Source organism: Sitophilus oryzae, unplaced genomic scaffold (genome assembly GCF_002938485.1).
Source record: "Sitophilus oryzae breed Bouriz unplaced genomic scaffold, Soryzae_2.0 scaffold_1508_pilon_pilon, whole genome shotgun sequence".
Taxonomy (NCBI): Eukaryota; Metazoa; Arthropoda; class Insecta; order Coleoptera; family Curculionidae; genus Sitophilus; species Sitophilus oryzae.
Window position 1 is genome coordinate 685,783 of NW_022146179.1, and position 288,358 is coordinate 974,140.

At 32.9% G+C, this 288,358-nt stretch overlaps 18 protein-coding genes and 5 long non-coding RNA genes across 35 annotated transcripts in view; 15 read left to right on the forward strand and 8 right to left on the reverse strand.

Annotated features, from left to right (window-relative positions):
* The window catches only part of LOC115878334, a 2,056-nt gene extending 1,036 nt beyond the window's left edge, over positions 1–1,020 (reverse strand). Inside the window, exons 1-4 of one of the 2 annotated variants that reach the window (XR_004049495.1) lie at positions 721–1,013; positions 556–652; positions 168–224; positions 8–76 (exon numbers count right to left, since the gene is read on the reverse strand). Coding sequence is in view for 1 of the 2 variants with exons in the window: in XM_030894805.1 (XP_030750665.1) it covers positions 8–76; positions 168–224; positions 556–619 (190 nt within the window). In the remaining variant the exon portion in view is untranslated. Of the gene's footprint in view, positions 1–7; positions 77–167; positions 225–555; positions 653–720 lie in introns of both variants that reach the window. The other variant, XM_030894805.1, reaches the window with a different exon arrangement.
* A 2,563-nt stretch (positions 1,021–3,583) lies between these two features.
* LOC115878342 lies at positions 3,584–4,401 on the forward strand. The gene is made up of 3 exons (XR_004049503.1): positions 3,584–3,609; positions 3,695–3,827; positions 4,353–4,401. It is a non-coding gene; the product is annotated as an uncharacterized LOC115878342 (long non-coding RNA).
* Positions 4,402–11,347: 6,946 nt separating this feature from the next.
* LOC115878331 (DNA-directed RNA polymerases I, II, and III subunit RPABC1) lies at positions 11,348–17,106 on the forward strand. The gene is made up of 6 exons (XM_030894802.1): positions 11,348–11,550; positions 11,621–11,709; positions 11,768–11,942; positions 12,000–12,163; positions 12,223–12,304; positions 16,981–17,106. Exons 1-6 carry the CDS (start codon positions 11,494–11,496, stop codon positions 17,044–17,046), a joined length of 633 nt encoding a protein of 210 aa, XP_030750662.1. The 5' UTR covers positions 11,348–11,493; the 3' UTR covers positions 17,047–17,106.
* Positions 17,107–17,933: 827 nt separating this feature from the next.
* Positions 17,934–98,127, forward strand: LOC115878344 (zinc finger SWIM domain-containing protein 4-like). 3 transcript variants are annotated; one of them, XM_030894810.1, is made up of 10 exons: positions 17,934–18,302; positions 62,277–62,388; positions 71,025–71,152; positions 88,460–88,596; positions 91,785–92,506; positions 92,845–92,984; positions 93,047–93,412; positions 93,659–94,644; positions 94,705–95,367; positions 97,640–98,127. In XM_030894810.1, the coding sequence occupies exons 1-10, from the start codon at positions 17,948–17,950 to the stop codon at positions 97,694–97,696; spliced, it is 3,666 nt and encodes a 1,221-aa protein (XP_030750670.1). In that variant the 5' UTR covers positions 17,934–17,947; the 3' UTR covers positions 97,697–98,127. The 3 variants fall into 3 exon arrangements, with proteins under 3 accessions (XP_030750670.1, XP_030750668.1, XP_030750667.1); XM_030894808.1 differs by lacking the exon at positions 97,640–98,127 and adding an exon at positions 96,544–96,913; XM_030894807.1 differs by lacking the exons at positions 88,460–88,596; positions 91,785–92,506; positions 92,845–92,984; ... (2 more) ...; positions 94,705–95,367; positions 97,640–98,127 and adding exons at positions 80,206–80,900; positions 80,958–81,169; positions 81,225–82,220; positions 82,982–83,687; positions 85,381–85,953.
* A 4,088-nt stretch (positions 98,128–102,215) lies between these two features.
* LOC115878347 (L-threonine ammonia-lyase) lies at positions 102,216–111,303 on the forward strand. 2 transcript variants are annotated; one of them, XM_030894813.1, is made up of 8 exons: positions 102,216–102,430; positions 106,428–106,536; positions 106,591–106,713; positions 109,273–109,343; positions 109,397–109,847; positions 110,441–110,733; positions 110,791–111,016; positions 111,066–111,303. In XM_030894813.1, the coding sequence occupies exons 2-8, from the start codon at positions 106,510–106,512 to the stop codon at positions 111,210–111,212; spliced, it is 1,338 nt and encodes a 445-aa protein (XP_030750673.1). In that variant the 5' UTR covers positions 102,216–102,430; positions 106,428–106,509; the 3' UTR covers positions 111,213–111,303. The 2 variants fall into 2 exon arrangements, with proteins under 2 accessions (XP_030750673.1, XP_030750672.1); XM_030894812.1 differs by lacking the exon at positions 106,428–106,536 and having other exon boundaries at positions 102,235–102,430.
* LOC115878351 (probable pterin-4-alpha-carbinolamine dehydratase) lies at positions 111,214–112,507 on the reverse strand. Of its 2 annotated transcripts, none has more exons than XM_030894818.1 (2): positions 111,860–112,507; positions 111,214–111,607 (listed from the first exon to the last, which is right to left on the reverse strand). In XM_030894818.1, exons 1-2 carry the CDS (start codon positions 112,022–112,024, stop codon positions 111,308–111,310), a joined length of 465 nt encoding a protein of 154 aa, XP_030750678.1. In that variant the 5' UTR covers positions 112,025–112,507; the 3' UTR covers positions 111,214–111,307. The 2 variants fall into 2 exon arrangements, with proteins under 2 accessions (XP_030750678.1, XP_030750679.1); XM_030894819.1 differs by lacking the exon at positions 111,860–112,507 and adding an exon at positions 111,659–111,826 and having other exon boundaries at positions 111,219–111,607.
* Positions 112,508–112,781: 274 nt separating this feature from the next.
* Positions 112,782–113,641, forward strand: LOC115878350 (coiled-coil domain-containing protein 86). The gene is made up of 2 exons (XM_030894817.1): positions 112,782–113,106; positions 113,169–113,641. Exons 1-2 carry the CDS (start codon positions 112,976–112,978, stop codon positions 113,539–113,541), a joined length of 504 nt encoding a protein of 167 aa, XP_030750677.1. The 5' UTR covers positions 112,782–112,975; the 3' UTR covers positions 113,542–113,641.
* On the reverse strand, positions 113,561–116,212 carry LOC115878346 (probable methylcrotonoyl-CoA carboxylase beta chain, mitochondrial). The gene is made up of 8 exons (XM_030894811.1): positions 115,815–116,212; positions 115,510–115,760; positions 115,218–115,458; positions 115,015–115,152; positions 114,717–114,961; positions 114,144–114,484; positions 113,881–114,088; positions 113,561–113,776 (listed from the first exon to the last, which is right to left on the reverse strand). The coding sequence occupies exons 1-8, from the start codon at positions 115,926–115,928 to the stop codon at positions 113,659–113,661; spliced, it is 1,656 nt and encodes a 551-aa protein (XP_030750671.1). The 5' UTR covers positions 115,929–116,212; the 3' UTR covers positions 113,561–113,658.
* A 3,371-nt stretch (positions 116,213–119,583) lies between these two features.
* LOC115878354 (V-type proton ATPase subunit G-like) lies at positions 119,584–123,640 on the forward strand. Its single transcript, XM_030894824.1, has 3 exons — positions 119,584–119,763; positions 120,710–120,909; positions 123,414–123,640. Exons 1-3 carry the CDS (start codon positions 119,679–119,681, stop codon positions 123,501–123,503), a joined length of 375 nt encoding a protein of 124 aa, XP_030750684.1. The 5' UTR covers positions 119,584–119,678; the 3' UTR covers positions 123,504–123,640.
* Positions 123,641–123,699: 59 nt separating this feature from the next.
* LOC115878352 (DNA-directed RNA polymerases I, II, and III subunit RPABC3) lies at positions 123,700–199,497 on the reverse strand. 4 transcript variants are annotated; one of them, XM_030894821.1, is made up of 5 exons: positions 199,461–199,497; positions 196,114–196,210; positions 167,343–167,426; positions 130,663–130,846; positions 123,700–123,937 (listed from the first exon to the last, which is right to left on the reverse strand). In XM_030894821.1, exons 2-5 carry the CDS (start codon positions 196,184–196,186, stop codon positions 123,820–123,822), a joined length of 459 nt encoding a protein of 152 aa, XP_030750681.1. In that variant the 5' UTR covers positions 196,187–196,210; positions 199,461–199,497; the 3' UTR covers positions 123,700–123,819. The 4 variants fall into 4 exon arrangements, with proteins under 4 accessions (XP_030750681.1, XP_030750682.1, XP_030750680.1 ...); XM_030894822.1 differs by lacking the exon at positions 199,461–199,497 and adding an exon at positions 196,350–196,369; XM_030894820.1 differs by lacking the exon at positions 199,461–199,497 and having other exon boundaries at positions 196,114–196,272.
* Positions 146,040–146,391, forward strand: LOC115878355. The gene is made up of 3 exons (XR_004049505.1): positions 146,040–146,058; positions 146,116–146,279; positions 146,343–146,391. It is a non-coding gene; the product is annotated as an uncharacterized LOC115878355 (long non-coding RNA).
* LOC115878356 lies at positions 161,400–162,811 on the forward strand. Its single transcript, XR_004049506.1, has 3 exons — positions 161,400–161,923; positions 162,082–162,405; positions 162,463–162,811. It is a non-coding gene; the product is annotated as an uncharacterized LOC115878356 (long non-coding RNA).
* On the forward strand, positions 196,401–198,641 carry LOC115878349. The gene is made up of 2 exons (XM_030894816.1): positions 196,401–197,081; positions 198,078–198,641. The coding sequence occupies exons 1-2, from the start codon at positions 196,704–196,706 to the stop codon at positions 198,612–198,614; spliced, it is 915 nt and encodes a 304-aa protein (XP_030750676.1). The 5' UTR covers positions 196,401–196,703; the 3' UTR covers positions 198,615–198,641.
* Positions 197,075–199,430, reverse strand: LOC115878348 (putative nuclease HARBI1). Its single transcript, XM_030894815.1, has 3 exons — positions 198,825–199,430; positions 198,650–198,765; positions 197,075–198,003 (listed from the first exon to the last, which is right to left on the reverse strand). The coding sequence occupies exons 1-3, from the start codon at positions 199,153–199,155 to the stop codon at positions 197,194–197,196; spliced, it is 1,257 nt and encodes a 418-aa protein (XP_030750675.1). The 5' UTR covers positions 199,156–199,430; the 3' UTR covers positions 197,075–197,193.
* A 1,327-nt stretch (positions 199,498–200,824) lies between the features above and the next one.
* On the forward strand, positions 200,825–214,372 carry LOC115878357 (protein UBASH3A homolog). 3 transcript variants are annotated; one of them, XM_030894826.1, is made up of 12 exons: positions 200,825–200,937; positions 201,001–201,109; positions 201,184–201,620; positions 201,707–201,802; positions 201,963–202,141; positions 206,625–206,779; positions 206,930–207,039; positions 207,839–208,005; positions 208,409–208,568; positions 208,618–208,789; positions 212,321–212,538; positions 213,831–214,372. In XM_030894826.1, exons 1-12 carry the CDS (start codon positions 200,880–200,882, stop codon positions 214,082–214,084), a joined length of 2,115 nt encoding a protein of 704 aa, XP_030750686.1. In that variant the 5' UTR covers positions 200,825–200,879; the 3' UTR covers positions 214,085–214,372. The 3 variants fall into 3 exon arrangements, with proteins under 3 accessions (XP_030750686.1, XP_030750688.1, XP_030750687.1); XM_030894827.1 differs by having other exon boundaries at positions 200,835–200,941; XM_030894828.1 differs by lacking the exon at positions 201,707–201,802.
* LOC115878359 lies at positions 202,170–212,242 on the reverse strand. Its single transcript, XR_004049507.1, has 3 exons — positions 211,655–212,242; positions 210,003–210,198; positions 202,170–203,717 (listed from the first exon to the last, which is right to left on the reverse strand). It is a non-coding gene; the product is annotated as an uncharacterized LOC115878359 (long non-coding RNA).
* LOC115878358 (electron transfer flavoprotein subunit beta) lies at positions 214,367–216,017 on the reverse strand. Its single transcript, XM_030894829.1, has 6 exons — positions 215,581–216,017; positions 215,318–215,487; positions 215,114–215,261; positions 214,968–215,048; positions 214,768–214,908; positions 214,367–214,711 (listed from the first exon to the last, which is right to left on the reverse strand). The coding sequence occupies exons 1-6, from the start codon at positions 215,629–215,631 to the stop codon at positions 214,541–214,543; spliced, it is 762 nt and encodes a 253-aa protein (XP_030750689.1). The 5' UTR covers positions 215,632–216,017; the 3' UTR covers positions 214,367–214,540.
* Positions 216,018–233,844: 17,827 nt separating this feature from the next.
* Positions 233,845–235,164, forward strand: LOC115878361 (AN1-type zinc finger protein 1-like). Its single transcript, XM_030894831.1, has 3 exons — positions 233,845–234,469; positions 234,520–234,661; positions 234,716–235,164. Exons 1-3 carry the CDS (start codon positions 234,231–234,233, stop codon positions 235,127–235,129), a joined length of 795 nt encoding a protein of 264 aa, XP_030750691.1. The 5' UTR covers positions 233,845–234,230; the 3' UTR covers positions 235,130–235,164.
* A 32-nt stretch (positions 235,165–235,196) lies between these two features.
* On the forward strand, positions 235,197–236,617 carry LOC115878360. The gene is made up of 6 exons (XM_030894830.1): positions 235,197–235,429; positions 235,511–235,690; positions 235,743–235,856; positions 235,909–236,088; positions 236,147–236,268; positions 236,323–236,617. The coding sequence occupies exons 1-6, from the start codon at positions 235,286–235,288 to the stop codon at positions 236,564–236,566; spliced, it is 984 nt and encodes a 327-aa protein (XP_030750690.1). The 5' UTR covers positions 235,197–235,285; the 3' UTR covers positions 236,567–236,617.
* Positions 236,618–239,006: 2,389 nt separating this feature from the next.
* Positions 239,007–239,985, forward strand: LOC115878362. 2 transcript variants are annotated; one of them, XR_004049508.1, is made up of 3 exons: positions 239,007–239,125; positions 239,194–239,539; positions 239,600–239,985. XR_004049508.1 is itself a non-coding variant. In XM_030894832.1 (2 exons), the coding sequence occupies exons 1-2, from the start codon at positions 239,288–239,290 to the stop codon at positions 239,849–239,851; spliced, it is 504 nt and encodes a 167-aa protein (XP_030750692.1). In that variant the 5' UTR covers positions 239,017–239,287; the 3' UTR covers positions 239,852–239,985. The 2 variants fall into 2 exon arrangements, 1 of the variants encoding a protein (XP_030750692.1); XM_030894832.1 differs by having other exon boundaries at positions 239,017–239,539.
* Positions 239,986–240,224: 239 nt separating this feature from the next.
* LOC115878365 (testis-expressed protein 9) lies at positions 240,225–250,384 on the forward strand. 2 transcript variants are annotated; one of them, XM_030894837.1, is made up of 6 exons: positions 240,225–240,444; positions 240,499–240,756; positions 242,504–242,617; positions 249,726–249,920; positions 250,098–250,232; positions 250,283–250,384. In XM_030894837.1, exons 1-6 carry the CDS (start codon positions 240,343–240,345, stop codon positions 250,364–250,366), a joined length of 888 nt encoding a protein of 295 aa, XP_030750697.1. In that variant the 5' UTR covers positions 240,225–240,342; the 3' UTR covers positions 250,367–250,384. The 2 variants fall into 2 exon arrangements, with proteins under 2 accessions (XP_030750697.1, XP_030750698.1); XM_030894838.1 differs by having other exon boundaries at positions 250,289–250,384.
* A 52-nt stretch (positions 250,385–250,436) lies between these two features.
* Positions 250,437–288,358, reverse strand: part of LOC115878363 (piwi-like protein Siwi) — a 69,011-nt gene continuing 31,089 nt past the window's right edge. Inside the window, exons 5-15 of the mRNA XM_030894834.1 lie at positions 284,597–284,842; positions 284,269–284,525; positions 275,269–275,455; positions 274,978–275,211; positions 274,579–274,893; positions 274,290–274,514; positions 274,130–274,229; positions 273,874–274,067; positions 273,563–273,812; positions 250,979–251,200; positions 250,437–250,894 (exon numbers count right to left, since the gene is read on the reverse strand). Coding sequence (XP_030750694.1) covers positions 250,852–250,894; positions 250,979–251,200; positions 273,563–273,812; positions 273,874–274,067; positions 274,130–274,229; positions 274,290–274,514; positions 274,579–274,893; positions 274,978–275,211; positions 275,269–275,455; positions 284,269–284,525; positions 284,597–284,842 — 2,273 coding nt within the window. The 3' untranslated portion in view covers positions 250,437–250,851. The remainder of the gene's footprint in view (positions 250,895–250,978; positions 251,201–273,562; positions 273,813–273,873; positions 274,068–274,129; positions 274,230–274,289; positions 274,515–274,578; positions 274,894–274,977; positions 275,212–275,268; positions 275,456–284,268; positions 284,526–284,596; positions 284,843–288,358) is intronic.
* On the forward strand, positions 266,096–267,170 carry LOC115878366. The gene is made up of 4 exons (XR_004049509.1): positions 266,096–266,481; positions 266,554–266,636; positions 266,830–266,952; positions 267,023–267,170. It is a non-coding gene; the product is annotated as an uncharacterized LOC115878366 (long non-coding RNA).

Genomic DNA, 288,358 nt, shown 5'->3' on the forward strand with positions numbered 1-288,358 from the left:
TGCTCACCTTCAGATGTAACTGCCTTGGATGTTGATGGAATAGCGATTACATCTGGTGAAGTAGATTCCGAAACAGCTGAAAACATAAAAAAATATTTATTGAAAACTGGAATTCTATACCCTATTGCATTGTGTTTAAAAGGTTAAAAAAATAGTATTTTACTCACCTTCAGATGTAACAGGAACAGCAGGAATAGTAGCTTCAACTTCCATCATGGAATTGTCTACAAAAATATATTTATTTAATTTTTTTGAGCATAACACAAACACAATTTTAAGAGGCAAAATTGAAAGCTAAATGTTATTGTCAAAAGTTTTTGTTTTTCAGTAATATAGTATTTGTCCATAGGTATTTGTCATAAAAACATTGAAAATATTACACAGAACCACCACAAACAGACTGAAACTGGATTTTCTAAGTGCCTATCTATAAACAATTTTTGTTTATTTAAATGTTCGTTTGTGCAAGTGTATAAATCGATTGTGCAGATAAACAAGCAACTGATGATTTGAAAAAAATAACAAGTAAAGGAATAACAATGCTTATGAACCCACCTGACATCAATAAAGTTGGAACAGCAAATTTCTTTAGACGGCTTTGACAAATTTCCGCAAACATGGTAGGTTGAAAGTGTTTTCCACAAACTCTATACTAAAACCAAAAACAGTTAACCTAATTGAACCTTGACCTAAAACCTTTGACATTTGAAAGTTACATACATAGGTTACATCAAATACGTTTTAATTAAAATGTATTTGGGTTACATAAACTACACCCCCATACTACACCCCACACTACACCAAGACTACACCCTCTCCATAAACTACATTAACTACATGTAATGTAGTTTATGTAGTTTTTAAAAATAACATGTAGTTCTCCGAACCCTGATGCCGCCACATGAATTTTTAACAGATTTTTAAGAAACAACCCTGGTTTTAGTTTTTGTTGTTTTATTGGTTACTATAGACAAATGATATATACTTGTATTCATTTAAAACTTCCCAATATGGCGGACTTCAGTATGGGAGGCTTAAAAAACGAAAATCTCTAGACTGGAATCGACTGTAGTTGAAATCGTTCAAATTGATAATCTGTGGTAAATCCAATTGAACTCTGACACTTAGCTGACATTGACGTTAACGGTTCCTTTTTCTAAATATTTTCATTATTTTTTGAGTTTTTATTCACAAATTCTACTGGATTTTGTTCTTTTATTTAACCTGCAGCCTGATCTTTTATTTAGCCTGCAGACCATCACCGATCAAGAACTGATGAATAGGCTGGAAAAAATTCAAAATGTGTAAAACGCTTCTTAAAAACGTATTAGAAAACATTGACTCGTCCACAAATTCGTGAAAATAAATTAGTCCAGATGTTTGTAAAAAGGTCTCTAATTATTTTGAGAAGTTTCCTCGTATCAGTAATTTTCAGGTTTGTAATATGTATATGATAATAAATAGATTAAAACTTATATTTCAGGAAACAGCGCGGGCATTACAGATTGTTGTAAATCAATTTTAAAATATAAAGAAGGTTTAAAAGTTGAGTTAGTAGAGAAGACCTAAATAAGGTAATGTTGGTAATGGGACCAAGGATCAAATAACACTTGAAATATATAATATGTACAATAATTGTAAATAGTTTTTTTGAATCTGTTTGATATCTATTGCATTGTTTTTATATTTCTTGAAATATATATTTTTTTCCTTTACAGGATACACAAAGAATAATAAAAAATACAGTTACTCACTAAAAGCACTTAAGGTTTGTAATAGATGTAGTTAGAATATCAAACACCAAACCAAACCAAAAATTATGTTTTATTTTACTGGTATTCCTCGCATTTGAAAGGAAAATCATTTCATAAATAAGCAGAAGGACATTGTATATTACACTCTATATTAATAATTCTTTTTTATCTTATACTTGTTAGTTGACACATTCCTTACTAGGTATAAAATTTAGTATTGATTCCAAACCTATAGTTGTGGTTGTGACATATTCTGATGTGTCTGGCAATTTAAAATAAGTTAATATTTAAACAAACATTTCTGGCTTTCTTGACAGGAGTGTGAACACAAATTTAATAAAGGTATAATGTGGATAATGTTCTGATTATTACAGTTTGCATGGATGTTTTTGTATGTTGTTATTTTTAATAAAGTATATTTAATGAGTTTTTGAGTATTTCTTTTTCCCTCAGAGGATTGTGTGTTCTAATCTTTATATATAAATTTTCATAAATTATATCTACAAAATTTATTACCTTATAACTTTTTGCTAAAGACTTTGTAGTTGATACAGTTTAACAGTATATAAAAGAAATATTCAAATAAGATGTTTGAAAATATATAGCTGTTTTTGCACACATCAATTCAATTGTCATTAACTGTACTGAAATAAAAACAAATTAAGAGAAATGAGATGATCTATAAACTATAACATGAAACGCATCATCCTATTTCCAAGTCTTCTATTAATTTCACTTATTAAACAACTATAATTATTCAATAATCTTGATAATTCTAGGAACTCTCAGATATCGTCAAAACACGAAAACAAAAATTCACTTCCTATAGTTCTTACGTTCCTTTAACTGAAATAAAAGAAACAGGGGAGTTAATATTCTCACTGAGAAAGTTTATAAAATACCTTTAAGTAAAATCTTTTCGGATCTGCGGAAAAATACCTTTATTCTTATTAAATAATTTCAATAATCTATGTTTTTATTTATGACAACAACCTAATAACCTAACTTTAACGTCAACTTGACAATCCTGAAAAATGTTATTGTTAACCAAAGACTAAATCAATTTCTAAATTCGCTAACGCCAACTTATTTTTCATTAAAAAAAAATTACCAATTTTCGTAACTAGGTCGGCCATATTGAGGAACTTTTAAAAGAATTGTACTTATAAGTAGGTACAAGGATATATAGAATAAGGATATTCGACTGGCCCAAAAAAAACGTGCCGTATTTTGTCGAGGAAGACGATTTCGTCACGACCAATGGGCGTCGAGTATTTGAAATTGAAAACATATAAATTGACGGTAACCTATGTTTTTTGACTCATTTCACTGACAAATGTGATGAGATTGTTATTGTAATTTATAGATCCAAAATCCAAACGTTTTTTGAATAAATAATTTATTTTAAAGTTATTTCCTAGAGGTTTGGTTTGGCCTTCTATATTCTGGTATTTGTCTACTAATAAATAATATCTTATTTTGTATTTCGATGTATGGAAATTCGCAAGTTTTGTATCTGAAGCCGCAAAGAAATTTCGCTCTGTAGTGAGAAAAATGTTATTATATCTTTTTAGACGTGTAGAATTACAAAATTTCTTATTTCAGATGTTCTAAATGTGAGTGCTTAATGTCAAAAATTAAAATATATACTTGAAATATTATTTCAAGTTACATGCTTTGACATTGTTTGGAAGTAAACAAATATTGAAGAAAGTGTTGTGCCTTCACAGAATTTAAATTGGCATTAGGAATAGATTTCCTTGATTTAGTAATGATATTGCTCATAGAAATTGATGATATACTATTTTATATTCACTCGTTCAAGTGCTGATCTATTTTTAAATTGAATATTTATGTAAATATTATGTACAACACGATATAAATAATTTAAGGACATAAGAAATTAAAATTTCAAGTGTCAATATTGATTATTTTTCCAGTTTTATTCAAATATATTGAAATTAATATGGAAACAAAAGTTCATAAATATTATTCTTAATAACAAGAATTGAGATTTGGGGATAAGTTGGAAAAGCCATGTCAGAAGAGTAGGATTAAAGACAAAGTATTAAGGTAACATAATATATTTGCATAAAGTTTTAATAACACTGACAATTTTATTTGTTATTTGTTTATGTATTAATTAAAATTTAGTTGCAATTTATTTCATATTCTAATATTTTTGAGAAAATTTTACTTAGATACATACCTGAATATTATGCTGCTTTTTTATTTTAAAGTGTGCCGACTGTGCTGTTATTTTTATACTAGTAATATTGTATACTGTAGGTATCAGATTCATATATATATATATATATATATATATATATATATATATATATATATATATATATATATATATATATATATCAGTAGTATAGATACTTACTTTCTTTCTATGCGTACTTATATCCTTTATAGTCTTTCTAAGTGCATATAATACTACTTTTTTAAGAGAAGGCAGTTTTTAATAATCTATTGTTAATTCCCCTAATTCTGTGTCCCCTGGTTCTGCTATACAACAATTATATATTTTTTTATCATTACTGATTTTAAAAGTTTCTTTTCAAAGAATTTGACCATATATTTTTTTTTCAGAGTAATTGGGCTGTTCCTGAACAATATTGAATATAAATATTCAAAAATATGATAACTGCATATCCTACTAAGTAGATCAATACCAAAATCCCATTAGAGAAATAAGTTAAAATTATGTTTTACTTGTATAATTTTCTTGCTATTTGTCCACCATTATTTGTGACTTAGAAATTAAATAGTCAAAAAGAATTTAGTACCAGTTTTTATTTCCCAAAAAAATTGTTAAATAATTACATATTGCTTAAGATACAGTATATTATATTGTGTTTATAGTTGATAATTCTAGTTCTTAGTTGTTTATAGTTGATAATTAACAATATTTCTGATGTTAGATATTATATTAGATAAAAAATTTAATTACCAACAGCTACCTACCTATGTAGCTGCAGATTATTATATTGTGTAGTAGGTACTGTATAATTCTTTAGTTCAAGAAACAAATATCAGTACAAGTATATAACCAAAAAAATGTTGATGCAAATTCTTTGTATAACATACGTACCCCTATGGTATTCAACTTTTCATTGTTCTTTTAATTAGATACACAATAAGCACATTAATTCGTTTATTATATATTTATTACCAAACCAAAACTCTAACTACTTAAATTCACAATATAAATATCACAATAAATGTATAAGCTTTGATCAATTCCTATTATTAATACCTGACGACTTCATACTTTATAACTAACACACTAGCCAACTAATAATAAATCTGTTCTAAAAAAATACAACATAAAGACATCGTTATTGCAATAATATAGAAATATATTCCATGTATCATTAACTACCTAGGTATAAATACAATACCCACATCTTCTTTTAAGCGAATAGTGCATTAGGAGGCAGAAATATTGCCTGCATTGTACATCGTACAAATTGGCTAGAATTTATTAATATCCATTGCAAACATTTCTCTTTCAAAGGGTCTAAATGTTTTGTCTTTTTACTGTATCCCTGTAATATGATATCAATTAACAACAGTTATCAAATATAACCTGGACAATAATAATTGTTTTAACTTTTTTTCAAACTAAACTCTTTAAACAAACTATACAGGGTGTCCCAGAAATGAGTGCAGATATTTTAACTGGTAGTATAGTTCAACCCCAGAAACACGCCTATGAGGTTTTTTTTGCGAAAAAAAAATGTTGAAAATTTTATATTTTTCTTGACATTTTCCGGAAAATGTTGAAAAACTTTTGAGTGCCACTGTTCACTCCCCGGGAAATTCGTTTACCGGGCATAGAGAGTGTCGGAGAGAATGCAACGTTGCCATCTCCTACCATACCCACATTCTGCATGTTTATCTATAAATTCAATTATTTTAAGTTGCTACAGAAAAAAATACGAAAATTAATTTTATTCATATTAGTGTAGATTGCTCTACTAATTCTAGTGAAACGCGCAATATTTTAAATACTTTTTACAGTGGAGTAAACTGAAAAAAATAAATCTTAACAATTATAGCTTCTTTTTTCGCCATATTAGAAAATATTTTCAATCGTTTCAATAAACAAGTATAACCTTTAATGTTTAGTTAGAGCTTACCCTTTTAATGAAAGTGTTTTTATCCAGCACACATATACGCAAACACATACACACCAAATATCTATTAAACTGAAAATCACAAACCTATCACATGCTTATCACTTTTAAAATATTATTTAAATTTTTTCACATGATAATAATCAAACACTAAACTCATAAATACAATAAAAAATGTTAAAAAAAACTTGCTTTAATAACTACTTATATCCGGCTGCTGATGGTAGACAGTCCGGGGTTTTCTTCGACATTTCTTCAAAACCGACGCAACCCCGATTTCGAAAACACTGAAGGAATTACAAATTACAATTTTTTATTTGGGAATTTTTTGACTTAGCGTCCTCTACTGGACTGATGTATTACTATTATGGGTCAACGTTTTGGTGGTTGTATAAAGATAGATAAATCAATTTTCTAAATTTTAATGTATGGAGTAGGGATATCCCAAAAATAAAATAAAAGTACAAGAAAGGGTATACCCAAGAAAGAATTAAGGTAAAATCAAAGAGTATTCTACGTTATCTAAAATATAAAAATATGGGAAGCCCCGACAAAAATCTGACACCTGATATCAAAGTGATAAACAAACATCGGCGCATGCGGCAGCGAGCACTTACACTTAATTTTTCAGTTCATTGCTAGATGGCCTTTTACTAGGGATGCACTGCAAACAAATATTCCAGCAAAACTAAAGTGTTTTTTCTTATTCTAAATTCTAACAAATAAATAAACCTGTAAAACTGTATAAATAAAATCGGTCTTCGATTTAAAAAAAAAGATCGATTATACCAAAAAATCGTTTGATAAAAATCACGTCGATTTGATAATAATCGATTCGAATCGTACATCCCTAGTATGGTGTGTAGTTTAAGGTTATGTTTAAGGTTAATCGTGGGTTATTAAACTCGCACAAAAACAAAACAGAAAACAACAAAAAACAATGCAAACAATGCCAAATAAACCTGTAAAAAAGTACTTTTATTATTCAAAATGAAATATCATATAATTCAGTTGGTATACGAATATTTTTTGATTTATTTATAATGTTTGGTGTCAAAAATATGTGAGAAATGAGGTAAACAGTTTAAATGTCTTAATAAATTCGTTTTTAATTTATTAACCTTTCAGGTATCTACCTAATGGTAGGAAGAAATTAATTATGTAATGGTAGGAAAAATAATTTCACTTTAATTATGTATTAGAAAATCAGTAATCTTAAATTAGGATGCATCAATGGAGAAGAAGGCAATTGTAATCACAATACAATAATAGATCTACAAATACCAAGCAATACATTAAATCAAAAATCTCAGTAACACTGTTATTATGTACTCCCTGTGGTCTTATTAGTATAAAGTTTTTGTTTTACATGAAAATAATTATCCCATTTAATTATGCATTAAATTTTAGTGTCAGCTTATTGATAGCTCGATTACCAGTCAAATAGTTTCTGATGTTTTCTATACTATGAAGAAAATTTGATCTGATTAGATTAATCTCAGATGTAAATTTATGTTATACGGTAAAAATATTTTTAAACAAACCAAGAAAGTTCTCTTCAGACATGTTTTCTATACTATGAAGAAAAATTTGATCTGATTAGATTAATTCAGATGTAAATTTATGTTATACGGTAAAAATATTTTTAAACAAACCAAGAAAGTTCTCTTCCAGACAAGTTCTGGTCTGAAATTGCAAATATTAACGAAAAAGTTATACATGTAGTTTTCTATTCATAAATGATATTATTGATTTTATTCTAGGTGAATGTATCGAGTCATATATTATGCAGGATATATTGAGAAAAATGGTAAACTAACTAAAAGTGCTAACAAAATTTCTTAGGAAGTTATCGATATACCTAATTATTAGAAGCTGTAACAAATGTTCAAAGAGTCAGAGTATACTTTATTAGAAGTGTGTTAGATAGAATTATACACTTTAAAGAAAATATCTTTTATTATTGCAGGTAATGCATATTGTGTAATGCATATAATATGTGAAATCTATTATTACATACAAAGATTGAAAATTATTTAAACAGCTACCTGTATGTTGTCTCACAATCTCATTTAGTGAATGGGTTATTAAAAATTGAACATATTTACACACAGAATATTGTGGATATGGATATCTGGAAAGCATGTTATAACCATTTTTATTTTTAGGATTTATGAAATGATTACATAAATATACTAACAACAAATTGCAATGCATCTGTATATTAGAGACAAAGATGAAAGAGAGTAACAAGAATATATGTATTCAAAAGAAAAATATCAAGACCATTTGTAGTAATTAAAATTAAAGAATAAAATACATAAAATGTACCATATGATCGAAAAAAAAACGGCGTCCAGTTGGCTGGGAAATGACGATCAATGACATTTCCTATATAAATTTACATATAAAATGACAGCGACCTTCATTTCATAGCCATCGTTGACGCCGTTTTTTCTCGATCATACGGTAGTTTATGTGTGAACAAATTCTCATTTCATATAAAAATTGGAGCTCTATCTAGAGTATATTTGAATATAAATGTTTTTATGTATTGGAAGGGGGACTGTAGTTTTCAAATATAATAAAGAAAATAGACTAAAAAAACATGTGTGTAAGTTCTTTTTTAAACTATTCTGTAGTTACGTAAATGTGTTTCAAATAGGTTGCTTTTCACAATAAAGTCAATACACAGTAATTATGCTTTACTTTTTCAAAACACACTCTTGTTTTTTATTATCAGAGAGTTATTAATATTAGAAAATTTAGTTACATGAATATAATAGGAGCAAATATTATGTTTCAAGTTTCAAGTAATTAGAATATGATATGAGTCATAATAGCTTAAATATGATTGCTCATAAAATACCTAGTATATACACATTTAGATATATCTCTTTAAATATAAATTAGTATTGCCACCATGCGATTAATGGGAAATACAATATGGTCGTGAAAAAAAAAACGGCGTCAGCGATGGCTATGAAATAAAGATCGCTGTCAATCTATGTGTAAAATTTTATGGAGAATTTCACCGACCGTTATTTTCAAGCCATTCTGGACGCCGTTTTTTCCGACCATACGGTATTTCTAGGTATGGAATTATGTCTCTAATATGTAGTTAGGTAATTTTTTCCATTTGCCTATTGTTAATTATAACGTCGTCAAACTATAAAATTTGCTATATTTTTTAGTTAATTTTTTTTAGTAATATCAAAACATGTTTTGAATAGTTTAATTAGTAATAAAGCTACTAACATATTCAGTTATTCTTTTTTCTATAAAGCTTTTTTGATAAAAAAATGAGTATACCTGCTAAGACGTTAAATTGCCTGAGAAATTACGATCGATGCCATTTACCATCCACTTTTACACAATAAAATGCCATCGATCGTAATTTCAAAAGCAGAAAACTTGCCGCCGTTTTTTCCAATGAAATGGGCGGTGGGGAGAAAATTACAGATTCCTGTATTATATTAACGACTAACGACATTATTAATCGCATGTACACAAAGCATGTACACTATTAGAAATCGATCTAATTTCTAATATTATCGAGCTTTTAAAATTCGAGAAAGTGATCGGAGATTGTGTTTAAAGTGTTGTGAAATGTTCGTTAGTGCATATTTTTGTGTCGGTAATCGGTATCGGTATAGGCAAATCACGATGGAGTATAGAAATCCGGAGAAGGTGGATATGCTAAGAGCATAGGTACTTTCTGGCAGGGGAAAGCGCTGTAGAAGCTCGGAGACTTTATTCCGAAGAGTATCCGAATAGATAAATCCCTAATGCTCGAACCTTTGTAAGTATGGTTCAGCATTTGAGGGATTCGGGAAAAGCAACGAAGAATTGCTGCAAAACGTTAAAAATTCCATGCTCAGAAGAAGGAGAGCATGTATTGGAAATGGAGGTCGTCATTTTGAACAATTATTATAATAGCATGCAGTCAAGAAGCGAAGGGTATACCGGGTGGTGCATCATCGTTGGAAATATAGGATATCCCATGCAAATTTTGAACTGTCGAGATATTGGATCCCCTTGTGCAAATTTGTAATGTATCTTTAAAAACCATTTACGATTTAGCTCTAAAATTAATAGGGGAGCCAATATTTCCACAGTTGAAAATTTGCATAGTGTTGTTAAGAATTGTAGTGAAGTGATGTTATTAAGTGTAGTGTTATGTGCAGTTTTAAGAGTGGTAAAATGGAAAAAAAGAAAGCTCTGCAGTTGTATCTCTCTGCTATAGGGATATCTTTTTTTATTGTTTGGTAAGTTTTTTTTCTTTTAGTTTATTTTGTGTAATGTGGAAAGTAGGGCTACTGGCGATCACCCACTTAAAAAAAGTAACGCACCTCTGCAGAACCTCTTGGATGGTGTGGGATTTTGCAAGTACTTTTTAAGTCTTTCTAGTCGATGTGGCAACAGCGGGCGGCGAACAAGCCGAGATCCGCGAGATCTCTCCCCCGCGCCGGGGGATCCGCGAGATTCCCCGGCGGCTCTCAAAATGTCGCAATTTTTTTTTTAAACTTTCAAAGTTAAATAACTCGGTTATTTTCAATCTATTTTAAAAATGGTAAAGAGAAAATATGTTTCTTTTGGCCAGATCTACCACCCCTTAAAATATCTGCACTCATTTCTGGGACACCCTGTATAAATAAAATTTATCTCATAACCTAACTTGCTGCTAGAATTTCTTTCTTGTTATTCTATGTTCCTGTATTGTTATTCTTCACATTATCAATTTCTATGAGCAATATCATTACTAAATCAAGGAAATCTATTCCTAATGCCAATTTAAATTCTGTGAAGGCACAACACTTTCTTCAATATTTGTTTACTTCCAAAAAATGTCAAAGCATATAACTTGAAATAATATATCAAGTATATATTTAAATTTTTGACATGCACTCACATTTAGAACATCTGAAATAAGAAATTTTGTAATTCTACACGTCTAAAAAGATATAATAACATTTTTCTCACTATAGAGCGAAATTTCTTTGCGGCTTCAGATACAAAACTTGCGGATTTTCATACATCGAAATACAAAATAAGATATTATTTATTAGTAGACAAATACCAGAATATAGAAGGCCAAACCAAACCTCTAGGATATAACTTTAAAATAAATTATTTATTCAAAAAACGTTTGGATCTATAAATTACAATAATAATCTCATCACATCTGTCAGTGAAATGAGTCAAAAAACATAGGTTACCGTCAATTTATACGTTTTCAATTTCAAATACTCGACGCTCATTGGTCGTGACGTAATCGTCTTCCTCGACAAAATACGGCATATTTTCCTACATAGCCCGCTATAGGGAGTTGAATATCCTTCTTCTATATATCCTTGGGTAGGTAAAAAGCCACTTCCATATCTCTGGTAAAAAGTAAAGAGTTAAGTTAATTATTCTATGGTAAAAAGGTTACAAATTTTACAGGTTAGAAAACTGAACTCGAAGGAAGATCATTCTTCAGCTGTGTTCTTCAGAGATACAAAACTTATAAACCATTTTGCGTAAGTACAGTTGGTGCATTTATTTTCAGTAATTTTAGCCTTTTTTTCAATAATTAACAATACTTAAATATGGATGACGAAGCTGAAACTTACAAACTCTGGCGAATTCGAAAAACTGTAATGCAGGTAATTTATATATAGATATTTGTACACGAAGTTTAGATAAAATGTGTGAAATATTGTGTTCCATCTTTAGTTATGCCACGATAGAGGCTATCTAGTAACTCAAGATGAATTAGATCAAACACTGGAACAGTTCAAGGAACATTTTGGAGATAAACCCAGGTACAGCATTGTAGTTTATTTAATATCTATTGTGTGGTTATAAGGTTTAATTTTTTAGTGAAAAAAGGCCTTCTAGAAGTGATTTAATTGTATTAGTAGCCCATAATGATGATCCCACAGATCAGATGTTTGTTTTTTTCCCTGACGAACCTAAAATCGGTATTAAGACTATAAAAACTTATTGTCAAAGAATGCAGGATGAAAACATACATCGAGCAATAATAGTAGTTCAGGTAAAACTTAATCTGTTTATTTATAAATGGCAAATTACAGATGAAAGATTAATTTAGGCTGGTATGACACCTTCAGCTAAGCAGTCCTTAGTTGACATGGCACCCAAATATATCTTGGAACAGTTTTTAGAATCGGAATTGTTAATTAATATTACTGAGCATGAATTGGTTCCAGAGCATGTTGTGATGAACATGGAAGAAAAACAAGAACTTTTGGCAAGGTAAGTAAGTTTTTTTGAAAGTTCTTTTTAATCTTATACTGCTTATTCTTTTATTATAGATACAAACTAAAAGAGAATATGCTTATGAGAATTCAAGCTGGTGATCCTGTTGCTAGATATTTTGGATTGAAAAGAGGACAGGTAAGATGGTAAGATAGATTATGGTCATATTCATTGTCTAATCAAAATAGGGACAAGAAATTTAAATGGGATAAAAATACCACCGATCATGACTAAGGAAAATCAATAATAGTTGGTGTGCATGTCATCAAAATATTTGACCACAAAACATCCCCGTTTAGAACTTCGTCTGTCATGTTAAGAAATGAAAGTAAATAATAAAGCGCCTCTCGTGTTTGTTCGCACACTAAAAATTTCAATTAATGCCTGTATATATTTTTAATAATTTTTTAAATTTACATTTTTTTAATCGTAAAGTAATATATTACATTTAAATGGAATACATTCCATAACAATTATGTCAATTATAAGATTACAAGCTTGTTTTCTAACATTTTTTAAATAAAATGAATTATAATTTCAATATACGTATATATTTGTCGTAGGTATGAAAAAAGTGAAATATAAAATGTACAATCGCTTACTTACATTGCAATAATAACAAAATTTTCGCAGTTTTTACACCATTTGATGACCGGTGGCGCCTCTAGTGTTTGTTCGGGCGGTTGGTCTTTTACTCCCACTTATGGCCATTAAAGAAAAAGTTCTAAAGGGGGATGTTTTGTGTATTTGACTACTGCATATCGCAATGTTGTCACAGCTACTTTGTTACTTTTGACAAGTCTCAAAGACAATTAGTAGCTTTGTCACGTTTTTTTTCACTTGGTACATATACAAATATTTTTTTATATTTGCATTATATCTATTTTGTCTATGATTATTACACAAACAAATTCTAAGTAAATCAAGTTTAGAGCATTAAGGTGTGTTCAGAATAGGAGCGACGAGCGTAGCGTCGCGATAGCGATGCGACGAGCGACTCGTCGACGGTTAAATAGTCTAGTGTTATCAAATCCAAGCAGTCAGAGTGAGAGCGACCAGCGCGGCGACGCGTTGCGATGCGTTGCGTTGCGTTGCGATGGCTTACAGCGACAGCGACGAAAACAAATTGAATTGATTTTTTCGCGTCGTACCAGCGACCAGACGACGTTAAAATGAGTTCCACTGAGGAGGACGTTGCCCAAATATTGATTTCAGAAATTCAGTGAAGACCCCCGTTATGGAACACAAAGCTCAATTTATAGTATAAATGATGGAATTCGCCAAACAAATGTCTTTCTCTATTTATGGGGTGAATTCCGACTTTTCTGTTTAATCGGCCAAAATAACATGGCGTGTCCAGTAACAAAACCAAAGAACTGCCCGAACTGCTCTTGTTGGAGCCATTTTATGAACTGAAAATAAGCGTGTTGTTTGATATTCGACGCGGCTGCAACGCCCCCACTCTTAAACACCATCGCGTCACTCCTACTCTGAACAGGCTTTTAGTCTTTTTGTGAGATTCTACTCATAGTCCCTAAACTAATAATGAGCGCAGTTGATACATGCTGAAAGACAATACAACCTCTCTCGACACTTTTGTCGCTGTTTAATGGCTAAAGGGGCTTGTCATGATCTCTTTCCTGTTCAAAATAATTGAGAAGAGATGAGATGAGTTACTGATTCTAACTATTTAGTGGTTCTGCTATTTTATTACAATGAAAATTGCAGTTATAACTAAACAAAAGTACGAATTTCAAATTTGTCAAAGAAGACTCGGAACAAAATCACAAAACATCCTCCTTGAGAAACTCCGTCTGTTAATAGATGAAAGGTGTCATGTTAATAGATGAAAGGTAAAATATATATATATATATATATATATATATATATATATATATATATATATATATATATATATATATATATATATATATATATATATATATATATATTATATATATTTGACGTCTTTGATGACGTCACACGCTACAAGTTTTATTGATTTCTCTTATATCATTATATAAAAACATGTTTCTGCAACAAATCTATTTTTCTTGTCCCAAATGACCACAATGAGTAATTTGAAATACTCTGCGAAACTACATTTACCAAGTTAACTTACATTTTTTACCAAGATAAGCTATTATTTATTTTTAAGAAATAATACTTGGGGAATAGTACCATATGATCGAAAAAAACGGCGTCAGAAATAGCTGGGAAATGAAGATCGTTATCATTATACACGGTGGTCCGAACTGTATTCCGGAAACTTCGGCAGCATATTCTGCAGATAAAAATAAGTAAAAAAATTCGTATAAATGTATGTCCAAAAATACTTAGTTTCAGAGATACAGGGTGTAAAAGTTTCATTTTTATTTCGATTTTTTCTAAATAATTTCTAAAGTAATGTCATTATCTGGTTCAAAATTGGTGTCTAGGATTTTTTTCCCATGAGAAGTTTGATTTTGATATCAATATACTACTATTTGTAGGGGGCTCCACCTACATGTGTTTTAACAACTGTTTTGAAGAGTAACTTTTCGTCCGTACCTGTATGAAACTACTGAGAAAAAATATACATTTCCGTGATTTTTTATATAAAAAATGTCTTTTGGTAAAAATCGCTACGAGCAACCGTTCTCAAGATATTTAGAATGGAAATAGTCGATACATCACATTATTGACAATAAATAAACATGCTGAGTAGATAGTTATTTGACTGAAATGATAAATTGGGAACTTTTTATTTTTTTTTAAATTAATCATAATTTTTTCTTCGTAAAAATGAAGATAAAACACTTTCTGTTGAAATTTTGGCACAAAATCATTTCAAATGTATGATTTCAGTCTAATAACTATTTAGTCGATATGTTTAATTGATGTCAATGATGACAGGTACCTATTGATAATTTCGATTCGATGTGAAAAAACTCCCAGACACCAATTTTCATCCAAATAGTGACCTTACTTCAGATATTATTTGAAAAAAATCAAAATAAAAATTGAACTTCTCACACCCTGTATCTCCGAAACAAAGCATTTTGGGACTTTGGGACATACATTTATACGACCTTCTCTACGTATTTTTATTTGCAGAATATGCTGCCAAAGTTTCCGGACCACCCTGTGTATCGGTTGCGTCTCAAAAGTGGCTCACCCCTATAACTTTTTTATTTTTTTCAGATAAAAAACTTGGGTTGATTGACGAATTCAATTGTTTTCGGCCACTTCCTGTTTCACCGGAAATGACTACAATTTTTGATTTTTAAATGGTACCCTCGGTATTTTTTACTTTATTCGATAGAAAATGACATTCTGAACAGAATGACATGTCATATGTCAATTCTTGACATTCTAGCATATGGTTTATTTGAAATTGGGCGCATTCAGTAAACACACCGGTTACTCCACCGGTGCAGAAAATTAAAGTGAATGCCAATGGTAACTCACCGGTTGTTGTCACCGATCACTTGAGAGCCTACCGTATTTTGTTTCCGGTTTATTTACTTACCGGTAACTTAATCGTTCAATGAAAAGTTATCGGTAGGTCTTTACCGGTTAATACCGGTGTGTTTACTGAATGCGCCCATTGTAACATCCGGTTCTTAGCGACAATTTGACTCGAAATACCAAGTGTGTGGTACCACATTATTCGTAAAAAATGCTTTTTCCAATTATGCTAATGAGCCACCCTCGTTCCATTTGAAAATATTGAGATATGATTAAAAATACGACTTGGGCATCTTTTAACTAACTTTTAATACGTCTGGTCAGGACAAGACACGCATTAGATGATCAAATCTATTTTTCCAAGGCTCCTTGATTAAAAATTAGTGTTTTTAACACAGCCATGGCACTCTAGATTGAAATTAAAAATATGATTTTTTAGCGAGAATGTCAAAAGTTGACATATTATCATTTTCTATCGAATAAAGTACAAAAATACCGAGGGTGCCATTTGAAAATCAAAAGTTTTAGTCATTGCCGGTGAAATAGGAGAAGTGACTGAAAACAATAATTGAATATGCCAAACAATCCTAATTGATGTCATATACTAAACTAACATACCAAATTTCGTTTTTTTTATCTAAAAAAATAAAATAGTTATAAAATTGTATTATGGGGAATGTCATCGAGCGACATTTTGAAATCAAATGGACGCTGTTTTATTTTTCCATCATACGGTAGTTTTATATATAACTGATTTAAGTATATTATTGAAACTAAAAAATTATAAAGTTTCCCATAGCTGTAACTGTTGGGTGTACAGTACGTCTGCTGGATCTGTGTCTATGAAAGGAATGCGGACAAAAAACATTTAAATAAACAACAATATATTTTATACGTCGACTTGACGAGTACGTCACCGCAAATCACTCCGCCCACTCATTTTATTGGCTACTTGCAAATTTGTCGAATTTTTATTGATGGGACGCGTCGTCTAATTTTTTACGAAAAACATGGAGAGAATATCGTTTCCCCTATCACGGATACCCCGTAGCTACAGAACGGACAGACGTACTGTATTTGTTTAAGTGCCGTATAATCGAAAAAAAAAAGTCCAGTTGGCTGCGAAATGACGATCGATGCCATTTCCCATATAAATTTACATATAAAATGACAGCGATCTTCATTTCATAGTCATCGCTGACACTGTTTATTTTCGATCATACGGTAGTTTTTCTTTCATTCCGTATGTCAAAAGGACTATTAATGTATTTTCTTAAAATATACAAGGAAATTTCAACTTAAAAAGCGGAAATGTTATGTGGGTAATAACACGTAATAATGACTTTCAACGTTTTTTTTTGCAGGTGGTCAAGATCATTAGGCCTTCCGAAACAGCTGGACGGTACATTTCTTATCGTTTGGTGTGTTAGATTAATAAGAACTTTTGTATTATATAAATTATTAAATAAAAATATATGTATTTTTTGCTACCTTTTCAAGATAATTTTAAGATCGGGCAACATTGCCTACGTATCTTCCTCTTCCTGTGGTGGTTGGGCTGGCTGTGACACATGGCCGACATAAACAAATGACATAAAAGAGGGGGTTACCAGCAGGAGAGAATAAATATTAAATTGTTTCATTAAAATGCTGTTTCATTAATATACTTACAAGCAAATAATGTATTTTTTAAAGAAAAAATGAAGACAAGGGCCAATATCTTTAACAATCTAGCCTCCAACGGTAACTGACTAGGGTATCCGACACGAAGTTTCACGAATAATTTTTGATTGCTTTGGTTTTTGGTTTTCTCCCTTTTTTGCGATTCTTTTTTTTTTAAATTTAATACAAATTTGGGTATTGATTGCTTTAAATGCCTAGATTTTAAAACTGATTTTTTTTGTCAAACTTTCACTGTGCTTTCAGTCTGGTGTAAATCTACTCTGATCGTAATTTTTGGCTTGTAATAAATAATTGTCAGTATCGTGGTTAGAACAAATACATTTAAAGACTTTGGGCTAGAAACTACCGTATGACGTATGATCGAATAAAAACGGCGTCAGCGATGGCTATGAAATGACGATCGATGACATTTCCCATATAATGACAGCGATCTTCATTTCATAGCCATCGCTGACGCCGTTTTTATTCGATCATACGGTAGAAGAGCCCCTTGTTCTGTTTTTTAGCCAAAGCTTATCTTGGCTTAGTCCACAAGCCCACATACATCTGGCAACATTGTGCGTCCTGATCCCCCCCTGCACTTTTCCCGACAGTCATTCCTTCGCTGTCATTTTTCGTCAGTCTGTGTCTGACCGCTAGTGGCGTCGTATGGCGCACGACGCGCTGCCGCCCCGGCGCCCCCCGGTGGGCGCTCTGCCCTCCTGTTGTGCCCCCTTGCGTTTACGGGCCCCCGCTCCTCGAAATCCTGATTCTTTGCTAGACATTACGGCGAAAAAAGTGGCCGAAACCGTTCCTTTTGCACGGATCGAAGAACGATACAATCGAATTCCCGAACCGGTTCAAAGAAGAATAGTTTTTTGGAGCTTCCCGAGGAACGAACGCGATATTTGCATGTATTCCAGCCTGAGCAGGGTACAGAGCAACCAAGAACCGGGTAGTTTGGCCTTCTGCAAGGGCATGAAACTGCTGGAGACGGGATGCGTAGACAATGTCCTTCAAGTCGGTGAGTAGATGCATTGTTTATTTACGTTTGGCACATACACACGGAGAGAGTTTTCGGTGGGCGGAGTGCTATAAATATCTCGTAATCAAGTGGGCTTGGGAATTGAACTCGATGGAACGTCTGTATGATGTGTAAGTACTTAACTGTCGGAACTCCGAGAAAAATGAAGGTGCTTCATAAAACCACAAAATGACTTAAAAAAAAGTAGACCACTGTGAGAAGTTCTAGCAGGCTTTTTAATTTGATGAACCGTCCTTGATGCGTATCTGTCGAAATTCAGTGAAATCATAAAAATAGGTTCATTAAACCCTTGATTTTTGAATTCCAGTGCGTTTATTTTATGTTTTCTTTTTCATTTTTTGGCTGTAAGTCTCTTGTTCGTTTATTCACCTCCTAAATGACTTTGAATTTGATAAATGTCTTTGATTGCATTTGTTAAAATTCCCAGAAAACTGAATACCTGCATACGGTTCATTAAACCACAGTATGAATTTATCCAGTGTCACATTTCTGTACTGATGATATTACACATATAATGAACAATAATATTTTCATTGGGGCTTTAAGTAATTTTTAATTAGATGAAATCGTCCTTGATACATGTGCAACTGTCAAAATTCATAGGAAACTTAAAAGTGTTTAATAAACTCTATTTTTATCAGTCGCTATGTTGAAAACTCATTCCAAAAAAAGCAATAAAAGCCAAAATATGTTTGAGGGTTAATTTTGTAATAAACCTACATGTGGTATAGAAGGTCTAGATCCCCCACAGGGCTAAGCATCCCTGATAGTACGTAAATCTCGCTTTTAAACATGTTTTATAAGCATAATATAGAGGCGTTTTAACATATAAATAATATTAGTGATGTGTATAGTTATTACAACAAGACCTTAACTTGAATTCTTAAGGATAAATTAAACAACACTTACTTACCGATGTTATATTGGATTTTCCATTAAATTACCATTATAGAACATTTTTAAATTTATCCATTGTTAATAATATTAATTACAATGTAATAAATGAAGAACATTACTAAAAGTTATTATTAATATATAAATCAAAAAGAAATACAATTAATAAATACTGCTTGCTTTTCAAACAATCGAAAATTTAATTTGACAAACTCTCATACGAACTTTGAATGATGCTGATATTTTGATGAGATAGATAGGCATCATACATGGCATCATATACGTATGGGCATACTATACCTACAATTGAGATAATATAATATTTAAAATATTATACCAAACAACGTAAACAAAACGCGTTTCTATGGTAATATAATTTCGATTTCATTCCTTGATAGATGGTTGTCATGATACAAAATAAGAAAAAAAAATATGAAAGATGGTTATTGCAAGGTTATTGTTATTATTAATTTGAAGTAAAGTCTTATATTTTGCTATTTTAAAATGTAAGCACAAAATATATTATATGTATTAACCTTTTCCGTAGTATTGAATTAAATAAATGTTGTGCTTCTTTATCATATTATATAAAATTAATAATATCTCCGAGAATAACTCTTAGATCTTATAAAAGTTTACAAGATCTAAGTAATAACAAGAGGGATGTGTGGTAACAACTATCCATCAAAGAATGAAAACATAAAGACGGTATCACCATAGAAACGCGTTTGGAAATGGAAAAATATTTTCATCTTTTTTTATTTTTCTCTCGATTTTTCTCTAATAAGGATGAAAATTTTGTTTTAAAGAATTTGAAGGTATTTGAAGTATAAACGGAATTATCATTTTAGAAAAATCAAAAACTTTTATGTAGAATACATTATTCTCAAAAAGTTAATAATAAAAAAGTTTTTCCTCTTGAAAGACAATCCGGGGATTATACTGATTATATTTTATAATACACTGAAATTTTCTTGCCCATTAGACAGATCGAAAGTTTTTGCCTTGGTTTTTGCATTAGGTTTCTGGATTTTCGTTAAATTTCTGTAAATCATAAATTTCTACTCAGCTGTGGTAATCCTGTGAAATATGGTATGTCTATCTTTAGAAACTTATTTTTCTGGTGGCTCTTAAATTGTTACAGCCCTGTTTTTTTTTGTTTTATTTAATGACCTGATGTACCATAATTGATCATGCCAGACAGGTACCTGAACCATCACACAAAGCCACCTTTTATTTTGAACCCAGTCTTTAATTATATTGAGCCGCCATACATCGGAACAACAACAGAAACTATTATAATAAGTAAAGTAAGTAAGTAGTAATAATATAACTATTAGGTTCGTTCTATGCAAACTTATTAGTTTTATAGAGAGTTGTCACTATATTTCTATATATAGTATAAGTACCATTACATTTCTAGGTAATAATTACAGGATCTTTGTTCTGGTATTTGAGGGTCTGGGACACGGGAGCTCACAGATATATTGAGATTCAGGTATGTTCTAGAAACAGTGCAACGCTGTCAGAAACCTCATCATTTCTCTATAGAGACGTCGAAAAATATCGATAGTTATAAATATAGCTATATAAGGATCTCGAGAAGGATATATTCCGAGTATTTCTTGCAAAATTAATTCCAAATGGAAGTGTTCTAAAATGCCTGTTGATATAATCGTTACTCCTAAGTTAATACCTACTTACTTTTCTAAGTTTGAAACCATATACCTATTGCTATCGATATTATTCCGAAAAACGCCCCATCTCTATTGTGATCCGCTGGGAAACGTCAGAAACGGACGTGCCTCCGTTACGTCAGCGGGGCAACAGCTGACAACTTTGGTCGCGCAACGTTGCCGGGTCTTACCCAATAGCGTTGCCAATCGGAAAAGAAAAGAATGTTACAATCGATATAAGTGAGAACGTTGGAACTGCTTGATTTTTTCTATTAAGAAATTTGAATTAGTATTATTTAAACCAATAGTTCTTAGATCTATACCTTGAACTATACTGGTAACATTATTGAATTCAATAGTACATACCTATAAATACACTATTATTACGTTTTTTTATCTCATTAATAATTTACAACGTAATTTAATTTTTATATATCTGTTATTTACGTATTATAACGGTACTATCTAGAAATTCGTTGTGTTTATTTTATAGCCAAGCGTTTCAATGAAGTTCGATAGTTTTGTTTACTTGATTTATACTATTTAAAAATAATACTGACACACTATTATTCCGAATTTCATTATCATTTTAAAAATTTGTTTGAAATGAGAATGACATTTGGAATAATGGCATATTGAAAACTACGTTTCAGTAGATATGAGCATCATCATCAGATGATGAAACTTGTTTTGTGTTTCGATTAGTATGTAATTTTTAGCTATATCTAATAGTTACTAATGTTTCAAACTATAGTGTAGAGTCAAAAAAAGATTAAGTCACCACTGCACTGTATTAAACCATACCTAATAATAATAATGTCGAAAACCACGAATTTCATAAGTTTCTTTCTACATAACCACTGACGAATATCCTACTCGAAAATTACCCAAACTAAAAGTGTCAGAGGAATAAGAATTATTAGTAATACATCTTTAGAATTAATGTGATTTAGGAATGGTATAATACCGGGTGTGTCTCAAAAGTGCCTCACCCCTATAACTTTTTTATTTTTTTCAAAAAAAAATACGAGATTTGGTATGTTAGTATATGACCATAGGTATATGACATAAATTAGGATTGATTGACATGTTGTTTTTGGTCACTTCATATTTGACCGGAAATTACTACAACTTTTGATTTTTAAATGGCACCATCGGTATTTTTTTTACTTTATTCGATAAGATATGAAATTCTGAATTGAATGACATATCATATGTCAATTTTTGACATTCTCGCTTAATAAAAAATCGTGTTTTAAATTTCAATCTAGAGTGCCATGGCTATGTTAAAAACTCTAATTCTTAATGAAGGAGCCTTTTGGAAAAATAGATTTTATCGTCTAATGTTTTTAGTGCCTTGCACTGGCTGGTTAAAACATGAGCAAATTATATTTTTAATAATATCTCATTTTTTTTCAAATGGAACAAGGGTAGCTCATTAGCATCTTTGACAAAAGCATTTTTTAATATATTAAATAAAATATAATTTGATACCACACACTTAGTATTTCGAGTCAAATTTTCGTTATGAACTGCATGTTATAATTTCAAATTGCGAAAAAGTCAAAAGTTGACATATGATATGTCATTCTATTCAGTGTGTTATTTTCTATCGAAAATAGTAAAAAAATGCCGAGGGTGTCATTTAAAAATCAAAAGTTGTAGTCATTTTCGGTCAAACGGGAACTGACCAAAAACAATTGAATGTATCAATCAATCCTAATTTATGTCATATACCGACATACCAAATCTCGTTTTTTTATCTGAAAAAAAAGGTATAGGGGTGAGCTACTTTTGAGACGCACCTGGTATATCAAAATATGAACAATATTTAGCGAGCTAATATCATGTTTTTTTTTAATTTTAGTAATATTTAGTAGTAAGTATATTTGGTAGTAAGTGAAATTTTTGAAATTTTAGTAATAACCTCTAAGAATGTACGTGTATCTGTGAATTCTATACCCAGTGGTATATGACAAAAACATGATTTTGGTTATATTCTAGGAACTCTATTAATCTATTTGTTATAACTAACTGCCAAGGATTTTTAGAAGTTTTAATTTTATCCATCATCTTGAGATAAAATGTTATAAGTTTAATAGTTAATTCCTTAATTATACTGGATTTTTCTTGATAGATCTATGAGACAATTTGATTTTTTTAAGAATTTGAGATATACTTGAGTCATATTGATTTCCTAATAATACTTATATCGAGACTTATACACAGTAAATTTAGAAATGATACATACACCTGTTATCTGTATACGAGTAAATTTCTAGATATATTAAAGGGAAACAAAATGTATTCTTATACGTTTCTTAAATTTTAATAAAGGTACATTTTTTTCTTAAAATCCGCCTTTTTAAGCGGTTAAAATACAGTTGCTGTACTGTTAATGTTCATAAGCTTATTGCTTCCGCCATTTGCTAGCAAACTAGTTCATTTTCTTTAGTTATTTCCGCATATTTTTTGACTTTTTGCTTTGTATTACGAATAAACACATATATGTGTTACGGTTAACACATAATGATAATTAATATGTGTAGCAAATAACAACAAATTCATAGACATCTTACATTGAAGTATACAGATAGGTTGTAGCGACTTCATACACGGGAGAAACTGAAGTAGAAAATTTGATAAGAATTTTCTTAAATTAAATTTACTTCACATTCCGTGTAACAACTGTAAACGCTTTTACTACTACAGGATGTTTCAAAAAACATGTGCCATCTCTCGTGGGGAGATTCCTCACATAAAAGTAAGATTTATTTTTCATATCAACATAGGTCCGATTCTGCGTTGTTTCGTAGCTACAGGGTGTTAAAGTCGTCATATTCTTTCGATTTGTTATAATTTTCTTCCAAGTACTTTTAGCAATTCGAATCAAATTTTGAGGGTAAAAGTTACTAAAAGTGCTACATATTTTAATGCTAAAAAGTGGATATAAATTCATCAGGGACGTGCATATGGGTTATGTTATCACTGGAATATTTTTCAAAAAAAAAACTTGTGTGCCACTGACTTATTTTATTTTGATATCAAAATTGTGTAGGCCGTTTAATGCCGATTAAAAGTTGTCTCTTGATATTTTGTCGAATTCGGCCTTCTTGATGAGATAAATACAATTATTTTATTAACCACAATAATAATTAATAAAATTAAAATATAAATAATTTATATATTTTACCTAATTTATTATTAAATATTATTACTATTAGTCCAACCTACAACAATTTCAAATAGAAAAGTAATGGTATTTAACATAATTACAAAAAACCTAATTTTAAAAAAAGTTTTAACATCCTGTAACTCTAAAACTATGCATTTCCATACCCATATTTATAGGAACTTTCATATTTTTTGATGAGGAATCAATGAGTACTTATTTAAAACTTTTGCAAGTTGATGATATTAAAATTTTTTAAAAGTTGCTATTATACGTGGATTAAGACAAATTAATAAAATAGCGTTTATTTCACCAAGGAGGCCGAAATCAACAAAATATCAAGAGACAACTTTTAATGAGTTAAACTGCTTACACTATTTCGCTAACTAGAAAAAAAGGCAGTGGCGTACATTTCTTTTAAAAAAATATTCCAGTGATAACCCATAATATGTACGTCCCTGGTGAATATGTCGACACTTTTTTAGCATTAAAATATGTCGCATTTATAGTAACTTTTACCCTAAAAATTTAATTCCAAACGTTAAAAGCACTTGGAAGATAATTATAATAAATCGAAAAAATATTAAGACCCTGTAGCTACGAAACAAAGCAGAATCGAACCTATGTTGATATGCAAAATAAATCTTATTTTTACGTGAGGAATCTCCCCACGAGAGATGGCACATGTTTTTTGAAACACTGTATATGTATATGACTAAAGCAAATAGTTGAAAACGTTAATTATGTACTTCAAACAGTAGAAATAGATTTTGCTATTGTCCTAAATATTATAACAATTTTTTTCAGTGTATGCTGCTTTATTTTACGAATTCTTTTTAACTGATTATTTTGAGACGAACGCCTCTGGTTGCATTTGCCGTTCGCCACTGGTCCCGAAGATATAAACAAGTGCGCCGGGACGATCAATATGGCGGCTGAGGATCAAAGGGTCGCGGCTGGGGGCGATTTGCATGCCCCCACCCTTTCTAGGGCTGCTGCGGGCTGTCTGCCCCTCGTGCCCCATAAATCGGTGGACCGAGCTCTGACTCACTCTTTGGGATTAGAGTCGTTTTACATTTTTTTTTTCAGTATACATATAGCAACAGAGTAGAATGTTGTAGATTGTTTAGAAGGAGGGTTAATCACCGCGACCTTACAGATCTATTGTGTATTCCTTTTTCTTGAGTTATAACGAGTCTCAGAGGGCTTTGACAAAAACCAGTATCTGAGACGGCTCCACAGAGGCCAGCTCTCCATCTCCGACATCAACCGGACCAAAGTTTATGGCACGAATGGTCGTTGTCTCGGCGCACTCAGTGATAAGGTGTTCTGGTGTTTCCCCATTTTCCCCACAGAATCTGCATTCGCCGTTGTTTCTCGTCTTCAGCCTACTGAGGTGTTCGTTGAGGAGTATCCTGTTAGAAACCCCGTGACAATCTGAAAATTGTTTTTACTTAAATCAAGGAAAACCTTTGATTCACGGTCGTAAGTTCTGAGGAACTTTTTCGAGTGTCTTAGACCGTTGGAGGATACCCATTCCAAGTTACGGATGGAATCTTCCAGATTCTTCAGTTCCGCTTTCAGTTGGTTCCCGTTTGGGAAACAGAACGGTTCTGATTAGAGGTGGGTTGTGAAATCGCAGTCCGCTACTTTGTCACAGCTCCACCAACGTCGCAGTATGTGACTGCTCCAGTTCCAAGAAAATCGCAGTGACATTTCGGAGCAGTTTACAAGTTTAGGACATCTGCGCTCGTGAGTAGCAATAGGAGCAATAGCAGGCAATAGTGTAAATTCTGAAAATGCTCCTAGCCCCGTCGCCCGGTCAGACTGTTCCAGTCACAGTCGTCGCAGGTCGCAGTCGACTGGAGCATAGTATATTGAGTATATTCTGTGTACTGGAGCTGTTGGGAGTTTGGGAACGGGAAACGTAGCAGCGTTCGCTTTTTCTTTCATGAATCTAAATAAGATATTTATGTATTATATATTAATCACAAACAGATGTTTTTGACAAAGGTAATTTTTAACTTGTTAGTATGTTTATTTGTTAGTTAATTTTGTATCTGTGTTTTGTTGTATATCCTAAATCTTTTATTTGATCTTATACATTCATATAAGTTTTATTATTTATATCTATTTTTAAGGTCTGATGATGGCTAAATAGCCGAAACCGGTCACTAATAAAGATTTTTTTGACAGTTTCGACTTTGAATTGAATATAACATTAAGTTTTTACCATGGGCCACCACTCTGTGAAAATGAACAGACTCTTTAAGATATTTATAGCAAAGTGCTTGGTACTTAGAAACACTCAAATTCTTCTGAATAGACTAAAAAAATATAGCAACATCTATCAAACTAAGACATCAGTATAGTACCGTACAGCCGCGATTTTAAGAGCTCTAGGGGCCCGTAGTTCGGAAAAGTTCGAATCTTGTTCGCAAGGGCCCGGGAGGCTTGGGGCCCGTCGGTGACTTACCCCGATTGCACAGACGTTAAAATCGCCACTACTGATCGAAATAAAAAACGGCGTCCAGTTGGCTTGGAAATGACAATCGATAACATTCCCCATAAATTTTACATATAAAATGCCAGCAATCTTCATTTCATAGCTATCGCTGACGCGTTTTTTCGATCATACGATATAAATAAATAAAAACTAGACGATGATGTTGCCTATCATAATCACACCTATAGTCCTGTACTTTTTAGTAATGCAACGAACGGTGCCGAACACCGAGTGCGATTTTTCGGAGCAATTAACCTATAAAACTACATTTTTAATTTATAGGTTAATTGCTCCGAAAAATCGCTGCTACTTGTCACAGTGCTTTTATTGGAGCAGTCGCAGAGCGTAGCAGCTCCACAAAAATCGCAGACTGGCCCACCTCTAGTTCTGATCCAGTTAGTGAAGTGTTCGCCCCTTTCCTAGCTAGATCATTTGCTTTTTCATTGCTTTCTATCCCTTGGTGAGCAGGCACCCAGAGTCAGGGCCGGCGGAAGAAAAATATTGAGACCGGGCGAGTACCACATCTGGCCCCCCCCTTATAGTTATTATAACTCTCTCTTTCCTTCAATACTATACTTAAACTACAACTAAGCATATTTATGCTACTTTAACAATACATTTTTACTTAAAGATATTTCAAAATTCTTCTCTTCGTTCAATCTTAGTCTACGGTTGTTGTTTTTTCTACACCGGGTGCGTCTCAAAAATGACTCACCCCTATAACTTTTTTATTTTTTTTTAGATAAAAAATCGAGATTTGGTATGTTAGTATATGACATAAATTAGGCTCGATTGACGTATTTTCGCTTAAAAAATGTTTTTTAAATTTCAATCTAGAGTGCCATGATTATGTTAAAAACACTGATTTATTAATTGACAAGGAGCATTGGAAAAATAGATTTGATCGTCTAATGTTTTTCGTGTCTTGTCCAGGCCGGTTAAAAGATGGCCAAATCGTATTTTTAATCATATCTTAATTTTTCAAATGGAACAAGAGTGGCTCATTTGTAAATTTGGAAAAAGCATTTTTTACGAATAATTTGAAACCACACACTTGGTATTTCGAGTCAAATTGTTATGAATTGTTCGCCGTTATGTACCGGATGTTATAATTTCAAATAAATCATATGCGAAAATGTCAAAAGTTGTCATTTTCTATCGCATAAAGTAGAAATATACCCAGGGTGCTATTTAAAAATACAAAGTTGTAGTCAATTGAATACGTCAATTGACTACTACTGACTACTGACTAATTGAAGTATTCAAAAACAATTGAATACGTCAATTATTAATCCTAATTTATGTTGTATACTAACCTACCAAATCTCGTTTTTTCATCTGAAAAAATAAACAAGTTATAGGGATGAGCCACTTTTGAGACGCACTCGATATATAGAGATAGAATTCCAACTTCGGCAGTCTCGTTCTGGTATAAGTGATCTCTGAAAACATTAATATTTAGTTGCAAGCAGTTGCATTATTTTTCTATAAGAATTTAAGAAAAATTTCCTTTCTTTTTCATAATCAATTATTTCGTGCAGAATCAGTATATGATCAGACCATAGACTTAAAATAAAATATAGACTACACTATTTACATCTCAACGCGGACAAACAACCTTTTTTGTACACATGTTTACTTCTGGGTACAGTCGACCGAGCCTTCCTCATCCAGCCTATGTTGTCACGTCTTTAATATTATCAATATTTTTTTTCTTGTTATACACATATATTGAGATATTAATACTACAGTTTAATAAAGTAGGTTTTAATATTCCAGAGATGTATTAAATAGTCCTTATACTACTAAATTATAAGTCGGATACTGTTTAAAAAGGATAAGTTCTTTACAATATGACAACACCGATTAGAGGCGAGGGAGCTTATTCATTCATTTATTACCTTGTAGTACGTGTTGCACGTGTGCGGTAAAGCTTTGTTGCCGCTATCTCCCCGGCTGTATTAACGCATTTTCTTAGCTTGTAGTCCTTAAGTGTTTATTTTATCGACTTTTTCTGTTCAAGAACTATAAAATATGGTTCGCCAGTGCCTAATTTGCAAGAAATTTGACTTAAATAATCCAATTAAGTCTTGAAACGACTTTCGGCCGGTAGGCAACTCTCAATTTACCCATTAGGAGTCAGTGGCGTTGTTGTAGAAAGGCGCTTATTTAGATAATATTTTAGTAAAATGTAAAATCTGAATTTTTTCTCTTACATTACAATATTGACTTACTTACATTGTAACAAAATCATAATTATAACCCTGTTAATAATTAATAATGTTTTTATTAAAAATATATTTCGGTTTATTCTAAAATTATCTTCAGAATCTAAAATAACATACAAGAATTTTAAAATGATATTACATTATGAAACAATATTTTTAAGATACCGGGTCGTCTCAAAAGTGGCTCACCCCCTATAACTTTTTTATTTTTTCAGATACAAAAAAAATTGTATGTTAGTAGGTATATGACATAAATTAGGATTTATTGACGTATTCAATTGTTTTTGGTCTCTTCCTGTTTCACCGAAATGATTACATCTTTTGATTTTTAAAGGCGCCCTCGGTATATTGCTACTTTATTCGATAAAAAATGACACTCTGAATAGAATGACTATCATATGTCAACTTTTGACATTGTCGCTTAAAAACAAATCGTATTTTAAATTTCAATCTAGGGTGCCATGGTGTTGTTAAAAAACACTAAGTTTTAATCAAGGAGCCTTGGAAAAATAGTTTTGATCGTCTAATGGGTTTCGTGTCTTGTTTAGGCCGGTTAAAAGATGTACAAATCGTAGTTTTAATCATACATATGTCAATTTTTTTCAAATGGAACAAGGGAGACTCATTAGCATATTTGGAAAAATCATTTTTTATGAATATATTGATACCACACACTTGGTATTTCGAGTCAAATTGTCGTTATGAACCGCGTGTTACAATTACAATTAAACCATATGCGAAAATGTCAAAAGTTGACATATTATGCTATGTCATTCTATTCAGAAATCAATATTATTATTAAAAATTAAATTGTTATCATTTTCTATCGAATAAAGTAGAAATATACCGAGGGTGCCATTTAAAAATTAAAAGTTATATTCATTTCCGGTGAAACAGGAAGTGACCAAAAACAATTGAATGCGCCAATCAATCCTAATTTATGTAATTTTTTATTTGAAAATATAAAAAAAAATTATATTTTTTTCTAAACGAGACGTTTTTTTCTAAACTTTTATTTAAAAAACCTGTCCTAAATCTTAATAAAATATTTAAATACGATATATTTTTAATTTAATTATAGCTTCATTAAAATAAAAAAGTTACCCGGCTATGATACGGAGAGTTCAGGTGTACTTGAGAAACGAAAGACAGTGTTGTGTTTCTCGGCAGAGTCGTCAGGGAACGACCGTTATGACAGAGACAACCTATCTATCGCTCGTGTCGCACTCGTTATAACCTAAAACAATAATACAACAATAACAAGACGTTGTCTGACCGCATGTTCCAGCTATTTATGAATGAGATGCTCAGTCTATATTTTATTTTAAGTCTATGGATCAGACAGTTTTGTCGGCTTCTAAATGAGGATCAGCCAGTATTGAGATGCATTCCTTTGTGAGAAATTTTTCTTTGTGTCATTTCTCTAATGAGAAAATTCTACGATTCTGCCACGATTTTCCGTATATTACTGCATATTCAATCTGGAACAATCAAAACCACCAAAAGATTGATATCTTTTCCCACTACTGTTAATAAATTAATTTAATTAATGAGGCAAATTTATAAGCTTTTTTTGATATTAAGGATATCGGGATCCTCTTCAGCTTCTTGCGAATGAATATTTACCTCATATAATGTTAGGGCATCACTGGCATCAACCATTAATAACAAATAAAGGTTGTGGGTAGTAGAAAAAGTGCGATTTTGACCGGTCTTTGCGGGCCCTTGACTCAAAACAGTTTGTTTAAAAATTTATAAAAACGAGAATTATAGAAAGAAGGGTTATTTACAAAAAGTTGTTAGTGAGTTTTAAGTAAAATACCACGAACAAATCAAATTTATATTTTTTATTTTATTTTGTTTAAAATTCTTCCCCGAAAATGAATTCCCAAATCCCAGTTTCGAATAGAGCACCCAAAATACATATAGAAAAGCTTAACAGAAAAGGAGAAATCAAAACTATCGAAGAAATCAAACTTTCGTGCTCGTTTTTGAGCATAATTTCAGTAAACTATAATAGGATAGACGCATCCTATTATAGGATAGACGCATTCCTTATTATTATAGAAGTGTTTATAATGTTTAGTCGGATATTTCTTCCCTATGTGGTATGGTAATTGCTAATATTTTAATGTGGAAATGTGGTTGGAATAGTACCGAGTAATTATTGATCTGGTTTTTTATTACTATATTTGTTTAAATTAGTGTTTTTAAATATTTTAGTTGCCGTCGTGGCGCCCCTCGCATGCGGCGCCGGCCGGTTCGCCCGGCCCTTCCGCCGGCCCTGCCCAGAGTAGGAGGACTTTATTTTCTTTGCCAAATTTGTTGAGCTTCTCTAGGCATTCTTTGACCAACTTCGAGTTGATGGTTACTGAGCTGATCGCGTTTGGTGCTGCTTGACTATCGGATAGGATGGAAATAACATTTTTTCGATAGTTTCCATCTAAGATAAATTGTACGCATCTTTCGATAGCGTAAATTTCTGCCTGAAGGATACTGGGGTAGGTGCCCATTGGTTCGGAGTATTTAGTTTTCGGCCCAAATACTCCTATCCCTGTCCCTGCTTTGGTTTTGGAAGTATCAGTATACCACGTTATGGTATGGTCTTTTATATGCTGACTAAGCGTTTCTTTCTTCCAATTCCTTTTTATTACTCAATACTACAGTGAGGTGTTTCTCAAACTTGTAAATTCTTGGTATGTCATCCACTGGGAATTGAAGAAGTGGAATTTTCTTTTTGAGGGTGTTCCAAGGCCCTGACCTGAAAATTCTTCCAGTACTGTTTCCGTCAATTACCATTCTAATCATTGTCGCACTGGCATAACTACCGACGACAATGTGCAGTGGTGTTAGGTCTAGAATGATCTCCATTGCTGCTGTTGGACATGTTCTCATGGCACCTGTGATGCAGATACATGCCAGTCTCTGTACTTTGCATAGGTTTTGCCTTGCTGTACGTTTCTCTAGTTTTATCTACCAAGCAATTGCTCCATTGTAGGGACCCCGTGACAAGGTTCAGGTTCTTGAATTCCACTTTAAGTTGGTTCCCGTTTGGAAAACAGGACGGTTCTGGTCCAATTAGTGGAGTGTTCGCTCCTTTTCTAGCTAGATCTTTTGCTTTTTCATTGCCCTCTATCCCTTGGTGAGCGGGCACCCAGAGTAGGAGGACTTTATTTTCTTTGTCAAATTTGTTCACCTTCTCTAGGCATTCTTTGGCCAATTCCGGATTGATAGTTACTGATTTGATCGCTTTTAGTGCTGCTTGACTATCGGATAAGATGTCTATTTCCTGTTTTCCATAGTTTCTAAGATAAGTTGTACGCATCTTTCGATAGCGTAGATTTCTGCCTGAAGGATGCTGACGTAGATGCCCATATTGGTTCGGAGTATTTAGTTTTCTGCCCAAATACGCCTATCTCTGTCTCTGCTTTGTTTTTAGTAACAGGGTAACCCCACTAGTCCTGAAAATTTAGGATTACTCATGAAACAAGTTTTTTTATCTTTCTAAAATTTTAGGATCAATTGAAACGATAGATGAGATAGATGTCCATTTTACCATTGTCGCTTTTTACCCTTTACATCATGGCAAGGTTAATTTTCCAATCCGACGTTTCGGATTCGATACATCATCAACTTTTCTGATGATCCGTATTTAAATTTAAATACGGACTCGTTTTTTTTTTGTTATACTATTCAGTGCCGTTCATTCTCTAGGAGGGTGCTAGGGGGAATCCCATCTACCACTTATTTGGCTGTGTCTAAGTGCATTTCACTGTCTTGTCCCTGGCTGTAGTGTCATGGCCAGGGAATTGCACCAAACCAAACTATCCTGTCCGTCATACCAGGCACCCTCTACTGTCTGTGGTCATGTATCACAGCTGTTTTACCTTATTTATGAAAATAAGTATACAGTACCTATAGAAAGCTAAGACAAATAACATAAATTTGAGTCATATTTCGAGTCCAATGACAGTTCCAAGCGAAAAACTGGATTCTACATAAAAAAACTCTACGGAACTCAGTTTTCACCTTTTCGATAAGTTATAGGATAACCGATATACGGGGGGAGTCGAAAAATGCAAAATTTTCAAATTCGCCATACGTATTGGGCTAGGACAAATCTGTGTGTGGCATCTTTAGTTTCATAAAAAAAGTAGTACAGTGATGTGAAAACCGTATGTTTGTATCTCTACTCATAAACGAGAAACCCCATAAAACACACGAAAATGGGACACCCTGTATATAAACAGTAACTTGTAAATCTCATTTGTCTCTAAATTTCTCATCCAGATGAGGGTAGGCCTAGGCTCTATTGTGTGAGAGAAGTGGGTTTCTGTAGAACAGGGCGTTGACCTTACCCACCCGTCATTATCCTCCCCAGGATATTTTATGATGGATTAGTGTAAAGTCAATCAGTTTAAAAGAAAATAAGAAATCGTAGATATACGTTAGGATGCACTAAAAAAAATAATATATTTTTTTCTTTTTAGTTACCTTGAAAATATCGTTCAAGGTGATCCATCTTGATATTATATTTCCCGTTTAAATAACAGGGGAAAACAATTTTTTTTGGAATTTTATTGCCTTCTAACAAATCAGCGTTTTGTAAAAATCAATAGATATTCTTGTAGGAAATTGAACGGTCTTCAAAAAAGGTCTGATATGAATTTTCATTTAATCGACTCGTTTAAAAGTTATTGAAGGTTAAAGTTAACTGCAAATCATATAATATAGGATTTAGACAAAATCGAGGACAAAGGTTATCATATTATACGATTTGAAATTGAACTTTAACCTTCAATAATTTTCAAACGAGGTGAAATAAAAATTAATATCAGACCTTTTTTGAAGACCGTTCAATTTCCTACAAGAATATACAGGGTGAGTCTTCAATAAGTGCAAATATTTTCAGGGCTGGTAGATCTCGATAAAAGAAACATATTTTCTCTTTACCGTTTTTCAAATAAGTTCAAAATAACCGAGTTATTTTACATTGGAAATTTCTAAAAAAATGATTTTTTGCTTAAACTTTGAAGACCACCGGATTTTTTTCTGGGTTTTCTTTCTTGTATATTTGATCTACTACCTATGTTGCCATATTACTAAGAAATTATGGCTTTTAGCTAAAAACTAAAGATCTCTATTTTTTTCAAAAAATACCAAATTTTCACAAGGAAATTTTCACGAAAAAAAAACTCATAATCGTGTTTCTGGGATCGAAATATACTACCCTTAAAAATATTTGCAGTTATTTAAGACTCACCCTGTATATTGACTTTTACAAAATGCTGCAAAATAGACAATCGCGATAATAAACCTCTTAATATTAATATTAAGAGCTGAAACTTTACCAGAATTTTTTTTCATCATCCTGAATGATATCTTCACGGTAACTAAAAAGAAAAAAAAAATGGTGCACCCTAATGTACATAGTGTTCGTGATTTCTTTGATTATAACATTATTATGGTTGATATTGCTGATGATTTCTATTCATTGACAGTTTTGTGTTATTTAAAACTAGGGCTGTAACGAGCCCTGTTTTTTAACTTGACCGAGTACCGAGTACTCGGCTAAATGTAATGGCTGAGTACCTAGTACTCGGCTGCCGAGTAGTGGAATTGTCGAGTTTTTAATAGTCATAACAGGGGGGTTATGCGACCTTTATCAATATATACTAATTATACTATACACCATAACATAATAATATTATATTTTATACATAATATAAATATAAATATATAATTTAACATTAAAGAAAGCTAGTTAAAATTCCCGGAATTCCCCGGCCTTAAACCAATGATCTTGTTTGATTTGCCTATGATTGGCGAGCGGCTGGGATTCCCCGACTACAAACCAATGACCTGGTTTGTTTTACTTATGGAGATATTGTTTTATTTTGTGGTTCCCCATGCAAACTGATATTTCTAATGTGCTGGATTCTGAATTGATTCTTTTAATGTGCGGTGGCGACGTTGATTTTGTTTTAAGCAAAACTTATGTGTGTAACTAATTTAAAAGTGAAAAATAATTCAAACAATTAATAATACCCTTTAAAGATATATTAAAATGAATGACAGTGCTGACCTCTTTTAGATCATAAGTATTAAATTATTATTTCACTGTGTTTGTGTCATTATTTATACTTATTATTATTACTTTGCTAAAATACATTAATCAAAGTTGTGAATGAATAACTTTTTGTTTATTTTATTATTTGGCACTGTGAGTCTCATTTCTATCTGTTTTGGATATGCATAAATGGATTGTTTCTATTACTATACTTTACTCGGCCTACTCGGCGGAGTAAGGCCGAGCACCGAGTACATACTACTCGGTTAAAATTCTGGCCGAGCACCGAACTACTCGGTACTCGGTGCAGCCCTATTTAAAACTGAAAACTCAAATAATCAGGTTATGTTTCGTTTTCCCACCCAGCTCTCGACCTCAATACGCTCCACTTGTTTTTGGACCGTTTCGACACATGCAGGGGGTGCATATTTTTTGTCCGCTTGGCTTTGGAATAGTGCACATGTCGTTTCAGGCTTTTAATAGAGCCGTTCGTCGACCCTTCTTGTGTTTCAACGTTTGTGGGGCTCTGAAAGCTGAGGCAGAGCTGCCTGTGAATAAGGTGGCGTCTACATAGAAATAACTTCAGTATACTGCTACTACGGACAATCTGTGTTATTTTTCTATAATATCACAGAGAACATACCGATTTGGTCATCGAAACTGTGCGGTCTGGATTTTAACGTGTAAGACAGTAATGTAGACAGCTTAATGGAAAATCAAATGTATTAAAAAGAGATAAAAATTGGGTCGGCACATTTCTTCTATACAAAATTGTGCAAAAATTTCAAACCGCACAAGTAGGCGTTTGTGAAAAATGTTGTATCTAGGCTGGAACTTTATTTTTCACTATAAATTACTCATTTTACTACAGCTGTAATAGATTATGTTTTTAGTTTAGATATATTATCATCATTTCAGTAGTACACATGAAAGTTTTTAAAATAACTTATATTTTTCTACACACATTTTCCTACAAACGTAAAAAACCGGCAACGCTGTTTGCCACTTTTGATTTTGTCTCTCTGTCTGTCAACCGGTCAATTATATTATTCTACCTTTTCTGGATGTTCTTGTCAGTAGAAGCGATGGATCCATTAGCACTGCTGTATACAGGGTGTTCCTTAATGACATGCTAATATTTAAGGGCGTGATTCTTGGACCTATTCTAAGAGAAAAACTTCATATAAATGTATGTCCTAAACATCTTAATTTCTGAGACACAGGGTGGTAAAATTTTTCTAAAAAAAATATTTTAACCAGTGCCGTCCATACGGGTTTTATGTTGAATATTTTTGAAGAAACAAGTGGTACACCACTAATTTCTCTTAAAATAAAAATTATTTTCAAAATCTCCATTCATTTCTAAACATTTTTTATTTCTCGATTTTTTTCGTCCGGCGCATAGTTTTTCTTAAAAAAATGAAAACCAGTTTATTTCAGGGTCAAATCGCTGAAAATATGACGTGACTGTTGTTTGGAAATCATTTCTGCATCGGCTGGAAGGAAATTAAGAAATACAGCAATTTTTTTATATAAAAATAAGCATTTTGATGCATGGAAGACGTGTATCAAATATACCATTAGAGATATTTTGAAAAAAATACAGAAAATTTTACCATCCTGTATCTGAAAAGTTAAGATGTTTAGGACATGAAGTTTTTTTTCTTAGAATAGGTCCAAGAATCACCTCCTTAAATGTTAGTATGTCATTAAGGACAAGGAACATTAAGGAATATCCTGTACCTATAGAAAACCCACACATACGGGACAATATTAAAACTCTCAGTTGAACCATTCTGAAGCAACCAAAAGAGGTATAGTTAAAACATTATATCATAGAGCAATAACTATATGCAGTGCTCAAGAATCTCTGAATTCTAAGTAGTATTAAGACCGATTTGCTTCAGAATGGTTACTCTCATCCACGAATGGTACATTCATCCACGTATCGATACGCTCAAAAATATTAAAAAACAAGCTAATTTGACAATCGTGAGCAGTATCAGCCTTCGTCGTTAATCTCGGCCTTTTTTATGCCGAGAACGAGACCGAGATCTCGGCCTGATTTTTAGCCGAGAATAAAGGATCCTTCACGCTATACCGTAATGGGTCCGAGCCGTGCGTCGGTGAAGACACGGCCAAACATTGTCAAGTATTCTTTACACATATACATTCATGCCAGGCCGAGCACGATCCGAGCTTCGCCGGAACTCGTCCGTGCCCCGTCCCAGAAATGTCGGCGTACATTTTTTTCTCAGATCCGCTCCGTTCCCGCCACGTTGCGGAAAGCATGAATGTACTTTTCCTGGTGCCCCGACTGCAATCTGTAGTTATGATATAAACAAAGTACACTTTTTATCATGTCTGTAGTAGTTATTAGTGAATCTTACAGCAGTATTTGACGACAGGGTATGCGTAAAACTGGACAATGAAAGGATGTAATGAACAAGATAGATCCTTCATCTTTTCCTTTGAGCAGGTGTTTCCACTGCAGGTGTTATTCTGTATTCATCAACTGCAATTGGTACCAATTGCGAGAACTTTGGCATTGTTCGTATTAAATCTTCGTGTGTCTATGGGGCTGTGTTTTCTAATATACTCGGAACTAATACGAACCCCGTTATCAACTCGGTGTTGCATATACAGAAGGATCGGACGTGGCTCGGTGTCTACTTCACGGAACGTGCCCGGCTCGGGCACGGTCCGGTGTACTGTGAATCGTCCTTAACTGTAACCGAGACCGAGATCTCGGTCGGACCATACTAAGTAGTTTTGACAAGTTTTCTGTGTTTGCTTAATAGCTCGGTCGTAAATTTTGGTGAGTGTTCCACTATGAATCGCTCGCGATTGGGGCTTGCAATTATTCCCCATAGAGGTGGAATTCCCAGTGAGATCTTTGGATCCATACATACCGCCGGAGGATTTTAGTGCAACAAATGGCATTGATAAGCCTTATTTAACCATTTCAATTGCCAGTTTCTACTACTAAAACATTGTTTGTTATATTATACATTATACATTTTCTTAATAGATATCGATCTATTTTTATACGTCCCTTACAAAAATCGATTTTTTACGTATCGATACCTTTCGAACAGCTCCAATTAAGAGAGTTTACGTTTATTCCTTTCGACTTTTCTTTCTCCATGTATAATTTACGCATTAACGGACCTACGCTTTGCATACAGAGTAATTTTTTATGCGAGATCGCTTACTAATTAATATATATCGGAGAATATTATCATTTTAACTGTTAACTCGCTCGAAATACTAGTTTTCAGCTTCTCGAAATGAGAACGCCATCGAAAAAAGCCTGAAAACTCAATAAAATAGCTGATGGTAATCGAAAAACCGTTTTAAATATGGTTAAAAAATGTAAGTAGATGTCGGTGAAGGTATCCGAAGTCGATATTTTACACATCCTAAAAAAACATCCACGGAGGCTATAGCAGTGGCGTGCACATAACTTTGGCAAAAATGCCTAAAGCCTACATAAAAAAAATAAAAAGCCAGACAAAATCATAAAATCTTTTTTTTTTCACACAATTAAATTATAGCTCATTATTAATCGAACAAATATCAGCAATAAGCATTCTTTATCTTATTTTTCTAAAAAATTACCTAACATGTAGCGATTGCCATACATTACTCATTAAAGTAGATGGAAGTAAATTATATATATTATTTCGCTTCTTTGATTTTAAAGAACATAACACGTAAAAATTAAAAAAAAAATAAAAAATAATCATACAGAAAGTTTGAAGCTTTTTGGTTTTACCCTTTGAATAAAAATATTGAGGAAGAGGCATATTAAAAATCTTAGATCCCTAGATCAGATATACATATAATACTTACGTGGATAAATCAACGCAATAAGTTTAGCATTAAAAAATATGTCCCAACATCACGACATGCCATTTTCAAACCTTCTTTATTGCACTTATGAAACGTTCAATAGGTTTGTCTATCTCGAGGTCCTTACTTGGCGCATGCGCATTAAAAGTTGCACGTATTTCCAAAATAATCACAATTTTATACGGTCTATGAAGGAAGGAGCATATCAAAAATCTTAGGTCCACCGCGATGGGACTCAAATATGGTCGACTTAAATTCCGGTTTATCAGTGCCGTTCTAATTTTATTTAAAAAATGTAAAACTATGATGTAGGGTAGACGTGGGGTAGACTCAATATTTTTTATTTTTTTTATTTTACGTTGTGAATAAATGTTGGTAGTTATTAAAATTGTTATAAAAACATATTATTATAATAAAAATAGATAAGTTTTAATAATTATTTATTAACACAAACATCCGATACGCTACTGAAGCAGGTAAGTCAAATTGACGTATCTAAATTCTTTGACATCTAATCTTTGACAAGTAGTAAATAAAAGCAAAAATGCAAGAAAAAATATATAATTAGTTAATTTAAGTGAATTTCATAAATGATCGGTTTACTACACGTATGTATATTTTATAGTCACTTACTAGCGAAAAGTTGTTCCATTATTTCACTCGATTTTTGCCGAGATCTACCGCACGCTACACAACCAACTATTTTAGAGTCTTTTTCGATAAATCGCGATAGTGTCACTGTTAATTTAAGTTCTGCCACAATTTCCATCTAGATTTACTACCTTTATACAACTATCAGTAGTAGAATAAATAATAAATAACATAAAATAAGCTCCGTAAAGACTGACAAATCCACAAAATTTCAAATCAAATTCAAATGTGTTAAATGAATCGTCAAACAGAACTGTCAAGGATCCCCACCCTAGAGTCCTTTTTCCGCCCACCATGCATGAATACATGGATAGCATTATGCTCCTTCCTTAGTCTTCTTATTCAAAGGTTTATTAAGTACAAATTATACATTGTTATGGAAACCAACTTTTCAGTGTCATTATATTGTCATAATCTTGTCATAATCATATGTCATATTCTTATTTCCATTGTGTAACGTTGCTTGTTTGTTGCGTTTTTTATTTTAAAAATTGTATTTTAACTCTTTTATCGACCGCTTTTATATAGCCAAGGATGCAAGTGTCTTCACTAGTCTTCAGAGTGAGAAGTTAATTTTAAATTTGTGCAGTTATATTTCTATTTTTTCCCGTTGGGCTTTCTAAATACTCGTAAAAATGACTAGAAAGTGTTTGGTTGTGAAGTTCTAATATAAAGGTCCCCGAATTATCTTTTCATAGGCAAGTAAAGTATTCAGTTGTTCTTTTATTTATATTAAACCACATGCATACTTTCTGGTTAGATTTCCTAAGAATATTGATATTCGTACGGAGTGGCTAAATGTATTTTTTATATAATTTATTTTTTGTGACAGTAAACATGCGATTTATTGTTCAAATATATGCATTTTCCAAATTAAATTTTTAAAATTAATGTTCAAATTTGGCGCGTGGACGCTAAGTCCTCAACAAAGATAGACAGAATAGAAGCACCGCGTGTGCAACAAAAAAAGAAGATAAATGGAAGTCGTTGATATGTTTGCGACAGTTTCCATAGTGATTTACTTATCCACGTAAGTATTAAATGCCGTAATGGCGTCACCAATCTCTTTCATCTGGTTGGCGAGTGATTGAGAGAGTTCGACCAATATATGACGTGAACGATGGCTGAACATTCTATACTTTTAAATGTATTTGGTTAAATACCTTTTAAATGTATTTGCAGTATTCCCACGAACCTACGATGACGTAGGCGACGGTCCCGCTTCACGCAGCCGAGATAAACAAAAGCAGCCTTGGGGATGAGTGTGGACCGCGATGTGAAGGGGGGAAACGTTGACCTAGAACGACGCGGTTGCCAAGAGTTTAAGCCACACCTGCGTCAACTGCAGGCGGGCATAAAGGAAATAGTGTCTCTGTGAATAATAATAAATTATTATAATTTAATAAATATTATTAATAAACGAATTAGATATTTTAAAAATTGATTTTTAAATACCCCTCTGTTTATAGGTATTACGTGGTATAACCACATCATTAAATATAGTTCATATCAAATATTTATTTATTTAGCGTATGGCGTACATGGATTTAATTACAACATCAAATGTATATATTCAAACACAATATAACATGTAAACAGATTGTCACAAATTGTAAAAATAAAAGTAGATATTTAAAAAGTTATACACAAAACATATTACAAAAAGTACACTTAAATTTTAAAATCCAGGCTATTGATCCAGTTCAACACGGTGTCTGTGGCTTCAAAGAAATCACTCGCTTCTTCTCCATATGCAGTAAGGGGGCATTCAGTTACAATGTGATGAACAGTTTGACGTGGTTCTCCGCAGTCATAAGTCGGTGATCCGGTCAGTCCCCATTTATAAAAAGAATCACGACATATGCCATGAGACGTTCTTACCCTGTTGAGTACCTTCCACTCGTAGCGGGGCAGCTCCATCCCTGGTAGAGCTGCTGTAGGGTCGATGACATAAGCTGCTTGATCTGGTTTCAAAGAGTCCCAGTACTCCCTCCATTTATCATTTATACTGAAGTTTTCTCCCAAAAGTTGTTCTGCTAATAGTAGTGGGGGGATCTACACTTCAGTCTTCGCAGACGGGCATCTGGCAAGTCGTTGTGGACTGGAAGGTGGGGATTTGATAATATTTTCTGATATTCCTTAACGAGTCTTTCCTGTCTTCGAATACTGGGAGGTGCAATATGACTCAGAGTGGGCAGCCAAGGTAGAGGTGTGCTTGTTAAACAGCCGCTGACTATTCTCATAGTCTCATTAAGTTTGGTGTCAATTATCTTTACGTGGCAGCTGTTTAGCCAAACTGGAGCGCAATATTCAGCAACTGAGTAAACTAGGCTGAGAGCTGATGTTTTAAGAGTGGATGCGTTTGCGCCCCAAGTAGTACCCAAAGTTTGTGTATTATATTATTTCTAGTAGTTATTTTAGCTGCGGTATTCTCTAGATGCCTTTTATACGAGAGTGTTCGGTCCATTGTTACTCCTAGATATTTTGGATAAGGGTTATAACGTAGCAAGTTGTTATTGAAGTATACTTGGGGCTCCAGGCGTGCTTGTTTATTATTGAGATGAAAGCACGACACTTCAGTTTTATTCATATTTGGGATTAGTCTCCAGTTTGCGAAATATTTTCCCAGTACAGACAGGTCTTCTGATAGTAGGCCATTATCTTCCTCTATAGTTTTACTGCGGATGGCAAGAGCTAAATCGTCGGCATACCCAAATTTTGTTGACGTTGTATGTGGAATGTCGGAGATATATAGATTAAACAGTACCGGTGCGAGTACCGAGCCTTGAGGGAGCCCATTATTAAGGTGTCTTATTTTACTCCTGCTTTTTCCTGTTATTATTTGGAAGGGCCTGTCGCACAGCATGTTGTTTAATAGAGACTCTTCTACTGCATGGTACTACGTTGAGGAATTTGTATAGAAGACCTTCTCTCCTGTTAGTAGGATATCGGAATAGAATTTACTCAGCCACATTCTTGTATGTTTCCCGCAGTTTTTGAGGAATTCGGGGTGAATTCCATCGAATCCAGGAGCTTTACCAGATTTGGTGTCTTCCAGTGCTTTATCCACTTCTTCCACAGAGAATGGCTTGGCGTATTCAGAGTGGGCACTTGCTTTTTGGCGGCAGATTGTCAGTTGTTTTTTAATATTTGCGTTTTGTTGTTTGCTGCTAGGGGCCTTAGAGAGTGTTATCACTCTTGCAGCGATTTGGTCTGCTGATACTTCCGGTGGTTCACGAGTGGGTGGGTTAGAGCTGCCCAGTTTTCTCAGAAGGCTCCTATATCAAGACGATTAAGGAGCTCGTCTGCTAGCTCAGAGTCTCCGTTGCTCTGAAATTCCTGATAGAGCTGTTCCATGTCGTCGCTCCATCCTGGGACATATTCCTTTCGAAATCCACGTGGTATACACTTTTTTGCTGTTGTTATAACGGCTTTGCCAAATCTACCATAATTGTGGCTTTTAGGAGGGATTCATCTGACGACTTTGTCCAACTCCACAGCGAATTTGTCCCATTGGGCCTTTCCAAAATTCCACCTAGGCCTGGGTGTAGAATGGATTATCGGAATTTTAATTCCAGTTTCGAGAACTATGGGGCGATGTTGAGTGTGCGGGAAGGCATCCAGAACTTTCTTCGACATTGATATAGGACGTTTTTTGGCATTCTCTGAGACAAAACAGAGGTCTGGGTTTGTTTCAGTGTTCCACGCAGCTGATCTGAAAGAGTTTCGTTCTTTGGCATCAAAAATCAGGTGAAGATCATGTGAATCAGCCCAGCTCGCAAGGCGATCGCCATTTTCATCAGTGGTTCGATATTTCCAAGCAGTGTGATGGCTATTGAAGTCGCCTGCATATATTGCAGGGTGTGGATAGACATTTAAGACATTATCAGGCCAGGATGTTTGAGGTGGCTTATAGGCATTAACGACAGTAATGTCAGCTATTTTCGTTACTACTTGGTGGATGTTTGAGGTTACTGTAGAATTTAATAATATAGCGTTTTCAATGTCATTCCGAACGTAGGTTGCGACTCCATATGAGCGGTGGTAGGTAGCTCCAAGTAGGTCAAAACCATGAATTTTGCCTGTGCGACGTTGCTGGTCTTCACTCTCTATATGGGTTTCCTGGATAACAGCCATGTCAATCTTTTGGTCTAGCAAGAGTTTCGAAATGTACTCGCTTTTAGCTCTGCTAAGACCTTCGGCGTTTAATTGGCAAATTCGAATTGTTTTCCGAGATTTTTTGTCAATTGGTCCTGAGAAGGGCCGTGTTTGGAAGATTTTCGAATATATGAATCCATGTATAGTAGCCAGGAGATCCGGAGATATTGTCTGGCTGCCGAGGGTCGCACTAGCTCATTTAGCGTTACCCGGGGTGCACGTGTAGCATTCTGCTACGGCTTACACCGCTTTATATCAAATAAACTTTTGGACACGTGGTTAAGCTTGACCGGTACAGTGTTGCCCTCCTTTACATATTTTCTTTTAATCAAAATATTTTAGGGAACGAAATAAAATTAATTATAAATATATAAACAGTTATTATTTACATCAACAAAACTCACCTTCTTAGCAGCACTTAAGGGATATAAAGGGCCATTACTACCGCTTTCACGTTAAAAGTATTGTAATAAAGTTGCGATGAGTTTTTTACGGCTATTAAGCTATCTTGTACACTTTGCTCTAAAAGAGGTTCTAAAAAGAACAATGTTCGGCTGCAAGGTCTGCTATATTTATTTAAACCAAAAACTCGTAATACAAAACTAAAGTGTCAAAACGAATAACAATGTCAAGGAAATAGATAAATAAATGTGGCAACTTCACATTTTTTACAGGAGAGCTACCACCTGAAACCCCAGCGGGAAATTTAAATCCGACCATACCAACAGGTATGGTAGGCTATTAAAATCGGCAAAAAAAGTTTTTTTTATTTCACTCAAAATGAGTTATTTGGGTCATAAATGACCTAAATACAAAATATTTTCATGGTGTCTGTCTGTCTGTCTGTCTGTAACACGATAACTCAAAAACCGCTAAATCGATTTTAACCAAATTTGGCACAAAAATACTCTGGCACCCGAGAATCTGGCCATTAGTTTTTGGTGGGGGTACCCTATATATACCATACCCCCTGGGGGACCTAGGGGGTATGGGAGTTAAAAAATTTAAAAAATCGTAACTCCAAAATTACAGTAGCTAGCGAAACGCGGTTTTCAATTCAAGATTAGGAATAATATTTGCAACAAAATTTGTAATAACATCAAAATCAGTCAAAGTCGCAGTTTTGAGATATTCCGTGTTTCCGTAGTCCGTTTCTGAGAAAATCCGTGTGGAGAACTCCAAACTCCCATCGGACGCGACCTCAGGTGGCGGATAAGGGAATTAGCCGCGGACTAAAATTATTGGAAAAATTTCTTTCCTTTGAAACTAAAAGAACTGCCTACCAACTTTTTATTAACATATTTTAGTATGAGCTGCTATACGTGCCTCCCGGCGCCAATTTTTTTTATGTCAACATCTTGGCGAAGATCCGTTAAGCTATTTTAGTATTTTTTGAATGCAAATTTAATGGCAATCCACTGAGTTAAAATTTATAGTACCTATTTCATTTAAAAATATACAACTTTGGTTGGAAAATTTGTTTAAATCACCCCATATATATTATGTTGACAAAAATATTTTCAAAATATGCTTTACCACTGCCCCCATATTATGTAAAAAATTGAAGTGAAAATCACAAACCAAAAATAATATACCTACTTAGAGCATTTTCGGAAGCCTGGTTTACCCTTGATATATAGTTATATAGCCCAATCACTAGATTTTTTTAACAAAAGAATTAGAGAGTCGAACTTTTGACGCAGTTAGTTTCTATACAAGTAGATGACAAATCGACAGCAGAGTTGACACCTCTTGTCCATATACTTCATATGGAAAGTGTACGCCATCTTGGATTTTATAATAATTTGCGATTTGTCCACTTCTCTCTGCATTTTTAGTCCGAATATAATTTTCCCCCGAATTAAAGTCTCTAGGTACCTACAACTTTTGTCAGCCAAGGAAAGTGTATGATTTCATAGAAAGAATATCGGTAGATATAAATGACTGTTTCAAGGTTTCCCAACCTTAAATGCTTAACATCGACAGTTGCAAACTTCCTCCTAAAGTAATTTATTATTATTATTAATTCAAGCACGGGTGTATATTGTATATTCGATAGGTACTGAGATCTGATATAACTCGAAGTTTTCGTTATAGACAAGATATTAAAAAATATACAGTATGTCCCCGGATTGCCTCTACAAGAGGAAAAGCTTTTTTATTATTGACATTTTGAGAAAAGTGCATTCTTCATGAAAATTTTTGCTTGTTCTAAAATGGTTAATACCGTTTATACTTTTCCAAATTTCTATAATTGGTAATATATCTGGTAATAGTATTTCGATTTCCTTTTGATAGATAGTTATTATTAATTTTTATTAACGTCAAATTTTTTGCTGTTATTAAAGGCTCACATTTTCCGATAACTATTATCACCCTTTCCGTAGAATTGAACTAAATGAATTTTGTGCTTCTTTAACATTTTAAAACAGCGAAAGATTCAGTTTATAATCATCTGCTGATGATGCTAACATGGTTAGCGAAACGCGCGTCCAGTGTAAAAGTAAAAGTGTTTTGGTGTATTGTGGTGATTTAGTGTTTTTATTTTGCTGTGTAACACCAAAGGTTCCAACCCTCAACTGTAATAAGCGAAAGATATGACGTTAATTAAAATTCTATCAATAACATAGACAAATGAAACAAGTTTAGATTGGAAAGTGCCCATAATAACAATGTAAACACTATTTGGCGCTATTCTTGCAACGGTCGCGACCCAAAACTTTTGAAAATTTCGGAGCGGTTCGGCTTTTTCCGGAATTATATCGCCAAATATTGTTTATTCAAATTTATTATTATTTTTGTTTAATTTTATAAATAAAATACAGTGTGTTGCATGCAAGAAACTTTATTTTATATAAGGACGCATATATGAAATACCTATGAAACATTGGAAACCGACGTTATGCCACGATCCACAATGGTTTTTGCAGTTCCCAGTTCACAGCACAGCTTTTTAAGTTTTTAATGCCACTTTTTCACAATTATTACCGGTTGGAGTAAATAAAACTTGAATTAAACGCACAGATAGCAATAATTACTTTGAAAATGGACGCTATAAACGCTTTTCGGAATCTCTTTAATGAAAGCGGTTTAGATTTTGAAAGATTATTATGATTTTTGAAGATTCTGACTTTGACAAGAGAAAATTATTTCTGTTTTGTTTGCCATTGTTCTTAGCGACCGCTATAGCAGCGCCAGATCGCGTATAACGGTCGCGACCCAAAATAATTTCGCGACCTAAAATTTTTATGGGCTTTCCAATCTAAACTTGTTGCATTTATCTATGATCAATAACAATCTATCAAAAAATGAAAACGGCATTATACTACCATAGAAACGGGTTTTGATTTTTAGGACTTTAGGAAAAAATCAACTAAATTTTCATATTTTTTAATTTTCTCTAAAACGGTATGGAAACTTGGAAAAGTATAAACGGGATGAACCATTTTAGACGAAGCAAACATTTTTATGAAGAATGCATTTTTCTCAAAATGTCAATAATAAAAAAGATTTTCCTCTTGTAAAGATAATCCGGGGACATATACTGTATGTATAGACACTTATTTGTTTTTATCTAAAGTACAAGCAAAATGCAAAGAAACTATTTATTTACAGACTGATTTGACCACGTAGTTTCAGGATTCATAAAAACAGAAAGAGAGTGTTCAATAAATATTTCTATTATACAATAAATATATATTATATAACCAAAAGGGATTACATAACTAGAGATTAAATGACATGATACTACCGGTTCTCCTATTACCATCGCCGGAAAGTCAGTTACCGGTAGCGGGTAGACAGCTAACTTTTAATCCATAAGGATATTTCGAGATTTTTCATTTTTTCCTTTGGTTATAAGCTTAAAGCTACCTAAAATTAAAAGTTTGAAGTTCGTAACACTTCTAGAAGTACCTTAAAATTTTGATGACGGTGAGTGAGTCACTATCAAAGTCAAAGAAGTTTCAGTAGCAGTAATTCATAATCCTTGAATTCTTGTTACATTCATATACAAATAAAATCAAAGGAAACCGCTTCGATTAATTCTAATTTTCTACCTTTTTCTCTACTGGAATGTCAATTACCGGTAGCGGCTAGACAGCTAACTTTTAATCCATAAGAATATTTTGAGATTTTTTCCTTTGATTATAAGCTAATAATTAAAGCTACCTAAAATTCAAAATTTGAGGTTTGTGACACGTCTAGAAGTCTTAATAGGTTATTTTCTTTTATCTATGTCTAGAAGTACCTTAGAATCATACTTAGAATTTTGATAATGTGTCAGTGAGTCAATGTCAAAATTAAAGAAATTTGACAAGCGATAATTCATAAACTATGAGATAATTACTAGAATTTCTCTAATCTAGCCAGCTATAGTATGTCCTCTTGTTTAGTTAAAATTAATATTCTTGCTTTATCCACAACGAAGTTACAGGGTGGCCAAAACTGCCGCTAATACCGCTAATGTATATATTCTTTAAATTGTGCTAATACCTTCGAGAAAAGGAAGGTACGGCTGTGCTCGACTTGGCCAAACCAAATCAAATCTTTCCTTTACTCCTCCTTTACTCCCTAAAAATCGTTTTACATTGTTTATTCCTTTTATGGCTTCATTGAAAATTAGAGATATTTCCTTCGGGCGGTTTTACTTTAGGTATCTTCTTTATCGACATCACTTTCTAGCTGTATCTACAATTTGACCGATCTCTGACCAATTTCCTTTTCTCTAGGTATATTTGTTGTCGCAAGATTATTATCCACATCAACGATATAATTGGGGAGGGTCATCTGTATTGAGGGGGTCACCAGTTTTCAAAACTAATAATATTTATGCGTCCACTATGAGTGAAATGTGAAATATGAAACTAGTTTCTCTATTATAGGCAGTTTTTGAATACCTAATATAGCCTTAATAGATAAATCGTAGTTATACACTCTGTCTCGTTTTTTTCTTACAAATTGATCTTGAAGTTTTCATCAAGGTTTTAGCTATTTAATTTGAAAGGAAATGGTGACGCTGAGGTAAACCTCAGTTTTCCCTCCCCCTGCTTTCTCTAACCCCTTCAGTCCTGTCTTTCCCCGGAATAAGCCAGCACCTAGCGTTTGACCCGGAATCGGTCTATAATTAGCCACAGTTTAAAGAGGATAGAGTGGAAGGAACTTCGCCCTTTTCAGCACTGCTTTCTCCATGTTCTATCCCCTCCTACTTCCATACCCCATAGCCTCTTTTTCCCGTTCACTTTTCACATCGTGTATTACTGTGTGTTCACTTAACATCGTGATGTTATTGTTGTTCTCACCAACATTATTTTTGAACATGCAAGACTTGTCATAAACACTGTCACATAAATAAGTTCAAATCTTTTAAGGGGCGGTAGATTAGGAGAAAAGAGAACATTATCTATTTAGTAGATACTAAAAAAACAGCGCTTTCAGATGGAGCGGACTGTCCGCGCGGACCGCGCGGACAAGTACCATGAGTTTATATGAACAATTTCACATGGGTCACGTATGCTCTGTCCGGATGTTGTTCATATAAACTCATGGTACTTGTTCGAAGTCGCGGACGGTCCGCTCCATCTGAAAGGGCTGTTAGGGTGTTGTTTTAAAAAATAATACTTACATTTTGAGAACCACCAGCGTCAACCGGTAATGTACCGGCTCTCAGATTATTGGAAGAATTATAGGTATAGACTTTGCCTTTATGTTCCCACATGGACAAACCTTTAATTTGATTGAAAATCGGATGTAATAAACCGAGTGTTTCTCAAAAGTGGCTCACTCCTATAACTTCTTTATTTTTTAAAATGAAATAACGAGATTTGGTATGATTGTATATCATAATTTAATTAACATAAATTAGGATTAATTAACGTATTCAATTGTGTCCGGTCACTACCTGTTTCACCGGAATTGACTATGATTTTTGAATTTTAAATGGCACCCTCGGTGTTTTATTACTTTATTCTATAGAAAATGACACTCCAAATAGAATGACATATCATAATATGTCAATTTTTGACATTTTCGCATAAAAAAATCTTATTTTAAATTTCAATCGAGAGTGCCATGACTGTGTTAAAAACACTAATTTTTAATGAAGGAGCCTTGCACGGAAAAATAGATTTGATTGTCTAATTTTCATGTCTTGTCCTGGACAGTTAAAAGATGCCCAAATCGTGTTTTTAATCATATCTATTTTTTTTCAAATGGGACAAGGATGTCTTATTAGCATATTAAAAAAAGCACTTTTTACGAATAATTTGGTACCACACACTTTAATTCGAGTCAAATTTTCTTTATGAATAGCATGTTACAATTTCAAATAAACCATATGTGAAAATGTCAAAAGTTGACATATGATATGTCATTCTCTTCAGAGTGTCATTTTCTATCGAATAAAGTAAAAAAAAATACCGAAGGTGTTATTTAAAAATCAAAAGTTGTAGTCGCTTCCGTTGCAACAGGAAGTGACCTATAGAACAATTGAATCCTGAATTATGTCATATACTAACGTATATTTATATAGTATATATTTTCTTTTACATAAAAAAATAAAAAAAATATAGGGGTGAGCCACGTTTAAGAAATACCCGGGATAGCTATAAAAGAATATGCAATATGTAATTGTTAAGATTTTTTATTGATTGAGTTTAGTAAGGCAGTTCAGGCTTGTAATAGGGCAGCGAACAAAACATCTTTATTTTTAAATTTGTCCCTGTTTTTAAGCGTAACATCGACTTCTAGTTAATCCCATAGGTTCTCTATAGGGTTCAGGTCAGGGCTTTGAGCTGGCCATTTGATCACTTCAATTTGTTCCTCGGTTAAAAATTCCTTAATAAGTTTGGCAGTGTGTTTCGGATCATTATCGTGCATAAATTTCCAGGTTAAAGGGAGAGAGGATTCAGCATAAGGTACCATTGTTTCTTGCAAAATATTTTAATACATATAACGATCCATAATTCCATCTATTTGAACAAGAGGTCCGACCCCATGCCCAGAAAAACAACCCCAAACTAGAACGTTTCCACCTCCGTGTTTTATGGTGGGTATGGTGTACTTGGGATTGAACCTCTCATTGGCAGGGCGTCTCACCCACCTAATACCATCCGAACCAAATATATTGTACTTGCTTTCGTCCGACCAGAGTACATTTTTCCACTACTTGTAGGTCCAATTTGCATGTTCCAATGCAAATTGTAGTGGGGCCTACCTATTTTTCTTAGAAATAAACGGCTTTCGGGCAGGTCTTCTGGCATTTAGTTGTGCCTGTTTCAGACGCCGCGGCCGTCTAATGGACCTAATAGATATTGAAATAAAGGGATATTCGTTCCTTATATCCTCCGCAGTGCAAAATGGATTTCTAAGTGAATATCTTATTATTTTATCTGTCGCCAAAGTTGTTTTTTTTTCGGTCTTCCGGGCTTGGGTATACTGGCAGTTGTCCCACGACTTCTATACAAATTAATCTGTTTGCACACAACACTTTTATGTAAATTTAAGTGTCTAGCAATATCAATTTGTTTAATATTCCCGAATGATACTTCTCAATTATGATTTTATTTATTTGATCTCGCTCTGTATCAATACCACGATCTAGACGCTTTAACAAGATGTTCAGAAGAATGTTAAGAAGAAGATAAGGTTTCTCTACCTATGTCTACCAAAGCAGATTAAATGCGAAATATTTTCTTGATGTCATATTCTGCAGAGAGTAAACTGTATTTTGACATAGTAAAAATATTAAAAGTTTCTCCACTTTTGGCCGGTACTGTAGATATAGACATTTTTATCAAACAGGATCTCTAACAGTACGTTTTACATTCTTTGAACTGTGGTTTTACTAGAATTATTTGTAACAATACCGACACCGGAGAGAGGTCCGTGGATACGTACCCATCTCGGAATGGTCCGTGGATCTACACATCTCGAAAGAAAAAAGGAAAGGCTAAATTTTTTCACCAACTGGTTAAATTAAGAAGTTAAAACTAACGATAAAATGACAGAGGAAAGTAAACAAAAAATGTACAAAATAATAATTTCACATAACCGTTTCACTGAAAACAATATTATAGGCATGATAGGGATGAAATGGCGATTGAAGCGTGAGCATTTGGGCGGGTCTCTTCCCGACGCCCTTTAAAGGAGACGCTGCCGGAATGGAAGCTCCCCTTGAGGCGCCGGGACGCGGCCTGCCGTCGTCTGTTCCCCTCCTCGCTCCCTCTTTCAGCTCGCTAGAACCACGAAAACAATTTAAGAAGACCTGCCTCATAAACGGCCCATTTAAACCTTTCTTTTTTCGTGTAGGTAATTTCCGCAATTGGATTTGATTTGATTATACATTAATACCTATTGCATTTTAAAATACGAGTACATATAGAGGGTCCAGTATTAGTGCGTCGGGTATCTGTAGCTCCTAGAATAAAAAAAACTTGAGAATATTCTGAGTGCAAACCTAAAGTATGTACTAGAATGTATTTCAGGAAAATATTCTTCTATAAAGTGAATTAAAAAGTGTGAATGGATCGGGATGATTTTTTTAAAATGGAACACCCTGTATATGATTGCATTTTTGGCTTCCTTTCAGATCACTTTACATAATCCTAAGATATGAGTAAATACCAGGTGCGTCTCGAAAGTAATTTTAAAAAAGATTTGGTATGTTAGTATATGACATAAATTGGGATTGATTGACGTATTCAATTGTTTTTGGTCACTTCCTGTGTTACCGGAAATGACTACAACTTTTGATTTTTAAATGGTACCTTCGGTATATTTCTCCCTTATTCGATAGGAAATGATACTCTGAATAGAATGACATATCAAATGTCAACTTTTGACATTTTTGCTTAAAACAAAATTATATTTTAAATTTTAATCTAGAGTGCCACGGCTGTGTTAAAACACTAAATTTTGTAGAAGGAGCCTTGGAAAAATAGATTTGATCATCTAATGTTTTTCGTGTCTTGTCCTGGCCGGTTGAAAAATGCCCAAATCGTATTTTTAATCATATCTCAATTTTTTCAAATGGAACAAGGGTGTCTCGTTAGCACATTTGTAAAAAAAAATTACGAATAATTTGGTACCACACACTTGTTATTTCGAGTCAAATTGTCGTTATGAACCGCAAGTTACACTTTTAAATAAACCATATGGCGTAAAGTTTGGCGTAGAATTTTGAACATCTTGTATGATTTACGTATGATTACCATAGTTATAACAAAGTAAGTACAGACCATCTAAAATTTACTTTAGATGGTCAGAACTTACTTTGCTATAATTATGGTAATCCTTAGTTAGGTATTTACCTAATATTAGTTTTGATTTTAGGACAGTTCTTGTATTTGTAAAAAAATTTTAAGGAACTTTGAAAAATATATATTTTTTATTTATTAATTAATATCTCCGAAACTATTGAAATATATTTACTCATATCTTAGGATTATGTAAAGTGATCTGAAAGGAAGCCAAAAATGCAATAATATACATGGTGTTCCATTTAAAAAAATTATCCTGATCCGCTCACGCTTTTTTGAACCACCCTATAGCAGTTAAAATATTTTCCTGGAATACATCCTCGACATCCTCGTACATACTTTAACCACTCTACAACTATGTATAGAAACTTTTGGCTCGTAAAGTGTCAAACCAGGGTTAGCAGAAATTACACAATTGTGTACTTTGCTACACATTTACTTCAATGATTGCACAGCTACCTAGACCACAATCGCCTGAGCTACACATTCTGGGAGCGTCAAAGTCGATGCCTCGGAAAACGGTTTTATGGACAAATTCGTGCGATTACACAGTCCTGAATAGTTTACCGTTTTTGAACCGGATTAACGGGTGGAATTTCTCCAAAAAATCCTCTATGGGTATTTCGCCACTGCAAGAAAATCTACAAAATAAAATAGTTATTTTTTGTAAACACTTCTGCGTTAATCCCAAACGAAAACTACTTGTCAGAAGTTAGGTTTACAGTTATACAAATTTGCCTAATCGATTTGCCATTTTCGAATTTGTCAGTAAAATTTGGTAAAACCGTTTAGTAAAAAGCTGTACAATTTCGCGGTCTCAATTTTGAAGTCACTGCAATCCTTGCGTATACAAACGAGTGGAAGTGAGACTCAGGACTGCAATAATGTACCTAATCGTGGTTTAAAATTTGGCGAACGTATGTCTTAATGGATAGTTTCCAGTTCTTGGTAATGGATGGGTGCACAATGCTACACATTTTTATGGTCTTGTGCTGCGCAATCAAAAATTACCTTGTGTCAACACTGCGGCAAGCTATAGCCACAATAGCAAACCACGCACCAATCCTCTAGTTCGACAAACCTCGCGCTTGAATTCTAATCCAACACCTGCAATCATTTGACAAATTACTAGAATAAATAATGAAACTAGCAAATGTCTTCTTTTTTTTAAATTATTCCTTCAACTCACTAGTCTCTTATTCCTTCCATACCAACAACGTAGCGCTGTGGTAGCGAGTTCTCTCCGCCGGTCCCACGTGATAATAAAATTTAAATTACCCGCGCTTGCGCATCCGGTTGTCGGCTCGCGATCGATCGGTCGTTGACGTCATACCAATTGTGAATGGTCCCCATCGGCGCGCCGCGTTGTCGGCTTTACCCGTTAATCAGGCGCCTTCCGGAAATTAACAATTACGTATTTCTGGTTTTCGTTTGGATTGACTCATCGGTCTTAAAACTAACTGTACAAAGTGGTTTATGGAGGTGACGTGATGAGGTAAATAATGTTTTAAGTACTGTACGTATTTATTTTTTTCATTGCCGTAGATGATTTGAAAAGTTATTATTGGCATTTTTGACCAAGAAATCGGATAAATACTTTTGAAATAGCATTTAATATTAACGAAATTTTAAGTAACTTCAATATGAGAATGGTCGCAACTAAAGAAAAACCAGGAGCGTCATCAATGACGTGACTGCATACGATTGCAGGTTTCGTTGATCCATGAACGTGAACTTAGATATTTTTATTCTAAAGCTATAAAATAATAATTCGAATTGTTTCGTGCGGCATTGTCTAATGCCGATGAGGCGTTCACCACTACTGACGCAAAATTCAACGCAACAGCTTTTTGTAGCAATAAAATTATAAGTTGTGTATTTTTGAAATAAAATGTAATTATAAAGCTTTTTGTTTTTTTTTATATAATTTGTTGGAATTGGCATTGCCAAAAGTGTTCTGCTTGCCACTCATAAAATAAGATAGGCTCTGTTATTTTTAAATTTTCCATTTATAGGTTGATTTAGCTAAATGGATAGGATTGTATTACGTACTAGGCCATCAATTTCTAAAAATATAGGACTAGAATTGCAAAGGATTCGTTCTGCAAACTGAATCGACACCTTGGCAACACCGCAGCCGGAAAAATATTGCTAGTAATTTGTGTAAACAGAGAAGTGTGTCTACATGCATTATGTAGGCCGGCGGCGACGAGCGATTCTGGTCTCTATGTCGTCGGAGCATGAGAGCGTCCTGCGGGCCTTCCTTCTCCTTAATTTGTTTAATGTCGGCTCTGGCGGGACGGGAGGATGATAGCAGGGTAGGGGACGATATGGTGGGTGGCAAATGCTGCTTCGGGTGGCATTAAACTTGCAAAAGGGGGATTCGGGAATAGATAAGCCGGATTTTTGGCACGGAGTCTCGCAGTTGTAGCAGTAGCAAAGCTGGATGAAAATCATATTGAGCTAGAAGAATATATGTTTTAAAAATGGTTGGTGTTGTGGTGCTTGTTGGGAGGACTAATTTTGAGAATGACCATCAGAATGTCAAAAGTCATAAGAGATACGAATGATACGATAGATTTTAGAGATACGTCAGTGGTCAAATTAGGCCAAGTTTCGCAATTTTATGACCAATAAAATGCTGTTTTGGAAATAAGAAATATCCGAATACTTCTGTAGATATTCGGAACAAAATGCATTATTGTAAAATCGTTTTAATCTTTTTTGGGTTTATTTGAAGAGACATTTTAAAATAAATGTGTCACTATGTTGTCACTTATTTTTTCTTTATAAGATGGTGCAATTAGATTTAAAATTTTGCGTTTCGTTTCTGAGTTACCATTTACCGTCATCATTTTTTTTTATAACGGACCTGGAATTTTTTTCTTCTTTTAATTCCTCCCAAATACAATGATGTTTTTTACAGACACATAAGTAATCAAAGCGGTCTGTAATCCGTATACACATATATCTCCAACACATGGATTCTCTTTAGGGGGAGATTCTCTGAGGAATTTTCTTTACTATGCATTTTTGGTGTATGATACTTTTAATTGTATTAGGGAGGTCATAATAAAAATCGACCTTAAATCCAAGGAGGGAATAGAGAATGAGGGATATATCCTCTATTATAGATTCGGGACAACACCGGTATCAGGTCCAAGGGGAGACCAAGTTAAAGAGGTGAAGAAAATGGAGACATCCTCCAGCTTCCATCTCACGTGTACCTTAACCGGAGACAAGTTCCTCGACGGTGAAGGGCACGAATCCCCAACCGTGGGAGGGTGTATACGTGTATACCCTTGGTGGAAAAACATCTGTTGTCAGAGGAGGATTGGAAATCCTCCCTCCCACTCATTCTACATTCTAGGGAGGTCATAAACTTTAAAAAATGAAATAGTTCCAGGTTCGTACTTAAAAGAATAAAGTTTATTTATTTAGCGTATGGTATATTAAGACAGAAAGTACGTATATGACAAAAAGGACATGTGGACTATTGAGCCATACCGGAGCACAGTATTCGGCAGCTGAGTAGACGAGACCCACAGCTGACGAGCGTAGAGTAGATGCTGAAGCGCCCCAAGATGTTCCGCACAATGTTTGTATTATGCTGTTTCTTGTTTTCAGTTTATCTGCTGTTTTTGATAAGTGCTCTTTAAACGAAAGTGTTCTATCGAGTGTAACACCTAGGTATTTGGGGTTTTTATTATGTTTGAGAGTAGTGTTTTCAAACTGGACAATGAGTTCCCTATTTGCAAGTTTGTTATTCAGGTGAAAGCACGATACTATTGTTTTGCTAGCGTTTGGTTGGAGTCTCCATTTCCGGAAATATTTCCCTAACTTTTTGAGATCAGCCGTCAAAATTTCCTCTGCTTCTTCGAATGAGCCGCATCTTATAGTAAGTCATATCTGAGATGTATAAGCTGAACAAAAGCGGTGCGAGCACCGCTCCTTGAGCTAGACCGTTCTTTGGAGATTAGAAGTTTCTTTGGAGAGCTTGTGTCAGATCCCATTACGACATGGAATATTCTGTCGTTCGGCATGTTGTCAAGCAGTCGTGCTGTTACTTTGCACGGAATAATTCGCAGAAACTTATACAGTGTGTTTCAAAACAAATGCGAAAAACTTCAGGGGGTGATTCCTTGTTCAAAATAAAGGGTAGTTTGCTTCATAAACGTTGGGTCAAAAGTCAACCATTAGGAAGATATCGCGGTACAAAGATGGCGGGAAAATAATGTTTTTATTTTTTATCTTGAAAACGAAAAGAGATAGACTAATGAAATTTTATGGAAGCATGACTGTTATGAAAACACACTTTCTGGTAATTTTTTCACTTTTTTAAAATGAGTGGAAGGGGTTGAAATAAACTACCCCTATCATTCTTGTTAACGAAATTTAAAGAAAAATCTTATCAAACACATGCAGAAAAATTAATTTGGATAGCTCAGTTTGTTTAGAAAATTTTTTATCTCTTGTGTTTTTTTGATAAAACTCACCGATTTGAAATTAAAAAATAAAATGTAAAGCATTACATGTCAGGACAAAAAACATTTTTAGATTAAGAATCTAGTGATAATAACGATAATAATAATCATCTACAATAGATAATAACGTATTGCAGTAGAGTAAGGTCAAATAAAATAATATTAGGAACATCCTAAAAAGTAACAGCGGCCGACTAGATTTTTTCCTAAAAAAATTACAGCAGCCCACTAGATTCTAGATTGATCGCAAATTTTCCGCAGTGTATTAGAAATTCAGGACTGATGTTATCAAATCCGGGAGCCTTTCCGGGCTTAAGATCTTGAATTGCTGTGGATATTATTTCATCTGCCGTAAAATGTCGAGAGTATTCCGTTTTTTTCACTGAGGTTTTTAGGTCTAAGTTCTCGTTTAACTTTTATTGTGTGATCTTTGTCCTTTGGTGCTCTGGACGTTGCTACTATATGAGATCTACTGCGTTTGGCGAGATAGTTGCTCTGAATCTTTGTATACGGGATCCACTCCCTAGTTTTCTAAGAAGTGACCATGCGATTCTGCTTGAGGTCTGGAAATTCAAGCTTTCTACGGTTTCTGTCCACTTTTGTTGTCTTGCTGCATCAAGGCTGTGCAGAAGTTCATTTGCTATTTCTTCATCACCGGTTTCGAGGAAGTTTTGATAAAGCTCGTCGCTATTTTGTGATGTATTCCTTACGAAAGCCTCTTGGGATACACTTTTTATCGGTGCCTATGATTGCTCCCCCGAATCTGGTGCAGTTTTTACTCTGTGATGGGATCCAGCCTAGACATTTATCTAGATCTTTAGAAAACCTGTCCCAGTTAGCTTTTCCAAACTTCCACCTTGGTCGAGGTGTGGACGTGATTATTGGGATTTGGGTGCCCGTTTCTATTATGACTGGGCGATGCTGGCTGTGTGGGAAGTCACAGAGAACATGTCGATGGACCGGCAGGGGTGCATTGTTATTGCTACTGGTTGATGCTAAGCACAGGTCAGGATTGTATTCCCGTCTCCACGCTGCAGACTTGAATGTGAAGCGATCTTTTGCATCAAAGACGAGATTAAGGTTTTCATCTTCAGCCCATTTTACTAACGCTTCTCCATTAGCGTCACAGTTTCTGTATCTCCATTGTTCGTGGTGGCTGTTGAAATCACCCACGTGTACTGCTGGGTGGGGTTGAGTTTGGATAACTGCATCTGGCCAAGCTGTAGCAAGTTGTTTATAGATATTGGATACTGTGATGTCTCCGATTTTCGTCACGACAATATTATTTCCATTTTCAGTAGAGGTGTTTATTACAGAAGCGTTTTCGATGTCATGTCTGACGTAGGTTGCTACGCCGTAGCAAAGAATATCTTAATACCCGCCGTAGGTTGCTCCGAGTAGGTCGTCCGGGTATTTTCCCCCTTTTTTGCAGTTGTTCTTCTGATTGGCAATGTGTTTCCTGAATGGCAACTAGATCAATATTGTCATTCTTTAAGAGTTTAGATAAATATTGGCTTTTTGAGTAACTTATACTCTCTATGTTTGAGTTCTCTATGACAAATTCGGACACAAGGTCCAAGGTTTCTGGTCAACAAGTTCTTAGAAGAGCTGTTTTTTAATTTTGGTAGCATTATAGATTTGACTAACTTGACTTTAATTTTGATGGTTGTTTAGGTGTCTTAGGAGGCGAACTAGCTTTGCACCCCAAGAATAAAGTTCTTAATAGTATCTCCAAAGCAAATCGATATTTAGCATTTAATAGCCCCATCTTATTAAGAGAAACAGTGATAATGATGAAATGACATTTATTTTAAAATATCTCTTAAAATAAAGACAGAAACGTTTTTACAGCATTTTATTTTTTCGAATTTCTTCGGTAGTGTTCGGAAATTTAATGTTACAACCGTCATTTTATTAGACATAATATATTGCGAAGCTTTGCAATAATTATTTGACTCTTTAATAGGTGTTCTAGATCTCAATGGTCAGCTTTGAATTTGGGACACCCCATACAAAGATATTTCAGTTATCTCAGAATTTACGACCGAGAAAAATCAAAGACTGATTTAAGTACGAACAATCTTCGGATTGTCACGGGATTTCTAACAGGGCATTATCTCCTCAACAAACACCTCGGTAGATTGAAGCTGAGAAACTACGGCGAATGCAGATTCTGTTGGGAAACACCAGAACACCTCATCACTGAGTGCGCCGAGACGACAACCGTTCGTGCCATAAACTTTGGTACGGCTGATGTCGAGGATGTAGAGCTGGCCTCTGTGGAGCCGTCTCAGATACTGGCTTTTGGCAAGACTTGACCTGAAACTGTATGATGAGTTATAACTCGATCTAACTCAAGAAAGGGGAACACACAATACACAATAGATCTCTAAGGTCGCGGTGATTAATCCCCATCCTAAACATTCTACATTCTACACAGATATTTTTATTATATGTAGTAGGAATATTATGACAATTACAGGTGCATATACTAGAGGGGTAATGGGGATAATTACCCCTCTCAGGATCACAGGAAGTAATTTATCAATACTATCAAACGTGGCATAAAATAAATTTGTCAAAAAATAAATTAACAATACCAATCAAAATAGAAAAGCCAAGCCAAGTTTATTTTCTTTCAGAATCACAATACCTTTCAGCGTAAATTTAATTTAAATCTATTACTTTATGTTAAATATTGACACTACCCCTCCCAGACTCAATCTCTAGATGTGCCAGTGATCAATTATCTGGCAAAAATATACAAATATAAATGTAAAAGTTGCTAAATAATCTAAAAACCGTGGCGGTATTGGCTCAATTTTCACACTTTTTAGAAACGCGGAATTCAAAAATAAGAGCAGATATTTGTTATAATCAGCAACCAAAACACACTTCCGATAGTGCTTGATATATTAAATTTTGTATTGCTAATTTGGGAGTATATGATGTACTTAGCCATAATAAATAAATATTATCTAGTAATCAGCGAATACTGCCAGATGTCATATATGGCAAGAGGGCAGGTGATACCCTATTAGCCTCAACCAAGACGGCAGGTGTGACATTTCAGGCGCTTCCAACCAACCAGCTAGTAGCCTTGGTTTCTACTACAAAAATATCTATCAACATTTTTAAATCAGTATCGATATTTTTTTTTAAATCTATATTTTTGATATAGCCCTATACTTATATAAGCGATACCAATTAAACTTTTTGTTACGTAATCGAGGGCGCAATTTTTGAATTCATTGTTGCCAACCATTGACATATGCGGCGCCAGGCTGACTAACTGGAATTTAAATTTGCCTCTGGGGATTCAGGTGATAGCTCTGCTGTTAAAAATGTCAAGTGGCCACATTTGTTTATTTATTTCTTGACATTGTCATTCGTTTTGACACTTTAGTTTTGTATTACGAATTTCTGTTTTAAATGAATTGTGTTGTGATACTTTAAGCTTAAATTTTTTTACTAGCAAACCTTGCAGTCGAACATTGTCCTTTTTAGAACCACTTTTAATGCGAAGTGTACAAGATAGCTTAATAGCCGTTGCAAGAAACTCATCGCAACCTTATTAGAATATGTTGAACAGGAAAGCGGTAGTAATGAACCTTTATGTCCCTTAAGTGCTGTTAAGGAGACGAGTTTTGTTGATGTTTTTTGTTTCCTAAAATATTTTGATTAAAAGAAAATATATAAGTGGACATCGCTGTGCCGGTCAAGCATAATCACGTGACTAAAAGTGTATTTGGTATGAACTATAGCAGGGGCGGATACAGGAATTTATTTTAGGGGGGGGCCAAAATAAAAAGTAATGTAGAATATGCTCTTTAGGGTGCCATTTTTAACCGAAAAGCTTAATATTTAACACAATTTCCAGACTTTAGGGGGGGCCCGGGCCCCATGGCCCCCCCTCTGTATCCGCCACTGAACTATAGGTAGGTACAGTGCGTCTATCCGTTCTGTAGCTACGTGGCATCCGTAAGGGGGAAACGGGGGAAACAAAATTCTCTTAAATTATTCATGGGCGTGCTATAAATATTTTAAATAATATTACCCTTAATTATTAATATATAAACAAGGATATTACTTATGCAAAAAAATCAAAAATACCAAATCAGTTTTTTTTTCAACGCTTTTCCACGTAAATGAGATATAATCTTTATAAAAGTTAAAAAATTAAGAAAAAAATAATGAAAAATTAATAAAATCACACAACTATTTTGTCGATAACGACTGCACTCTTGTCAAGCTGTCTACTACCGTAAAAAATCTTCCTCGTAAAAAAATAGTCAATGCGTCTTGTCAATAAAAATTCGACAAATTTGCAAGTAACCAATGTAACCACTCTCTCGCGTGTATACCGGGTGCGTCTCAAAAGTGGCTCATCCCTATAACTCTTTTATTTTTTCAGTTAAAAAAACTAGATTTGGTAGGTTAGTATATGACATAAATTAGGGTTGATTGACCTATTCAATTGTTTTCGTTCACTTCCTGTTTCACCGGAAATGACTACAACTTTTGATTTTTAAATGGCACCATCGGTATTTTTTTACTTTATTCAATAGAAAATGACATTCTGAATGGAATGACATATCATATGTCAACTTTTGACATTTCGCATATGGTTGATTTGGAATTATAACTTGAGGTTCGTAACGAAAATTTGATTCGAAATACCAAATGTGTGGTATCAAATCATTTCCGGTGAAACAAGAAGTGTCCAAAAACAATTGAATACGTCAATCAATCCTAATTTATGTCATATAGGTATGTACTAACATACCAAATCTCGTTTTTGTCTCTGAAAAAATAAAAAAGTTATAGGGGTGAGCCACTTTTGAGACGCACCCGGTTAGATGTTTATAAATGTGGTTTATAGGAAATTGATCACACTCCGGTATTGTGTCTGCATTTCAGCATTCTTGAAATTCCTTTTATAGACACAGATCCAGTAGACGTACTTTAGATTCACTCCTAATTATCCTTCTTTTTGTTCCAGGGTTCCACCTGAGCGGCGTGGTGACGGCGCACAGGAATTCACCCCCCGCCTCCCTGCCTTGCGGGGCTCCTGAGCCGCCCCACAAATTCAAGGTGTCCGTCAGTTTTGACAGGTAAGTAAACACACAACGAACAGCTGCATTTTAATGCCAATGGTTGTTCGCTGACAAATATACATTATCATAAGGGTGAAGATGTGAGAGGACTAAGTAAACCTAGTTACACAGAGTCTTTCCCGATTTATACGCTTTGCATAAAACGTTTTTGCGCGCGCTGGGAGTAAAAATTCAAGGCCGTGACACACGAGCTAGTGGTAACGAAAACAGTAAAGACATACATACGTATAGTGACGCGACGTGTATTTGTGTTTATCAATGCCCATACACGTCTTTATCAAAAATTTTGATATACGGGTGGCGCACCACCTCATTCGCCTCGGTTAATTATACGAAAACGGAAAGATGTAGAAACAACATTTTTTATGGGTATATGTAGAGAGGCCATGTGCATAATTTAAAATTATTTTCAAATGTACAGGGTGTGTCAGAACTAAGATCCATACGAAAGTTATATTTTTTCTTATGGAACATCCGGTATTTTATTTCATTTTTGGATTCTTTGGTATAAAATAAGGCATTTAATATTAGGGTTTAATATGTTTAAATACTTTGGTTTTTGAGATATTTAAAGATATTTAAATATGCATGCTATAAAAAAAAATGGTTTGTCAACGCCTTGTACATTACTTTTCAGAGTTAATTCTTGTGCTGACTTTGAAGCCAGAGAAATAAACTTTACTAAAAAAATTATTGCTTCTTTAAATATATACAAGGGTATCAAAAATTGCCGGTCTCTTTTAAATATCTATTTTACATAAAAACTTCGTTATTTCAAATACAACACTATGTATTTTTTAAAATAAGTCGAAGCAGATTTAAATGCTCTTTCAAACTATATTAGGGTTTCCTATACCTATCTCGCTCAGATTTTGAATAAAAAGCGATTTTTCAATAAAATGGCAATCAAGATGGCTGGTGTCGCTATCTCGCCATGGCAATTTGCTAGTGGCCGTTAGTACCTATTTTCAAAATCGACATTAGTTTATTGACTTTATTTAAATTTATAACAGTTTACTTTTATTTCATTTGCCTACAATAGTTTAATAAGTAAGTATTTATTATTTTATCAGGAAAAATAAAGAAGTAGTTCCTTGAATTATATTACGATGACTTATAGATATACCTATCGGATTTTCTATAAAAGAGCCAATTAAGGCAAGTTCATTTTCTTCACTTCCAACTTCCAACGACAGGTTTCTGCCTAATAGGTTTTTCATATACGTACCACTCTATCAGCTCTGCGAAATAGGAAAAGTGGTTTTTCACGCTTGTCAAGAAAATTCCTATTTGGATATCTTTGAGCATAAACCCTTAAGTCCAACAAGCAATAAAATTGTCCTCACAAAATAAGTTTTTTAAAACTACTTTCTCCAGCAGATACTGCTTCATTTTTCTGGATAAAATAATAAATACTTAGTTATTAACCTTATTTTAGGTAAATTAAATAAAAATAACCTGTTATAAATTTAAATAAAGTCCATAAGCTAAAGTCGAGTTTGAAAATTGAAAAAAAAAGTTACTAAGTGTCACTAGAAAATTGCCATGGCGACCCCAGCCATCTTGATTACAATTTTATTGAAAAATCGTTTTTTATTCAAAATCTGAGCCAGATTGGTATAGGAAACCCTAATATAGTTTGAAAGAGCATTTAAATCTGCTTCGACTTATTTAAAAAAATACATAGTGTTACATTTGAAAGAACGAAGTTTTACAACCTAACCTAAAGTAAATATTTAAAGTAGACCAGCAATTTTTGATGCCCCTGTATACATTTAAGGAAGCAATCGAATTTTTTAGTAAAGTTTATTTCTCTGGCTTGAAAGTCAGCACAAGAATTAATTCTGAAAAGTAGTGTACAAGGTGCTGACAAACTTTTTTATTATAGCATGCATATTTAAATATCTCAAAAACCAAAGCTTTTAGACATATTAAACCCTTATAATAAATGCCTTATTTTATGCCCAAGAATCCAAAAATGAAATAAAATACCGGGTGTTCCATAGGAAAAAATATAACTTTGGTATGGATCTTAATTCTGATACACCCTGTACATTTCAAAATAATTTTTAATTATGTATTGTGTATGTATACATACGAATTTTGTGAAAGTGAATCAGATTATAACGTGTACCTACTTACTTTTTCTGTGTCCGGATTATATTAGTTTATTAACCCAGTAATGGGCTACGTCCAATGCTTCCCGTTTAGCTAGCCATAGGTTATCGATGGTACATCTGTGGGGGCACACAGGACATTGAAGAAGATGTTCCATGTCCTGAAAGGCACCGCAGTCGCATTTCGTCGGTGAAATGTGATAAACTGCTAACTCCATTATTCCTAATTTTACAGGATAGCAAAAAAACGGTACAAAAAAATATGTAGACATGTAGGAAGTATTTTCATGCGTTAATATGATAAAGAGATAAGAATTTTATTTGCTGGGAAAAAATATAACTCAATATTTCGCGTTACATCATTTTTCTCAGACACAATAGGGAGATAGCAGATATTCGTCTTGCAGAAATAAGAAATAAAAATATACTTCTGGAGATAGCAACCTTTATTGTTTGAAATTTTAAAAATGGAATTGAATTTTACCCAAACAGATTTAGAAATAATCAATTAAATTTAAAAAATATATGATATTCATAACCATATATTTATAATATCGTCGGTCTAGAAGCAAAACATACAAGTCCAAAAACGAATAAATTTTTAATGCATTTTTAAAGATCTGAAGTAGCAGCATTTTGGACTTCATGAATATGAAAATAATTTAAAAATTAAACTTATAATTCTTAGAAGATATGGTAGAATCCTTCCATGCTTATCCTAATTTTTACACAACGGTAGTAGATCGAACTTGGAAAACCAGTGCGTGATTTTATTAAATTTTTATTACTTTTCTCCTTATTTTTTTAATTTTTATAAAAATTATGTATCATTTACGTGGAAAAACGTGGAAAAAAATAAAACTGATTAGGTATTATCTTAACTATTAGGGGGACCCCAGCCTTCGCGGGCCCCCTTTATAGTTCATTATTTATTCTTAACAATATTTGCTTTTGCATTGCATTATGGCATTTGCATTGCATTGGTTTACCTTGCATTAGGGTAGTTAACTGATTTCTATACAGGGTGAGTCTTAAATAAGTGCAAATATTTTCAGGGCTGGTAATTCTCGATAAAAGAAACATAATATTTTCTCTTTACCGTTTTTTTCAAATAAATCCAAAACAACCGAGTTATTTCAATTTTAAAATTTCCAATTTTTTGCTATAATTTTGAGTATCATTGGATTTTCTTTCTTGTAAATTTAATCTACTACCTCTGTTGCCATATTACAAACAAAGTATGTTTTTAAACTAAAAATTAAAAAAAATTCCAATTTTTTTTTTAAAAAATTCCAAATTTTCCAAAAAAAAATATCGCCCAAAAAACCTCATAATCGTGTTTCTTGGGTCGAAATATACTACCCCTAAAAACATTTACATTTATTTAAGATTCACCCTGTATATAATAGGGAAAAATTGACCAAAACGTAAGGCAAAAAATACGCAAAAAAAATCCACACGGGCCCCCTCTTACATTGCCATCCGGGCCCCTTTGGCCTAGTGCGACCCTGGATCGAAGTACTGTCCTAAAGAAACATACGAGTAAGAATCCGTGTGTTTGCTTTAGCGTGATCGTAACGGAAATTATGGACTTAGCAGCATTTCGGTTGCTATTTCAGATCACTGGGAGTTAGCAGATATTATTGAATTAAAATTGCAAATTTTCTTTAATGGGAAAAATGTATTTACTGTCCCTACTTATAGAGTATTTTTTTCTCTTTCTAATGGTATAACAAAACTTATTAACGTAAAAAATGGAGTTAGCAGGTTATCACGTTTCACTGACGATTTGTCGTCATTTCTGTCCAGCAAACCCCATTTGATCAAATTGGATTTTACTGGGGCCACCCCAGTTCTGATTCGGTAGAGCATTCTCTAGGTTTTCCAGTCGCTAGAAACCAATAGAAACACTATTTGGTGGGTCCTCTCTAAGTGGGTAGTGGGAGGGAGGTTCAGGGGATGGCTTAGGAAATGGCGTCTGGATTTAAGTCTACCTGTGCCGCACTCTTGGCCAAAAATTGAGTGACGAGTATCAAAAGTTTGTTTTAGTTCTCAGTATGTTCATGAGCTTTTCTACGTAAATCGGGGCTTGTAAAACCTGCGGCCTTGTAAAGGTTTTCTAAGGGAGTGGGTTTCATACAACCTGTCACTATTCTGCATGTTTCATTCAGGCTGATGTTCACCTTTTTTACATGCCGATTTTACAGACGCCGACGCCAAGATAGGTAGGCTAATCTGTGTGTTCTAGTGGTGTCCCGTCCCATGTACCATTAAATCTGTGGGTCGCCTGTCTCGAATTCAGGTGGAATGCACTCACTTTAGTTTTGGTGGGGTTGGGTTTTAAAGAATTCCTTTTGTAATAAGCTGACATTGTTTTTAGGGCGGTTTCTAGTTTCTCCTTGATATCTTCGAACCCTTTGCCTTTAACTGTTATTGCTAGGTCATCTGCATATGTAAAGGTTCTAGTGTTATCTGGAATAGGTTGGTCATTTGTGTATATGTTGAAAAGAATTGGTGCCACGTGTAACGTGTAAAAAACTATTTCCCACACCTAAAAAACTATTTTAGTAATTTTTTATTTGACGCGTATAAAACTAGTTTACACGTTAGAACTATTTTTTACGCGTATAAAACTATTTGCTGCACGTAAAAACTATTTGTTACAAGCAAAAAAAAACTACTTTTTACATGTAAAAACTATTTTTTAAGCGTAAAAAAATATTTTATTAATTTAGTACTTTTTCAACATTTCAAACTACACTTTTTCAAACATGTTCTTCAATTTAATAGCTGTTAGTAAGAAGTTTCACTTTAAATACGCGCACATAGTGCTCGCACATTTTTTTATATTTTAAATCGTCGTTTCTATGGTTTACTTACTTCTCTGAGTCTAAAACTTAACTGGTTTATAGTTTACAAATGCATAATATACCGTAAACAAGCTCCAAATAGTTATAGGTATCATATCTCGTAATTCTGTAAACTTTGGTAATATTTCTAATCGTAAGAGCGTAACGTCATCGGTCACTGGACAAACAATAGATATATGTAATAATGACAAAAGTCCTGCTGTAATCTGTGGACCGTTGACGTCACGATGATTGCGGTATTTATTCCACGGAGAGGCTAAAAATGAAAGAAAAAAGCCTACTGGCCAAGACCAGTTTTGGTTATGGGGATTGTTAAAAACTGGTCAGGTAGCGGTCAGGGTACCTTACGCTACCTGGTTCTTAGTGCAGATGGCACGAGAGCAAGAGCATATATCAGAATATCGGGCTCTTGCATAATCAGGGTTCGGAGGATATGTATCATGTGATATAGATAGATAAATAGATAGATAATTCTTTATTAGTTCCTATAAAATATTACAAAATACAAAAATACCATGCCACAATTATACCAATGGGTATGGAGGAACAATGTTAAAATAGTAACAAAAATATAATATACAGGGTGGCGTGGCGCACCCCATTCACCTCGGTTGATTATACGAAAACGGAAAGATGTAGAAACAAAATATTATATGGGTGTATGTTGGAAGGCAATATGCATAATATTTAAAATTATTTTAAAATGTACAGGGTATGTCAGAACTAAGATCCACACCAAAGTTATATTTTTTCTTATGGAACACCCGGTATTTTACTTCATATTTGGACCCGTGGACATAAAATAAGGCATTTATTACAAGGATTAAATATGTATACAAGCTTTGGTTTTTGAGATATTTAAAGATATTTTTTAAATATGCATGCTATAATAAAAAAGATTGTCAATACCCTGTACATTGCTTTTCAGAATTAATTCTTGTGTTGACTTTTAAGCCAAAGAAATAAACTTTGCTGAAAAATTTCGGGAAAAAGTATACAGGGGTATCAAAAATTGCTGGTCTAGGTATTTTAAATATTTATTTTAGATAAAAACTTTTCGTTATTTCAAATACATTGCATTTTTTTAAATAAATAACAATAGATTCAAATGCTCTTTCAAACTATATTAGGGTTTCCTATACCTATCTAGCTCAGATTTTGAATAAAGAGCAATTTTTCAATAAAATGGCAACCAAGAGGGCTAGTGTCGTCATGGCAAGTTTCTAGTGTAGTTACTAACAGTTAGTATCTATATTCTCTCTCTCAAAAATTGAAATTAATTTATAGACTTTATTTAAATTTATACCAGTTTATTTTTATTTAATTTACCTATAATAGTTTAAGAAGTAATATTTATTAAATATGTTATTTATTATTGTATCAAGAAAAACGAAGAAGTAGTTCTGTGATTTATTTTACGAGAACTTGTAGTTATATGGATTTTCTATTAAAAAGTCAATTACGGCAAATTCATTGTCTTCACTTCCAACGACAGGTTTCTGCCTAATAGTTTTTTTATAAACCACACTTATACCAGGTCTGCGAAATAGGACAAGAAGATATTCAAAGGAACGCTTATCAGGAATATTCCTATTTGGATATCTTTAAACATAAGCCCTTAAGGCGAAGAAGCAATTTTCCTCACAAAATAAAATCACTAGTAACATATCCATTCCCTCCGCTAGCAGATACTGCTTTATTTTTCTTGATAAAATAATGAATACTTACTTATTAAACTATTGTAAACAAATTTAAATAAACTGTTATAAATCTAAATGATAATGTCCATAAACTAATATCGATTTTGAAAATAGTTACTAAATACTAAATGTCACTGGAAAATTGCCATGGCGACACCATCAGCCTTCTTGATTGCGTTTTTATTGAAAAATTACTTTTTATTCAAAATCTAAGCTATAGATTATACTTATCTAGTGAACCCTAAAAAAATATTAAAATAATAAATACCTAGGAAACCCTAATATAGTTTGAAAGAGCATTTGAATCTCCTTCGATTTATTTTAAAAAATACAGGGTGTTGCATTTGAAATAACAAACTTTTTATATAAAATAAATCCTTAAAATAGATCAGCAATTTTTGGTACCCCTACCCCTGTATAAATTTAAGGAAGCGGTAACATTTTTCAGTAAAGTTTATTTCCTCACCTTTAAATTCAGCACAAGAATTAATTCTAAAAAGTAATACACAAGGTGTTAATAATCTGTTCTATTGTAGTGTGCATATTTAAATATCTGTAAATATCTCAAAAACCAAAGATTTTAAACATATTTAACCCTTATAATATATGTCTTTTTTGGGACCAAGGACCCAAAAATTAAATAAAATACCGGGTGTGTTCCATAAGAAAAAATACAACTTTGGTATGGATCTTAGTTCTGAAACACCCTGTATATTTCAAAATAATTTTAAATTGTGCACATTGCATCCTCACATATATACCCATAAAATATCTTGTTTCTACATCTTTCCGTTTTCGTATAATCAACCGAGGCGAATGAGGTGTGCCACCCTGTATATGTATATCAAAATATATGTCACAATATTTATAGATTGATATATTATGTAATTATATGCCATATATTCGATAATTTTTATTTATTACATTAATTTTTTTTTACCATATCTTAAGGTTCTGAAGTTAGCGTCACTGATAGTAATAACAATAACATTATTTATATTAATAATATCATCATATGACAATAGCAGTGTTAATAAATTAATTTAATAATCTGCGTATTTTTTCTGTTTGTTTTGTTTTGTTTATGTTTTTTTTTCTTTTTAATTAGAGGTAAAATAAAAGACGTTAGAATATAAGTTTCTGATAATGTGTTTGTGTTAAAATATAATTTATACGTAAAACAATGTTCTGTTTACCAAATAATAAAATTTTGAAAATAATATACAGGGTGGTCTGAATTGTATTCCGGAAACTTCAACAGCATATTCATCAGATAAAAATATAATAAGTAAAACGTTTGTATAAATTAAACTTATGTATAAAATGCATCGTTTCAGAGATACAGGGTGTACAAGTTTCATTTTTATTTCTGTTGTTTCCAAGTAATATCTGAACTAACGTCGACATTTTATGAAAAAATGGCATCTGTGTGTTTTTGACATGAAAAGTTTGATTTTGATGTCAATATGACTCCTACTTGTAGAGGGGCGCCATGCGCCATCGCCACCTACATGTTTCTTAACTGATTTAAAGAGTAATAACTTTTCGTCCGTACCTGTATAAAACTACTACATTAAGATTTTTATCCCCATTAGTTTGACAACACTGAAAAACACATCTAGGCATTCTTAAGGGACTAATATATGGGAGGGGTAATAGGGGTTAGGTTGTGAGGGTGGTAGAACATAACATTGTCACAGAAGAAATTAATAATAAGTAGCAATAAAAATAAAAAATCCAGACCAATCCTAGTTTGTTTTTTTCCAGCCACAATAACTTTCAGCGGAAGTTTAATCTAAAACTAGCACTTTACCTAAATATTCCCACTACCCCTCCCAAACTCAATCTCTAGATGCGCCACTGGCATACTAACAATTTGAAAAACAAATCAAATATCTTTAGACTGTTGTTTTAAAACTAAGTAACTTGATTTTTTTCTTATCAAGGTGCAAGATCACGTCAGTAACATGCACTTGCGACACTCGAGACATCTTCTGGTGTCAACATGTGGTAGCCCTGTCCCTTTACAGGATCCGCAATGCGGAAAGTGTCCGTTTGAGAGTTCCTATATCCGGTAAGTACACCGTTTCATAGCCTAAACTCCCAGTGGCGGATACAGAGGGGGGCCCATAACCCCCCTAAAATCTATAAATTGGGTTAAATATTAGGCTTTTGGGTTAAAAATGGCGCCCTAAAAATCATATTCTACATTACTTTTTTCGGGCCCCCCTAAAATAGATTCCTGTATCCGCCCCTGTAAACTGTTATTTTACATGTAAATGATACATTTTTTAAAATATTACAATACCTCATACTTTGGACTACCATCTTATATATCACATATATCTAGAATGAGGAAAAATGCATCAAGACAAAGACTCGTTCGTTCAAATTCTATGGTTCCGTGCTGGCTACGATTCAATTGAGTGAACCGTATTGTAAGCAATGAAGCAATTTTCACGACTCTTTGAACGAACGAGCCGTAAAAACGAACAAATCGCTTTGAGGTTCGATTCAATTCTTACGAGTCTTTTTTACGACTCGTTCGTTCAAATTCTATGGATCCGTGCTGACCACGATCCACGATTCAATTGAACGAACCGTATTGTAAGCAGTGAAGCAATTCTCGCTAATCTTCGAACAAACGAGCCGTAAAAACGAACGAGTCGCTTGTAATTCGATTCAATTCTTACGACTCGTTCGTTCAAATTCTATGGATCCGTGCTGGCCACGATTCAATTGAGCGAACCGTATTGTAATCAATGAATCAATTCTCACTACTCGAACGAACCGTATATAGAAACGAACGAACGTTGCATTGTTGTCCAATTCGATTCTTCCATACGTTCGTTCAAATTTTGTGGATCCAGGTGTAACAGAGACAATCTATAGCTGTAGTATAGTGTGTCTGCCGTTTAAAAGTTCACTAATATTTGGGTTTACTCCTGGTTTATTCTCAAACCGTGTCTCTGTGTTCTGAACAATAAAACAACGTGCTGACCACGATTCAATTGAACGAATCGTATTCGAAGTGGTGAATCGAATTTCACGATTAATTTTTTAATGCTCGTTCAAGTGAACGACTCGTTCAATCATTGCCCACCTCTATTGCACAGTTCAACACGTTGTAGACAAAACGTTGCGTGTGGATTAAAAAATCCGCGCGTTTTTGGGAAAGGCGGTACAGTGACAGCGATATAGATACCCGTAAATTGCACCAAGTCGTTAGGTGTATGACGATAGCTCGACCGTTTTCCGGTTTATTTTGCTCACTTTCAGTAGACACACAAGACAAACCTTAGGCAATGTTCCTGTGAGTTTATTACTAGATTTATCGCTTTGTGTGAAAGTTTCCACAAGAATAAACACCTTGGAGATGTGGGTATATCGACGGCTGCTGTGAATACCATGGACGGCTCATCGAACAAACATATCCATTATCGAAGAACTAAAAATTGAGACACGTCTGGTGACCAAATTAAATCAGTCAATCCTCCGATATTTTGGTCATGTTGCCAGTAGTGTTGCACAAGACAAGAATTCTTGTCTTGAAAATCAATTTCTTGTCTTGTCTTGAAATTCAAGACAAGAAATTTTCAGTCTTGTCTTGCAGATTTCTTGAATGACAAAGTCTTGTCTTGTCTTGCAAGACTCTTGAAATTTCTTGTCTTGAAAAATTTTACATTCCAAAAAAAAGGGGATAATATTTCTATATTTTATTTCATAGAAAGCGTCGTATACAAAATGTAATACGGAAAAATAAACAACAACGATGCTAATTTTAACAATAAAACACAGTAACCGGCTAAATTCATAATTCATTTACATAGGTTCATTTTTTCTAAGTTCACGAAAAGTTTGGACACAGGGTGTACGGAAAGGTCATGCTAGAGTGTACTATTTGTGCTATTTGATACTACTTTTTGTTCGCGGAGCAATTTCGTGCATGAAAAGTAGTACCAAATAGCGTGCTCCACGAACCCACCATTAGTTTCAACTACCGTTAGTTTTTTTTATAATACCATTATACCAATACAATTTTGTGTAGTGTATAATACCAATTACCAATATACGGTTTGTTGCCTCGACTTTATTTTATTTCATTCTCAACTCTAAAACACTGGCTGGAAAAAAATGAACACTGGTTAATATTAATGCCGGGTTTATACAACATTTGCATAAGTCGTCACAGTCTTATCATAATCACAGTCTTAATCGTCGTCATAATGACAACGCAATTTTAATGTGCCGTTTATAGAACATTTTCATAATCATAATTTTTATATCAGTGAAGTTGGTAAGTTGGGTAACATAATATTAAAGGCTACGGTATCATGGTAGATGTCAACAGGTTTATGAGAAGTGGATCTTTTAACTTTTATGATTATGACTATGATTGTGATTACGACTATGTAAATGTTGTATAAACCCGGCATAACTTGCGCAAAGACCTAATTATCACTTAAAAAAATGTATCATTTCTAACTTTCAAGAAATCTTGAATTCAAGAAATCTTGCAAGACTCTTGAAATTTCTTGCATATTAAAGTCTTGTCTTGTCTTGAAATTCAAGACAAGAAATTTTAAAAGTCTTGTTTTGAATTTCTTGCAAGAGTCTTGGTCTTGCAAGACTTTTTCAAGACTCTTGTGCAACACTAGTTGCCAGGAGTGGCACCTCAATAGAGAGACTGATGGTGGAGGGGAAACAACATGGCGCAGTGTCGAACAACTTGGTCTGGGGAAGTGAGGGGTATCAACATATGATATCACTATACTCTTACGTACGGTAAAGGACTGAAGAGAGAGAGAGAGAGAAAGTTTCCAATGCATTCAGCAAATTTAAGGAGTATAGTGGTGACAGAGACAAAAAGAAGCAAGCATAATATGATATTTTAGTAGAAAATTCAAAGATCCCAATGTAATTTAAAATTAGTTTCCAATTTGGAATTATAATTATTATAAATATAGAAAATATATAAACTCTCTAAACGCTTTTACAGCCACCACAGACACTCGGTTTTAATACAGGCGGACTGTTCATGCCAGTTTGCGCAGTTTAACTTGTATGTATGTATGTACTTCTACAGCCTGTCGCGCATAGTACAGTTTTATCTACAATGAATTGATTCTAAATAAGTGAAATAGGCCTACCGAGATACAGTCGTTCTGTCCTGCATTTTTCTCGCTAGTGCAATAAAGAACAAGCAGAAAAACAACGGCGTAGAAGCAAATGGATCAAAGATTGGCTACTTAAACGAAATAATTATTCCCATGTCAATTTTCTTGCTGGTTTAAAAATTGAAAAACAGGATTGGTTTAACTACCTAAAAATGGACGAAGAAACTTACTTAGAGCCATTGAAATTGATTTATTCAAAAAACTATGCATGCACCAAAGAACTTCCTACAGTTTTTGAGAGACGTCTTGCTTGCGGTAGATTTTCCTCTGAAGCCGGGCACTTCTGAGACAATCCAATATTTTCTTTTTTACAAGACACCATGCAAAAATTAACCAGAGGATGGCGTCATTATAACTGCACGCTGCACGAAAATATATAATAATTTATACAGACATCTGTACTATACGGATGCTGTTTTATTGATATAACAAGACAAAACGTCATAGAAAACCTATCGTCTGGACCGGTCTTTACGTTAAAGACTTGTTTAGCGCCTCTGGCGACTGTTCGCACACTTTAGCTTTTATTTCCAGTTATTTCCATTAGAAACATTTTCTAATGAGAGATGTTTTGTGTTGGAAACTTACCAAATTTTTGGTAAGCCTGATAAGCAGACAGGAGAACTGTCAAAACTGTAGTGGGTGTACTAAGAGGGCATTGCAAGTTCATAATAATAGACATTTAAAGCTGATTGGATTAGCAAACGAAGCCATGTACAGATATGTGAACGCCTTCATTCTACGTCAGTGAGCCTCTGGTAAATGTAGATACGATACTAGACGATATAAGCGATAATAGTTAAGCCACCAAAAAAAGTTACAGTTCTGTTCCGAATTTCTTCGAAAGTCTAATGATTTTTTTAAATTTGAAGAACAACGGTATTCTATTGAACTTAACCATCATTTCACCTCCTTTGTATTTCTTTTAGATTCCGAGCTCCCAATGGTCACCCCCAAATTTGGAACACTCTGTATCATTCAGGTTCTCCTAGAACCTATTGGCGAGCCTGTACCCCCTTTAATCGGTGCTATTAAAGCCGACAACGGACAATTTAACGTCTGCGGCCGCAGGTAGCCCGCTTATCGATCGGCTCGGTCGAGAGATATCGCCCGCGTTGCGATCTATCGCCTTTAAAAGTGGCGAGCGCCAGTCCCGGAACGCCCGTTCCCCTTTAAATGTCGCTCACTTTTGCTTTTGTGGGCCTTTGCAGACGCCGATTGTTTATTTTTTTGTTTTGTTTCTTCCGGACGTCCACCACCAATTGTCTTTTCTCTAGTTCGTTTTGACAGGACGTCTTTTCTGAAAGTAATGCGGATTCTTTTTTTTTTTATTAAAAACTCGTTGCGTGAAAAAAATCCACGCAAAACGGATTTAAATAGTAACAACCTACGATTTTCAATGTAGGGTTCGAAAGAATACATGAATTTAAAATGTGAATTTGTGAATGAATAATTGGTTTTCTTTTTCGGCGCATGATCAAATTTCTGAGATGTTGCCAAACGTCTGAATATATAGCAGATGAAAAGAGTTTAAATCAGGAATTTAATTCCTGTGGTAATTCTATATTAGAAATTAGGAATCTAATTACGTTTCAAGAAAACAGGAGAGTCTTTTTAAAAAATAAAGTTTTAATTTTATTTGATAAAGTACAAGATGTTTACTGTAAGAGCAAAGACAATGGAATGATTTTTAACAATGAGAAAAGAGTCTCCTCGGCTTGGTGAAGGCTTCGTGGAAACTGCAAGGACCGCATCTTCTGGGCCGTACTGTATTCCGGAAACTTCGGCAGCATACTCTGCAGGTAAAAATAAGTAAAAAAGTCCGTATAAATGTATGTCTTAAAATGTTTAGTTTCGGAGATACAGGGTGTAGAAGTTTCATTTTTATTTCGATTTTTTCCAAATAATTTCAGTAAGTAACGTCAATATTTGGATGTAAAATGGTGTCTGGGAGATTTTCTTGTAGAAGGCGCCACTTATGTATTTTTTAACTGGTTTAAAGAGTAATCACTTTTCCGTACCTGTATAAAACTACTGAGTAAAAATATACATTTACGACGTTTGTTACGTAAAAAAGGTCTCTTGGTAAATAGTAAATGTACGTGTATGAACCATTACTACGAGTAATGGTTCTCGAGATATTTGGAATCGAAATTATCAATACCTGTCATCATTGACATGAATTAAATATGTTGACTAAGTAGTTATTAGACTGAAATCATAAATGTGAAATGTTTTTGTGGCAAAAGTTTAACAGAAACAGATAATTTTTTTGAAGAAAAATTAATGATTAATTTAAAAAATAAAAAGTTGCCAAATTTATCATTTCAGTCAAATAACTATGCATGAACATGTTCATTTTTTGTTAATAATGCGAAGTATTGACTATTTCTATTTTAAATATCTTGAGGTCGGTTGCTCGTAGCATTTTTTACCAAGAGGCATTTTTACGTAAAAATCCTTAAAAATCACGGAAAGGTATATTTTTTACTCAGTAGTTTTTTTTATAAAGGTACGGACGAAAAGTTATTACTCTTCAAAATAGTTAAACCACACCACATATATAGGTGGCCCCCCTACAAATAGTAGTCATATTGACATCAAATTTCTCCTGTCAAAAAACTACACCATTTATTGGTGTAGTTTTTTGACACCAAAATTCATCCAAATATTGACGTTACTTCAGAAATTATTTGGAAAAAATCGAAATAAAAATATACCCCCTGTATCTCCGACACTAAGCATTTTAGGAAATACATTTATACGAATTTTTTTACTTAATTTTATCAGCAGAATATGCTGCCGAAGTTTCCGGAATACAGTTCGGAAACGACCCTGTATACAATACGATGGAAAAAAAATTGCGTCGGCGATGGCTATGAAATGAAAATCGCCACAATTTTATATACCGTATGATCGAAAAAAAAACGGTATCAGCGATGGCTATGAAATGAAGGTCGCTGTCATTTTATATGTACATTTATATGGGAAACATCATCGATCGTCATTTCCCAGCCACCTGGACGCCATTTTTTTTTTCGATGATACGGTATAAAATTATATGGGGAATGTCATAGATGTTCATTTCCAAACCAACCGAAAGCCGTTTTTTTTTTCATCATACGGTATTACATCTCTTACAACTTACGTTTTTACGCTCAAAATGTTAAGCTTCATCTACATGTAAAAAGTTCGGTTTTACACATCAAAAACAATTTAACAAGCCGCAACATTTTTACAAGCATATCTCTGATTTTTTAAAACTGTTCATGTAAATTATTTCTGTTTCAATGTGCAAAATATGAACCGACAATTCCCATTCGTTTTAACCTCAGACCTCAGCTAACTAACGTTTTGATCTCAGACGTCAGTTAATTTGGACGTTACTTACTACCACTACCAACGTCCGCCAACGCCCTTTGATGTGTTTTGAAAAACCGATAACAACACATGGGAATACCTACTTTTTGACCACTCGCATCTCCCAGAAAGCCATATATTGTTATAAATAACAATACATGTAATGCGTATAATGCTTTGGTGTTACAATAACAAAATAAAATATTAATTCCACACAATACACAAGAACACTTTATTTTTGCACTGGACGCGCATTTCGTTAACCATGTTAGCATCAGCAGAGGATTAAAACTGCGGAGTTTAGCTTTAGTTTTTTTTTTTAAAAATGTGGAGTTTTGAATGCATTTTTTTTATGTTTTCTTTGTATCATGATAGAATACTATCAAGGTGTATGTGGCGCCATCTGTCGGAGGGAGAAGCGAGTAACTTACACGTGTATTGCTGGTTGCCTACATTCATCAGAAAGTAAAATATATTTTTAGACGCCATCTCTAAATCAAGTCGACAAGTAAGCGAATTAGAAATAGAATTTACTGGTAGATGGCAGAAAAGTATCGAAAATATCAGAAGGTTCGAGAAACAATCAGTAGGGCCCGCGCTTGGCGGTTGGACAGTTTGAAGTTTGAATATACCGCGTTTGGAAATTGTGAATCGGACAATTTGGTGAAGAAATTTTATAAATAGTTAGTTGTGTGTTTAATTAGTATAAATTGTGTGTACAAATTAAGAGAAAAATAAATTCGTTAAGTATTTTATCGTGAGTTTAAATTAGTGGTTACCTTTAATAAGGACCACGCTGATGAAGTGCTTGCGTCTTCTTCTATACGATCTCTTTTCTAGAGTAGTATGCTATGATTCCAATATTTGGATGCGGCGGGAGAAATATCCTGCAAGAATTTATTAATTAATTTCCAGATCATATCAAAAATCAGTAGTCTACACAAAAAGTGAATATAATATAAGCTAAGTCTGTGTCTAAGGTGGCTATCAAAGGTGTCTATATACTACATATTTTGAATTTTTTAAACAATTTACTTCATAATCGTTATCTATTTAAAATAGAAAATGGTTTAGTTTTTCTGTTTAAAATACAACATAGAAAATATTTTTTCAAAAGTATTTAAAATAGAAAATGGCATGTTATATTTTGTATATATGTATATAGCTATTTTAAATAAATTAATTTGAAATAATTACCCACCACTGCATAATAGATGTATAAATTTTAAGTTATGGTTTTTTTCTCTTTTTTCTCCCTTTTTGCTGCCAGTGCTAATCTGGACGGCGCCTACTTCGTTTACGCGGAATCCGAACCGCGGTCCTCGTCTAAATCGACCCTTACTGGAAGGCTAAAAGGGTACGAAGCAAGTACGAAGACTAAGAGTAGAGGTGGGCCAGTCTGCGATTTTTGTGGAGCTGCTACGCTCTGCGACTGCTCCAATAAAAGCACTGTGACAAGTAGCAGCGATTTTTCGGAGCAATTAACCTATAAATTAAAAATGTAGTTTTATAGGTTAATTGCTCCGAAAAATCGCACTCGGTGTTCGGCACCGTTCGTTGCCACCCACTAGTACCGTCTTCCGTCGCTTAACTTCGGTGATCTAACGGGAACCGATGTTTCGACCAAGTCTATGTGCGCGTTCTGGGAATACATCGGCTGACCGACCGCTGAGACTTTTGCTAAGCGACTGACTGTTTTTGTGTGTAAAAAGCCAATAAAAAGCTAAGGTAAAAAAAGAACATTTAGGGAAGTCGCTTACTCAGTCGGCCACTCAGCCGCTGACCGTCCCTGAACGCACCCTATATCTCTGGTTTCGACGTAGCTAGGCCGTTAATGGCCACTTACCTTTCGGCATTCAGCTTATTAATTATTATGAGCCAGTTATGAGCCTTTCAATTATTATTTGTGAGCGTTTCTATTTTATTAAATCTAAACCTAAATTCAATTAGACAAACACAAAGACAACACACTAAACACCCATGCCTGGAGCTGGACTCGAACCAGCAATCTTGTGCTTCTAGGTAGGGGGCAACCGCGCCATCGTGTCGGCCACAAGGCCAGCCAAGTCGAGTTGTATATAGTTCGCATAGCGCGCCTTATTACGAAAAGAAGAATATGACGTTTGTATTAGAATGTAACCTGTGAATGTAACCTTTTTTAGCTGTCGAGGTTTGAAGTTTATTTTTTCTCAGAGTTGTTTTAAATGTAAACCTCTGATGTAAACGTTTGTTAATTTTATTTGGTGTAAGTTAAATGTAAAATAGTTAGTATTCTTATAAATAAATTAGTAAAAAGAGTGTGAATGATAGCAAGATGAAATAAAATGATTCGAGCATCATCAAGAACTAGACGCCCTACTTATATGATTTTAGAGCAAATTTAAGAACTATCTCTTGTGTAAACCAGGTGTAAACATGGAGCAAGATGATTTTTTAAAAGAATTTCAAAGTAAACCAATGTCAAATATGAAAAAGTTTGTTTTTAAAAACGCAAATGTTACTAGTTCTAAAACTTGCAGCAAAGTAGACAGTGAAAGTAACAAAAAACTATTAAATAATACTAGTGCTATAAATAAATTGGACATTACAGCAGGTAAATTGGCAGTGAATTCGAAAATCCTAGGTTCAAAGAAACTAGCTAAAACAGTTACAAGAAATAACAGCATTAGTAAGTACTTTAATAAAGAAACTACAACTGCGAGTGTTAAGACCAGCAAACAAGACTTTTTCAAAGATAAAATATCTAAAAGTATTTCTTTAAATAAGAGTGAATCATATTCTAAACAAAATCAAAGTTCACCTAGTCTAAAATCTTTAGCTACAGGAATAAAAACACCAAATAAGTCTATGATCTCAAATGAAGTGCCTACAAAGGAAGGACCAAAAAAGTTTACCTTTAAAAAGAGATCTGAAGCAGAAAGATGTGTTTTATTTGATAATCTTGTTAATAATTCAACATTGAAAACTGATTTTTTTATACCTAAATTTGAGAGTAAACAAAAAGTATTGCCAAAGGAAACAAAAGTTATTGCTACAGATTTAAATCAAGATAATAAATTTGAATCAAAAACAGAAACAACTTCTATAATAGAAGAAAAACATGAGAAGTGTGTAGAAAAAGGTGAATCTCAGATTACAGAGATTATTTCTATTAGCCAGTCATTGGAAATAACTGAGGCTGATTATATGAATGATGCAGAATTTGAAAAGAAGTTTGGAAATATAGCAGATCAGATGTACAATGCCAGTTCAAGTATTATACAAGAACCATCACTGCTTAAGAAGGTATTTAATTTATATTTATTATTATAGAAATACAATAATGATATAAAATTAATTTAGACAACAAAGTCATCAATTCCTGATCACGACACTGAGCAGTTGCTCAATGAAATGTCAACAATTAACTGGGAAGATGAAGAATTTAATAATGAGGTTAAGACAACAGGTTTCAAAGATAGAACTGATGATTCTGCTGAATTCAGAACGCATTATGAACATTCAGATGTTATGCTTGAGGTGCTTCATCAAAAGTTTGGACTTCGGTCATTCAGGTAACTATATACTATATATTTTTGATTTTATTGTTTTTATTTGCATATATTACAGACCTCAGCAAAAAGAAGTTATTAATGCCAGTGTTACACAACATGACTGTTTTGTCTTAATGCCTACAGGCGGTGGAAAAAGTCTATGTTATCAACTACCAGCTGTTTTAGTTCCTGGTGTAACAGTTGTTATATCCCCACTTAGGGCTTTGATCAGTGATCAAGTTGACAAACTTAATGCTTTGGATATACCTGCTGCTCATCTTTGTTCAGATCTTTCGCGAAACCAGGTTGATCAAATTCGATTGCAGCTTAGTTTAAAAGAACCTCCAATAAAACTTTTGTATTTAACACCAGAAAAAATCAAAGCTTCCCATATTATTTCTGATCTCTTGAGCTCACTTCACAAGAGAGGAAAATTGGCAAGATTTGTTATTGATGAGGCACACTGTCTTTCACAATGGGGCCACGATTTTAGGCCTGACTACAAGGAGTTGGGCTCTCTTAGGATGACTTATAGAGATGTGCCTATTATCTGTTTGACAGCTACAGCAACTAAGCAAGTGGAGAATGATGTTATCAATATTCTACGTTTATGCAACGTTAAGAAGTTTATAATGAGTTTTAATAGACCTAATATTAAATATCAAGTGATTCATAAGAAAGCCAAGGCCAATAAGGAAATAGCTGAATTGATAAAAACAAAATTTTCGAAACAATCGGGAATTGTCTACTGTTTAGCTAGAAAACACTGCGACCAATTGGCGGAAGAATTTAACAAATTGGGAATCAAATCCAAACCTTATCATGCTGGCATGGGTGATGCTGTCAGAGAGGCTATTCAAAGAGAATGGATGCAAGACAGATTCTATGTTATAGTAGCTACAATAGCTTTTGGGATGGGTATAGATAAACCTGATGTTCGTTTTGTTATACACAACTCCATTCCTAAGTCTGTGGAGGCATTTTATCAAGAATCTGGAAGAGCAGGACGTGATGGAGAAGTGTCATATTCCTATTTGTTCTATAATTACAGCGATGTTGTTCAGTTACAGAAGTAAGTTTTTTGTTTAAATTAAACCAATTTATGGTGACACTATATATCGGCAAGCGACAGTCTTGGGTCAGTATTTACGTGTCTACTAGTAAAACTCTATCTTGAAAGTTGGAGAGAGACAAATGCAAACCGTTTAATCCAACACTATATATTAATAATATAATAATATTCATTCGCTTGGAAAAATAGTTGCTCTTTCTTTGTTCAGTACATCTTATTGTATTGAGCATATTGACCATAGAATAAGTAAGTATTGATTGTAATCTCTGTGCACACGAAAATCGACACCCAAAGCTAGACCTTGCCGACCTTGTATGCAACTAGTTTTATACGCATTGCAATGTTATTATAGTTGTGTATTTTGATTACCACAGGGGAAACGTGTTTAGGCATCTGATGTTTTTTCTGTTTTATGGAAAAATATACTTAAAAATAAGAAAAAAACATAATACATATTATTATCTAAGAAAACGACAAAGAGTGACATTTCTCTAAGTATTTTCTCAAGTTTCTGTCTAATTCCATTTCTATAAAAAAAAATATATTATCAATAAAATGACCAAACAGTGAAACGAATTAAATAATTTGCAATGATCATAATCAGTGACCTGCGTTTTTCAAGCTCTACTGATCTGGGGAGGTAGTTTTTTTTTTATAAAACGATAAAAACTACCTTGTAAAAAGTATTTTTAAGCTTAAAACTTATGGTTTCATTGGCAAGATTCATATAATTATTAATTAAATTAATTTAACTTACTTAGGTTATTCGCTCTAGAGAAGAAATCTAGATCCAACATAGATGCCCACAACGAAAATTTAAGACAAATGGTGAGCTTTGCTGAAAACGCAGTGGACTGTCGAAGACATCTCTTACTCATTCACCTTGGTGAACACTTTGATCGAAGAATATGCCGCTCTAACAAGGCAACAACTTGCGACAATTGCGAAAACGAAGGCAGCAGCACAACAATGGAAGTAAGCAAAGAAGCGAGGGAACTCTGCACCATAATAAAAGACTTAGCGTCTAAAGAAAATGTCACTATGTGTCAAGCTGTCGCAGTTTACAGAGGAAGCAGATTGAAGAAACTCTTGGAAAGAGGTCACGACAGACATCCGTTGTACGGCGCAGGAGCGAGGATTTTAATTAACGACGCTAATCGTATTTTAAAACATCTCATCTTAAAGCAAGTCTTAGCAGACTTTTGTGTCTTCACCGGCGAGTTTCCACTAGTTTACATCAAACCAGGACAGGCGTTTTATCGGTTCCTAAATTCCGAGCAGAAACTAACAATTTCCGTCAGTGAAGAAAGAAAATCGAAACCTACACCAGAACCAGTGGTAGAATCACGTCCAAGAAGTACGGAACCAGTTAGTCGACCACAAACTCCGGCTAGTACTTCCAAAGCCAAAAAGAAGCCTGTAGCTAAGCTACAGGCAGCCAGGAAGCTAGAATTGGCTCAGCTTAAGGTTCGTTTGTTAGCAACTCATTTTTTGTAGATTTCCCATCTGACATGAAATTTTGACACGTCGTTTTGACACAAGTGTCATTGTCGCATGACATATGTCATATAATCACTGACATGGCGGCAAATATACACTCAGATTCAAAAAAACGCAAGGGAGAAGTTTATGTTTTTGTTATTTTTAGTTCTATTATCATGAATTTTTTAGCAACCTGTAAGTAATTATATCAACTTTAATTTGTAAACTCAATTTTTTTATATGTTAATCGAGGGGATGTTTTTTTACCTTAACTTTAAAACTCCCTGTGCAATAATTTCATATGTAAATTTTCCTAAAATATAATTTTACGGTCAGAACCATGACTCCTGAGCATTTTGTTTTTGGATTCATGTCAATACATCCTTTGGTTAATTTTTAAGAACGAAATGAACTAATCACGATCAATTTGCAATTTTTTTTAATTATCATTACTTTTTGATGTAATTTTTTAATATGTCGAGATGGTTTTGGTTACTATTGTCGTAATATCATATTACACTGCATTGGATACTTTATACTAAATAAAAATAAAACGTTTCAGGCTAACGATACACTGCTGGTTTTAATAAACATTAATAACGATAACAGAACTAATTATATTAAAGAAAGCATATGTAATACTTAAGTCTACAAACAGAAAAAAAATCTTAAAAAATATCCTAATACTTTGGATTGCTTCTCTTGGGTGCTATAACCATGCTATAACTGCCTGTATACGTCCGTTCATATTGTCATTGAGGCTGCATATATCATTGCGTTATGCTTTCCCATTCTTCTTTAAGGACCAACCGAAGTTCATTTAATGAAGCTGGTACTGCTTCGCGACCTCTAACCCTGCTAAGCATGTCCCAAACGTCGAACATGATGGGTAGTTCATAGTAGTATATAGTTTACAATAATCACCAAAGTCGGTTTCTCATATTGAAAAATAACTTCAAAAAGAAATGATAATTGAAAAAATTGCAAATTGTTGATGTCAAGTTCATTTCGCTCTTAAAAATTAACCAAGGCATTTATTGACATGATCCAAAAAACAAAATGCTCAGGAGACATGGTTCTGACCGTAAAATTATATTTTAAGAAAATTTACACACGAAATTATTGTGCAGGGTGTTTTAAAGTTAAGGTAAAAAAACAACTCGATTAACCCTGTATAATATGCCAAATACTAAAATTTATAAAAAACTGAGTTTACAAATTAAAGTTGATATAATTACTTACAAGTTGCTAAAAAAATCATGATAATAGAACTAAAAATAACAAAAATATTACACTTTAAATTTGACCAAAAATTTCTGTTTTTTTTGCATCTGAGTGAATAAATATTTTCGCCAAAAATTAAATACAAAAAAAACCGTTTGGGACTTTTAAAATAAAAAAAAAATAAAAAAATATAATAAAAATACCAAAATATACAACCCAATATAAATTTTGATTTTTTTTTTCGCGAAAAAAACTCATAGTCGTGTTTCTGAGGTCGAAAAATACTATACCTAAAAATATTTGCACTTATTTAAGACTCACCCTGTATAATCTTCAACAACAAAATCTAATTTTGATAATTTTTTAGATCCCGTCAACTAACCTTAATTTTTTTTTTGTTGTAATAAGTCGATAATGAAAAATGTGTAAAAAACAATGTATGTTTTTTTAATAGGTACGATGCCATGAAGACCTCTTGGAAGAATGTCGTCGTTTAGCCATGGAAAGAAACCTTACTCTGTCATCCATAATGAATCTTTCCGCTATAAAAAGCATGAGCGACGTCCTTCCCCAAACTCGCGACGAAATGCTGAAAATCCAGCACGTCACGACGGCAAATTTTGACAAGTACGGTCAGTACTTCCTGAAAATCACCGCAGATTATCGAAAAAAGTACGATGACATGTTACCCTTGACTCAGGTGGCCGAAGAACAACCGATGAAATGCAGACCCGATGAAGACGATCTTTTTGAATCTTTCGCAGACTTATCTTCGTCGTCTTCAAGTAAACCACGTAGAGGAGGGTACAAAAGGAAGGGTACATGGAAGGGTAATAAAGGCGGGTTCAAAAGACGAAAGAGAAATGCTGGGAAGTCTCCGAGAAAATCAGGCGCGAAGAGTTCGTGGAAGGGCAAAAAAAGTAGTAGTTCTGGACTAGGTTTAATGCCATTGCACATTAAATAATTCTAAGATTCTTAATTTAATATTTATATAATGTACAGTCGTAATTATAATATTAATTATCCTATTTAATGAAATATTTTTTAAAAACTATAAATTGTTTTATTTTTTTCCCTAGATATAATATACAGGGTGGTTCGAACTGTATTCCTGAAACTTCGGGAGCATATCCTGCAGATAAAAATAAGTAAAAAAGTTTGTATAAATGTATACCCTAAAATGCTTAGTTTCGGAGATACAGGGTGTAGAAGTTTCATTTTTATTTCAATTTTTTCCAACTAATTTCTGAAGTAACGTCAACATTGGGATGAAAATTGGTGTCTGGGAGTTTTTTGACATGAGAAATTTGATTTTGATGTCAATACGACTCCTATTTGTACAGGGCGCCATCTACATGTATTTTAACTGTTTTGGAGAGTAATAACTTTTCGTCCGTACCTGTATAAAACTACTGAGTGAAAAAATATACATTTCTGTGATTTTTTACGTAAAAAATGTCTCTTGGTAAAAGTCGCTACGATCAACCGTTCTCAAGATATTTAGAATGGAAATAGTCAATACATGTCATTATTGACAAAAAATAGGCATGTTGAGTAGACAGATATTTGACTGAAATGGTAAATTTGGGAACTTTTTATTTTTTTTAATTAATCTTAAATTTTTCTGAGAAAAAATGATGACAAAGAACTTTTAGCACAAAAACATTTCAAATTTATGATTTCAGCCTAATAACTATTTAGTCAACATGCTTAATTTATGACAAAAATGACAGGTTTTGATAATTTCGATTCCAATTATCTCGAGAATCATTACTCGTAGCGATTTTTACTAAGAGACATTTATTACGTAAAAAACGTTGTAAATGCATATTTTTTTACTCAGTTGTTTTATACAGGTACGGACGAAAAGTTATTACTCTTCAAAACAGTTAAAAATATGTAGGTGGCGCCCTCTACAAGTAGGAGTCATATTGACATGAAAATCAGATTTGTCGTGTCAAAAAACTCCCAGACACCAATTTTCATCCCAATGTTGACGTTACTTCAGAAATTATTTGGAAAAAATCGAAATAAAATTGTAACTTCTACACCCTGTATCTCCAAAACTAAGCATTTTAGGACATACATTTATACGAACTTTTTTACTTATTTTTATCTGCAAAATATACTGCCGAAGTTTCCGGAATACAGTTTGGACCACCCTGTATATGTTATGGTTAAGGTCCGATATTCGGTTAATATCGGCATTACCCAGTTAATCTCGAGAATAACACACAACAAAACAACCAAAAAACAAAACCAAACCCATACATTAACCTGTTAATGTCGACTTTAACCGCAACATATACATGGTATCCAAATATTCCGTGGACATAACTACTACCAACTTACTACCACCTACTGCGTGTTTTTGGAATCAAAATAACTTCATTGGACACAAATTACCTCTATACAAAAGTGCTTCGTTTGTCCGTTAGAGGGCATCAAACTAAAAAAATAAACACATGTTTAAAGATATTTTAAAAACCGTTATTTCCATTTGAATTTTGGCTGCCTATGTTTTGCTAAGTGCTTTAAGATTTGACTTTCATAAAAATCATAAAAAAGTACGGGAAGGGTGAAAACTATCTCACCCCTACATAAATTCTAGTAGAAATAATTTCCAACTCCACCGACGACTGCTTTTTTTTTCGTAAAATAGTCCCCCTAGTGTTTACTACATTTTTGTCTCTTCTAGAAAACGCCATATTGCATAAATATCGAAAAAAATTGAGAATTTTTTGCAAAAGCAGACCTACTAAATATATAGAGAGTTCCAATATTCTTTGGACATAGAGCAGCACGTATTTGTTGAATCAAAATAAGTTAATTGCATACAATTTACCTCTATACAAAAGTGCTTTATTTGTCTGATGGCAACGATCAAAAATAATTTTTAAATTTTCTGAAGCATATTTTCGCCAACTAGATTATTAGCGCATACTAGATTTTATGCGCCTATACCATAACTTGATGTGAGAAGAAACGTTTTTTGTAAGACAGCTTAAAAAAACGTGTCTTTCTCAAAAACGCGCTATTTCGCATGCGCGGTGGCGTTTTTTTTACAAGAGACACGAAATGTAGTAAATACTAAAAGGACCATTTTACCAAAAAAAAAATCTTTCGCCATTGTAGTTGTAAAATATTTCTACTAAAATTTATGTAGGGATAGGGGGTAGTTTTCACCCTTCCCGTACTTTTGATTGATTTTTGTGAAAGTCAAATGTTAAACCACTTAGCAAAACACAGGCACCCCAAATTTAATTCAATTCGGAATAACGGATCTTAAAAAATGTGTTATTTTTTAAACTTTGATATAGAGGTAAATTGCGTCAAATGAACTTATTTTGATTCCAAAACGTAGGTAGTTCTATGGCCACGGAATATTGAGACCCTGTATATCTCTAATTCGTATCACGTCAACTTATCCCATCTCAAAAGCCAAAACGAGAAAAAATTAAGTGAGAACAAGTACCTATAATTTAAATAAACTTGTTAAGGATCGGTGGTAAATATATTTGTTTCTTTCTTAGAGACCCTTTTGCAAATGGATCGGCAACAGCTGCAAAAGTTTGTGCAATACCTCATAGCCGAGCATCACACAGAAGTATTACCTACAGCGCAGAAATTAGCTGACGAGATACTTCAACAACGTAGTGAAATCAATCAGGTAGGATGTTTGAGTAGTTAATATTTTTCCATCTTCTAAACCGATTGAATAGCATTCAAATTTAGCTTTAAGCATGAATATTAATACGAAGTAAGCTGTATATACAGAACTATAAGCGCCAGATAAATAGAATAAGATCTAGACAATAAAAATTATACCGATCTGATCATGGAAACTGCGTGGTGTAGATTTTAACGTGTAAAGGTACATTCAGGCTGACAGCGTCGAGCGTCGCGTCGCGTCCGCGTAGCGTCGAGCGTCGCGTCGCGTCCGCGTAGCGTCGAAAATTAGACCGTTCAGGCAGAAAACGTCGCGTCTGACGTTGCGCTAGCGTCGGGCGTCAAGTTCAATCTGAATTGTTTCTCGGCGAGATTTGTAGCGTTCGGTGGCTCGAAATCATCGAAGTCCAGGCAAAAATACACTTGGGGACGCAAAATTGTTACAATGTAGAAATATAAAGGTGCGTAATCCGCACTCTATTCTAAATTTTTAAATGTAATTTTTTTATTTAAATGTCTCTGTTTTTTTAGGTAGGTTCTCTTACTTTTTTGTATATTATTTAAATGCAGAATATGACATTTCTAATAGTAAAATTAAATAAACTGCTCTCTTTAAAGCCATTTTACAAACTAGAAATGTAAAAAACAGTCTTACAAGACGCTGAACTGGCGCTTCCAGGCTGAACGGCTCGACGCGACGCGACGCTCGACGCTCTCAGGGTGCATCCACACTATCCTAAAAACGGCGTATCGGCGTAACGACCTTGAATCGATTTCCAGTAATTCTATTGGCTGAAATTTTTGACAGATGAATTTTTCAGCCAATAGAATTACTGGAAATCGTTTCAAGGTCGTTACGCCGATACGCCGATCCGCTTTTTCTAGGGTAATTTGGATGCACCCTCAGCCTGAATGTACCTTAAGCCTTAAGACAGTGATGTAGACTGTAGACAGCTTAAATGAAAAATCAAATATATTAAAAAAAGATGAAAGTTAGGTTAATACATTTCTTCTATGCGGTATTTCCGGATTTTGCATCAAAATTTCAAACCGCACAATATAAGTAGGTATTTACGAAAAATTTTGCATCTAGGGTTGGAACTTTATTTTTCACAATTAGTTACTCATTTTACTTCAGCTGTAATAGGTTCTTAAACAAATGTCTAACATAAATGAGAATTATTAATTAACTATATATTATCTTCGTTTGTTATTTTATTTCTCATACGAACCGATAACACGTATGCCGCTTTTTATCTTGTCTCTCTGTGTGTCAACTGGTCGTATATATTTATCTCTATTAATACATTAATACATATTTATCTCAATTTGTACATTAAAGTACAGACCACGGAAATAAAGTGACCAGGGCTATTACATCAAAATGGGCAATCAAAAACTGATCGTTGGAGAGGTTGAGAAACACGAAGAAACTCTTTAAATATAAAATTCTTGATTGGTATTGATAATAATCAATGATGTCTTCATCATTTGATTCTGAATAGTCGGAATTTTGACGTTGTGAAGATTATTAAATAGAAATGCTATACCAACTGACTGAAACTGATTCAGAATGAGTTGCATCCATGTGCGTGCAACTTTTGTCTCAAAATAGTCACACCGTGGGCGGTCGGCCTTAATGTTCTAAAATTGCGCTAGCAACCATTTTGTAACTTCTGGCGTATATTTAATTGAAATGCATAAACAGTAATTTGTGTTTCTATTTCGTTCAGAGAGATCAGTGTACTCTAGCAACTAGTCTGATCCAACCACAAAACATCCCCCTTTAGAACTTCGTCTGTCATGTTAAGAAATAATAAAGCGCCTCTCGTGTTTGTTCGCACTCAAAAAATTTCAATTAATGCCTGTATATATTTTTAATATATTTTTTAAATTTACATTTTTTTAATTGTAAAGTAATATATTACATTTAAATGGAATATATTACATAACAATTATGTCAATTATAGGATTACAAGCTTGTTTTCTAACATTTTTTAAATAAAACGAATTATAAAATTTCAATATATGTATATTTGTCGTAGGTATGAAAAAAGTAAAATATAAAATGGACAAACGCTTACTTACATTACAATAAAACTTCCACTTTTATTTTTGCAATCCAAACGCAATATTTCTATTTCACAAATAAAAATCGCCGACAACACTAAAATCACTGAAACTTCCGCAGCTGACAACGAAAACTGAAAAATATAACGTCGCTTTTTGTTTTGAACCTGCATATCAACATTACGGTGTACTGTTGTGTTTGTTTTTGAAATAATATAAAATATCTAATTATAAATTGTAAATTTTAATATTTTACATGATTTTAACTACTTTTGACAATAACTAACTTTTTGTTATCAAGATCAAAGAATCAAGATGACATTTTAGACGGCAACTGACATACAGTGTGACCCACTCAAGACCGGGCACCCTCCATAAAATCTGTGTTTATAGTCCGATTTTGATGATTTTTTTTTCAAATATAAAGTTTCAAAAAATGTACTTTAGGGCTCAATGTCATGTTATTTCACAAAAAACAAGGCCTACTTAATAAAGTTTTTGTGGTGAAAAATTTGGTCTAATAATATAGTTTGAAAACAATGAATATTGAATTTAAATTGAAAAAGTTATGCGCGACTCCTTGTGTGTTTGTTCGGTGTTTTTTTTTAATACAAGTACACGACTTTTCTAGTGTTTGTTCGGGCGGTTGGGCTTTTACTCCAGCTTATGGCCATTAAAGAAAAAGTTCTAAAGGGGGATGTTTTGTGGATCCAACGGGAGGATACATGACAGTGACAGCTGTGCCTGTCCTTTTAATTCACAGCTAAATTATATTTTCTGTAATTTTTCGGATTTCGTCCGTCGAAATCTTCCTTCACTTGTTGGATAATATAGCATCATCTTGAGTCTTGAATACACATTATATCATATTTTTTACCTACTAATTCTGGTTTTTGGAAATTACTTTTTGTATGAGTTTAATATACTTCTGTTCTTGTTATATGAGTTTAATATCTTCTGTTCGATGCGCAAAATCTAGTGGACAGGCCATAAATATCAAAAGCAGTCAAATTTCCAATCTGTTATGTGCCATTTTAACGATATTTAACTTTCTTACCCACTTGTGATGTCATATCGTCAGATATCATGAATTTAAAATATAACCCTTTTTAATTTTAGATTGCAGGTGCTCCTGATCCTACAGCAGGCGCCGCAGCCGATGATGCCCATTCCTGGCATCTCGACGAGACTCAAGTCTGCGAACAGGTACGCTCATACCTCGCCCAAGGAGCCTACTACAATGCCAACAAACAACTAAACTCCCTTTTTTCAAAAGTTCGCGAAATGCTACGAGCGCAGGACTCCAACGGAGCACGTATGCTCACGCTTATCACCGAACAATTTTTAGGGGACCCCAGACTAGTTCTATGGAAGAGTCAAGGAACAGCAATGACCGATAAGTGTCGACAGTTATGGGACCAATTGGGTTCTTTATGGGTTTGTATAGCTTTAAGTCCCGGATGTACACAACAAGATAAGAATCAGTGGAAAGCGTTGCTTGAAAAGTGGGTTCGTATCGACGTATGCCCTCCGGAAGACCCGGATTTTCGCGTACAACAAGTGGGAGGACATAGAGACTCTTATTCAAACAGAGATAGAGATAGGGATAGGTACTGGCATGAGAGAGACAGGTATTCTGAACGAAGAGATAGGAGAGAACGTGACAGAGAGAGAGATAGAGACAGAAATAGGAGCTACTCTTCTTCGGATACCTCCAGCGATTCGGATGAAGACGAGCAACAACAGCAACCCAGCTATACTCAGAGAGGCAACAAAAGACTGCGGTTCTCCAACGGAAAGAACCAAAGCAAACCATCATTACCCAGAACGATATTTCATAGGTTAGTATCACGATTGGATGACATATACAGTACGTTTGTCCGTTCTGTAGCTACGAGGTATCCGTGAGAGGGGAAACGATATTCTCTCGATGTTTTTCGTAAAAAATAAGACGATGCGTCCCATCAATAAAAATTCGACAAATTTGCAAGTAGCCAATAAAATGAGTGGGCGGAGCGATTTCCGGTGACGTACTCGTCAAGTCGACGTATAAAATATATTGCTGTTTATTTAAATGTTTTTTGTCCGCATTCCTTTCATAGACACAGATCCAGCAGACGTACTGTACATCCTTTACGTAGTCATTTTTTTTTGGAATAATAAAGTATTATTTTATTAGAGCTTTAGATGCAGTGAACATGTCCTGGGATAATATGCATTTGAAAAACATACTATCTAGCGACACCTACTGTTCCCATGTTCCTGACAATTCCAGTTTGAATGGTAGCTTTAATTCCCAAGGCCAACCGCTATGGCATGGTATGACCTCATAAAAAATAATTAAAATATTTTTAGTATTTATAACTTTTTATTGTGAACAGAATCCATTCCTTGGTGTGCAGCAAGAGTTGACTCGTTGCGTTCCCATGGCCACGCAGAGGCAGCTCTAAGATTAGCTGTCTCCGTGGTTCGTACCATGAAACAGCAACAGCTTCAAGCCCAGCGTCAGTGGCACGAAAGTCAGCAACAACAGCCCAGCACTTCGGGGTCGCAGTCCAAACCTTGCGTTTCACGATGTCAGGGATCCTGCGGAAGTAATTCCTGCTCTACAACTAGCACCAAGGCACCCGCAAATCCTGATGGTTGGGTGGGACACCCATTAGACCCAATAGGGTGTCTATTTGATACTTTAGCTGATGCTTCCACAGTTCCAGATGATCAAAGACCTCGGACACCTAGTTATCTCGGTAAATACGCTGTTATTACGTCATGGATTAATCTGTATATTACAATGTTTTCGGAGATATTTTAGAAACTTTGTAGTGCTGCGTTTTTTTGGTTTTGAAAGTTAAATAAATCAGCTATTTTTAATTTATTTTAAAAATGACAAAGAAAAAATTTAAAATACAAGTACTTATTTAAGAGGTTCTTTGTATATTATAAAATATTAAAATTATAATTATTATATTAATTCTATACATTAACTGTTCTAGATTTTGTGAGTATGGATGAGCAACTGAATAACCTTAGACCCAGATACCACCACGTTCCAGTAGTGGGTTCCAGGGACCGTTCAGAAACTTACCTCACCCTAGCCTTCGAAATAGCCCTCATCGGCCTGGGCCAGCAGAGAGTCATGCCTGTGGGACTCTATGCCCAAGAAAAAGCCTGTAAACAAGAAGACCGTTTAATAGCCAAACTCCAAGAAATTGAATTAGACAATAGCCTGGTAGCAGTCCTACGAAGACAAGCGATCATTTTACTGGAAGGCGGGCCAACTAGCGGTCTGGGTATCGGAATTCATCCAGAATCCATCCCCATGCATACATTCGCCAGGTTTTTGTTCCTCTCTTTGCTCAATTTCTACCCAGACTTGGCCTATGAAGTGGGACTAAGAGCTATGAGATTACCGTTACTTGAAGAGGCTGATGAAAGTCAGGGGGGCTCTAGTGGGGCCGCAGCTGGCCGGCCCCCACGTTGGTTCACCCTGGGACACATAGAGAGTCAGCAGTGCGCCCTGAGCAGCACCATGTTGAGCGCGGCCAAAGGAGAGGTTATGAGACTTCGCACGGTTTTAGAGTCATCTCAGCGCCACATTCACAGCTCTTCACACCTCTTCAAGCTCGCCCAAGACGCATTTCGCTTTGCAACACCTGAGAGTGGACCAAGGCATCCAACACTTCTCAGTGTAGCTTTCGAGCTGGGTCTTCAGGTGATGCGCATGACGCTGTCTTCGCTCAATTGGCGTCGAAGGGAGATGGTACGCTGGCTAGTGACCTGCGCAGTAGAACTGGGATTAGATGCGCTGGTGTCTCTCATGCAGAATTGGTTCCAGTTTTTCACGGCTACAGAGGCTGCCGGTCCTGTTGCTACAACCATCATGTCAAGAGGCACTATGGTTCGTTTGCAGCTGAGTTTCCCGCAGCAAGAAGAACTGAGCGGGTGTGCTAGGACACTTGCGTTACAATGTGCCACCAAGGTAACATGCTGTAATTGTGCTTAATTGAATCAAACTGATCTTATGTCAATTTTGTTTTAGGATCCTCCTAACTGTGCCTTAAACGCGCTGACTCTATGCGAAAACGAGGCTTTAGCTTTTGAAACAGCCTACCAAATAGTAGTCGACGCCGCCTCACACATCATGACTTCTTCACAATTATTTACCATCGCTCGCTACATGGAACACCGAGGCTACCCTACGAGGGCCTACAAACTTGCCATGCTCGCCATGAAAAACGTTCATCTAGCCTACAACCAAGACACCCATCCGGCTATTAACGATATTCATTGGGCAATGGCTTTAGCTCATTCTTTAGGCAAGACAGAGCTGGGCCATATGGTTCCGCTCCTGGTTAAAAACGTACAATGTGCCACTGTACTGAGCGATGTCTTACGACGATGCGGCGCTTCCGCTCCTGGAGGCCCACCATTGGCTGGACCTCACCCTGATGTCAAACACGGGCCCCATAGGCGGGGCTGTTCGGCGCCGGGACCTAAGCCTCTCTCCTTTGATCGTCCACCATTACGACCTCTTTTAGAGGCTGCTGTAGCAGCTTATATCAACACCACCCATTCGAGGCTAACGCATATATCGCCACGTCACTATGCTGATTTTATTGACTTTTTGGGCCGGGCAAGAGACACCTTTGCGTTAGCCCATGATGGACACTCGCAGTTTGCGCAGCTTATAGAGAATATGAAGGTAAGTTAGTGGAATGTTTGTAAACAGATTAATACTATCGATATTTCAAATAAATCGATTCCGATTTTTTAAATGTCGATATTATTGCAAAGGGTGCGAACTGAAAATGGACGCCGGATGTATCTCAGAATTTATTTATTGTATAACTTTAGGAAAAAATATTCTAATAATAAAAAGAAAGAAAAATATATATTTTTTTTGGAATAATATATTCTGTTGTATCTCATAATAAAGTTGTTGGGGAACGTTAAATTTGCTTTCTTTAAAATAACAATAACTGTGTTTGGATTAGATGAATTAAAGAAAATAACAGTCAATTTAAAATATCATATCTTCTTTAATACTCCGCTATATAAACATTGACTGAATAGATTTTGCTGTGATATCTAGAGGGTGTTGTTTGACATGACAACAGTTATTGCGAGTTTACATAAAATGTTTAAATGCCTGGTTATGTCTCTTTTTGTATGACTTTCTAAAGTGAGGTAAGAGAACAAATAAAGCTGGCGCGTATGCCTACGAAAGTCTTATTTTAAATTATACTAGTAAACAAAAAAAAGGTAAATAGTTTATGTTAAAATATTAAAACGTTTTATTTTATGTTCAATATCATTTAGGTACGATTTATCAGAGTTCACGAATTTTGTAATTTATAAACCACGCAAAAAGCGATATAGCCTGTTATTTAAAATTCATATACAAACGCGCAATAGCGGATATGATGTAAAACAACTCCCTCTAGGTACCATGGCAAAAACTATTGAAAAGAAGTTTATATTGCGTGTTATCGATAAGTAAGAAAGAAATGCTCATTTAAAGGACCCCGGTTTGTTTAATTTTAATTCTGTTACAACCCAAACCAGTCCTTATTTTAAGAATAAAGAGAGAGAACAAACACGCTATAACAAAAAAAAATGAGTGTTTACACAGAAATATTTAAAATCGTTCACGTGCATTCAAAAACCTGTTCATGCGCATATGAGAAAAAGATGCACCTCTTAGCAAACATTTTTGGAATTTGAAAATAATTTCCAGCGAAGTAGTTTTTGAGAAACAGCCTGCATCCATTCTTAGATTAGAAAAAAAATCCTATTAAAGATTGCCCCAGGAGGTGATATGTGACAGTAACAGTTTATTTTAATTCATAGATATATTTTATTTCCTTTCATTTTTTAGATCGTTTTTGTTCAAATCAAAATGCAAAAAATGGCTTTCAATTTTCAATATACAAACTAATTTTCTACATCTGGACATGTACAAAACGTAGACATTTCGTTGGTGTAGAAAATATGGCAGAGTATGTAAAATTTTCCACCTACCCAACGCCGGTTGTATGTAGCGTTCAAGTTCAAAGGCAGGAAAATTGATATCAATATGTTGTATCAAGATCTAACGTTGTACCCCAGCATTAAATCCCGGAATCTCGAAAAAAAATAAAACTCAATCTAAAATGATTAGAATTTATACGCCTTTAGTCTTTGTAAGATCATATATTATTTATAGTAAGTAGAGCTTCAATATATATTTCCGGTTTATATTTCCGTGTTATATTTTGTTTTTTCTTACAAGAATTATATTATTTTTACTTACTAAATATGAATGTTACTTTTTTTGTTTATTTCAATAAAACTATTTTCTCATTATCTTTTGATATATATGTAGCTGTAATTTTATTAAGTATTTCTTTAAATTATATTTCTCATTCTAAGAGTCAATTCCGGGATCCCGGAATTATAGTTTTTATCCCGGAATTTCAAAACGGGATCCCGATGCCGAAAATTGGAAACTTTAGTTAGAAATTCTCGTTTTGAGAAAAAATAAATGTTTTAGTAATTTTCTTTTGTATTGTTCGGAACGCAAAGGTAAAATATCGTTATTTATTCCGTCACGAAAATTCTAATTAATTATTAAAAAGAAGTAGGAAAAAGACTCAAAGTCTCGGTCTCAAGGTTTATATTAAGCTAAACAGTGACACGTGTTTCGCTCATACGAGAATACGAGCATCATCAGACAAATACAGTTAAAGTCAATCCACATACACGTTCACATTTTACATATTAAAACAACACTCAATTAATATTAATAATTCAATTTTATTTGTCTGATGATGCTCGTATGAGCGAAACACGTGTCACTGTTTAACTTAATATTAACGTTGAGACCGAGCCTTTTTCCTACTTCTTTTTAATTTAGTTAAAGTGTCTTTGAGAAGAATGGACGCCTTCTTTAAATTTAATTAATCATTGTTTTATTATTATTTTTAATGTTTTAGGTGGCATACAAAGGTAAGAAGAAGCTCATGTTCCTGGTGAAGGAGAGGTTCGGCTGATGATGGCTGAAGAGACGTTGCGTAGTAGCGCCGCCGACTGACCGTTTGCGATCTCATAATCTGCCCTATAGGCCCGGGGCCCCATTTGAACCAAAGATTGGAGCGCTAAGCCGAATGCTTCCTTGAATATCTCCAAGTACAAATCGTTAATATTATCGTATGTTAAGGACTCAACTCTGTACGTTTAGCGCTTATCATTTTGATTTCTACCTACCTCCGTCGATTCATTTAGGACTAAAATGATGACTGTGTTGACGTGCAACCACTTCTCAACTGTGTATTAAGTCTACCGAGAATATTTCTACGTTTGTTTTGTAATAGTTAAAGGGATCACACATGGCGTTCTTTTTTGACAGTTTTACCATAGTATAAGGAAACTAGTAGTTTTACTCCTTGTCAAATCCTTTGTTCTTTTTCTGTGATGTGACCACTGACGTAGCTGTATAGTCGTGGTCTATTAACTAGGCAAAGTATAGTCGTGGCACTCGCCATAGTTTCACAGATATGTATTTAGGAAAATATGAGTTCACAATAAAATAAAATAAAAAAATTGATCATCGAGTAAAAACTTCCTTGAAAACAGAATATTTTCACATTTCGCGTAGATAAAAATTCTTCTGTATCTGAAAACCTTCTGATTGGAAGAAATGCGGAAAAAATATATAATGACATATTTTTATATCATTATCTATTTGAGAGATTTTCTACAACTTTTTTTTATTTAAAACAAGTTTAATTTTCTGTAGATAACTGGATAAGTGGTAAAAAACTAGAGTGAATATAACTTTATTAATACTTAGCTATGTTTTCTTAAACATGAAGGATACCCGAATAAATTCCTGTAGGAAGTGTCTAAATCAACTCTTACTCACAAGATATCCGATCTCATCCGGCCTCGAACCTGCGTGAATGAGCAGTGTGTATCAATAGATTTTACACTTTTCCCTGGAACAACAGCACGATACAGAGTTTCGAACCGGTCACTCGTCCATCCAGCAGTATCGCCTTACGTCGCTTAACTTCGGTGTTCTAATGGAGACCGGTATTTCAACGTAGCTAGACCGTTGCATTTTTTTTTTAAAGATTCGGAATTTTTCGGAATAAAGATTTAAATCATAAGTCATTTTGAAAAAGACTTAAATTTTAAGTCTTAAGTCGGCTTTCGAAATATGACTTAAAATCAAATGACTTAAGTTTGCAGCTCTGCAACTACTGATGAAAAAAAAATGTCCATAATAACTTAATATTTATGACATATTTTTTTTGAATATAACTAATATTTTACAACTAACTAAACGTAAATACCGTCTGGCCACAATCAGGGGCGGATCCAGGATTCTGGAAAGGAGTGGGCTTGACTCAAAACTTTACTCAAAGTACATACTCTAGAGTCGTTTGTGACAAAAAAAAATAATAATATATAATACATAGTATATAATATTATATAAAATTATTATGATAATTAATAATATAGTATACAATTAGTATATATAACAGTGGCCTTTCGAACTACAATCTATGATTTGGTTGAGCCAATCTCTATCTGCAATTTTTTGAAAATTAACAAGAACTAGATGACAAAACAGTCTATACCCTAAATCTGTCAAAAAATAACGTCTATGTGTCCTGAAGACATCAAAATGACACTCAATACCTTATTATTACTTTTTAAATCAGGGTTGGCATGATATATATCAGTGATATATATCGGATATATATATATATATATATATATATCATGATATTTATACCTTGATATATATCCACATGCATCCACACCTAGAAACGGCGTAATGGCGTAACGACCTTGAATATATTTCTAGTAATTCTATTGGCTAAAAATAAAATTTCTGAAAGATGAATTTTTCAGCCAATAGAATTGCTGGAAATCGTTTCAAGGTCGTTACGCCGTTTCTAAGATAGTGTGGATGCACCCTGACTCTGACGATGATTTACCATTACCATTAATAAAATTAATAAATCAAATATAAATTTGTTTGTTGTTAGTTTTAGAATACCTGTTTATTTTTTTGAATTTCCGTTTATTTTTTAGAATTTCCGTTTATTTCTTAGAAATCCTGATTATTTTTTAGAAGTTCTGTTTATTTTTTTAGAATTTCTGTATATTTTTTATATATTTTTGTTTTAATGTTGTTCCTATTATGTGCAAAGCAACAATAATTAAGTTGAAATAAAAATATTTGCTTGAGCTCTTGATTTTGCTTGATACTAAACGAAGTTTTACGTAAAAAATAAAAACAAAAATAAATATCAAAACTTGATATATATCGGATATATATATCAGATATATATCCGATATATATCCGATATTTGATATTTATATAAATATCATGATATTTGCCAACCCTGTTTTAAATTTCAAATCTTTAACGGTACAACAAAAAATCTATTTAAGTTAGATTGGTTCTGCAATAAAAACCTTGATAAACCAACTTGAATACTCCAAATCATTATTTTAAACTACAAAGACACATGTCACTGTTGTCACCAAAGTATTGAGTGTTATTTTTGACAGTTCGGTGTTATTTTAAGAAAGTTTAGTTACGTATTGCTGTCTTTTTGTACCGTAAAGAAGTTATCTGTGATTTTATTAATATTGCTTTGCCATAGACATCCCTGCCCTGGAAAATATTTTTGTCTGCATTAACATTACGTTTTGCAGTGCATTTTTGTTTTTATGTTTTCAGAGATATAAGTAAACGTAGAGGCGTTTTACGGGAATATCTGACTCCGTCGTAAGTAGATAAAAATAAAACTCTAAAATCTGATAAAATTTAGTTCAAAACATAGTTAAAAACTTCTCTAGGGTTACTTATTTGTCTAAGTCAGTTCCAGGACGAAAGTATATGGATATTTTTAAATGAAATTATTTTTCCGGCATTCCTAAACCTTTTGCCGACAAACCCAGTATTAATTAGCTTTACCATAAGGCATATTTATTTTTTTAACTATTTAATTTTATATGTCTCTGTGCCACTGATTGTTTCTAGCTTGTAAGGAATAATGTAAATAAGTACAACGTGGATATTTTTAAAAAAATTATCCTGTTCATTCCATTTTCGATATAAATAGGTCTTTTTTGCCTTTTGAAAAAATGATTGTATTCAGTTGTACTCATATTATCCAGTGATCTTGATTAAATGTTTTTTTTGTTCTCATTCGATTGTAAAATATTAGTAATCAGGTATAAGTGTATATATTGCCAAGAGTTGTAAATGTAAAATGTGTAGTTTTAACTTCTTTTACTTTGAAAATCGAACGGATAATATGTGCATCAATAATTTATCAACTATTTTTATGATGAATAAAAGTTATTTGTAAATGATACAAGTGTTTACATTTCGGCTCACCCTGTATAACTAAATAATCTAGTAGGTAAACGACAATGCAAAAAAAAACTTTTTTTTTGCCAAACTTTTCGTAAACACTGTATAATACAGGGTGATTCACGGCCATGACACTTTAGAGGTTTTTGGAGAACCGGTGGAAATTTTTTTGAAAATTTGAATTTTTGCATAAATCTGTCTAAATTATTTTCAGCATTACAGTGTTGCCGCTTCGTACTAAAAGTGGTAGCATCTTTGTTATTTTAAATGGAACACTCGGTATATTATTACATTTTTGAAAACTACTTTGATATCTCATAATTTTTGTATTATATTATATATATTATAGATAGTTTTCGAGATAAAAAATATAACGTGTAGAATTGACAAAAACATGATCTTAAATAAGCATTGGTTAAATCATTAATTCGGCATATTGAAAGCTGAAATTTGGTTTATAGGTTAAGGAAAGTCGGTATATCCAATCTATCTAAATCAACTGATTGGATATCAAACAGGGAGGTCAGAAAAAATAATTATTTTACCTAAAGATTATATATTAAACGTATTATTTACTTAAAATCAAAAATGGAGTTAGCAAGTTATCACGTTTCACTGACGATATATCGACTTTCGTTAACTTATAATCAAAATTTAAAAATGTCTAATTTATGATTTTACCAATGCTTATTCACGACCATATTTTTGTCAATTTTACACGTTTTATTTTTTATCTGAAAAACTATTAAAGACAGGTATAGGTTAGTATGATAGAAAAATTGGATATAAGAAAGTAGTTTCCAAAAATGTAATAATATACTGAGTGTTCCATTTAAAATAAGATGCTACCACTTTTCAAATGATGCGGCAACACTGTAATGCTGAAAATATTTTAGAAAGATGTAGCAGGTGCCTTTATGTAAAAATCCAAATTTTCAAAAAAATTCGGTTCTCCATAATCACCGGTTCTCCATAAACATCTAACGTACCATCGATCGCCGTGAATCACCCTATATAATTTCTATTTACAGTAAATAAAAGCTAGGATTCAAACCATAAAATATTATCTTTTAAAGCATTATTTTGTTTACAAATTCTACAATCCTGATAAATACTTTTATGTAAATACCCAAAATCATTAAAATCCGATTATCGTCATTCGAAAATAAATTAAACAGGCACGTTTTGTATTTTTATTTCCGTTGAGCAACAATAAGGATAAGATAACAGTGCCTGCCTCTTGGCTTTGCTCTTGGTCCACTTTATCATTAAACATTACTATAAATTCAGTAGTATTTACATCATCTTGGTCAACAAAATCTGGTTGAAAAAAATGGACTATAGGTATCCTTCAAGTATTGAAGGTGACGATGATGTCAACTTAAATGTAAGTACATAGCATATATTTTACTCATATTAATTATTTTCTTTTTGCAAGTTAAATCAGGAATGTGAATAGCAAAACTGAATTTATCACATTATTATACAGGGTGGTCCGAACTGTATTCCGGAAACTTCGGCAGCGTATTCTGCCACATAAAAATAAGTAAAAAAGTTCGTATAAACTTAAAGGTTGATTCTCACTATAGGCTTGGTACATTTCAGTTGATTTCAACAAATTCCGACCGCAGCGCACTCTACGGCCGAGATCAGAAATTATCAATATATAGTTCACGCCTCCGTCATGTCGATCGCATTAAAATATTGAAATCGGGGTTTTGTCATAATATTTAAGTATTTTAGTTTTTTGCTAGTGCAGTTATTGAGACTATAAAAAACTCCGGCACGAGGTTTGTGTGATGTAAGGCTGTTTCGGGTAGAAAAAAATAAATGAAAAAGAATTCGAACTAGGCGTCTTGTTGTGTTGTGACAATTTCAAATGTTAATAAAATTGCCCAAAAAAATGTTAACGCGTAAAGGAGAGCGTAATTAGGGCGTTGTTGGATGCAATAACATTCAATAACTCAACTTTCCCGGATATTCAACTCTCCCAAACAATATTTTATAGCTTCAAAATTTCTTACACCGATTTGATCCATAGCAAAAATGGATTCAAGCGGTTCGACGGAACAAGTAAACAAAGTGCTCGTTACAAGATGAAAACATTAAATAGACATATACTATGAGAGGATGAAATATAATTTGCAATATTAATGGTATACTTTTTAGTGATTAAATGTTTTATGAGCATCTTCTACAATTATTTATTATTATGTACCTTTTCGTTATAGCCGAAATAGCTCCAATTATGCCTCATTAGCAAAACCGGTAATAAAACTATGCTCGCTACCGTAGTTGAACTCATCTAATTTTTTTTTAATTTGATTGGAATAATAAAAATGCAAGTTAGACCTTCTGAAAATATCAAAATATTTACCTTTTTATTTTTTTGTTTAGAATTTCCACAACTTATACTTTCTAACACTTTTTGAATAATTATATACCAATTTTTTCGTTTACTCGCCGTTTAAACCCGTGTATTTGTAATATTTGTATGTATTCCTTATTTACGATATTCTCCTGCGGTGGCAGCACCGGCGGAGAATGCACCAAGCCTATACCTTCCATATCAGCTCCCTTCCGTTTACGTAAAATATTATATCATGTAAATGAATAGGACACTGCACACTATCCGTTCCGTTTCCCTTCTGTTCCATATCCTTTCCTTCCATACATTTTTTGGCGGTTGGACTGAAGCGTATCGGAAATAGCGTTGTTAACATTTTATTTTTTCACCTCTTAATTAAATCTATTAACCTTATCAAAAGATACAATTTTTCAAAAGATACAATTTCAAACTTTCGTAATGATTAAATTGTACAATAAAAAGTGTAGAACTGATACTGATACAGAATGGAAGCTTACGTATAGCGTCAATACAATAAAAATACGGCACGGATAAGGAATGGAAACGGAAGGTTTAGTAAGAATCAACCTTATGTCCTAAAATGCTTTGTTTCGGAGATACAGGATGTAGAAATTTCAGTTTTATTTCCATTTTTTCCTAATAATTTCTGAACTATATTCGGTATTTGGATGAACATTAGCATCCGAGCGTTTTTTAACATGAGAAATTTGATTTCAATGTCAATATGTAACTCTTACTTGTAGGAGGCGCCGCCTACATTTTTTAACTGCTTTGAAGAGTAATAACTTTTCTTTCGTCCCTGTATTACATTAATGAATAAAAAAATATATATATTTGTGCCTTTTTCTCCGTAAAAAATGTCTCTTGGTAAAATTGGCAACTCTAAAATCTCTTGGCAACCGTTCTCGAGATATTTGGATTCTTATTAATCTATACATGTTATCAATGACAAAAATTAAAGATTTTCATTAGAAAGATATTTGACTGAACTAATAATTTTCGAGACATTTTAGTATCATAGATTGAAGCCGTTTTAAAACCTAACTGTAAGTTTTCTAGAAGTTTCGCGATTTTAAATCATTAATTAAATTAAAAACAAAAGGTATGCAAGGCAAGGCCCACTCTAAAAAATGTCTATACCTATGTGGCGGATTCATCTCTCCAAAAAATCCTATATGAGTATTTCGCCACTGCAAGAAAATTTGTCAGAACTGAGGTTTACAGATATACAAATTTGCCTAACGAACAAAAAAAGGCCCACTCTAGTTAATATTAAATTTATTTAAGTACAGATATAGTTTTTCTCGTCATTTTAACGTAAAAGGTATCTTGGGAAAAATTACTACAAATAACGATTATAGAGATCTTTGTATTTGAAATAATCAATGCATGTTAATTTTCCAAATGGCAATTTTTTTTTGGAAATTTATGATATGGTTTCGGTAGAACCATTAGCATCAACTCGTTTTAACCGATATAGATTTTTTAAAAATTACGAAATTACGAGAAAATTGACAGTTGTGTTTTAAAACAGCTTCTGTTGAACCTTTGGTATCAAAATGTTACAAAAATTATTTATTTACTCAAATATCTATCTAGTGAACATGTTTAATTTTTGTCATTGATGGCATGTATTGGTTATTAAAGGTACGCGCACATTGACCAGAGCCGCACGAATCGCACTTTTTTTTCTTGTCGCGCACAGTGAGCCCTACCGAACGCGCCGCATTATTCGCTATTTTGTTTCTTTTTGCCCCTACTACACCCGTATTTGCCAATCGAATTTTTTATCAGTCGCTTCCGGGGTCTTCTCTGCGGTGATAAGCGTGTTTTTTAATATTTCTCGACAAGAAATAATTTTGAGCTCCTTGCTAATAGAAGAAGAAGAAATCACGAGAAAGAATCGAAAGTTATAGGTTCACAATATTGGCAAAAATCCACATTATTTTCATATTTAATTGAGGATGAACTAAAAATTTTTCAATATTTCAATATGAGCTGTTATCGTATAACGATATAGCACTAAATATGCTCCTCCCTAGTTATAATTCAAATTTGGCGCCTTGCATTGACGGGAAAAGCGGAAAGGAAGTAGTAGGAAGGAGGAGCCTAACGACTCGCTTCGAAGACGACGACGCGCCAAGAGTTTCGAGGCCGGTCGAGGTTGAAAAAATGTGCGAAATAAATAGTTTTTATTGAAACTGTTGTGTCTCTCAATAAATCAAAAACCACGAAAAGCATTTTCGTATACAGAGCCATGAAAATTTTTCGAATTTTCTTAGCATATTGAATTTCTAATCTCCTCTTCAATCAGTAGTGTATACAGGGACGGACGAAAAGTTATTATTCTTCAAAACCGTAAAAAACATGTACGTGGCGCCCCATACAAATAGGACTCATATTAACATCGAAATGAAATTTCTCATTTACAAATCCCCAGATACCAATTTTCATCCAAATATCGACATTAGTTCAAAAATTATTTCGAAAAAATCGAAATAAAAATGAAACTTCTACACCCTGTATCGAAGGAAGCATTTTAGGGCCGAAACGAAACATTTTAGAGCATAAGTTTATACGAACTTTTTTACTTATTTTTATGTGCAAAATATGCTGCCGAAGTTTCCTGAATACAATTCGGACCACCCTGTATACCGTATGATCGAAAAATAACGACGTCCAGTTGGCTAGGAAATGGACATCTCAATGACATTCCCCATATAATTTTACATATAAAATGACAGCGATCTTCATATCATAGCCATCGCTGACGTTTTTATTCGATCATAGGGTATTTAATGTTAATAATATAAATATTTCTAATAATACCGTATAATAAGGCATTAGAAATAAAAACGAATAATTGATGAACAATAAGACCATACCAACATCTAAAATAACAAACAAGATAACCTTTGAATTCCTCTTATCTTAGGCCTGTAATAATGAAAAAATGTTATTTGTCTTATATGTATATTATTCCATTATTGTTGTGAAAATACTTTAATTATTTTAGTATCAAGACCCCATGTAAGGCTCCATATTATGTCGCTTACAGTGCAAAAATATATTTGAATCGGCCAATAAAAAAAGTTATTATGGCATTTTTTAATAATTCTCTGAATGTAAGTAATCTATATAAAACCTTATATAAAATGTTGTTACTCTGTAATATTTAGGACACTGAAGAAATGGTAGACGATCCCTTGTGCAACCCTGATAAGCCTGTAAAAGTATCTTTTGAAGAAATAACATCTGCGGCCTATAAAATTAGAATGGGAATAAAAAATACACCATGCGAGGTAAGTACAAATACCGATCGAAAAAAAAACGGCGTCAGCGATGGCTATGAAATGAAGATCACTGTCATTTTATATGTAAATTTATATGGAAAATGTCATCGATTGTCATTTCCCAGCCAACTGGACGCCGTTTTTTTCGATCATACGGTACTATCACAGCATCAACTCGGTTATCCGTCATATTTGACAATTAAAGTAATAAATGCGTAATAAATGGCTAAAAAATGAGTTTCCTGACCGAGTTCTGAAAAATTTAATGCGGAAAAGTTGCTTTATCATTTTTCATAAACATAGCAATTTTCAGCTATCTAAATGAAAACATTTCGTAATTTTTAACCACTAGCAGCTGATGTCGCAATGGAGACAAACATAACTGATAGGAGTCCGTTTGTCAGTGAAATATTTATCTAGTACTCATTCATATATCGAAAAAAACGGCGTCTAATTGGCTGGAATATGACGATCGATGACATTTCCCATATAAATTTACATATAAAATGACAGCGATCTTCATTTTATAGCCACCGCTAACGCAGTTTCTTTTCAATCATACGGCATTTAGATTAATATTTTGAATAAATTAAAACCGTATAATCGAAAAAAAAACGGCGTCAGCGATGGCTATGAAATGAAGATCGCTGTCATTTTATATGTAAAATTATATGGGGAATGTCATTGATCGTCATTTCCAAGCCAACTGGACGCCGTTTTTTTCGATCACGCGATAGCTTTTTATGAAGTTTAATTCTGTTAGTAAAAACATTTGCTTTACAGACATTAGCTTGCGTGATGCAAATTATCTTCCATATATAAAGGTGAAATGATTCCTATACCTTTTTTCTCTCTGATTACTCAACTTAAGTTTAGATTTTCTTTAAAAATCAGGCCATGTCTAGTAGTAAGTTAGTTAAACAATTTTTTTTCCAGAGACTAAACAGGTACGGGCAATAAACTTAAACAAAACAATTCTAATACTCTAATTGTACCCTCTATGTACCCACACTGTATGAAAAATATATGTTGATACAATACTTTGTTTTTTTTTTTATCTAGATGGCTAAAAATTAGTATACTTTTGTCAAATTAAAAAAAAAGTAAGTATATTGCTTTATTAGGAGTAATAATGACACTTTCTATGTCGAGGCTGTACGTTTAACATACGTATACCCGAGGCACAAAAAGTCATTTTTACTCAGAATAGAACATTTTCAAACGCCACAAGTCAATTTCTCAAAATGTAAATACTGATTCTTTAAATTTTCCATTAAAGTTAAATAACTCTGTTATTTTTAATTTATTTTAAAACAGAGAGTGTTTCTTTTAACCACCCTTTTTTTTTAAATAATTAAGACGATTACTTACAGTACATCTGCTGGATCTGTGTCTATGAAAGGAATGCGGACAAAAACATTTAAATAAACAGAAATATATTTTATACGTCGATTTGACGAGTGCGTCACCGCAAATCGCTCCGCCCACTCATTTTATTGGCTACTTGCAAATTTGTTGAATTTTTATTGATGGGACGCGTCGTCTATTTTTTTAGGAGAAACATCGAAGGAGAATATTACAATATACATTTACAAGAGAAATACATTTAGGAGAATATCGTTTCCCCTCTTACGGATACCCCGTAGCTACAGAATGGACAGACGTACTGTACATTTTGTCGTGATCCTGGATTGGACCACCGTCGTCACCAATCTTGTAGTCGCTGCCACCAAATGTTGTAGTTCTCTATTTGACTCGTATCACCACTTGTTGGGAATGTTATTCTTTATTTTTTTATAATTAAATTCTTACTAAGTTGTTATTACTTTTTATTTTTAAACTTTTAATACAAAATATAAATTTAGCAGTATTACGTCTATGAAAAATTTTTATGAATGTTCCCGGTCCCTTCTGTGACCGTGCTTTTTATGAGAATGCCTCTCCGAAAATCCACGGGCGTACCTACTATTTCTTAATAATATTTTCAGGTAGGTTTGCAAAGGGACAAACATGACCATTTCTTAAGTAAATAGAAACCAGACATCGCGTCTGAAAGTAAACGAATTACAAAGGAAAACTAAAAATGATGCAACTATTTATGACTATTTCTTCCAAATTTCATCTTAAGGTAATGGTTCTGTTTATTTGCATCACCCATCTTTCTGAGAAGAATAATAATGTTGATGGTATTTTTCGTACCTTAAATTCTTTAGGCATAGCCGTAGAATAAGGGTAAAAATAATATTTTATACAATTTGTCGAATATACATATACATATAACCATATTAAATGTATGTTCACAACAATTTAACACTCTTAACAGACATCCTGTATTTTTTTGCAACAAACTCCAAAAACATCATTGCATGGTTGTTATGTTGTTAATCTTCTTAATTTTTACACCCTGTTATCTTTGATAATACCGTATGATCGAAAAAAAAACGGCGTCAGCGATGACTATGAAATAAACATCGCTGTCATTTTATATGGGAAATCTCATCGATAGTCATTTCCCAGCCAACTGGACGCCGTTTTTTTCGATCATACGGTATAATATAGTGTTTTTAGAAATCCCATTTATCAGACCTCACGAATATGAGTATTTTTTTGAAAAAGGACTTTCTACAGCATACTGGCAGGTAAAAAAACATAATTAGGGAAAAATAAAACATAATAAAAGAGCGTTTTTTAGTTTTAAAGAGAGGGGCGCCAGGTATGCTATGGTGATGCTCAACGAAGACGAGCGCAAAAGGGGCGTCATAGCAGCTTCTCTGGGCAATCACGCCCAAGCAGTGTGCTACCACGGATATCAACTCGGTATCCCAGTTACAGTGGTTATGCCTTTGATCGCTCCCATAATGAAAATTCAAAAATGCCGAGAATATCACGCAAACGTTGTAATCGAAGGAAATGATATGGCCGAAGCTAAAAAAATTGCTTATAAAATGTCAAGAGAGAAGAGTTTGACTTATATAAATGGGTATGACCATCCCCATATAATCGCAGGTCAGGGAACTATAGCTTTGGAAATTATGGAACAAGTTCAGAACATAGACGCCATTGTTGTACCTACAGGAGGTGGAGGCTTACTAGCAGGAGTTTCTGTAGCTGTAAAAATGTTAAACCCTAACATAAAAATAATTGTAAGTATAACGTTTTCCTATAAGATCTTGGTACAGAACTTAAGAGTCCATTTCACTAGTCCGAAAAAGTAGCAAAATAAGCATTCGGCATTTAACGTTTTATTTAAAACTGGCTAGGTATTTTTACACAAATGAAGAAGAAAATTATAGATAAAGGATTATACTATATCCGTATTGTAGCACATTTTTAGACAACTTCTTTATTTTTAAGATTTTGATGGTCAAACGCCAACAAAATATTCCTTATGTTTGAACTAAATTTTCTCGAAAATAAAGACATAATTTAAAATTCCGTTACAATACGGAAATAGATTGAAGTTTTGTGATTAAAGTGATATATAATTTATACGGTTTTGTAACAAATTCCTTGCTATTTTATGGCAAATGCTGAAGCTCTGCAAACCTTAATCAAGCGTTAATCAAAGCACGTGTTTGGAATTTTGGCTGTGGCTTAACACACAGGATCGTGCTAAGCCTTAGGCAGATTTCTGAAATATAATATATATTTCGTTCGGCCACACACCCGCTTTATCCAGCCCCTGAGAGCGACCCGAACAGTACAGCTTAATAGACTCTTAATACAATTTTTTTAGGGAGTTGAATCTGAAAGATGTGCAAGTTATTCTAAAGCCATGGAAAACAACGGTCCAGTATTCACACCCATAGAAGGTACCTTGGCAGATGGCCTGGCGGTTCCTGAGGTAGGTTTCAACGCTTGGGAGACTTCCAGAAATCATATTGATAAAATGATCGTGGTTAAAGAAGAATGGATAGCTCTGGCGATTTTAAGGTTCATAGAAAACGAAAAATGCGTTGTTGAAGGAGCTGGCGCTTGTGGATTGGCTGCCATTTTAGCTGGTCAAATGGAAGAATTCAAAGGAAAGAGGTAACATTTTGTTTTAAACCTACCAGAGAAAGAAGTAAATATGGAATATTTTTTCAGAGTTGTTCTTATTCTAAGTGGTGGTAATATTGACACAACAATCCTAGGAAGATGTCTAGAAAGAGGGTTAGCTGCCGATGGTCGTCTGATAAAATGTAGAGTAACTGTCAGTGATAGACCAGGTGGAATTTTAGAACTCTGTAAACTTTTTGGATCAATTGGAGTCTCAATAAAAGATGTGATTCATGAAAGGGCATGGGTGGCATCAGATGTATTTAGCGTTGAGGTAAAATAACATAAATTAAATAGACATATTTCTTTAAAAGACATTTTAGGTAAAAGTTGTGTGTGAAACCAGAGACTATGCCCACAGTGTACAACTGAGAGATCTGCTAAATTCTAAATATAAGATTGTTTCTTTTGAAAATTTTCCGGATAAAGATGAATTTAAATATAATTGCGGTTCTCTACTATATTCTTAGATTTACTTGATAAATGTCATATTTTATTTTATAAGCATATACCTATAATAAAAATTTATATTTGGATTGATATAGAATAACAATATAAACATATTTTATTTAGTTCCTGCAGCTTCTTCAATGAAGTTTCCCAATTTTACATCTCTTTTACTTAGTCCATTCACATCATGCGAACTGAGAGTAATATTCACCTTATTGTACACATTGAACCATTCAGGGTGGTGATCCATTTTGTCAGCTTTAAGGGCAATTCTTGTCATGAACCCAAACGCCTGGTTGAAGTCCTTAAAGGTGAATTCTTTGTAAATGGCATCTCTGTCAGATTGTACGACCCATCCTTTGCTTAAGAGGGTTGCTAAGCTAGTACTTCTATCTTCTTGTGTTAGTTTATCAGACTAAAAATATAGTAAATTAATGTTATTATTAATATTCAGATAGTTTATTACCATTTTTAGAGAAAAATAAGTTTATTTTCAAACAAAAACTGCTCTATAAAAAGTTATAACAAATACATGTAGCAGATCATTAAAAAAATATGTGTAGAATACAATAACAGGCAATAACTAAGACACTTGTTGAGTGAAAAATCAATTAAGGTGGTCCCACCTACTTTTTATCATGAATAAAAACCGCAAAGAGTATCTTACCATTTTATTCATGCCTTTCCCAACAGACCACTGCAAAGGAGTCAATGACAAACAGCGAATGCTAGGAAAAAAATTGTGAAAGTTAAAATTCTTGTTTGCAACAGATTTGCGAAATGCGTGCTTAGTAGCAGTAGTCACTATTATATTAATACGGTTTATTAACATTCTTAAAGAACTCTAATTTATAATAAATAATCGTTTAAATAATTTAATGATAATTAGCTACATAATTTATCCACGTTTATCATTTCATGGCTTGTTTATAATCATAGATGTAAACATTATTCATACATTATTGATAATTATAATTATTATTTTTAATACTAGATGACATTCTGACATTGAATTGACATACTGGATGAAAAATAAATGTCACAGTGGTGCCAGATTCGAGAGAAATGCGTGAGATTGGCCCTGGATTGGCTGCACGGAGTGGACGTCAAAAATCGGGAGCATAGAATAACTAATCGGGAGTATCGGGAGTAATCGACAAGCGTCTAGTGATGGTAAATGTACGCTGATGTACGCGTTCAGGGAACACAGCGGCTGACTGACCGCTGAGACTTTTGCTCGGCGGCTGACTCACAAAACACAAATACGCTGACTGTTTTTGTATGTAAAAAGAGACCGTTTAAGGAACCGGAATGTTGCTGTTTGTTGTCCCAAAAAATAGTAAAAATGGGCGCGTTCATGGACGGTCAGCAGCTGAGTAAGCGGTTTCCCTAAACGGTCTCTTTTTACATGCAAAAACAGTCAGCCGCTGAGCAAAATACTCGGCGGTTGGTTAGCCGCTGTATTCCCTGAACGCCGCACAATATTTCTAGATGATTTGACTTAACGTTCACTTTGAATATTGTGAAAATTAAGACCTAGTACTTGGCAACATGGTTAGGTGCCTGAGTAGACTAGTGGGACTTAGACGCTAATGACTAGTGAGTTGGCATGTTGGCAATCCTGAATTTGAGGTTATGTGTTATGTTATTAACACGCACTATTATTTTCAAACATTTTAAATTTCAAACCTGTGTTTCAAACATGTTTCAAACTACTTAAAAAGAAATTGTAGCTACGCACATGTTTCATTGATTTCTTAAAACAATTGTAGTTTTTGTAAAAATGGTAAATGAGAATGAAAGCAACAATTTAATTTTTTGTATGGAAGATATCTTGAAGCACTCAAATAATGACGCAGACAATATGAAAGAAACACAAGTAAAAGAAAATACACAAACAAGAGCTGGGAATAAGTATGTTTTTATACAATATATTGTAATTTTGATTTATGTGGAATATTTGTATTTAATTATAGAAAATCTAAAAAAGAGACTGTTATAAAGGGAAAACCAAAGTCTGGAAGATTCTGGAAATCGGAGAGAAAGAAATTTTCCACATCAATTAAAACAAAAGGTCTGAAAAATTCTTTTGAGAAAAAGGAAGCATTAAGAGAGAAGCTCAAACAAATAAAACAGGTGACGAAAGAACTCATAGCTAAAAAACAAGAAGAGAAAGAACTTAAAAAGGAGAGGAGAAGAGAAAATTTAAAGAGGCAGGAGGAAAATCGCAGAAAATCGGAAGTGGTACAAGTGATAACAAATACAACAAAACTGAAGAGAATGAAGAAAAAACAGCTTAGATTTATTGAAAAAAGGGACACTACGGTATATGGAACTGTGGGTAGGTAAACCATAATTATATTGAAAATATGGCATATTGCTAGATATATTGGTATACCGATATATTTAATAATAATATGTAAAAAGAATATAAACAAGTTATGAAATTTATGTTTGTTTAAATATCTACATTCGGAAAATACCAAATTCAGTTTTGTTAATCTTATTGTTTAAAGCTGCAGCCAAACTAAGTCCTAGGATTTTTCTGCTGTCTTTTGGGTCAATTACACCATCATCCCATATTCTGAAACAGTTAAAAACTGTAATACTATAATACTTGATACATATAATAATATGTATAAACTGAAATAAACTCATAGGTATATTTGAAATAAAATTGCTATTTACCTGGCTGTACTAAAATAAGGAGATCCTTCTTGATCAAACTGCTCAATAATTGGTGTTTCAAATTGTTCTTTTTCTTCTGTGGTCCAATTTTTGTTATTACTTGCTACTTGAGACAAAACTCCAGCTGCTTGAGGACCACCCATGACTGAGATTTTAGCATTTGGCCACATATACAAAAATCTTGGGGAATAGGCCCTGCCACACATACCTACATAAATAATTTTTAGATAAGATTGAAGAAATTTAGTATAATTCTCTTTAACCATAATTTCCTGCGCCATATGAACCTCCAATAATAAGAGTAATTTTAGGAACTACAGCACAAGCAACAGCAGTGACCAGCTTTGCTCCATTTTTTGCTATACCACCAGTTTCTGCTTGTTTTCCTACCATGAAACCAGTGATGTTTTGAAGAAATATTATAGGAACACGTCTCTGACAACACAACTGTATAAAATGAGCCCCTTTCAAGGCACTTTCTGAGAACAGGACTCCATTATTACCAATAATTCCCACTGTTTTACCATAAAGTTTAGAAAAACCACATACAAGAGTTTCACCATATTTTTTTTTAAACTCATCAAATTCAGAACCATCAAATATTCTAAAAAAATAATTTCAATAAATATGATATTGTGTAGAGAAATACGAAACCATCAAGGAGTAAACCGCTGGCATATTTTGGTGTACAAGATGTTGGCATAATTTGGTATTAGTGGTATTAGTTGGCATTTTTGGCATTATTCGTGGTATTAGTGTACAGAAATTTGTCAGCCGTTTACCCCTAGGAAACCATAGAGGAATTCTGACATAAATAAGCAAAATAAGTATATTACCTGGCTATAACTTCTCTAATATCAAAAAGTTTCGTAATATCCAGATCTATAATTCCGTACAACTCTTCAGCACTATACAAAGGCGAGTTAAAATTACTTGAAAATGAATTGATAGGCTTCTTGTTTAAATTTTTAATTATGGATCTGGCTATTTCTATTGCATGATTATCATTCACTGCATAGTGATCGGTTACACCAGATACAGAACAGTGCAAAGCAGCACCTCCTAATTCTTCAGCTGAAACCTAAAAAATTAAGTAAAATATTTTTTTTAAAAGAAAAATTGTCTGGTAATAACCTGTTCCCCAGTTGCAGCTTTCACTAATGGGGGTCCAGCCAAAAAAATTGTTCCTTGATTTCTCACAATTATAGATTCGTCAGCCATTGCAGGAACATAAGCCCCTCCGGCAGTACAAAGTCCCATAACTACTGCAATCTAATTTATATTATTTTTCATTAATTTTTTTATAAATGAATTATTTTATTAACATTTCCTTATACCTGTGGTATTCCTTGAGATGACATTAGAGCTTGATTAAAAAAAATCCTTCCAAAATGATCTCTATCAGGAAAGACTTCTGACTGGTGTGGTAAGTTCGCTCCTCCACTATCAACCAAGTATATACAGGGTAAGTTATTTTGCTGAGCTATTTCCTGAGCTCTTAAATGTTTTTTAACTGATATAGGATAATAAGTTCCTCCTTTGACTGTTGCATCATTTGCCACTATCATGCATTCATGTCTACAAACCAAATTATAAAAATACTGAATATTTAAAAAAAAGTGTCTATACCCTTGGACTTTACCTATTCCTGTAACTATACCTGCTGAAGTAATGTTTGCATTGTACATATCATTTGCAGCGAGTGCAGATAGTTCTAAAAATGCTGTGTTCTTATCTAAAAGAAGATTTATTCTATCACGAACAAATAGTTTGCCTTTTCCTGTATGCTTTGAGACTGCCTTTTTTCCACCCCCTTGTAAAACAGATCCAGTCTTTTTTTGAAGGGTACTGAGTAGATTTGTCATAGAATTATAATTTTCCTTTAAAACAATTACAATATTAAATCAAAATCAAACTGTTTAAAAAAAACTTACAAGAAACTTTGGCGAGTGAAGATCAACATTACTTTTAATAACATCTACTGAATATTTGCGAACTAAATTTAAAATCATAATGTTCCTTGAAATAAACTCATGCCTGTACAACATCTTTATAAATACTGCTTATTTTTCTGACTACATTCTATTGTAATTTTTATCTTTATCAATATTCATTACGAAATATCATTTTACAACATAAAGAAATAACAATACAATTATTATTACCAGCATATGTCTACATGATTTTTTATATAAATATTTGCTTATCTGTGACAGAAAATACTCTTTAATTTCTAAATGTTATTAAAAAAATATAAAAAATGTTAAGAATCTCCATAAATATTCAAAATAAAAATAAATTTTCAGGTTAGGTGTCGCCCTCTATGATTTAAAAAGTTAAGTGTATGTTCACAAAACATCCCCCTTTAGAACTTTTTCTTTAATGGCCATAAGCGGGAGTAAAAGACCAACCGCCCGAACAAACACTAGAGGCGCCACCGGTCATCAAATGGTGTAAAAATTGCGAAAATTTAATTATCTAATTTTGACAGAAGGAGGCGTGCTTAACTTTTTCAATTTTAATTCAATATTCATTGTTTTCAAACTATATTATTAGACTTTGTTGTATTTTGTGAATGTATAAATGTTTTCTTAGTATAAAGTTGCATTATAGTAATTTAAATTATATTACATACATATTTAAGATTCAAATATTATGACATATATGTCAGTTGCCGTCTAAAATGTCATCTTGATGACAAACAGTTAGTTATTCTCAAAAGTAGTTAAAATCATGTTAAAATATTAAAATTTACAAGTTATAATTAGATATTTTGGTAATGGTGTGGATCCGGTGGCTGACCTTGAAACGAGTTTTTGCTACATATAGTCACAGACACTACGCATGCGCACATCTTCGATGTTGCCAGATTGCAAGTTATTTTGGAATTATTTTCAGTAGAAAATAAATATGTGCTTTTCAGTGTTTTTTGTCAATATATACCGTATGATCGAAAAAACGGCGTCCAGTTGACTGGGAAATGACGATTGAGGACATTTCCCATATAAAATGACATCGATCTTCATTTCAAGTCATCGCTGACGCTATTTTTTTTCAATCATAGTACGCGGTATATTATTTATATTATTATTTTAATATTTTGCACAACACGTAAACGCTTATATTATGTATTTTCATAGTCAATAAAATTAAATAGAAATAAAACTCTAGATTCCTATAATTAATCTAATTGCTCTAGATTATTATGCTACGTTTAAAAAGTACTTTTTTTAAAAATTCGGGAAATTAAAAGGGATATGTCCAAGTTTTTTCTTTTTTTTAATTTTTAAATGCTGTAGCTCCATGATAGATATTATGTTCATAATAGTTTTTTTTACATTCCATCAAAACTACGGAGGCCTTAAAAAATCTTTTAGCCTCCATAATTAAAATTGTAGAATCGGCTTCAGCAACATTAACAGTTACCTTGTTTAATTCTGCTTATACATATATTGCATTATTTTTTCTGCTACCTTAAGATCTCTCTATTCTTACACCTAATTTATGTGATTTTCTTAGCAAAATATGATTTATAAACCATATTCTTCCTAATGGAAGGATGGAATAGGATATGCAAAATTAAGATATTTTAACATTTATTTTCCAGACAAAGCATAATATAGTACCGTATGATCGAAAAAAAACAGCGTCCAATTGGCTTAGAAATGACGATCGATGACATTTCCCATATAATTTTATATATAAAATGACAGCGATCTTCATTTCATAGCCATCGTTGACGCCGTTTTTATTCGATCATACGGTATTAAGATTAAGACATAACAAATATTATAAGAAAGATCTTAATATAAAAAAATCACAAACTAAATCTTAATTTGGTCTTGTATAAACACAGGTATAAAACTAATAAGATCAAAACTCAACCTTCACCATATTGTCAAGATTTGGCATTATAGGAAACAAGAAATTACAGTAAATTAAGAAAAGAATATCAAAGTACACAATATTAAATACTGTAATGTATTGTACGACACAAACCATCTCCCTTCTAAAGAGAAAAAGATAAAACATAAAGCTTATTTTAGTCTTATCAACACACTCTTTGATAAAATAAATGTCTAAAACTGCTATTAATCCACTAACTTGATATTTCTAAGAAATTATGATACAAACATTATAATCAAAGTATATTATATTAGTAACATTATAGGTAAAATGTTACCTCTATCTCCCATTGACGTGTATTGTTCTATAAGACTCGTCATGGTAGTATTTCAAAACATCAATACATATTGTTGCCTGTAAATAACTAGAAATCAAATAACTTGAAAGAAATAAAATAATTCTAATAAGTTTAAAACCATTAAGAAAAAATCCGTAAATGATAATTTTTCATAATACTTTAATTTAACAATCTTCATTATCCTTCTTACCTTAATTTTGGATATAAAGTTAAATCTGAAATTATAAAATTAATTATATAATTTGTATTATTATTGATTAACACTAAAAAAAAATTTTTTTCAACTACAAATAATTCGAAAATAAACTGCAATTTGGCAACATCGACGATGTGCGCTTGCGTAGTATCGATGATCAAATGCAGCAAATATGGGCTTCAAGGTCAGCCACCGGATCCACACCTTTACCGAATTTATTTTTAGGTTAAATTTATAATACTACTAAATAATTCGAATTATTAATTCGATTGTGAAATATGAATTATTACTAATTATTCGATGGTGAAAATAATTCGATTATTCCCATCACTACTAGACACTTCTGTTTTTATGTATCATATGTCAAACTGTCAAACGTCAATTTTATTGAAAACCCATCGTGAACCCATTTTTTAAAGGGTAATTTTGAATTTCCTAGTTTTTTTTTCTAAATTTATAGTGATTTAAAAATGATTGGAAGAAGTAGTTTGTTTGCTAGAAGGGCACTAACCAACTTTGTGAGAAATCACAGTGATGGAGGTATTCCCGGAGAGGTAAAAATTATTACATAATGTGTATTTGGAGCATGATATTATAAATGATTTTCTCATGGTAATTTAGTTATATTTTAAAAGAACAGAATTTATGTTATGATCTGAAAGTATATAGTTATTTTTTAGAATTTTTTTAAAGTTCTGATACTTCGAAATCTAAAAAAAAAAATATTTTCTCATAGTAATTTAGTTATATTTTAAAAGAACAGAATTTATGTTATGATCTGAAAGTATATAGCTGTTTTTTAGAATTTTTTTAAAGTTCTGATACTTCGAAATCTAAAAATTAATCACTGCTTTTTTTTTCAGAATTTGCCTTTTTCCATCAACAACCGTTACAAATTGACGGCCTATTTTATTCTGTTTTTTGGTTCTGGACTTGGGGCCCCATTCATCGTCTTGAGACATCAGCTACTCAAAGAATAAATCTACAATAGCACATACTTTTAATAATTCATAAGTCAAATCTAAAGTAATGCTAGTATTACTTGTTCCAAATATGTATGTAGTTTTTTAGTATATTATGATCATTTGTAAGTACACAAATAAATAAACAAATAATGTGATAAAATAGTGTTAATAAAAACAAAGAATAATGAGATATGAGATACCTTGTAATCCTGTGCCTAGTCTATAGCTATAGCGAATCATAGTTAGGCAACCTAATAAGCATGTTTTAAAACCGTGTGTTATGCAACTAAAGATACCCATTTTAAATATTTTAAACCTTATGGCGCCAAATCCCCCTCCATACGCTTCCAATTTACCAATTGAATGGCTGTTATAAGTTATATTGGCATTTCCGCGTCAAAAATTAGCGTTCCTAAAAAGTTTATTCGAAAAAATGGCCAGCCATCAGACACAAGGCATCCAGCAATTGTTGGCTGCTGAAAAAAGAGCCGCTGAAAAAGTTGCGGAAGCTAGAAAACGTAAGTTTTTTAAACGTAAGACCATTAGAGCAGTTAATTATAGATTTCAGTCGTGTGTTTTCATATGTCGCCGATATATTTATAAATAAGTATATTTTGAACTTATTTTTAAACTATCTAATGTGGGGTATAACAGCACACCTGAGTTTTAGTATATTTTAATAACATAATAAAGAATATTGATTTAAGGATATTTGAAAAATTGGAAATAAAAATATTTCATTCGCATAAAGTTTGTCAAAATATACTATTATAATTATTTTAAAATTCTATTATATTATATATTTGTATATTTACTAATGCGCACCATTTCAAATATTCTGAAGGAATGCATCAATTTTGCGCATCATGCTACAAAAACAATTCAAAATTGACATTAAATATACCAATAACAATTTCTAAATTAATATATATTTTATAATACATTTTTTATTGTCAAAATTTCGGTTTTTTCCTAATAATATTACGCAATATCAAGGGTAATATATATGTATCTTTCAGACAACCAGGCAGTTTTTCTAAATGTAAACAGGACAAATATGTCTCTATTAAATAACAATTAAAATGCAATATTTGTGCACTTAATTGCAAAAACGCGCCATATACGATGACAAATTATGATCGCAGTTAATTTATTTTAGTATACAGAACATAACTTTTGATCTGTACTGTTTAGAAGAGTAAAAATATAAGCAAATTCTTTAATTATAGACAACCAACTATACAAGTGTTTGGTCTCAGAACAGTATAACTTAGTTTAAATACCGTATGATGGAGAAAAAACGGCTTTGAAATAACGAAATAACGATATAATTTTACACGTAAAATGACAGCGATCTTCATTTCATAGCTTTGACGCTGTTTTTCATTTCATCATTGACGCCGTTTTTTTTTATCACTTTGTATTTCTGTCTGAAGTAATTATTTATTGTTTAAACTATTTTAGGTAAAGTGAAGCGTATCAAGCAAGCTCGAGATGAGGCTCAAGCGGAAATTGAGGCTTACCGTAATGAAAGGGAACGCCAATTTAGAGAATACGAGGCCCGTCATATGGGCTCTAAAGAGGATGTAGCCGCGAGAATCGATAAAGACACGCAAGTGTATCTTCAGAACATGGAAAAACTGGTACAAGATAATAAGGACCAGGTAAAATTTTAAAAATATACAGGGTGGTCTGAACTGTATTCCGGAATTTTTGGCAGCATATTCTGCAGATAAGATAAGTAAAAACGTTCGTATAAATGTACATTTGTCCTAAAATGCTCAGTTTCGGAGATACAGGGTGTACAAGTTTCATTTTTATTTCGATTTTATTTTTTAACTGGTTCGAAGAATAATAACTTTTCGTCCATACCTGCATAAAACCAGTGAGCAAAAAAATATACATTTACGACATTTTCTACGTAAAAAACGTCGCTTGGTCAAAATCGTGACGAGTAATGGTTCTTAAGATATTTCAAGAATCATCGTTATCAATACCTGTTATCACTTTTATTCTTAATCTAAGGTCATCACTGATCAGGGGCGGATCGTGAATTTGTGGGGCCCTGGGCTGAAACTACTTAGGGGCCTACCTAAGTACTCAACTAATAGCCATGTCAAAAAACTGTTTCTATAATGATATATTATTATTATATATTCTTTATTGCACAAAAAAAAACATAAATGTTACTTAAATCTACGCAAGTATTAGTTGTACAAAAGGCGACTTATTGCTGTGGTAGCAATCTCTTCCAGGCAACCTTTGGGTGAGAGAGAAACCGAAATAGTGATATTATATAAGAATACAAAAAAAAACAATAAAACAATTTTATTTATTTATTATTAATTAGTAAAAGAAATTGATAGGTTGCAGTCACAGAAATTGACAGTTATTTGGCCATCACATTGCAAGTCTTTTGTTAGATCACAGTTTATGGAAAGAAGTGATAAATTATTTAGTCGATGGTTCGACATTGTTGTCCTATATTTATTTTCTACATAGGACATCTTGGAGAAGGAGCGTTTTGCTTCACAGCTAGTGATTGGCAATGATAAAAAAATCTTTAAAATGGTATAGCAGTGAGGGAACACGTCAATAAGTTTATTTTCATACATGAGCATAAAAATGTCACTGCAAGAGGTGTAAGACTCTGGCTTAGATTGGAGTCAGTACGATTTTAATTGAATGCACTCATTCACTAAATGCTCGTCTACGTCATCCGGATAGTAATCAATAATATGACGTGCAATTTCCAAATCTATGTTTTCGATATTTTTGTCTTGCAAATCCATGAAAAATTTGAATTTTTTGCTATATTTGTCTCATAGACTTGGCTCCTTTTATTTAAATCCATAATCAGCTTATCCAACGTAACGTTTAACGCGTCTCTTTTAAATCTTTCTTCTTTCTGCGCCATATACTGAGAATTCACCTGTAGACTTATCTGAAAATTTTGGAATAATGCGTCTCTTGTTTACGTCATTGTAGTCTATCCCCACACTAGTACTTAATTTTTAGCTTTCTCTTCGTATTCCTTTAGCTTTTGATCTGATCGGTATCGTATGTTGTTCACAAAGTCTTTTAATGACACAATTAACTTGTTGCCTTCACAAATGTCTAAACCAGGCGTATTTTTTTATTAACTAAATGAAATCTCTGCAGAAGTCCTTCCCAAAAGATAATCAAAATTGCAGTCTCGAGTTTCGCCATTTTATTGAATAAATTTCGTGCCTCTTTCCGGAAATCAACTTTCTCAATCTCATTTTCGCTGAAACTTTCGAACATTTTTATAATGTCATCATAATTATTTTTAAGGCTTTGACAGCATCATAGTGGCAAAACCATCTGGTCTGGCTTAAACTTTTTAACGTGAATTTTAATTTTATTTCACGATTCAACAGTTCCCACCTATGGGTCTATTGTTTTTAGCGGGGTCTGGGGGCCCCTTGTAACTTCGGGGCCCTGGGCTGCAGCCCAAACAGCCCTTAGGTAGATCCGGCCCTGTCACTGATATAAATTAAACATGTGGACTAAATAGTTATTAGACTGAAATAATAAATTTGAAATGTTTTTGAACCAAAAGTCCAACAGAAACTGTTTTATCTTCAAATTTTTGATGAAAAATTTATGATTAATTTAAAAAAATAAAAAGTATCCAAATTAATCATTTCAGTCACTATCTACCATAGACATAAAATAAAATTATTTTAAGTATTGCTATCTACTCAACATGTTTATTTTTAGTCAATAATGATGTTAGTGACTATATCCATTCTAAATATCTTGAGAACGGTAGCGATTTTTACCAAGAAACATTTTCTACGTAGAAAATGACGGAAATGTATATTTCTTCAATTAGTAGTTTTACAGGTACGAACGAAAAGTTATTACTCTTCAAAACAATTAAAACACATCATATTGACATCAAAATTAAATTTCTCATGTCAGTAAACCCCCAGACACAAATTTTTATCCATTGCTTCAGAAATTATTTGCAAAAAATCGAAATAAAAATACTTCTACACCCTGTATCTCCGAAATTAAGCATTTTAGGCAACCATTTATACCAACTTTTTTACTTATTTTTGTCAGCAAAATATGCTGCCGAAGTTTCCGGAATACAGTTCGGGCAACCCTGTAGATTCAGAGAATAAAGTTAATTTTTTAGGTAATTAAGGAGCTGATCAGTTTGGCAGTGGATATCACACCAGAAGTACACAGAAATTACTTTATCATGAGGAGTTTCAATAAGATCTAATGTGTATTATACCACAGATAACATTTTTTATCTGTGATTAGATTTTTTATTAATATGTAAAATAACATGTTACATTTCTTTTACACTAGTCTTTTCTAGATTTTGTATATGTATAGAATAAAATGCTCTCTATTTTTTTTGTCCTATGTACTCTCGGGAACTTATTATTGTATTCATTAACAAAAAAAACACTATATTTCTATTGTACCAAAGGTTATTTAATTATAAATAGTTTCATTTGCATATGTATAAAATCTTAAACTTCTAGTGAACACAATATTCTTAAAAATTGGAAGGCATTGTTTTCTTTTCATCATTACATAAAAATCTTCTTCATAAGTAAATACATGTGTTGATCCACCTCAAAACTATGTAGATTGTTAGCATCTCCTTGTAGTCTCATCAGAAGTCCCCCAAACGATACATAGGCGGCCCTAAAAATATAAATAATATCAAAATCGTATAAAAAAATTACTATGATTACTATAGAAGGTACAATATGATCGAAAAAAAAACGGTGTCAGCGATGGCTATGAAATGAAGATCGCTGTCATTTTATATATAAAATTATATGGAGAATGAGATGGGGATAGTAATTTCCAAGCCAACTGGACGCTGTTTTTTTCCAATCCTCCGGTATAATGTGGGGTTTATTTAAGAGATAAATAAAAAGTTAATGTGTTAACGAGTTTACAAGTACAGTATGATTGGAAAAAAGGAGTCAGCGATAGCTATAAAATGAAGATCGTTGTGCCAAAATTAAGATCGTTGTGCCGTCATTCGCTAACAGCCAAGCATGGATATGTGTATCCATAGGATATACAGACGCATATTTTATGGATATGTATATCCATAGAATACACATCTGCAAATTCTATGGATATGTTACGGTTAAAGTCCGATGTCCGGTTAATGTCGACATCAACATGTTAATGTTTGGGTGAGGTTATGTTTTTGGTGGGTTTTGCTGTCCTCCATTCGCGAACTTCGAGTTCCGGGCTTTACGCCCTGGGGCTACTCGAGAACTGTTCTGAAAGGAGCGGTGCGCGATAGCTTGGTGCCTCCATATGGCGCGGAACAGTTCTGGAACTTTATGACTCAACTGAATGGAGTGAGAGTATCGCGTTCTAGAACAGTTCAGAGCTGCTTAACTGCGTGAAAGGAGGACAGCATTTGTTGTGTGTTATTCTCGAGATTAACCGGGTAATTTCGACATTAACTGGACATCGGACCTTAACCGTAACAGATATATTACGCTCAATAGTCGAATTCCGGCAATGCCCGAGAAAAATACGCAAATCTAGTTTTGAGCAAGGAATATTTCCCAACCCAAAAAAATAATTTTATTCGATTATTTTTTTTGCTTATAGTGTTATTTGATTGCATTGGTTTCACTCTTTTTGGTTGGATTGGTTTAGTTATTTGGCGAGTTGGTTAGCGTGGTTATTTGGAGGGTCTTAATTCATTAGTTAGTTGGTTTTTCGGGTTTGGGAAATATTCCTTGCTCAAAACTAGATTTGCGTATTTTTAGAATTCGACTATTGAGCGTAACAGATATACATATCCATGGTTGGTTGTTTGGTTTTCCAAGCCAACTGGACGCCGTTTTTTTTCGATAATACAGTATAAAACTGAGATTACATTGAATCCTAAAGATATTTCCTGTACTTGTTTAAAGTCGGTCCCACACGATGTCTCAAACACCTTCCAACATTGGACATATGAACATTTGTCACATCGTGAAGGAGACACACTTGGGAATTGCAATATTGTCGAAGCCTATGCCAAATGATGCCTCCAACGTTTGTAGCATCGTGTAGGAACAGTTTAAGCCGCATGTTCACGGGTCGATTTGTGTTGCATTTGTGACTCAATCGATTAAAAAGTTGGTACAAAATGGCGAAAACAATTCTCCAATACTCCCCAACACCACTCTTTCAAATAAAAGAAGCAACATAGATACCTCGGCTATTTCGGCAATCCGAAACTGTGTTTACATTTTCGATATTGACCCGTGAACACCCAGCTTTAAATTCAACCTTAAGCATAGGATCATAGCAGAAAAAGTTGATTGTATAATAATGGTATAGGCTTCTTATTAAATTAAAAATAATACGAATATCGGTTTTCTTGATGTAGTTTTTGAATAGTAATATAATTTTCTTTGGACATTATTTAGAGTTAGTTTTAAGTTGACGGAAGCACTGGTAGAGGTCGCTTCAACGATACACGCGACGGAAGTATGGATAGTGGTCGTGGGTAAATGACACAACCAGCTAACCACACTGCCACCGTACGCATCGTTATACAATTATCATCTGTAGAATATGTAGAGTGGCCCCAGAAAGGGAACCGACAGGGAAAAACTTTTATATTGCGTTGAAATTTTCACTGCTATAGTTTTTTTGGTAAAATACACGTAGTAGCACGCATTTTGAAAATATTTTTCTTTACATAATATACAGGGTGTTCCTTAATGACAGGCTAATATTTAATGAGGCGATTCTTGGACCTATTCTAAGAAAAAAAACTTCATATGAATATATGTCCTAAACATCTTAACTTTTCAGATACAGGGTGGTAAAATTTTCTATTTTTTTTTTCAAAATATCTCTAATATTATATTTGATAAGTACACGTCTTCCATGCATCAAAATGCATATTTTGATATACAACTGACACTGAAATAAACTGATTTTAATTTTTTAAGCAAAAACTATGCGTTGGACTAAAAAATCAAGAGATAAAAATATTTAGAAACGAATGGAGATTTTGAAGATAATTTTTATCTTAAGAAGTGTCAGTGGGGGTGTACCACTTTTTTCTCCAAAAATATTCAATATAAAACCCATATGGACGACGGCACTGGTTGAAATAAATACAATATAATATAATAATATATATATATATAATTCTTTGTAAACCAAAAAAGGTATTTTGATGCATAGAAACGTGTTATTAAGTAAGTTTCATAAAAATATCTATAATGAAATCAGAGTTATTGTGAAAAAAAGTTTTTTTTAGAAAACTTTACCATCTTGTATCTCAGAAATTATGATGTTTAGAACATACATTCATATGAAGTTTTTCTCTTAGATTAGGACCAAGAATCACCCCCTTAAATATTAGCATGTCGTTGAAGAACACCCTGTACAGGGTAATTAAAATATATATTTACACTAAAGATGTAGTAATTCAAATGGAATGTAGTATATTTTTTACCCCAAAATACCATATTTTATATTGAGCACTTGAATTATGACATATTTATATTAAAATTTCTACACATTTAAAGCTTTTTCAAAACTCTAATACAGCAAATTATTGACTTAGGTAGTTTAATTGGAAGTATTTTTCAATAATGTGCAGTTCAAAATTTACTTACTAAAATCAATACAGATTTTTAACAACTTCGTTAATAATTGTTCAGCACATCCTATTTCAAAAATCGATATTTATTGTGATTTTTATCGACATTTTCATATTACGTAATAAAGAAACAAAATTAAACAATGCATTCTTTATTAACAATTCTTATAATAACTATAATTACAATAAATCTAAAACTAGATATAAATATCATAACAGTAAATGTAATACAAATAAATTATATAAAAAAGAAAAAAATAAGGCCCAACAAACATTTTCAATAATAAAAATAAGAAAACTAAAAATACAGTGCCGTGCGCGCCCTCAAAAACAACAACTACGTCTGACAACACTGCAAGCAGTCTAGACAGCGACGGGCTGTCGTACCAGATAGTGCATTTACAGGTTACAAACACGCATGTGCAAACGCACCACTGGCACGAGGCCCGCCGCGTCGCTTATACTATACGCCCTCTAACGTCCAACACCGAAAGCCAGTAAATAACCTAAAAAGTAACAGAGAGAAAGTAAGTGAGAAAGGGGAAAATCAAGAAGCATGCGGCAACATTGTTCGCGCAAATTTAAATCAACCTGTTTTTATTTTTTTTGACTCACGATAAGTGTTACGTCTATGTTTTTTTGGTACAATTCCCAAATTGTATTATCGGATTTTATGTAATAAGGGGACAAAATAAGGTTGAGTTAACCTTGCCTTTAGTTTGCGTTACGTAAATTGAACATTAAGTGTTGAAAATATCTAAAAATACACAAGCCTCTATTTTAGTTAGTAAAAAAAAACAGGTTATAACAATTGTAATTAGTGCTTTTACATAACGAAAAAAAAAACAAAATCACAAAAAAACTAATTATAATAACACAAAAACACCCGAAATAGAACTAATAAAAGACAAGACATGCACCAGCCTACTCAAAATAGTTTATACATATATACAAATTTCTAAGGTAGATTTTGTCTTCCATGTCTAACCGGAATGAATAATCTGATAAAACTGACTTGAGACTGACTCACCGCTGGTTGGTAATTGTTATCCGCATGGTGGAAAAATCAAAGTGGCTGGGGAGGGCGACATGGGAAAACAGCTGAGCATCCCGACCCGGGCCTAAAATAAGCGGAGAGATGCATAGGCGACGCGAGCGCTATTATGCAAAGGATCGCGGAGGCCGTGGACAGTGCCAATGCCATGTTGCCACGCTCACCAAAATTTTTTTCTCTAGAAGCCTTATTTTTTCTATAATTCAAGATTTTACACGAAGCGATCAAAAATGATTGAAATAAATGGCTATTCTGATTTTGCTCATTTTATTGGCAATAAATTTAAGAAATTTGACTATATATTACATGAGCTGTTATCGCTAATGTCAAACCAAGCCAAAAAATAAATATGATTATTTATAATATTTTAAATTACTTTTTCCATAGTAGTGAGGAGACTCAAAACCGAATACTAGAGATAACTGTATTTAATCTGAAGGCTTTCTAATTTAATTATGGAATACGCAACTCAAAATAAATAAAAAATATAAGCTAGGTTAGGTGCTTTTAATATAAATTTTGAAAACATGCTGTTAAATGATATGTAATATACAGTGTGGTAAATTGGAAGTGAGTAGTAAAACGTCGGATTAAACAAAAGGGATAAAATAATGACTTTTATATCAAAATAATTTCAAAGGCATACACATAAGGAATACCATTATCGATGGCGTATTGTTTTAAAGGCAAATAAACATAATTCAGAAGTTAATCTAAACTTGAACTACAGTATATTCAATGGGGGTATCCGTGACAGTTACAATTTTAAATCACAGGTAAACTGTATTTTCTGCCATTTTTTTCGATATTATCTGTCGGAATCTTCCCTGAATCGTTGGAAAACTATACCACTGTACAACTGGCTAATACAACAACGAAATGATTACCTATTTCATCAGAAATTTCACAAACGAAAACAGAATTTTTAGCAAGTTATGTATTACTAAATAAACTCAAGTTAGGGTACGAAGCACATTTTATTGACGAATGTGGCCCGAAATGTTACACCAGTGATATCACTGCCGTGATTCCGTTTCAGGAAAAAGTTTAGATCTGCTGTTCTAGATATGACAATATGTAAAGAACAAGTACACAATGCAGATGAGTTCATGAAGATGAAAAATCAGATCCATATTAAAAGATCGAAAGACCGATTAACTGTTTATACTGTGCTGCAACGGAATCAGGTTTTTATAGGGACCAGTATTTATCTATAATTTTTATTAATAAACGTTATTTTTGACAATTTTTGGGTTTTTTCATTTTCTAAAGAAATAAATTTACGTAGCTCCAGTAATTCGGACACCTCGATAATCCAGGCGTATGCCGGAACGTTATCTGCCCTACTGGAGTTATACTGTATTACTTTTCCACGATGAACACTACAGTTCTATTAAGGAACTTAATTTTTTACATTGAAAAATGTGTCGATTTCGCAAATATCAAAGTCGGAAGATATAGTTCTTGATTTATAAGAAGGAAAATAGACGTCAGCGAATTGACAAATTTGATAAAATCTTTCGACCGATAATAAAATTTATTTTAGCATCGGTACCAATTGAAGGGGTGGCAGCTCAGAACCTGGCTGACTCAGAACCAGCTAGTCAAAGTAGACAGCTCCAATAGCTGCCCAGTTCTTACTACAACCGGAAGTAAAACAGCTCTAAATAACGTTGCCATTTATGTACTGTTGAATACTAATCCCATAATCCTATAACAATGTATTACTATTTTAATCAGTTTGGATCGCTCCGTAGTTTTTACTGCAATTTCTAAAGTCTGTAAAAACCGTAATCAATCATCTATGAAGTATAATACAGAAATATATATGGTGTTGATGTTGATAGATTGAAAACCCCCTACTTTACACGAAAACTGGCAACATTGCCGCTGCATTTTTTGTAAGCCCCATTCGATCACCTCTGCCAAAAACGAATCACATGTTAGCGCTAGATGCAACCGATGATTTTTATAATTAGAATTATTATTAGATGTTCTTACGTAAAGTTTAAATTCCTATAACTCCCTTTAATTATAGTGTTCGTTATTTTTATTATAATAAAATATTAGAAAACAATGACTAAAACAGTTAAATTCAAGATAATAAAAGTTAACACGACGCAACATTGATATTTTGTAGGAATACTGGACAAAAGATTTTTTTCTTGTTCTTATTGCGTACATTATTTTTGGCAACAATGTTGGACTTGAGAACGTAAGCAATATAGATGACGTAATTATCGCTAGATGTCGTTACCTGTTTAATTTGTCCTGTATTTATCGAAATATTTTTTACAAACATTTTCTGTTTTGTTCATTTGGGCCTTTATTTTTTCTAAATAATGTTGTATTAAAAATAACTAGGTACTAATAATAGCTTACCACGAATATTCCTGATGATGGGCGTTGGAAACAATGGAAAGAAACTGAGATACCACCAGCTGTGTTCACGGTTTGTAACATTCAGTAAACACAGGGTGGTCCCCAATTCCGGACCATCAAATTTTTCTTTCTGTTTTCCGTATTAATATCATTTACAAACTTATTTATTTTTTTTAAGAAAAATACCTCTGAATATCTCAAATGGAATTCTATTTTTGCTCGTATGGTATGTTTATACGTAAATTATATTGGGAGACATGAATTAAACTTATTTTATTATCGTTGTCATATCTTTAATTTTTCTCCCTACGGCGACAAACGATTTTTAAAAATGTTTTAAAAAATAACACTCACAGTCTACTGGATGGTTCCATAGCAGCCTCGTCGCCTTCTATTCTGTACACCTTTCCAGACATGACATATTCAAAACTGTCAGCCCTGGAACCTTCACTTTCTAAGCCCTGAGGATTCCAATCACCGCTATCTGGGTAGCCATCTTCTCTTAAGGTGGTAGCTAGTACCAGACGAAACTTGTCACCTAAAAATAAAACTGTTTTTAATGGAAAATGTAGGCTTTGTATACTACATACTTAATCGAAATGTAGCCAAAATTACCACAACTTTTAATTTTTATATGACACGCTCGGTGAAAATGACAGTCTGAATGGAATGACATATCATGTCAACTTTTGACATTTGCGAATATTGTTTATTTGAAATTGCAACATACGATTCATAACAATTGACTCGAAATACCAAGTGTGTGGTACCAAATTATTTGTAAAAATGAATACGATTTGGGCATGCATCTTCTGACCGCTCACAAAACACTAAAAACTGACTGACTGATGACAAGACACTGAAATAAAGAGTGACCGATGATAAGACACTAAAAACATTAGACGATCAAATCTATTTTTCCAAGGCTCTTTGATTAAAAATTAGTGAAAATGTCAAAAATGTCCTTTTTTGATAGGTGATAATATGTCATTCTATTCAGAGTTTCATTTTCTATTGAATAAAGTAAAAAAATACCGAGAGTGTCATTTAAAAACCAAAAGTTGTAGTCATTTTCGGTGAAACAGGAAGTGGCCGAAAAGAACTGAATACGTCAATCAAACCTAATTTATGTCATATATAAATTATAGGGGTGAGCCACTTTTGAGATGCATCCGGTATACATATTTTTATTTTACATTTAAATGCATTGTGGCTTCGTCCTTTGTCAACTGATATAGCAGATAGCCAAGTTTTGGTCTGTAAATTTTATATATTTACTTTCTCTTTGTGCCTATAGGTATACTTGTAATTATCACAATAGTTGTGTGGCACTAATAAATTAAGGTATAAGTAACATACAAAAATGCATTATACAAAACTCTTGAGTATAAAAACCTTAGATTAAAAACTGACAATAATGTCAATGAAATAAACATGTCATCATTTGTCATTTGATGGTGTGGTTTCTATAAGATTTGTTAAAAGAAATATATAAAATAACATTTGTTATATTCATTATGGTTGATGTTTCCTACAAAATGAACATAAGTGATAATGATGCTTATTATAATGACTGACAAAAAAGAATAATATACTGCACTATACTACAGTGTGAACTAGGGTTCAGAACCGGGAGATCCCAGTACCGAAAGTATCGGGACGTACCGATCCCTTTGGGACACTAAAGAACCAGGACTCGAAATTATTAATTCCCGGTTCTTTCGGCACTTTAAGGACTTGGATATTTTTGTACATGTGAAAGGCCAGTGATACTTTCTAGCATCAATGACCTTCTTATGACATACGACTATAGTATATATAATATGCTTATGCTTTATTCGTATTTATTAGTTTGACCACCATTCAAAGCACAATTTGTCCAAGCGGTCGAGTAACTTAAAACTTAAAAATATATGAACAATGATATAGATAAGTTCTGAAAAACTATATTTGAAACCAAAATTCCAAAATTAATTGGTGAAGGCAATAAAATGTCCGCGAAGTGTAAATATAGTTTTTATTTAATTTATCAATTATTTTGTCGTGAAGTAATAGTAATTACAGTATCTATCCCAAAGCAGTTAAATAAAAAATAACCGCGGCCCAAACAAAAGAACATTTATGTCTGTTTTAATATTTTCTTCATTTAGATTTTTCATGTTTATATTTCGAAAGATTATTTAAATTTTAATCATGACTAAAATCAATTTTCGCTTAGGTGGCTATGGTATGTTCGAATTAAGAGAAAATAAAAGCACTGTAATAACTAATGATTTTAATGCCAACGGTTTTTACCCCAAAATCCTATAAATCTCGTACACCTGGCAAAACCGCAATCGCCTCATCATCGCCACGCCCCTCTGCCCGGACAGTCGAAAAACACCAAAAACAATCGAGAATCGACCACGTACAGCTGCCGCCGCATGCCCGATGCACTGTACAGGCAAGGAAATGTCCAAGTTCAATGTCAAATCGGCGTTCCACCCGGCAACGACGAAGAAGGGCCCTCGGTGACCTTGACTTTGACCTAGCGGGGGCAGGGCCGGCCCTGTACGCGTTCCTGTCCTCGAAGCGGGTCACATAAAAGGATCTAGCTACCACATGAAGAACGAATGAATGGACTACGGAGAAGAGATAGTGGTGGGCGGAGCGGCAGCTAGCAGCTAACGATGGAACGAACGGTGTAACGCGAAAACGACGTTGCCAGATCTATAAACATTTCACAAAACTCAAAGATTTTGACACCCTTATGCAATATGATCGAGATAAAACTACGTCAGCGATGGCTATGAAATGAAGATCGCTGTTTTTTATATGTAAAATTATATGGAGAATGTCATCATTTCCAAGCCAACTGGGCGCAGTTATTTTTCGATCAGACAGTATAATGTGTAAACTCAATACATATTAACATGCCATTTATTAAAAAAATTAACATTTTTGTCTCATTTTTGTTTTGTTTCAAAATTCGGAGACTTTTCAATGTCCCGTCTCGAGTCGGTAAAGATCAAAGTGTCTATGTTTTGTTCGTATATTTTGCGACAAGTTGTCGGCGCAGTGTGGATGGCGTGTGCTGCCAACAGTAGAAGACTACACATGGTTAATAAAACTCATTCGCAATAACTAAACTTTTGACTTTTTTGTACTTTTATCATTGCGGTGTGGACAATTTGTCTCAAGTTTGTCTTGTCAGAAGTCTCTATTTTTTGTGACAAGTTTGTCTTGTTTTTGTCTCAAAATCGTGTTTATTTTTTGTCACCTTGGTCTGGACCCGGCATTAGAAACTATCAAAAACATAGAAATATAAAGAATCTCATTTTCCATTTTATAGAACAGAAATAAATATGCCGGGTGCGTCTCAAAAGCGGCTCACCCCTATAACTTTTTTATTTTTACAGATAAAAAAAACGAGATTTGGTATGTTATTATATGCCATAAATTAGGATTGATTGACGTATATTTAATTGTGTTCGGTTACTTCCTGTTTTACCGGAAATGACTACAACTTTTGATTTTTAAATGACGCACCCTCGGTATTTTTTTACTTCATTCGATAGAAAATGACACTCTGAATAGAATGACATATTATATGTCAACTTTTGACATTTTCGCATACGGTTTATTTGAAATTGTAACATGCAGTTCATAACGACAATTTGACTCGAAATACCAAGTGTGTGGTGTAAAATTATTCGTAAAAAAATTATTTTTCCAAATATGCTAATGAGTCATCCTTGTTCCATTTGAAAAAATTGAGATATTATTTAAAATACGATTAGGGCATCTTTTAAACTGCCAGGACAAGACACTAAAAACATCAGACGATCAAATCTATTTTTCCAAGGCTCCTTGGTTAAAAATTAGTGTTTTTGACATAGCAATGGCACTTTAGATTGAAATTTAAAATACAAAAATTCAAAATTTGACATATGAGACGTCATTCTATCCAGAGTGTCATTTCCTATCGAATAAAGTAAAAAAATACCGAGTATACATTTAAAAATTCTCTAATTTTTAAATGTATACTCGGTAAAAATTTAAATTTATGACGAACATCAGACGATCAAATCTATTTTTCCAAGGCTCCTTGGTTAAAAATTAGTGTTTTTAACATAGCAATGGCACTTTAGATTGAAATTTAAAATACAAAAATTCAAAATTTGACATACGAGACGTCATTCTATCCAGAGTGTCATTTCCTATCGAATAAAGTAAAAAAATACCGAGTATACATTTAAAAATTCTCTAATTTTTAAATGTATACTCGGTAAAAATTTAAATACATTTAAAAATCAAAAGTTATAGTCATTTCCGGTGAAACAGACAGTTAAATTTGGTAATGATAAAATCATGGTTGACAACTTAGGTATGTTGACATTTGACTGGTTTTTGTATTGTTACCTGTTCAGTTATAATTTAAAAATAAATGCAGAATCATTACTTAAAATCGGCTTGTCAAAAATTGTTGAAATTTGGCATGTGTATTCGGCATAGGCAAAAAACCTACTTACCACTTAGCTGTAAAATTAATAGGAGAGCCATTATTTGGACAGTTTAAAATTTGCATGCATGCATGGGATTTCTATGTTTCCAACGACGATGCACTACCCGGTAGTAAGTATATTGAATCATCATTTCTTTCATTAAAATTTTATGCAAATAGTCGGGGAAACACTATTTGTAATAAGTAATAACATGTAATAAATTTAAACAGTTAGTTTATAAGTAAAGAATAAGTAAGTGAAAATACTTACACATAAGTTTCTTATTTCATTTTTTATATCACATAAAAATTAAAGAAATGAAAAACCACAAGACTTGCATGCTTGGTCTTAAGGAAGTCTTAAACTGGTCGGTCTTGGTCATGCAGAAAAAGTAATACCAAGACCAAGACTACAGTCTCGCTCATCATTATCCCTTACATTCATAACTCAAACTATTTATGTATGTACCAAAACAATCAAATAATATCCAACTTTTCAACCAAACACAAAAAGATAAATAAAAATACCTAAATAATTCACACAGTCTGATAACCATCCTCACACCAAGGCCTACTCTACATCACCCCCTTGACAAACCTATGCAACCAAAGACATTATAAAGATAGACCGAACATCTCATTCATAAATACTCGTTGGTAGTGTATCAAACATTCCAATGTGTCAAACAAGGACAGAAGAGACAGAGAAGTCTAAAATTTCCGACCCCGGCGACTAGGCGCATTTGTATTGTTCTAATGGCCAGTGGCGTATCGTTTTTTGGAACGAATTTAATTAGTAAAATAAAAGTAAAGTAGGTAATTAGTAAAATTTTTACTCCATATTAATATACTACATTAACACTTTTTCGTCAGATGAGTTTTTTTATAAGGTCTAATATAATGATATAATTAATATCCCACATATACTTATGTTGAAACGTTAGTAGGTAGTTTTCGAAAATCGCTCCAACGTCGATATTCAATTTAAACTTTCAGTTACTCCTATATAAATTTTCAGTTACTTTTGAATATTTACAGGGTGACTCAGGCTTCCGAAACAGTTCTATATTAGGTTTGTGGTTGGTGACTTTTCTTTCAATTTTTTTAGAATATGGAGGCAATGGTAAAGCACATTTTAGACATTTTTGTAATCATAGGTGGCCGAAACATATTTTCAAAAAAAAATTGTCATTCCAGAAATACCTAGGGTTGCCACCTGTCTTTTTTTGAAAAGGACAGTTCTTTTTTGGAATAACTTGTCCTTTTGACTTTTTTTGACTTAAAAAGTCATTTTTATTTACGTATTTTTCCTGAGAAAATTACCTACAGCAAACAGAAATATTATTTTCGTCCAAATTTAATTAGAGACGTTATAAAACTTATAAATAAATTTTTCTTGTTTAGAATAAGCGACATTATTTAGAACTTCCCGTTTAATCTCAAATGATAGTTTAGGTTTTAGTTTTACCTTTTGTTATCTTAAAAAGAACTTTTCAAAATTAGTAATTAGTAACGATTTAGTTCGCAATCGATAGCTTCCTGTGAAGTACTGTGTAATAGTTGTTTAATCTTGTATTATTAATAACTTCCTATACCTAAAATCAATATTTATTTTAATGAGAAAATTGTGTTTTTTTGAAAATATAAGACAAGATTTGACTTTCGGTCTTCTTCTCGGATTATGATGGCTCTGATACGAGGCAATTACCTTTTAGTCTCCCAATAGAGGGCATTTATCATTAAAAGTATCAAATCTGTGTGCTACAGTATGGGATTTTTGTGGCATAATAATGAATATTACGTTTATTTACAAATCCATTACTTAGGTAGCTTAATCAATCAAGTTTTAGTTAAACGTCCCAATCTTCATGAACTGTATTAAGCATATGTATTGCGGTTTGAATCACCCCGTATGTTGACAAAAATATTTTAAAAATGTGCGTTACAATGGCCCCGATCTTATCCAAAGATTGAAATAAAAATCACAAACCAAAAACGTAATAGGTAAAAAGCTTTTTTGGAGGCCTGGGTCACTCTGTATATAGGTATTATTATACATTGTAATAGGTAATTATTTACAGTTCGTCCCATTCTAAAAAAGGTAAACACACCGTACAAATAACTCTAGGAATATATTATAATATAGGAGGTATTTGTATTGTACAGTGGTAAAAACTTGTCTAAACAAGACCGAAGGGGCAGATATAAGGTATAATGATGCAATAAAATGTAAAAAAGGTCGGGTAAACACCTTTGTTTATTTGTTGAGCAAAATTCCTTTAGATTATCGTATATAATGACCAAAATATGACGCAATTTTAAAAAAAATGTCACTTTCTGGCTTATAATAAAGTTTCAAATGCAACGTTTATATTCAAATTTGTTATGATCTACAACAGTTAGGTAGTAATTGAGACGAATTATAATTCAATTACCGGCTACTACGTTCTTGTTTTAATAGATCAAAATTCAGCAAATATAATTAGAAGTTATTTTAATTGTGAGAGGCTCCCTTGTGGGACGCCTATGTACGATTACGGCGGAAACAATACCTACCATTTGAAAAGACAAATTTGGGTAATTTGAGCTTATTTTTCCACACATTTGACACTGTCCTACCATATTGAAAATTCGCAGATTCAAAAGTACGTTAAACAAAAACAAAAACTACTGAAAAACACTGAAAAGTTCACTTCGGACTTGATTCCGACTTCAAACACACCGTAAGCTAAACGTAGTACGCTATAACGGACCAAGGGCCGTCGCGAGGGGTGGTGGGACGGACGGCTCATTTCATTCTGGAAGACTAGCAGCGACGTTGCCAATAGTTCTGGACGTTTCAGCACATTAAACAGTAAACATGTCCTTTAATAGTAACGCATATATCCTCTGGTTAATAACATATTATTACGCATGCTTCTTTAAAAATAAACTATTAATTTAATTAAGAAATTGAGATTTATTGATATCCGGTGAAGGTTTTAAAGTCACCTTTTCTGCAAATCAAACTAAGTAGATAGGCGCAAATTTAAGATGTGGCAATGTCGCCTTCTCTATCTCAGTTGGTTTTTACAGTACGTAGTCAACCTCCGATTGTTTGATCGGGTTAAAATGCACAATGTGATATCTGTTCTTACTAAATCTATGTATGCAACTAACCATCCGACAACTACTTAACTTGGGTGGGACCTAAAACACGAGCTCCGCCTTCATTGACCGATCTGTTTCTTTTATTGGCCATCAATGGAAAGACCAAAGAAAGAAGACGGAAGCAACGGAGGGTGAGCTGCACGGCCATGGCCGCCTCAACGGAGCAGGCCATGGTCGGTGACATGGTGATAGGCTATTGTTGAAACAATAGCGAGAGAGAGAGATATGCATTGGTCTTGCCTTTGGTGCAAGAATAGCGCTAGACCTGCAAAACCAAGACCAACCACCGACCAGTGCAAGATTGCACTTAAGTTTTTATTTACTTATCTATCGTCCCTTATAATTTATTCAATAAAAAATGTCAAAACAAATGTTTCCCCGGAACTATTGCCAACGAATACATATACATATATGATTTATGGTAGGCATTTGGCAATAAGCTGTATCACTAAACCAAAAGTCGACATAAATACCGGGTGGTCTCTCATACGATGCGGAGGCTCCAAGGAGAACGGGGGTTTACATCGAAATGACATTTTGGGAGTATACAGGGTGACGCACCTCATTCGCCTCGGTTGATTATACGAAAACGGAAAGATGTAGAAACAAAATCTTTTATGGGTATATGTGGTAAGGCAATGTGCATAATTTAAAATTATTTTGAAATGTACAAGGTGTGTCAGAACTAAGATCCATACCAAAGTTAAATTTTTTCTTATGGAACACCAGGTATTTTATTTTATTTTTGGATTCTTGGACATAAAATAAGACATTTATTATAAGGGTTTGGTTTGGTTGTTTGGTTTGGTTTGGTTGATTTAACATGTTTAAATGCTTTGGTTTTTGAGATATTTAAAGATATTTAAATATGCATGCTATAATAAAAAAGTGTGTCAACACCCTGTACATTACTGTCAGAGTTAATTCTTGTGCTGACTTTGAAGCTAGAGAAATAAACTTTACAAAAAAATTATTGCTTCCTTAAATGTATACAGGGATATCAAAAATTGCTGGTCTATTTTAAATATTTATTTTACATAAAAACTTCGTTATTTCAAGTACAATACTATGTATTTTTTACAATAGGTCGAAGCAGATTTAAATGCTCTTTCAAACTATTTTATGGTTTCCTATACCTATCTGGCTCAGATTTTGAATAAAAAGCGATTTTTCAATAAAATGGCTATCAAGATGGCTTGTGTCTTGTGTCGCCATGGCAATTTTCTAGTGATAGTAGAAATTTAGCACAGTTAGTATTTTCAAAATCGACATTTGTTTGTGGACTTTGTTTAAATTTATAACAGTTTACCTTTATTTAATTTACCTACAATAGTTTAATAAGTAAGTATTTTTATTATTTTATCAAGAAAAATAAAGAAGTAGGTAGTTAGTTCTTTGATTTATATTACGATGACTTGTAGATATACTGGATTTTCTATAAAAGAGCCAATTAAGACAAATTCGTTTTCTTCACTTCCAAAGACAGGTTTCTGCCTAATAGGTTTTTCATATACATACCACTCTATCAGCTCTGCGAAATAGCATAAATAGTTTTTCAAAGGAACGTTTGTGAAGAAAATTTCTATTTGGATATCTTTGAGCATAAACCCTTCAGGCCAACAAGCAATTGTCCCCACAAAATAAAATAACTAGTAACATATCCATTCCTTCCGCCAGCAGATACTGCTTCATTTTTCTTAATAAAATAATAAATACTTACTTATTAACCTTATTGTAGGTAAATTAAATAAAAATAACCAGTCATAAACTTAAATAAAGTCCATAAACTAATGTCGATTTTTAAAATAGCTACTAAGTTTCACTAGAAAATTGCCATGGCGACACTAGCCATGAGTATCCAAAGATAAGGTGTCCAAAAAAAGTTACGCATCAAAGTTGCGTTTTTTGTAATGGAACGCCCTATACATTAATTGATTTTCGGATTCTAAGAAAAAAATAAAGGTGAGTTTCATTAAAGAAGCATATGCTTAAATTGTAAGGATTTTGACATATTTCACATTTTGTGAAAATGAAGAATAAATTTTAAATTTCAATAACAGCTACCTAAATTGTAATTTACCATGTATAGGCAGATATTTAATTACAATAACCATTGTATGTTAAACCAAATTAAAATTTGGCCCGAAAAGTTATACAGGGTGAGACGTGAGATTAATATTGAACATTCGCTTGACTTTAAAAGCATGTTACCCCTTTATTTTAAATAGGATAACTAGTATATCATACCGGTATTAAATGGAGAATTCATTGAATTCAGAACAAAGATTTTCCTAGATATTTTCATTTTTATGATTTTGCGTCAGTAGAACTTTATTATTTGATAAAATCTAGGTGGCTGTGATATACCTTTTGTTAATTTAACAAAAAGTAAAGGATGTAAAGTAAAATACTCAACGGTACTAAAAAGATACACGTTTAAAACATATTTTAATTATTACATATTACAGAATTAAAACTAGATATAAGCGTATAATTATGACACAAAAATTAGCTAAATCAAATCAAATGCACAATATGTTTCCTTTCCTGTTCACAGCATAAAATGATTCTCTTTACAAAAGACTTTTTCATGTTAAAAGGCATATGTGGACTTTTACTTCGAAAAGCAATCACAATCATTTCTCTCATGTTGTCGACAATAGTTGGTCGAGAACACTGTCTTTAACATACCCCAATAAAAATGTCAAGACTAGATCAATTAGAAACATGTAAAATTTCTATTAATTGGTGACTGCACACTACAGTCACTAACTAATAGAATTACATATATCAGTTCTCTTTACTGTAGGATAAGTTTCCATTTTTTGTAAATTTCTGAGAATTTTTTTTATGTTAACTGACACGAAATGATAACCAGTTGTTAAAGTTGAACTAATTTCACAGCTATGTTAAAGTAACATCAGACGTATCACAACTACCTAGATTTTCTCAAATAATAAAGATCTACTGAGACTAAATCATAAAAATGAAAATATTTAGGAAAATCTTTGTTTGAGGGGTAGGCAACCTTAATAGTATTTTAAAGAGACATGAATATTATTATTCCCATTGAATATCTAAATAATAATAATAATATTCTGGGTGTTTCATGATGATTTATGATGAACATTGATAGTTCATTACCAGAGAGAATGCGCTCTTCTTCATTTGAAGAAAATGTAATAAAAGTTTTCGCAAATATGCATATTAGAAGAATTAATCTTGTAGAATGTTTGGTTTGGTTTGGTTTGAGGGTAGGAGGGGAGTTAGTCACCGCGACCTTAAAGATCTATTGTGAAGAATTAATCTTAATTTTAAAATTTAAAATCTAACAGACACGTTCATACAGCTTTGTTTTTTTTACCTAAATTTAGTTTTTTTTATATGGTTTGATTATTTTTTTAACCTGTTATGTTTTTTTGTATAATTTATTTTTGTAACTTCAAAATTAAAAATATTAATAAAAAAAATTGTGTCTCGGTAAAATGTTAATTGCAGCTACATACTTATTACATCCCCTTGTATTGACGCCACGCTACGCCGCTGGTATTATGTCCTAAAATGCTTCGTTTCGGAGATACCTACAGGGTGTAGAAGTTTCATTTTTATTTCGATTTTTTTCCAAATAAGGAGGAAAGAAACTCCTCGGAGGCTCCAAGGAAAACGGTAATTTATATCGATATGAAATTTTGGGAGCAGATATAGGTTAATTTAGAGCAGTTTTTAAAAATATAGAGAGTTTTACAGGGTGTCCCCCAAAAAAGTTACGTATCAAAGTTGGGCTTTTGGTAATGGAACACCCTATATATTAATTGATTTTCGGATTCTAAGAAAAAAATAAAGGTGAGTTCCATTAAAGAAGAATATCCCTAGATCCTAGGTTTTCGACATATTTTAAATTTTTTGAAAAAGAAGAATTTATTTTAAATTTCAATAACAGCTGCCTAAATTGTAATTTATCCTGATGTATAGCCTGATATTTAGTTAAAATAACCATTGTATGTGAAACCAAATTAAAATTTGACCTGAAAAGTTATACAGGGTGAGGCAAAGTTAATATTGAACAATGGTCAGTTTTAAAAGCAAGTTACTCCTTTATATTAAATGGAACACACAATATATTATTCCGATATTCAATGGAGAATTCGTATATCTTCAAAATACTATTCAGGTTGCCTACCTCTTCGACAAAGATTTTTGTAGATATTTTCATTTTTATGATTTTGCATCAGTAGATCTTTTTTAATTGATAAAATTACTAATACAAAATGATAACTACTTGTTAAAGGTGGACTAATTTGACAGCTATGTTGAAGTAACGTCAGGGTATCTCACCACCCACTAGATTTTATCAAATAATAAATATCTATTGACACTAAATCACAAAAATTAAAATATCTATGAAAATCTTTGTTTGAGGGGTAGGCAACCTTTATAGTATTTTGAAGAAACATGAATTCCCCGTTGAATATCGGAATAATATACTGGGTGTTCCATTTAAAATAAAAGAGTAACTTGCTTTTAAAGGTGACCAATGTTCAATATTAATTTTGTCTGACCCTGTATAACTTTTTGGGTCAAGTTTTAGTTTGATTTAAAGAACAATAGTTATTTTAATTACATATTAGGCTATACCAGGTAAATTCCAATTTAGGTACATACATAGGCAGTTTTTATTGAAATTAAAAATTTGTTTTTCGTTTTTAGAAAAAGTTAAATATGTAACTCACCATTATTTTTCTGCTAAAATCCGAAAATCAATTAATATATAGGGTGTTCCATTACAAAAAACACAAGTTTGATGTGTAACTTCCTTTTGGAGACATTCTGTAAAACACTCTATAATTTTAAAAAATGCTCTAAATTAACGATGAAAATTGAAAAGATGAAAATTTAAGGTTGTATGTATTTTTAATGCCACATAAAAAAATAAAAATAAAAATTTTTGTTCAAAAAAAATTACTTTACCCTTATCACTTAGGGTATAAAAAATAGATATCAACCAGATGATGTTCTCAGACATACTGAATATAATATCCGTTAAGCCGCTACGAAGGAGTATATGGTAACTAAAACTGTGACCTCTGACACGATAATTTTATATTAGATTAAATTTATATTATGATGGGTCAAAAACCATTAGGTAATATTCGGTATGTTTCAGCATGCTAGACCGCAAAAGTCTTGCATGCTTGGTCTTGGACTTGTGTAAGTCTGATCGGTAGTGATGGGCAAGACTGGTCTTGGTTTTGCAAAAAAAGCAAGACCAAGCCTAGCGTAATGCCTGTAAGACCAACAGCAACCTTACGCAAGACCTAGACCCAACATGCCCCAACCTGGGTAGGACCTAAAATACAAGCTCCTCCTTCATCGGCCGATATGTTTCTTTTATTGGTCATCAATGGAAAGGCTAAAGAGAGAAGACGGTTGGAGAGCTAAAGTGAGCTTCACGGCCATGGCCGCCTCAACGAAGCAAGCCATGATAAGAGACTATAGCAGACCCGCGCAAAGATAGTCCGCCAAGGCACAGGCTAGACGGATGACGGTCGGACGAAATCTGGACGGATCATCCGCGCCCATGTGATAATATTCATATAAACTCACGGTAGTTGTTCAACCAACGGACAGGGCGCTCCATGTAAACGGCACTAATAGAGAAAATTCGTAATATATTTTGCAGATAAAAATGAGTAAAAAAGTTCGTATAAATTTATGTACCTACTAAAATGTTTCGTTCTTGGAATAAAAAGCTTAGATAATTGCCTACAAAAATAGTTCTAGTATAATTAGTAGTTTTCGAAATATTCCGCCTGGAAGATCCCTCAATTTTTTCTCCTTTTTCTCCCAAGTCTTAACGCTCCGAAGATAGATTTCATAACCGTATCATTGATTGATAGGACAAATTGTTCAATAAATCGGCTAAAATTTAATATTTTGTGATGATTAAGTTCATTTAAAAGGTAGAATCAACAGCTATCACATTTAAGAATTTGTTTAATTTTGCCATATTTTATGATAATAAAAAAAACGAGAAAACATTCCTTAACCCAAAAATTTTCAGATTTTTACGAACTTATTCATATTTTCACAATAATAGCTTATTTGTCAAGATATTTCTATAACAGTTGTTCTTAGAGCCTCTTTAAAATTTAAAATAAGCAACTCAGAAAGTTTGAAGTACATATTCGTTTAATCACATTTTAATAAAAAACAACTATGCGTGAGTTTTCCGCTTTTTTGGGACTTCCGTAGTAAAGTTTTTTTGTAGGTAATTTACCTATAAGCTTCATTTCTTATTTTAAGAAAAATTTTGTAAATTGCATATTTTGGCAGATATTTGCGAAAAACTGTTTTTTCTCAGTCATTTGGGGCCATTTTTTCGGCCAAAACTGGTCGAGCACGGTGTTACATTTCCCCCCCTAAAACTACTCCCCAAAAGGTTTTCCTCTTGAAAAGTCCCGGTCAACGAATTAAGCTGTGGCTCCAACCTTCATTCAATTTTCAACCTTCATCAAATATATTAGGTATGTGTTTACCATAGGGAATGCAATCCCGATCTCGCGATATCTCGTCTAATTTTTCGGGATCAATCCCGAAGCATAATATAGATGGTAAACTTTACCATTTTTAGTTTCATAAATAAAGTAGCCTCTGTGAAAAACGTATCTTTGTACCGCTGCCCATAAACGAGAAACCCTGTAAAACACACAAAAATGGGACAACCTGTACAAAGTACCACAAAATTTAATTTTATTTAAGTTGTTGATGTTTTTATGTGTGTTTTTAGGTCCTTGATGCGTTTATTTCTTTATTGTTTATTATAGTTGTTTATATAATATTTTATTTTAATCTGTATCTAAATCTTTACTGACTTAAATCAGTATTATCATAATTTAAGTAAAAAAAGTCTTAAGTAAAAAAAAAGACTTAAATAATGTTATATTGATTTAAGTCTTTACAAAAATGACTTGACTTGAAAGAAAATGACTTTGGCTTGGTTTGGTTTGGTTGACTTAAGTCATTTGAACTTTATATTGAAATTGACTTAAGACTTAAATCAATTAAATTTTATAAATTACTTAAGACTTAAGTCTTTTTAAAACTGACTTGTTGCAGCTCTAATAAATATTATATAAATATATTAAACTTCAATAAAAAATTTTAAGGTGCCCGTTTTTCGTACCGGTAAGTGTATTATATAATAGTCGATATTTGGATCTTGGATATTTGTTTGTTGGATGTATTTTTTTACGAAATTTATGCATCAATTGCGAAGTTACGTTAAAAAAGCTCTAAAGATTTATACATTACTATGTATATGTAGTACAAATGATGATTGATCAATGATGATTATACCATATGATCGAATAAAAACGGCGTCCAGTTGGCTTGGAAATGACGATCGATGGCATTTCCTATATAAATTTACATATAAAATGACAGCGATCTTCATTTCATAGCCATCGCTGACGCCGTTTTTATTCGATCATACGGTATTATGATGTAGTGGGTACAAAACAAACGAAGATTATATTATGTGCGGTGCACCATACATATAGCTCATCGTGAATCATGATGTGTATGTGATTTGTACTACATATAGTATAGAAAAAAAAAATTCACCTAATAGTTCAGGACTCTTATTTTCAATGGGCCATGCATGTTCCAAAAAATATAAATTCGCATAGATTAAGTCTTCATTACTTACAATACATCGGAAATTAGGAAAAATTCCATGATATTATTTTAGAAATTAAATTATAATTTCAAACTTGAACATTCCTGGTTGAGTTGTGAGTTGTGACGTACATAGCCTTCACCAATTACGTTTCAGATCGTAGAAAGGGAAGTTTCATATCATATGTTGGTATGACTGACTGCCTGGCTCATGCGAATCGGGCGCAGCCATTTTGGATTTTGTTATTATTTTTCTTCGTGCTTTTCAGTTCAGCGGTAAATTTTCTTGGTTATAACTTTTAATTTTATCTAAATGGCTCAGAACTATGAAAACACTTTTTCGTATCATTTTCGAATGGTGACGGAGTATATGGTGGACAGTTTTTATAGAGATAATTTAAAATACTTAAGTGCTGATATAAAGAAGTTAAAATATCAAGGTGAGATTTTTTTTTCTTGAAGAAGTTATTTAAAAGTAATAAAACCATTGTTTATAGAGCATAGAGTGAATCATAATGATAACAGTTCGATTGGATACTTCAATAAAAAAGGGCTTCTGTACAATCAAATAAAAAGTACACCTGAACATTATGTGACTGCAATGGTATAAGTGTACAGAAAGTGGAGGGAACTAAATTTTTAAGCTGTGCAGCTAACACTGGTGATTTTTAAATTATAACTAAATATGTAGATTTTTATTTATCTATTTATATTTTAATTTTAGGCGGCATGTAAACATTATGTCATACATAACAAATAAAATCAAGAAAGGTACCACGTTATGATTTATGTAGAATGATGGAAGATAACATCTTACTTTCTAGCAACTTTTATTGCCATTCTTGTCTTCTCATAATATTTATATCAGAGATTTATATTTTATGTTCTTGTAGCGGGTTAATTGTAAATTGACTGCCTTGATATTCAGTAAGTCTTATCACCATCAAAATGTAAATTATTACAATATTGTAATTAAAACACTTTATATTTACTTGCCTTTTAATTTAATACATTTAAAAAATAATAAAATATGTATATGTAATACATAATGTATGTTTCCTTCGAGAAAGAATCTTCCTGATATATAACACTCTTAAAAAATAATATTTTAGGCTTATATAATAAACATTATTGATCACATATTAATACATTGGGTCTGGTCCACTTTAGGTACATCAAAATTTTAAAATTTTCTATACAGAATTGAGAAGAGGAACACTTATAATGACATTTTCCAACGAAAAAAGTGCGGATCGTCCATAAACAACCCGAGAATTTTACGGGATTGGGGAGTGAAAAGGGGTGCTGGGTGGGGTATTTCAACACTGAATTTTTATTTATGTTGGCCTTCTAAAGTAATAATTTCACTATATTTTCATTATATTATAGTTTATCTAAAAGCCACACTTGATTGAGGATAGAAAAATGTCCAAAATTTTACTGAAAAACACTTTTCTTAACAAAGAAAATTGAGACCAGATGGAAGTTTGACATTTCATATATCCTTCTTTCTCTCTTCTATGCAATGAGAGAGACAAATATATTCTAGACCTAATCTAACAATTTGAAAATTTGCAACGTTGCCATATCTTGTATTTTTTCGGGTAATTACGGATTTTAAATAAATGACCTATTACGAAAGCTGACAATAGCTAAATATGTAACCACAAAATTGCACGAAGGAGTTTTAATAGCATTGGTTTACTAGAAGCTAGGGAGCCGCACTCCACTTTCGCTCCTTTGCTTCCGCGCATGCGCATGAGTTATACAAAATCGATCAGGTTTTTGCGTGTATTCTATAAATACAAAAAAACTCACACCAAAGACTAACCAATGCAATCGCCGTTACCAACGACTCTAAATAAATAAAAAAAAATAAAAACAGTTTTAAAAAATAAAAACAGCTGTAAAAAAATAAAAAAAATTTATGTCTACCGAGGTTCGATCCACCGTCCGCAAAAAAGTTAAAACCAATGCAATCAAAACTCAGTTACGGCGGACGTTTTTACCATTGTGATCCTCTTCTCAACCTTTAACACAGATCAAAGTCTAATATCTATTCTTATCAGCTTAATATCGCTACCGCTATTTTTCATAATTAATAGGAAAGTATAAATAAAACAATATCCGATTTAGCATTGGCAACGTTGCTTTAAAAGTTAAACGAAAATAATACAACCACTAAAACACATTCTCTCTCATCTGTCATAATTATCGCACACATTGAAAACTTATCGTAAATTTAACCTAAAAATAATAATTTTAAGTATCAATAGTGAAGTGATCTCAAACATTTAGCCGACGAACCGTACTTAAAACGTTAAAATATTAATTGTAGAACATATTAATATCAAATTTACATCAATAACTTCAAGATTGGCGATATACCGAAAGTGTACCAGACCCAATACATTTAATAACAAAACTTTAAAATAAAATATTTACTTGATTTTATGTAAAAAGGCAATGCATTAGAGCCTTATTTTATCTATACAATGTATGTTATTAATAGTCTTCTGAAATAACTTAACCATGAACGTATTTATTAACATTCTTGGTGCCAACAGAATTTTTCTAATTGTAGTTCTAGTTCATTGTTTTCTAGTTCATCATCTTCAACTTTTCTTGGTCAGATAGTAGACGTACTTGTCATGATCAGATTGTAGCGTACCTGTTTTATACCATAACTGTGAATACTGTGATTTTCCGGAAATACTATTAATCTTAGTTATCAGGAATTACATTTTATTCAAATTAATTTTTCCTCACCTTCTTCCACATGTAAAAACAGGCCATTAATGATTTAACAAATCAAACATAATATAAACTCAGTTTGAAATGTTTTGAATCTTTTTTCGGCGCGTACATAAACTACCATTTTATCATAGTTACTGGTAAAATTTATCCAACAATAGAGCAATTAATTTTTTAGCATTATTGGAAATAGTTTAAATGCAAATTTAATTTAAAATCAAAAATAAACAATTGTAAACAATGTCATTTTGACATTGAATAAACAGCAATGCTGCCAACATCATAAAATTCATCAAGTTTATTTCGAGACGAAAACCAGCCAATCATATTGGCGAGGGCTACATACGTCATCGCAGCGCGCGTAAGTGTAAAATTCAAACTTTTACCCCATTTTTTAGCATAATATTAAGTTTCATATATTTATATGCTTGCTACTTAAGCACTAATTAGGTTGAAATTTGCATAATTACGTGGAAATTGAAAACATGAAACATGCTCATTATACCGGGTGTTGCATCGTCGTTGGGAACATAGAAAATCCTATGCAAAATTTGAACTGTCCAGATATTGGCTCCCCTATGGATTTTATAGCGAAGTAGTAAATATACTTTTTAAACGTCTACATTTGGTAAACACACATGCCAAATTTGAACAATTTTGGACAAGTCGATTTTAGGTAATTTGAGAAAAACTTAATAGATTTTTAAATTAAAACCGAACAGGTAACAATCAAACACCAGTCAAAAACTGACATACCTTAGGTATACAAACTATGATTTTGTCATTGTCAAAAGTAATTTTAATAAAATTTTAATATTTAGGGAAAATTAACCGAAACACGTCTAATCTATTTCCCACGTATTTTTTCATGTTCACTTTTTCTTTATGTGTATAAAAATAAATTATTACTAGTACTGAATATACTCTGTTTTTTTCTCAGGTAAGATTTCGACAGACGATGACAGAAGAAAAACAGATGACGTCCCATACCAATCTATTTATTTTACTAAAAAAAGTTTCTAATAATTTTTAAGTTAACTATGGATGGGTTTAAATATAAATCCGTCATACGTCGTCTCTTATTGATTTTAACCAGTTTTATTGGTTTATTTCAAAAATGACAGATCGTATTTCAATTCTATTGGTTTGACGGAACGATGAACGACAAACGGACGCAGATGCGTACTTTGACGCGTATGAACTCGCCTTTAGATTTTTGACGCTTGTCAAAGTCTTGCCAAATTATAGGTTATAATTTTGTGTCAACTTTTGTCAAATACTCTGCGTTTTGGAAGATAATGCATTTTGATTCGTGTTATTACTTGTGTTTTGTGTCTTTTGAAGTCAAGTGGAGGAAAAATCGAGTGAAAATTAACTGTAGACCCAGAGCACAGTGTATGGTTAATACTCGCTGCCCAGGCCGAAAATCTTATACACAATAAAGTTACAAGTTACCATCAATAAAGTTCGTATACCATCTCGTCGTAGATAAGTGCATCTCGAATATGGTAGGACCATACTAAACACATACTAAAAACTGGAGTAGCTGTAAAATATCGACATCACACGATAGGTGAATAATGGATTTTAGTACTGCAGAAAAATAATGTCAAAAGGTACTGGTTTAAAAATATTAAGATAATAATTAATCAACCTTTAAAGTATAAAATTTGGTAAATGTTATTATTAATAAAATAGTTTGTTTTATTTATTCCTGTGGAATATAACAAAGTTGTATTTGTACATATAAGTTATATTGATAAATATAATCATAAATGCGGGAAGTTTCATAAAGCTTGAAAGTAAGAAATAGTTCTTTTTTCTATTTTTTTGGTATATGGTGTCTTGTTCTTGTTTGTTTTGTATTAACACATACCGTTTTGATTAAATAAAATAACTCAATTACATTTTTTCAGTTTTATACAGTTTTTTTCACAATATTTTGAAGTAATCACTTGTCAGTCAAATTTTAAATATTTCCTGCTATGCGTTCCAGTTGTACCAACTTATTTCTTTGTAAAATAAAATAAACTACTTTGAAATTAAAATGACAGACACATCTATCACTGTCAAGGATCTTTATTTCTTAATTCTTAAAACTGACACTAGTAGATCAAATCAAATCGTTTTTATTTCGCTGTGTTATTGTGTGCAATGAGGTCCATACAAAAAATTGCAGCACTTTCGGGTTTGCTTATAACCATGGCTTGTTGTGTCGCTACTCTCATGAATCGCCACCGAGGTTGTAGGCGATTTGGGGTTCGCCCCATGAATAGAAGAAAGGACATGGAAGGCAATTTTGGAACTCTAATACAAGACATGCCTTCTTTTGAATGGGACGAACAATAGTTCACAAAATATACAGCCTTATACAGTTTTTTTTCACAATATTTTGAAGTAATCACTTGTCAGTCAAATTTTAAATATTTCCTGCTATGCGTTGCAGTTGTACCAAGTTATTTCTTTGTAAAATAAAATAAACTACTTTAAAATTAAAATGACAGACACATTTATCACTGTCAAGGATCTTCTCGTGGGACGTGGGACAGACTATATTAAAATTTTATTAAAATTAAGTTACGTTTAAAATGACGCTGACAACTTCAACTCTCTTTTTACTCTTCAACACGTTATTATTTTTCACAGTTTCCCTCAGAGTAACTATTGTAATTAGTTTATCATAATTAAAGTTAAGTTATATTAAAAAACAACAGTGTACATTAATTCCACACCCGAAAAGACCCTCAACAAGTTGGCCCTTCTGAAGAGGACCACAACAACCTTTAAAAAGTCTATTTACGACTTCGCTATAAAATCCATAGGGGAGCCAATATCTGGACAGTTCAAATTTTGCATGGGATTTCCTATGTTCCCAACGACGATGCAACACCCGGTATGGTGCTCGTTGAACAAAATCCCCTAAAGCTGAATTTTTGTGGCTAGTTAGCTTATTGTGGTCCAGATTAACATTAAAATCCACATTAACATTAAAAAAAATAGCTAAATATCGCAGATATTTAGCAAAAACTTAAAAATTGTACCTTTACGGGTGGTTTGCACGGTCGCAGAGAAGGGGAATTTTAGTATGTTAATCTGGACCACAGTGGCTAACTAGCCACAAAAATTCAGCTTTAGGGAATTTCCAAGGGGCACCTTAATTACCCTGGTCTACAAAATCAATACAAAACTTTACTCTCTATGTAATCTATTAATAAACTTGGCCATTAAAATAGTAAATATTTATTATTTATTTTTGAAGACAGTGTCAAAAACGTTTCATTCAAAAAGTGATAAAAAAACATTAAAATATACATGTAAGAAGAAATCACCTAAATTCATATCGCTAAAAATATTTAAGGAGAAAAGCAAACACGGTATCTACTTCAAAATCTACAACAGTTTAAACAATACCTACTATTATTGCCTTACTTTAATGATGTATCATTGATCATTGATTTTTTTCAATCCAAAAATATTTGCGGAAATAACATGACGCTAAATACCAAATACAAAATAGCAATCGACAAAAATACCGCCACTATTTTTTTGTGTGTTTCTCACGAAATCCGGTAAATAAACTACGAAATCACCTTTAGCACTGCATAAAAACGCCTTTTAAAGTCAATGGAACTAATTTAGAATTTCACGAATTTCCACTTTCCATATGGAAAATCTTCAAACAAACCAAAAAAAAATTCCCGATCATCGCGAAATGTCAAATCTTTTTCCCTTGTCGGCGACCGCGTTGCCAATTGTTTACATCTTGAAAAAACGAGCCAAGCGGAGATCGGACGAGCCCAACGTTGCCAGTTGTTTTAAGACGAAACCGATTTTAATACATAATCATAATATGCATTTTTATCGCTACATCTGTGGAAGTACAACAAGAAATGGTACAAGTGATCACAATGTGACTTTTTGGAAAGTATGGTTTAATAGAATATTCAGGAAATTTAAACATAGCAAAAAAATTTAAGAACCCGACTAAAAATCATAGGAACATAATATTCACAAAAGGCATAATTCGCAAAAATAAAATACGTCCAGATATTGAAAAACAACACGAAATTTGATTTTTTCGTCTATTCTCGAAATCTGTGACTTTGCGCGAGACGCGACAACGTTGGACTTTCCGCGATCTGTTACCATGCCTTCCTGCGGCCTTGAAAACGTCGCAATATGCGCAGCGTCCTGCGGTCACCTTCGTGTGGCTGCTGCTGGTGCCCATGGCTATTGTTTTTGAGCCCCACACACCTGATCGTGGCGAAGTTTGTATCGTCAGCGTTAGGAAAAGGGCTCGCATGGCCCTTTTTCTATTTTAACCCTTAACTACTAAGCATAGTTTTACGTACGTTGTCATGGGCCAGACTGTCCAATACAGGGTGCGTCTCAAAGTGGCTCACCCATATAACTTTTTTATTTTTTCAGTTAAAAAACGAGATTTGGTATGTTTGTATATCACATAAATTAGGATTGATTGACGCATTCAATTGTTTTCGGTCACTTCCGGTTTCACCGTAAATGACTACAACTTTTGGTTTTTAAATGGCACCCTCGGTATTTTTTTTACTTTATTCGAAAGAAAATAATACTCTGAATAGAATGATGTCAACTTTTGACATTTTCGCATATGGTTAATTTGAAGTAATAACTTGCGGTTCGTAACGAAAATTTGACTCGAAATCCCAAGTGTGTGGTATCAAATTATTCGTAAAAAAATGCTTTTTCCAATTATGCTAATGAGCCAACCTCGCTCCATTTGAAAAAAGTGAGATATGATCAAAAATACGATTTGAGCATTTTCTAACTGGTCAGGACAAGACACTAAAAACATTAGACGATCCAATATATTTTTCCAAGGCTCCTTGATTAAGAATTAGTGTTTTTAACATAGCCATGGCACTCTAGATTGAAATTTAAAATACAATTTTTTATTAGGCGCGAATGTCAAAAGTTGACATATTTATGATATGTCATTCTATTCAGAATGTCATTTTCTATCGAATAAAGGAAAAAAATACCGAGGGTGTCATTTAAAAATTAAAAGTTGGACTCATTTCCGGTGAAATAAAAAGTGACCAAAAACAATTGAATACATCAATCAATCCTGATTTCTGTCATATACTAACGTACTAAGTCTCGTTACTTATCTGAAAAAAGTTATAGGGTTGAGCCACTTTTGAGACGCACCCGGTATATATTTTTTTAAAATTTTTAATCAAGTCTAAAGGTACAACAAAAACAAATTTTGAGATGGAATCTCAAAAATATAAAAACTGACAAGACACTTTGGTTTTGGTGCCCTTTTTTTAAGACTTTTTGACTTTTCGTGGCATTTTAATTTCAAACTGCAATTCTTAAAAAACATTTGAGCAATCATTGCATGTACACATTACATTGTATACTATGTGCACTACATTGTATTGGCAATATTTTGAACAATAAAGAATCTATCTACATATCTATCTACACTGAAAAAAATATAAGTAATTTACAAAAAAAAATATTGATACATTAGAGCATTTTTAATAAAAAAACTTGTAAAAATAAGATCTTTGCATAGTTTCACAAGAAAATGTAATTTTGCAAAACATTTTGTCAATATTAAAAAATGATTATTACTAAACGATATTATTTTCACAATGAGTTTTGTGAATTTAAAAATTAAATTTAAATCAGAAATACAATCTTGTAGTAAAATGGCATATGTTTGTAAACATATTCACAAAATTTATGTAAATTTACCATAATATATATAGTAAAAAACGACGCCACACGTCACGTGACTTCTTGTGAAGCTGATGCGAATTAAGTAAGCGATTGTAAACGTAGTTAGAGGAAAGACAAAGAACATTTTAATCTAAACAGTTTTTTGAACAGGTGCACTAAAAAAAAATTAATTTGTGAATATAACAACATAGTTGATTTATAGTAAATTTACCGTCCGTTCTTTAATTTTACAACTCGTTTGTAAAGTCGCTGTATGACTAATTTGTGGCATGTTATGTAAATATGTTATAATATATCTTTATATTCACTAATATTCTTTGTGAATTTATGTAAAAAATGTGTATCTCATAGTAAATTTACTTATTCATTGTAAATTTATCCTATAAAATCGCCATCTGCTTGTACTACTAGCACCGTCTACTAGTATGGAGTAACAATAAATTTAACATTTCATTATAGTGAATTTACAATTTACAATTACTAATGGAAATTCATATAGCGAATTTACAATAAAATTACTTTTGTAAATTCACAAAGCGTTAAGCGGCCCATACATTATCAAACAAATTGCGCAACACAGGCTGTTGTGCAACGAACGAGTTGCCAATGTATGGTAACGTTTGATGCGTTGCGCAATTGTTTGATAAGTTTCAAGAATGTTTCAATTCTTTTGTGCAACAGGCGTTTGCGCAGCGCGTTGTGTAGTGTATGTGTGTGTTGCGCTTCGTTGTGCAATATTTTAGTTCTCTTAGTTCTTTCATCTAAATTCTTTGTTTTCTTTTTCGTTTTTTGGTATCATTGACATCATCTAGGGTATATATGATAATAATTGACGCAATGGCAATTGAGGACATGGTTGTTTCTCAAACAATGCACAACTTTTAATAAAAAGTTTGACCAAAATTTTACTAAGTGCATGGGTAATGCAGTTGTGCAACGGAACGTTGCGCATCGCTTTGTTGCGCAACCTGTTTGATAGTGTATGGACCGCTGAAATGAAATCCGAAATTGTTTTGTAATGTATGTGTTGTAAACACGTGTTTATAATTATAATATTTATTATAAAGGTTAATAAAAAGTCACAAAACAGAACTTATGTAAGATACTCATTGCCATCTCTTCTTGTCTAGAAGAACCTTACTGGAATTCTGAGCCTAACCAAAATAGGAACAAAATTGCCATTAGATACAAAATAAAAAAAACATGCAAGAAAAAGGTATCTAATCAAAACAGTCAACTTACCAACTTAGAGACTATGGATGTATCCTGGACTCTACTCCAGTCCTCTATTAAATTTGTCCTCCGAAACACAGTCTGAAAGAATAAATAATACTTGAGATATTATGTTCATATAGAGAGATCATGGAACAATTATGTTTACATAAAAAAATCCCTAAAATTAAAATACAAATAAATTTAATAAATGGAGATTGTGTTTTCTAAGAGGACTGGCTTTATATTTACAGAAACTACATATAAACATAATTAATATAATATACTTATATACCCTTAAATTATATAAACACTAATCACCCACGCTCTGAGACTTTCTCCTGAACTGCTCTTCGTCTTTCCTCCAACTAATACGTTTTCAATCGAATACTTAATGCGCACTAGCTTTACAAGAAGTCAAGTGACGGCGTCATTTTTACTAAATATATTATGGTAAATTTACACAAGTTTTGTGAATATGTCTAGACACAGGCAATTTTACCACAAGTTTGTATTTCTGTTTTAAATTTAATTTTTAAACTCACAAAACTGATTGTGCAAATAATATCGTTTTATAATAATATTAATAAACTGTTTTGCAAAATTACATTTTGTTGTGAAACTATGTAAGAATATCTTATTTTTACAAGTTACAAAAATACTATATTTTTTTTGTAAATTTTCTTTCAAATTTTTTGTAAATTTTTTTCAAATTTTTAGTAAAATTTTTCTAAAATTTTTTGTAATTTTTTTTTTCAAATTATTTATATTTTTTTCAGTGTGAGAGTCTCAGTGCGTGGGTGATTCGTGCTTTTATAATTTAAGGGTAAGTATATTATATTATGTGTTTATATGTAGTTTCTGTAAATACAAGTCAACTCCCTTAGAAAATAAAATCTCCGCTTATTCTTATTTGCATCTTAATTTTACCGATTTTTTAATGTAAACATAATCGTTCCATGATCTCTCTATATCAACATAATATGTATCTCTAAGTATTATTCTTTCAAAATGTGTTTCCGAGAACAAATTTAATAGAGGTCCGGAGTAGAGGAGGACTCTATACATTTATTAGTCTCTAAGTTGGTAAGTTGAATGTTCTAGTGTTCTGATTAGATACTTTTTTCTTATACAGGGTGTCCCACTTAAGATGGATACAAGCCAATATCTTGATTGTTTGTTGAGCGATCTTCTTCATTTTTGGCAGGAGGCTGTATGGCTATAAGACGTACATTTTGCCCAGGATAAGAAATGCGATACTTCATAGTCGTACGTTTTAATGGGGTTTGATATTTTTCGAGTCAAGAGTAAACTACCCTTAGGACAGTATTTATTTCAAATCTGATAAATTATATTGAGTCCTCCTTACCTAAGATAGTTAAGTTCTAATTTTTATAAATATTGATACATGGTGTGTCATTAAAATAAGATTTTCTTATTTTTATTATTATTTTTTAAGTATGTACTTACAACGCCACTGGATAAACAACTGGTTTATTATCAATAACCAAATATATCCAATTATCAATTAATAATCGATTTAAGTTTGGGCGAAGATGGTCGAAGATGTTGACTTTTAGTTCGTTAGAGTTTTATAAATCTTTCGTTTAGAGCATATTTTTCAAAGTTAATAGTGATTGTATTAAATAACTATTTGGATTTTTTTAAATATTCCTCGATAAAACGAATAAAAATCATATTTCAGATTCCATTAAAAACTGTATTTTTAAATTATTTTATAACTCATTTTATTTATTTGTATTAGCAAACTTAAAAAACAATTTTTAAAAGTAAACAAAATAAACTGAAAATACATATTTAGTTTTTTTGTATCGTATCTTAATTATTATGAAAGCTATCTGAAAACTTAAGTCGATTATTAATTGATAATTGGTTATAATTGGTTATTGATAATAAACCGGTTGTTTATCCAGTGGCGTCGTAAGTACTTAAAAAAATAATAAAAATAAAAATGTCTTATTTTAATAACACATCCTGTATCAATATTTATCAAAATTAGAACTTAAGTACCTTGGGTAAGGAAGATTCAATATAATTTATCAGATTTGAAATAAATACTGTCCTAAGGGTAGTTTACACTTGACTCGAAAAATATCAAACCCCATTAAAACGTACGTCTATGAGGCATCATTTCTTACCCTGGGCAAAATGTAGGTCTTATAACCATACAGCCTCCTGCCAAAAATGAAAAGAGATCGCTCAAAAAACAACCAAGATAATGGCTTGTATCCATCTTAAGTGGGACACCCTGTATATGTTATGATATGTTTTTTTATTTCGTTTCTAATGGCAATCTTGTTCCTGTTTTAGTTAGGCGCAGAATTTCTCCTTTGGTTAGGCGCAGAAGGTTCTTCTAGACAAGAAGAGATGCTAAAGTATCATACATAAGTTCTGTTTTGTGCCTTATTATTAATAATTAATAACATGCACATCATCAAGTCAACTTTCAAACTTCAAAATAATTTACAGCGATTACCCTTGGCTGATTTACCTACAGTGTCTAGGTATGTCCCCGGATTGTCTTTACCAGAGGAAAAACTTTTTTATTATTAACATTTTGGGAAAAATGCATTGTGCATAAAAGTTTTTACTTTTGTTCTAAAATGGTCAGTCCCGTTTATACTTTTTCAAATTCCCATACCATTTTAGAGGAAATAAAAAAAAAACATTAAAATATGGTAGATAGTAATTTTTATCCTAAAAATCAAAACGCGTTTCTATAGAACTGCAGAGTGGCGCACTCATTCGCCTTGGTTGATTATACGAAAAAGGAAAGATGTAGAAACAGAATTTTTTATGGGTATATGTAGAGAACCAATGTGCATAATTTAAAATTATTTTCAAATGTACAGGGTGTGTCAGAACTAAGATCCATACCAAAGTTACATTTTTTCTTACGGAACACCCGGTATTTTATTTCATTTTTGGATTCTTGGTCATAAAATGAGGCATTTATTATAAGGGTTTAATATATTTAAATGTTTTGGTTTTTGAGATATTTGAAGATATTTAAATATGCATGCTATAATAAAAAAATTGTCAACACCCTGTACATTACTTTTCAGAGTTAATTCTTGTATTGACTTTCAAGCCAGAGAAATAAACTTTACTAAAAAAAATATTGTTTCATTAAATGTATACAGGTGTATCAAAAATTGCTGGTCTATTTTAAATATTTATTTTACATAAAAACTTCGTTATTTCAAGTACAACACTATGTATTTTTTAAAATAGGTCGAAGCAGATTTAATTGCTCTTTCAAATTATATTAGGGTTTCCTGTACCTATCTGGCTCAGTTTTTGAATAAAAAGCGATTTTTCAATAAAATGGCAATCAAGATGGCTGGTGTCGCCATGGCAATTTGCTAGTGACAGTTAGTAGCTATTTTCAAAATCGACATTAGTTTATGGACTTAATTTAAATTTATAAAAGTTTACTTTTATTTAATTTACCTACAATAGTTTAATAAGTAAGTATTTATTATTTTATCAAGAAAAATAAAAAAATAGTTCTTTTTGATTTATGTAATAATGACTTGTAGATCTATTGGATTTTTTATAAAAGAACTAATTAAGGCAAATTCATTTTCTTCACTTCCAACGACATGTTTAATAGGCTTTTTACATACCACACTATCAGCCCTGCGAAATAGGAAAAGTAGTATTTCAAAGGAACGCTTGTCAAGAAAATTCCTATTTGGATATCTTTGAGCATAAACCCTTCAGGTTAACAAGCAATTGTCCTCACAAAATCCATATCCATTCCTTCCGCCAGCAGATACTGCTTCATTTTTCTTAATAAAATAATAAATACTTACTTATTAACCCTATTGTAGATAAATTAAATAAAAATAACCTGTTATAAATTTAAATAAAGTCTATAAACTAATGTCAATTTAGAAAATCACTAGAAAATTGCCATGGCGACACCAGCTATCTTGATTACAATTTTATTGAAAAATCGCTTTTTATTCAAAATCTGAGCCAACTAGGTATAGGAAACCGTAATTTAGTTTGAAAGAGCTTTTAAAAAAGCCTCGATTTATTTAAAAAATACATAGTGTTGCATTTGAAATAACGAAGTTTTTATGTAAAATAAATATTTAAAATAGACCAGCAATTTTTGATACCCCTGTATACATTTAAGGAAGCAATCAAATTATCTGATAAAGTTTATTTATCTGGCTTGGTAGAATTAGTTCTGAAAAGTAATGTACAAGGTGTTGACAAACTTTTTTAATATAGCATGCATATTTAAATATCTTGTAAAATCGCTTATATCTGGGGCTTACTCAACCGGGTCTCACAATGCAAATTCACCTCAAATATCCATTTAGTTGGTCATTGGCAAGCACTCTCTCATTGTACATTAAAATAACGAAACAAACATTTACTGATCTGGATAAAATTGATAGTTAAATAGTAAAACTTACCCGGGGGTACTCCGCCCCCTAGCCACTGTCATCACTGACATTCTATTCAATATATCCCATTCTATATCTTCCATCTAATTCAAATATTATTCGGATCTATTGATCTATTGGTTAATAATCTTCAACAACTAGCTAATGTCACCTGAAATAGTATAGGGGCTTCCCCCGGACGCAAATCTGCCGCTAAACAGATTCGCATCCCAATCGAATAGGCTAATTGGGGTACCTCACTACCCCAACGCCGCATCGTGTCAATCGAGAAGACAAGGGAGACCTCAGACTCTCAAGACCAACCTCGAAGGCAAGACGTCACAAGAGGTTTTCTTGTCATGGCCAAACGACCCGTTGCCTTACAGTACATGCAACGTTTATAGTCAAAAGACTCTCAACCTCCAAATGTCAGTTCTATGACAAAACACAACACAACACCAGGCCGGCCCGTCTACTACTGACTCTTCGCAGGCAAGCTAAGCCTCCTCTTACATCACAATTTTACCTGATCACAAATATTTACATCGCTTGCCAATGAATCATACTATTTTCTCTAATCGACTTTCAAATAGAGTGTTTTAGCATTACTAGATAAATAAATAGAGAGTTTCCGAAGGAATGCATATTCATTATTAGAATAGTGAATAAATAAAAGCATTATTATAACGAACTTATTTTCCAAGTTTTACAATCTCAAAAACAAAAGCTTTTAAACATATCAAACCTTTATAATAAATGCCTTTTTTTTTTGGGCCCATGAATCCAAAAATGAAATAAAATACCGGGTGTTCCATAAGAAAAAATATATCTTTGGTATGGATCTTATTTTTGCAACATCCTGTATATTTCAAAATAATATTAAAATGTGCGCATTACCTCCCCACATATACCCATAAAATATTTTGTTTCTACATCCTTCCTTTTTCGTATAATCAACCAAGGCGAATGAGGTGCGCCACCCTGTATAATTTCGAAATTTTTACCATATTTTCATGTTTTTTTTATTTTTTCTAAAACGGTATGGGAATTTGAAAAAAGTATAAACGTGGATAACCGTTTTAGAACAAAAGTAAAAGTTTTTATGCACAATGTATTTTTTCGAAATGTTAATAATAAAAGTTTTTTTCCTCTTGTAAAGACAATCCGGGGACAAAAAATTAAACCATATTTTCATGTTCTTTTTTATTTTCCTTAAGTCGGTATCGAAATTTGGAAAAGCATAAACAGGATTAACAATTTTAGAACAAGCAAAAAAATGTATGCAAAATATGTTTTTCTCGAAATGTTAATAATAATAGTATATTGTTTTATTAGGAGTAAAAATGACACTTTGTGCGGCGAGGCTGTACGTTTACATTACAGGCGAGGCACAAAAAGTAATTTTTACTCCGAATAGAACATGCTATTTTTTTTATTTTGTTTGAACGTTTTATATTGTTTAAAACGTTCCAAATATAAAAAAGATTTAAAAGTTATATCTTTATGTATTGAGTAACTATGATTACGCTCGCTGAATTTGACACTTTATGTCGTTTAATAATATATTTTCGTATTTTGTGCTCAAGCGTAAAAGTGCTTTACTTGTACAGCGTTTTCAGATGAAGCGGAGCGTCCGCGACTTCGAGCAAGTACACAGTAAAAAATGACCTGGTGGTAGAAAAGATATTTAGTGTGGTAAATTATCAGAGTGTTAATATTTACACTCGCGTTAATAAAATTAAACAGAAATAATAACACGCAAACTTTGAAAATCAAATCTACCAAAAAAAAAAGCGAAATTAGTGTGTGGAGTGTAAACTTCACTTATATTTGGTAAGAATCATATAATCAGTGTAAATGTTACCTTCCAAGAAATGTTGTTTGCCTTACATACGTCTTAAAAACACCCATACCGTGTTATAAAGACAGGCAAAACGCAGTTTTAACACTCGGGAGTGTTAAAAAAACCATCATATTGGGTGACGCGCGGCATATCCCCACTGCTTTCGCGTTCCTGCACGCCTATTTGCCTATTTCAAGTTGGTGGTTGTACGGGTTGATCGTTGTGTGTTATAGTGCCCATGATTTTGGCAAACTGATGCATAAAATTCAGTTAAACAACAAAACTAAATACGCCAAAATTGATGAAACATCAGATAATGTGAGTCTGAAATAGTCGAGTTAGGTAAGTAAATATCTAAGATTATGCTTAGTAGTTTGTTGCTTTGTAAATTTTAATGGCGGATTTATAGAAATGCGAGACTCGATACCTACATATTTATAATATAATTATTTCTTTCCTGGATTTTAATTTAGCGCCTTAAAATTGTTTTAAATTTTTAGGAGATATTTTATAATGACAGCTTAAGAACCTCAAGTGGCTTGGAGGCTCCGAACCGTAGCAAGATCCAATATGGTGCCAAGCTCCAAACGAAAGTTACCACCACCCGTTACATATAATAGTGATGACCCATCAGATGAACCAACCTTAAAAAAACCAGAACATTGAGAGAACAAGAAGTAGCAGACATAGAATTTTTTCAAAATGCTTGTTGCAAGACACAGAAAAAGGAAATCATGGAAAAAATTAAAAACCTTTTTATATGTAGAAAAATTAATGACTTTTCATTTGTCGATTATCCCAGATTTTTGGACACGCTAGGACTTGTATGTCACGTCATTTTAATTTAGTGAACTTTAAAACCGATTTTTTTATAATTTTAGATTGAACAAGATGTCAGCTTGCTATATCCTGCTAATGCCAATAACTTTGTGGCGAAGTTTGAAAATAAGGCTGCAAATATCATACAAATATACGAGGCGACAATTTCATACCTCAAATAAGGTACATATATATTATTTTTTATTTTGCGTTTACTTATAAATAGCTCCCTAGAGTAAGGAATATTTTTTGTTTCGTTGCCACCAAACGTAACTATACCTACCTAAAATAAGGTATACATATATTTTTTTATTTTCCTAGAGTAAGGAATATTTTTTGTTTCGTTGTTACCTACAAATAAATAAGGTATATTATATATTTTATTTTGGCCAATAAAATCCTTTATGGGTATTTCGCCACTGCACTGCAAGAAAATCTACGAAATAAAATAGTTATTTTTTGTAAACACTTCTGCGTTAAACCTAAACGGACACTGCTTGTCAGAAGTTATGTTTACAATTAAACAAATTTGCCTAACAAAAAAAAAATGCTTTAACGTTTTTTTGTCGTCGGAAGCAAAAAAAATACAAAGGAAAAAGAAAAAAACTATTTAAAAAAAATTGAAAATTTTATTTATAAATTTGTATAAGAGTAAACATAACTTCTGACAAGTAGTGTCCGTTTAGGTTTAACGCAGAAGTGTTTACAAAAAATAACTATTTTATTTTGTAGATTTTCTTGCAGTGCAGTGGCGAAATACCCATAAAACATTTTTTTGGAGAGATGAATCCGCCACATAGGTATAGACATTTTTTATTTATTTTGTGTTTTTTGTGTAAGGAATATTTTTTTGTTTCGTTGTTACCTAATGTATCTACCTAAATTAAGGTATATTTTTTGTATTATTTATTATATTATATAATAAAAACGTTTTGTATTTTTAATTTTTTTCTTCTTTTATGTTTTCCCACCTTAAATTTTAAATATAGGTAAGTACACGAACTGAAATCAAATTTACACTGTAATAAATGTATTTTACCATACTGATAAATTATTTTAACACCCAAACTATGTATATTTAACACTCAGTTAAAACCATTTTTACACTTAAAAATTGATTATTTACCATTACGCTTGGTGATTTTTACATTTAAAAATGGTTTTAAAAGATTTTATCCGTAGTCAAAAAACACTCACAATTGGTAAAAATACACTCTCTTCTTGGCTTTTTTAATTTTAGCTCGGGTAAAAAAGATATTAAATTGGATTAGTTTAACCCCACCTAAAAGGTTAAATCACACCAATATTTCACCATACTTAGGAACAATAATAATTACACTCACCAGTGTGGACAAATAGGAACCACCTTTGAGTGTAATTTGAGTGTAAATTTTAACACTCAATTTTTTACTGTGTACCATGAGTTTATATGAACGATTTCACATGGGTCGTGTATGCTCCGTCCGGATGAGCTATATTGAAAAAACATACGCGCGGACGCTCCGCACGTACGGTCCGCTCTTCATATTGTCATCACGTCATCACGTCGCAAAAAAAATAATACTTTTGTGACGTTTGAAAAAAAAGTTTTTCCATTTGTAAAGACAATCCGAGGACATACTGTATAAATAGATTTTTTCCTTAGTGCCCTAGTATTAACAGTTTCTAGAGATTGAGTCTGGGAGGGGTAGTGGAAATATTCAAAAAAAGTACTAAATTTGAATTAAATTTTTGCTGGAGGGTATTGTTACTGTGGAAAAAAATCTACTTGGATTGGTTTGGATTTTCTATTTTGATTTGTATTATTAACTTTTTTGTAACAATTTTATTTTATAACACATTTTATCTTATTAATACGTTTCTTCTTGAGAGAGGTAATTACCCCCCATTACCCCTCCCGTATATATGCGCCCCTGATTTTTGATTGCTCTATTTAAATGTTCCTTTTTTTATTTTTTTTTATATTTTTAATTTAATTTATTTTTTTAATACTTTTTTAAATAAAAATATTTCTGCGTTTCTATTTCTTATGCTATAGGTAATACAGGGCGAGTCTTAAATAAGTGCAAATATTTTCAGGGCTCGTAGATCTCGATAAAAGAAACATATTTTCTCTTTACCATTTTTCAGATAAGTCCAAAATAACTTTAATTTTGGTTTGGTTTGGTTTGGTTAGGTTTTTTTTTGAAAAAAATTTGAGAGCCACCGGATTTTTTCTGTGATTGCATCCCTTTTAGTGCCGTAACCATAGAGTAAAACCGTAACTATGAAAATAATATCAGAGATTAAGAAATTATACCGTGGGAAAATTTGCGGTGAACAGGCAGTTTTAAAAAGTTTTCGAAAAATATACAGGGAAATTTAAAAGAAAATGCACGATTTTCAACATCTTTTTTTGTGAATAAAAACCTCATAGACGTGTTCCTGGGGTCGAAATATACCAGCCCTAAAAATATTTGCACTTATTTAAGACTCACCTTGTATAGGTATTATAAATTTAAATTCTTCTCACACTTAACTACCAGATCAATAAAATAATCAACCGCGAAAAATTGAAAAAAGAAGAGATTGCAAAAAAGAAGAAGAATGGGTAGAAACCGCAACTGACTATTTTGCGCAATAAATGATTTGCAATATCGAGTTATCCAATGCCAGAAATGACACGAGAAACAAAATAGAATCAGTCAACGTATTTAGTAGCATCAACGCCCAAGGTCGTTAAAACCTTTGAATAAGAAGACTAAGGAAGGAGCATATCAAAAATCTTAGGTACACCGCGATGGGCCTCAAATATGGCCGACTTAAATTCTGGTTTATCAGTGTCGTTCTAATTTTATTTAAAAAATGTAAAACTATGATGTAGGGTAGACGTGGGGTAGACTCAATAATTTGTTATTTTATTTTACGTTGTGAATAAATGTTGGTAGTTATTAAAATTGTTATAATAATATATAATTCTAATAAAAATAGATAAGTTATAATAAGTATTTATTAACACAAACATCCGATACGCTACTGAAACAGGTAAGTCAAATTAACGTATCTAAATTCTTTGACATCTAATCTTTGACAAGTAATAAATAAAAGCTAAAATGCAAGAAAAATATATAATTTAGTTAATTTAAGTGAATTTCATAAATGATCGGTTTACTACACGTATGTATGTATATTATATAGTCACTTACTAGCGAAAAGTTGTTCCATTATTTCACTCAATTTTTGCCGAGATCTACCGCACGCTACACAACCAACTATTTTAGAATCTTTTTCGATAAATCGCGATAGTGTCACTGTTAATTTAAGTTCTGCCACAATTTCCATCTAGATTTACTACCTTTACACAACTATCAGTAGTAGAATAAATAATAAATAACATAAAATAAGCTCCGTAAAGACTGACAAATCCACAAATTTCAAATCAAATTCAAATGTGTCAAATGAATCGTCAAACAGAACTGTCAAGGATCCCCACCCTAGAGAGCTTTTTCCGCCCACCATGTATGAATACATGGATAGCATTATGCTCCTTCCTTAGTCTTCTTATTCAAAGGTTAAAACGAAGAAATTAACCAGTAAAAAGTCATAGTAAAAAAGTAGACGTATATGTATAGAGTACAACGCTTAAAAAAATTCACAGTTGTGCCACCTAAGTTTCGTTTGGATATGCATTACGATACGCACATTTAAGTACTTTATGTACGAACTTCCACTAGCGATAGCCTTTATAGACTTTGAGAAGGCTCGATATATCCTAAGGCAATAACAGAAGCATTATATAGAAACTCTCGCCAAAATATACAAAGAAGCCAAAGCAAGAGGAACGGTATATTTATAAAACAAGCCCAGAGCTCCCAACTGGCAAAGGAGTACGACAGGGAGACGCGATATCCCCAAAACTGTTTACAGAAACACTAGAAGAAACCTTCCGTCAACTGGACTGAACCAACAAAGAATTAAAAATAGATGGAGACTATCTAAACCGTCTATAAGATTCGCTGATGACAGTCTTAATTGCCAATAGTCCTGAAGAACACAACTACAAGCACAAATAAATGAACTAAATAAAGCCAGCAATAAAGTGGGTCTCAAAATGAATTTTGCAAAACCTAAAGTAATGCACAACGAACTAGTGGAAAGAAAAGACATTCTAATAAATAACACAACAGTGGAAATAGTAGAAGAATATATGTATATATTTAGGACAACTAATACACAGCTCGGGATCTCTACTACCAGAAATTAAAGAGAAGAATTAAGTTAGCATGGAGTACTTATGGAAGAAACTCAATCATATCCAAATCTACAAGCCACTCCATTCAAAGAAGAAAACGTTCGACTAATGTGTGTGTATACTATATCAACAACTCCTATTTTTGTAGGAGTTAATGACTTGCTTAATGATAAGAAAACTGCAGGTCTCACAACGCTCAATGGAGCGAAATATGCTGGGAATAACCAAGAGAGACCGTAAAAGAATAGAGTGGGCTACGACAAAAGACCCAGGTAATAGATGTCATCCACAGAGTCAAATTCCTCGAATCGCAATGGGCATCAGGACACCTGGCAAGAAGAACGGACAATAGATGGACCACAAAAATTACAGTATGGTACCACAGATGGTACCCACGAGGAATTAAGAGACGTAGAAGACCGAACCTGAGATGGGACCATGATACTAGGAAATTAGCAGAGATAACTTGGGCCCGCATAGTCAACAATAGACAACAATGGACCCAACTATAAAGAGGGTACCTAAATATGTGAGGGAGGCTACACCATAATTGGAAATGGTTGAATAAGCTGAAAATGATGATGATGATGATGATGACGTACAGTTATAAGGAAAATTAGACATCCTCTATTAAAAGTTATAAATCCTATAACCTTAAATATTAAAAAAAATCAAAATATATTTATAGAAATAAATAACTAAAAAACTTACCTAGTTCCATTGGATACAGCCACGAATTTATATCCAAAATCAAATCCATTTTGAACGATTCCGATTCACAGTGTAGCCGGCTCACTGAAAACAACAATAAAAATAAAATTAAATAACGAAACGGCAGCCAGCATACGTTAAGCTTGTACGCTATATTATAACTTTCTGTGAAAAAAATGTTTCCTATTGTATTGATCAAAATACTTGGAAATTATTGAAATATTATCATATGGTTGTGGTTTTTCCCATAATCTAAAAATAAATATGAAATTCATAATAATAGAACTGATAATATAGTTCATTCAGCAATGGTTGAATAATATAAAAAAGTTCGTGGAAAATCTGTCTAACGAACCAAGGAAGATTTTGACGCAACTTACCTGTCTTTGGAAAAAAAAAAATAATTATTCCGGTTGATATGGTTTGGTTTAAAACGTATATTTTATTAATTATGTTTATATGTAGTTTCTGCAAATATAAAACCAGCTCTCTTTAAAAAACACAATCTTTTTTATGTAAACATAATACGTAATTGTTCTATGATCTCTCTATATATCAATATATCTCTAAGTATTATTTATTCTTAAATTAATAATAATAGAACTGATAATATAGGTCATTCAGCAATGGTTGAATATATTAAAAAGTTCATGAAAAGTTGGTCTCACGGACCAAGGAATATTTTGACGCACATTACCTGTCTTTGAATAAAAAGATTAATAATTATTCCGGTTAATCCGTGCCGTTCTATTTTTATTAGAACGTGTAACAATATATCTAATATTAGGTAAACCCCTGAATTTATTGGTTTTGTTTTACGCTGTCAATAAATGTTATTGGTATAATAATAATAAATAATAATATATTTCTAATAAAAATAGATAATTTATAATAATAATTATTTAATAACAAATTTACCAGATACGTTACTGAAACATTAAAAGTCAAACTGACGTACACTAATTATTTTTGACAAGGAAATAAAAGCGAAAATGCAAGAGAAAATATATGTATAATTAATTAATTCTAGGTGAAATTCATAATTGATTGGTTTACTGCACGTAACGTATCTATATTATACAGGGTGGGTCTTAAATAAGTGCAGATGGTTTTAGGGGAGGTATATTTTGACACAGAAACACTTCTATGAGTTTTTTTCGCAAAAAAACACATTTTGAAAATTTGACATTTTTCAAAAAAATTAGCGCCGGGAGGCACGTATAGTCGCCCATACTAAAATATGTTAATAAAAAGTTGGTAGGCAGTGCTTTTAGTTTCAAAGTAAAAGAATTTTTCCAATTTTTGTCCGCGGTTATTTCCCCTATCCGCCACCTGGGGTCGCGTCCGATGGGAGTTTGGAGTTATCCACAGGGATTTTCTCAAAAACGGACTATGGAAACACGGAATATCTCAAAAACTGCGACTTTGACTGATTTTGGTATTATTACAAATTTTATTGCAAATATTATTCCTAATCTTAAATTGAAAACCACGTTTCGCTAGCTACTGTAATTTTGGAGTTACAATTTTTTTAAATTTTTAACCCCCTCCCAAACCCCATTACCACCCCCCACCCCCACCAAAAACTAATGACCAGATTCTCGGGTGCCACAGTACTTTTGTGCCAAATTTGGTTAAAATCGGTTTAGCAGTTTTTGAGTTATCGTGTTACAGACAGACGGACAGGCGGACGGACAGACAGACACCATAAAAATATTTTGTATTTAGGTAATTTATGACCCAAATAACTCATTTTGAGTGAAATTAAAAAAACTTTTTTTTGCCGATCTTAATAGCCTACCATACCTATTGGTATGGTCGGCTAAAAAAAATTGGAAATTCTTTTAATTTTCAGTTAAAAATAATATCTCTCTTTATTTTTTAATTTTCAAAGTAAAATAACTAGGATATTTTGAACTTACTTAATAATAGTCTCTTACGGCTAATACTCAAAAAGATGCATCGGAACCTTTAAACGCAACGGAACAGCAGAATTAGCATCGGAACCTTTAAGAGCACTTTTTTACATAAAAAAAATCCTAGCTTTAATTTTCATTTGTTGAAATTACTGTATCTATATAAGAATAAAATAAGTAGCCACCCCAATGGAAAGTACCCTTTCAAAGCTGTTACGGAATTTTACAATATCACCATTCGCTTTGGCATTAAAATGTGAACTTACTTGTGCTAACTTCGATAAAAAAATGTTTTCTCTTTACCGTTTTTCAAATAAGTCCAAAATTACCGATATTTTACTTTGAAGATTTAAAAAAAAATGAAATTTCGCTTAAATTTTGAGAACCGCTGGCTCTTTTCTGGGTTTTCTTGTAAGTTTAATCTACTACTACTGTTGCTATATTATGAAGATACTAGCGTGTACCAGCGACTTCGTTCGCGTCGAATTAATCATTTGTAATGGTGATGATAAAGCAAAGCAATAATTTCCATTAACATACAAACTGGATAAAATTTTCTCACATTTATGTCAGCATGAGAAAAAACAATATGGCGATATTATTATATAACTTGGTAATATTTGAGGGGTAGTTTCATCTCGTTGGAATTTGACTTTCGAAAAATCCGTTTGCCAAAAATAAGCTTTTTACGTCAAGCAGTTTAAGCAGAATCGTGGTTAAGAAATTACCCAACTTCTTGGAACACCCTGTATGATTTTTTAAAAAATTTCAAAATATGTAAAAAAACCAAATAAATTATGCTTGTCCAAGCGTTTTTCCGAAAGACTAACCGTTTTTTAAATAACAAATATTGTAATATATTAGGGGCGTTTTCATCCTCTTGGAATTTGAGATTCGAGAAACCCCTCCTTATCTAACCTCTACACCCCACAGTCAATCCGTTTGCCACAAATCAGCTTTAAACGTCAAGCAGATTAAGCAGAATCGTGATTACTCAATGGTCATATTTTATGAAACACCCTGTATAAATTTATAAAAAATCTTAAAATATGTAAAACAACAAAATAAAATATACGTGTTTAAGAGTTTTTCCGAAAAACTCACCGGTTTTTAAATAAAAAATATTTTAATATATGAGGAATGGTTTCACCCCCTTAGAATTCGAGTTTCGAAAAATCCCTTCTTGTCGAACCTCTACACCCTAAAGTCAATCTGTTTTCCAAAAATCAGCTTTTTACGTCAAGCGCTTTAAGCAGGATCGTGATTAATCAATGACCAGATTTTTCGAAACACCCTGTATACATTTTTAAAAAATCTTAAAATATGTCAAAAAACAAAATAAAATATACGTGTTTAAGCGTTTTTTCGGAAACTTGACCGTTTTTTAAATAAAAAATATTGTAATATTTCAGGGGTGGTTTCACCTTCTTGGAACTGGAATTTCGAAAAATCCCTTCTTATCGAACCTCTACACCCTAGAATCAACCTGTATACCAAAATAGAGCTTCTTACGTTGAGTGGTTTGAGCAGGATCGTGATTAATCAGTATGTCACTCACTTAAGGATTTTATATATTAGTATAAGGTACTTTACCCAATTAAGGCCAGTGCTACTATAAGGCCATACGCCCCCTAGCGACAGAAAACAAACCTAACGTAAAAATTGTAACTAACAATAATATATACCCATGCGCTCTATAACTTTAGTCTATGGGTGATTTCAAAAAATCGCCAACAGATGGAGTTACAGCACATCGTGGTTTGTAGCCGTTTTCGTTAACGGGATTCTTGTATATGTTGTTTGTGATTTTTTATTGAAATTGTTTTTTATAACTTTTCTTTTTACATAAGGAGTTACCAAGGTAAGTTAGCTTAATGGTAGTAATTTGGGTTTTTTGTTATTTTCAACTTTAAAGGAGTTACGAGGGTTTGTTGTTTTAAGGTTATGCGTTCCTAATAAAGCCACCTGAGTGGCCTTGTTAGGAACTATGTGGCCTTATTAGGTTCTTACCTATTTTCTTCTCTATTCTCAGAACATGCCACCCACACAAAGAGCAAAATGGTCCGAGCAGCAGTTGAGGAGAGCTCTTGCGAGTATAAATCAGGGAATGCCTGTCCTGACAGCGGCTAAGCGCTATGATATTCCGAGACGAACCCTTCGAAACCATGTCACAACTGGAAGTTTCGTTAAGAAATTGGGGAGATCCTCAATACTAACCGTAGAACAAGAAAATGAGTTGTGTCAACGTATTATAAGGTTAGGCAATATCGGAGTACCTTTGACAAACAAAATCATTCGAAAGTCGGTGTATACATTTGCAAACACTAGAAATATTAGACACTGTTTTAATCGAGAAAAGGAAATGGCTGGCAGAAGATGGATAAAATTATTTTTTGCCAGGCACCCAGAAATCACCGAGCGTAAAGCTCAGCTTCTTAATCCCGCTAGGGCCCAAAAAATGAACAAAACCATTGTAAATGACTATTTTACTAAACTAAAACAGATAATGACTGAAAAAAACTTTATTGACAAGCCGCACTTGATATTTAACATGGATGAAAAGGGTTGCAGATTGACCCTACACCATCAGCAAAAGGTCCTTGCCAGAAAAGGTGAAAGGAGGGTTCACATAATTGCAACGGAGCATGCCGAAAACGTGACTGTGGTCGCTTGTGGCAGCGCAGTTGGTCAAGCCATACCCCCAATGGTCTTATTTAAAGGAAAAAGGTGCAAGGACGAATGGAAAGAAAATATGGCTCCTGGGACTGTTATTGAAATGACACCTAAGGGGAGCATGACCACAAGTGTTTTTTGTAAGTGGCTACAGCACTTCGCTAAATTTAAGCCCGAAGGAGACGTTTTGCTGATAATGGATGGAGCAGCCTCTCACCTGGATATTTCTGTTTTTGAAACCGCAGATGCATTGGGAATAACTCTTTTGTGTCTGCCTAGCAACACCACACACGAGTTACAACCACTTGATAAATGCGTTTTTCGCAGCTTTGAACATTATTGGGACGAAGAAGTATTACTGTATTGGACAACTTTTCCTGATAGAAAAATAACAAGAACTCGGTTTGGTAAGATACTCAGCGAAATTTACCCAAAAGCTATGTCTGTGAAAAATTTACAGTCGGCTTTTGAAGCCACTGGAATATTTCCATACAACCCTAATTCCATACCAGAAATTGCATTTGCTCCTAGTAGATTGTCCTATCGTGCATCTCCTGCAGCTAATAATGAAGATGGAATGGAAGATCCACAAATAAATCCTCGTAACGAAGTAACGTTAAGCTCTTCAGAATCAGAAGAAGGATCCGATAGTGATTCTGATAATGAACCACTCATTAATTTGGTTCTGAAGAAGAAAATATCTTTGGATTGTAACGGTAATAAAACTACTGATGCAATTGAACCTGAAACTAGGAATGAAAATCAAGACTCAATTTTGAATGAATCGAGGGAGAGTATGAAGGAATTGTTTCCAACACCTGAATTAAAAATTCCAGTCACTAAACGACGCAAAGCAATTAATTCAGCTGCTCAAGTTGTTGTCAGAGATTTATTTAACAAACCTTCCTCTAGTTTTGCCGAACCTTCCACTAGTTTTGCGGTACCTTCGACGAGTAACAGAGAAAATTTAACTCCTTCAACTTCCAAAGTTAAGAATAAAAATAAAGCTTTAAAAAGTAAAAAGCCATCAACGGAGAGTTGGTACTGCTTTATTTGTAAGGAAGATAGGGTGTTAGACATGCGACTTTGTGTGTTGTGTTGCCGATACGTCCATGAGGAATGTGTCGGGTTATGCAGGGATAATAAAACCAAGTTTGTTTGTTACGATTGCGAAATTTAGTAAGTTTCTTGGTTAAATAAAAATGTTATCAACAAAAAATTGTTTTTTTTATTGTAATAGCTCCTATTTATCAATTTCTGCACGTGGCCTTTAAAAGTGCCTGGGTTACCCAATAAGGCCAATTGCAGTGTTTTTAAAAAAACAAAAAAAATCCACAAAACAAACAAAAAATTATACTTTTTTTGATGTAGGATCAACATATATGAAGCACTAATTGTTCCCCAATATTTTCTACAAGGGTTGGATTAATATTTTTCTTGCAATGCCCCTTTAAACCTTAACGTGGCCTTAATTGGTTCAGGTACCTTAGATTATGTTTTTTAACTAAAAATTTAAAAAATCTCAACATTTTTCGCGAAAAAAACTCCTAGATGTGTTTCTGGGGCCGAAATATACTACCCCTAAAAATATTTGCCCTTATTTAAGACTCGCCCAGTATAGTCACTTACTAGTGAAAAGTTATTCCATTATTTCTATGGATTTTTGACCGAGATCTACCGCACGCTCAACTAGTTTTCAGTCTTTCGATAAATCACAATAGTGTCACTGTTAAATTAAGTTCTGACACACAATTTCTCCTATTTCCTTCTGTAAAGCTTCATTTAGAATCTCACAATTGGCAATTAGTGGTTTCAATTACACTTTATACTTTTTAGTTTACGACCATTCACAATGTTTAAAAAACACAATTAATATTAATAGAATATCATAGCAACAGCTTGCGATAGTCAGTTGTATCCATAGAGAAAGCCTAAAGGCCGATTCTCACCTAAGCGGCATCGAGCGAAGCGACGCGGCGCGGTGCGTCGCTTCAAAATGATGTTTCCAATTGTTTGCGTGTAATCAAATGATACCGTCCTCACCTAAGCAGAGCGGCGCCAAGCGTATTGTCGCGGTCCGGTGCTGCGATTTTTCAACGCTCCCAGGAGCGTTGGCTCGCGGCACGCGTGTCTAAACTCGGGCGCGATCGCCTGCTGACGACCAAGTGTCAAAAAACATGCATGTTCACGAAGCGTCAAAAGCAAGCCACGCGACGACTTGAATAGGTTATTTAAATTGTAAAAATTTGTGTTTGTAGTATTTTGAAAAAGCATGGACGCGGAAAAAATTGATCGACTGATAGTACTCGATCGACTGATTAGTACTACTTTGTATTATTGTAATATTTTTGTAATATTGAGTACTTGTTTGTAATATTGCCGTTTTTTTTTGCTCTTTTTCTGTTCATGTTCATGACATATTGCAGCGACAAACAAAAAATCTTCTGATGATGAGGATGTTGAATCATCTAACGTGCGCGAAGTCATTGTCGTCCACCTACGTATACACTCAAATACAAACAAAACTGTACTGTTTCGTTTCTGCTGCTGCCAAATGCCGCTTAGGTGTGAATAGACGATCCGAAATGACGCTACGCCTCGCGCCGCGCTGCCTCGCTCGATGCCGCTTAGGTGAGAATCGGCCTTAATATTTAGCTTATAAAACAATCAACTTTTGATTTCTAACCACAATTTCTTTTGACGGAAGATAATCAAAGGCCAAAATTACATTCCTCGCAACTTTTTAAGTACAATTAGTGGAAAAGTTAAAAGTTTGTCAACTTTTTCCACTAATTGAAGATTACTACCAGTAATTTTGACGTTGTGAATGCTTACAATGAAATTAGAAGAACAAACTTCTACGCTAATTGAAATTATTTATTTATTCCACTAATTTTGTCCTCAGAACCTCGCAAATATATAGTGGAATAAATTAGTGGTTTCAGTTACACTTTATACTTTTTAGTTTACGATCATTCACAATGTCTAAAAAACAATTAAAATTAGAATATATCCTAGCAACAGCTTGCGGTAGTCAGTTGTATCCATAGAGAATGTGTAATATTTACCTTATAAAAACAATAAACTTATGATTTCTAACCACAATTTCTCTTCTTGGACGGATGATAATGGCTAAAATGACATTCATCGCAAATTTTGAAGTATAATTAGAGGAAAAGTCAAACGTTTGTTAACTTTTTGTATGTATTTATTATACTTCAAAATTTGCGAGAAATATCATTTTAACCTTTGATGTCAAGAGAATTTGTGGTTAGAAATCAAAAGTTGATTGTTTTATAAGCTAAATATTAGGCTTTCTCTATAGGTTTGTTCCCACAACGTGTTCCCAACATGTTTGTGACATGATTGTGACTTCTTCCAAACCCGTGTTAATGCGCAGGTCTCAGATAATGCAGTTTCTGATCGATTTCAAACTGTCTGTCAGAACAGCGAATCCCCTACTCTTCTTTTTTGATCTAATAATACAACTAATTTTAACTCCTACGTAATTCTGAATAAAGAAGAAAACGACCAGGGAATTAACCAAAGACATCTTTTAATGTTTTTGGTTTTGTTCGTTTTAATCAAGTTTTAATGTTTTGTAATATTGATTCATATGGGCCTGGCCCGTTCCTCCATCGGCTAGTCTAGGTCTGTGTCTGTATCCGAAAATTCGGACGCCTCAGATTCTTCGGAAGATTCAAAATCGCTCATTTCTTTTCTTTATTTTTTGAAGAAAAAAACACTAAACAACAAAACACCTTTTGTAGGTTCAGTTTAACAAGTAATGACGTTGGGTCGCAATCATAGACTAATGTCACGTACTAGAGATAGGGTACGAACATAGTGGAGGCAGGTTTCTGCTTTCCGGCAGCCAGCGCCGTCTCTGGGGACCTATTCTTGACCACTCGCATCTTCAAATATCGCTCACATCTCGCATCTCCGAAAAAGCCATATAACAATACACGTGATGCGTAACTTTGCGTATATGCATCACGTGTATTGTTATATGATATAAAATAATAAATATAGACTTGTTTACTATATTTTATGTTTTATTTGATCATCAAAGTGTAACACATTCTCAAAACTAAAAAATAAAATTATGAAAACATACATTTTAAACACCAACAATAGAGCACATACCGCCAATATTTTTGATTTAACAAATAAATTATAATATAGTATAGACTAGTACTTAACTATTACTAAAAATACTATATTACCAACTATACTTACTCATTTATGATTAAACATTTTTTTTTTAGTTTGTTCATAAATGTATTATTTCTAAGATGTCTAAAATGTCTTTAATAAAAATGTTTAGTATCCAGCACGAAAATAATGATCGACTGTAAATATCAAAATGCACAAATGAATAAAAACATAAACTATAAACACAAATCACCGAACTTTCCGGCAAATCAGGAATATCTGAATTAATAATTATTTAAAAATAACTTGACGGATCACCAACATTTTGACAACTAGACCAAAACTAGACCATAGATGGTAGTAAATATAGAGGCTGTCATGTCACCTTCATATATAAATTAGAAACCTGTACTTTAATGTCTTTTACGCCACCTGGCGATGCGGAAGAAACTAAATTTGTAGTTCCATAAAATTATTATTGAGTGTCTAGGGCCTGGTCGCAATACGCATGCGCCGGACACTTGCAAAAGATCCGCAAACAGGTCTGACTGTTAGCTAACAATCAGAATTTTCTGTGTGAACAGCGTACTGTTGGTTGAAAACCAATCAAAAATTTCTGTGCGAACGCGTTTTACTCTATTGCGCATGATTATCTGTTGGAAATATGTTTCTTACAGATGTGAGAACAAACCTTTTGGATATAATTGACTAACGCAAGCTGTTGCTAGGATATTCTATTAATTTTAATAGTGTTTTTAAACATTGTCAATGATTGTAAACTAAAAAGTATAAAGTGTAATTGAAACCACTAATTTATTACACTAAATGCAAAGTTCTGAATGAAGCTGTAGTAATTGAAAATTACTACCACTAATTTTGACGTTCTGAATGCTTACATTGAAATTAGAGCAACAAAGTTCTACGCTAATTTGGAGGTACTGAATGAAGCTTAATCCTTCTAAATTTACTACCTTTAATTAAATAACTACCATTTGTAGATTGAAAAAAATAGCATTACGCTCCTTCCTTAAATCTCTTTATTCAAAGTTACCTAGGAATTAAAACAACATCAGACAACTGTCACTGTCATGTATCCTCTCATTGGATAGAAATCGCATAGTTCCGACACAAACGTTCAGGTTATAAATGCAAGTAATCTAGATAATTTATTATTATTGGGGTTTGATCAATCGAAAAATTTATGAAGATTTGCAAGAAATGTGGTAGAATACCTCGATTCACGGTATTAAGCCCGGATCGGTCACGATTTCAAATCCATGGTCGATTACCGAGACTCAATCTATGTCGCCCACGCGATATCCGAACTTGACATTGAACTCAATAGGAGGCGCTCATACGGAGGTCGATAAATAGTAAGAGAGCAAGTGTCATTTAACGAGGGAAGTTGTTTATAGGTATTAGACCAATCAAGGTACTATACCAGTCCTGGTTAGTGATGGGAATACCAGTTCCACGTGAGTTGCGTTATAATAGCGACCGTTCCAGAGAAATACCGGGATTTTGTAACAGAAGTCCCGGTTTCCTGTTCTCGCCTATGCGGTATTTATGCTGTATTTCTATCTACCTATTCCCATCCCTGCCATTATGTACAAACTTATAGACAACAACAATTCATAAACAAATTTAATTATGTTTAGCTTTCAGTTTTGGAAATAAAACTAATAAATAATATAATTATAATTTATTGGTATTCAACACTTTTCATTTGCTATCTTTTCTTCAGACTGAAGAATAGAAGTTTTATATTTTTGCCACTAATATTTAGATTTATATTCTTTTTTTTATTTGTAAGATAATTATATTTTTCTATCTTCAAAATTAGTTCTTCTCGAGGGCTAGTCTGCTAATGAATTTTGGTGTACAAGATGTTGGCATTATTGGGTAGGTATTAGTGGTATTAGTCATGGTAATTAGTGGCATTAGTTGGCATTTTTTGGCATTACTCGTGGTATTAGTGGTATTGTATTAGAATTATAGTTGGAATTTTTTGCATATATTGTGACATATTCGTGGTATTATATGGGAATTAGTTTGGAATTAGTGGGAGTTAGCATTCGAGAAATGTTGTTATTTAATCTGTATTTTTTGCATTACTTTGGTATTAGTGTACAGAAATTCGTCAGCGGTTTACCACTCGGGTATGTCATCTATTTTATGACTAAGTGTATCTTTTATGGACAAGAGCAATTGTCATATTTATTTAGGCTTTCCATTTATCTTAGTATGAATAATACAATATAAGACCTTTTTTACTAGCTAAGACAGATTTAGTAAGGGCAAAATAAATATTGTTAAGGAAACAAAATATTTAGAAATCATTCTGGACTCGAAGCTTTCCTGGAAAAGGAACACGGAAGAAAGAATGATAAAGGGAATAAATGCATTCTATGCATGTAAGAAAATGTTAAGAAGAAGATGGGGTCTGCAACTGTACATTATACACTGGATGTATACTGCTGTAGTTAGACCAATCATCACCTATGGAGCACTAGTATGGTGGGAAGCGGTACTAAAAAAGACTAATAGAAAAAGCCCCACAAAAGTACAGCGATTAGCACTAGGTACAACTGAAGCAAGGAACAACACAGCGCAAGCTGCGCTAGAAGTAATTCTGGACAATCAATCGATTGGCTCGTAAAGGATCTGGCCGCTAAGCGTGCCCTAAGATTAAGAGAATCCAATCTGTGGAACCAGACCAACTACGGTCACTCGAGGATATTGCCAATGATTGGGAAAATCATAGCGGAAACGTGTCCACATACTGCTAGACCAGAAAACGGACCATATGCTCACCAAACATGATTTTGGAGAAAAGATAAGAATTCGCAACCCGACAAGAGAAGAATGGGAAAGCAACCGAGTAATGAACACTCAAGAGATAACAGTCTACACAGATGCTCGTAACTTCAGGAGACACAGGTATAGGCATGTTCTCAGAGGAATTAGACATCCGACGATCTTTAAGGCTATCGGATGGCGGTAATATTCTACTAGAAGAAGTTTGCGCTATAAAGGAAGCGATCAGTTGTATACGAGAGAAAATCGCTGATAGACCAATAAGAGATGGGCGCCGACAGCTTGGGCGCTTTAAGAAACATCACCAGGCAATCAGTGAGATCGAAAACTGTGATGGACTGCCGAGAAGCATTGTTCTGGCTGCGTCCCACCCACTCTGTGCTGGGTGCTAGGCACAAAACACATACACAAGAAGAAGTGCTAGCGCCTTGCTAAATATTGGAAAGTTAAATTGACGTTTAAATTTGACACTGTTGACAAGTCTACTGCTACTAGCGCCCCCAATATCGCTTGTAGGAACTACGGACTAGATGGTCACGTATGGCGGGAAGTTTAAAAAATAAAAAAATTTAATTTATTTATTTTTAATTATAACATACATAAACACACAAAAAATACACCATTTTTTAAAAATATGTTTATTATCAATATCAAATATACAACAGAAATTAATTTCACAATAATAAATTAATAAAATTAAAAGAATAATGTTACACGTACAGATCAAGAGACAAAATTAATTATAACAGAACTGAAAAAAGGGCGTCATAGATGGCTTAGAAATGAAGATACATATCATAATTTTGAAAGTAAAATTATATGGGAATTGTCATCGATCATTTTGAAGCCAACTGGACGAGTTATTTCAAATATACAAGCTGAGTTCGTTCATAGTGCTCTGAGAAATCTAGATAAACAAAGAATAATAAATTAAAAGTATTCCAGGGGAAAAGAGAGGAAAAACCTGTATCGTCTCTGATATCTGACAGGGAATTGAAAGTGTTATCTTTTTGCTCGAAGTTTTCAAGTCGATCAAAAAGATGACATTTACAACAATACTTTGCCGTAACTTTCACAAATATCAGAGAGAGTACAGGTATTTCCTCTCTTTTCCTCTGGGTTGCTTTATATCTGTTGTTCTTTGTTTATGTATGTATGTAATTGTCTTTATTTCCCACAAAAATAAATACAAGAGAAGTAATTACATAATAAACACAATGATTGTGTTTATTATGTAATTACTTCTAAATTAGATATTTCTAAATTAGATATTAGAAATTTATCTATATTTCTCAGAGTATAATGCCGAACACGACTACAGTATATAATTTCAATATCCTAAGTGGAAAGAAAAAAGATCACCTTTCTGTTTTGTACTATGGTCCCTTTCTTCCGATGGCTCATCTCGTTGATATTTAGGAAGGTATCCATAAAATATATATTTTACTATCGGTTCTGGGATGAAAAAATATAAAATTTAGTTTGATTTGACGATCCTTTTCTGTCACCTAAATCAGGAGAATGACAATGACCATGTTAAGATGAAAAAAATTATTTATCAACACTTACCTACACGTTAGTCCTATTATATTTGCCTAAATAATCACGTTAGTCCGAGGAGTTTTATCAAAAACCTATATTTGCCTAAATAATTTATATATTAAATATTAAATTTCCAAAGCAAACTGCAGCGTGTAAGCAAAAGAAATAAAATGGCGACAAGTCAACGTCAACTACCCGACAAGGAGAAAAGTGGTGATCGAATGACAAATTATGGTCAACAAAAATGGTTTTTGTCTCCTTTCAACGCACGCTTTAGAAAGAAAAAGAGATGAACTTAATTACTTAAAGAACGTCAAGGTTTTATCTGTCACTCTTGTCAATAATTTATCGGTAAGGAAGATTCCTAGAAAATCGCTTGTAGTCAAGTTTTGACCCATTGCCAGTTCTCCCATAAGAAGTGTCATCCACCTGGTGCTAGACCACATCAATGTGATGGGCAGACTCGCCAAAGAGGGGGCCAGGGGAGAGGCCGTTGGTGATGACCCACCACTGGTGACAATCAACACACTGAAGGAAGCTATAGAAACTACCATCAAGGCCAAGCTGCAAGAGACGTGGTAACACCGTGAGGACTGCGCTACTGTGGGGAGCTCTAAGAATGTAGCCAGTGGTAGATAGCAAAAAGACTAAACAACTACTAGAGCACAAAAAGAGCCTAGTTGGTACGCATAATTATTGTAGGTGTCATTACTGGAAATTACCCAACGATGGTAAACCTCGTGAGATGGAAGATTTCCAACGACGACTACTGCAGAGAATGCGGAGAGAAAGAGGAAACCATAAATCATCTGCTCTGCCACTGTCCGGCACTGGAATACCGACGCTTTTTAAAACTTTAGGGCAAAGTTTTTTGGAGGGACTAGAGGAATCAGCAGAAGCCAACGTCAGCGACATCGGGAACTTTGCAAAGAGCTAGGTGCTTTAATGCAAAGAAAGAATAAGAGGAAGGTTTTGTACAATAATACAGGGGTATCGCAACGGGCCCAAGCCCTACGAGTGAGGAAGGGCCCGTTGATCCCAAACCCCAACAACCTAACCTAACCTAAAATTAATATTGTGCAAAATATACATATACTTATAACTAGAGAATTAAAAATATTCCTTGTATCAAGGTGTAATTATAGTAAGACATCCTTAGTAAGTAGTTGTAAAAAAATATATACCTAATGTACTATTTATTATTATTTAAAATATTTACTTTGTATTACTTATTTTATTATCTTTTGTATTTTATTTTTGACTTGTTCTACATTGTTATGCAATAGGGGCGGATACAGAAATTTATTTTAGGGGGGGCCCAAATAAAAAGAATATGCTTTTTAGTGCGCCATTTTAATCGAAAACTCTAATATTTAACCCATTTTACAGGTTTTAGGGGGGGGCCTTGGCCCCCCCCCCCCTTTATCCGCCACTGTTATGTAATATTATTGAACTAAATCTATCTATCTATATTAAATATATAGAATATAGAGTTACAACGGAATATTTAAAATAATTAATAAATAGGTAGATATTTTGATTTCACTTGCATACCTACTACATTTAAAAGAAATCGACCTGCCAGGACATCCCTAGTCAACTAATGAGAAAATGTACCGAGAAAGATACACTGTTGACCTTGAACTTGACAACAGTGAACGAGAATGTAGCACAAAACCAATGCCATACATACGTTCTAGGCAAGTTCTAGGTATATAGTTTATAGTAGCTTCAAATACTGCTGTTATTTATGAATATAATACTGATGATAAAAAAAAGAATCAAGGATTCAAATAGCGTTTTTGATATATTAGATATTTTTGTTTGTGGGTGTAAAGAGTATACTTATTTAAAGAATTTGTTTTTTAAAGTAGGTATACAGAAATAGGTACAATATTTTTCTTCACTAATTCAAACGGAACTCAACGTATATTTAAGGTTAATGACATAAACGAATGTAGTTATAAATAATATTTACAACCCAAATCGATGTTTATTCAGTAATTTATTGTTTTATAACTGTCATTTTCAACTATACAGGTTGAGTTTCCTACGATGTTCTCTATGAGTATCTCGGAAACTACTGAAGATAGAGAATCGGTTAAATGGGGAAAGAATTGCAGTTTTGTGAGGTCATAAATATGGGCCTTTCAGATTTTTGAAAAAGTTCATGGCTTACTAGATATTTCGAAAAAAATACAAATTTTGTCAATTTTAAAACTATCCCTAATTCCATTATAATGTATTATAGACAAAAAGTTTTCAGATAAAAGTTGTAGATAATCACATACCTAATGAGTTTTTAAAGCCTGTCATTTTTGACATATGACACAAACATATGCTTTTTTAAACGGAAACCATAGTTGGCCATAACTTCATAAAAATCGTCATTTTTTAAGCTTTTCAGGTAAAATATGTTCATTTCGAAAAATTACTGAGTTATAGCCAATTCTTATCTTCCTTGACTAATTTCACTTAGTTGGTATGGTATTCTTATTCTGTTATGATTTATAACTTATAAAAAGACAGAATATATTATTAAACGATTTTTTACAATTTACATTACGCACACTAAAACTTAAAAAAATATATCACTACCCCATACAGTTTAATTTATTTTAGAAAATGTTCGCCCGTACCGCCTCTTCGAGTGCCTCTCTTAATTCATCGAGAATAAGGCCCATGCAACTGGTCCACCTCTTCCGATGTTTGTACGTAACCACCCTTATTACGGTGGTTACGGTTTGCGTAATTATGATATAAATAATTTTTAACATTTCTTTTATTATGGAGGGGGGGGGGGTAGGAGGTGTCATAATGAAAGTCATGTTGAAATCACTCTATTGATACGCGACTATCTAATTTTAATTTTTGTAACATGTCTTGAAAACTGTTCTCTAAAAAACGTAACGTTCACTGGTCATCGTATCCTCGAAAATGTATGGCCAAGAAAAGTTGAACTAATCCTACACGCTTTTCTTCATTTAAAAATTCATATTTACAATTTTAGTTTATTTTAATTTACAAAGTTTGGATGTGACTATGTGACAGTTTTGCATTTCTGAAGGCAACAACGAATGAACTTGTTTCCATGGCCAACTAAGTGAAACTGTTTTAAAATGATAAGAATTAGCTATAACTCAAAAAAAAAACATATTATAGCTTATATCGCTGAAAAGCTTAAAAAATGACGCTTTTTATGATGCCAGGGCCAACTGTGGTTTCCTTTTAAAAAAATATATGTTTGTGTCATATGTCAAAAATGACAGGCTTTAGAAAAAAAACGGAAGACGCAATCTCATTAAGGATGTGATTATTTACAACTTTTATCTGAAAACTTTTTGTCTAAAATAGTGTTAAGGTGTATGTGGCGCTAAACTGTATTGCTGGTTGCCTACGTGTCAAGAAACATGGCGAATTCACCAAAAGTGAAAGACGTTTTTGTTGAAGCGCCATCTCTTAGCTAAGTGCAAAAGAATCGGGCAGAGGCGGAATTTTCCAGTAGGAAGTAGAACGCTCTCGGAGAATCTTAGAAGGATCGAGAAACAGTCAGTAGAGTATACATATAAGCCCGCGTAATAGGCAATTGGGACAGTTTTGAAGTTTGAATATACCGCGTTTTAAATTATTACGAATCGGACAATTTGATGAAGAAATTTTATAAATAGTTGTGTTATAAGTAGTAAATTAAGAGAAAAATAAATTCGTTAAGTATTTTATCGTGAGTTTAAATTAGTGGACCCACGGAATCCGTAACAATAGATTATAATGGAATTAGAATCAATTTTTAAAATAGCCAAATTTTGTTTTTTCGAAATGTCTAGTAAGCCATGAACTTTTTCAAAGATCTGAAAGGCGCATATTTATGACCTCAGAAAACTGCAATTCTTTTCCCATTTAACCGACTCTCTATCTTCAGTAGTTTCGGAGATACCCATAGAGAACATCGTAGAAAACTCACCCTATATATTATGTATACCGGGTGGTGCATCGGAGTTGGAAATATAAGATGCAAATTTTGAACTGGCGTCCCATGCAAATTTTGAACTGTCCAAATATTGGCTCCCATATTAATTTTACAGCTAATTCGTAAATAGGTTTTTTCAAGCTATACGCTCAATACACATGCCAAATTTGGTCGGACACTAGTGATATCAGAACGGATTGATGTCGATGCAGCAATTACTCAGTATTTGTGTTGTCTACAGGATAAAGTACGGACTTATTTTGTAGGGAAATTCTTCTGATGCTCAAAGAATAATAATATTACAAAAAAAGATGTCTACGCAATATTTTAAATCTGAATCCACATGAAAGCTGCAGAGAAATTTTTAGAACCTATAAAATCTTAAAACTACCTAGTATGTATATTTTGAATGTAGTCACGTTTCTCTTTGATAACTGGATGTTTTTCAAAATACAACGCATCAGTACACTACAAGAAATAAACACATCTTTTCCAGACAAGTATAATTTCAGTTATTTACAAAAAAAATATTGATTATATGTTAAGTAAGATATTCAATTTCCTTCCTGCAAGAGTTGATAACTGCCTAGAAATAGGATAAAAAATGTTTTAGAAAAATACTTGTGCCAAAATGCCATCTATACGCTGGATGAGTTTTTTGAATGGAATGTATGTAGATATTATGTATAATTTTGATATATGATGGTAACATTTATATTTAGTTTTCTTTCTTGCGTTTTTGATCTTTTTTTCTTATATTTTGTTTTTTCTTCTAGGTAGTTTCTTCTAGTTTCTAGAATATTATTATACATATATAGTGTTCAGTTACTATATACAGGGTAAGTTTTAAATAAGTGCAAATATTTTTAGAGGTAGTAAATTTCGACTCCAGAAAACGATTAAAGGGTAAAATTTAAAATTTGGAATTTTTTGAAAAAAAATTTGGAAATTTTTCTAGTTTTTAGTTAAAAAAACAATTTGTTTATAATATGGCAACATAGATAGTAGATTAAATTCACAAGAAAGAAAATCCAGAAAAGATCCAGTTCTCAAAATCTTAGTAAAAAATATTTTTTTGAGGAATTTTCAAAGTAAAATAACTCGGTTAACGGATATTTTGGATTTATTTGAAAAACGGTAAAAAGAAAATATATTTCTTTTATCGAGATCTACCAGTCCTGAAAATATTTGCACTTATTTAAGACTCACTATCACTATGTATAGGTATGGTATAACACTTAATATATTTTAGAATTTAGTTTTAGATATTTGTACTCGTATTTCTATATACAAATAATAAGAATATATTTACTTTTTTAGCATTAAAATATGTAGCCCTTATAATATTTTTTCCATTAAAATTTCATTCGAATCACTAAAAATACTTGAAAGAAAATTATAATAAATCGAAAGATTATTAAGACTTTAACACACTGTAGCTACGAAACAAAGCAGAATAGGACCTATGTTGATATGAAAAATAAATCTTATTTTTATGTGAGGAATCTCCACACGAGAGTTGGCACATGTTTTTTGCAACACCCTGTATATAGATTTGCTGCTAACTGTTAATACTTTTTTGTTTTGTTTTGCATTATGTGGCAATGTTTCCATGCCTATACCGGGTGCGTCTCAAAAGTGGCTTACCCCTATAACTTTTTTATTTTTTCAGATAAAAAATGAGATTTGGTATGTTAGTATATGACATAAATTAGGATTGATTGACATATTCAATTGTTTTCTGTCACTTCCTGTTTCACCAGAAATGACTACAACTTTTGATTTTTAAATGGCACCCACGGTTGTTTTTTACTTTATTCTATAAAAAATGACATTCTAAATAGAATGACGTATCATATGTCAACTTTTGACATATTCGCTCAAAAACAAATTGTATTTTAAGTTTCAATCTAGAGTGCCACGGCTGTGTTAAAAACACTAATTTTTAATCTAGGAGCCTTGGAAAAATATATTTGATCGTCTAATGTTTTTAGTGTCTTGTCCTGGCCGGTTAAAAGATGCCCAAATCGTATTTTTGATCATATCTCAATTTTTCCAAATGGAACAAGGGTGGCTCATTAGCATATTTGGAAAAAGCATTTTTTACGAACAATTTGATACCACACACTGGGTATTTTGAGTCAAATGGTCGTTATGAACCGCATGTTACAATTTCAAATAAACCATATGCGAAAATGTCAAAAGTTGACATGTGATATGTCATTCTATTCAGAGTGTTATTTTCTATCGAATCAAGTAAAAAAATACTGGGGCTGCCATTTAAAAATCAAAAGTTGTAGTCATTTCCGGTGAAACCGTAAGTGAGCGAAAACAATTGAATATGTCAATCAATCCCAATTTATGTCATATACTAACATACCAAATCTCGTTGTTTTATCTGAAAAAATAAAAAAAGTTATAGGAGTGAGCCACTTTTGAAACGCACCCGGTATAGGGCCTCTTTGTATTTTTGGGAAATAAAGATTACTTACTTTCTTACAGGGTGTTAAGTACATTTGAAGTACCTAGCGGTGAAAAGCTTCATATCTAATTGTGACTCAGGCAATTCTGTCCATTACAGGACGATTGGTTTTGAAAAAACACTGTAGTATCTAAATTAATTTTACTTTAGTTCTCCCACTGTCGGACTAGTTTTACTTCTTTTACGATTTGGTTTGCAAAAACACGTGTAAAATTAAGAAATTTGAAAATATCCGCGACCTACCTTCATAGAAAAACGAATCTAGCCATCGTCGCTGAAAAACACCGAGAAAAACAAGAGGATCGCGGCGCGCACGCACCATAGCATAAAATCAAACAAAAATCGACGCTACGTAGTCAGAGTTCGGAGATTTCGTGTCTCACTCTGGCTTGTACCGTATTCGCGAGCGGCGGCCCAACGGGGCCCCAAATTACGTAACTGTGGCGCTCCTCGACCCGATCTAACCCGCCAAGGTCGCCTGCTTTTCGGCTAGAGGCCAAAAAATCGCCTACACCGAAAAGAATATCATACAACAACCGCTAAAAAAATGCAACCAATAGGTATATTTTTTATTCATAAAATGAAAAACTACCTACAGGTACCTACACTCAGATGCAAAAAAACCGCAACAGAGAAATTTTTGGTCAAATTTAAAGTGTTATATTTTTGTTACTTTTAACCCTATTTGCATGATTTTTTTTAGCAAACTGTATGAACTTTAGTATTTGGCATATTATACAGGGTTAATCGAGGGGTTGTTTTATTACTCTAAGTTTAAAACACACTGTGTAGCAATTTCGTGTGTAAATTTTCCTAAAATTTTATTTTACGGTCGGAACCATGATTCCTGAGCATTTTGTTTTTTGATTTATTTCTATAAATGGCATTAGTTAATTTTTAAGCGCGAAATGAACTGATCACGATCAGTTTGCAATTTTATCAATTATAATTACTTTTTGATGCAATTTTTTAATATGATGAGATGGTTCTGGTGACTATTGTCGTACGTCATATTACGCTACGTTGGATTCTTCATACTAAATAAAAAAAAGTTAACGACTAACGATACAGTCCTGGGGGCACAATAGATCTTTAAGGTCGCAGTGATTAACTCCCCTTTTACTCATTCTCTCAACGATACGGTCCTGGATTTAATAAACATTAATAACGAAAACAGAACTAACGATATTAAAGAAAGCATCTGTAATACTCAAGTATACAAACAGAAAAAAAAATAAAATAAAAAATACAATAGTTTGGATTACTTCCCTTGGCTGCTATAACTGCCTGTATACTTTGTTCATACTGTCATTGAGACTGCATATATCATATTACGTTTTACTCTACCATTCTTCTTTAATGTTTAAGAACCAAGCGAAGTTCATTACTTAATGAAGCTGGTACCGCTTCGCGATCTCTAACCCTTCTGCTTCTGCCAAGTATTTCCCAAACATCGAACATGAGCAGTTCATAATAGTATATAGTTCGCAATAATCACCAAAGCCGCTTTGTCATATTGAAAAATCACTTCAAAAAGAAATGATAATAGAAAAATTTGCAAATTGTTGGTGGCTAGTTCATTTCGCTCTTAAAAATTAACCAAGGCATTTATTGACATGGATCCAAAAAACAAAATGCTCAGGAGATATGGTTCTGACCCTAAAATTATATTTTAGGAAAATTTACACGCGAGATTACTGCACAGGGTGTTTTAAAGTTAGGGTAAAAAAAACCTCGATTGACACTGTATAATATGCCAACTACTAAAGTTTATAAAAACTGAGTTTACGAGTTAAAGTTGATATAATTATATACAGCTTGTTAAGAAATTCATGAAAATTGGGCTAAAAATAACAAAAATATAACACAAATTTGACTAAAAATTTCTCCGATGCGTTTTTTTCCATCTGAGGTAGAATGAATGCCAAAATACACAAAAAACAACATAAGGTTGGGGTTCATATACCCCCCCCCCTTTTTTTGCTTATTTATGAAAAATAATAAATCGTCACAAATAATTTTAATTGTTGAATTAAATTAAAATTGGAAATCTAGATTTGTTTGATCTTTATAAGACAAAAATACTCTCTTTTTTCTGTGTACCTAACTAAGAGCCGGCTAAGCTAAATTCTCTAACGAATTTACGAAAAATTATTTGGCAACATTGCTTTATTTACTGCGAACTTGCGTTATTTCGGCATATAATATGTGTATACAGGCATTTGTAAACATGAAAAATTTGTTTGTATATAATCAGTAAAAAAAAGTATGCATGTTTTATGCACAAATCAAATACAAAAAAGTGTAATTGATTTATGCGAATAATCTGTTGTTTCTAAAATATTAGTGGGATTTTAATAACACTTAAAAGAACATAGAAAAAAATGATACCTATATCCTTGTTTATATTTATATTAATGAAAGTAAGATATTGGAATTTCTGAATAAGCAAACATTTTTCTGAAGAGTCAAAATCAGTCGATAAATTTTTGAAAAATTCTGTCTTAAAAATCTGATATTTTTTATTTTAATTTCAAAAATATTGGCAACTCTGTATCTTCACTAATTAAAAAATATTCCACGCTCGCCAGCAATGAATAAGAAGACGGGAACTTACCGTACCAAACGTATGAAGTACAAATTGATAACAAAAAAAATAAATATATAAACACAATTTACCTCCTTAAGTAGTGATATTTTTCACTGTGAATCATCGTCAGTCACAAAATCGTCACAAACTGCGTCTTAACGCTATAAACACAGCCGGTACGCAGCCGCGCGTACCCCCTCCACATCAAAGGGGGCTATAACAACCCCACAAATACACCCCATCCGTATTAAAAATTGCACAATTTCACGAAAAATCACACAAAAATCTGCGTTTTTTCGAACGTATTACTAGTATTTGGGAACAAAGGTGGCCATTTAGGGAACTCGTGCGGAGCCCCACGCAGGCTTGTCGAAAAAGACGCCGGGTCATAACACAAAACAAAACGAATTAATAGATTATGGGTAAATACCAGGGGCAGGTGGCCGAAGTAAGGGGGGAGGTAAACCTCACCGAATGCGCAATATCCCCCTCCACGGACGGGTCACGTAAACGCGAACCAACGTTGCCAAGCATGAAAAGAGAATAGCTAAATTTAAAGAATTTTAATTTTTTCTTTATAAACAATTTTTTTGTAGATAAAGAAGCTGCTTTTGAAAGGGGTTTAATATTAAAATAAAATGTTAAACTTCTAAGCATGTATGTATGCAAAAGAAATAGATATTTCATCTACTAATTGACCAACGGATGTGTAAGAGTGGAAAGAATGCGGACAAAAAATCGATTTTGCCCAGTTTAACTTTAAAAAAGCATAATTACTCCACACGACATATATTTAAATTTAATATAATTATAGTTCATGTCTAACATGCATAATTAAACATACGATCGAAAAAAAAACGACGTCAAAGACGGCTGGGGAATGGCAATCGATAATAATTTTGGAGAGGTCAAGCCCTAGACGTCATTTACTTAACCCGTCCAATTTTTATTTTTTAATAGCGCTTACTATCAGTCTACCAGTTGGCCTTAAGAAGTTTGTAATATATTTCTATATTGAGTAAAAATGATTTTTAAATGGTGTAGTTTAAAATTTGAGAAAAAAATAATTTTTTAGAAATAGATTTGTGTCTGGAAACGTTCTATCCTTTTTTTAATCTTTCTATAATCAGTGTTAATTTTTGACAATTGGCAAGCTTTATGTCAATTTCTAGTAAATGAGTAGAGAAAATATTATGTATGAAATCTAGAGAGATGTATGAATCAGGGACGGCGCGGCGGCGTCAGCAACTGAGGCTTTTTAAGCCCCGTTTTCAGAACCTCGTATTGTTGAGCGACACGTCAAAAAAACCAATAGGCGTTTACGAAAATTGCAACGGTAGGTACCGGGTAACTTTTTTACGTTCGAAATTGATAACGGTATTTTTGTTCCTTGTTCTAATTTTATCACACATTTACCGGTGCATGTATTCGGTTTATAGATTATGGATCGGGGTAAGGTCTCGGTAAATGACCGTTATGAGAGAAAACCGAACCTATAAGAGTTTAAAACGCGTTTAAAAATCAGAGATCAGAAACCTATTATTGAAAATCGCCATGGACATGGATGTATTTGAAATTGAGCAGGGAAATGCTCTGTATGTGGTCTTGAGGGAGATTTGACTGAAATTCAAAATCATTTTGAAGAACATATCAGCAGAGATTTAACTGGAGAATTGGATGAAGAATCTACTTCATTCATCTTTTCATTCATCTTATAGGCTTAGAGGTTGTGGCACAAAATCTTGTTATTATTATATTAATTGTATGTTATTATTATATTAATTAGTATAATAAATTTAATCTTAAGATATTAACCAGTTCGTTTTAAAAATATTCTACCAGATTCATATTTGACATAAAACATATGTTTACCGCTGGGTAACGGTAAATACCGAAGGTATAATTTTCGTAAACGCCTAATGAGATTTGCACAAAATTCAAAATTGACAGCTGTTTGAATTTTTTGAACAAATCTCATTGGTTCATTTGACGTTCACCAACTACGACAAACGAAGTTCTGAGAACGGGCCTTTAGCGTCCGTGACGTCTAGAAATCATAGGCGTAGGTAGCTACCATTGGACAGGGTGTGGCACTTGCCTCATATGAAGAAAGTATGTATGTATATTGAGTTGAGCCAACGCTTCAATACTGTATAACTTCATATTGCCAAAAAAAATCTGCAATATTTCTTATACCGTAAAGCTTCATTCGGAACCTCGCACTTAGTGGAATAAAATTAGTGGTTTCAATTATACTTTATGCTTTTTAGTTTACGATCAGGGGCGGATACAGAAATTTATTTTAGGAGGGCCCGGGATTTATTTTAGGAGGGGGCCCAAATAAAAAGTAATGCAGAACATGTTTTTAGAGCGCCATTTTTAACCCAAGAGCCTAATATTTAACCCAATCTATAGATTTTAGGGGGGTCTTGGCCCCAAAATCAATAGAATATCCTATCAACAACTTGCGGTATTCAATTGTATCCATAGAGAATGTCTAATATTTACCTTATAAAACAATAAACTATTGATTTCTAACCACAATTTCTCTTGACCGATGATAATCAAAGATCAAAATGACATTCTTCGCAAATTTTTAAGTCTAATCCTTTGAATAAAAGTCTAATCACTGGAAAAGTCAAAAGTCTCTTAACTTTTTCTACTAATTGAAAAAGACTACCACTAATTTTGAGGTTCTGAAAATGCTTATATTGAAATTAAAGCTTCATTCAGAACCTCGCAATTAGTGGAATAAATTAGTGGTGTCAATTAGCGTAGAAGTTTGTTCCTTTTATTTCAATGTAAGCATACAGAACGTCAAAATTAGTGATAGTCATTTTCAGTTAGTAGAAAAAGTTAACATACTTTTGACTTTTCCACTAATTATACTTCACGATTGACGAAGAATGTCTTTTTGGCCTCTGATTATCATCCGTCAAGAGAAATTGTGGTTAAAAATCAAAAGTTGATAGTTTTATAAGCTAAATATTAGGCTTTCTCCATGGATACAACTGACTATCGTAAGCTTTTGCTAGGATATGTTATTAATTTTAATTGTGTTTTTTAAACATTGTGAATGATCGTAAAAAGTAAAAAGTGTAATTGAAACCATTAATTTATTCCACTAATTGCGACGTTCTGAATCTTAAAGGAACAAACCAGTGGCGTATCGTATAGGGAACTAGGGAGAGGGGCAAACGCCCCCTCCGCCCCTAGGCGCACAGCGCCTCTGGCGCCCTTTGGAAAAAAAATAGAAAAACTAAATTTAACGCAAAAACAAACGGTGCCCTACCGTGCCCTTAGCTCTTCAAGATAAAAAAAATGACGTATATATTTCTCACATTTTATTTTTGTTTTTTTAATGTTTACTTATATTTAATAATTTAAATCTTAATGAAGTAGGCGTATACGTACGAAAGTTTTCATATGGGACTTGGAACTACGCTACCCCTAGACCATTAATTGTCTACAAATAAAAATACAATGGCTAGACATCACGTTGCGCCGTGCCGGCGCCGCCAAAGAAGAAGACACGATGGAAATAAATTCGGGGAATCACCGACCGAAATATAATCGATTATAATGATGAAGTGCTGAATAAAATTAATATATTGTCCAATCACTTGCAAAAGGTTAATATCAACTTATGTACAGCTGCTCATATAATTACTGCGGTAACTAAAGATCTCAAATCATTAAGAAGTGAAAAATATTTTGAAAATTTTAAAAAACAGGCTACTATTTTGGCAAATAAATGCAATACGTCAACATCATTTTCCACAAAAAGACAAAGAAGAATAAAAAAAAATTATGATGAAATCCAGAATGATTACCTACATCAAAATTCTGAAGATAATTTCAAGATAACAGTGTTTTATAGTACTTTAGACATTTTAACCGGTACTCTAGAGAATCGGTTTGAAGACTTCCTTAATATATGCCAAAAATTTAATTGTTTATTGGATATGGACATCAATGATGACAATTTAAAATGTCTTATGAATCTACAGATATTGTAACAAGCGGATGTTAAACCTTCTTTAGTTGACGAATATAAACATTTTTGCAGTTTATTAGAAGAAATTAATGCTGATGACAACAAACTTGCACCTGACTGACCTGACGAATATTTATCATTTTTAATTTTCAATGATCTAGAGTCTTCATATCCATCTTTATATGCATTACTGAGGATTTTTTACACTATAGCCGATAGCCACCAACAGTGCTGGTGCAGAACGATCTTTCAGTAGGTTAGGAAGAATTAATAATTACCAGAGGTGCACCAGCACACAAGATAGAACCAATTATTTATCACTTCTTAGTATTGAAGCAGACACAGCCCAGGATCTAAATATAGACGAAATAATTGATTCTTTTATATCGGTTAGAACAAGACGCTTGCATCTTTGAAATAACTGTTTTGTATACTAACTTTTTTAATATAAACAAATTTATAATTAAAAAAAATAAAAGTTTTCATGTAGTCTTTTAAAAAAAAAGTTTGTAATTTATTTGATCCTTTATTGATCATTGCGTCCCTTAAGGTCTTCGCCCCTCCGCCCTTTTATCCACGACACGCTACTGGAACAAACTTCTACGCTAATTAAAGCCACTAATTTAATCCGGGCAAACTGATTGGTGGAGTTTCGAATTTCCCGCGCGATTTGTTGCCATGCGCGTAACGATTCCCTATTGGCCAGTGCTATAAATTACTAGCGCCGATTTTATGCTCCTCCCTAGTAATAGCCAAAATATCGGCAAGTATTGAAATATCCAGTGACGGTATTGTTGCATTTTATACCTTTAACTATAGTGTGCGTTGTGCAGTTTATAACTAGTACACGCTTTCTAACAATTATTGCTATATTTAACAAATCACTAGACGAATTGTAGATAAAGTTCAACTAATGTTTATTGAAAAATACATAAATGCCTGAGTTAGCTACTTTTATGAAACACGATTACCTATTTTATGAACGAAATTAGCCGTGTTTTTGGAGAACTGCGTTGCCCCTACCGTTGCGACATTTTCCTAAAAATGATACATCCGACAACGCTGTAAAAACTGTGGATGACTAGACGTGAAACTTGGGATGTTTCCCTCCTCATTCCCTACGCCGGCTAGGGTTGGAGAACTGGAGGAATAGATCGATACAGCGATAAACTCATGTGGCGCCATCAAGCGGTCTAGGTCATCGGGTCTAGGTCAGAGACAGCCCCGCACGCAAGATCAAAGAACGTGCAATAGAGAAACGGCCATGAAAAGTTAAAAGATTATTGGAAAATGTTACATATTATGTTAGGAAAATGTTACAACATTATGTTCACCATGATTCCCTAGTTTTAGTTCAAAGCATTTTTAGAGCCCAAATAATCAGTTCAGTTTTAATAAGCTACACCACTGCTTATTAAATCAAAGGCCCTAGTATAAATAACAATATAATTGGAACCCTCTCAACTACCTTTCAAAGTAAAAATACCGTACCTATGATCGAAAAAAAAAACGGCGTCCAGTTGGCTGGGAAATGACGATCGATGACATTTCCCATATACCTACATTTACAATTTACATATAAAATGACCGCGATCTTCATTTCATAGCCATCGCTGACGCCGGTTTTTTTTCGATCATATGGTATATGCACGTATATGTATACCCATGTATACCTACAGATAATTGAATATTTGTATTTTTGTATAATTGAATATGTGTATTTTTTAGTAAAATGCATTCGAATTTAAGACCTACTAATTAGTCATGCATTTATTATGTTTATTTGCATTATGTTTTAAATATTTCAAAACATTTGAATAAAAAGATTTTCAAAACAAAACGCAAAAGGGTGAGTCAGTGGATTTTTCTATGGTTCAATACTTTTCCAAATATTGAATGGTTGAATAAAACTATAAATACTATAGACACTATCCAATCTAATCCATAGATCTAAAAATACCTAGTAAAACATCCAAAATATGATATATATATATATATATATATATATATATATATATATATATATATATATATATATATACATATATATTATATAGACAATGTCCTAGTAACTTTTTGAATGGGGCAATTAATAATAATAACGAGTCAAAATTTGTACATTTATCCCCCGAATACAGCTAGGTACAGTAAAGACAAACTATAAGAGCATTAAATAATTAAAACATCTAAAAATGTCGTTTATTTTGAACTTACTCAACTTCGTGAAACCAAAACGAATATATTTCGATTACAACCCTGACGTTGAATAAACCTTTCAAGATCAAGGTCATGTGGCAACGCCCATGGCCTGCCCTACGCCCCCACATCTAGTACCTGCGCCCTGCGCCTTGAATCTGAGTTACGCTCAATAAAAAGATTTAATTATTTTCACTGTGGAGGGTAACTGTACCTAATTTTTTACCCCGTAGAGGCCGTAGACGTATGGATTAGTAATAACCACCTAACTGAACAATAATCACATAAAAACTACTTTGTTTACTGTATTATAAGAAAAAGTAGAAAGAGTAATAATGCTTAAATTGCTATTTTATTCAAACAAAACAAGGCTACATAACCTCAATAAATAAACGTCGCAGATGGATCTCCAGAAATCGATAGAAAAACGACTTACCTCGGTCAAATTTCTTGCCCTCAGGATCGATATCTTTCACGTTGAATATATCTTCAAATAAGACGCCTGCCATTGTGTAAAATTAGAGAAAAGGAACCTAAAATACGAAGCACTTATATAAACTACAACCGGCACGAAGAATTAAAAAATTATTTGTATTTGACACTTTGACATATCACATTTGCGCAAGGGCAAGACGCAATTGACGTTTTTCTGACGTCACTAATTTTCCATACTTAGTTCATATTGATTTCTTCTTCTTTTAAAAGATTAAGGTAGGTATCCACGATGAAAATTTATCACGAAATTTTTGTGTCATGAGTCAAAAATTTCAGGTTTCACAATGGAAACACACTTGAAATGCATGAAATATTGTTAAAACTCTCATGACACAATATTTCATGATATATTTGTTTCATGAACAAGTTTCAACGTGTATACATGATATGCGTCGTGTTTCATTTGAAATATTTGTGTCACTTGCTGCACGTGAGTTATGGTGATGTACTTGAAATAAAATTTGGTTGGCGCGGCGGTGTATTTACAATTTTTCGGGTCTGATTATTATTTTTATTATTTTATTGTGAAAAATGGGTGAAGTTGTAAATGAGAAAAAAAGAAAAGCGTGTAGTGTTAACTGGTCTCGACAAATGACATTCAAATTAATTGAATTATACGAATCCCACTCGAATTTATGGGATTGCTCATTGGAGCAGTATAAAAACCGAAATGCTCGAAAAAACTCCATTGATACTATTTCAGAAGTTATGGGAATATCTGCTCAAGAGGTTAACGATAAAATTCATAGCCTTCGATGTCAATTTCAAAGCATAACTAGAAAATGGAAAAAAACAAAAAGCGGCCAAGCTGCAGGCGATAATTTTGTTGTGAAATGGGAGTTTTATCAGGCATTAAAATTCATAGACTTACCAACAAATGGTATGAATGAAAACGCAATTGATTCATTGGTAAGTATGTTTTTATTTATTATGTATAAAGTGTTTCAAATAATAGAGAAAGTCATACTAATGTACCGGGTGATCTTTTATATTATTTTCTGTCAATAAAAAACATTGAAGTCTATATATATTCATATTGCCACGGAACTTCACCTTCCTCTTGAAAATATTTCGTTAATTCTTTTTGTACTTCCTTGGTATAAAGATTTCCTCGAAGATTTCGATTCAGTTGCAGTGGCAGTAAGGCTTTAGTTTCTTGTCGCCATTCACCTGGTTGTATAGTCCCATTTTCGTGATTTTCAATATCAAATGTGCCATTAGGGGCGTAAAGGTTCTGAGAACGGGTCATTAAAAAATTATGTAAAACGCATATTGCCGACACTATAATGGAGACTTTTTCTGGTTCTAATTCAATTGGCTTTCGTAAAACACGAAACCTAGCTGAAGCAATTCCAAAACAATTTTCAATTATTCGTCTAGCACGAGACAGTCTGTAATTAAACACTCTTTGTCCACCATGCAAGTTTCTAAACGCGTAAGGTTTCATAATATATGGTTTCATGGCAAAAGCATCATCTGCTACAATAACAAAGGGAATGGCCTTATTCCGTCCTGGGAGTGGTCTAGGTTTTGGAATATTTAAACTATTATTTTCAAGTTTTGTTGCCAAAGAGCACGTGTTAAAAACTCCTCCATCGGAAATTCGGCCCATACTTCCTACGTTTATGTATAAAAATTTGTAATTTGCGTCAGCCAGTGCCATCAGAACAATGCTATGCGTGCCTTTGTAATTATAAAAGAGACTTCCACTGTGTTTAGGTGCTTTAATGGCGACGTGTTTGCCGTCCAGTGCACCTATGCACTGTGGGAAATTCCATTTTTCTTCAAACTGTCGTGCAATTTGTAGCCACTCTTGCTCAGAGCTTGGAACCTAGAAAAATAAATTAATATTAACATTAGCTAATATTAAGAGTATTATTATTTTATGACTATTTTTGTTTTTAGATTAATGAACCCGAAGCTGTAACCGAAAATTCAGAAAGTCGACACTCCCTTATAGCTGATGCAGATCTAGACAACGCTTCAGCTTCAAACATATCAGAAAATACATCGCTGTCAATGTCCGGTGATGAAACACCAAGTTCATCCAAAAAACAAACATTAAAGAAAAAGAGAGAGCAAGAGCAACAAGCTGTACTTGACCGCTGCCTTGGCGTTATGTCACACTCAGCCGACTCTTTTGAAATATTTGGGGATTATGTGGCAGACGAACTGCGAAGTATGAGTTCAAAAGCTGCAGACCTGGAGTCAAGGGCCAAGCGAGAAATACAGCGAATTGTCTTAAAAATGAACGATGATTACGACCTTAGATTACAGACAAATACAAATACGTCATTAGAGCAGAACATGAACAAAGAAAACATTATTTATGAGTCCCAATCGCAGAACCAAATTATTCATGTTGAGCCAGAACTTGCAAGATCTGATAACGAGCTTCAACAATATTACGAAAGCTTATCGCCTACTTACTTCAAAATGTAGAATAATACTTTAATAAAAATGTCTTATGCACTTACTTGTAGATATTCTTCTTTTAAAACATTGTAAATAGCAGAACACACTTCTGGTATAATTCGCGAAATAGTACATACAGGTATGCGAAACAAATACATTAAGGAATGGTAGCTGTCTCCTAAAAAATGTCTGATTCTTGAAACTGAAAATTAATGTTTTAATGTACATAGTACTTACCGGTAGCCAAAAATCGAAGAGTAATGGCTAGCCGCTCAGCTGCTGGAATTGAATTTCGCATATGTGTGTTTTGTTTCTCTATTACAAATTTTATTTTGTCCAGCAAATAACGAAAATCAGCGGCAGACATTCGAAGAAAGTTCTTGTAACATACCTCATCTTCCTGTTCTAGTTCTTTTAATAATATTTCCATTATATTCATGTTCTCTCTTCTTTTAATCCAATCTCTCACCCAATATCTATGAGACCTTTTCTTTTCTGTACAACGAGACTTAACAGCAAGGTAATAATAACAAGCTGCTGCCTTTCTTCTATCTTTTTTTGTTGGCATTGTTGAAATAAAAACACCTCACAACATAAATTTTCGTCTTCTCCAACTTGTGGCCATCACTTCTATTATTATAAACTGTATCATGCACAAAAACTAAATCACTGTGGAAATAGCAGTTTCACTTTACGTCGTGTCTCATGAACCAAAAATTTCAAACAATCGCGAGTGATGAAATTTTTACCTCCATGTGAAAACACACCACGAAACAAATGTTTCATGAAATAAAAATTTCATGACATTTTAACTTCATTGTGGACACCAAAGACATCTAAATATTTATTTAGATGTCTTTGGTGGACACCTACCTTTAAGGTTGAGTAGTGGAGTAGTGGTAGTAGAACGTAGTATATAGTTTGGTTAGAGGGTTAGATGTTAGAAAGGATGTTAGATTATTCCAGGACTATCCGGCCGGCTATTGTGCGCGTCGTGCGCGTTCAGGGCAGGGTTCGGTTCAAGTAGTTAATTAAGACGTAATTTACCTGATTAACTACGTGTAGTTTTTCTTCAAAAAACTACGTCTTTTCCCGATCATTAACTACATGAAAACTAAGTTAATAAACTATGTATTGATATTATGAATAATGTTGCTTTGTATGAGGGGTCTCTCTCTCTCAATAATATGATGTGTGAATATTATATTTAAAAGCCATATTTCTTCTGTTTTCTTAAATACATTGTATTTTCTAAAGCTTCAACTTATTATAACCTCAACTCACACCTTTGATATTTGAAAGTTACATACATAGGTTACATACTACATTAACTACATGTAATGTAGTTTATGTAGTTTTTAAAAGTAACATGTAGTTTTCCGAACCCTGGTTCAGGGAAGGTCAGCGGCTATAGCCGGAGTCTCATGCATCCGAAATCCGATGGTATGACATCCGAAATTTGAACTTATCGTGTGAAATAAAAAAAGCCTGTCACATACATCCGAAAGTTCGTTCCGAAATTTGACAGTTTTAACATTTTTCTGCTGCGCTGAATAGAGATTCATGTCATGTTTTATTGGAGAAACACTTATAAAAATAACTTCCTCGCCAAATATCCCGAAATTGCCCACTTCCCACTAAACTTGTTTTTAAAAACAAATGTTTTCAAAAAAAGTGAGGTTAAAAAACACACGATATCGTACAAAAGTTAAACAAAATTTAACTGTATACGACGTCGGATGATTAGTTAAAATTATCGGATAAAAATTGTTGTCAAAATATTTCGACCAATAGGAGCACCGTCGGATCGTCGTGTCATCGGATTTCGGATGCATGAGACTCCGGCTTTAGTCTGTGGCTGAGTAAGCGATTTCCCTAAACCGTCTATTTTTAGCAATTTTTACACACAAAAACGGCCAGCCGCTGAGCAAAAATGGAGCAAAATGCTGATACTCAGCGTTATTCCCCAAACGCGCATATTAATTTGCAGGGCTTATTTTCTTTACGTGGAAACCAAACCGCGGTCCTTTGTCAAATAATTAATGGCCGAGTATCGGTATACCCGAGTATCTATTCTTGACATCGTTCGCACTTTTGCGTATACGCATCATGTGTATTTCACTATTTATTATTTTTACTCCCTACTCATTCCCTACCTGAGTTTAAATCTTTGTATTATCTTTGGTAGCGAGCCATAGTAGCGAGTTGGGAAGGTTGGGAACACTGTCACTGACAGATGATAGATGTTTGACAAATGTGTCAGAACTGTCAGGACCTAAAATTGTTGTTTTGATGCTCAGATTTTATGTTTGTCAATTTAAAAAAGTCACAATTCCAAAATGGACATGCTGTAGGTATTTTGTAAATAAAACTTAAACTCTTTTAAATTCCACATCGACATATTACTAATTAGCCATGGCATCATTACCACCAAGAAGAAATCCAACTCCAACAAAAATCTCGAAACAGAATCTTACTCCATTTCAAATATTATTGCAAATGGGTTTTCCTAAACACAGAGCGTAAGTGCGACATTGTGTAGTATTTTTTAACTAACACAGTCTTGGATGTGTGCTAGCTCTTAACATATTTTTAGAGAAAAAGCCTTAGCTGCTACGGGCCACAGAGGAGTACAGCTGGCCTCGGACTGGCTTTTAGCTCACGTAAATGATCCACTTCTAGATGATAATTCACCTAGAGAATACATCCTTTACGTTTGTCCAACGGGGACGTTCCTCAACCAATTACAGTCGTTTTGGTTAAAGTCATTTAATTTGTGTGGATGGAATGGAGCCCACAATTTCACACCTCACATTACCTTAGTCTCATTTTTTAAAGCCCCTGACGAGGACGCTCTCCATCTTGCGCTGAGTCTTAAGACAGTCATGGAACGACAGGGAGCTGTACTAAATGAATCTCTTAAACTAGAAAGTTACATGTCGCCAAACTTTATGGGCTTTTTTGTAGCTGAGGAGCATGCAGATTACTTAAAGAGAATTGCTATGCAGTATGTTAAGGAAGTATCAAATGCTAGTGAGTATTTGGATAGTTATAATGCTCTTTTTGGGTGAGAGGGATGAAGAATATGTTTAAGTGACCAGTCATATTCTTATTTACAGTTATTAGTGACACTTATGAGCAGTTTGATGCTCTGACTGCTTGTTTTCCCTGGTGTACGACCACTACGGCTCGCTGTATCCCAAGGGGCAGCAGATGTAAGACTTAATTCAAACCCACACAGTGCTGCTTTTGTTTTTACTGCTTTCTTATTCTTTGCATCTTTTAATTATCCATGTTTTTACATTGCTTTTTATGGTTTTATATGACTGCCCTTAATATTTTTTCATGAAGAATAATTTTCTTGTTTTTTTTTAGCTATCAATTTGGAGCCTCATGTAAAATCACTACATCTTACACTGGCCTATCAGTTTCCTAATTCACAATATCAACAGCTAAAGGCTCTTGTAGAGGAGTTAGATTCTAATGTTTCGTGCAACTGGGAGCTGAGGTTGTATTCAAGAGACCCTAGAATTACTGGCAAGCAAGTATACAAGGTAATGGTCCTTTGAATTAATTTTTTAGATTAATAATTATAAACGTCTGTACTGTAAAGTGCATACATTGATATATAAATAAAATATACATTAATACAATATATCTACATAAGAGGATGTGGCGGGGCGAAGTTTAAGCATGGCCATTCTTCCACTTAACCAAAGTTTACATTTTAAGCAACCAGAACCCCATACTTACAACTAATGACTAAAGAATACAAGGACTTAAAATAACACCCGAGACCAAATTGTTACCATATTTCCAAACAGTCCCGTGGCACATATTTTTCTTAACATAGCTGCTTGAGGCTTGAAGAGATACTTCTACAGGTCCGGTATTGTAAGATCTAGGCATAGCAATTAATTACATGCATTGGAATGAAACGCCTATAAAAAGTTAGTAGCTTACACAGAGAGGGACCACAACTTCCCCGTTTCCTCTTCCACTATGACTGTCGAGTTAGACAAACTCCAATAAGACAAATTTTGGAAATAGCACCGCCTCAGCGCCGCCTTCCATTCATCTGCCCTTTATCACCATTAATATTATTTATCTTTCCGCGCCTCCGCGTCGCTCTAGCGCGTCAATCCATCACAGAGTTGCCAGGTCTACTGATTTCGTCTGTAAGCTACAGATCTACCGATTTAAACAAAAGTCTAACAATATGTTCAACTGCGTCTTTAGCCTTTACAATAGAAGCACTTTTAAAAATCTGACACATTTGGACTAAAAATTAAGCGACTATCGCGTCGTAAACCGTACCTATAACCTAAAATTTTGTTTAGAAATTATAGGTCATCGTTCTGTCTGGTCGCAGAATTACGGAAACATTCGCAAAAATTCTTATTATTCCTTATGGCATTTCCAAAGATGATATTTTTAGAAAATATTTTGTCTCGTTCATCTACTAAAGTTGAACCCGCATTTCACCTCCCAAAAAATAAACAAAGAACAAAATCTAAGTTCAGAAACAAACTAAATACAGACAAATATTTTTGTGCTTCTTTTATACACCCAGACCTGCAACAAGTCCCCAAGGGGCAGCAGCAGCACTTAAATCTTAAGTCTTAAGTCATTTCAAAAATCAAAACGATTTAAATCTTAGTCCAATTCAACATAAAGTTTAAACAATTTAAATCTTAAGTCTGATCAGTATAAATCGATAATAAATCAAAATAATTACCGTCAAGTCAAGACAGCGTAAATTCAATTTAAGTACCTATTTTGTAATGTTAATATAATTTTTTTATCTCTATATTTATTTATTTATTTATTTACAGGAAACCCCATTACATTACAAAATTTACAAAACAATATTAAAAAAAAAGAAAAAAAATGTCTTTTCTTTTTCTTTCACATCGTATAAGGATACTTAAAAACATTAAAAAATAATACAAAAAAAAAACAATAAACACTTATAAGAGAAGAACGGTACAGTAAAAAGAAGAATTAACACACCCATCAATCACCACTCCCATTTCTAATCTTCCTCCTAAATGCCCAGTAAGAGTCTTTAAAAATGTCAGCATCATGAAACTTGTTCAGAGAATTAAGTGCCTTTGGAATTGGAGAGTGCTTTCCATAATTAGTGCCATGCAAAGGAATAAAGAACAAATCATTAATTCTCAATGGCCTAAATGGAACTTTGAAATAAATTTGTCTAAGTATCTCAGGACAGTCATATACGCCATTAACAATCTTATAAAAAAAAGAAAGATATAGATTAATCTCCTTTTGTCCAGAGTCTCTAAGTTTAATTGGTCTAAGTTGATAATGTAACTATATTCTTGATTGTGTCTGAAAGCGTAATACCTTACAAACTTCTTTTGAACCCTTTCTATTGATTTCTTAGATACATCGTATTGAGGATTCCATATAACAGATGCATATTCTAAAATTGATCTCACCAATGAACAATATACTATCTGCAAAGCCTATACCAACAAGTCTTTACAGTTTCTCAATACAAAACCCAGTGTTTTTAAAGCTTTATTTGCAATTATATTAATGTGTTCATTAAAAGGAAGAGAACAATCAAAGATTATACCCAAGTCCTTGACAAAATCCACCCGTGTCAAATGAACATGATTCAAATCATAATCAAAGAGAATCCCTGGTGATCTTTTTTTGGAAAAACTTATAACTGAACATTTACTAGCGTTTAGGGAAAGGCCGTTCACCTTACACCAGTCACCCATTCTATCTAAATCTCTCTGTAAAAGTTGGCAATCATTAACATTAGAAACAGCCCCATAAATTTTCATATCGTCGGCAAACAACAAGCAGGAGGAATTACTAACACTCGACACAATATCATTTAGATATAGATTAAACAGTAAAGGGGAACAATACAATAAAGGGGAACAATTTTCTTTTATTACCTACCGATTGGCTGATCTTGGCTCCCTTATTATCTATATTATTAATTTATTGTTAATAATTTTCAAAATAACTTCAAACACAAAAATATGTTTTTTTTTTATAAAATTTAACAGATTTTGTAGTATAGTACGTCTGCTGGTTCTGTGTCTATGAAAGGAATGCGGACAAAAAATATTTAAATAAACAGCAATTTATTTTATACGTCGACTTAACGAGTACGTCACCGCAAATGGCTCCGCCCACTCATTTTATTGGCTACTTGCAAATTTGTTGAATTTTTATTGATATAAGAGCTCGCAGGCATGGAACATTGTAAAAATAGCAAAAAAACAAAACTTAAGACTTAATATAAAACACACATAAATACACTTAAATAAGGAAAAAAACTAGAATAACACTCGACAACAAAAAAATATAAAATGTATGTTTCGAAAATCATTGTTCAGTTTAAATAATAGTCCAAAGTTCTGATACCAGAAATAGATATAATCTTATACCTGGGAAATGCAATTTTACTTATATACAAAAGAATGCTGAGTATTCGATTATAAAAATATTTAATAGTTTCCCGAAGAGTTGCAGGCCATGTCTCATGGAAAGATAAGAACTGTACTAAAAGATTATTTAATCAAAAAGGCATACTATAGTTTGGCCGATTTTTTTCGATTCGCATATCTCACTTTTTAGTGAGCATGTTTGTGTTTGTAGTAATTGTAATGTAGTGGGACTTTTGAGTTAGTTGCTACTACTGTAGTATAGTATATACTATATATATATATATATATATATATATATATATATATATATATATATATATATATATATATATAGTATGGTTAGAACTTTGGACTATTATTTAAACTGAACAATGATTTTCGAAACATACATTTTATATTTTTTTGTTGTCGAGTGTTATTCTAGTTTTTTTCCTTATTTAAGTGTATTTATGTGTGTTTTATATTAAGTCTTAAGTTTTGTTTTTTTGCTATTTTTACAATGTTCCATGCCTGCGAGCTCTTGTAACTTTTGTTAATTGGAACAAATAAATGAATATCTATCTATCCATCTATCTAGGTATGTCATCGAATACATGTCCATTAATATATGATATGTAATAATATGTCGTTGACATAAATTAAGTGCTGGACGATTTTAAGGTACTCATCAATATACTATATTCGAGATCAATTTCTTTCGTTCGTTTTTCGGGCTACATAACAAGATTCCCTTGATTCATTCGAAAGACAAGAGGCTCACTACGGACGCGTGTAAAGATATGGTGTATAGCCCCGTTCTCAGAACGACGCCGTGTCTGGGGCGACACAGTTTGACATTTCAAACAACCAATGGGAGCTGTCAATTTTAAATTATGGTTGGTTAAATTTTAAACAATGGCTCCCATTGGTTGTTTGAAATGTCAAACTGCGTCGTGTCGACAGCGACACTGATTGACACTTCAAACGACCAATGGGAGCTGTACTAAATTTAAAATTGACAGCTGTTTGAATTTTGTACAAATCTCATTGGTTCTTTTGTCGTGTCGCTGGCGACAGTCGCAGTTCTGAGAACGGGGCTTAACACGACAAATAATCAAAACCGTTCTGAAAAACTAGCTTTTTATTTGCTGGTGGTATTGATTGTATGATTGTTTTTTTATCCACTGGCTACCGCCTAACACTTTAAAAAGAAATGTTGCTGTTCAATGTATCTTAAAAATATATAAAATTCGAAGTCGTTTATAAAAAAAGAAATAAATCTTTTAAAAAATTTAAGCCGTTTTTTAATGACTTAATTCTTTTTTATTTCGGAATAAAGATTTAAATCACCAATCAAATTAAAAATGACTTAAATTTGACTAAATTTGAAAAGTCCTATGTCAGCTTTCGAAAAAATAACTTAAAATCAAATGACATAAGTCATTAAAATTATTTAAATCAAAAAAATAATTAAGTTTTCTGTAAGCTTGCAGCTCTGTATACACCATAGTTTATTCTACTTTTTAAGACCTTAAGGTGATACTCATTAAAGAATATGATATATCTTTTCCATGATACACATAAACATGTCTATGTGTATCGTGATCTTTTCTGTGAATTTTAGGTTATTCATCCGTACACTCCCACAGAATGTGATGAACTTGAGCTGAGAACAGGTGATTACTTATATTTAAGCAGTGAGGCCTTGGCAAATTCCCCTGATTGTTGGGTGGAAGGGACATCTTGGTTAACAGGCCTATCAGGTTTATTACCAGAAAGGTAGGTACGACGACGTTACATAGGTACTGCATTTGTAGTCTGTAAAAAGACACTTTTTGTATATATTCTGTTCTCTATTGTTGTTGTAAACACTTTAGAGACTTTATAGTAAAGTTATTTAGATTTCAAAAAAATGTATGTTTAATACAGTTATACAGAGAGGACCGCAGAGTCTGATGCCTGGACCTTACACAAGAAAGTGTCAATAAACAGTGTGACACCTACTGCAAATCCAAAGCAAGTTGAGCTTAAATCATCAGGTAAAATCAAAATTATTTTACAGTACTTTTGAACTTTCTGTTGGATATTTTTTCCTTGGTAAAATATTTCTTTAACGTGCAGATGTATGTATTATATAATTGTTTAGTTCATATATCAAATAAAATTTTAGTCACGTGATTAAGCTTGACTGGCACAGCGTTACCCTCTTTTACATATTTTCTTTTAGTCAAAATATTTTAGAAAACAAAATTAAATTAATTATAAATATATAAACAATTATTATTTACATCGACAAAACTGACCTCCTTAACAGCACATAGGGACATAAAGGGCCATTACTATTGCTTTCCCGTTTAAAATATTCTAATAAAGTTGCGATCAGTTTTTTACGGCTATTAAGCTATCTTGTACGCACTAAAAGAGGTTCTAAAAACAAAATGTTCGACTGCAAGGTCTGCTAGTAAACATTTTTAAGCTTAAAATATCACAACACTTTATTTAAACCAAAAACTCATAATACAAAACTAAAGTGTCAAAACGAATGACAATGTCAGGGAATAAATAAATAAGTGTGGCAACTTAACAATTTTTACAGCAGAGCTACCACCTGAATCCCCAGCAGGAAATTTAAATTCCAACAAGTCAGCCCGGCGGCGGCGCGGCGCCGAGTATATCCATGGTTGGGGACAATGAATTTAAAAATCGCGCCCTCATTTACGTAACTAAGTTTAATTGATATCAAATATATGTTTAGAGCTCAATATTTTTCTAATTCTACAAGAAAAAAATGCTCTTTGGTCTTTGAAAAACAGGTTATAATGAAATTGTATATTTTAGGTGCATCTTCTGCATCAAATTCTAGTATTGAGCCGTCAGTATTAAATAATGAAGAGGTTTCAGCACCTTCACCGCCTATAGTACAAGAGATTGAGATGGAATTGGGATCAATCAAGGAGAATTTTTATGAGAATCTCATTGACATTCAAAGACACATAATGGCAGAAGTTAGTCTCAATTTTTATAATATAATTTAATCACGATACACATAAACACGTATGTCCGATAATAGGACGCATTTTAGTCAAGTCCGCGCATGTGCGTCATCTGCGCTGCAAGCCGATACAGATGGCCGATGCGACACATAATATTTTTAAACGCTGCGTCTAGCTGCCTGTTCAAACGATATTTGCATTTAAGCATCGAGTTTATTTTTTTTAGTTATCTTCAAGAGACGCGTGCTAGTAAATATTAGAGATTTGTTAAGCTGTTGTTATTAATAACAATTATAGCCCAGACTTTATTTAAAAATGGTGCTGCGACCGGATCGAAAAACTGAACGATCTATACAAATGTTTACGTGTATCGTGAATTGAATTATATTATGTAGTTATATTACTATTTTTTCAGGATGTTGTAGGGGAACCGACATATCGTAATGTCTTTATTATGAGACATGGTGAGCGTATAGATTTCACTTTTGGCAGTTGGGTACCTTATTGTTTTGATGAGACGGGCAATTATGTTAGAAAAGACTTAAATATGCCCAAATTATTACCAGAACGAAAAGGTATTTATGTATGTATAATGTAACATTTTACTAAAATAAATACTTACAGGTGGTCAAAAAGCTTATGCCAAAGATTCTCCTCTAACAAACATGGGAATGTTTCAAGCTAGATTAGTGGGGGAGACACTCAAAGATCAGAATATTACCATTGATCATGTTTATTGTTCGCCATCTTTTAGATGTGTTCAGACGTGCGACTCGGTCTTACAAGGAATGCACAGGTAAAAATATTTTTTTTTTCACCCTTTTCGACCCTTTTCGACCGTTTAACCCTTAGCACTTTGTCTCTTATTATACTTATCCAAGAATCTCTCTAAAGATTTCAGTAAAACAGTAAAAATGAGAATAGGTTTATCTGTGAATATGACTTTGGTGTTAAGTCTGATACCTTGGCTACTTTAGGAAGAAGATGACTAACCTTTTGCCATCTTTCCTTTGAGAATTTTATATACCGGGTGCGTCTCAAAAGTGGCTCAATCCTATAACTTTTTTTTATTTTTTTAGATAAAAAACGAGATTTGGTATGTTAGTATATGACAAATTAGGATTGATTTACGTATTCAATTGTTTTTGGTCTCTTCCTGTTTCACCGGAAATGACTACAACTTTTGATTTTTAAATGGCACCCTCGGTATTTTTTTACTTTGTTCAATAGAAAATTACATTCTGAATAGAATGACATATCATATGTCAACTTTTGATATTCTCGCTTAATAAAAATCGTATTTTAAAATTCAATCTAGAGAGTCATGGCTATGTTAAAAACACTAATTCTTAATCAAGGAGCATTGGAAAAATAGATTTAATCATCTAATGTTTTAGTGTCTTGTCCTGGCCAGTTAGAAAATAAAAAAAAAAATAAAAAATTATCAAATCGTATTTTTAATCATATCTCAATTTTTTCAAATGGAACGAGGGTGGCTCATTAGCATATTTGGAAAAAGCATTTTTTACGAATAATTTGATACCACACACTTACGAACCGCAAGTTATAATTTCAAATCAACCATATGCGAAAATGTCAAAAGTTGACATATGATATGTCATTCTATTCAGAGTGTTATTTTCTATCGAATAAAGTAAAAGAGATACCGAGGGTGACATTTAAAAATCAAAAGTTTATGTAGTCATTTCCGGTGAAACAGGAAGTGACCGAAAACAATTGAATACGTCAATCAATCCTAATATCTGGTTTTTTTAACTGAAAAAATAAAAAAGATAGGGGTGAGCCACTTTTGAGACGCACCCGGTATATGAGCCATTAATACCTCAATTCCCATCTGTAATACTATGGGATATATGCAGTGGCGTAAACTAGAAATTTTAGGCACCCCCGCAGTTAGATATATGCCGTCTGTCCCTGGAGTTCTGTAAGGCTGAAATCTCGGCTGAAATTAAAATATAAGGGGTATAAAAAAAATATTGATTACCTACCTAATTCTACTTGGTCTGGTGACTTCTGTGGCAACTTTCCTAAAGACCTTGGCCTGGCGATCCTTGGGTCTACGTTATGTGGTTATTTCCTTGGTTATTTCCAAGCCTGCTGGACACCGGTTTTTTTCGATCATACAGTATAAAATAATAGTGACCTGCAACAGAATCGGTCGCTATGCGCGCAGTGATGTCAAATCTGAAAAAAAATTACCAAAATTTAGAGAAAAAAAAATTATAATAATTACTTATGCAATTTTATTTATTATTATACCAATTTTTTGCCTACTCTGATCTGATAAGCACTGCACGCCACTGGTGACAGTTGTCTGTCTTTTTAATTCAAAACACAAAACATGCCCCTTTTATATGTTTATAAACTAAGTAGTTAATATATGCCGTACGATCGAAAAAAAAACGGCGTCCCTTTGGCTTGGAAATGAAGATCGATGATATTCCCCATATAGTAATTTGTATGTAAAATACATAAAAATGACAGCGATCTTCATTTCATAGCCATCGCTGACGGTGTTTTTTTTTTCGATCATACACTATAATTATATGCCCCCTTTAGAACTTCATCTGTCATGTTAATAAATACAGGCAGTCCTCGATTTACGTCGTTTCGTGTTACGTCTTTTCGAGTTACGTCGAACAAATTTTTGTCACTATTCCTCAAAGTTACGTCCCACTGTTTCGAGTTACATAATTTTTTGAAAAGAACGATCCCAATTTTAAAAGAAGTTTGGACATAAACAATAAAATTTTAGCAACATACAAACAGGGTTGACAGATCCTCATAACGAAAAAGCGGGACAGTGTTGATCATTACTTAATTAACAACTATTACGACTTTTGACGATACCCACAATAAAAGTTCCAACCAAAAAATAAATATATACTTTCTAAATATGTCTACTTTACACCCTGGTATTTCTGTAGTTGCCATATTAGTATATGTATTATATTTACTATTATATGGATAGTTAAAAATACTTTTTTGATTATATAATGAAAAAGCCGGGACTGTAAAAATACTCGCCCTAATTTGTTTTTCATAAAAAATACTTTTTTTATATTTTTGTTTTTTTTTTCGTTTTTTCTTGTTTCTTGTATTATTATAAGTTTAACTACATTACAATACACTGTTTCTCATACCTCAATTATTTAAAAATACAATAATATTAATATATATAAACGCACATCTCTTTGTTTTACCGTATTTTTATCTCACAAAAGTACCTAACTTCTCCATTTTCTATAGCATCTTATGACAAAATAAGATTCGACTTACGTCGTTTCGACTTAAGGCGCTATTTTGAAGAACCTAACCTGCCGTAAATACGAGGACTGCCTGTAAAAGTAAATGAAGCGCCAACTCGTGTTTATTCGCAATCAAAATTTCAATTAATAGTTGTATTTTTAATATATTTTTAAAATTTTCATTTTTTTATAATATATTAATTATATTTGTATAATATATTACATTTAAATGTAATAAACATGGTATATATTACATAACGATTATGTCAATTTCAGGCTTGTTTTCTAACATTTTTTAAATTAAACGAATTATAAAATTTCAATATATTTTATGTATATTTGTTGTAGGTATGAAAAATGGTAAAATATAAAATAAACAAACACTTACTTACATTAGAATAAAACTGCCACTTTTTTTTACGCCACGTTTTACAATACAAACTGAACATTTCTTTTTCACAAATATCCTTCTAAAAGCATTGAAACTTTTTGTTATCAAGATGACCTTTTAGACTGCAACTGACGTTAACAACTTATTGTATATGACATATTGAATTTAAGCAATATGTCAAATCAATATGTCATAATATTTTAATTTTAAATGTGTATGTAATGTAATTTAGATTAATATAAAGCAACTTTATACTAAGAAATCATTTAACATTCACAAAATACAACGAAATCTAATAATACAGTTCGGAAACAATGGAAATTGAACTAAAATTATAAAAGTTAAGCGCTACCCGTTGTTCAAAATTAGACTATTAAACGTTCGCAATTTTCATGACAAGTGGTGCCTCTAGTGTTTGTTCGCACGGTTAGCCTTTTACTCCGGCTTATAGCCATTAAAGAAAAAGTTCTAAAGGGGGATGTTCTGTGATTTGTGATTCAAAAATAAATTGGATTTAACGTCCTCATTTGGATGTTGTCTGTTGAAATTTTCACTGACTCGGACAGACTTTAGAGGGAATTACCACCCATACCGGTAACATGTTCATTGATTTTTTTATTTTAAATTTATTTCCAGTCCAATATAATGTTATTTTTACTTCTTCAAGAAAGAATGAACTGCTGATCAAAATTGAACCAGGGTTATTTGAATGGATGGCATGGTATCCTCCAGAAACAGTGCCAGATTGGATGACACCAGAAGAATTGACCAAAGCAGGCTATAATATAGACGAAAATTACGTTGCTATGGTATCGGAGCAGGAAATAAAAGACAGCCGAGAAAATTGTGAACAATTCTATCTCAGAAGTGCCTTTGTAACCAGAAGTATGTGTTAAAAGCCTAGTTCATATATCTTTAATTAGGTGGATAAGTAAATAACTAAAAGAGCTGTCCCAAACATATCACCAATAGTCTGTTAATCTTATTTCTTTATTGCATGCGTGGTACTGCTACTCGTCTACCCTATGGAGTGTAGAGATGAGGAGAAACATCTCTATGAGACATTATTTGAAAAAGTGGTCACAAAAATGGGAAGAATAAAGCCCCGTTCTCAGAACTGCGTCGTGTCGACAGCGACACTGATTGACACTTCAAACGACCAATGGGAGCTTTACTAAATTTAAAATTAAAGCCCCGTTCTCAGAACTGCGACTGTCGCCAGCGACACGACAAAAGAACCAATCAGATTTGTACAAAATTCAAACAGCTGTCAATTTTAAATTTAGTACAGCTCCCATTGGTCGTTTGAAGTGTCAATCAGTGTCGCTGTCGACACGACAAAAGAACCAATCAGATTTGTACAAAATTCAAACAGCTGTCAATTTTAAATTTAGTACAGCTCCCATTGGTCGTTTGAAGTGTCAATCAGTGTCGCTGTCGACACGACGCAGTTCTGAGAACGGGGTTTTAAGCCCCGTTCTCAGAACTGCGACTGTCGCCAGCGACACGACAAAAGAACCAATCAGATTTGTACAAAATTCAAACAGCTGTCAATTTTAAATTTAGTACAGCTCCCATTGGTCGTTTGAAGTGTCAATCAGTGTCGCTGTCGACACGACGCAGTTCTGAGAACGGGGCTTTAAGGGTTCACACAATAACCACAGAGGCGCTAATGATACTTAAATCTTAAATTAAATCTAAAAAATGAAAAGTAACCATAGATAAGAGAATAAAAGTAACATAACCAAACATTACCCAAAAAAAGCTTCGTTTTTATTTTTTAGAATATAAAACAATTGTTTGTATATGTTAGAGGCCCAATATATTGCTACTGAATAAAAATCGATAATTTATTTCATGTGCCATGAAAATAAAATTGATACTTTTTTGAAACCCGCGCCTTCACGTCAAATATTTATCTCTTCTTGAATCATTTCCTGTTCTAAAATTGTTCGGCGCATATTTTAAATTTTAGGTATTTGTTATAGCAGCGCCATTCTTAAGTCTTAGCTTTTTTATGACCATCTTTTAATGCACGAAGATATTTCTCCTTACCTCTACACTGCATAGTCTACCCTTGTCCAGGAACTATCGTCCATGCGCCAAATTTGAATATGAATTTTAAAAATTGATATACAAATATAGATATTAGATTTAAGTGCATATTTTTTCCTTAGGTGCGTTATCGTCTGACCCAAGGGGAAATGTGTTATTGGTTGGTCACACAGCGACTTTGGACACCTGTTCAAGAGAATTAATAGGAAAAAAGCCCAGATCAGGCAGTGAAATGACTAAAGTGATTCAGAAAATTCCTTACTGTAGTATGGCGCTAGTAAGGGGTAAGGAGGATAAGTGGGAGCTTCATGAACCCCCTTGTTTGCCTTTGACGCACTCTGTTAATCAGAGATTCGATTGGAAGGTTCTTCTGTAGGAAAACTATGGGTTTTTGTTGTTTTTCAAGGATTAAAGAGATTAAGTGTACAAGCATTATTTTCTCAAATTATCAGTCTTGTTTTAAGTTAATTTGTACAAATTATAATTATTGTTGTTTATAACTTAATATTTAATGTAAGCTGGGATGTTTATGTCCTACATAATCAAAACTTATATATTTTCAGCAATATTCAAAATATTTCAGATTTTATAAAAACCAAAGCTTCTTTTTATATTTACATAATATGTGAAAAATATATTGAAAGAAAATAAACACTTATTAACTTAAGAGTTTTTTATTTGAACACATATTAAAATCCTTTTAATATATGTGAAGGTAAAAAATCTATACATAGAATTAACAAAAATAATTCAAAGGTGTAAATTGATTGTTTTAAATATATTTTACCAATTATTGTTACTTTTTATCATTCCAAATAAAAATATAATATTATTAACAGTGTCCTTTTTCTTTTAATTTTGCTATTAAAGTATCCACATCAGGTACAATTTGTCCAGCTTGTCTTGTAGGTGGATCCTCAACACTAATTATTTTAATTCTTGGTGTGGTATCAACTCCCAAATCTTTTGGACTTAATTTTTGTATCGGCTTCTTTTTAGCTTTCTAAAAGAATACATAGGTCACACACAGAATTTTTTTGATATTCTTAAATTATTTACCATTATATTTGGTAAAGTAGCATATCTGGGTTCATTCAGTCTTAAATCGGCACTAACAATGGCTGGAAGCTTTAATGTAACAACTTCATGCCCTCCATCGATGTCTCTTGTTACTGTAACATCTTTTTCTCCTTTCTCTATCTATAGAAACAAAATTCTGTTATAATACTACCAAATTAATGTTTAGTCTACAGATATACCTTGGAAGCAAATGTTGCTAATGACCAGTCTAAAAATCCTGAAGTCATTTGGGCTGTTTGATTACTATCATCATCAATTGCCTAAATAGAATGCAATTGCTGTGATTTTAAGATATTCTATTTAATAATAATTAATTTCTTTGTACCTGCTTTCCTAAAATGATCAGGTCAATCTTCTCATTTTGGGCTATTTTAGCCAGGATTTTTGACACATGAATTGGTTGCAAGGTTTCATATTCAGGTCCAGAAACTTCAACATGAATCCCTTTGTCTACACCCATTGCAAGAGCAGTCCTATGATTAGTTAGGGAAATCTTAGGAAAAAACTTGCTATATAGCTATTTTATTACCTGAGTGCTTCCTGAGACTGGGCAGGCCCGCATGTTATGGCTATAATCTCAGATGCCAATTTCTTTTCTTTCAGACGTACTGCCTCTTCTACGGCTATTTCATCAAATGGGTTCATGGAATGCTTTACCCCATCTGTTACTACACCAGTTTTATCAGGTTTAACTCTGATCTAAAACGATAAATGCAATTATTACAAGTTTACAAGTATCCTATAACTTCTTATATTAAGGTCATGTAATACACAATAAAACAACTAATTTACCTTTACTGCATAGTCAATAACTCTTTTCACACCTACTAGTACCCTGGCCATTTTACTTCAAAAAGTGGGATGGTAATAAAATTAAGATTTCTGTTTAAAACTGAACTTTGAACTGTTTATTTGAAATTGGAACTTGCACCTCAAACCGTTTAGTCTTGGTCCCACTTTGCCCGTTACATAAAATCTAGTGAAAAACTTATAATTTTAAATATTTTTTTTACAATTATAACAAACGTTAATAGTAAAGGGTAATACGCATAGATAAAACGACGGCTACAATTATGAGAATGGCCCAGTAAAACAAAAACCACCAAACACAAAAAAAAATAATCTTCAACAAAGATAAAACAGTAATTATTGGCACTGTTATTGGTAATGGTAATTATCTACAACAACCTTGAACTATAACCTTGAACTCAGTCAGGGTGCAGCCACACTATCCTAAAAACGGCGTATCGGCGTAACGCGTAACGACCTTGAATAGATTTCCAGTAATTCTATTGGCTGAAACATTCATCTGTCAGAAATTTTATCTGTCAAATTCATCTGTCAAAAATTTCAGCCAATAGAATTACTGGAAATCGATTCAAGGTCGTTACGTCGTTACGCCGATACGCTGTTTTTAGGATAAGGTGGGTTCATACCAGAGAAATAGAAGGGATAGAGAATGAGCTTCAACATGCGCGAAAGGTCTAATCAAGTTGGGCGCCATATTCCAGGTCTCCGTGTCATTTTGTATATAGGTGGTAATCTATAAGTAATCAAATATCAATTTGATGTTTTCAACCATACGGGGGGCAATTTAAATTTAGTGAAATTCTATCATTTATTATGGTTAGTTAACATTAGATATGTGTTATTTAATTATCACTTTCAAAACTGCGTACAATATTTGTATATAATCACTAAATATAAACATATTCTGACAAAAGACGCTACGGACAGATGACCTTTTCGTCGTTAAACACTCGAAATGCCATTAAATAAAGTATTTAAAATTAATTTCATGTTTTACTTGTACTGAATACGCGTTTCAATTTTGAAATTTTGAAATTTGGTAAAAATTGTTTCTAAACAACTATTTTTTTCAAGTTGTATATTCATAAAAACATTTTTTTTTTTTTTTTTTTTTTTTTTTTTTTTTTTTTTTTTTTAATTATAAACCTAGAAAAAATAATGTTTTTTTTTATTTTATTCATTTTATTCGTCATTATACTGCAAAAAAATAAAAAAAAAAAAAAAAAAAAAAAACAAATATTTTTATAATATAATAATTATTTGAATAAATTAGTGGTTTGCAACAGCTTGCGTTATTAGTTAGTTCTATCCTTTTTTGTCGGACAAAAAAAACTCAGGTCTTGTAATAGACATCAGATTTTATTTCGTAATTATTTTGATACAAATTCAAATTTGTCAAAATTCAAGTCATTATATATCTGATAAACAACCAAATTATTCCTAAATATTTTATTATAAAAAAAAACTGTTACTGGTAAGTTTGTAAAACACATTATCGTTTGTCTTAATACTACAAAAAATAAATGTAATTTGTGCACAAAAGAAGCTTGTCGATCCTTATTTGTCTATACCAAAATTCTGTATTGACAACAATATATACCTAATTATATAAGAAAATTAGATTTTTAAATAAAAAAAAAAAAATTTTTTAAATAAAATATTTTTTTTTTTTTTTTTTTTTTTTTTTTTTTTTTTTACTTATTTTAAAAAACATGGGGATTGACCAATCCCTGATTAAGTTTCATTGCATCAAATACCTTTGCTATAAAACCTGGCTCACAATTTAAGGTCATTGCAAAATGCTTTTGAGCTTCATCATAGATTTTACAAGAATAAAAGTGTAATATTGAAACAAAGTAACATTGTAAGCTTCATGACTAATAATCTCATTTTTAACACTCTTTTAAATATCATCTCTGCTAATAATTATGAATATTATATGATTTTTCTCAGTGATTTGTACTGATACAAATGCCCTATAACAGTTTTAAATGTTGTTCTGCCCACAGATTTAATTTTCTTATTGGCATAATACTCTTTCTTCCTATATAAATCTTGCCATTTTCTCAGTCCAATGTTCCTTGTTTTACAGTTGTAGGAATAATTAAAAATGTTGACTATAGAACTAACTCGATACTATGTTTGAAAAAGACTTCATACCTGTAACTGTGCAAAAATCTAATTAACTGAATTCTCCTCCTCTTGACACTCTAAACACGGCTGCTGCTAATGTTAGAAATACTTAGCACAAAACTACAACTACCTACAACAAACTTTACAAATAAAAAGCAGTACCTCGTCTCGATTAAAATAATTCTATCTTATGTTTTTTCCTCCAAATAATCTTCTTGTCATTAAGGACCAATCTTATTTGATATATTTCTGGTCACTTGAACTTGTGCTTTCATGGACACTATAAGAGGGCACTGTTTTACAGAAGCATGAACATTGATTCCAAGCATCTTCTTCCTCCACACGTAATAAAACATCCTCTTTAAATGGCCACATCATACACTCATTTTTGACCATTTCCAATTACAATCACGATTCTTACAAATCGCCTTTAGAAAACTAAAAATAAACAGTTTTGAATCATCTGTAAACACAATACGTAACTGAACGAAGTAATACTGAGAACAAAAAATCCAATGAGTAATGAGATAGAAGTGTCTAGCTAATAGGGAACTATTAAGCAATGAAATCAGGTTGATTGGTTATTTGGTGTGTGAATTCATTTGTGTTTGTCAAAAATTCTAACATGATTGGTCGGGCTTAATAGTTTGCCTGGGCTAAGTTAATAAGTTTAAAGAAATTCAAACAGCTGTCAATTTCAATTTATACACCGTTGGATTCTTTGAAGTGTCAAGCCAGTGTTGTAATAGCGACTAACGTCTTCTCAGGCCGGCATCCCAAGTATCGCCAGCTACAGATGCGACACCAAACGACCAATGAGAACTGTACTAAATTTAAAATTGACCAATGTTTAATATTAAAATCCCTATTGGTTTTTTTGACGTGTCGCTCGACAATACAAAGTTCTGAGAACGAGGCTGAGAATCATGCAACGTCGTTCACCAAGGCAAACTAAAATATCTATATTTTTTCTTTTTCTAAAATACATTTTAATTATACATGGTGTTCCTAGATATCATGTATGTATTAAACTAGGTGATTTTTTGGCTTTGGCTTTTAAAGGTGAGTCAAAAACCTACTTTTATAGAAAGTTTGATATCTTGAAAGCCATACAATTTGAGACCTATCTTTACATGAACTTTTTGATCATAAAATTAAAAATGAAAAAAAAAAAAAAAAAAAAAAATATATACAGGGTATCTTATTTTGGTTGAGACTGGGTTTTTTGGTTATTAGTGGATTATGTCCATATATAGAGCTGAACCAAAACAAGACACCCTCTATATGACATTTGAACACCCTAATATAATTATGTAATAATTCCAATAATTCTTTTATTGGAATTCTATTTCTATTATTTAACTATTTAAAGTGATTAAAAATGAGTATCTCGATTTATTTCCATATATATTGATTTTTATTTGTTACATATAATTGTACTGATGTTTGTTGGGTATCTGCCAGTGGGTTTTAGTAGGTTGTATAGTGTATGATGTATAGTGTATATGGTTGCATGATCTCTGGTATTTTGTATTTTAGCAATATCAGAATCATGGTGTTAGCATGGCATATTGTGTTATTCATAGATGAAGAGAGGGTGGAGACCTTCCCAAAATGTTGGGTGATAAACAATAACTTGGGTTACTGGCCTAACACAAAAAAACTTAGTACTATAACAGCATTAATTAGGGGCTGCTCTTTGCAAAGGAACCTGGGATCTTGTAAAAGGAAATAGAATAATTGGAAAGAATAAAATTTATGGTACAGGTTTACACTAGCAATATTTTGTTAAATCTATATGTATGGTATATATGTTATGATTAAGGTCTAAAATAAAGCATGTATGTGTGTTAATCTCAATATTACCTGGTTAATATCACAACATAAAGGAAAACAAACCAAACAAAAAAAAAAAAAAAAAAAAAAACAATATTATAATAATTAATATCAATTATTGATATTAACTCCATTTTAGACTTTAGCCATAACATATATATACAATATACAGAATATATTACTTAGATGATTATTCACAAGCGTCTCGTGCCGCCAGCAAGGCTTGCTTTAAAACTGACATTGAATCTACTGACTGCGACGAAAATATTCAAACTAATTCCTCAAAGGGTAGACCAATCATCCGGAATAAAAGATATTTAATCTCAGACGACGATATGGTTGAATCAAGTGACAGTGAGGTTGAAAGTAGTGCCTCCTCATTGAAGTCAATTCCATCTAAGCCTTTGACAGGTACCTATCTGTTTTTATATTTATCTGCAATTAGTATACAGGCTGTAAATAAGTGTAGGAAATGAATTCAGGTGTTATGGCATGCCTAATGTTTAGGGCATGTATATTCATATGAAATATTTTCTTAGAGACGCCAGGAAGTAAAGAGATATCTATATTTTTCACATTTTATTTACACCCTGCATATTTATGGACAGCCTCTTTTTTTACATTCTGCATTTTTAGGTAAGAAACTAAAACAAGAAAGGCAGATAGCTAGGAGCCAAGACTTCAGGCAAGAATCTGCAACTTCTCAAGAGGATACTCTTTTTAGAAATAGAAATGAAAGAGGTATTGTTATTTTTTTTAATATTACTACTATAGTAATAGAAAAGTTTTCTATTTGCACTATTTGATCACTTACTTACTTGATGTTTTTATATCAGTTTTCTTCAGATTATGCATACTTCTAATCTGTTTCAGACTCCACTTCAAAAATTAGAGAGAAAGAGCCAATTAATAGAGAGGCACATGGCAAAAGCTATGAAGGTAAGGTGCTTTCAAGTAACATTTATTTTGCGTTTCATTCTAGATCTTTAGAAGTCAATGGAATTTTATTAAAATATTTAGTTTAGAGATATTAATAAAAATGTGCTCTAGAATTTCATATTTAACGCTATTAACCAAGGGTATAGCAGAGGACACTACCCTCATAAAGTTACAAATGGAAAATTTACAGATATCAAATCCATCGCAAGCTACCCCTAATGAAGAAGTATATAACTTTCCATTCGACAACACTGATTCATTCGAGGAGTTTGAAAAAACCCTTGAAAAGAGGGAGGCATATTCAAATTTCGTAAGTTGGCCTTATTTAGTATATACCAGAAGTTTAATGTATTATAACTTTATAGATATGAAGAAATTGTCAAATACATGACAGATTTTTTTTTCAGGTAATTTATTCACGTATGATTAGAGTCAGCTTATGAGTTCATTAAAAGGGTTATGGGTCGCCTGGTGACAGATGAGGTAGCAGCAAAATATTCTTTTACAGGCCACAAAGGCAAAAGGCCAATAGGCCAGTTTTTAATCACGAAGGCATTAAAAGGTATGTATTTTATTTTGTTGTTGTGTCATAAGTGTCATGTTAAAGAACAGTGTCTCTAATTTTAGTACTTTCTTTTAAGTAAAGCCAAATCAAACATAAAATGGTCATTGCTATTTTTTTTTATGCTTTTCTATCACTTTAATAATCGTTTCGGAAATTTTAGGCTTTTTTAAGATTAATAAAAAAATATGAAATTATAAATAATAAATAATTTTTGATAGCTACAAATGTAAGCTACTTAAAACATTGCACTGAAAATGATCTAGAAAAAAATTAAGAGACTGGCTTAGGCATGCTCCAGCTAGAGCGAATAAACGTCAAGGGGTTCCTCCTAATAATCCTCCTCCGCCAGAAGAGGATGAATGATTTTGATAATTATTTAATGTTACTGTAAAATAAATTTAAAAATTATAAATATTTATTTATAATTAATAATTATAAATAAAAATTAATTAGCAAAAATAAATAACTCTATTATTTGTTATTTTTTTTTTTTTTTTGAATATTATTTAATTTAAATAAGTGAAGAATTATTTTCTATTATTAAATGCAAAATGTTTACCAGCAACCTGAATACTTAAGATATCCAAATGCTAGAGATCAATATTTACATTTTATGCCATATAGGAAAAAATTCTGGACTGCCCCTAATGTCATCTTTTTAGTTTCTATGAAAATTTTTCAAATATATCAATTTAATTTTTGCACACACCCACATTTTGGCTTAGCCTCAAAGCTATACTAATACTGTTAGTGATATATAATTTGAAATATCTTAACTCATACAAATAGTTCTAAATTTTCATACAAAATATGAATTGACATAATATGGCATGGCTATTAATAGATATACATATTGTGTCAAAAAATTTTTTTTTTTTTTGCAGTGCAGTGGCGAAAAAAAAAAAAAATTTTTTGGAAAATTTTTTTTTATAATTAAAGTATTGTCAAATAACAGTCCTATCAGAATGTCTAAAAATATTCTATAATGCTCCTAAAATCATCTCTATATTATCCTATAAATATCCCAAATAATCGTAAAAGGCTTGCTAGGGATGTCTTGAAGATAACTTTTTTGTCCCATTTGGATATCCTATAAATATCCTTCTCTGGTTTTTGGATATCCCTAAGATATTTACTATATCCTTGGTGGATATTCCCAAGATATTTATAGAGGATTCAGAATGTCTAAAAAATTCTATAATGCTCCCAACATCATCCCTATATTATCCTATAAATATCCCAAATAATCGTAAAAGGCTTGCCTAGGGATGTCTTGAAGATGACTTTTTTTGTCCCACTTGGATATCCCATAAATATCCTCCTCTGGTTTTTGGATATCCCTAAGATATTTACTATATCCTTGGTGGATATCCTCAAGATATCTATAGAGTTGTGTTGTGTTATGGGTATGTCATGAGACATAAAGTATGTCATGAGTATCGTTATCATGTTTCACAGCTTAACTTTAAATCATTTGAATTACGTTTCCTAGTTTCATCTACTAAATTTAAGTTTTGCTATAAATTGTGGTATAACGGTTTTGAATATAAAACTTTACTTCAAACCTGAGATTATACCCATAATTACTTATTAAAATTACGATTTTTAATTATACTTCTGTCACATAAAATTACTGTGTCAGCTAATGTTATATATAGAAATTAGAAATATATCACTCGATTTTACCTATTTTATATATTAAATTAAAATTAAAAAAAAAATTTGTGTATGTTCAGACTTTTGACTAGATAATTAGAACGAAAATGTAAACTTAAATTCTACTTTAATCGGTTTTCCTTTTTCGGGTACCTATTCTTCGCATTTTACATTTAATTTTGAGTGTAAAATTTGACTATCTACAGCAATTCCAGGGAGGGTGGCTAGGGTGGATAATAATATCCTTTGCCATCATGACGTTTCGCTTCCTAGATATTATCTTTGTCCTATGTCTTCTTCTCGATGTATGCTCTTTCCATTCTCTTGGCATTGTATTATCTGTTTCAGGTTTATATTCTAAAACCTTTCGCTTTCTTGTAAATGGTAGTTCTTCATTTATGTTTTCTGACTCAATTATCGATTGAGGTTCAGGAAACTGTCTTTTTCTTCTTCTTCCAGGAATATTGTCAGAGGAAATAAATCTATTTTTTGCCTTATCTCTACTTAATATAGGCAAACTTGAGGAATTGCATTCTACTTCTAAGAGCTCATTCTGATTATCTTGTATTTTCGTACATTCTATTTTGCTAGGGAGGGTGTTATCCCCATCCTCTACCTGCAAATATTCTCCAGCAACAGGGAGGGTATTATAGTCTTCCTCTGCCTGTGCATATTTCAACGCTACGGGGAGGGTATTATCATCTTCCTCTGCCTGCGCATTTTCTAAAGTGAGGAAATCCAACGTTTCCTCTTTATAGTCATTTACAAAATCATCCTCTTTTTTAAAAATATCCTCTTTTGGCATCATTAAAATATTTTCCTCCTGGTTACTATACATTTCGTATGGGAGAGTATCCTGATTATCACAACATATATTATTTGACGACCTAGTTGATTGTGAAAAATTACTGTACTTAGATTGACCTGCATTGTTTATTCTATCTGAACCATAATTATTATTATTATTATTTATAAAACTAGTTCTGCCCTTTAAGTTCGAATCTAAATGATTAGTAAAATATTCGTATTGAAAATCATAGCGCCTCTGACTGATATTTGAATTTACTTGCTGTGATTGTCTTTATTTATGTTGATTTTGAGAATGAATTCTGAATATGCTGATGTTTTAGTTCTAATAATATATCTTTTAAATCCTTTCCACATAGATTATATTTTTCAAACTCTGGAAATTCATATTTTCAGTAAGCAGAAGATAATAATGATAATCATACGATTCATGTAAACCATATTCGAATTGATCTTTAAATATTTCAAAATTTATTTTACCATAGATTTCATGTGCAATTGATAGTAAATCGTAATAATAAGATTTTATATCTTCATTTTTTTCCTGTTTCCGTGTACGGAATTTAGATTTTAATTTGCGTAGTGATATTTCACTTCCAAACTCTAAAAACAAATTTAAAAAAAAAAAAAAACTTTATTAAAATTATTTTTGTCATTAATATATTCCTTAATAATATATTAAGTATAACTTAAATAATAACTAATATAATATTATAATATATATAATAATTAATAAAAGCAGCGTTTTCTAAGTAGCATTCTAAATATTTTATCTTAAAGCATAATTCCAGCCATTCTTACTAGTTATTTTATCATATTCTCGAATAAAAGAAATTGGGCAGTCGATTGTAGGGTCAAAAGTAGGTGGCGGTATAAATTCCGGTAGAACAGGTGCTTTTACAAAAGACATAAATATATTTAAAAAAATCAAATAATAAAATAAATAAATTCAAACTATCATTAAAATAATTATCACTCAGTATATCATGTAATAAAATACATTTTTAACACACACAGACATATACTTTTTATGCAGTTCCAACTAAGTCAGCAGTATTTGTAACAGATTAAATAAATATAGTCGCCTCCTTCAGCACTCATATTTCAAAATATTCCTAACAAGAATAATATTTTCTAGGTCAGTGTCATCCTTGATAATGATATTCAACCAACAGGTTAAATTGTACAGTTTAAAAATAACTGAAATAATAAAATTCTCATTAAAAAATTATGTTTATCATTATATATTTATCATAGCAACACTAAAGTAATTTAAAATATATGTCATCATTAATATACTGAATGTGGTTTATGTTTCATTATAGAACTAAAAATAAATAAATTATTCTCAATAATAAAATTCTCAACCTTCACAAAAATTATTACCATATGCAGTGATTATTACCATATGCAGTAAAGAAAAAACCCAAACTGGCAAGTTCAGCATTTTTCTATCTAAATAGTGTAAAAAATGCTGGACATTTAATAAAAAAAAATGTTCCCTACGCATTGAATTTATAAATGGTAAAAAATAAGTAAACAAAACTAATATAAGAGATTCCTAAGTCTTAATATAAATTTTTGCATCTAGTGTCGTAATACAATAAATTAAAATAAATAAAATAGTCCGTCCTACCAAATAATCAAGCATTTTTTAATATATAATTATTTAAGTCAGTAAATGTAAAATAAAAGTGCGAGCTTCTTTGTTGCTATCGAAGTATTAAAAATTATTCATTTCGTATATGTTTTAGTATTATCCACCACATATGGATGTGTAAGAAATTGTTATAATAAAACCAGCGCCTCCACCACATATGTCACACCCCATTTTGTGGGTTATGACTAGGGGCATAACAAATAATACTTCAATTTAACTTAATGATCAATTTAATTAATCTACGAATAATAAAATAATTATAAAACTAAATGTTTACTTACATATTATATTTATGGACGAACATCATCACTGGCTCGAGGGCAGTGTCAGGGTAGTGTAACGCCAATGCCGGAATCTCGACCGCGACCTTATCGAACTTACTATCGACTATCGACTGTCGACTGTCCACTCCAACAGGTGACATTTTTTGTTTGTGGTTTACGTCAGATATCGAATCAGCATTATTAGTCTATCGGTGCGATGACCTGTGCGATGACCGGTGCGATGACCGCGTTAGTGCTGAGTTGATGATTTTACAAATTCATTAGTATTGAAAATATTTTTCGCAATTGCCAATTATGCTTATAACTTTGATTTTTAAAACTTTACTTTTGTTGCGTAAATGCCAATGAACTTTAATTATTTTATACTTCCTTTCAATCGAATTATTAATTTACGAAATATATTAATATTAAATATGTTATTTTATATATCGAATAATTCCATCCTTGACATTATTATTGATTAACACTCAAAAGAAAATTTTCAACTGCAAATAATTCGAAAATAAAGTGCAATTTGGCAATATCGACGATGTGCGCTTGCGTAGTATCGATGATCAAATGCAGCAAATATGGGCTTCAAGGTCAGCCACCGGATCCCCACCTTTACCCTTATACCGTATTAAGATTAAGACATAACAAATATTATAAGAAAGATCTTAATATAAATCACAAACTAACTAAGGCCCGTATCACAGAATATCTAGCTACGCAACAGAAGCCTCGTTACATGTATAAAATCGTAGGTCTCAAAAGGAGACAGGCTTTAAAAGCCTGTCTCCAAATCAGATATTTTGATGCGGTAGTTTCACTACTACATAACAGAGGGCGATAAATTTAAAAGAAAACAGTTTTCTACAAATGAAATTTAAAAGAATTTTATGCAGTGTTGCCATTGTGTAATTTATATTGTAATATTTCCTGATAAAACTTAGCTTCAAATTTGCTACATCATTTAAACATATTAAAACAGATTAGAGCTCTTTTTTCAAACGTTTAAGTATTTAACTCCCTATGTTAGTTGGAGTTAAATCTTACGAGCTGAATTAAAATCACTTCCTGACGTTTGATTCTAACTGAATCCTGAATTTTGGTTGTATATATGTCGGCGACAATATAATAAGTATTGTTCTACTATTACGACACCACTTCCTGACGTTCGATTGTGTTCATACCGTATGATCGGGAAAAAACGGCGTTAGCGATGGCTATGAAATGAAAATCGCTGTCATTTTATGTGTAAATTTATATGGGAAATGTCATCGATCGTGTTTTCCCAGCCAACTGGACGCCGTTTTTTTCGGTATCGTACGGTATTTGATATATACTTGCGTATTTTTCATGACATTGCAATATTATGGTAGCATGAAGCATATCAAGTGATACCGTAATATAGTACCATATTACGATACATGGTTTTCGATTGGGCTTAAACTTGGTATATTACGTATCTTCAGTGACATTGTAATATTATGGTACCATGAAGCATATCAAGAGGTACCATCATAGTACATAGAGGTACCATATACGATAGAGGTACCATATACGATACCATTTCCTGGCGTGCGATTGGACTTATACTTGGTATAGTAAGTATCTTCGGTGCCATTGTAATATGATGGTACTATGATGCATATAAAGTGGTACTTTAATATAGTACCATATTACGATACCACTATTAGATATATACTATTTCCTGGCGTTCGATTGAGCTTAAACTTTGTATACTACGTATTTTCGGTAACATCGTAATATGATGGCACCATGGGGCATATAAATTGGTACCTTCTATAGTACCATATTATGATACCACTTCCTGACGTTCATTTGGGCTCATATTTGATATATACTTGCATATTTTTGATGACATTGCAATATTATGGTACTATGAAGCATATCAAGAGGTACCATAATAGTACCATATACGATACATTTCCTGGCGTTCGATTGGGCTTAACTTGGTATAGTAAGTATCTTCGGTGACATTGTAATATGATGGTACTATGACGCATCTAATATGATGCATATATAAAGTGGTACCTTAATATAGTACCATATTACGATACCACTTCCTGACTAAACTTTGTATACTACGTATTTTCGGTAACATCGTAATATGATGGCACCATGGAGCATATAAATTGGTACCTTCTATAGTACCATATTATGATACCACTTCCTGAAGTTCATTTGGGCTCATATTTGATATATACTTGCGTATTTTTGATGACATTGCAATATTATGGTACCATGAAGCATATCAAGGGGTACCATAATGTAGTACCATATTACGATACCATTTCCTGGCGTTCGATTGAGCCCAAATTTGATATACTTGAGTTTCTTTATAAAGATTTGTTTAATTAATAATTTTAATTTATTTTATGAATTTTAATTTATTGTACGATGTCGTGACCGCAACTTTTATGCCGAACTAATATATTATTAATTGTACCTGTGTCACTTTTTAAAATCTACCTAGGTCTATATAAATAACGTGGCAAACAGAAAAAAAATGTTATTATAGTATTTTTTTAGTCAATTAACATTTTTTGTACTGCATTTTAATAAATCATTTCCATTATTATTAAACGTATATTTCATTACTAACGTTTCAGCATTAATAAATATCACTATCAACCGCTATGTATATTATTAATTTTAAAGGTAGTTGAAGTTATTTTCTTAGTTAACATAATAAAGTAATGTATATTAAAAATGTATTTTGAGACCATATGTTTTCTAATAATATACTTAAAATTAAAACTATTTTAAAAGCCAAACGAATCATTAATATAAGTGTATCTGACAAGAAACGAAGAATAGAAAGGAATTATTATACACCAGAAAAAGAATGGGAGGCCAATTAAAGTCTGTGTTTGAATCTGGCAACTGTGCATTTTTAATCTGTGTGTGTTATCTGTGCCGAAAGTTGAAAATTTCCAATTATATTCTGATTTGATTCTGATTATGATATTGTCGCGCCATCTAGTATTTTATTTGTGCAATTTTAGCTCTTTCATTTCGAGTATTTTTCTGTTGCGTAGCTAGATATTCTGTGCCCGTATTTATAGTTGCGTCTCGAGACGCCAAGACGGTCTTGGGCTCTTGCTTTGAATAAGAAGACTAAGAAAGGAGCATATCAAAAATCTAGGTACACCGCGACGGGCCTCAAATATGGCCGACTTAAATTCCGGTTTATCAGTGTCGTTCTAATTTTATTTAAAAAATGTAAAACTATGATGTAGGGTAGACGTGGGGTAGACTCAATAATTTGTTGTTTTATTTTACGTTGTGAATAAATGTTGGTAGTTATTAAAATTGTTATAAAAATATATAATGAAAAATAGATAAGTTATAATAATTATTTATTAACACAAACATCCGATACGCTACTGAAGCAGGTAAGTCAAATTAACGTATCTAAATTCTTTGACATCTAATCTTTGACAAGTAATAAATAAAAGCTAAAATGCAAGAAAAATATATAATTTAGTTAATTTAAGTGAATTTCATAAATGATCGGTTTACTACACGTATGTATATTATATAGTCACTTACTAGCGAAAAGTTGTTCCATTATTTCACTCAATTTTTGCCGAGATCTACCGCACGCTACACAACCAACTATTTTAGAGTCTTTTTCGATAAATCGCGATAGTGTCACTGTTAATTTAAGTTCTGCCACAATTTCCATCTAGATTTACTACCTTTATACAACTATCAGTAGTAGAATAAATAATAAATAACATAAAATAAGCTCCGTAAAGACTGACAAATCCACAAAATTTCAAATCAAATTCAAATGTGTCAAATGAATCGTCAAACAGAACTGTCAAGAATCCCCACCCTAGAGAGTTTTTATGGTGGCTTTTCCGCCCACCATGCATGAATACATGGATAGCATTATGCTCCTTCCTTATGTCACCATAGAAAAAATTTTAATTATTTTATATCTCTGACTTTCCCTCTTAAAATTTATTTCTCTATGCACAACATTGACAACTGACAGACACACAGAGATCTGCAGGCTGCAGGTGATCTGCAGTCTGGTGGAGCAGGATTGCCAGATTGGGCGACTTATCGCAAATTGGGCTACTTTAAAAACTATTTTGGGACACATTTTATCTCCCTTCGACTAGTCGCAGATTGGGTGATTCTCAAAAATTTTCTGATTTTTTTTGGGCTACAAACGAAAGGGGTGTTTTTTTGGCTAGTGCTAACTTAGCTTCTTGCATCTTGTCAATAAATAACACTTGCAAATTTTCACAAAACCAGCAAAACAATTTGTCGAGATATAATTAGAAAAAAAAATTCAGGTAAAATTTTGACACACTGTAGCTTGAAAACCAAACGTTTGCAGATCTATGTTTATATGAAACTCATAGATAAATGCAACAAGTTTAGATTGGAAAGCCCGTACAAATTTTAGGTCGCGAAATTATTTTGGGTCGCGACCGTTATACGCGATCTGGCGCTGCTATAGCGGTCGCTAAGAACAACGGCAAACAAAAACAGAAATAATTTTCTCTTGTCAAAGTCAGAATCTTCAAAAATCATAATAATCTTTCAAAATCTAAACCGCTCTCATTAAAGAAATTCCGAAAAGTGTTTATAACGTACATTTTCAAAGTAATTATTGCTATCTTGTGAGTTTAATTCAAGTTTTATTTACTCCAACCGGTGATAATTGTGAAAAAGTGGCATTAAAAACTTAAAAAGCTGTGCTGTGAACTGTGAACTGTGAACTGCAAAAACCATCGTGGATCATGGCATAACGTCGGTTTCCAGTGTTTCATAGGTATTTCATACATGCGTCCTTATATAAAATAAAGTTTCTTGTATGCAACACACTGTATTTTATTTATAAAATTAAACGAAAATAATAATAAATTTGAATAAACAATATTTGGCGATATAAATCCGGAAAAAGCCGAACCGCTCCGAAATTTTCAAAAGTTTTGGGTCGCGACCGTTGCAAGAATAGCGCCAAATAGTGTTTACATTGTCCTTATGGGCACTTTCCAATCTAAACTTGTTTTATTTATCTATGATGAAACTTTAGTCATAAAATATTAAAAATATGTCAAAGAGCCAAAAAATCACCCCCTTTGATCACCCCCTTTCGTTTGTACATGATATTTAGGAACACTGCATATTAATATAAATACTGTTCAATAATCATAATATTATATTAACCAAAATTTAACAATTATTTCTCTTTAGTTCTTCTTTTTCCTTTACCCCACTTTTCAAAAAACAGTTTTTTTTACTGCTTTTTGGCAAAATCTGCGACTTTGGGCTATCTTAACAGCTGCCTTTTAATAAAGTCACAAAGAAAAAAAAACGATAAAAGAGACGTCATGTATTTTTGATCTGCGATTTTGGGCTATTTTGAATGTTTGGCAAAATCTGCGACCATTCTGCGACATTGGGCTATCTAAAGCCCCGTTCTCAGAACAGCGACTGTCGCCAGCGACACATCAAGAGGACCAATGAGATTTGTACAAAATTCAAACAGCTGTCAATTTTAAATTTAGTACAGCTCCCATTGGTCGTTTGAAGTGTCAATCAGTGTCGCTGTCGACACGACGCAGTTCTGAGAACGAAGCCCCGTTCTCAGAACAGCGACTGTCGCCAGCGACACGTCAAGAGGACCAATCAGATTTGCACAAAATTCAAACAGCTGTCAATTTTAACTTTAGTACAGCTCCCATTGGTCGTTTGAAGTGTCAATCAGTCGCTGTCGACACGACGCTGTTCTGGGAACGGGGCTTTAAGCCCCGTTCTCAGAACTTTGACTGTCGCCAGAGCGACACGTCAAGAGGACCAATCAGATTTGGTACAAAATTCAAACAGCTGTCAATTTTAAATTTAGTGTCGCTGTCGACACGACGCAGTTCTGAGAACGGGGCTTTAAGGGCTATCTCAAACCAGTGCCTTCTATTAAAAGATCAGCCTACGGGCGAGATTTATGACGTCACGCTAGTTAGATATAACGGATTAATAAATATGTTGTAGAATACATGGAAAACATAATTATTCCTCAGATTTTTGGTTTGTATTTTAAAAATGATATAGTTTACATGAAATATATATAATATACAGTTAATAACTACGACATATATACCTATTTATATGAACCATACAAATGCAGCAAATGTTTTACAATGTACAAATAATGTATAGGTACATAAGATAATGGGTAAAATGTAAATATATTTTAAATTTTGGGGTTTGAAAATCGATCTATTTTAACAAAAAACATTCAATATCTACTAGTGATGTATTATTATTTGCATTCACAAAATTTATATGTATATTGTTGCGGACCCGTACCGTGTGAACTCGGCCTTAGGCTTGGCCACTCGGCTATGACTCCTACGCCCACCGACGCACAGTGGGGCCGATTGCCATTTTTGCGGCCAGAACCTTATAAAACAGAAGTTGCTTTTTCAAAAAGTTTTGATGACCATAGAATACAGAAAAGACCGAAATATTATATTATGCACAGAAAAAAATTTTGGATGCAGATCTGTAACCAGTGAAGGGCAGTAATGTCGAAGGTTTAGTTCTACCGTGTATAATAATTGCAATTTGCAGGGCCCAAATAATAAGTCAAATTTCTTGGTTAATTTTTAAATACAATTAATTTTTTGTATTTTTTATAAAAGTACAATACTACTTGACTATTTCGAGCTATATTTTGAAAAAAAAACTTTTTCACTGATGCATACTAAATTAATTAATAAATTAGTAACATAAAACATAAAAAATAAAATATGCTATTTAACCTTGACTTTTGTGGAGTGCCCAAAGTTGCCCAATTTATTGGCTTATGTTTTTTGAAAGATTGGACATTACCCTTCATGTATTTGTTACCATCTTGCGCAACTTTGCGCAACTTTAAAAAAAATATTTTTAAATGTAAGTATGTCCCTGGTACTTTGAGTAATAGATAGATACTATAGGTCTTTATGATTTATTTAGATTAAGTTCGTGTGATTTTAATAAAATCTGATACTCATGAATCGCCTGTAATCAAGCACATAGTTAGGAGGTCCAAGAGTCCTAGACCCTTCACTCCCACCCCACCTCAAATCTACAAATTTTGTGGGTTTTAAATGAATTAATGCTTAGATCGAGGCTTAGATAATATACAATGTCCCCACTCCTTTTTTATCTTTTTAATGGAACAACATGGAGATTTGAAGTAAGGCAATATGTTTAAAAATATTACGTTTTAGTCTAAATATGACAGTTTAAAATTTCAAGATGGCGGCTTAACTTATTAAAATATCCACACGTAAATTCAAACTATGATATGTACTAAAATAATGAACCGATTTTAAAAATTTAAGCATTTAAACAAATTATTTTTAAACTCATTACATTACGCTAAATTTAAAACCTTTTAGTTGCTCCAATCCAAAAATAGAAGGAGAAAAAAAATGTGGCACCCAAAACCACCCTTCCCCCGAAATGGTTATTAAAATTTTTGGAACCCCCTCATCATCCGAAATTAATTTTTAGATGCTTGCCTGTAATAGGTACTCGAAAAATCTAGTCCATACTTTCTTGATTACGTGCCGACTACTCATTCTGAGACATGTGAGACCACTATTGAAAATAATTATTTTTTTACTTCTTCAAAACTAGAATCCAAAAACAATATTTATTTTTTTATCAAAGTTGTTGGTTACATACCGATAAAAAAATATATCAAACAGACCGATAAACAGACAGACCAGTCCAGTTTTCATTAATACCATCATGGGAGAATATTATTTTTAAATTTATTAAAGATATTTTCAATAGGATTCTCTTGATTTATAACTCGTACCCACTTTTCTTGCTCTTCCGGGCACTTTAGGCTGCCTAGTATAACTATCCTTTCCACCAGGAACACAACAAAGATGAGGCATAGCACCAAAAACACACTCCACTTAAGCTTTATTGATGAATTGTTAGAGTCTTAAAAAACACACACAAAAATCACGATAAGTAAAAAATGTATGGGCACTTTTAGGTTAAATCACTTACACAACGTGTAATTTTTCAATTTTTCTATTTTTTATGCGAAACCGAGAGTGACCATATATCTGGTAGTAGTTTATGTCACTTAAACACCAAAATAATTAGTTTTTGTACTACAATAATAACAGCCCGCCATTAAAAACCGGAAACGGAAATAAATTTCATAAAATTGAAATTGTCATGTCTATGTCATGTCAAATGTCCCAGCCGCCATATCTGAAAATTAGTTACCCAGGCAGCCACGCTGTTTCCATAATTTAACATTGACTTGACACTTCTTCTTGTATTTATTATTTTATGGGGCTTTAGGGCTATCTCAAACTTTTGAGTTCTGCGACACGCGTCAAATTTCATCTGGCAACCCTGTTAGAGTGACTTGTGATTTTAGATTTAGAGCAGAATCACACTGAATCCGCTGAATCCTGTGGCTGAATCATTTCATTCCTTATTCTACACGATCAGCAGTAATTTAATCGTTCAAATGTCAGACGGAGATGTTTCGGTAAATGGTCATTTTGCTGATTTGGTGGATGATGCCTGGCGTGCAGACAAGTTACCTGAGGACGACATCGAAGTGCCAGTATATGAGCTAGCTGATCCAGAAGCTGACTCAGGAGACATTCATTTGACTCTGAAAGAACAAGAGCAAAAGTGGACTGATATCATGTTAAGCAGTCTCAGTGAACACCAATAAATAGAGATTGTTTTCAATACTATAATGGAACTACCTGATGTGGGACAACAATGCTCATACGAAAATTGTAAACAGCTCGATTTTCTCCCCCTCCGATGTCAGTGTAACAATGTATTTTGCCCCAAACATTTAAATATTCATATTCAGACTTGTGTGGCATCAAAGAGTTTATCTGAAGACCAGTTGAAAAAAATTGAAAATGTTTTGGTATGTTCCAAGGAGGATTGTAAAGAAAGAAGCGTTATTCCTTTAATTTGTAAAAAGTAAGGAGAGTGTTTGTGATTATTTTTTCCTTAGTTTGTTAACTTTTTAGATGTAAAAAACATTTCTGTATTCAACACAGACATTTGACTGAATGTAGAGAAAAATCGAAAGAAGAATTGGAAATAGAAAAAGAGAAGTTTAGTGAACCAATTAGAAAATTTAACGAAGCAAAAGCTGTGGTGGATAATCAGGTAAATATTATCAGGTTCTAATGTGTAACAGAAATTTGTATGTATTTTAAATAGATTGCAGAAAACTTGTCTAGGGCAGGAAAAAAATCTAAGAACAAGGAAATGGCTGCTCAAGTTCAGTTGATGAAGATAAAAAATAAAGCTGTAGGACAAAAAACAATTCCTTCAACTGATAGAGTATACTTTAATATTCATTATGGTGTAAACTACACAAAATCTCTGGCAGTATTTGTATCAAAAACTTGGTCTTTGGGTAGAGTAACTGATGCTATTACTGTAGAATGTAAACTTCAAAATAATAACAACAAGAGTACTGAGAAGAAATTAAGATTATTTAAACACGAAGGGAATACTATAGTTTCAAATAATATGTCTTGTAATCTAGATAAACTTTTAAATGAGCATAGCATTGTAAATGGAGAAAATTTAGTTATTGCATATGTTGATGACCACTGTATGAATCTATAAAAACTATAGATTTTAATAAATTAATACCCTAATTATATTTGTGTTTTATATAGCAAAAGGTAGAGTTAATTTTTCCTTTGTCATATGGTTGTCATGTTTGATCAATATCCATATATGTTTAATGCTTCATCTTTCTTGCTTAAATAAAAAAAAAATATGGCTCCACTGATATGTACTCAAAATTCTTATTCTCATATAGATTATGGTACTCCACTTTTGGCATTAAAATCCACTGATTATAGGACTTCTACTGGTAAAAACCATCGTTTTATAGCTGGAATTTCTCAAGACTTTGATTGTGTAAGTACAAAAAAGACAATATATAAACTACAAGGATTAAACGTATTTGTACTGTTAAATTAAAAAAGTATAAGTTTTTAGCGAGTAAAAGCCAAAATAAAACCTGAACTATTAGACAGAGATGTAACAATTCGTGATGAATATAAAAGTATTTATTCCAAAGAGTATAATAAAAAATCAGTTGAAACTGATATACTAAAAAGCCACGAACGACCTATGCTAAATGAAAGAGCAAAATATATTAGAAATAATCAAGAAAAAGTAATATTCCCTAAAGAAATTTATTTTTTTCCATTAACAAATTATCTTATAGCTTTTCATGAAGCCTCCTCCCATAAAACCAAGTACTTTGTCTGAAATGAAAGATACCTACAGGTTTCATCAAATACAGCATTCTGAAGACAAAGTCATGAATAATATATGCAAGGTATAATATTACTAAAATACATATTATGCAGAATGTACATCATTCTATCTAGATTCCAGAGACTTATCAACCAATACAGCCAAATATAAATCCTGCAGAAAAAGGATATTATAAACTTTTAGATATTTATCTTACTGAGAATAAGTCCAATTTTGTCCCTTGTACAAATGATCAACTTAAAAAAGCTCAAGAAGACATAATAACTTATTACAACTCAAATGGAAAGCATAAAGTATATTGTTATTTATTCTAAGCTGTTTCTTCCGTACTATATCACATTTGTGTTGTAGGGATTTCCTGGAGAATTACCTGGTAAATCTCATGGGCGTACAAATATGTATGATAAAAGCATTTTTAAAATTGTATTTCCCAATAGATTTTTATCCTCAGCACCTAAAAGAGTACCTAATTTGTATGTTTTGTACCATATAGCTATATAAATTTTGTTACAAATATTTAATTACAGTGGCATGGTGTCTGAATATCAATCAAATTATCCTAAACCAGCGCTATCAGATTTCTATCCATATTTAAAGGAAAATGGTGTTTATTTCACTGATTCCTTATCCAATTCTTCCCAATGGCAAGATTTATGTCCTCCAGCAATGTATTGTACAGAGAATTGCCATATTGGAACAAGCTATCCAGTGAGAGCAGTTATCGATATTAATAATATCGGAAAAAAATTGTTTATCAGCCTTGCAGTGTAAAAATAAACATACACTAAATATAATATCCAGCGTTTTAAGAATTGTTTCTTTTTCATTTCCTTTATATACCATATACCCTATAATACAAAAAATATATACCGTGGGTAACGAACGCATTAATTCTTGTCCAGAAACTAACTTAATAAATAATTTACCATAACTATTTTTTATTATTATGGAGCGTCTACTTGAGTAATTTATTTTTATTATTAAATTATTTTAAATATTTGAGAAAAAAAAATAGAAATGGTATTTTAAATTTTAACATTATATATTTTATATTTAAAAACATATAGTAGCAAGACAAAAATATAATTATTATAATTTAGAGCTCATCGAGTCTCTTTCTTATTGTTGCGGCGCGGCTTTTACATTAAAGCTGAACAAGTCACCAGTGTGATAAAAATATTCAAAGTTCATTATCATCTCTGCTATCATTACACCCTGTTACCAGAGAAGAACAATCGAACAACGGTTGTTCTTATCTGCTGTTACACATAGCAGCACATACAACAAATTATTATCTGTGCTAAACAGTGTCTAAGTCTAAGGCAGTGCGCCCACCGAAGTAACGTGGTTTATAACATGGCTTATGATCTAGCAAGTGGCACGCATCTGGCATGCTACATCAAACTGAACCCATGCGACTGCATTAAAAATAGGACATGTTCTAATTCTTGTCACGTCAGAAGGCTGCAATGTTGGTTTCATCATATAGAAAGACTGAAATTTGTCTGGATATTGAGGCAATTTTTAAATACATTAAATCCGCTATATGACTGCCTGTATTTCCCAATACGGTTGTATCCAATGCCTACGTTTAGTCCGTTTTTTATTAATGTTAATTAAATTTACTATGGCTAAGGCATTTTCATCTGAGGACGACATTATTTACTCATAATGGCGAGAAACTATACAAATGTATCAAATGCCAACTGCTGGTTTTTTACTTTGCTTCTGCTGAGCCACGCTACTTACATCGTGGTCATGCTGCACGCGCCATATCATATATGCTACGCATCACGACACTTTGGTGGGCGCCCTGCCTAAGGTAGGGCGCCCACCGAAGTAACGTGGTTTATAGCATGGCGTATGATCTAGCAAGTGGCATGCATCTGGCATGCTACATCAAACAATCAAACTGAACCAACGTAAACAAATAAACAGGAACCCACCAAAGTGACAAAGCGAGCAACGCGCATGTCGTGACACGTGGCATGTCATGCGAATGCATTAAAAATAGAACATGTTCTAATCCTTGTCACGTCACAAGGCTGCAAAGTTGGTTTCATACTATAGTAAGACTGAAATTTGTCCGGATATTGATGCAATCCTTTAAATACATTAAATCCGCTATATGACTGCCACACTACCACAATGCTTACGTTTAGTCCGTTTTTTATTAATATTAATTAAATTTACTATGGCTAAGGCATTTTCATCTGAGGACGACATTATTTTCTCATAATGGCGAGGAACTATACAAATGTATCAAATGCCAACTGCTGGTTTGCTTCTGCTAACTTTTGCCATTTAAGTGCGCGTCTACTGAGCCACGCTACTTACATCGTGGTCATGCTGCACGCGCCATATCATATGCTACGCACCACGACACTTTGGTGGGCGCCCTGCCTAAGGCAGGGCAAACTTCCAGACAAATTTCAGTCTTTCTATAGGATGAAACCAACTTTGCGGCCTTCTGACGTGACAAGTATTAGAACATGTTCTATTTTTAATGCAGTCGCATGACATGCCACGTGTCACGACATATGCGCGTTGCTCGCTTTGTCACTTTGGTGGGTTCCTGTTTATTTGTTTACGTTGGTTCAGTTTGATGTAGCATGCCAGATGCATGCCACTTGCTAGATCATACACCATGTTATAAACCACGTTACTTTGGTGGGCGCCCTGCCTAAGTCCCACTAGTCTACTCTGGCACTCGACAATGTTGCCGTTTGTTGTTGTTGTCCTTTAATTTCATAATTTTCACTTAAGGTAGTTTGTAGCTAAACCTATAAAGACTTCTTATTTTATTTGGCTGTATGAACGCATGTACGGTATCCCATACAACCAACTTTCTTATTTTATTTTATTTTATTCTTATTTTATTTTATTTGGCTGTATAACCTACCATATATCTCTGAGCCCTCTGAGCTAAACTAAAGACGTTTATTTTTAAGGTTTATTTCAAAGTTTAATTGTTATTTGGCTTATTTTGTTAGAACGTTTTTAATACCTAGTTATAATACCGGAAATAATTCGGAAACATATATGCTAATAAAGTGAATTCAATATAATCAGCTTTTGGGTTGTTTTTAAACCTTACTTTTGTCCATTAAACGATAATTCTTAACGGTTATGACGATAATTCTCTATCTGACATCTAACTAACAACCCTAGTTGGCACCATGTTATTGGCACCTCGAGAAACTTATTTTATGTTATGGTTGGTACCTATGTTCGATTAGTATGGCGGGGAAGTCTCTGGATATCTGTCATATTTTGTGCATAAATATATTTGGCCCATTTATTTCATGTTTCATACAAAGATTGACAAAGGTAATAGACATAGGAAACTATAAGAAAGTAGTATCTTTGTCTATGATAACAGAGTAATTTTGTCGTAGTTAAGCCTTTGGTTAAGCGAATAAAGTCTCGTTGCCTCGTTCCTGTGAGCTTTATAAAAGTTAGATATCTTTTACTGAGGTGTGATTAAGTACAATGAGCTTAAATCAAGAAATCTTAAAATATGCTCCCTCGTACTGGGACAAGACATTGCAAAATAGAGAAGAAAACATATCATCAAGTAGTGACGAATTTAAGAACATTTTTTCCGAAATCACCAAAGCCGTCTACAGCACCCACTTCTCTGTTCAAAAAATTATCAGAATTCAAAATATTCATGACTTGGGTCAATTGTTAATTCGAGAACAACTGTTAGTAACAAGTAATCCTCATACACAGTATTATAGGGTAAGTATGATATTACAATATTGTGGTATATATTGTAGTTAATAGTATTCATTTTTTAAGGTAAGAAGATTTATAAAAATAAATAAACTATATTATGGAAATGCTATAAAATATAATATAGACCATCGAAGATGTGGACTTCCTCAAGTCCAATTTCGCAAATCCGTTGGTATGTCCCCGTCTTCATCACATGTGTTGTTAGTTGTGCAAGTGGTAACTGACAACCCATCTGCAGAGTACATAAACCCTGCAAATTCTTTAGAATATTTTATTGAATATGTTGTATTTTTCAAAACGCTTTCTATATTATGACTGATTAGGTGAATAATTCTTGATCATATTATATACATTTTATAATTTTCCAAATTGTTTACCAAAGTTGATTATTTTAGTTTTTAGAACATTGTATATCAATATTAACAAAATAAATATTTTTATATAGTCAACTTGTATTTTATTAGACTCTTGTCCATCCAAAAAAAATATCAAGGCGACAGTTTTTTTTCTAATGTTCTCTATTGAAAAGTTAGTTTTTCTCTTGATAGACGAACTATACTTAAAATCAATATTTGTTCCTTTACCATTGCCATAGAAACTAAGCTGCTTCATGGCTTACAATTAAAAAATATGTATTGTATTATACAGCTTTGTTGTACAGTATCTATGACAACAATGATTTGTTTTATCAGGTTTTATCTTGGTTTTAAGATTTTATCATATTGTGATTTTATCCTAAAAGAGATAAGGACTTATTGACTTAATTTATACTCCCTGCTGATCCTAAGGAGTGTTTTTATTTTAAAATGGAATCAGGTTTGTTGATGAAAGAAGATGAATATTACAAGGAGAATGAAAAAATCGAAGAACAGACTAAACAATTACTACAAAAAGTTAATGATGTTATGGTAGTATTTGGTTATTTTTAATCAAATCAATACTTATCTTTACTATTATTTTAGAAAATACAAGATAATATGATAAGAGATAGCTTAAAGACTCAAGTAGAACTAAGCAACGTGAAAAAAGCTCACTATAAGGTCCCAGCAAAATCGTCTAAAGATCACGAGGATATTTTTACAAATGATTTTATTTTCGATGAACAGAAAACATCAGAAAATTCTAATAATTACAGTAATGGACTATGTAGAGTATACAGAGCAAAACTAAAATCAATTATACCCGAAAAAGAAAGATTACAAAGTGATCTAGAGCACAAGGTAGGTATAGGTAGATATTTCTATACCAAAATCTTATGCCCCCAGTGTTTCAAGACAAATTTCAGGTCTTCGTTTAGCTTCCATATGCTATTTTTGCAAGACCTGCCGCGAATCGGTGAACATCAAGGTTCGCTGTGTTATTTCATTCTTAATGTTCTTAATCTAAAGTTTATTTCCACATTTTAAGTGGTAGCCGTAGTGTGGACCTTAGGCAAACCTTAGGTGTGGACGTGTCGTTGGACTGATCAAAAATAAACAGGTTCTATAAATTTACGAATCACCTACTGCCAAAAATCTGTTGATATTCGTGTTACACCACTAATGCTCTAGAAAACTGTTGTACCCTTGTTGTACCAATCAGAATCCCAGAGCTGCAACAAGTCAGTTTTAAAAAGACTTAAGTCTTGAGTCATTTCTAAAATCAGAATGATTTAAGTCTTAAGTAAAATTCAACATAAAGTTCAAATGATTTAAGTCTGAAGTCTTTGACTTAAATCCACGGATGGGGTATATTATATATATATATATATACATCCGTGCTTAAATCATTTTATTCAAGTAGGCCGTCAAGTCATTTTTATAAAGACTTAAATCAATATAACGTTATTTAAGTTGTTTTTATGACATAACTCTATACTTATACTTTTGACTTAAATCATGATGATCTGCAAGTTAAGTCAGTAAAATGACTTAAATCAATATAATTACCCTCAAGTCAAGACAACAATTCAATTTAATTACCTTTTTTTAAATGTTAATATTAATTTTGTTGCTTACCAATTAGCGATTTTCTTACTATCATATTAACTTATTGAGATGGTACAGATGAGACTAAAACTGCTAAAACCACATAAAATAAAACGGCTAATTTTCAGAACAACTGCAAACACAAAAACATGTTTTTTTATAAAATTTGACCGATTTTGTAGTACTTTTTATGTATCCATTACAGGTTTAGATGTCATCGAATACATGTCTATTAAAAACGGGTGATGTGTTTTGATCACTATGTAATATAGGTATAGACGGCATAAGATATAAGGGCTGGAGGATTTTAAGGCACTCTTCAATATATTCGAGATCAATTATTTCTTTCATTCGTATTGCGGGCTACATTACGGAGTCGGGGATTCATTTGAAGACAACAGGAACAGATTCACTACACACGCGTAATACGACAAATCGGACAAATAATCAAAACCGGTTCCGAAAAACTAACGTTTTATTTGCTAGTGGTATTGGACATTGTTTTTTTATTTTGCCGATTGCAGTTTAAAAAAGAATGCTGCTTTGCTGCTGTTAAAAATATATCATAAAAATATATAAAAATCTGACTTATACCTTTTATAAAAAGACTTAAATCTTTTTAAGGACTTAAATCTTTTTTTTATAAAAGACTTATTAATTATATTTTCAAAGTCTTCTCTACTCATCAGACATGCATCAGATTACTCAGTCTTAAACATTGAAACTGTTCAAATCAATCAAAATCAAAATTCAGCTCAATGATTCGGCCACGGCCAACATTCTATAGGAACTCTAGGAACACCGCTTCAAAATTTCTGATGTATTTAACATAATGAAATATATGTTAAGATATTTAATGCTGTCCGCAGTGCCATGGAAGTTTTGCCTTACTGGCTTTGATAGTTTTCAATTGTCTTACTCTCACATTTGACACCTTGGTCCCCCGGCCCCGGCGACGGCGCTTATGTCGCACATAATATCCACAGAAATTTCTTTATAGAATGATGAAATCAGAAAATGTCAAAAGGAAAATCAACAATTCAGAGAGGAAAAAGAAAAATGGTTTTTAGCATATAATGGAGCAAAAAATACAGTTGGTAAGCTAGAGAGCCAGGTATGTAAAGTTTATCAAAATGAAAACAAAAACCGTAAGCATAAGCGTATAATGAAAAAACGTCAAGTTAGCTTGGAAATGGTCGATCAATGATTTTCCCCATATATTACAGATAAAACAGCAGCGATTCAAGCGATATTTCCAAGCCAAATTAACGTATTTTTTTATGATCCTATGGTATGTTTATTCGCGCTGTTCCTTTCTATAGACATAACAAAATCATTGCATTAAAAGGTGAATCATTGGTGATAACATTATTAAATTAAACTACTTACTCACGCACACATGGATATTGTCTTAGATTAAGAATAAAAATATATTGCTATAGTGATTCTGGGGTTTGTATAGAAATTTATTTTATGGCGCGTTCTCACGACTCGTGTACCTACTTGGCAAGTATTTTTTATTGGCCTACAGGGTCTGGCGGGCGTGCGGCGTAGTTCCTACAAATAAATAACTTAGAAATTCTGTAAAGATGCCCGACGCACCGTGTGTATACCCTGTAGTGACGGGCATTACAATTCTTTTTAGTGAATCGAATCACACGATTCAATTGAATAGACCCCTACGATTCGTTCATTTGAACGAACAACATGCACAATTTACGTTTCATAAAAACAAGAATCGTAACTGGCACTACCGGTGATAATTCGGCTGGACAATTACTTAAAGGACCAGAAAAAGAAATATACAGTTCTTTCATTTGTTTTTCAACACTCTCTGACACTGGCGTAATTGGATTGATTATTTTACGAATTAATATTAAATTATCTGGATTGATAATTTTAGTATATGTATATATATATATGAATTCGATTATTCATATATACTAAGACTTCTTAATACCAATTTAATATATTTAGAGCCATATTTTAATTCCGATTTAATAATCATAATAAATAGTATATAATACCGCATGATCGAAAATAAAAAAATGGCGTCCAGTTGGCTTGGAAATGAACATCGATGACATTCCCCATATAATTTTTCATATAAAATGACAGCGATCTTCATGTTATAACGCGATCCACTTACTCTGTTATAACTATCGCTAACGCCGTTTTCTTATCATATTGAGCAGAGGCCAACAATATTTATTTGGAGTTGCATAAAAACCCGATTTCGTCTTTGAGTCCGACATTAATGGTTTATAGTAGTGATGGGAAAAACCGATTAATTTCAATAATCGAGTACTCGAGTATCAAGCGATTGCAATAACCGAGTGATCATTCGAGCGAAATATCGCTCGTATTTAAAAATACTGTCAAGAAAAATGGTCTATCCGCCAGAAATTAAAAATGTATTACTGGTTGCCTGCACAACCGCAACGTATCCGCCAGAAATTAAAAGACTTTTTCAGGCGCCATCTTTTAGTCAAGTCGAGAAGTAAGGGAATCAGACAATAGAATTGTCTGGTATGAAGAAGTACGCTTTCCGAGAATTGGGGAAATTTCGAGAAGCAGTCAATAGAGTATATAAGCCGGAGCCATCGACAACTGAGACAGTTTTGAAATTTGAATATACCGCGTGAAAATTGAAAATCGGACAATTTGGTGAAGGAATCTTATAAATAGTTAGTTTGTTGTGTGTTATAAGTTAGTAATTGTGTATAAAGTGAGAAAATAAATTCGTTAAGTATTTTATCGCGAGTTTAAATTAGTGGACCCACGGAATCCGTAACAATTGGTGTCGGAAGTGCGATTCAAGAGGATTTTAAGAAGAAATTAAGTGGATTGGAAGATTTTTAGACCGAATTGGAGTATTTTTATGGTTGGTACAAGGGAGCAAGCGAAGAAAATGGAGGAAGTAAGCAAATTATTGGGCGATTTTATGGAGAATATGAGAAGAGAGAAGGCAGAAGAACAAGAAAGACTACGTAAAGAACGAGAAGAAGAGCGAGCCCGACTAGAAAAAGAGAAAGAAGAGGAACAAGACCGCCTACAGAAAATACTTAGGGAAAATCAAGAAAAAATGTTAGAAGGTTTAGAAGCGCGTCAAAAGAAAGAAAAACAAGAAGAACAGGACCGGCTTGAGAAAATAATAGGAAATTTGGAAATTCGTTTGGAGGAGCGACGTCATAGAGAAAGACAAGAAGAACAGGACCGTGTTCAGAAAATTCTAGAAAATCAAGAAATTAGACAAGAACGGTTGGAGAAAATTGTTGAAGATTTAGAAGTACGTCGCCAGAAGGACAAAATTGAAGATCAAGACCGCATGCAGAAAAGTCTCGAAAATTCGGAACGAAGACAAGAGGCCCACTTCCAAGAAGTCGTAGAAGATCTGGAGGAGCGCCTTCAACAGAAAATGGAAAAATTAGAGATGGACATACAGAAGACCAAGGCACATGCAAGGACACCTGGCGTCTTTGGAACAGCGAACCTTAAGGCCCCGACCTACGATGGACAAACGACATGGACAATGTACCACCGTCAGTTTGAGGCAGCCGCCGCTGCCAACGGATGGACTGACCAGGAGAAAGCAGCGGCACTTGTCATCGCGCTGCGCGGCCCTGCCCTGGAACTGCTGCAAACTATTCCTGCAGCCCAACAGCAGGAATACGAAACCTTGGTTGCTGCATTGGACAGAAGATATGGCGATCAACATCGACGTCAACTTTACCAGGCACAGATCAAGACACGCCTGCAGAGGTCCGGAGAGAGTCTTCAGGAATTCGAAGCAGACTTACGTCGGCTGGTACACCTGGCATATCCAGAAGCACCGGAAGGATTTAGGGAGGAACTCGCTGCTCAGTGCTTTATCAGCGGACTGTGGGACAACGAATTACAGAGGGCGCTGCAAATATCCCGATTTTCCACCAGCAGCGAAGCACTGGTCAGGGCGCTGGAAATCGAAGCTGCTTTTAGCGCCATCCCTAGACCGAAGATAAGATCGGTAACGGTAGAGGAACAGCCCGAGAGTACCCACAGAAGTTTGGAGGAGATGTGTAGAAAATTCGATAAACTATGTGAATTACTAGTGAACAAGAGAGTCAACAACACCCAGACAGAGAACCAAAGAAGATTCCAGGATATGAGGTGCTATGGATGCGGCAGGAATGGCCACATCAAACGAGATTGTCGCATCCAAATGCGATTCCATTCACCATCCAGAGAACATCGGCACATCGGAAGATCCCAGGACATAAGTTGCTATAGATGTGGCAGGAATGGCCACATCAAACGGGATTGCCGCGTCCAAATGCGATTCCGTTTACCATCGAGAGAACATAGGCACCAGGAAATCAACACTAATGAGCGAGTATTGGCTGAAGAAAAACGGAGCCCCCTAGGATGTTTTCCGTTAGGAGTCTAGGAAAACCGCTGACAGTTTGGTGATCAACGGGAAGGTCAATGGTAGAAGAATTCGAATGACTGTGGACACAGGCGCTATGGTATCGTTGGTGCGGACTAACTCGGTGCAAGGATTGAAGATGATGCCTCTTAGAAGAAGAGTGTATTTACGTACAGTTACGGGGGAAATGGCCGTTGTACGGGGAGAGGCTTTCATGGAATTGGAGTTAGGGAATTTGAAGTTTCGGCATAGCGTTTTAGTGGCAGACATTGAAGATGATTTTATCATGGGTATGGATGTGATCAGTCAACATGGTTTTTCGTTTGATCACCATAGAAACATCCTGAAAATCGGAAACGAGGAATTTTCTGTATCTAAAGAGAAGAGACCAGGAAATATGGAAGAAAGATCATCGAAAATTGTGATGATACCTGGTGATACCAAGAAGACTGTGTTCGGGAAACTAGAGAAAACCGCTGGGTGCCGTGTAGGACGGGTACAAATTATCGACAACGAGCCAGATCGACGACGAGCTACTTTGGGCAAGAAAATGAAACATCGCGCAAGCACTATCAGAGTAAGGAATTTTAAACTGAGAACTGACGAACAATGGACGACGATACAGTTGAGGAAAGATCAAATGGAAGATCCAGCCATCGGAGCAATACTACGGCTCAAGGAAGGTAACGGCGAGAGACCACCGTGGCAGGATATTGCGGACAGAGGGCTCGTTTTCAAAGCTCTCTGGGCTCAGTGGAATTCACTGGTGATTGAGAATGGATTGATAAAGCGCACGTGGGAAAGTGCGGATGGCAGGACAGTAACAACTCAGTTACTGGTACCAAGGAAGAAAGTCACCCAGGTATTGGAAGAAATTCACGGTGGTAAAACTGGAGCCCATCTTGGAGTAAACAAGACCTTGAGTAAGCTGAGAGACCGTTTTTACTGGGTGGATTATTGCGAAGATGTTAAGAAATGGTGTCAACGTTGTAAGATTTGCGCAGCTAGACAAAGACCAAGTACTCGATCTGGGGAAGAAATGGAACAGGATAGCGTTGGACTGTCGTTCGAAAGAATCGCTAGGAAGGAAAGATTATTGGACATTCATAAGGCCGTTAGAAGTAAGATTGCGCTAGCCAGTGACCGGATGAAAGCTCATTACGACCTCAGAGCTAATTCTACGGGATTTCAACAGGACGATAGGGTATGGTTGTATAACCCACAGCGCAAGAAAGGAAGGTCCCCAAAGTTAACTCCAGCATGGGAAGGTCCTTATACAGTCATCAAGAGGATAAATGATGTTGTGTACCGGATTCATCGCAGCCCTAGAAGTAAGATGAAAGTAGTTCATCTGGATCGATTGAAGAGATACCAGACAGGAAACCTTGATCGGGACGATCAAATTTGAGAGGGGGCAATGTCAAGAAAAATGGTCTATCCGCCAGAAATTAAAAATGTATTACTGGTTGCCTGCACAACCGCAACGTATCCGCCAGAAATTAAAAAGACTTTTCAGGCGCCATCTTTTAGTCAAGTCGAGAAGTAAGGGAATCAGACAATAGAATTGTCTGGTATGAAGAAGTACGCTTTCCGGAAATTTCGAGAAGCAGTCAATAGAGTATATAAGCCGGAGCCATCGACAACTGAGACAGTTTTTGAAATTTGAATATACCGCGTGAAAATTGAAAATCGGACAATTTGGTGAAGGAATCTTATAAATAGTTAGTTTGTTGTGTGTTATAAGTTAGTAATTGTGTATAAAGTGAGAAAATAAATTCGTTAAGTATTTTATCGCGAGTTTAAATTAGTGGACCCACGGAATCCGTAACAATACGGTTTTTTGTCCGTCGCATGTTGTAAGTACTCAACCCCAAGTGCCAAGCAGTAAGCTGCGTGCGCAGGGCACATATTCTTTTGGTAATGAACGGCAAGTAGTAAGCGGCGAGCGATTCGCTTGATCGCCTGATTTAGTTTATTTCGAAGCATTGTCGATGTAGATCGTAAAATTTTGTCTCTCAGGTACGCAACGGATAAATATACCGGGTGCGTCTCAAAAGTGGATCACCCCTATAACTTTTTTATTATAGTATGTATATGATACAAATTAGGATTGACTGACATATTCAATTGTTTTCTGTCACTTCCGGTTTCACCGGAAATGACTGCAACTTTTGATTTTTAAATCGCACCCTCGGTATTTTTTTACTTTATTCGGTAGAAAATGACACTCTGAATAGAATGACATCACATTTTCGCATATGGTTTATTTGAAATTGTAACATGCGGTTCATAACGACAATTTGACTCGAACTACCAAGTGTGTGGTATCAAATTATTTGTAAAAAAATTCTTTTTCGAAATATGCTAATGATCCACCCTCGTTCCATTTGAAAAAAATTGAGATATGATCAAAAATACGATTTGGGCATCTTTTAACCGGCCAGGGCAAGACACTAAAAACACTAGACGATCAAATCTATTTTTCCAAGGCTCCTTGATTAAAAATTAGTGTTTTTAACACAGCCATGGCACTCTAGATTGAAATTTAAAATACAATTTGTTTTTAAGCGAATATGTCAAAAGTTGACATATGATACGTCATTCTATTGTCATTTTCTATCGAATAAAGTAAAAAAAAATACCTAGGGTGCCATTTAAAAATCAAAAATTGTAGTCATTTCCGGTGAAACAAGAAGTGACAGAAAACAATTGAATACGTCAATCAATCCTAATTTATGTCATATACTAACATACCAAATCTCATTTTTTTATCTAAAAAAATAAAAAGTATAAATTTGCTACCTGCAATGTACGAGTATGTAGAAAATTTGCTCGGCTTTTTATCGAGTAGGTCACATTAAAATCGGATTTCAATTTATTTCATTCTAGGATCGCTTGCGTTCATCGCTTGGTACTCGTCACTTGCATAGCTCGTTCATAATCGAGCGATGTCGGTTATTTCAATAATCGAGTACTCGAGCGAATTTTCGCTCGAGTTATCCCATAACTAGTTTATTGTCGGTAATATTATTTTAACAAAAATATTAACGTGAAAATTAAATACCTTAGAGAAAAAAGTATCGTGAGAATTGAATCACGAGTCTTTTTACGGCTCATCATTCAAATCTTATGGATCCGTGTTGGCGACAATTCAATTGAACGAACCGTATTATTGTTCCCACGACTCTTTGAACCAACGATCACATTGTGATCCGATTCAATTCTCACGATTCTTTTTTTACGGCTCATCGTTCAAATTTTATGGATCCGTGCTGGCCACGATTCAATATTGAACGAACCGTATTATAAGCAATGAATCGATTCTCAGGACTTTTTTAACCAACAATCGCACTGTGATCCGATTCAACTCTCACGATTCTTTTTTACAGCTCATCTCATCGTTCAAAACTTATGGATCCGATTCATTTTTAATACTCGTTCAATCTTTGCCCACCTTTAATACCCTGAATACCAATTACAAATGTTTGTCAAGTACGCGAGTCGTGAGAATGCGCCTTTGTATTTCAAACTAGTTTTTGCCCGCAAGTTAGGAATAAAAATGTTTAAATGAACATATTGAAATGAAATATTTTCAATATGTAATAAAATATTCTTAATATTGTGGACTAACCAGGGATGAAAAATATTTGTAAACTGCTTATTTCAAAATGCCGTTGTCAGTTAGACCTTCGTGGTATTTTTTTACTTTCTGTAGAAGTCGAAATATAGGCAGGAACAAGGGAAATTTATGTTTGGAAAATGTCATTTCCTCTTTTTAATGTTTTTTTTTCACCAAAACGTATAAAAATTATTTTAGTTAACCAGCCTGAACACTATATTGCAAACGAAAGATAGCGAAATGAACTCACTGAAAAAAGATCTAGAACAATTAAAGAAACAACTAAAAAGTGCCAGCCTGAGTCTCAGCAATTGTGAAGTGAGACTTGTCAGAACAAATGAAGAGAATGACAGATTAAAAATTGCTTTAAAATCAGCTAAGGAAGATGAAAAAGTATGACAATGACATCAGTGTATAGTCTGTTCAGCAAAACATGACCTTTGTAGCTGTTGCCTTCCCTTTTCAGTATATTTATGTTCTAGTCTGTTGAAATAACATTCTTTTACTGGTCAGACTATGGATACAGAATTTTAAACTATATTTATAAAAAAAGTATTTATTATTTTTCAGGAATTAAAAGAAAGCTACAGAAAACAGATCAATGAACTAAACAGTGCATTAAAACAAATTGAAAAACAAAAAATGGAATTACTGAATGGATTTAAAAAGCAGATGAAATTAATCGATGTATTGAAGAAACAAAAGGTATTCTAAAAAACATTTCAATTCTGTTTTCAAATATTATAATATTATAGTTTCAGATATGTTTAGAGTCAGTAAAAGTGGGCAAAATGTTAGAAACAGAGTACCTCAAACTCTTAGAATGGAAGTTTGAATAATAAACAAAATAAAACATATTTTTTAAATCTTTTATTGAAAAAATATTAAAAAAAATAACATTCTTAAAATCTAAATACAACTGTTCATTCAGTACCCTGAATAAAACTTAAACATAAGCTCTTTAACATTATAAACACAGTCATTAAGTAGTAAAACTGTTTTAGAAACTACAAGACAAAAAATAATCTTTGTAACATAAAAAACTAAGCGAAAAAATAAACAAAAGTTATATGAAAATACAAAGGAAATCTTTGAAACAAAACGCGAGAAAAAAGGGTCAAATTATAGTTAAGTTAGGATAAAATGAAATAGGAAATACAACAAAAACGAAATCTTAAGTCTTGATAAACGAAGTTGTTGAAAAAATGGAAAATTATTTCTTTAAATTCAGTAGATTGCTACTGATTGTACATCAGATCTATATATATATATATAAAACATTTACAAAACATTCAATACCCTTTTTTATCTCTGCAATATCCACTTAAATGAAAAATAAAGTTTTATTTAAGCCGGCACTGGCTGACCTGGAAATAAAATAAATGAAGATAACAATTTTTCTTATAAAAGTAACATAAAATGGCAAAAAATGTAAAAAATAGAAAACATACCTGTGCAAATACTGGGCAGTCATAAAGGCCAACTTATGGGCATACTGGCATGGGGCTGGTACGCGAATTGTACCAGACCAATTATAATACATATGAGTTAATTTGTATGTGAATCGTTGGATCCTGTTCGGGTCTATGCCCAAATTATCATCAATAATATTGTAACTGGTAGGCGCCACTGTGCCCTGGTTAACGCACTGCGAAATCAAGAAAAAGTCATACCTGAAACACAAAAGAAACCATAGATTAATACAGTATCAATAAAAACGTGGTCATTAATAAATGTCGGTAAATATTTTCCATGAATTTGTTATACAGATGCGACAATAAGAGTCCCCTCTTTTGAAGTATTTATGATATAAATTTACAGATTTTCTATAAACCGATGAGCCTGTGAGCCGATCTTAATGTGTTCAGTGCAATAAGAATAAGATGTACTGAACAAAGACAGAAGAGCAAGTACTTTTCCAAGCGCATGAAATAAAGCGCCGTATTAAGTAGTTATGTAATAAACACTTCGCATTTTTCTCGTCCCACTTACAAGATAGCCATAGCGATCTACTCCTAGACATGCAAATTAAATACCGACCCGTGACCCTATATTGCTGACAGGATGTAGTTTTTGTAATTGTAATTTTATTGTAGTAGATGTAATTTATTGGGGCGTCTTATTTTTTACTAAATTTAGTATATCCCGCTGGTCATCCAAACTATGTGGTCTGGATTTTAATGCATGTGACAGAGAATAATATAAATGACCGGTTGACACGAGAGACAAAATCAAAAGCAGCATACAGTGTTGCCGGTTTTTATGTTTGTAGGAAAATGTGTATCATCATGTATACGACTGAAATGAAGGTAATTTGATGCAAAATCCGGTAATACCGCATAGAAGAAATGTATCGACCCAATTTTTATCTCTTTTTAATACATTTGATTTTCCATTAAGCTGTCTATGTCATTGTCTTACACGTTAAAATCCAGACCGCCCAGTTTCAATGACCAAATCGGTATAAAAATTCAAATAAAAATATAACTTAGAATAAAATTGTAGACGCGATTACGGGGGACAAAGGAAAAATAACCAGGAGGCATATAAGCTTTTCGTTCTTTTTTTGAGATTTTATAACTTTTGGATACACTTAAAAACTATACAACACAATAACAGCAAACAGCGTTTTTAAAAAAGATGTACTAACTAATCCAAAAAAGTAGATTTTTGCTTTACATAATTTTTTTACACGCCTCAAACTATATCGTTTTATACACTCTCATTCCTGATATAGTTTGTTCAATGATCTTTGAAGGTTACGTAATAACTATATAACCAATATGGGTTTTATTTTAAAATGTGGGAGATCAGTTCCTACTATACATCACAATAATGGTTCCTAAAATATCTAAAAAAATATGTAATTTGATGTCTTCTAACCGATAAAGGAGCGCTTTTGTATAGATGTAAAATGTGCCCAATTAAAGGTTGATTCTCACTATAATTTTGATTGTATTCACACTATAAAACATACCAATGCAAATTATACGCAAACGGAACGCATAGTGTGCATTGTCCTATTTATTAACTTTATTTTGATTCCAAAAATATGTAGTAGTTTATTTCCACGGGGGTGCCACGTCCAGATTAAGACACGCTGATATTACCCATTTTGAAATAATGCCATTACCAATAAAAAAATATATTATACGCATAGACTTAAAATAAAATATAGACTGAGGATCTCATTCATAAATAGCTGGAAGATGCGGTCAGACAATGTCTTGTTATTGTTGTGTTATTGTTTTAGGCTCTAACGAGTGCGACACGAGCGATAGATCCGTCGTAACGGTCGTTCCCTGGCGACTCTGACGAGGAATGCAACACTTTCTTTCGTTCCTCAGTACAGCTGGGGTGCAACTTTGTTCATGTTTCAACGCGATAGCAAAGTAATTTGTAGCTTGATGCACTATCTTCAGTAGCAACATCAATTCGTAGCGATATTCTGATTTCTCGCTTTGTGGTGAGACGATAGTCTAGACCGTGTCGCACACGTGTGCAAGAGTGTGATAGTGATACCATATTTCGCAGCATTTGAACGACAATAGTTTTGCAATGAACATAGTACCGATCTGACTTCGACATCGCTTCTAAAGGATCGGTTGCTAACTTGAATAAAGTTGCACCCCTGAACTCTCCATAGCCGGGTAATTTTTTTATTTTAACGAAGCTATAAATCAATTAAAAATATATCGTATTTAACTTTTTTTATATTTTATTAAGATTTAGGAGAGGTTTTTTAAATAAAAGTTTAGAAAAAAAAAACGTTCAAAAGCGATAAAAATAATAAAATACATGTTATAGAAAAAAATTTAATAATCGAAATTACCTATTTAATTTTTGAAATTAATAAATTATTTATTAATTTTAGTCAAACATTTACAACCCTAATATTAATCAACACAGGATCTATTCTATAGATATAATGGCGGCATGGAAAGAGAAAAACCTTCACGATTATTGTTTTTTTTTTGGTAAGTGATGTCTTATTATGTAAAGAAAAACAGAGATCTGTTTTATTAAAGCAAGCTTTTAGGAAGTGGATAAAATGAAAACTACATTTATTTAACCCGGTATTGTCTTTATTATACCGGCTGCGTCCCAAAAGTGGCTCACCCTATAATTTTTTTTTATTTTTCTAATAAAAATAAACAATTTGGTATGCTAGTATATGACATAAATTAGGATTGATTGGCGCATTCAATTGTTTTTGGTCACTTCCTGTTTCACCGAAAATTACTATAACTTCTGATTTTTAAATGACACCCTAGGTATATCTCTACTTTATTCAATAGAAAATGACACTCTGAATAGAATGACATATCATATTATGTCAACTTTTGACATTTTCGCATATGGTTTAATTGAAATTGTAACACGCGGTTCATAACGACAATTTGACTCGAAATACCAAGTATCAATATATTCATAAAAAAATGCTTTTTCGAAATATGCTAATCAGTTACCCTTGTTCCATTAAAAAAAATTGACATATGATTAAAAATGCGATTTGTGCATCTTTTAACCGGCCTAGACAAGACACGAAAAACATTAGACGATCAAAACTATTTTTCTAATGCTCCTTGATTAAAACTTAGTATTTTTAACGCCGCCGCACGGTGGTCTAAATGGAAAAATTACGGGGACACTCAATTTTGTTTTTGAAATAAAGGAAATAATTGTTATTTATAATGTTTTTATGTAAAATTACACTCATCAAAAATATTTTTTACATTTTTACCTTCCTATTTTATATACAGGGTGTTCAATTAGTGCGATAAAGTCCAGTATCTCGTTTGCTATTAAGAATTTCAAAATAATGCTAATACAAAAGTTATAAGTAATAACAAATTGCTTCTTGTTAAAATATTTTTAATTATACGGGGTGTGTCAGAAAAGTGCTACAGACCAAACTTTTAAATAAAACACCCTATATATTTTTAAGATTTCAATTCCTGGTACTTTTTCCAGCATTTTGATATAGGGGTGAATGGTTTATACTATGTGTATCAAAAGTTACAGCCATTTTTATTTTTGACGCTCTATACCATTTACAGTACTTAATATTATTTTGTTTTATTGCGTCAGGATATTAACAAGATGGTATTTTGTCATTTTATTTATTGAATTTACAAGTGAATATTACAACTTAAAACAATGTTGACAATGATATTGTGTTACTTGGGTGTTTTAACTGAATGTATTTACTGATCTACAAAATGTTATCTTTATCAAGGCTTCCTCTGGAGAACGCCACTGACTCCCAATTGGTAAATTGAGAGTTGCCTACCGGTCGAAAGTCGCTTCGAGACTCAAATCGACCATTTAAGTGAAATTTCTTACAAATTTGGCACTGGCGAACCATATTTTATAGTTCTTGAATACAAAAAGTAAATAAAATAAACATTTAAGGACTACAAACTAAGAAAATGCAATAATTCAGCCAGAGAGAAGTAGCGGCAACAATGCTTTACTACACACGTGCGACGCATACTACAAGATATAGAAGAATGACTAGGCGGCCTCGCCTCTAATTGGTGTTGCCATATTGTAAAGGATTTATCCTTTTTACATAGTATTCGACTTATAATAAAGTAGTATAAGGACTATTTAATTTTTTTTTTGTTTTCACTCTTGGCTTTAGGTCGTTGGGGTTGCAAAGATGTTTCTAGATTTTGTTCATTATTTTTTTATTTTGTGATGACGTTTCGACAGTATATGTCTTTTTCAAGCCTCTTGAACGTAGATTCTTACAGAGTTAAAATATGTTAAACTGGACAACACAATAACACATATCAACTATTGTTTTTAATTGTTTTTGGACATTACACTTTACTACGAGCACGTACGTATTTCCTTGCCGATCGCTCTGTATAAAACACATTTATCGGTTCAATACCCGATGTCTACTGTTTATATGTTTTGTTATATGTTGGTCTACTACAATATATGTTTTTTGTGGCATAAACGGCAATATATTTATTTTGTGTTAACTTGAATACCTCCTGATACTGAATACCTCCACGCGTTCTCGAGATAAAGGGTCTTGACAGACAGAAGGATAGACAGACAGACAACAAAGCGATCCTATTTTTACTTTTTTTCCTTTTTTCCATAGCAACTGTTAAAATTGCTTTATATCTATCAAAAACACTAGATAAAATAGTACTTTAACCGCAAGGGTAGATTAAATGATATTTTAACAGCGAGAATAGGTTAAAAACTTTATTTTTTCTCGTACGTTTTTTAATTGCTTCCATTTTTGAAAATTTTTGTATTCCTTTTCATAAGTTATTCGGGATTTAAATGGAGGTAGTTTGGATATGGCATTTGTCGAAAGCCACTATGGATATTGTTAAACAAGGTATGTACTTTAAATTTTTTTTAAACAAGTTCGTGATTGTTTAGTTTTTATTTATTTTTAAGATGATTCTTAAATGGGTATAAAAATTTTACGTTTTCAAACTTCAAAAAGGCATTTAAAAAAAACATATCAAAACATATCGTATTTATTGAATATTTTTGTTGCCATATTCATATACTTTTAATTTTTGTATAGTTCACCTGCGTCTGCTTGCGACGAACTTTATTTTATAATACTTTTCAGATGGAGTAAAATTGATAAGCAATGCCGATCTGGCTAATACTTGGCTTGATCATAAGGACAAGAACTCAAAATTATTTGTATTTCAAAAATATGTTCTTATTAGATATTGATGAACCTTCCAGTCAAATGAGACACCACTTGTGCCTGAAAAAGTCCACTATGTTGGAGCAAGAAACGTCGCATAAAAAAGTGTCCATCTTTCAATTTATTATAAAAGCTCATACCCAAGAAAAGGAAAAATAATATATGGATATGGTCTATTAAAGAGGTAACTATTAACATCCGAACCCCCTCATACCGACAAAATGAACAGTAACAACGCGAAAAAGTAACATATTAGAAAATGATGTACAGAAATATCTTATATGTGAGGATACTTCATCTACCTGTGATTTGGATACTATAAATTTGGAAGATTCTGTCAGCAGTGATTCTCCTGAATCAGAGTAGTTACGATCTATGCATTTTGTTGTCTTAATGTAAATTTATAACATCTTAAATTTTTTTTTTTAATTAAATATAACATTAATGTTTCTTTTTCATTAAAGAAAAACATTTTTATCTTATATTAGGCTTATATTGTAGGAATCATGTTCTAATGTTATTTCAATTCTTTTTTATCACAGGAATTTATTTAGTACTTACACCGTTTTCATACTATAACTTATTATTTGCTTGGATGCAACACAGCTCCAACATTATTATTATTTATAAGATTTTTTTTTATAAACGTGGGACTAAGAACATCATCATTTAGTACAATGAGAGTACTCATCATTTTTGTCAAATAAACCTAGTTTGAATAAATTGCTTACAATAAAAGAGAAGTTTTGGATTTTTGTTCTCTAGAGCCATATGTTCGAAGCACTGTGCGTCGTCACAAAATAAAAAAATAATGAACAAAATCTAGAAACATCTTTGCAACCCCAACGACCTAAAGCCAAGAGTGAAAACAAAAAAATATATAGTATACAGGTCAAAGAAACGAAACAAAAAAAAAGGAGTATTTAATACATCTATGGAATATTAAAACCTATTTTTTTTTAAATGCAGTATTAATATCTCAATATGTGTATATAAAGTAAAAAAATATTGATAATATTAAAGACGTGACAACATAGGCTGGACGAGGAAGGTTTGGTCGGCTGCGGTCGAGTGTACCCAGAAGTAAACATGTGTACAAAAATGATTGTTTGACTGCGTTTAGATGTAAATAGTGTAGTCTATATTTTATTTTAAGTCGATGATTATACGTTATTAATATTAATATTTAGTGTGCGTGTGCACGAAAATCCTGTTGAAGGAAAAGGATAGACTTGTGTAAGATTGATATTCCTATTTCTTTTCTTTGGCTTCACTTTCCACTCATTCTGTAAATGCGGAACTAGAAATATATTCTTATATTTAGTTACATTTATATTTATTAATAAAAAAATATCAAAAATAAAATACAACAATAATTATTGGAACATGTGACATATTTAAAAAGCGAAAACAGCAAAGAGCATATCAAAATTTAGTGGAATAAATGAGAATTAACAATGAAAAAAAATATATAGATATGTAGAATCCTTGTTTATATATTCTTAAAGTTGGTCAACCTCTCGACAAAATGTGCTGCCTCTGGTGAACAAATCGTAAAACTTTAAAAGAATGAAGCATGTGATTAGGGGCGGAGTCAAAAATATCGATTGTTTGCGGTATTTCCCTCAGAGTAATGTAATAATATAGCTCGGATTTTTGCAAACTATAATAGGGCTCAGCTGATTAAGAAATTTAAACAAAACTATTATTTCATTGTTGATTTTCGATTATTTTTGCTGTTATTTTAAGGATTCTAAACCGTATTTAACAAAGAAATAACAATTTTCAATATGTTGGTACATTAATGCTAATTACTGGTAATTATTAATATTTAAAAAAAGTTACAAACACTTACTTTATTTCGATTTGACCCAGGGCTATAAAATTTTATTTCATTCTTCGATCATTTTATTCTAAATTGAGGTTTTACGAATTTAAGATAATTTTTTTTGAAAACAAAACGTTTATACAATTTTTTTCTTAATTAAAAATAAAACTTGGCACTTCCTTCAATAATATTATTTGACATTTAAATAAATATTATGTACTTAATACACCATTTAAATCTTTATTACACGAAATAAATCTTTCTTAGCGTAAAACATGGTCAGAGTCAAGTTTGCTTTAACTTTGTACCATATGAAAAAAAAAACGGCGTCCAGTTGGCAGGGAAATGACGATCGACGACATTTCTCACATAAATTTACATATAAAATGACAGCCATCTTCATTTCATAGCCATCGCTGACGCCGTTTATTTTCGATCAAGAATTATAAAAACTGAAAATATCATTATGTTTTAACTCACAAAGCCCGTTAAACCATAAAACTTTCTAGTATATTGTTTTATTAGGAGTAAAAATGACACTTTTCGTGGCGAGACTGTAGGTTTGACATACAGCCGAAGCACAAAAGTCATTTTTACTCCGAATAGAACATGCTATTTTTTTCAAACGCCACAAATAATGTTTTAAACAATTTCAAACGTTCCAAATAATATAAAAATATTTAAAACTCATACCTTGTAAGTAATTATCATGATACAAAAAAAACAAGGTATTATATTGCGCAGGTTGGTCACCACGTCACAGGTGATAAACGGCAATATTGGTCGGCAAGCTCCACGCGCCAATTTCAAATATTCAAACAGATGACATATAATAAATGTGTATAATGTGTCATAACTTTTCAAATGTCCAGCTCGATGATTTTACATAACTTTAGGGGTTATTTAATTCTTCCCTATTTTAGGTCTTTTTTTATTAGTGGCAATTGAACAATACGGATATTTTGTTGTATGGCATATGACGTCACAGGCGATATGCGCAAACTGAACGAAATTGAGACGCTTATCGACCATACCTTGTTTTCAAGTTTTCTTTGTACCATGAGTAATTATATATCGAGAAACTATGGTTACGGCTCGTTGAATTTGAGACTTATGTCATTTTAATAATATATTTTCATACTTTTATGCTTAGGCGTAAAGTGCTTTACTTTTATGCCTAGGCGTTAAAATGACTTTTTTATATTGTCAATCACGTCGCAAAAATTAATACTTTTGTGACGTTTGAAAAAAAAAATAATATTTTGAAACTAACTGGTATATTTTTCTGCCACAACAAAGTTATTATACAGTGATAAATGATAAGATCATATTGAAATACGCTACTGGGTAAAAAAAATTGGCTAAATTTTATCAATAATACTCCATTTCAAAAGTTATTTTCCAAAATAATTTATATTTTTTAATAATTGATTGCAATTAATATTATTTGACTAGTTTAATTTGATTAATTAATAAGACTAGATTAATTTCATTTAAAATAAACTTGATCAGATTTTTTTCGTATATTCAACTACCAGAAAAGTAGAAGGAAGATTATAATGTATCTATCACAATATTTAAAAGAACTACTACAATAATTATTAGAAGAAAAACAAAAAGAAAAAAATACCCAAATAGCTTCACCTTCTACTCAAATACAACATAAATGAATATAATCTCTTACAAGAACACTACACAAACTACTTCTTGTATTCTACACTAAACAAATTATCAAACTTATTAATTAATCAAACATAAACAAAAAATAACCAAATTACCCCTTCACCTACTACTTAACTTCAAAATAAAATATAAAAACACTACTAAATTTCTTCTGGTAGTCTACACTAAACATTATAATCAAACTTAATAAATTAATCTAATTTTACATTACAACTACAAAGAAACAAGAAAATATTTTAAAACTACAAGAAATAAAACTTCGATACGTGCGACCAGTATAATAGATCAAGCGGACAAAGAATATAAAATACTTTAAAATGTGCATTCAGAAAGAAAAAATATCTCGAAAATTATCTCTAGTAAAAGACTGTGAAATACGCCCCGCCATCTGGTGCTTTACATCCATAAACGTCTTAGGTTGAGCTACTTTAAAAATTCATATACAAGGGTATAATACAACGGATTTCGATTGTCGATGGTTTTGAAAATTTTCCAACATTACCAGTTTGCAGTCAAAACATTGAACTTGAAAAATTTGCAGCAAATATTCGCAAAAAAATGATCAAATCAATATCAAAATTCCCGCCCCCCAGATTTTAAATTATAAGAATTCGCAAAATATTAAAACAATTTTTTATGAATTTTGCCGCCTCTGTTTTTTTTAAAGGATGTACTTAAACAGCCGTTAACGGTGGCCTACTAAAATGCCGTTAATAGATATTGTGACGTCGTTCATGTCGGCGGAAAGTAATGCCTTGCCATAAGCATATTGCAAGAGCACCTCTGGCTCCGTGGCTGAGGCTATCGGTTCGTGAGCGAATGGTCCGGGGTTCAAATCTCACGCTGACCAACACTTTTTTATATTGTTTTTTGCTTATAGGGCGATCTTATTGCATTGGTTTCACTCTTTTTGGTTGGATTGGTTTAGTTATTTGGCAGGTTGGTTAGCGTGGTTATTTGGAGGGTGTTAATTCCTTGGTTAATTGGTTATTTGGTGGGGTTGGTTGATTTTTACTAATTTATACTTGTTTTTTAATTTTTTTTATTAGTGTCGAGGTTAGTTGCGTTGGTTATTTGGTGGGGTGGATAGCTTTGGTTAGTCCTTATATAATTCCTATATTTCATAAAGCCGTCAAGTGCGTCACATCAACGACGTCATACCTATTAACGGCATTTTAGTAAGCTACCGTTTAACGGCAGTTTAAGTATAGCCTTTTTTAAATCGACCAATAACAACAATATTCGCAATTCACATTTCTCAATTCGCGTGTACATGAACCTACCTGTATGGAGATAATTAGGGGTATTCTATAATTGTATAGAATACCACACTTTAGTACTCAGTAGTAGTGATGGGTTGTTATTTAACTATCTGTTATTTTATAACAATTATTTAGAAATAACATAACGCAACCGTTACTACTTCTAAAAAATAACAGATATAAATTAACGACACGTAGAGATCGGCCGCTCGTGAAACGAAAAAGTCGGCGCTCTGCACCGCCACGAAATTCTAAGCTGCACGAAGCAATTCCAAAAAAAAACTAGTATGGATGGAAAACATGTTATTTCGTCAACCATCGATACAGGCGGCGAGACAACGGATAACGGAGTGGGGAATGCGCTACGGCGAACGTAGCTGCTTCGGTCGATGCCGTCGACGGTCGTATTGGGCTTACAACAGCTTAAAAATAATAGGATATAAAAGAAGCAGGTTTTTTGAAACAGTTGCGGGCATAACGCCTGGCGGTCGAGATAACAGGAGTGGGAAAGGAACGCTGCTGCATCGGTCGATTGTCGATGGAGGCTCGCAACGGGTTGGAGAAGCAGTCATTTTAGATACGTTGTTTTTCAACCTGTTACGAGCATAGACAGTTAAAGCAAGGCACAATACGTATACGTATCTCTCGACACGTATCGCAGAAACCTACGTTACGTCTGCCGTTGTGTTGTCGTGTAAACAAGAGTTAAAGCAAGTATTTTAACGTACGTAACGCAAATAGTACATTTGTAATTCTAAATTATTTTGTAAAACAATTTATTTAATTTTAAAACTGAAAATGGATATCTATTATTCCATTGATTCCACATTAAATTTATAAAAGTTCGAAAAATGAAGAAAATTATAAATGGAAATTATTTTATTACAGAAAGTAGTCCATACAACTTAAAATGCTCTTAGTAATAAAAATATTGTAAAACAGACACAGTTTTATGATTATTTATTAGATTCCGTCTTTTAGAATCCTCATATGGATTTTGGCTAAGAACTAGCATTTAATGAAATACGATTCCAAAATGAGTTTATTATGATGCTTAATATTTTCATACTAATTTATTGTAACAAAACAGGCCCAGTTCTGTTACACTGGCCCCAAAATTTATGAAATAACTTAATTACTAGCCAGTTGTGGAAACGAGTTGTTTGTGAATTTGTATTTGTGAAACTCCTTCGGCTCGATACGTTTGCGTTTTGTACGTACGTAAAGGCACGTAAAGATACGTATCACGTATCCGTAAACGCAAGTGAATTTCTCACTGCGCAAGCGTACATGTCAAACGATACGTTTACGTCTACGTCTTTGGCCGTGCTTTAACTGTCTCATAACAAAGAATATCTTAATACCCTAGAAGTCTCGTCTCGCATCAAAATCTGACCTGTCGATGGGGCCTCGCTTTGGCGAGCGATGCCCCAACTTCGTGGGGCCTCGCTATTTTGCTCGGAATTGAACGAATAGACGCGCGGCGTTGCCTTGTTTGGTGTGTACTTTCTTGAATAGTTTTAAATTTTATCTATTGCTATAATCAGTCTTTCCGTTCTCCGCACTCCGCAGTTTACATATAATATTATCTTAAATAATTCCCGTGTTACAGTTTTGGTTACCGTACTCCTCCGAAACGGCTTAACCGATTTTGATGAAATTTTATATGTATATTCAGTAGGTCTGAGAATAGGTAGTTATATACTTTTTATACCCTTAAGTGATAAGGGTAGTCCACCCCCATTTTTATATTTTGTGAAATTTTTTTTTATTTGGCATTAAAAAATACAAACAACACTAAATTTTCACCGTTCTACCTTCATCCCCTATTTTTTAATAGGGGTTGTTTTTGTAATTTTTTGTTACCATCTCCGAAACGGCTTGACCGATTTTGAGAAAATTTTATATGTATATTCAGTGCGTCTAAGAATAGGTTATCTATTTTTATACCCTTAACCGGATAGCCGAGAGGGTAGCCCACCCTCATTTTTTTTGTTTTTGAAAAGAAAAAAATATTTTTATTTTTTTATTTGGCATTAAGAAATACAAACAACCCTAAATTTTCACCGTTCTGCTATCATCCCCTATTTTTAATAGGGGTTAGGGGTTAAACAACCCTTTTTTATTTTTTTTTTGTTGCCATCTCCGAAACGGCTTAGCCGATTTTGATGAAATTTTATATGTATATTGAGTAGGTCTGAAAATAAGTTGTTATATATTTTTTATACCCTTAAGTGATAAGGGTAGCCCACCCCCATTTTTTTTATTTTTTCAAAAAAAAAATAATTTTTTTTATTTGGCATTAAAAAATACAAACCCTAAATTTTCACCGTTCTACCATCATCCCCTATTTTTTAATAGGGGATGTTTTTCTTTAATTTTTTGTTACCATCTCCGAAACGGCTTGATCGATTTTGATGAAATTTTATATGTATATTCAGTAGGTCTGGTTTGGTTTGGTTTGGTCACAACCTATTCCCAGGTTGTTATCTATTTTTTACACCCCTAAGTGATAAGAGTGGTCCACCCCAACTTTTTTTTATTTTTAGACAATTTTTTTTATTTTAATTGTTTTATAGGGAGTGCTTATTTTTTAGGGGGTGCATGTCCAAAATTTTCTTCTGGGCACTCACTTTCATCACTTAAGGGACCTCTGTACAAAATTGCATACTCCTAGTCCTAGAACGGATTTTACATAAAAATTATACAAATTTTTACCCTTAGTTTTATCCCCTTAAGGAATGAATTCCAAAAATCGCTCTAATTATTCAATTACGCTACATAATAAACCTCTGTGCAAATTCTCATATTCTTTGAACAGAATTTATTGTTCCAGAACGTTCAACCCCTCATTTCACACCCGTAGAGGGCGAATTTCCAAAAATTGCTTCTTAGTGCTAAATTACGTTACATAAGGAACGTCTGCAAAATTCATACTTCTAAAACCGATTTTAACAAATTTTTGTACAAATTTTCATCCCTTATTTTTTAGGGGATGCATGCCTAAAATTCGCTTCTAGGTACTCACTTTCATCATTTAAGGGACCTCTGAACAGAATTTCATACTCCTAGTCCTAGAACGGATTTTACATAAAAAAATTATACAAATTTTCACCCCTAGTTTTACCCCTTAAGGAATGAATTCCAAAAATCACTCCAATTATTCAATTACGCTACATAAGGAACCTCTGTGCAAATTTTCATATTCCTTCAACAGAATTGTTTCAGAACGTTCACCCCTCATTTCACACCCTTAGAGGGCGAATTTCCAAAAAGTGCTACTTAGTGCTAAATTACGTTACATAAGGAACGTCTGTGCAGAACTTCATACTTCTAAAACCGATTGTAACAAACTTTTGTACAAATTTTCATCCCTTATTTCTAGGGGATGAATGTCAAAAAATAGCTTCTAGGTACTCACTTTCGTCACTTAAGGAAACTCTGTACAAAATTTCATACTCCTAGAACTAACATTTTTTGTACAAAATTTTACCCCCCAGTTTCACTACCCTTAGGCTATACATTTCCAAAAATCGCTTATCAATGTTCAAATGCGCCACATCTGTGCAAAAGTTCATACTCCTAGTAGGTACAGATTTTTTTTTGTATAATTACACCCCTTTATCTAATTACACCCCCTTATGGGTCGAATTTTAAAAAATTACTTAGTAGTGCTCATCTTAGAGAACGAATTTAATATTCTCCGTATTTACTCCAGTTTACTAATACTAGCACAGATAACACATAATCATACTAGTTAATTTTTTATTGGGATAGAAGTAATTTTTATTAGAAGGTACAAACAAATTAAAAATCTAAAATTTTATTTTCATAGCTACGTTTTTTTTTCATAGCCTAGGATATTTCTTTAAATATCGAGAAATAAAATATGTTTTGGCAACACCGTACGAAATATCGCCGCGCGTAGTCCTCAAAATTTAAAATATTAGCATTTTCAGGCTTCAATTATGTTCAAAAGCGCCACCGTGTGACAAATCACTAAAGCTTCCACACGAGAGTTCTTAAAACTATAATATTCTTTGCTCATAACAGGGCGGCGGTCGAGATAATCGGAGTGGGAAAGAAACGCTGCTGCATTGGTCGATTGTCGATGGAGGTTCGAAACAAGTTGGAGAGAATAACGCATCAGTTGTTTTAAATACATTGTTTTTCAACCTGTTACGAGCATAACGAGCGGAGGTCGAGATATTATGGCGCTGTATGTTTCAGTACGTTATTAAGTTTCAATATTTAGGTATTTATTTATTCTGAAAAATTTTCAGAATAATATTTTAAGATTTTTTAAAAACGTATACAGCGTGTTTTGAAAAATCTGGTCATTGATTAATCACGATCCTGCTTAAAGCCCTTGACGTAAAAAGTTGATTTTTGGAAAATGGATTGACTTTAGGGTGTAGAGGTTCGATAAGAAGGGATTTTTCGAAACTCGAATTCTAAGGGGGTGAAACCACCCTCAAATATTAGAATATTTTTTATTTAAAAACCGGTGAGTTTTTCGGAAAAACTCTTAAACACGTATATTTTATTTCGTTGTTTTACATATTTTAAGATTTTTTAAAAATATATACAGGGTGTTTCATAAAATATGACCATTGAGTAATCACGATTCTGCTTAAACTGCTTGACGCTTAAAGCTAATTTTTGGCAAACGGATTGACACTGGGGTTGAGGTTCGATAAGGAGGGGTTTCTCGAATCTCAAATTCCAAGAGGGTGAAAACGCCCCTCAAATATTACAATATTTGTTATTTAAAAAACGGTTAGTCTTTCGGGAAAACGCTTGGACAGGCATAATTTATTTTGTTTTATTACATATTTTGAATTTTTTTAAAAAATCATACAGGGTGTTCCAAAAAGTTGAGTAATTGATTAACCACGATTCTGCTTAAACTGCTCGACGTTTAAAGCTTATTTTTGGCAAATGTGAGAAAATTTTATCCAGTTTGTATCACAGATAACACATAATCCAGATGGCTCCTTACGTGTTAAAAATTGTCACCCTAATTTCACTCCAATTTGGAAAAATATTGGAGTGACATTTGAATAATCTGAAATTTTTAGATTTCTTTTCTCACTTTTTTAGGAGGTTTTGCTTCTCTTGCACAGATGTCGCTTGCACTTCAGTTGCGTGGTTGCCAAACGTTATATCGAAATATATTTCATTTCATTATGAATATATAAAATTAAAGGTATACCAAATTAAAAATGATGTAATTTATAAACATGAAATAGATATGTTAAATTAATATATAAATATTTAACTTAATACGTTCATTATTATTTTATTAATTTATCGTCACACGTCATTTACCAGTTGCCTAATTACGAAAAGTTTCATATGACATTAACCTCAAAAATGATCTTTGAAAACAAACAACAAACAGAGCAACAAATGATCAAATAACTACATAATGACTGATAATGATAAGTGATAATAATAACTTTAATGATATGAAGGCTGATGAAGGTAATTATAAACATTATTTTGAGTTTGTTTAATAAAATATAGGATACAATATAACTAAGTAAAATCAAACAGTTTTAGACAACCAATACAAGATATTAGAACTTGACATCGTTATAAACAAATTGTACATTCAGGAACTCGTTTAAATATTATAGGTAAGTAATATTTTCACAAAACTAAACATTTTAGCATAAAATCACAGGTAATATATGGAATATTACCTATGATAAAATGTTAAATACTGATGTATATTTATTCTAATCACATTTAAATTTAAACTCAAAATTTTCATAAAAGAAAATGATAATTTCTCGTAAATATAAAGTAAATAATTATTACATATTTCAGGTTGATTGACGAATACTCTACAGTTGATTAGAGCCCATGATGATGCGAAGATAATTAATATCACCTAACTTCAAGAAACCAGCATAAAGAAGTTTACATTCATAACTCATCTAACCATTATAGGTAATAATTTACAAAATTAGCCATTTTTGATTATAATATTAAGGTACTTAGGTACATTTTTATCTTCTAGATCAGTAATGTCGTCATAATTTAAATGAACTCACAGATAGCAATGGGGCACTGCACCGAAGCAGTATTACAAAATATGTGAAATAAAACTGTAATACAAATTGCTCTATAAAATTTAATAGAAATAAATTTATTTATGAAAATTAAGTTATGAAGTTTTATTTTTCCTAGGAAAAATATAACATTTATATTTTGATCAATTTAGAACATTACAGTTAAAAAAAATATGTGTTAGAATAACATATTTTTAATAAAATTGCAGCTTGTAATTTTATACTTTTTGCTTTTATATCAATAAGAACTAACGTAAGGAACAATTCATATTTATACTATGAAAACACATGCATATTTTTTTGATGCTTTTAAAACCAGTGAATGATGTTGAAATATACTACACCTATTATTCTTATTAACTAACTTTAATTACAAACTTACACATTATTGTCATTGGAAATAAATTAATTTTGGATATTCTATTTGTTTAGAAACTTTTTACCTATTGTAGTTTTTTAAAACCTACTTGATTTTAAAACAAAAAAATGTCACCTGTTGTGACAAAATAAGGTCTTTTTACTAGAAAACAATCTAGTGAGCTTTTCTAATAATACTTTATTTGATATACCATATGATCGAAAAAACGGCGTCAGCGATGGCTATGAAATGAAGATCGCTGTCATTTTAAATGTAAATTTATATGGGAAATGTCATCGATTGCCATTTCCCAGCCAACTGGACGCCGTTTTTTTTTTCGATCATACGGTATAATATGTATTCCCATCTGGTAATCTTTTTATTTTAAGGAAGATTTAGAAGGGTAGCTTAAAACATGTTTGTCAATCAATTATCTTTATATGTCGTTTGTAAAAATATTTTACAGTAGTAGAAAATAAACTGTTTTTTAAGGCGAACAACTTCTTTGCTAAAATATTTTTGGTCCCAATACATAATGATTTACATTTTTTAACTTCAAATAATGAATTTAATGGAAAAGTTGCAAGTCATAAAACGTTCTAAATATACAAATCTATCCATTTTTTCCATATCGTTGCTCCAGTTTTTGTCAAATTAACGAATATTAGAAATAGTTTATTTCAACCTCTTCAGCTTATTTTAAAAATGTTGACAAATAACAAAGAATACACCCTTAAAGTTTCGCATTTGTCTTGATATACTCTTGTATAAGACAACAGTAAATAACTTGTAATATAACTTCGAAATATAAATTTGAAATTATAATGATTTGTTCATAAGTGATTTACGTTTTATTAATTTTGATTTTTTTTTCTTAAATTTAATTTAAAAGTGATTTACGTTATTTATTAATTGAAACGTTTAAAATTTGAATATACGTTCAAATTTTTTTTTACAATAAATTTGTTTATGATAAATAATTTTATAATAAAAATATGACCGAATTTCCTGGAAAGTTTGCCAAATTTGTACATATGAAAACCTAGCTTTACCACTTATCACAGAAAATCTCTATTCCTTCCCTTATCACAGAATAATACAGGAACGAACCATATGCGACAAAGATAGAAGATTTAGATATGTCGTTACTGTTTTTTGTTTTTAATCTGTGTTTTTAATGGATATTTTAAAAGCCGGGTAATATATGGTAATCTGTGATGGTAATATATTATATACCTTTGACTGTCTTTGATTACAACTGTGTGGTTAGTGATAATTATTATTAAAATGTCTGGTAAATGTCAATTTTACAATTGTGAAATTTCTCGGAAATCAGGTGTACATGTGTTTAAGTTTCATGCGTCAAGAGATACTAATTTATGTACAAAGTGGATAGAAAATTGTGAGTTCATTAATATAGAATTTTTTTGCACATTTTGTATGTAAAAATACGGCGTTAAGTTACCTTAGAAATGGCGATCGATGGCTTTTACCATATACCGTATGATCGAAAAAAAAACGGCGTCAGCGATGGCTATGAAATGAAGATCGCTGTCATTTGATATGTAAAATTATATGGGGAATGCCATCGATCGTCATTTCCAAACCAATCGGACGCCGTTTTTTTTCGATCGTAGGGTATAATTTAACACATTAAGAGTTGTCCATCGTTATATTTCTATATCTATGCAAAGTTTACGATGGATAAATCAAGTAATATTATGTGGATACAAATTATAAATGAATCAGTGAATATAAACTGTTATAAATTATAAGTAGGTAATGCAGTTAGTGAATATACCGTACGATAGAAAAAAAAGCATGGGAGTGGGCTGGAAATGAAGATCGCTGTCGAGTATGTAAAATTATATGATAAATCTTATCGATTGTCACTTCCAAATCAACATGACATGCATCTGTACATCATTAATCTCACGACTAGAGTTTCCTGAAATCCCGAACTCCCAGGATCCCGGCGGCGTGTATGTTTATCTCCGGAATCCCGATATTAAATTCCGGGATCCCGAAAATCCCATAAAATTTAAATGTCCAATCTAAAATGATTCGACTTTATACACCTTTCAAAGATCAACAAAACAAAGTAAAATTCATATTTAGTAAGTAAAAAAATGTAGTTTCAGACAATAGTTTGGTTTGGTTTGGTCGAGTTTTGTTAACACTGTCTAGTCTGGGCTTTTTTATTTGATATATGTTAATTAAATAAAAAAGCCCAGACTAGATAAAATCAGGAGCTAACTAATAGAATCATATAATTCTCTCCGATGTAGGATAAGTTTCTATTTTCGGAAAATTTCTTAGATTTTTTTTTGTTTCAACTGACGAACTGACACAAAATGATAACTAGTTGCTAAAGTTGAACTAATTTGACAGCTATGTTGAAGTAACGTCAGACATATCACAGCCACCCTAGATTTTATCAAATAATAAAGATCTATTCACACTAAATCATAGAAATGAAAATATCTAGGAAAATCTTTGTTTGAGGGGTAGGCCGGCAACCTTAATAGTATTTGGAAGTGACATGAATTTCCCATTGAATATCGGAATAATATTCTGGGTGATTCAATTAAACTAAAGGAGTTATACAGGGTGGGTATTAAAGGAGTTATACAGGTTATACCAATGTTCAGCATTAATTTTGCCCCACCTTGTATAACTTTATGGGCCAGGTTTTAATTTGATTTAAAGTGCAATAGAGTAAATTCCAATTTAGGTAGTTTTTCTTGAAATTTAAAAATTGTTCTTAAAAATCTTAAGTAAGTCTAAAACCTTACATTTCAGTCATATACTTCCCTAATAAAACACACCTTTATTTTTCTCTTAGAATCTAAAAATTAATTAATAAAGGGGGTATTCCGTTACAAAAAACACAACTTTGATGTGTAACTTTTTGGGGACACCCTGTAGAACTCTCTATATTTTTAAAACGTGCGCAGAATTAACTTACATATGCTCATAAAATTTCATTTCAATACGAACTGGTCGTTCTCCTTGGAGCCTCCGAGTCGTATGAGAGGCGCCACCCTGTATAATTTTTATATAGTTGCACTTTAATAAATTGTTAGTTAAAACTAACAGTCCTACGAGTGTGGAATTTTGACCAGGTGGATTTTGGACATTCATCTCCTAACAGAGTGAAATAAGGGATGAAAATTTGTACAAACATTTGTTAAAATCGGGTTTAGAAGTATGAAATTCTGTTTGTTCCTTATGTAACGTAATTTAGCAATAACAAGCAATTTTTTTTCAGAACGTCCACACCTCATTTCACCCCTTAGAGGGCGAATTTCCAAAAATTGTTCCTGAGTGCTAAATTACGTTACATAAGGAACGTCTGCGCAAAATTTCATACTTCCAAAACCGATTTTAATGAATTTTTGTACAAATTTTCATCCTTTAATTCTTATGGGGCGAATGCCTAAAATTCGCTTCTGAGTACTCACTTTCATCACTTGAGGAACCTCTGTGCAAATTTTCATACTTCTAGGACAGATTTTTTTCAGAAAGTTCACCCCTCATTTCACCCCCTTAGAGGGAAAATTTCGAAAAATTGCTTCTTAGTGCTAAATTACCTTATATAAGGAACGTCTGCGAACAATTTTATACTTCTAAAACCGATTTTAACAAATTTTTGTACATATTTTCATCCCTTATTTCTTAAGGGTTGAATACCCAAAATTCGCTTCTGAGTATAACTTTCATCACTTGATGAACCTCTGTGTAAATTTTCATACTTCTAGGACAGATTTTTTTTCAGAACGTTCACCCTTCATTTCACCCCCTTAGAGGGAAAATTTCCTAAAAGCCTGCCTCTTAGTGCTAAATTAAGTTACATAAGGAACGTCTACGCAGAATTTCATACTTCTAAAACCGATTTTAACAAATTTTTATACCAATTTTCATCCCTTATTTCTTAGGGGATGAATGTCCAAAAAATTCAAGCTTCTGAGTACTCACTTTCGTCACTTAATTAACAATTTCCAAATTTCAAACTCCTCGGACTAATTTTAAAAAAGTATGCAAAATTTCACCCCACTTTTACCCCCCTTAGTAGAAGGATTTCCTAAAATCGCTTTGTATAATCGAACTGTTAAGTTACGCTACTTTAAGGCTCCTCTGTGCAAAATTTCGTAGTCCTAGGACATGCTTTTTTGTATACAAAAGTACCCCCCATATCACCCCCTTAACGAGCGAATTTCCAAAAAATTGCCCCCTTAGTGTTCAATTACGTCAGTCAAGGAGCACTCGTGAAAAATTTCATACTCTTAAACCAGATTTTAACAAATTTTATGCAGCTTTTCATCCCTAATTTCACCCCCTTAGCGGTCGAATTTTCAAAAAATCCCTTCTTAGTGCTCATTTACATCACTTAAGGAACCTATGTGCCAAATTTTATTTATTACTATATAGATAACCTTTACCCTTATTTTCAGCTAATGAATATTAAGAGACAAATAATAAAAATAAAATCTAAATTATAAATTTCATGGCTATAAATAGCATATATATGCATCTAGAAATTCTGACTTTCAAACATCCACTGCGACTAGTATTTTCATATCCAATTGTCTAGTATTAAAGTCCGAATATACATTTTCCCTGGGTTTGACCGGGAATTTGCTTATAAATGTGAACAACCGGCTACGTCGCTTCACATCGCGTGGCCGTGGTGTGGCTCCAAATTCGTTCGTTTTAAAAATATTATTAGATTTGGCTATAGGCGCCCTCTGTGTCATTAATAGGGAACTGTCTCATCGAAAACATGCTGTTCCGTAAGCAATGGCCATCTGGATTATGTGTTATCTGTGTTTGTATGTTAATAGAAATTCTTGCTTTGCTTTATCATCACCATTACAAATTATTAATTAGACGTGAACGAAGACGCGGGTACACGCTAGTTTAAGTGTAAAATTAATTCAAACTCTAGTGTGTAGTTGGTTTACTTATGAAGAATATACTACACATTTTCTTATATTGCTATTTTTTGACCGCAGATGGTAAAATTATAACTAAGAGCTTCTCGCCCGTCGAGTGAGATGCACCCTGTACACTGCTACGCAATTCAGGATCTACGCGGATCCAGGGGCAAGGCGTAGGTAGATCGGAATGTATACGTATAGACGAGTGGCGGAATTTTGGCTTTTTTATATCGCAATTTGTAAACAGCGCTTATTTGTAAACAACCACCGTTTGTAGAGAGGTATTTTAGATAACAATCGATATTTCGTCCTATTGCTGCCAAAAGTCACTAACTAACATTTTTTCGAACAACCAAATTCAATCACTAACTATGTTTTGAATCGGAGAATCGATTGCAGATTGTCATTAACTACGATTTCTGGCTATTTATGTTTTATTTTAATACCGAATAGTTACTAACTATAACATCTTTATGCAATGCAATTCATCTTTAGACGCATTTTTCTCGGAAGTAATAAAAAGTAAGTTAGTGACTTTTGGCAGCAATGGGACGATTTAGAAATGTTTTGACACCCTGGAAATAGTACCACCGAGCATGTCATTGTTGCAACTTGCAACTGCGTTAATACGCCTGGCGGTGACCGCCTCATACTCTTTCAGATATTTAGCAATAAAATAAAGAAACCTGTTATTTTAAGCTGTTTTTTATAAATAACTATAACAGTTTCAACTGTTATCTAAAAATAACAGTTTTGCCCATCACTACTCAGTAGGATCAGAATACTGTTGAACAAACTAACAACTAATCAAAATATGACCACACACGAAAAGTTTTTTCGCTTTCGTATTATAGGTAATTATGTGATAAAAGTATTGTAGAATGAATGGGGAGCGGAAAAGTCAATCACCGCGACGCGCGTCCGCATTTATTTTGTTACGCGCCCGCGTTTGTTTTTTATTGTGCCCCCCTTCTTGAGTTATAACTCATCATACAGTCTGACGGCTTTGACAAGCTAATATCTGAGACAATTTTACAGAGGTTACGTTACTCCATCTCCGATATACTTAGTGATAAAAGTATAGTTTTAATTAAGTTCACCCGCAACAGGAAGCGCTAGTTTCGTAAAAATTGGGGAGGAAGAGAGTCGCCGATCTATATCTCTCTTTTAATCTATAGTTTACATCTTACCTGTAAGGTAGGGTTACCACATCGTCTACAACTGTGCCAGGGGGTGGGTTAAAATCGCCTCGGTCACCTCCAGGCTGTGCTGTGAACAATTTCGTGTTGATCCTCTTGGACACCACAATAAAAGCCATTTTTAAAGGCTGATTTGCGTATAGCTCGGCGCCCAATTTTTCTTTTATCATTTCCACTTCGTGCTCTTTGACATATTGGATTTGGCCGTCACCAACACCATCACGATAGATTATAATTCTTTCTGTAAATATACCAATGATAATGATTAGCGCGACGATAAAAAATTAAATTATAAATCTTACCTGGGATCACTCCATTTTTAGTTTGATATTCCTTGCAAGCCAGCATGATAAATGTAGCAATATTGCTGCTCATTTCTTGTTCAAATTCGTGCTCAACAGACATGCTGAAATATGAAGAGCAAGCCTGGTCCATTGTAGCGACCATTCCAGAGAAACTCTTTGATCTCATAGCTGTATCACGACAAACGTCGTAACTAAAATTAAAATAGATTAAATATTTGAAAAGAAAATAAATTGTAATTGGTTTATTACTTACCCCACAACCATTATATTTTTAGGCATGGTCATGCCCCAAGGAGCACCTCCAAGCTTGCAATTCATTTGGATGGCGATTTTAGTGGCTACAGATTTATTATCTAAAGGAAAATATACAAAAATAAAACAAAAACAAACAAAAGTCATAAAATCCAACTTACTCTTCTGTACATTTTTTCCCAAAGCAACCTGACAGGGCATGGCTCTGTCTACATAGCACTTCTTCTTTACTGCAGAGTACTTGTCAGAAGAGTTATTTGCAAGAACGACAAAGACCATTTTAGGACCCAAATTAGAAATTATATGCTCGAGAGTATCCAAGTAGGATTGGGCGCGGTCGTCACCCAGATCAAATATTTTGAACTGACCTACTTGGAAATTCATACCTAAAATCCAACAAAAAACAGTTTGTGAGAAAATTTTCATTTTTAAAAAGATGCAAAATCTTACCTCGAGACACTTGTTGGATGCTCTGGACGAAATCAGCAGTGGGCTGCTTCAGGCGAGAGGGACACACAACAGCCAACCTTTCCAAGGGAGTAGAATTAAATAAAGGTGCTGATCTAAGACCCTGGGTCCAATCAGCTTTCGGTCCTGATGGAATCGCTTGCGATTTGCCGATATACACCGATTCCTGAGGCAAAACGCGACCGTTGAATTCCACGATGTCCTGAGCTAACTGCAAGTCCCAACGTTTCAGCTCCTCAACAGCTTTGGGACACTGTAGTAACCTTTGACTGAATTCTCTAAGTTTCTTCATACGACCTAGAACAAATAATAATAATCAATGAAAAGGAAAAAGGCAAAACAAAAAATATAGAATATTTTAATATTTCTAAAAGTACTTGCCTGATGGATTGACTCTTGTATGTTCTCCTAAGGCCTTCATCAAATGGAAGTTTTCTCTTTGCTTGTCTGTAAGCCCAGTCATGGTACACAACTGTGGTACCAATATAACAACCTCAGGCATACCAGCCCTTATTTCACGAGGTTTACTACGAGATACCAGCATTGGTTGATTAGGAACAGTGATTTTCACCTTGTATCTCTCTTCGAAGTACTTACGGTAACTTATTTCAGAACCTGTCAAAGAAAGAAAAAAAAGTTAGGATAGAACCAAAATGAGTTCAGTGATCTTACCATCCCTTTTCTTAAAGGTACTGTTTGGCGTCTGATCAAATGCCACGTCATCAATACGATAAGTTTTATTATTATAATACGTCATTACGATACTGCCAATTACACGTTGTTGGAACTCAACTTTCGGGTTCTTCGACTTTTGACTACACTCCAACAAAAGGTCATACACATTATCCATCCTCAGCATCTAGAAAAAAAATCCATACCATTTTAAAAATATTGAAAAATAAATAGTTAGCTTTTGACATTTTATTAAATAAAAAATATCGTACTTCTAAGGTCTATTCTAATTAGGGCTTTTCTCAGTTCGGCTACGCGACGCGTTGCAGCGCCACTAAGTGTAACATATAGATGGACGTTGGAAATGTATTAATCCCTAGCGTAGCGCAAGTGTGAATGCTCTCTTTTAAATCTGTTAAATCTTTTTCTAGTAGCAATATGCAGTGCAGCATATCAGTCTAGCTGAATACAGCGCAAGTTAGAATAAAGATTTATTTAGTCCTTGAATAAGAATCAGGAAAGTTTAAATGACAAATAAATTAAAATAATTATAAACTGCACGATGGACAATTGGCATGAATTTTTAAATTACTCGAAATGTCTAATTATATCTATTATTTTATTTTTTTTATCTATTTCTATCCAGTATTTGAAACCCATCAGCAATTATATTTTTTCAAAATTTCTAAAAATATACTAGATAATTGACTGTTTTAAATGAGTGAACACATAGTTATTATAAGAGAAAATGCACGACTTTTAACATCTTTATTTGTAGAAAAAAACTCGTAGACGTGTTCCTGGGATCGAAATATACCACCCCTGAAAATATTTGTACTTATTTCAGACTCACCCTGTATATTGCTAGTGGCATGCCATCATCATTCTCATTACTAGAGTCACTAGAATAAGAGCGTAATATCACAGAATATCTAGCTACGCAACAGAAGCCTCGTTACACGTATAAAATCGTAGGTATCAAAAGGAGACAGGCTTTTAAAACCTGTCTCCAAATCAGATAGTTTGATGCGGTAGTTTCGCTACTACATAATAGAGGGCGATAAATTGAAAAGAAAACAGTTTTCTACAAACGAAATTTAAAAGAATTTTATGCAGTGTTGCCATTGTGTAATTCATATTGTAATACTTCCTTATAAAGCCTACCTTCAAATTTGCTACATCATTTAAACATATTAAATAGATCAGAGCTCTTTTTTCAAACGTTTAGGTATTTAACTTGCCATGTTAGTTGGTGTTAAATCTTACGAGCTGAATTACAATCACTTTGTGACGTTTGATTGTAATTGAATTTCCTGGCGTTTGATTGGACTTATACTTGGTATAGTAAGTATCTTCGGTGACATTGTAATATGGTGGTACTATGATGCATATAAAGTGGTACCTTAATATAGTACCATATTACGATACCACTTCCTGACGTTCGATTGGGCTCATATTTGATTATACTTGCGTATTTTTGATGACATTACAATATTATGGTACCATGAAGTACATCAAGAGGTACCATAATGTAGTACGATATTACGATACCATTTCCTGGCGTTCGATTGGTCTTAAACCTTGTATACTACGTGTGTTCGGTGACATTGTAAATATGATGGTACTTTGATGCATGTGGTGGTACCTTCTATAGTACCATATTATGATACCACTTCCTGACATTCGATTAAGCTCATATTTGATTATACTTACGTATTTTTATGACATTGCAACATTATGGTACCATGAAGCATATCAAGGGGTACCATAATGTAGTACCATATTACGACACCATTTTCTGGCGTTCGATTAATTGGGCTTAAACTTTGTATGCTACGTATGTTCGGTGACACTGTAATATGATGGTACTATAATGCATATAAAGTGGTACCTTCTATAGTACCATATTATACCACTTCCTGACGTTCGATTGGGCTCATATTTGATTATACTTGCGTATTTTTGATGACATTACAATATTATGGTACCATGAAGTACATCAAGAGGTACCATAATGTAGTACCATATTACGATACCATTTCCTGGCGTTCGATTGAGTTTAAACTTGGTATACTATGTATCTTCGATGACATTGTAATATGATGGTACTATGATGCATATAAAGTGGTACCTACCTATAATAATAACTTTATTGCCTAACAGGTATTTACCCATACAAAAGACAATTTAGACATATTAATATGAAATACAGTAATAATTAATAAAATATAAAAAAAATACAGCAGATATGACACTATAGTGCCATATTACGATACCATTTCCTGACGTTCGATTGTGCTTAAATTTGGTACTACGAATCTTCGGTGACATTAAAATATTATGAAGCATATCGTGTGGTACCATAATGTAGTACAATATTATGATATCATTTCCTGGAGTTCGACTGGGCCAAAATTTGGTATACTTGTGTTTCTTTATAAAGATTTGTTTAATTAATAATTTTAGTTTATTTTACGAATTTTAATTTATTGTACGATGTCGTGACAGCAACTTTTATGCCGAACTAATATATTATTAATTGTACCTGTGTCACTTTTTAAAATCTACCTAGGTCTATATAAATAACGAGGCAAACAGAAGAAATTTGTTATTATTTTTTTAGTCAATTAACATTTTTTATACTGCATTTTAATAAATTATTTCCATTATTATTAAACGTATATTTCATTACTAACGTTACAGCATTAATAAATATCACTTTCAATGGCCCTGTATATTATTAATTTTAAAGGTAATTAAAGTTATTTTCTTAGTTAACATAATAAAGTAGTGTATTACCCTTGTATATGAATTTTTAAAGTAGCTCAACCGAAGACGTTTATGGATGTAAAGCACCAGATGGCGGGGCGTATTTCACAGTCTTTTACTAGAGAAAAATATTTTTTGTTGCTCTGAATTTTGAAGCGGCCAATAAAAACAGAGAAAATAAAAATCGATAATTTTCGGACTGTGCCAATTGGTTACTAATCGACCAGATACATTTTGTCTATTAGATATGCTATAAAAGCTGGTAATTATTCAATTCGACCATTGTAAATACCCGACAAATTCCGCAAGGCCGACGAGGTCGATGTTTTTCACTGATAAGAGAAAAAAATGTTTGTTTAGATAATTTTCGAGATATTTTTCCTTTCTGAATGCACATTTTAAAATATTTTATATTCTTTGTCCGCTTGATCTATTATACTGGTGGCACGTATCGAAGTTTTATTTCTTGTAGTTTTAAAACATTTTCTTGTTTCTTTGTAGTAAAATTAGATTAATTTATTATAAGTTTGATCATAATGTTTAGTGTAGACTACCAGAAGAAATTTAGTAGTGTTTTTATATTTTATTTTGAAGTTAAGTAGTAGGTGAAGGGGTAATTTGGTTATTTTTTGTTAATGTTTGATAATTTGTTTAGTGTAGAATACAAGAAGTAGTTTGTGTAGTGTTCTTGTAAAAGATTGTGTAGTGTTCTTGTAAGAGATTCATTTATTTTGTAGTTGAGTAGAAGGAGAAGGTATTTGGGTATTTTTTTCTTTTTGTTTTTCTTCGAATAATTATTGTAGTAGTTCTTTTAAATATTGTGATAGATACATTATAATCTTCCTTCTACTTTTCTGGTAGTTGAATATACGAAAAAAATCTGATCAAATTTATTTTAAATGAAATTAATCTAGTCTTATTAATTAATCAAATTAAACTAGCCAAATAATATTAATTGCAATCAATTATTAAAAAATATCAATTATTTTGGAAAATAACTTTTGAAATGGAGTATTATTGATAAAATTTAGCCAATTTTTTTTACCCAGTAGCGTATTTCAATATGATCTTATCATTTATCACTGTATAATAACTTTGTTGTGGCAGACAAATATACCAGTTAGTTTCAAAATATTATTTTTTTTCAAACGTCACAAAAGTATTAATTTTGCGACGTGATTGACAATATAAAAAAGTCATTTTAATGCCTAGGCATAAAAGTAAAGCACTTTTACGCCTAAGCATAAAAGTATGAAAATATATTATTAAAATGACATAAGTCTCAAATTCAACGAGCCGTAACCATAGTTTCTCGATATGTAATTACTCATGGTACAAAGAGAACTTGAAAACAAGGTATGGTCGATAGCGTCTCCAATTTCGTTCAGTTTGCGCATATCGCCTGTGACGTCATATGCCATACAATAAAATATCCGTATTGTTCAATTGCCACTAATAAAAAAAGACCTAAAATAGGGAAGAATTAAATAACCCCTAAAGTTATGTAAAATCATCGAGTTTGACATTTGAAAAGTTATGACACATTATACACATTTATTATGTATCATCTGTTTGAAAATTTGAAATTGGCGCGTGGAGCTTGCCGACCAATAGTGCCGTTTATCACCTGTGACGTGATGACCAACCTGCGCAATATCATACCTTATTTTCTTTGTATCATGATAATTGCTTACAAGGTATGAGTTTTAAATATTTTTATATTATTTGGAACGTTTGAAATTGTTTAAAAAATTATTTGTGGCGTTTGAAAGAATAGCATGTTCTATTCGGAGTAAAAATGACTTCTGTGCTTCGGCTGTATGTCAAACGTACAGTCTCGCCACGAAAAGTGTCATTTTTACTCCTAATAAAACAATATACTAGAAAGTTTTATGGTTTAACGGGCTTTGTGAGTTAAAACATAATGATATTTTCAGTTTTTATAATTCTTGATCGAAAATAAACGGCGTCAGCGATGGCTATGAAATGAAGATCGCTGTCATTTTATATGGGAAATGTCGATCGTCATTTCCCAGCCAACTGGTCGCCGTTTTTTTTTTCATATGGTACAAAGTTAAAGCAAACTTGACTCTGACCACGTTTTACACTAAGAAAGATTTATTTCGTGTAATAAAGATATAAATGGTGTATTAAGTACATAATATTTATTTAAATGTCAAATAATATTATTGAAGCAAGTGCCAAGTTTTATTTTTAATTAAGAAAAAATTTAATCAAGAATGTATAAACGTTTTGTTTTCAAAAAAAAATTTATCGTAAATTCGTAAAACCTCAATTTAGAATATCGAAGAATGAAATAAAATTTTATAGCCCTGGGTCAAATCGAAATAAAATAAGTGTATGTAACTTTTTTTAAATATTAATAATTACCAGTAATTAGCATTAATGTACCAACATATTGAAAATTGTTATTTCTTTGTTAAATACGGTTTAGAATCCTTAAAATAACAGCAAAAATAATCGAAAATTAACAATGAAATAATAGTTTTGTTTAAAATTCTTAATCAGCTGAGCCCTATTATAGTTCGCAAAAATCCGAGCTATATTATTACATTACTCTGAGGGAAATACCGCAAATAATCGATATTTTTGACTCCGCCCCTAATCACATGCTTCATTCCTTTAAAACTTCACGATTTGTTCACCAGAGGCAGCAGATTTTGTCGAGAGGTTGATCAACTTTAAGAATATATAAACAAGGGTATCATACATATTAAAAATGTCTTTTGTGAGCATATGTTTTCTAATAATATACTTAACCTTAAAACTATTTTAAAAGCCAAACGAATAATTACTGTAAGTGTATCTGACAAGAAACGAAGAATAGAAAGAAATTATTATACACCAGAAAAAGAATGGGATGTCCATTAAAGTCTTTTTGAATCTAGCAACTGTGCATATTTAGCCGACCTAAAAATGAAAATTTCCAATTATATTCTGATTATGATATTGTCGCGCCATCTAGTATTTTATTTGTGCAATTTTTGCTCTTTCATTTCGAGTATTTTTCTGTTGCGTAGCTAGATATTCTGTGGTAATATACTCTGTTTTTTTTTTCTCAGGTAAGATGTCGACAGACGATGACAGAAGAAAAGCAGATGACGTCCCATACCAATCTATTTATTTTACTAGAAAAAGTTTCTAATATTTTTTAAGTTAGGTATGGATGGGTTTAAATATAAATCCGTCATGCGTCGTCTCTTGTTTTTAACCAGTTTTATTGGTTTATTTCAAAAATGACAGATCATATTTCAATTTTATTGGTTTGACGGAACGATGAACGACGAACGGACGCCGATGCGTATGAACTCGCCTTTAGATTTTTGAGGCTTCTCAAAGTCTTGCCAAATTATAAGTTATAATTTTGTGTCAACTTATGTCAAATATCTGCGTTTTGGAAGATGATGCATTTTGATTCGTGTTATTACGTGTGTTTTGTGTCTTTTGAAGTCAAGTGAAGGAAAAATCGAGGGAAAATTAACTGTAGACCCAGAGCACAGTTTATAGTTAATACTCGCCGCCTAAGCAGAAAGTCTTATACACCAATAAAGTTACCATCAATAAAGCTTGTATACCATACCAGATCGTCGTAGATAGTGCATCTCGTATATGCTACAAGGATCATACTAAACATATACTACTGGATCGAGTAGCTGTAAAATATCACGCGATAGGTAAATAATGGATTTTAGTACTGCAGAAAAATATGTCAATAGGTACTGGTTTAAAAAATTAAGATTAAAGTTAATTAATCAACCTTTAAGGTATAAAATTTGGTAAAAGTGTTATTATTAATAAAATAGCTTGTTTTATTTATTCCTGTGGAATATTACAAATTTGTATTTGTACATAAGTTATTTGATAAAGATAATAATAAATACGGGAAGTTTCTTGAAGCTTGAGAGCAAGAAATAGTTCTTTTCATATTTTTTTTGGTATAGGGTGTTTTGTTCTTGTTTGTTTAGTTTTAACATACCATTTTTCGTTTTTTTTTTAAATAAAATAACTCGATTACATTTTTTCAGTTTTATACAGTTTTTTTTCACAATATTTTGATTCACTTGTTGATCAGTCAAATTTGAAATATATTAATTTCCTGCTATGCGTTCCAGTTGTACCAACTTATTTCTTTGTAAAATAAAATAAACTATTTTGAAATTAAAATGACAGACACATCTATCACTGTCAAGGATCTTGTCGTTGGACAGACTATACAGGGTGTCCCAGAAATAAGTGCAAGTATTTTAAGGGGTGGTAGATCTCGATAAAAGAAACATATTTTCTCTTTATCGTTTTTCAAAAAAGTCCAAAATAACGGAGTTATTTTACTTTGAAAATTTCCAAAAAAAATGATTTTTTGCTAAAATTTTGAGAACCACGGGATCTTTTCTGGATTTTCTTTCTTGTAAATTTAATCTAATACCTATGTTGCCATATTATCAAGAAATTATATTTTTTAACTAAAAACTAAAAAATTTCCAAAAAAATTAAAAAAAATTCGAATTTTCAAAAAAAATTTTTCGTGAAAAAAACTCGTAGGCGTGTTTCTGGGGTTGAACTATACTACCAGTTAAAATACTTGCACTTATTTCTGGGACACCCTGTATAATAGTCTCTATAGTGTTGTTCAATATTTTCAATTAGAGTTTTGTCGCCATAACAGACAGTAAATAACATTTCTTTTACTTGCAGCAATTTTTTGTTTAAAATTCTTAATCAGCTGAGCCCTATTATAGTTCGCAAAAATCCGAGCTATATTATTACATTACTCTGAGGGAAATACCGCAAATAATCGATATTTTTGACTCCGCCCCTAATCACATGCTTCATTCCTTTAAAGCTTCACGATTTGTTCACCAGAGGCAGCACATTTTGTCGAGAGGTTGATCAACTTTAAGAATATATAAACAAGGGTATCATATATATTAAAAATGTCTTTTGTGAGCATATGTTTTCTAATAATATACTTAAACTTAAAACTATTTTAATAGCCAAACGAATAATTAATGTAAGTGTATCTGACAAGAAACGAAGAATAGAAAGAAATTATTATACACCAGAAAAAGAATGGGATGTCCATTAAAGTCTTTTTGAATCTAGCAAACCAAACCCTTTTCGTCTTCTTTGGACAGTGGCCATTTTCGTTCACAACACACAGACAAGTTTTCTGACAAGGTTGTAAGTAAGAGCTGTTTAAAATTCGGCTGTGGCTTTTGGCGCCGGTATTCGGTTTTGGGAAAAACGTGGAACTGTCACATCACTAGTTTTAGGTGCATAAAATATTTATTCTTTAGGTGTCTCCGTCACCGCGCCATTTTCAAATTCTATTGTGATTTCTAAATAGACGATTTAGAAAGACACCCGAAGAGTGTAAGTGAACAAACTTGCAGTTCTAAAAAGTTATGTCAATTTTCAGAATATAATTTCTAGAGATGAGCAAAACTGCGATTCTCCAAACGCAATTGAAACTGCGATTGTGGTTTTTTAAATCGCTGCGACTGAACCTGCGATTGCGATTTTAATATTTAAATATTGTACTAGGCATTCTATTCAGAGTGTCATTTTCTATCATATAAAGTAGAAAAAATACCGAGGGTGCCGTTTAAATATCAAAAGTTAGTTGGTAGTAATTTCCGGCGAAACATGATGTGATTGAGACGAATTCAATACGTCAATCAATCCTAATTTATGCTCACAAACCAAATCTCGTTTCTTAATCAGAAAAAATAAAAAAGTTATCGAGACGAACCACTCTTCTGAGAGAAATACTCGGTATATTATGATCTTGACCCTAGAAAAATAATATCTTCTCTATAAATAAATAAAATCAGCAAAAAAATGCAATCGCAGTTTACTAAATAAAATGCTTCAATGGACCACAAAAATAAATTCGCAACAAAATCGCAACTCCTAAAAATTCAAACTCTATCGAAGGTTATTAGGGTCCTAGTTTACAAAATCACAATCCCAACAAAATCGCAAATCGCAGCAAAATCGCAACTATAGTAATATTGGTTGCGTAAATTGAAACTTGCGAATAGAAAAAATCGCAGTCGCAGTTTCCTGAGAGCCAATCGCAGGTTGCGATTGCGATTTTAAAATCGCTGCGATTGAATCGCAATTTGCGATTTGTTGTTCATCTCTAATATTTTCAATTGTTAAAATATTTACGTTTATTTTATGAACGGATAAATCTATAGATAACTTTACCTTAAATTTTAAATCGACAGTTAACATGATACCGGCGTCGTATTGTCTCATTGAAGTCTCAAAGCCGGGCCATAATTCTAAGTTATGTTCGTGGACCGTGATCTTCAGTTTGGGATCGTAGTAATCTCGGCCAATCAGTTTAAAGTCCATTGCTTCTAGGCACCTTCTTACAACCAAGTTGAACAGCTGGAAGTAGTGGTAATCGCCCAATTTTACTTCTCCCACTAAACGAGCGGAAATTCTATACTGCTCTTCCTCTGAAAATAGCAATTTACATGAAAAAATGATCAAAAATTTTTGAAATTTAAGGTTAAATGAAAATACTTACTGTCGTTAGCAGAAACTAATTCCAATGGGTCGGGATGCAATTTTGAAGGAGTGTATAAGTTTGTACCATCGAATATGTAGCCAGTGATTAAAATATTAGCAAAAGCTCTTCTCACAAGAGCTCTTTTTTCACGAGTATCGTCTGTTTCTGGTACAAAATCGACCCTGTACTGGTTAAGACCCCAAGAGGCCGTATTTATCAGAGGGAAATAATTGGCCTTCAGTTTAATAGTAGTGCCGTCCGTACCTGTCAAAAAAAAAAAGTTGAATTTTAATAATTATTATTAGCTTAGTGAAAATGGGCGCTTAATTATTCTAGCCATAATTTTTAGTAAACAAGATTATCTAGGTTACTAATGGTGGGTTCATATAGTAAAATAAAATTAAAAATACACATATACTTGCTCATACGTAGTATGATGAAGCCGGATGAAAGTTTAGATTAATGATTGTTTATACAGTGCAACCTTTTTAATAGGAACACACGTTAATCAAACACACATAACCTAACTTAACCTAACACCTCAATTGCGATGTTAATAGTTGGAACGCTATCTCCATAATAGGAACATTCCTAACGACAATTACGTAGCACGGTGTCTCCTTGCTCTGCAGTGGGATTCTGTAAGCTCCCTAGCAAGAAATTTCCTGTCTATGCTATTTGTATACGATTGATGAGTCACTAGACATGAGAAGTGTTTACAGAATCGGGCCTCTGTTTTTCGCATACCTCCCTTTAAAGCTTGATTTTCATGCATCCATTATCCGACGAGACATTAATTTTATTGGATGAAATTAAAGACTTCGATTGGTGAGAAAATTGCGCAGTTTTTAAATTTAATGCATTTCCATGCCTCAATTTATCGGATATTATCATTTCCATAACTATTTCATTGTTTTGCTTATATTTTTATTAAGGTTGGGCTGAATTTGTCAAAAAAGTGCCAAAACGTCCGTTATCGTATTAAAAGTTAAATATATTTTAACTTTCTCCATTGACGGGCTGGAGGATTTTCGGATGAAAAGTGGTGTGAAAACGCTATTACCAATCAGAGAGCCGTCGGACCATCCTATCAACGGATAACGTATATCACATCTTATACCGGGTGTGTCTCAAAAGTGGCTCACCCCTATAACTTTTTTTATTTTTTCACATAAAACAACAAGATTTGGTTATTATATGACATAAATTGGGATTAAATGACATATTCAATAATTGTTTTCGACCACTTCCGGTTTTACTGGAAATGACTACAACTTTTGATTTTTAAATGGCACTCTCGGTATTTGTTTACTTTATTCGATAGAAAATAACACTCTGAATAGAATGACATATAAGTCAACTTTTGACATTTTCATACATGGTGTATTCGATTGTAACATGCGGTTCATAACAATTTGATTCGAAATGCCAAGTGTGTGGTATCAAATTATTCGTAAAAAAATGCTTTTTTCAAATATGCTAACGAGCCACCCTCGCTCCATTTGAAAAAATTGAGATATGATTAAAAATACGATTTGGGCATCTTTTAGCCGGCCAGGACAAGACACTAAAAACATAATTCAATTCAATTCAATTCAAAATGTCTTTATTAGGTAGATACACAATTTTATACAAATTAAAATAATAACGATGGCGACGTTCACATTTGTGCTCTTCCACTAAGACGATCAAATCTATTTTTCCAAGGCGCCTTGATTAGAAATTAAGTGTTTTTAACACAGCCATGGCACTCTAGATTGATATTTAAAATACAATGATGTCATTTACAGACATAATACAGAATGTCATTTTCTATCGAATAAAGTAAAAAATACCGAGGGTGCCATTTAAAAATCAAAAGTTGTAGTCATTTCCGGTGAAACAGGAAGTGACCAAAAACAACTGATTACATCAATCTCGTTTTTATGTGAAAAAATAAAAAAGTTATAGGGGGTGAGCCACTTTTGAGACGCACCCGGTATAGGATAAGATACCTATATAAAGTTTGTGATAATAGGTGCCTTTTATTCCCTCAATTGAAGATAGTTTCAATTGAAGACCTCAGTGCGAAACTCAGAACTCGAATGGCCAGATGCTACGTCTTAAGCTTGATTTTCATGCATCCGTTGTCCGACGATACGATGATACGATATTAATATTATTGGTTGAATTGAAAGACTTTGATTGGTTGGAAACGGTTAACCAATCGAAGTATTTAAAATCAACCAATAAAATTAATATCGTACCATCGTATCGTCGGATAACGGATGCATGAAAATCAAGGTTTATCTTTGTTACTCTATGGATGTGAGAGCTGGACACTAAATTCACAGACCGAAAAGAGAATAAAAGCCTTCGAAATGACCTGGGTCATGTGATGAAAGGTGATAGATACGAAATACTACGCCTCATAATAGAGGGCAAAGTGCAAGAGAAAAGATCAGTAGGAAGACGCCAGAACTCATGGCTAAAAGGTTTAAGGAGATGGTTTGAACGTTCGTCTGCCGAAATCTTCCGGGCTGCAGTTTCCAGCGCCACAATTGCCATTTGGATCACCAACCTTCGGCAGGGGAGGGCGTGATAAGTAGAAGAAGAAGATAGTTATTTATATCTAAATACCCTTGCTTATTAAACTATTGTAGGTGAATTAAATAAAAGTAAACTACTATAAATTTAAATAAAGTCCAAAAACTAATGGCGATTTTCAAAATAAGCTACGAACTGTCACTAGCCATGGCGACACTAGCCACCGTAGTTTTATTTTTATTCTTAATCGCTTTTTATCCAAATCGGATTTTAAATAAATATTTAAAATAAAAAAGCAATTTTTGGTACTCCTGTATACATTTAAGGAACTAATCAATTTTTTCAATAAAATTTATATCGCTGGCTTAAAACTCGGCGTAAGAATTAATTCTGAAAAGTAATGTACATAATTTTTATTATTATAGCATGCATATTTAAATATCTCAAAATCCAAAGTAGTTCAACATATTTAACCCTTATAGTAAAAGCCTTTTTTGGGCCCAAGAATCCATAAATGAAATCATATACCGGATTCCATAAGAAAAAATATAACTTTGGTACGGATCTTAGTTCTAAAACACCCTGTAAATTTAAAAATAATTTTAAATTATGTACATTTAGTACATTACAGTATTATTTCATATTGTTCTCTCAAAGGTAAAATACGAGAGAAAAATAACTGGGTGGCTTTGAATTTAAAATTTTAATAAATTTTAAATAAAAATTCACTGTGGAAAATACCATATGAAATATAAAACCGCGAATATCTGCGAAATCGTTAAAATTTTTGAAATACTCTATACAAAAAAATGTTCATTTTTTAATTCTCCACCTATTGAAAAAATAATATAGTGTTCCATTTAAAAAAACTAAGAAATTATTTTATATTTTAAAAAGTTTGGCGTAGAATTTGGAACATCCTGTATGATTTATGTTTACAATAGTTATAGCAAAGTTAAGTACATACAGATCATCTAAAGTAAATACCTAACATAAAAAATGTCTATACCTATGTGGCGGATTCATCTCTACAAAAAAATCCTTTATGGGTATTTCGCCACTGCACTACAAGAAAATCTACAAAATAAAATAGTTATTTTTTGTAAACACTTCTGTGTTAAACCTAAACGGACGCTGCTTGTCAGAAGTTATGTTTACGGTAATACAAATTTGCCTAACAAAGAAAAAAATGCTTAACATTTCGGAAAGTTATCTCTTTCCGTCGTCGGAAGCAAAAAAATACAAAGAATAAAG

What these genes read in the sequence shown, in the direction of transcription:
- LOC115878349 (XM_030894816.1), top strand. Translation starts at nt 196,704, where the DNA reads ATGGGTGAAGTTGTAAATGAGAAAAAAAGAAAAGCGTGTAGTGTTAAC. An exon ending in AAAACGCAATTGATTCATTG is followed by an intron (nt 197,082 to 198,077) that starts GTAAGTATGTTT and finishes TTTTGTTTTTAG; the next exon opens with ATTAATGAACCCGAAGCTGT.
- LOC115878354 (XM_030894824.1), top strand. Translation starts at nt 119,679, where the DNA reads ATGGCCAGCCATCAGACACAAGGCATCCAGCAATTGTTGGCTGCTGAA. An exon ending in AGTTGCGGAAGCTAGAAAAC is followed by an intron (nt 119,764 to 120,709) that starts GTAAGTTTTTTA and finishes AAACTATTTTAG; the next exon opens with GTAAAGTGAAGCGTATCAAG. An exon ending in TACAAGATAATAAGGACCAG is followed by an intron (nt 120,910 to 123,413) that starts GTAAAATTTTAA and finishes TTAATTTTTTAG; the next exon opens with GTAATTAAGGAGCTGATCAG.
- LOC115878365 (XM_030894837.1), top strand. Translation starts at nt 240,343, where the DNA reads ATGGAATCAGGTTTGTTGATGAAAGAAGATGAATATTACAAGGAGAAT. An exon ending in TTGGTAAGCTAGAGAGCCAG is followed by an intron (nt 242,618 to 249,725) that starts GTATGTAAAGTT and finishes AAATTATTTTAG; the next exon opens with TTAACCAGCCTGAACACTAT. An exon ending in ATGTATTGAAGAAACAAAAG is followed by an intron (nt 250,233 to 250,282) that starts GTATTCTAAAAA and finishes ATAATATTATAG; the next exon opens with TTTCAGATATGTTTAGAGTC.
- LOC115878350 (XM_030894817.1), top strand. Translation starts at nt 112,976, where the DNA reads ATGGTAAATGAGAATGAAAGCAACAATTTAATTTTTTGTATGGAAGAT. An exon ending in CAAACAAGAGCTGGGAATAA is followed by an intron (nt 113,107 to 113,168) that starts GTATGTTTTTAT and finishes ATTTAATTATAG; the next exon opens with AAAATCTAAAAAAGAGACTG.
- LOC115878347 (XM_030894812.1), top strand. Translation starts at nt 102,377, where the DNA reads ATGGACTATAGGTATCCTTCAAGTATTGAAGGTGACGATGATGTCAAC. An exon ending in TTTCTACAGCATACTGGCAG is followed by an intron (nt 109,344 to 109,396) that starts GTAAAAAAACAT and finishes AGCGTTTTTTAG; the next exon opens with TTTTAAAGAGAGGGGCGCCA. An exon ending in ACCCTAACATAAAAATAATT is followed by an intron (nt 109,848 to 110,440) that starts GTAAGTATAACG and finishes CAATTTTTTTAG; the next exon opens with GGAGTTGAATCTGAAAGATG.
- LOC115878361 (XM_030894831.1), top strand. Translation starts at nt 234,231, where the DNA reads ATGGAACTACCTGATGTGGGACAACAATGCTCATACGAAAATTGTAAA. An exon ending in ATTCCTTTAATTTGTAAAAA is followed by an intron (nt 234,470 to 234,519) that starts GTAAGGAGAGTG and finishes TTAACTTTTTAG; the next exon opens with ATGTAAAAAACATTTCTGTA. An exon ending in AAGCTGTGGTGGATAATCAG is followed by an intron (nt 234,662 to 234,715) that starts GTAAATATTATC and finishes TATTTTAAATAG; the next exon opens with ATTGCAGAAAACTTGTCTAG.
- LOC115878346 (XM_030894811.1), bottom strand. Translation starts at nt 115,928, where the DNA reads ATGTTGTACAGGCATGAGTTTATTTCAAGGAACATTATGATTTTAAAT. An exon ending in GGAATAGGTAAAGTCCAAGG is followed by an intron (nt 115,459 to 115,509) that starts GTATAGACACTT and finishes TTTGGTTTGTAG; the next exon opens with ACATGAATGCATGATAGTGG. An exon ending in ATTAGAGAAGTTATAGCCAG is followed by an intron (nt 114,485 to 114,716) that starts GTAATATACTTA and finishes TTATTTTTTTAG; the next exon opens with AATATTTGATGGTTCTGAAT.
- LOC115878360 (XM_030894830.1), top strand. Translation starts at nt 235,286, where the DNA reads ATGGCTCCACTGATATGTACTCAAAATTCTTATTCTCATATAGATTAT. An exon ending in TTTCTCAAGACTTTGATTGT is followed by an intron (nt 235,430 to 235,510) that starts GTAAGTACAAAA and finishes ATAAGTTTTTAG; the next exon opens with CGAGTAAAAGCCAAAATAAA. An exon ending in ACTCAAATGGAAAGCATAAA is followed by an intron (nt 236,089 to 236,146) that starts GTATATTGTTAT and finishes TTTGTGTTGTAG; the next exon opens with GGATTTCCTGGAGAATTACC.
- LOC115878351 (XM_030894818.1), bottom strand. Translation starts at nt 112,024, where the DNA reads ATGTTAATAAACCGTATTAATATAATAGTGACTACTGCTACTAAGCAC. An exon ending in GGAAAGGCATGAATAAAATG is followed by an intron (nt 111,608 to 111,859) that starts GTAAGATACTCT and finishes CTATATTTTTAG; the next exon opens with TCTGATAAACTAACACAAGA.
- LOC115878357 (XM_030894826.1), top strand. Translation starts at nt 200,880, where the DNA reads ATGCTCAGATTTTATGTTTGTCAATTTAAAAAAGTCACAATTCCAAAA. An exon ending in TAAGGAAGTATCAAATGCTA is followed by an intron (nt 201,621 to 201,706) that starts GTGAGTATTTGG and finishes TCTTATTTACAG; the next exon opens with TTATTAGTGACACTTATGAG. An exon ending in ATTATTACCAGAACGAAAAG is followed by an intron (nt 208,569 to 208,617) that starts GTATTTATGTAT and finishes AAATACTTACAG; the next exon opens with GTGGTCAAAAAGCTTATGCC.
- LOC115878362 (XM_030894832.1), top strand. Translation starts at nt 239,288, where the DNA reads ATGAGCTTAAATCAAGAAATCTTAAAATATGCTCCCTCGTACTGGGAC. An exon ending in CTCATACACAGTATTATAGG is followed by an intron (nt 239,540 to 239,599) that starts GTAAGTATGATA and finishes TCATTTTTTAAG; the next exon opens with GTAAGAAGATTTATAAAAAT.
- LOC115878344 (XM_030894807.1), top strand. Translation starts at nt 17,948, where the DNA reads ATGGCGCACGACGCGCTGCCGCCCCGGCGCCCCCCGGTGGGCGCTCTG. An exon ending in GTGTCCGTCAGTTTTGACAG is followed by an intron (nt 62,389 to 71,024) that starts GTAAGTAAACAC and finishes TTTCTTATCAAG; the next exon opens with GTGCAAGATCACGTCAGTAA. An exon ending in TAGAATTGGCTCAGCTTAAG is followed by an intron (nt 83,688 to 85,380) that starts GTTCGTTTGTTA and finishes TTTTTTTAATAG; the next exon opens with GTACGATGCCATGAAGACCT.
- LOC115878331 (XM_030894802.1), top strand. Translation starts at nt 11,494, where the DNA reads ATGGATGACGAAGCTGAAACTTACAAACTCTGGCGAATTCGAAAAACT. An exon ending in GAGCAATAATAGTAGTTCAG is followed by an intron (nt 11,943 to 11,999) that starts GTAAAACTTAAT and finishes AGATTAATTTAG; the next exon opens with GCTGGTATGACACCTTCAGC. An exon ending in TTGGATTGAAAAGAGGACAG is followed by an intron (nt 12,305 to 16,980) that starts GTAAGATGGTAA and finishes TTTTTTTTGCAG; the next exon opens with GTGGTCAAGATCATTAGGCC.
- LOC115878348 (XM_030894815.1), bottom strand. Translation starts at nt 199,155, where the DNA reads ATGCCAACAAAAAAAGATAGAAGAAAGGCAGCAGCTTGTTATTATTAC. An exon ending in TCTTCGATTTTTGGCTACCG is followed by an intron (nt 198,766 to 198,824) that starts GTAAGTACTATG and finishes GACATTTTTTAG; the next exon opens with GAGACAGCTACCATTCCTTA. An exon ending in TAAAAGAAGAATATCTACAA is followed by an intron (nt 198,004 to 198,649) that starts GTAAGTGCATAA and finishes TTATTTTTCTAG; the next exon opens with GTTCCAAGCTCTGAGCAAGA.
- LOC115878358 (XM_030894829.1), bottom strand. Translation starts at nt 215,631, where the DNA reads ATGGCCAGGGTACTAGTAGGTGTGAAAAGAGTTATTGACTATGCAGTA. An exon ending in TTATTGACTATGCAGTAAAG is followed by an intron (nt 215,488 to 215,580) that starts GTAAATTAGTTG and finishes TTATCGTTTTAG; the next exon opens with ATCAGAGTTAAACCTGATAA. An exon ending in CTACTTTACCAAATATAATG is followed by an intron (nt 214,712 to 214,767) that starts GTAAATAATTTA and finishes GTATTCTTTTAG; the next exon opens with AAAGCTAAAAAGAAGCCGAT.
- LOC115878352 (XM_030894821.1), bottom strand. Translation starts at nt 196,186, where the DNA reads ATGGCAGGCGTCTTATTTGAAGATATATTCAACGTGAAAGATATCGAT. An exon ending in GCTGTATCCAATGGAACTAG is followed by an intron (nt 130,847 to 167,342) that starts GTAAGTTTTTTA and finishes TTTTATTTTTAG; the next exon opens with GTGACAAGTTTCGTCTGGTA. An exon ending in ATGGAACCATCCAGTAGACT is followed by an intron (nt 123,938 to 130,662) that starts GTGAGTGTTATT and finishes TTATATTTTTAG; the next exon opens with GGCCGCCTATGTATCGTTTG.